The sequence below is a fragment of the Bufo bufo genome, chromosome 5, assembly GCF_905171765.1.
Source record: "Bufo bufo chromosome 5, aBufBuf1.1, whole genome shotgun sequence".
In the NCBI taxonomy this organism is placed as follows: Eukaryota; Metazoa; Chordata; class Amphibia; order Anura; family Bufonidae; genus Bufo; species Bufo bufo.
In genome coordinates, this window is record NC_053393.1 from 512507574 (window position 1) to 512751366 (window position 243793).

Genomic DNA, 243793 nt, shown 5'->3' on the forward strand with positions numbered 1-243793 from the left:
ATCGAACCTTAATCAGGTTCCACTGATTATCATGTGAAATCCAAATTAGTAGAAAGTTACTGAGCTCGGATCAGAGAATAATTTGAGACATAAACAGTATACACTGCGTGCAGAATTATTAGGCAAATGAGTATTTTGACCACATCATCCTCTTTATGCATGTTGTCTTACTCCAAGCTGTATAGGCTCGAAAGCCTATGTCACGGCCAGGCCCATGTCCGTGACTTCTTACCGCATGCAGTTGCCGGCGGTTTTGCATGGGTCTTCAACCACGGGTGAGGGCCGCGTGTCTGTGGCCTCACTTGTGGTTGCCGCGGGCAACCAGTGTTGGGGTTTAGCAGCAGAGCAGCCTGAGCGTTGCTAGGCAGCTTGCTGCCCTGGCATGCGGTCACACCTAGCAACCTTTTTGTTAGGTGTGTGTGCACTGTGTTGTATGTTATTGTGTGCACTTTCCCTTATGTATGTGTGTTTCCCTTCTGTGGCGTTGGAAGGGTTAACTTCCTTCCCAGGGTGGGTGTGATGTCACTGGGTGTGTCTTACCTTTGGGTGTGGCCACTTTGGCCTATATAAACCCTCTCTCTAGCAGGGCTCAGTAGGCTGCTTCAGTCTTGCTAGCTGAAGCAGTCTCCTGTGCTTTCCATTCCTCTGTGAGAGCCACCACTGTGGTCATAGGTTTAAGTTCAGGTTTTATGTCTTATTAAGTTTATGCTCACCTATTTGTGTGATGTCTGGGTGATGGTCTGTTGGGATTTTCCTATGTTGGTTTGTGCAGCTAATGGTTCTGGATTCTCTGTGTCAGGGATCCAGTCAGCAAGGCTGTGGCAGGTTGGTTGAGCTACTGAGTTCACCTGCCATTTCCGTTAGTCTGTTTATGTTTCCCCTTTTTCCCAACAGCTTGGCCGTTGAGACTCCTGCTCCTCCGTGACTAGGAGGAGTGGGTTGCCTTACTCAGCTCCTAGCTTAGGGCCATCTTGAGGGCTAGCAGGGACTTTTAGGTTCCAGAGCATGAGCCCTCCTACCATCAAGGTTGGCTCATGTAGCTAGGAGCCAGGGTCAGGTTAGGGATGCGTTTAGGAGGTGACCTGCTCCCTAATCCTGTCTTCTTGGTCAAGCAGCCATACCATCACCTGGCTACACACGGCTGAGGATTTCCCACATCCTCAGCCGTGACAGCCTACTACCAGTTAAGCATATTAGGTGATGTGCATCTCTGTAATGAGAAGGGGTGTGGTCTAATGACATCAACACCCTATATCAGGTGTGCATAATTATTAGGCAAAATGGGTCAAAAGAAGGACATGACAGGTTCAGAAAAGTCAAAAATAGTGAGATATCTTGCAGAGGGATGCAGCACTCTTAAAATTGCAAAGCTTCTGAAGCGTGATCATCGAACAATCAAGCATTTCATTCAAAATAGTCAACAGGGTCGCAAGAAGCGTGTGGAAAAACCAAGGCGCAAAATAACTGCCCATGAACTGAGAAAAGTCAAGCGTGCAGCTGCCAAGATGCCACTTGCCACCAGTTTGGCCATATTTCAGAGCTGCAACATCACTGGAGTGCCCAAAAGCACAAGGTGTGCAATACTCAGAGACATGGCCAAGGTAAGAAAGGCTGAAAGACGACCACCACTGAACAAGACACACAAGCTGAAACGTCAAGACTGATTTTTCTAAGGTTTTATGGACTGATGAAATGAGAGTGAGTCTTGATGGGCCAGATGGATGGGCCCGTGGCTGGATTGGTAAAGGGCAGAGAGCTCCAGTCCGACTCAGACGCCAGCAAGGTGGAGGTGGAGTACTGGTTTGGGCTGGTATCATCAAAGATGAGCTTGTGGGGCCTTTTCGGGTTGAGGATGGAGTCAAGCTCAACTCCCAGTCCTACTGCCAGTTTCTGGAAGACACCTTCTTCAAGCAGTGGTACAGGAAGAAGTCTGCATCCTTCAAGAAAAACATGATTTTCATGCAGGACAATGCTCCATCACACGCGTCCAAGTACTCCACCGCGTGGCTGGCAAGAAAGGGTATAAAAGAAGAAAATCTAATGACATGGCCTCCTTGTTCACCTGATCTGAACTCCATTGAGAACCTGTGGTCCATCATCAAATGTGAGATTTACAAGGAGGGAAAACAGTACACCTCTCTGAACAGTGTCTGGGAGGCTGTGGTTGCTGCTGCACGCAATGTTGATGGTGAACAGATCAAAACACTGACAGAATCCATGGATGGCAGGCTTTTGAGTGTCCTTGCAAAGAAAGGTGGCTATATTGGTCACTGATTTGTTTTTGTTTTGTTTTTGAATGTCAGAAATGTATATTTGTGAATGTTGAGATGTTATATTGGTTTCACTGGTAAAAATAAATAATTGAAATGGGTATATATTTGTTTTTTGTTAAGTTGCCTAATAATTATGCACAGTAATAGTCACCTGCACACACAGAAATCCCCCTAAAATAGCTAAAACTAAAAACAAACTAAAAACTACTTCCAAAAATATTCAGCTTTGATATGAATGAGTTTTTTGGGTTCATTGAGAACATGGTTGTTGTTCAATAATAAAATTAATCCTCAAAAATACAACTTGCCTAATAATTCTGCACTCCCTGTATGTCCAACAAGATCATTCCACTTTAATGAAACAATGTGTAAGATTATATAATACTTACAGTCAAAGGTAGCGGATACAAGCCAACCTTCATAAACCATAAACATAACATTTGACATTTACATTGATTGGTACAGAAGAGGGACGATCCCTTAAACTCCCCTTATTCTTATCTTTTTTGTCTTCTTGTTCACTCTTTGACTGCACGCCCAGAACTGGCGCGCTTCACAGAATCATGACTAGATAGTCTGCAGAGACCATCTGCAGACTATCTCAAGGCCAAAGAAGACAGATTCTAGAAGGAAGTTAATACTGATACATATAATATAATGCACTTTTAACATTGTTGCACTCACAAGCGGTAATAAACCACTCCTGTCTTCTCCTCAGGGTCCCCGCTGTGTCTGACAGCCAGGACCCGACCTGCTCCTGCTAGATTGCAGGAGCAGGGGCTTTAATCCCAGCGCTGTATAGAACTAGAATTAAAGAGCTGCTAGAACATTTATATACGTGCTATCTGTACGAGGTATGTCCAGATAAGACGTATATAGTCAGTGGCCAGTCGTGAAAAGGGTTAAACTAATTGTAGCCATGAGTTTTGAATTTGAAATAAACAAAACATACCACTATTTAGGGCCAATGTATGGAGCAGTCCCTTGTTCTTAGGTTACCCTAAAGGTAACACGTATTTTACTACTTTTCTTCTTTTTTTTTTTATTCTGTTCCTTTTCCTATACTGAATTGCATGGCATCATTATTGCTCCTTTGTGCTATAACGGTTAATAATTTATGGACTGGTTAATATCGTAGATTTCTACTCTGTAAGTCAATTTTGGAGTTCCTGTTCCAAAACAAAAAATAAGAAAACATAAATCTGACTTTGAAAGAATCTTGAGCATAATGTAAAACCTCCTCTGTGATCACCTCAGGTGTATTTCCTCTCAAGACTTGCTGAGCGCAGCCTGCTCTTTTGGTAAAATATTCATCCCCTGGCACATATTTAAGCACCGGTCTGCTTATAATTCAGCACTGACTGTTGGCAACTTCTACAGCTTCGCTGCCATCTGATACGAACCTGACAAACTGTAAATCATTGTGAATGTGAGAGTCTCTCAAACCTGCTCGAGTAATCTTGTCCTCCATTTACGACAAACACATTCGGCAAGGAAAATTCCATGTATCAATGTGTTCGCTGAAAAACTATGATTGGAAACGTGGAAAATCAAATCCAGTTTCTGCAGTTTTCTCTTTACGTTTCTTTTTTATGTATGCGTTAAAACTGCAATGTTACTCAGATGAACGCATTTAGGTGAATATTTACTAATATAAACATATTAGATATTCGATGCAATAGCATCAAAATAAATGGCAAGAGTACAAATAGGAGGACAAAATACTGTAGGTACAAATTCCGTTTTTAGGTTGCTAGATGTTAGCAGCCTAACTGCCTATGACGAGTAGGTACCGGTATGTTGTTGGCCAACACTTTACATCTAATAATGACCAGTATATGATTCCACGTGGCCCCTGATCAGTTTAAAGGCTGGGTCCTTAAAGGGGTTATGCAATCCATATAATGACCCCCCAGAATGCACAGGCCCCTTCTCTAGGGCATACTTACCTGCTCCTCAGAACCTGTGTCCCTCGGGATCCCTGACCAGCCTCACTAGCATTGCGGGTGATGGGCATTCTGGGGGTCATTATAGGGATTGGATAACCCCTTTAATTAAGAAATTAGCAAAAATCACATTTTACAAACATAGGTCATGTTTAAACATTTCCTTCCATCTCATCAGTCTATGTCTCTATATTAGAATCGATTTGTCTCGTCATCGAGTTCTTCACCTGTAAGGGACTGTCTCCGCAGGTAAAGTCGGTGCTCTGTCAGAAGAAGAATTTGGGGCACTAATTGGAGCAGCGGTGCAGGTGCTAGATTGTTAGGGCTGGATGCCTGGCCCTGTTGACCAAACGGCAGAGGTTAGCATCTTCTTCACCTGCGAGGACAGCCCCTCACAGGTGTAGAACCCTTGCTGTCAAGACGCATCGATTCTAATGAATCGATTCTCTCATCCCTTTTTGTATTTGGTATTTACATCTTTAACCAATTGTCAATCATTTTTCTCTTCTTTTTCCAATTTCTAGTGCCTCATGAAGCTGGATGCACATGGTCATATTATGGGATACACAACCAGCAGCAGAACCGTACGTTCCTCCGCTCCCCATCGCTGTGAACACGGGATGCTGCATATACGGTACATCTCACAAGATCACACAACGCTCCGTGTGCTGATTGGACCATGTCAAAGCTTTGAACATCATTTTCCCTTGGCCGCTGAGTGCCAGGGACCACCCTTTTGGCTATACACTGGTCATTTGAAAATTGGCTGCTGAAACTACTGGCCCCAATGATTCGGGAATGAGGGAGTGAGAGGGTAATCGACACCAAGTGAGGGAGCTAGACAGATTAAAGGGGTTTTCCAAAACTTCTCTATTGATGATCTATCCTCTTGATAGGTCATCAGTATCTAATCGGTGAGGGTCCGACACCTGGGACCCCCGCTGATCAGCTGTTTGAGAAGACACTGGCGCTCGGCCTTCTCTCTGCTCACCAAGCACAGCCCCGTACATTGTTAGAAGGCGCTACTGCGAACGCTAGTGCTTTCTCAAACAGCTAGTCATCAGGAGTCCCAGGTGTCGGACCCCCACCGATCAGATACCGATGACCTATCCAGAGGATAGGTTAGGCTACTTTTACACTATTGGTATCTGCACAGACGGATCCGCACCTATAATGCAAACGATGGTATCCGTTCAGAACGGATCCGTCTGCATTATATTTCAGAAAAAAATCTAAGTCTAATTGTTAGTCAGACGGATCCGTCCTGACTTTGCATTGACAGTCAATGGGGGACGGATCCGTTTGCAATTGCACCATATTGTGTCAACGTCAAACGGATCCGTCCCCATTGACTTGCATTGTAAGTCTGGACGGATCCGTTTGGCTCCGCACGGCCAGGCGGACACCTGAACGCTGCAAGCTGCGTTCGGGTGTCCGGCTCCTGAGCGGAACGGAGGCTGAACGGAGCCAAACTGATGCATTCTGAGCGGATCCTTATCCACTCAGAATGCATTGGGGCTGTACGGATCCGTTCGGGGCCGCTTGTGAGAACCTTCAAACGGAACTCACAAGCGGAACACCAAACGCAAGTGTGAAAGTAGCCTTATCAGTATAAAAGCCTTGGGAACCGCCTTTAAAGTAAGACCATAACTTCATGTCATCAATAATGTAATGTAATGTATCATTATTATTAATGTTGTTCTTTTTAAAGCAGATACAGTTTTCAGCTTCAATAGCTATAATTTGCAGAGGTCATTAAAAAATAGTAAGTTGATGAGCAAATGAATATAATAAATATAGCAGTATTTAGTAGACTGTACGGTCACCCAGGCAATGAAGTTCCCTCCTCTTTGACTTGTCTCTTTTCATCTTTTGTTCCATCGTTTCATTTGCAATCCCTGTTATGAAATGTAAAGTACAGTGTTATACATGGAGGAGTATAAATAAAATATACTAATAATATTCTATATAAGATCTGAAAATGCATCGTGTTGAATATTTACAGCCCCCTCCCCCTCAAAAAAAAGCACTCTTCCTTAACACTCCTGATTATTTGCCCTGTTTCCCTACTATAGCTGCTTCATTAAGTATACATTTTCTGGCATGCACAGGCGGAAATGTTAGTGCATATAATTATGCAATCAAAATGCATCTATATAATCTTAATTAGTCAATATTCAGCAATCAAAAAGTAAATGCATCATTAATGAGGAATTACTCAGGCACATTTATGTTTCGTTTTTTTCCCCTTTCGGATGCATTAGTGTAACTTATTTTAATATTATTGATGGTTGATTAATATGCAATATGGAGACAGCAAAAAGCAGTTGAGAAAAGCAGCAAAAAGCAGATAGTATTATAATTGACTGTAGCCATGACACAAGGCTGGGTTTCCACGTTCATGTTTTTTTATGCAGTTTTTGAAACCAAAAGCCATGAAAATATTATACATGGAATACAAGTATAAAAACGACTGAGACTTCTCCTCTTTTTTTCAATCCACTCCTGGCTTTGGCTTTGAAACTTGCATCAAAAACCTGAAGCCTAAAAGAAGCATTGAAGTGAATTTTTGAAGATGTATTGAGCAGAGCCACTGCCATGAAAGAACAAAACCAGCCTCAAAATGTCCTCTCTTCATAAGTCAATGCAAACACCAGCTCTTCTCTACATCATCCTCAGTACCTGAAACTAATTGTTGGGCAGTTGGACAACATTATCAGAGGTACGCTAGTGTTTCCACTCAACTTAATACTCCCTTCTTGGTAGAACATTCTCCAAAGAAGATAATCATTCGTTTTGAGCGAAGTTTTGAGCAATTCAATTCAGCTGCTTTGCCGAATTTCACAAAGAAATTTGCTTTGTGGTGCATGATGATGTCATCATGCTGGCCGGCGTGGTGACGTCATACTTCACTGCACCCAAGAGTTCGCGTGGGACCTTCAATGAATATGGCCACGGCAGCCTCTTCACTCTCAATAGATGAGATGAATATGTATTTTTTTTTAACGTCATTTCATGGAAAATAGTTTTGTTACCACGAAGCACGAGGAAATTCGGCTTCGCGGCAAATCAAATATTCCCTAAAATTCGGATCGAAGTCCACTTCGGATACTTCGATTTGCTCAACCCTAATAATCATGCTAAGGTCTCCTCAATAGTGTTATGGCAGTGGGTGAGGAACCACTCTGTCAACCAACAGGTTTGATTTTGGGCTATACCTAAGGCCTCTTGCACACAAAGTTTTTTTTTGCATTCCGTTTTTTTTTTGTCCCGTATACGGACCATTCATTTCAATGGATCCGCAAAAAAAAACAGAAGGTACTCCATATGCCTTCCGTTTTTGTATTTTCATTTTTCCGTTCCGTTCAAAGATAGAACATGTCCTATTATTATCCGCATAACAGACAAGGATAGTACTGTTCTATCAGGGGCCAGCTGTTCTGTTCCGCAAAAAAACGGAATGCACGCGGACGTCATCTGTATTCTTTGCGGAACCATTTTTTGCTAATCACAAAATACTGAAAAAGCCATACGGTCGTGTGCAAGAGGCCTAACACCGTTATCCTGGTAGTCCCCTGGGATCTGGACTTTGCTGCAGGGGAAGCACCACAATGCTACCTCCTGAAGTAGTCCTGGTGTGGTTGACAGCTGACCCAAACAGTGCAGAGCATGAAGGGGTCAGACAGAATCGTAGTCAGGGAAAGGCTGAGGTCAGGGCAGGTGGAGTATATGCAATACAGTAACAGGCCTGAGGTCAGAGAAGGCAGCGTAGGATCAATACGGTTAAACAGGCACAGGTTCGGACAGGCAGAGGAGGGCCAATAAGAGTAAACAGGCACAGTTCGGTAAATGGGTAGATAATAAAACAGCACATCTTCACAGGTAACATAGCAAGAAGCTTTTGTAAAACGGCATTGGGACTGAGGATCTCCTGTGTATGGTCAGTATTACATCATTTTGATATGCCATTATTATCTCTTTGGTATATTATTATAACACTTACTACCGAATAATACTGTAATATATGTAATATATATACTCTCCTCAACATTGAAATTGCAAGACCAAGAAGGACAAGCCATAAGGTTATGCAAACTGAGGAAGTAGCAGGTGTCACTAAGATCTGCAGATCACATTTTCAAGCACCTAGCTCCAATCTGTTGGATGTGGAAGGGTCATAAAAGCCAGACTGAAAGCAAAGTTTTTTAGCTACATGAAACTTTAAAAATAGGATCAGGTCATGTTTGTGATGTTCTCTTATGAAGAGTGCCTGCGATAGACCGTGACCTAGCGCACATTTTTGTGTGGTCCACTGCACGATTTTTTTTTGCACGGGTGTAGAAAGCACATACCTCGGGTGTTCATAAAAAAACTAAATAAGAACATCAGGCTGTTTGGAGATGGTCTTATGGCCTTTACCTTTAACATGTTTGTCTATCGTTTTCTTTCTAATCTTCTGAGACAACTCTCTCCTTAGCTTTCTTTGGGTCATGTGCAGTGTTGTACACACCATGATACCAAACATCACAGTGACTACTTTTCACCCTTTAAATAGGCAGACTGACTGATTACGAGTTTGAAGACACCCGTGATGCTAATTACAGGACACACACAAATGATGTTATCCTCACCTGCTGTCATTTGCAGCACTGGTTTGGTCCTCCTGCTGTTTAGTTACAATCTACAGCGGGGGGCACACGATCGCTGAGGCCAGTGATTGACTGCAGTGGTCACATGCCATATACTATCAAATTACTGATGCACTTTGTAAACAAGCAGGAGGACCGATAAGCTTGTTGGAAACGGCCCTGGAGAAAGGGGTGAGAATAACATAATTTGTTATTTTAGGCTGTTAGAGGATTTATCCAAGATTTTTAATTGTCCAAGATTTTTCAGGCCTTGTCATTAAGAGGTTAATAAAATATGGTGATTATTTATAATGGTCCATGTCATTACCTATATGAAAAGAAACTGAAATATTCCAGTTATCACATTAACCACTGATCTTCACAATAGATTAACACGTCCTGAATTATATAGATCCACGGAAGCATAGTTAGACATATTATCATCTACAGTTGGTGGAGACAGCTCAGCTCCTCCTTCCTCCTCCCCTCCCTTCCTAGTATGTTTTTGGGATACAATAACCTTTAAATTGTTACTAGTTAACTAAATCCCATCATGGATTGCTAAAATGAGGAGTCTTGGCCAGGGGTGCACCACCAATGAGGCCAGATGAGGCAATCGCCTCAGGAAGCACTAGTTGGGGCCAAAAGGGGGCAGCAGAAGGACCATGGGCAATGAGCACTGTCATTGTGGCAACGGGGTTAGGTTAATAAATTGGCATGGGGGGGCACCGTTTCAGTTTTCACCTCAGGCAGCAGAAAGGCTAGGTGCACCCCTGGTCTTGGCACTTGCATGCAACCTAGCTCCATCAGTTGCTTTCGGCTTTTTGAAATCTCCATCTTAAAAGGGTTGTGCCATGAAACATATTCTACATTTTTCAAACCAGCACCTGGATGTGAGTACTTTTGCAATCGTATTGTATTGTATGTAATAGAAAATTTAGAATAGCCAGATAAAACGTATCTCTATGGTGCCACCTGCTGTTTGTTCTTTTTCTTATTTCTTGTCCACCTAATTTAGGTGGTCGCACATGCTCTGTTCAAATCTTCAGCTGTCCCCAGCCATATCTTGTTAGAAGCTGCTACAGTTACAGTTAAAGAGTTACAACAGAAAGGACATGCCAATTGAGCTGCCAGCTGAAGATAATTGCTCCAGCAGACCAATTGGAGCAATGAATGGTGAAATCTCTGGATCCATATGAGGTACAGGGCTGGTTCTAGCTTTGTAAGAAAAAGTGTGACAGTGGGCTGCAAATGGTTTACAAAATAGGAAAATAGCTCATACTAACTGATCCCCTGCCCCGGACAATCAGTGATGACCCACCTCATCCATTTCCTGCTGTGTCTGGATGGGAGCAGGAAGTGGAGTGCAGCAGGGACCCAGGCACCTATGGCATGGCAGGGGATAGGTGAGGTCAGTATAAGATCTTTTGTTTTTTTAAAACATTTGCTGCCCATTTCCATACTTTGTTATATGGCTGGAAAACCCCTTTAAACCATGGACAAACTTATGGATCGTAAAGAGCCATGGTGCCTACTATATAGAGGGGGCTCCATAATTATAGCAATTAGTGGGAGCCTTAGTTAGCAAACTGCCTCATGTAACGTTTTCTGACATTTCTCAATATCATGAAGGGAAATACTGTGCTGGTTTCTTTTAAAGAGGACCTACCACATTCTCCAACCATGGCGGCCACCATTATCTGGCCGAAGCAGCCACTCCGCACATTCTGGTGCTGTTTTCCTAGGCTCCTGTTCCTGAGCAATCTGTGCTGGTAGTTTCTTCTCCTGATTTGTTAAATCAAGGAGGTGTGATTCTTATCAAGGGGTGAACCAGAGCTTTGACACTGGCCCTACTAGTTTCTACTAGTTGAAGGGCTCAAAAGCTCAGTCTCTCTACCCATTGTCAATAAGCCCCTTTGACAGTGCATGGCTTCAACAGCATATCGGGAGCCAAAGCTACTGGCACCAATTGTTTGGGAATGGGGAGGCTGGAATATGTGAAGTGGAAACTGCAGCTAGACAATGGAAGCCGTTAGTGGAGGATGCGACAGGTCTTCTTCAAAAGGGTTGTCCAATCTGGACATTAATGGCATATCCACAGCCCTTTTAAAGGAATCAATCTACACATCTCTTCGGGTCAGATTTAAAGAAACACTGCACACAAAACTGAAGCACTGTGTTGTGTTTAGTGCGGGGCAGTACATGATTTGGTGTTCTTCGAATTCCCTCTAGGATATTTTTGGCAAGAAAAACACAATAATATGCAAAAAAAAAGTGCCAAATGCAGGTGTATCCCTTGTACAGTAAATCCTTCACACATGGCATGAGTTTGGGAGTCAATAAAAAAATGAAGGAAGTTGAATTTTGGATAAATATGACTGCTGAAAATGTTTGGAAGTCAAATGAATCCGTTTAGTTCAACACAGAAGAAAAAAAATACTATATATATATATATAGAGAGAGAGAGAAAGAGTATATAAACTATGATGGCAAAATAAAGTCTCCACTAAACATTCAGTGCAGGTAACGTGAGGGGGATTTAGTGCTGAAGACCAAATCCTGATGAAGCGTGAGGCTAGTTTTACAAGTAGAGGCTGCAGCCAGTAAAAAGGCTTCATTCACACATGCTGCAATATGAGATATGTTCCTGGGAGACTCAAGTTCTGAACAAACAGCTGTGCTATTTTAATTGCCGACTTGTGCTAGAATTTCAGAAACACACACGTCTATGCTTCGGGAAGGGAGTGAAGTAATGTCTCCTTTCTGATGCTCTTATACCCTTACAGTTGCATCTAGTTAAAACCCTGATTGGTAAGGAAACGTGTAACGTGCAAAAAAATTGTTGATTCACTTTGACGCAATTTTTTTTTATACAATATATATATATATATATATATATATACAGTGGCTATAAAAAGTCTACTCACCCTTGTTAAAGGTCAGGTTTCTGTGATGTAAAAAAAAATGAGACAAAGATTATTCATTTCAGAACTTTTTCCACCTTTAATGTGACCTATAAACTGTACCACTCAATTGAAAAACAAACTGAAATCTTTTAGGTGGAGGGAAGAAAACAAAAAAAAATAAAATAATGTGGTTGCATAAGTGTGCACACCCTCTTATAACTGGGGATGTAGCTGTGTTCAGAATTAAGCAATCACATTCAAAATCATGTTAAATAGGAGTCAGCATACACCTGCCATCATTTAAACACCAGAATTATCACCATTAAACTAAAACTATTGACTTGCAGCACTTACTACCTCCTTTCCAGATGTGCTTTTCTTTCCTTGCTGCTTGGTTTCTATCTTGAAAAAATCCACTTTATTCCTTATGTAAATGAGCCAGTAAGGTGCCCAGAGGGGCGTTATTTTTGTTCAAAGGTGCCCAGGAACACCCCCATCGAGTGCCCAGGCCCGCCCTTCAGCAGAGCCCAAGCTTCTACTCGGCTCATACTCTACGCCCCCAGCAGCGCCGTTTCCCCCCCCCCCCACTATATTACTAACAGCAGAGAACCCCGCCCACCCTTGCCTTCAGTGTCACTGACAAATCTCCCCGCGCTCTTCCAGCAGAGGATGAAACCGTCACTGAGCTCGGCGCATGCCCAGTAAAACATTGGAGGCTGATTTTCTCAGTTGAACTGGAAGAGTGGAGGAGCAGGCAGTGTTTGGAACTGAGGGCATCAGCCTCAAATGTTTCACTGGGCATGCGCCGAGCCCAGTGACGATTTCATCCTCTGCTGGAAGAGAAGAAGCGCGGCGAGATTTGTCAGTGACACTGAAGGCAAGGGTGGGCGGGGTTCTCTGCTGTTAGTGATATAGTGGGGGGGGGGGGAAACGGAGCTGCTGGGGGCGTAGAGTATGAGCCGAGTAGAAGCTTGGGCTCTGCTGGAGGGCGGGCCTGGGTACTCAATGGGAGTGTTCCTGGGCACCTTTGAACAAAAATAACAACCCTCTGGGCACCTTACTGGCTCATTTACATAAGGAATAAAGTTGATTTTTTCAAGATAGAAACCAAGCAGCAAGGAAAGAAAAGCACATCTGGAAAGCAGGTAGTAAGTGCTGGAAGTCAATAGTTTTAGTTTAAGGGTCCATTCACACGTCCGTTGTTTCTTTCCTGATCTGTTCCGTTTTTTGCTGAACAGATCTGGACCAGATCTGGACCCATTCATTTTCAATGGGTCCTGAAAAAAATCAGACATTGAGCTGTCCGTTTTTAAGGTACCACTTGGAACCAAACCCGAGTTTGGGAAATGTTTTTTTACAGTACAAATTAATTTCTGAAGTTATTACCCGAAGTCTTGCGAGACTTCACGAAGCAATAACTTCGGCTCATCTGAGCCAATACATTCTAATACGTATTGGAACGAAGTTTTATGCAAATCGACTTCGGATGTTTCATCCTAAGTCGATTTTCTCATCCCTAGTCGTGACCACATGGGTGAACAATATTTTGGAGAGTGCTGCTTTTTACACCTAATAATTATTGGTCCTAGTGCCATTTTTTGTATTATTGGATGGATAGATAGATAGATAGATAGATATGAGATAGATAGATAATAACTAGATAGATTGCACATTCTGTAAAATGCTATATAGGGCTTAGGATATCCTGAATTTGCCGTTTCAGGTTTGCTTGTGATTTTTCTATAGAATGATTTTTGCCGCGAAACTCAACCAGTAACCATATGAAGCATTCTCTATTTCTAAATAATCATTCTCACTGTAAGATAATGGACATCAAATGGGTTGGAAATGGTTTTATAACCTTTTACAGAGTGATGAGCAGAAAAATTGCCTCTGAGTTCACTGAAGATGTTGTTTCTGCTCATGATGTTAACACCTGAATGCTTCAAGTCGAGCTGCTGTAAGCACGATGATCCAATATCTGAGAACCTGATCAGCAATTGTTATTTATACTTCATATAAGACTGTAGCACTGTACAGAAAATGTATCTATTTATACTACCTTTATGGTGAATTTTACATTCAAATCTTATATTCTTAAGACGTAGATCAGCTCGAATACACTTTCAGTTTTTCTGCAAAAAATAGAAAAAAATGCTTTGCTTTAGCCGATTTGCCTCCATTGTTTAGAGTCACCACCTGGGAACGGCTGATCACAATAGCTAACCTGATATGACTTTGTTAGTTGACCCTGGAAAAAAATCAATTTATATCAACCAACCCAGTATATCCGCTGTATCTCCATGGAACTGTGGTGTTTACATAGGATGGACTTTGTCTTCTAATGCTTAGAAGTCTGTTCCTACATGGTCCTCAGCTAATGGGAGGGGGTTACTGCCACAGCATACTGCAAAAACAGTATTAGTGTTTTCTGTGGAAAAGCTGGAAAAGTAAAGTATAAGCATAAATAATATAATATGGATATAAAAATGCAATTACTAGTAGGAGTATGTTTAGTACACTCCCTAACATTAAAATTGTGACGCCATGAAGGAAAAGTTGTAGAATAATGAAAATCACAGGATCGATAGTCATGTTGATGATATTCAAATGATAAAAAAGGAAACAAAATATTTGAGATATTTATTCAGTATCAAGTATGAGCACCATATGCAGAAATACATGCACTTACACGCCTTGGCATGCTATCAATAAGGTTATTAATCGTTGTCTGAGAAATGTTCTGCCACGTTGAATGCACTTGGGCACACAAATCGTCAAGATCTGCTGCCGGCAGCTCCCTTTGCATTTGCCGACCAATGACGTCCCAGATGTTCTCCATGGGAGACAAGTCTGGAGATGCTGCAGGCCATGGTAGCAAGTTTAGGCAACACAGGTGTCACGGTACCTTATATGACAGAGTTTAGAAGATCAGAGAGTGACTGCACGTGAGGTTAACTGATAGTCTCTTGATTATCAGTGTTGTGGTTTGGTAATGACCACACCTCTTGTCAGGTGCAGCCCGTGGTCATTACTGCATTCCCTACTTAGTTTGGTTTGATATTCTCTGCTTGGATTTAGAAGAGTTGGTGTGTGCACCGTACCTGTGTTCCTGCTCATCCATTTTCTATAAGATAAGTTGTACTGCTTGTGGCGAAACCAACCTCGCCACTGGGTTTTGGAGAGGCCTGTTTACCAGCCTCTTGCCTCAGGATTATGGCCCATACTAACTTTAAAGGAGAAGACAGACCGGCCTCACAGCTTAAATCTGTCTTTGGAATTGTATTTGGTTATGTGAGGGTACCCAGATAGCTAATTTTATTGTATTCGTGTATTCTGAGTGCCATTCACCTAATGATATGCACTCAGACTTGAGCTATCTGGGAATATGTTAAATGTCTGTGTGTGCTGTGGCGGTGTGACATTGTGTGTTTGGGTGGTGATTTCTGTCCTGTTGTCCCCACATGTGTATTGGCGATTTCCCTTTGTCCTGAGAGATAATTGAATTGCTCCTCGGGTGTCTCCAGGGCAGAGAGGAGGAAACCATGATGCATTGTGGGGATGTGTTGTGTCTGTGTATCCTGAGTTGCTACATATCTGTCCTGTGTCACAGTCTTCCTTATGGTCCCCTAGGGGCGTGTCCACCAGATGGGGACCTGCATAAATACGGGCGGGTAGCCCTCAATAAAGTGTGCCTGTTTTATCCTTCATCATGTTGAGGCTGGTGTTTGGGTAACTGATCAACACTGGGGGATTGCTATACGCTGAAGATTTGCTATACTCCCCTGGCTTTACTACTAGCTCTTGTAAGAGCTGTTCCTGCTCTCTGGTTTTAGGAGAGGTTCACCCACTGGAGCCTGGAGCCTTGTCGTAGGTCCAGGGTGGGTAGGAGACAGTGAGACCTCAACGAAGCTTCAGCGGTTCGTGGGGTCTGCAGTGCGTACGGTGTCAAGTGGAGTGCTTGGAGTCCTCGGAAAGCACTAGGAGCATCTATCAACGGAGGTACCGGGTCGGGGTGCTAGGAGATCCGTTACACTGCTCTTTGTATTTGGTTGTTCCCCTGTTCTTGTTGTTACTAGGCCTCAGGGAGACACTGGTTCGTTCACCTGGGAAGGAACCAGTAGTCTCATTCCCTGCCACTACCTAGGGAATTTCAGGGCTCCTAGGGTTTAGGTTCCGGCGTATGTATTTTACGACCTTCAGGGTCTATACATACTGACAGGAGTCAGTGCCAGGTTTAGGAGCTTCCTAGGAGGTGACCTTTTCCCTCTCCCTAGCCTTGAGGCCTAGTTCTGTGTCCCTCCCCTCCCCTGTATTCGTGACAACAGGCTTCCCAGGGTAGCCCAAGTAACATGTGGCCTGGCGTTCTCCTGTTGAAAAAAGGCTTCTCTGACACTTTGGAGAAATGGCCATACCACTGGTTCCACAACCAAATCAATGTTACGCCGAGCTTTTAGTGTAGCTGAAATAAAGACTAGAAGGGTACAGCTACCGTACCTAGGGTGGCCACTGGCTTCACTCTAGAAAGCCGGACCTCACCGTCCACGCCCCAAACCATGCCCACAAACCAACAAACCATGCCCACAACCCAACAAACCACGCCTCCAAACCACGTGAAGCCCCACCCCCACCGTCGGCCGGAAAAAACACGGGGGAGGAGAGGGTAGAACTTTCAGACCGGAAGGTGAGCTGGGGGCAGCCCGGGGGCTTCTCTCCCCCTCAGTCAGCCACAAGGAGCCATGTCTGCAGCTCTAGTGACTGACTGGGGGTGAGAGAAGCCTCAGTCAGTTGCTGCAGCTCACGCTCAGACAGTGCAGTGCTGCTGTCTGAGCGTGAGCTACTGAAAGGGTGGACATCCCTGTGTCTGTCCAGGCACTGCACCAACAGAGGACAGGGAGCCAGAAAACCAGACTGTCTGGCCTAAAACCGTATGTCTGGCCACCCTAACTGTACTTGATGCCAAACCACAGCACATAGGACCGATGTGACATTCCCTTGTGAAAGTCTCTTCAAGTCATTGCACATGTGGTCTCCAGATCAATTTTCAACTATCATTACATCCAAGACAAAAGTGGGACTCAAAAAGAGCATAGACCTCCATTTCTGCCTCGATTGTCGTCTTACTGTGCACCATGAAAGCGGTTGAGAGCAGCGGCGTGAGGTCAATGTAGCTGGATGTGTGGCTTGTGGTCAAGAAAACGCCCACTGATGGTTTGTATACACATTGTGTCAGGATCCTGTTGTATTTTTCTAATTAACCAGTAGTGGCTGCTGTTTCACTCTGAACTATTGTGTTGCACTTCTACTCTTCACCACTGGAGGCTACTGTGTTTGCTTTCCGATTTTCCCTTAACAAAAATGGCCGATGTGTGCTGAAACTATCTTGTTTCCTGTTTGGTCCTACTTTTACACGTGTGGCAATTCAATCATTGCTCGAGTATTGTGACTTGTTCCAGTCTCCTGCTCCTCAGGACCGTCTTATTATGACAGTTTCTACCCCTTGCTGTATAACCACCTCTTGATCTACACTTCAAGCTGCACTACGGACAACATCTCTACAGTTCATAACTGTGCCTGGCTTATTCCATCTGGCTACTGGATTCCAGACGTGTTTACCAATATCGCAACACATTGTTTGCTGCCCTGGGATTGGGATGAGACGTCCAATGTCACTTGCAGTACAGAATGGATCGCTATGTGCCATTTCCACCTATGGTGTTGTGTGAGGGCTTGTTATTAGTGGGACGAACTGTAATCGACACCATTTTGTAAGGGGGGTCTATGACTTTTTTTTCTTCTCCAAAACAAATATTTTAATTCAACTCGTGTTGCACTAAGTGCTCTATGTTTGCAAGGTGGTGAGATTTTTGTAAAACCCAAAATATACCTACAGCATATACAGCAAGACATACCTATAGAGCCAAAAGCATGTATTGAGAAGCACTTTCATCCTAGCTTGCTGGAGCAGTAAATCTAAGGGTACTTTCACACTAACGTTTTTTTTTTCCGGTATTGAGTTCCGTCACAGGAGCTCAATAATGGAAAAAAACTGATCAGTTTTATCCTAATGCATTCTGAATGGAGAACATTCCGTTCAGGATGCATCAGTTCAGTCCCTCTTACATTTTTTGGCCGGAGAAAATACAGCAGCATGCTGCAGTTTTCTCTCCGGCCAAAAATACTGAACATGGGCCGGAATGCCGGATCCGGCATTTATTTACATTGAAGTGTATCAGTGCTGGATCCGGCATTATGTGTTCCGGCAATACGGATCCGGCTTTCCAGTCTGCGCATGCGCAGACCTTTAAAAATGCCAAATAAAAATAATACCGGATCAGTTTTTCCGGATGACACTGGAGAGACGGATCTGGTATTTCAATGCATTTGTCAGACGGATCCGCATCCGTCTGACAAATGCCATCAGTTTGCGTCCGGATTGCTGGAATTCCGGATTGACGGAACTGCCTGCCGGAATCCTCTGCTGCAAGTGTGAAAGTACCCTAACTCACTTAACAGGTAAAACAAGGCAGTAACCGGTAATAACCAAACTACAGTGACCTACAATGGAAGCCTTGACGAGAGCCACAGATAAAAAACAGACATCGCCCTGTCTTGCATATCTTGCCGGCATCCTCCAGTAAAGTCCCTTCAGAAGTAGCACCATGGTCAATAGGCTTTGCAGTTAACCCATCAAGTTCATAGAGATGCCCATTTACTGTTGTGAACACTATGAAGTGGACATGGACTCCATCGTCATTAGGCCTGTAGTGTCCTTCAGCTGCAATGGGGTTATGTGCTGACCGCCAGGGCCGGTTTTAGACAAAATGTGGCCCTGGGCAAAATCAAAAGTGAGGCCCCAAATCTTGTAATAATGTGATAAAAACACAGTCCGACATCCGACACCTGACACCTCCGCCGGTCAGCTGTTTGAGCAGACGGCGCGTTCTGTTCACTGCTGCTGTCCCACAGACATAAAGCGGTGAGCATGAAGAGAGAAGGGAGACGACACGTGTGCGCAGCGCATGCGGCCTCCTCAAACAGCTGATCGACTGATGGATGCAGTCCCAATGACATCATCACTCCTGCTCCGGGTCTTACGTGATGATGTCATCATGTGAGACCCAGAGCAGGAGGTTGTGTTGATGTCATTGCGGCTTCTTGCGCTGTTCTAATGCCTTACAGGCTTGAAGTTTAGCGGCCTGAGGCTTGTGAAGTTGGACGGCCATGAGTGTGCCCCCCCTTTATGGGTAGCGAAGTGGTGCCCTAGGCGGATGTCTAGCCTCGCCTACCCATTGTCCCGGATCTAATGCAGAGCACATTATTGCAGGAGGTATAACAGGAGAGGACTATAACTCCCAGCATGTCTAAGGGCCTCATTTTCCTCCAGGGGTTTGGCCCGGTCTTCAGGAGAGGCATCTGCTGATTTGTCTTGGAAATCCTTCAAAGCAGAATCTGCATCAAAACTCAGTTTGCCTTTATTACTGGCTGTAGCATGGATGAGCCCAACTATTCCACAAGAGTTTTCAAGGTTCTGTTTCATTAAGTATAGTTTGGCATCAGGATCCTTGTCCTTCTGTTCATCATCTTGCTTCTTCTTGAATTCTGCATGCTGTGGAGTGAGGGGGAAGAGCAGCAGCACCATGCAGACCTCATGGGAACATGACTTCAGGTAATCATGCTCAAACTCTAGAACATCCACAAACTTTTTCATTAAGCATCAGGGTTAATTTCCATAGGTGATAACTCCATGATGAAGACTACTCCTCATGTTCTCTACCTGCTCCTCGCGATGCTCCAGGGCTGACTGACTTTTTGGTCACTTTTTTTTCAAATATTATCATGAAATGACATCTATTTGGCCATTTAGGTTTTTTTTCTGACTGGAGCGGTGGTCACACAACGGCCCCGAGGTTCCAATCTAAGTCTTTGGGACTGATGGAGATAGATGTGTACAGGTTTTTTATGTTTTACTGCTTCTGTACAAAAAAAAACACCTTGTAAAAAATGTATAACAACAGGGTTGTGTGCAAGTTTATATTTTGTGGGATGGGATGATGTTTTAATTGGGTCAATTTTTAGGTACACTGAAGAGCAAAAAAGTAACAATGTTTAGAACTTTTGACTTTCAGGCTCCATATCTCACCATCCACTACAGCTTCGAACATGAGACTACCATGAAGACTACCAGGGTGGTCGTAACCATGGAAACAAGCACTGTATAAATGAATCCAGCCAGCAAAGGAGGCAACATGGACAATCACAATACATTAGTAAGTTGCTTGTATTAACACGATAAATGTCTGTTTCTGAAGTGAAACAACCCCTTTAAGCAGCATAGTTTTATCACCGACCCCAGTCATTGCAGCCTTGCTCCTGCGATGATCTCATGGGCACAGTTGCTGTGGCTGTGTGATCATAATGAGGTACATGTAAGGCTACTTTCACACTTGCGTTAGGAGCGGATCCGTCTGGTGTCTGTACAGACGGATCTGCTCCTATAATGCAAACGCTTGCATCCGTTCAGAACGGATCCGTCTGCATAACTGTTTTTTTCAAATCTGATTTTTCACTTCGTGAAAACTCAGATCCGACAGTATCTTCTAACACAGAGGCGTTCCCATGGTGATGGGGACGCTTCAAGTTAGAATATACTAAAAGAACTGTGTACATGACTGCCCCCCCTCCCTCCCCTGTATTTAACTCATTGGTGGCCAGTGCGGCCCCCCCTCCCTCCCCTGTATTTAACTCATTGGTGGCCAGTGCGGCCGCCCCCCCCCTCCCTCCCTCCCCTATATTTAACTCATTGGTGGCCAGTGCAGCCGAGCACCCCTCCCCCCCTGTTTTTAACTCATTGGTGGCCAGTGCTGCTGGCCCCCCTCCCTCCCCCCCTGTTTTTAACTCATTGGTGGCCAGTGCGGCCGGCCCCCACTCCCACCCCCTAATTAAAATGACCGACCCCCCATCATTGGTGGCAGCGGAGAGTTCCGCAATTTTAGAAGCATTATACTTACCTGCGATGTCTGTGACCGGCCCGACGCTCCTCCTACTGGTAAGTGAAAGGTCTGTGCGACGCATTGCTTATAGCACAGACCTTTCACTTACCAGTAGGAGGAGCGCCCGGCCGGTCACAGACATCGCAGGTAAGTATAATGCTTCTAAAATTGCGGAACTCTCCGCTGCCACCAATGATGGGGGGTCGGTCATTTTAATTAGGGGGGAAGGGAGGGGGGGCCGGCCGCACTGGCCACCAATGAGTTAAAAACAGGGGGGGGGGGCGGCCGCACTGGCCACCAATGAGTTAAAAACAGGGGGGGAGGGAGGGGGGCCGCACTGGCCACCAATGAGTTAAATACAGGGGAGGGAGGGGGGGGGGTCTGCCCGCTGCTGCCTGGCAGCACCTGCCAGGCAGCAGGGGGCAGTCATGTACACAGTTCTTTTAGTATATTCTAACTTGAAGCGTCCCCATCACCATGGGAACGCCTCTGTGTTAGAATATACTGTCGGATCTGAGTTTCACGATCTAACTCAAATCCGATGGTATATTCTAACATAGAGGCGTTCCCATGGTGATGGGGACCCTTCAAGTTAAAATATACCTATTAATAGGGACTCCTGACTTTACATTGAAAGTCAATGGGGGACGGATCCGTTTGCAATTGCACCATATTGTGTCAACGTCAAACGGATCCGTCCCCATTGACTTGCATTGTAAGTCTGGACGGATCCGTTTGGCTCCGCACGGCCAGGCGGACACGAAAACGCTGCAAGCTGCGTTCGGGTGTCTGCCTGCTGAGCGGAATGGAGGCGGAACGGAGCCATATTGATGCATTCGGAGCGGATCCGCATCCACTCAGAATGCATTGGGGCCGTACGGATCCGTTCGGGGCCGCTTGTGAGAGCCTTCAAACGGAACTCACAAGCGGAACCCCGAACGCAATTGTGAAAGTAGCCTAAGTAATTCTGCAGAAAGTACACCCACATGTACTACAGTATATGTATGTAAGGCTAGATTCACATGACCAGATTTGTTTTGCGATCCGCAAATTGCCGATCCGCAAAAAAAAAAAATGGATGACGTCCGTATGGATTGTAACAATGCCTATCTTTGTCCACAAAAAGGACAAGAATGGGACATGTTCTATTTTTTTTGCGGGGTTACGGAACGGACATACGGATAGCACATGGTGTGCTTTCCGCATTTTTTGTGGACCCATTGAAATGAGTCTGCATCCTATCCGCCAAAAAAATGGACACGTAAACAAATTATGTTCGTGTGAATTTAGCCTAATTTTGAGATAATGCCGGGGAGATAAGCAACATCAATAAAATCACAATTTTTTTCCGTCAAACCATTGGCAAAAATTCCCATTCAGTCAGTGAAGATTTACTGACCCCTTAGAAGAAGGGCAACGATCACAGTAAAAACATTCAGGGGTGAAGAATTCTGTAGACCAATTTCCCCGCACATTTCTTCATACTTGGCTTATCTTGACATGCTCAATGCTGATATAATGTGTGTCAGGATATTTTTCAGCTTGACGTCTATCATATTTGCATAATATGTTTTTTCAATGTGTATGGTCTACAAGCCCGTTTTCCATACATACAGTGGGGGAAATAATTATTTGACCCCTCACTGATTTTGTAAGTTTGTCCAATGACAAAGAAATGAAAAGTCTCAGAACAGTATCATTTCAATTGTAGGTTTATTGTAACAGTGGCAGATAGCACATCAAAAGGAAAATCGAAAAAATAACTTTAAATAAAAGATAGCAACTGATTTGCATTTCATTGAGTGAAATAAGTATTTGAACCCCTACCAACCATTAAGAGTTCTGGCTCCCACAGAGTGGTTAGACACTTCTACTCAATTAGTCACCCTCATTAAGGACACCTGTCTTAACTAGTCACCTGTATAAAAGACACCTGTCCACAGAATCAATCAATCAAGCAGACTCCAAACTCTCCAACATGGGAAAGACCAAAGAGCTGTCCAAGGATGTCAGAGACAAAATTGTAGACCTGCACAAGGCTGGAATGGGCTACAAAACCATTAGCAAGAAGCTGGGAGAGAAGGTGACAACTGTTGGTGCGATTGTTCGAAAATGGAAGGAGCACAAAATGACCATCAATCGACCTCGCTCTGGGGCTCCACGCAAGATCTCACCTCGTGGGGTGTCAATGGTTCTGAGAAAGGTGAAAAAGCATCCTAGAACTACACGGGAGGAGTTAGTTAATGACCTCAAATTAGCAGGGACCACAGTCACCAAGAAAACCATTGGAAACACATTACACCGCAATGGATTAAAATCCTGCAGGGCTCGCAAGGTCCCCCTGCTCAGGAAGGCACATGTGCAGGCCCGTCTGAAGTTTGCCAATGAACACCTGAATGATTCAGAGAGTGACTGGGAGAAGGTGCTGTGGTCTGATGAGACCAAAATAGAGCTCTTTGGCATTAACTCAACTCGCTGTGTTTGGAGGAAGAAAAATGCTGCCTATGACCCCCAAAACACCGTCCCCACCGTCAATCATGGGGGTGGAAACATTTTGCTTTGGGGGTGTTTTTCTGCTAAGGGCACAGGACAACTTATTCGCATAAACGGGAAAATGGACGGAGCCATGTATCGTGAAATCCTGAGCGACAACCTCCTTCCCTCTGCCAGGAAACTGAAAATGGGTCGTGGATGGGTGTTCCAGCACGACAATGACCCAAAACATACAGCAAAGGCAACAAAGGAGTGGCTCAAGAAGAAGCACATTAAGGTCATGGAGTGGCCTAGTCAGTCTCCGGACCTTAATCCAATCGAAAACCTATGGAGGGAGCTCAAGCTCAGAGTTGCACAGAGACAGCCTCGAAACCTTAGGGATTTAGAGATGATCTGCAAAGAGGAGTGGACCAACATTCCTCCTAAAATGTGCGCAAACTTGGTCATCAATTACAAGAAACGTTTGACCTCTGTGCTTGCAAACAAGGGTTTTTCCACCAAGTATTAAGTCTTTTTTTGTTAGAGGGTTCAAATACTTATTTCACTCAATGAAATGCAAATCAGTTGCTATCTTTTATTTAAAGTTATTTTTTCGATTTTCCTTTTGATGTGCTATCTGCCACTGTTACAATAAACCTACCATTGAAATGATACTGTTCTGAGACTTTTCATTTCTTTGTCATTGGACAAACTTACAAAATCAGTGAGGGGTCAAATAATTATTTCCCCCACTGTATCTGCAGAATATATGTCTATGTTGGGCTATTTGACTAATTGGGGTAGGTGCATCTTTTTTAAAGGTAAGGTGTCATCAGAAATCAACTATTGTTTAAGTCACGTTTTTATGTTAAGCATATTTATAAAGAATATTTTTGTTGCGATTATATTTTTAAATTTCCATGTAAAATCTTATATGACTGATCAAGATCATTTCTTTTACAAAATAACAAATCACTGATCGCAAAAGGGAGTAGTTCTTGATGTAATGATGGCAAGCTCAACAAAATGAGAGAAGGGCGTTGGGACTTTGGAGTAGGGTACTCAAAAATTCTGCTGATTTACTGTAAATCACTATATTACTGATACTAATTGTGGTTTATACAGTAAATTAAATGTATACTAAATGTGTTTGGTTTGATGACTAGTGGTGCCTCCGTATGTTTATCCACAAGCCGGGGCCATCTACTTTAAGGACCCCTATTCCTCATAAAAATTTTGGGGGTGAAATTGTCATCATTACACCAAGAATTATATACTGTTTATTCCCTTTGGTGATCTGTTATCATGTCAAAAACTTGCAGTTTTCACACTGGCCACTAAGCCTATTAATAGACACCACTTTCTGTTGTTTACAGATCACTTTTTCAGCAGTCATCTCATCATCATCACAGGCAGGATTACAATGGCAGATGTCACCTATATATAGATTACACAGTATTCATCATTCACCATAGGTGATGTCCACAGCTTATATACTCCCCCTCCCTGTACAGTGAGCTCTGCACAGGTCACAGAACATGCCTTAAAAACTCACCCTTAGGGCCCTTTCACACGGGCGAGATTTCCGCGCGGGTGCAATGCGTGAGATGAACGCATTGCACCCGCACTGAATCCGGACCCATTCATTTCTATGGGGCTGTGCACATGAGCGGTGATTTTCACGCATCACTTGTGCGTTGCGTGAAAATCTCAGCATGCTCCTCTTTGTGCGTTTTTCACGTAACGCAGGCCCCATAGAAATGAATGGGGGTGCCAGATGCGGTGCGATTTTCACGTACGGTTGCTAGGTGACGATCGGGATGGGGACCCGATCATTATTATTTTCCCTTATAACATGGTTATAAGGGAAAATAATAGCATTCTGAATACAGAATGCATAGTACAATAGCGCTGGAGGGGTTAAAAAAAATATAATAATAATTTAACTTACCTTAATCCACCTGTTCGTGCAGCCGGCATCTCTTCTGTCTTCTTTTGTGAGGAATAGGACCTTTGATGACGTCACTACGTTCATCACATGGTCCGTCACATGATCCATCACCATGGTAAAAGATCATGTGATGGACCATGTGATGAGCGTAGTGACGTCATCAAAGGTATTATTCCTCACAAAAGAAGACAGAAGAGATGCCGGTTGCGCGAACAAGTGGATTAAGGTAAGTAAAAAAATTATTATTTTTTTTTTAACCCCTCCAGCCCTATTGTACTATGCATTCTGTATTCAGAATGCTACTATTTTCCCTTATAACCATGTTATAAGGGAAAATAATACAATCTACACAACCTTGAACCCAAATCTGAACTTCTGTGAAGAAGTTCGGGTCTGGGTACCACATTCAGTTTTTTAGCACGCGCGTGCAAAACGCATTGCACCCACGTGATAAAAACTGAACAACGGAACGCAATCACAGTCAAAACTGACTGCAATTGCGTACCTACTCGCGCGGGTTTTCCGCAATACACCGGGACGCATCCGGACGCGCTCGTCTGCAAGGGGCCTTAGAAGTCAATAAACTGTCCTAATGTCTGATCCCACACATTTAACCCCTCAGATGTTGTAGTCAAAAGTGACCACATCATCTGAGCGGTGAAAAAGCAGGAGCCCCATTCCTGTAACAGCTTCCCCCAGCTGAGATTGGGGAAGCTATTACATTGCAGTGATAGGCCGAAGCCTACTTGAAGCTCTAATGCTTATCACTGGTATATTCCAATACAGGCCTGCAGGTGGCAGCACTGCATTGGAATATACTCAATAATGTATTCTATAAAGGATAAAAATTCATTACAGAATACAAATACCAATTTAATGATTGCTTATTATAGTCACCTAAAAATAAATAGACAATTAAAAAAAAGGCATCAATGTGTCAGAAAACACCCGTACTATTAAAATGTAAACATATGTATCCCATAAGGAAAAAAAATCAACATGGCCAATTTGTCATTTTTTTCATCACTTTACCCTTCTAAAAAAAAAATTTTATAAAAATTTACCAAAATATACAGTACAGACCAAAAGTTTGGACACACCTTCTCATTCAAAGAGTTTTCTTTATTTTCATGACTATGAAAATTGTAGATTCACACGGAAGGCATCAAAACTATTAATTAACACATGTGGAATTATATACATAATAAACAAGTGTGAAACAACTGAAAATATGTCATATTCTAGGTTCTTCAAAGTAGCCACCTTTTGCTTTGATTACTGCTTTGCACACTCTTGGCATTTTCTTGATGAGCTTCAAGAGGTAGTCACCTGAAATGGTTTTCACTTCACAGGTGTGCCCTGTCAGGTTTAATAAGTGGGATTTCTTGCCTTATAAATGGGGTTGGGACCATCAGTTGCGTTGAGGAGAAGTCAGGTGGATACACAGCTGATAGTCCTACTGAATAGACTGTTAGAATTTGTATTATGGCAAAAAAAAAGCAGCTAAGTAAAGAAAAACGAGTGGCCATCATTACTTTAAGAAATGAAGGTCAGTCAGTCAGCCGAAAATTGGGAAAACTTTGAAAGTAAGGGCTATTTGACCATGAAGGAGAGTGATGGGGTGCTGCGCCAGATGACCTGGCCTCCACAGTCACTGGACCTGAACCCAATCGAGATGGTTTGGGGTGAGCTGGACTGCAGAGTGAAGGCAAAAGGGCCAACAAGTGCTAAGCATCTCTGGGAACTCCTTCAAGACTGTTGGAAGACCATTTCAGGGGACTACCTCTTAAAGCTCATCAAGAGAATGCCAAGAGTGTGCAAAGCAGTAATCAAAGCAAAAGGTGGCTACTTTGAAGAACCTAGAATATTACATATTTTCAGTTGTTTCACACTTGTTTGTTATGTATATAATTCCACATGTGTTAATTCATAGTTTTGATGCCTTCAAAGTCATGAAAATAAAGAAAACTCTTTGAATGAGAAGGTGTGTCCAAACATTTGGTCTGTACTGTACATACACACTTAAAAATGGTATAATTGAAAAGTACAGATCGACCCGCAAAAAAAAAGAAGCCCCGAATAGGTCCGTAGACCTAAAAAAATGTTAAAAAAGTGTTTTTTCCAGTATTAAAACGCAAGAAAAAATATATATATATGTAATCACACTTATCACATAGGAAACACCGTAAAAATAAAACTGGTAAAATGGCAAAATTGCATCTTCTCCAATTCTATCCCATTTAATATTTCTTTCCAGCTTTCCACTAATTCATATGCAATATTAAATGGCGACATTAGAAAGTACAATTTGTCACGCAAAAAACAAGCCCTCATACGGCTATGTGAACAGAAAAGTAAAAAAGTTATGGCTCTGGGAAGGCAGGGAGTAAAAAACAAAAACTGTAAAAACAGAAAATTGCCCCATTCTGAAGGAGTTTATGTCATTAATGGGTTTGTGCGGATCACTTTCAAGCCAGCTCACAATGTGGTACAAAACTAAAATCACACCGATCCCCTTGTAGTGGAGAGAGCTGGTTACTATAGGGGAGATATTACTGAAGTCAAAGGGAGCAGAGCTGCAGTAACCAGCTCTGTCCACTACACAGTGGATGGAGCTGTATAATTACACCGGACTAGCTGATTAGATAGTGATGGTCTTTCCCGACGATAGGCCATCACTTAGGCTGCATTTGTATCTGAGGCAAGCTGATCCGGCTGCCCAATCTGGCACAAATGCCAGCTGACGGCCAAACCAAAAAACATTGCATGCAGCAGTTTTTGGTCGAAACCCGGCATTTATCCCAGAAAACGGACGGATCACCACTGGACCTCTTTACAGTCAATGAGGATCCGGCTGCAAGCTTTAGAATCTGACAACACCGGATTCACCAAAATGCGTCAGGTTGCTCTCTGCCGAAACAGCCTGCCGCAGATGTGAACACAGCCTAAGGCCTCATGCACACAATCGTAGTTTTGGTCCGCATCCGTTCCGGAATTTTTGCGGATTTTATGCGGACCGATTCATTTCAAAGGGGCCGCAAAAGATGTGGACACCAGTCCACATGCTGTCTGGATCTGTATGTCCGTTCCACAGCCTCGCAAAAAAATAGAACATGTCCTATTCTTGTCCGTTTTGCAGACAAGAATAGACATTTGAAATACAGTGTGGGACCTGCGCAAGGGAAAATGTGGGATGTACACAGCCGGTATCTGTGTTTTGCAGATCCACGATTAGTGGACCGCAAAAATGGCTACAGCCGTGTGCATGAGACCTAGACAATTATATATCAGTAGACAAAACAAAAAATACTGCAATAAAAAATAAAAATACATTTTCCCCCTCAACGAAAAAAATACTAATAGATCCGTGACTTTCGGAGGGCATGTCGCTAGAATACCAGCATCTCATTTTCCTGTAGGAGATTCCTGTGATCACACAATTATACATTCATGGAGATGTGCAAGAGCAAATTTACGAAGATTGACTGAATGTCTAATAATAAACCAAACATACAGAAAAGTGCAGCCGCTCCTCCACCTGAACTGGCTGATAACAGGGAATATTATACAACAGTACTACTAGCTGCATGGTGTGACAGCCACTATATTCAATCCTGACCCTCTTCTAACCCTCTGACAGCACAACCCTGGTGGTATGTCACTGTGACTGTCACGCTTCAGTTATTTGGTCAGTTATTTTAATCAGTGATTGTGAGTATAGATAAGCGAAGTTTTGAAAAATTCAATTTGGACGATTTGCCGAAGTTCATCAAGAATCTAGATTTGTTCCGAATGAATTTTGTCACAAATCACGATAAATCAGGTATACCAAGGCCACTCTACCTAACCATATGCATCCCACTTGGTGGCCCAATCTCAGTGTGAAGGCTTGGAACTTAAACCACAGGAACAGTGCAGGGAGAGTGTAAGGAGAGGGTATCGCCGTGCATTACGTTCTAGTGCACCCACATTCATAATTAATCCGTTCTGTAGGTACTGTGCCATCAGCATTACAGACAGTTGTAATTTTTTCACCGGCTACATAACTGTGCAGGACACCAAGATTTGTAAATAATCCCTTCTGTTTGCTGTAGAATTACTGTGCGCCAGTATTACAGGTTAATAAAAGCATCAGGTCTAATTTATAGCCTTGGACTTAACCGTGCAGTGCCCAAAGATTCAAGTAGTGGCTCCATGATAGAGAGGGGACGGTGGAAACAGCAGCAGTGGCAGTAGTGGCCCCATGACAGAGCGTGGACGGTGGCGGCAGCAGCAGCAGTAACCGTGACAATAGTGACCCATGAAAGAGTGGGGAGGGGGCAGGAGCAGTGGCAGTGAGGCCTTGCTAACATCACTCTTTATGTTTACGTTCTTTTGATCCTTCAGAAGAACATTAAACAAAAAAAAACAATCCTGTATTTTGAGCATACATAAAGCCTCTTTCAGACAGTCTGTGTTTTGCATCTGTATTTGATCAGAATTTGTAAGCCAAAGCCAGAAGTGGGTCCAAAACAGAGATAAAATGTAATGGAATTATTTGCATCTCATCTATGTTTTCGACCCACTCCTGCTTTTGGCTTACAAATTCTGATCAAACTCTGATGCAAAACACTGACCAAACACTGACTAAAAGAACGTATTTGCTACGATAAATTTGGGTCGAGTTGGTGGAGCGATTTGTGTGGTTCATTCCAATAACCTACAAGACTCCTTTATTATGGCAATAATCCAGTGGCCATGTTTGATCCATCCAGCAAGTTCTGCCCAACTGGTTTTACCCCAAATAAATGTCGAAAGCAAAATACCATAAAGTTCATAGTATGGAAGGTTCCCGGACCTCATGGAGGGATCCACATGGGCTAAAATACTGTCATAGTTCTGAACATAAACAATTGCAGTAACAACGCAAACAAATCGTATTAACCCCTTCCCGACATATTACGTAATAGTACGTCATGGCGGCAGGTGCGTTCCCGCATTTTGAAGTACTATTACGTCATGGTGATCGGGCAGGGACCGGAGCAGTGCGCGCCCCTATCACTGCAGGGGCCCGGCAGTCCCTGATAGCCACGCCCCTGCTGTATACGCCGGCATCGCTGTACAAGCCGATGCCGGCGGATTAACCCCTTCTATGCCGCGATCAGTGCTGATCGCGGCATAGAAGGGATTCGCGGCGGGTGAGGGAGACCATCGGGTCCTCGCGCTACTGTGGCGGGGACCGGATGGGTGAGAAGGCAGCCCGATGCCATGCAGAGGCTGCCCAATGCCTTGCCAAGCATCGGGACCTGCCTTCTACGGGTGCCCAGGAGATCCAGCCTCAGGCTGGGTCTCCTAGGCAACCTGTTTGTGTATTACTCAGTGTCATACACTAACAGGCAATTCATTACAATACAGATGTATTGTAATACATTGCAGAGGGGATCAGATCCCCAAAAGTAAAGTCCCAGAGTGGGACAGTAATAAAGTTTAAAAAAATAAATAAAAAAAAGGGTAATTAAAAAAAATAACCTTTCAAGTAAAAAAAAAAAAAAAACGCCGCTTTCCCCTGATTTTATATTAAAAAAAAGAAAAAAAAAGAAAACACACACATATTAGGTATTGCCGCATCCGTAACAACCGGTTCTATAAATATATCACATGATCCACCCTGCCCGATAAACACTGTATAAAAATAAATAAAAACAGTTTAAAAAAAAGCCGTTTGTCACCTTACATCACAAAAAGTGCAACACCAAGTGATCAAAAAGGCATATGCCCCCCAAAATGGTACCAATAAAACCGTCACCTCATCCCGCAAAAAAAGAGCCCCTACATAAGACAATCGCCAAAAAAATAAAAAATAAATATAGCTCTCAGAACATGGAGACACTTAAACAATAAAAGTACACATATTAGGTATCGCCGCGTCCATAACATCCAGTTCTATAAAAATATCACACGACTTAACCCCTCAGGTCAACACAGTAAAAAATAAAAATAAAAACAGTGCCAAAAAAAAGATATTTTTTGTTACCTTACATCACAAAAATTGCAACACCAAGCGATCAAATAGGCGTATGCCCCCCAAAATAGTACCAATCAAACCGTCACCTCATCCTGCAAAAAATAAGATCCTACCTAAGACAATTGCCCAAAAAATAAAAAAACTATCACTCTCAGACAATGAAGACAATGAAGACACTAAAATATGATTATTTTTTTTTGCTTCACAAATGCTATTATTGTGTTAAAGTGAAATAAATTTAAATAAGTAGATATGTTAGATATCGCCATGTCCGTAACAACCTTCTCTATAAAAATATCACATGACCTAACTCCTCAGGTGAACACCGGAAAAAAAAGGCGTATACCCCCCCCCCAAATAAAACCAATCAAATCTCATCCCGCAAACAATGAGCTCCTACCTAAGACAAAAAATAAAAAAGCTATGGCTCTCAGACTATGGAGACACAAAAACATCATCCGATGCTCAAGTCAGGGGGGCTGCCTGGGTGAAAATGAAGGTATGTCCGGGCTCAGCTCTGAACCCGGACAACCCCTTTAAATGGTGGCGTTGGAAAGTACAACTTGTCCTGCAAAAAATAAGTCGCCATACGACTCAACACATATGTCTTGGCAACAAATCTCTTGTTGTAATCTCAGCTGGATAGCACCTCACCTTTAATAAGGTTGGTAAAAAAATACACTCATAGATCATATATGAAGAACAGAGCCTGTAGAAATACGTCTGGACACTGCGCACATATAACTACAAGCTCCATAAATCTATGACGACTTCATCTGTGACATAGACTCAAGATACAAAGTCACCAGAGTGAGATGTCTTCTCCTTCTATATCATGAGACTAAAATTCATGGTCTAGTAAGAGTCTTCCCATGTGTCATTGTTTTCAAGATTCTTCTGAGAGGTTCAAAATGGATCTTAAACGAGTTGTTCAGGATTAGAAAAAACATGTCTTCTTCCTTCCACAAACAGCGCCACACCTGTCCATGGGTTGTGTCTGGCATTGTGGCTCACCTCCATTCAAGTGAATAGTGCAGAACTGCACTACCACTCACAACCAGTGGACAGATGTGGCACTTTATATTTGTCAGAAAGCAGACATGTTTTTTTTATCCTGAACCACCCTTTTAACCCCTTAAAGGGGATGTCCAGGCTGCAGATATTGGGGTTCAGAGCTGAGCCCGGACATACCATAATTTCACCCAGGCAGCCCCCCCTGATGTTAGCATCCGAGCATCTTATGCTCCGATGCTCTCCGTTGAGCTGCGGTGGCGGGCGCCATCTGAGCGGGCGCCATCCATCTTTAAAGACCAGACAGGTGACGTAATAGTACGTCACATATCGGGAAAGGGTTAAAGCCTATGGACACTTTTAGGGGCAATTTTAGTTTTATGATTGCATTTTACTCATTTTGGGCTTAAAATCATTTTTTCAATTGGTCTTTATTAAAAATACTCAGCAGCTTTGTCATAAAGGGTTAACCTCCATCTAGCTGTGAGAATCCTACTTTCATTTTGTGTTGGTCATCTAATAACCCTTGTCTCTAAATTACTAATAGCTGAAAAACACTTATTTAAGCCACAGTCTTATCAGTAGTATAAGAATTGAGCTCCACTTGGCTTCCTCTCCTTGCTGTTAGGCCTGCAGAGACTCCTGCTCTTCCGTGTCTTGGAAGAACAGGTCGTCTATCCCCTGCTCCTATGTGAGGGATTATCAGGGCGACTCAGAGTCCTAGGTATCCAGGGTATGAGCCGTCCTACCATCCAGGTCCGCTCATACGGTGAGGAGTTAGGGGCGAGGATTAGGGACGCTTTTATAGGTGACCTGCTCCCTGATTCCGGCATCATGGCCTAGCTGTATCCCCGCTTACCTAATATCGTACAGTGGGGGGTTTCCCCCACCCCCCACCGTGACAGTATGTCCCACTAAGTGGCCCTCATACTGGAAGATGGAACATCCAGACAAGGAGCATAACTCCAGCACACACCAAGGCTGGAGTACAACTGACTCCTGGCATTTAGCCACAGCTATAAGAAGCACCTAGTGACCACACCCAACAAGGTAGTTAACCACTCCAGCACCAGACAGAGGAGGAACCAGGAGAAGGGGAGAAAAGCACATACAAGCCGACATCAACGCGTTGCCCCTGGCAACCGGCGTGCACGGCAACGTGTCACGACACACAACACCAAGGCCGTGACAACTATGCAGCAGCCTCCTGTCATTCATAAAGACAGGGGCTGCTCGGATGACGTGGTCACCATTGACCACGGCATTTGAGGGGTTAAATGTCCGCGATCGGCATTACTGCCGGTTGCAGACATGAGCCGCGGGTGTCTGCTAAAAGAAGCAGGCGGGCACACCCGCGGCTATGGCGCCCACTGCGGGTAGGAGCAGACGCCATCTTTAAATACCCGCCCGTGCCACATTTTGTCGCACCAATGTCGCGCAACAATTTTTTATAATGATAGTCTATGGTGTCGCACTGCGACATGCTGCGACGGCGAAATAGATTTTTCTGCAACTGTGGCTTCACAGTCGCAGCATGTCGCATGTCACAGTGCAACTCCATAGACTATCATTATAAAAATTGTCGGACGACATTGGTGCGACATTAATGTCGCGCGACACATGTTGCAGTGTAGTTGTGCCCTATGTGTCGTTGTGTAGCCCTAGCCTAAATGGAAAAAAATAAAACGTCTACTGGAGAGTAAGGTTACATACACACGAGACAGACAACAGGAAACGGACAATGGTAGTCTATGGGGTGCTTCTCATACTTGTTTTTTGACGGCCAGTGATTAATGGACATCAAAAAAATAGGACTGAAAGCCCCAATACAATTGAAGGAGGCCATTTTTAACGGCCATTTATCAGAAAGGCATCAGTGCAAAAGAAAAAGTCCATAAAAAATTTACAGTTTCTCGTTTTTAACAGACAGACAGTAAAAAGAATGTGTGCATCCATTTTTTGGCCCTCTGTCCGTTTTTAGCAGCCATTTTAAAAACAAATGAATTTCCATGGTCTGATCGTGTGCTCCCTCAGGGCCATGTAAAGGGGTTTTTAGGTTTTCTATACAGCTCCTTTGATACTACCTGCTCTCTGATGGAGGAGGTTGTGCTCCATAGCTTCCTGTATTTTGTAATCTATGGCATTTCTGTAAAATTTAAGGGGTTTTACAGGACTTTAATTCGTACCCTTAGGAGAGGTCATCAATATCGGATCAGTGAGGGTCCGACTTCCGTCACCTGTGCCGATCAGCTGTTTGAATTGCTTGCCACACTCCACTGAGCACTGCGATAGTGGCTCTGCTTGGAATTACAGCCTTCGCCCATTCACTTGAATGGGTCATAGCTGCACATAGGCAACATGACCAATAAAAGTGAGATCACTGGTGTCACGGATGGTGTACAGGAAACAAGACAATACCATACAAACAATGTCTCTCTGGATCCACAACTAAGGAACAAAGGGAGACCCCTGCAATAGACCTGCCGCTCTCCCTCACTGCTCAGCCTATGCGAACACCCCAAAGGTGGATGGCCACATATCCACGTTCCTCGGCTATCTATTACCTGAAGACCCTACAATAGTGAAGGGACACGACCACCGGCTCCCTACACTGACACGGAGGGAGTCAGGGTCACCTGGATCCAGAAAAGACAAAATCATAAATACATAAACAGCACTTATCTTGCAAACGAATGACGACTGACGACTGGGAACAGGGAACTGGGAACTGGGAACAGCATGCACACACACTCCAGGAGGTTGTATCAGCCGCACACTACTGCATTATGGGGAGGAACTTAAAGGGTAGCGATCAGTCTAACTGCATGACAGCTGAGATAGACTAACGAGATGAGAAACTAAACCAAAACAAAGAAATTCAAGGAGGAGGATCTGAGAAGCTCCTGTGAGCGCTTCTCAGCTGTCTGGCTGTGACAGTACCCCTCCCTCTAGGAGTGGACTCCGGACACTCAGGGCCCACCTTCTCAGGATGGGACCTATGGAAAGCCCTGATGAGACGAGAGGCCTTAATGTCCGTCACTGGGACCCACATCCTCTCCTCAGGACCATAACCCTCCCAATGAACGAGGTACTAGAGGGAACCGCGGACAAGACGAGAATCCACAATCCTAGAGACCTGAAATTCAAGATTTCCATCAACCATAATCGGAGGAGGAGGCAAAGGCGATGGTACAATAGGTTGAACATAAGGTTTCAATAAGGACTTATGAAAAACATTATGGATCTTCCAAGTCTGAGGAAGATCAAGACGGTAGGCAACAGGATTGACGACAGACAGGATCTTGTAAGGCCCAATAAACCTAGGACCCAACTTCCAGGAGGGAACCTTCAATTTGATATTCTTGGTAGACAACCACACCAGATCACCAACATTCAGGTCCGGACCAGGCACACGTCTCTTATCCGCCACACGCTTATATCTCTCACTCATGCTCTTTAGATTATCCTGAATCTTTTGCCAAATAGATGACAAAGACGAGGAGAATCTGTCCTCATCAGGCAAACCAGAAGAGCCCTCTCCCGAGAAAGTCCCAAACTGCGGATGGAACCCATATGCACCAAAAAATGGTGACTTATCAGAGGACTCCTGACGACGGTTATTTAAAGCAAACTCAGCAAGGGACAAAAAAGAACACCAATCCTCCTGATTCTCCGCCACAAAACAGCGCAGATATGTCTCCAGATTCTGATTGACGCGCTCTGTCTGGCCATTCGACTGCAGATGGAAAGCAGAAGAGAATGACAACCGAACCCCCAAGCGAGAACAGAAGGCCTTCCAGAATCTGGAAACAAACTGCGTGCCCCTATCAGAGACTATGTCGGAAGGAATCCCATGCAATTTGACAATGTGGTCAATAAATGCCTGCGCCAGCGTCTTAGCATTGGGCAAACCAGGAAAAGGGATAAAATGCACCATTTTGCTAAAACGGTCCACCACCACCAGAATCACAGACTTCCCCGAGGAACGAGGCAAGTCCGTTATGAAGTCCATGGACAGATGTGTCCAAGGACGGGAAGGAATGGGCAAAGGAAGGAGAGGACCTGATGGCCGTGAATGAGGGACCTTGGCACGAGCGCAAGTCTCGCAAGCTGCCACAAAACCCTCAACCGACTTACGAAGCGCAGGCCACCAGAATCTCTGAGCGATGAGATCCAGTGTGGCTCTTGCCCCCGGGTGCCCAGCAAGGACCGTGTCGTGGTGTTCTTTAAAAATCTTGTGTCTCAAAGCGAGAGGCACAAACAACCTCCCAGGAGGACAAAGATCAGGAGCTTCTGACTGGGCTGCCTGCACCTCTGCCTCCAATTCAGGAAAAAGAGCAGAGACCACCACACCTTCAGCCAAAATGGGACCCGGGTCTTCAAAATTCCCACCTCCTGGAAAACAACGTGAGAGGGCATCTGCCTTCACATTCTTAACCCCAGGGCGGAACGTAACAACAAAATTAAACCTTGAAAAGAACAAAGACCATCTGGCCTGTCTCGGGTTCAGACGCTTGGCTGACTCCAAGTAGGCCAGATTTTTATGGTCAGTAAACACGGTAATAGGGTGTCTGGCTCCCTCTAGCCAATGGCGCCATTCCTCAAAAGCCAACTTGATGGCCAACAATTCCCTATCTCCCACATCATAATTTCTCTCTGCGGAGGAGAGTTTCTTTGAGAAAAAGGCACACAGTTGCCATTTGGCAGGAGAGGAACCCTGAGACAAGACCGCACCCACCCCTACCTCAGAAGCATCAACCTCAACTATGAAGGGTAACGAAATATCAGGTTGTACCAGGATGGGAGCGGAAGCAAAACTCTCCTTGATATTAGAAAAGGCCTTACGCGCCTCTACCGACCAGGAAGAAAAATCTACCCCCTTTCTGGTCATATCAGTGAGTGGTTTAACAACAGAGGAATAATTCAAAATAAATTTCCTGTAATAATTGGCAAAGCCCAAAAAACGCATCAGCGCCTTTTGATTCTCAGGAAGCTCCCACTCAAGCACAGCGCGGACCTTCTCGGGGTCCATGCGAAAACCAGAAGCGGAGACAAGAAACCCCAGAAATTGTATTTCTGGAACCGCAAACACACATTTTTCCAGTTTCGCGTATAATTTATTCTCCCGCAGGATGAGCAAGACCTGACGTAAGTGTTCCTTATGAGTCTTGAAATCAGGAGAAAAAATCAAAATGTCATCCAAATACACTAATACAAATTTTCCCATTAAATGATAAAAAATGCTGTTGACGAAATGCTGAAAAACGGCTGGGGCATTCATCAAACCAAAAGGCATAACCAAATTCTCAAAATGGCCCTCAGGGGTATTGAAAGCCGTCTTCCATTCGTCTCCTTCTCTGACCCTAACCAGGTTGTATGTCCCTCTTAGGTCTAATTTGGAAAAGACTTTAGCCCCAACAACCTGGTTAAACAGGTCCGGGATCAGAGGAAGCGGATAAGGATCACGAATAGTGATACTGTTCAGCTCCCTGAAATCCAGACAAGGTCTTAAAGAACCATCTTTTTTCTTAACAAAGAAAAAACCAGCGGCAACAGGTGACTTCGAGGGTCGTATGTGTCTTTTTCTCAGACTCTCAGAGATATAAGCCCGCATAGCGACCCTCTCAGGTTGGGAGAGATTGTATAAACGAGATTTAGGCAGCTTGGCGCCTGGGATGAGATTAATAGGGCAATCATACTCCCTGTGCGGAGGCAAACCCTGAACTCCACTCTCAGAGAAGACATCCAAAAATTCAGAGAGGAAAGGTGGTACAGTCTTAGTAGAAACCTCAGAAACAGATGTTATGAGGCAATTCTCTCTGCAAAAGTTACTCCAACCATTTATTTGCCTCGCTTGCCAATCAATGGTGGGGTTATGTTTAGTGAGCCAGGGTAGCCCCAACACTAGAGGAGTAGGCAAACCGCTAAGGACGAAACATGACACATCCTCAACATGAGCATCACTCACAATTAAACGGATATTGTGAACTATGCCCTTTAATGATTTCTGAGAAAGTGGAGTTGAATCAATAGCAAAAACAGGAATATCCTTTCCCAAAGTGCATACCTGGAAACCATGAGTTATTGCAAATTGATTATCAATGAGGTTGACAGCTGCTCCACTATCCACAAAAATCTCACAAAAAATGCTCTTGCTCTCTAGCGCCACCCTAGCAGGCAGGACAAAACGGGAACTACAAGCAAACGGAAAACCTTCAATTTCCGCCTCAACCCTGCCAATAGTAACAGACGGAACATTTTTAAAAGATTTTTTCCTTTTTGTCTCTTTATTACTCCCAGAAAACTGCCTGAATCTCCTAGAGGGACAAACATTTGCCAGATGATTTATACCTCCACAACAAAAACAAACCCTCCCCTGCGGGCTGAATCTTCTATTGTCAGAGGCAATCAACCCCAGCTGCATGGACTCCTGCTCAGAAGGGGCTGACAGCGACTGAGACCCCTGTGCACAGAATGAGACCGCTGCACTGTCCCGGGACTGAGTATGACAGGAAGGAGAGATCTCTCCTCTCTCTCTAAGACGCCTGTCAATACGAACAGCCTGAGACATAGCAGAATCCAAGGAGGTAGGTCTTTCATGAAAGGCAAATGCATCTTTCAATCCCTCTGAAAGACCATAGCAAAATTGACTTCGGAGTGCAGCATCATTCCAACCCGTATTTGCTGCCCATCTCCGAAATTCTGAACAGTATATCTCTGCGGATTGTTTACCCTGGCATAACAGACGTAGTCTAGACTCAGCCAGAGCAATACGATCCGGATCATCATATATCTGACCCAGGGCTAAAAAGAATTCATCCACTGAACGAAGGGGCCGTGCCCCCTCCGGCAGCGAAAAGGCCCAGGACTGAGCGTTACCCCTGAGCAGCGATATAATGATCCCCACCCTCCGTTCTTCATCACCAGAAGAATGGGGAAGAAGGCGAAAATGGAGTTTGCAAGCCTCTCTAAAACGCACAAAATTCTCACTACCCCCGGAGAACGTATCCGGGAGCGAGATCTTAGGCTCAGCACAAACTCCATGAACGCAAGCTGAACCGGTCACTTGAAACTGAGAAAAAGTCTTACGGAGATCAGCTACCTCCAAAGAAAGACCCTGAAAGCGTTCAGCCAAAAGTGAAACCGGATCCATGCTTGAGACGGTTTTGGCGGCTGATAATGTCACGGATGGTGTACAGGAAACAAGACAATACCATACAAACAATGTCTCTCTGTATCCACAACTAAGGAACAAAGGGAGACCCCTGCAATAGACCTGCCGCTCTCCCTCACTGCTCAGCCTATGCGAACACCCCAAAGGTGGATGGCCGCATATCCACGTTCCTCGGCTATCTATTACCTGAAGACCCTACAATAGTGAAGGGACACGACCACCGGCTCCCTACACTGACACGGAGGGAGTCAGGGTCACCTGGATCCAGAAAAGACAAAATCATAAATACATAAACAGCACTTATCTTGCAAACGAATGACGACTGATGACTGGGAACAGGGAACTGGGAACAGCATGCACACACACTCCAGGAAGTTGTATCAGCCGCACACTACTGCATTATGGGGAGGAACTTAAAGGGTAGCGATCAGTCTAACTGCATGACAGCTGAGATAGACTAACGAGATGAGAAACTAAACCAAAACAAAGAAATTCAAGGAGGAGGATCTGAGAAGCTCCTGTGAGCGCTTCTCAGCTGTCTGGCTGTGACAACTGGAGAACCTTAGCCTCTTCAAAGAGCTGCTTGGTGGGGGGGGGGGCAGGGGTTGGTCTGATTTGATATTGATGACCTATCCTGAGTATAGGCCATCAACATTAAACTCCTGGACAACCCCTTTATGTCCTATTTATTAGAGCTTTGAAAACTGGCTGACCTGTTACATGTGCACTTGGCAGGTGGAGGCATCCGTGTTGGTCCCATGTTCATATGTGCCCGCATTGCTGAGAAAAATGATGTTTTGATATATGCAAATGAGCCTCTAGGAGCAACGGGGGCGTTGTCATTACACCTAGAGGCTCTGCTCTCTCTGCAACTGCCGCGCCCTCTCCACTTTGATTGACAGGACCAGGTATGATCATGTTTATGCTGCCTGGCCCTGTCAATAAAAGTTGAAACGGCACGGCAGTTGCAGAGAGTGAAGAGCCTCTATGTGTAATGGCAACACCCCTGTTGCTCCTAAAGCCTCATTTGCAAATAATAAAATATAATTTTTCTCAGCAATGTGGGCACATATGAACATGGGACCAACACAGATGCCTTCAGCTGCCAAGTGCACATGCAATAGGTCAGCCAGTGTCATAGGTACAAATCTGCTGACAGATGTCCTTTAAATATAGATAGTGAAATGGAAAATTAAAACAAAAATCACCAAAAACATGTTTAGCATAAAAACGTAATTCAAATAGGTAGTTTTCTGATGACACATTCCCTTTAAGATGAAAAGTTCCTAAAGACTAGAAAATAATGGAAATTGGACTTGACCATCAGACATTTGATAGATTCTATTCACATTCACAAACTACTAGATAGAGTTAATTATTTTTGGGGTGCTGTCAACCTTTTGACATTTACGATGAAGCCAAGGCAGGAAGTGTGACTGAAAGGTTGTCACTATAATATTTTATTGTACCTTATCAAGTCATTTTATAAATGAGGTTCAGCTGGAAGCTATGGTCAGCTCACACCAGAGATAAATGTTTATAGGGGCTGCTTGATTGTCCTATTAGTGGAAACACTGGTCGTCCATTCTGGATTTCAACATATCCAATACTGTGTGCTCCTCAACGATGTCAGAGATGTCTTATCCCCCTTTCCCTATTAAAGTATGCGACTGCGATGAGTTGTCCCAGCTTTATTCAATGAATGTCACGGAAGGTGTACAGCAAACTAGAAGACACAAAAGGAAGATCCGACTGACTGGATCCAAAACTAAGGAACAAAAGGGGAAGCCCTGCAACAGACCTGGCTCTCTCCCTGACTGCTCAGCCTATGCAAAATTCTCAATGGTAGAAGATTGCATATCCTCGTACCTCGACTGTATAACACCTGAACACCCTATAACAGTGAGGGGACACGACCACCGGCTCCCTACACTTGATACGGAGGGAGTCAGGGTCACCTGAGATCCAGCAAACAGGAAAATACAAATGAATGAACAAACTTATCTGTAGAAGAGTCAGTAGAAGCATCCAGCATGCATACACTCCAGGAAGTTGTATAAACCGCAAAGTGATGCAGTATGGGAAGGGATTTAAAGGGATGCAATCAGTGCAACTACATGACAGCTGAGAAAGGCTAACGAGATGAGAAAATGAAAGCAAAACAAAAGGAACCTCAAGGAGGAGGTTCTGAAGGACGTCTGTCAGAGCTTCTCAGATGTCTGGTGGTGACAATGAAGCTGCAGGTGACAAACAATATTAAAGGGTTTATCCCATGAATAATGTAAAAAATAAAATTAGACATCATATAGAACATGACAACCTATTTCTAACAAAGCTAGAACCAGCCCTGTACCTCACATGGATCCAGAGATCTCCCCATTCATTACTCTGCTAGATTTATACCAAGCTGACAGCTCAAGGGGAGTGTCTTTTCTGCTGCAGCAGCTCAAGGGGTGTGTCCATGCTCTCCCTATCACAGCTCAGGAGGCAGTTGAAGGGTGAAACAGAGCATGTGCGGCCATCTCAGTGAGCAGGACAAAGAAGTAAGTGAAAAACAAACAGCAGGCGGCACTATACAGATACATTTTATTGAAAAATGTTTAATTATATGCAATTACAAAAGTATTCAGATCCAGGTGCTGGTTTGAAAACTGTAGAATATTTTTCGTGGGACAACCCCTTTAAATGGGTTAGAAAAAACATGGCTGCTTTCTTCTGCAAAACTGTACAGTTACTGGACCAAGGAAGTTCAATCGGATGAGCGGACAAAATGAAGGGCGCAAAACCACAACCAATGGTCAAAGATACTTCAGTTTATTCCGAGACCGGTCTCGGATTAAACTGAAGTATCTTTGACCATTGGTTGTGGTTTTGCGCCCTTCATTTTGTCCGCTCATCTATTGGACTTTCTTGGTCCAGTAACTCTACAGTACGCACACTCACCCGATTGGCGGTTTTGGCCCCGACCTAAGGGTGATTGGACAAGACCGGCTGCACCAAACAATCCCCACTATTTCTCATCCTTCATTGTAGTTGCACCCAATTAGGTGCAACCCCAACAGGTGAGTATATTACCTCCCCTGGGTTGAGGGAAAATAGTACTTTACTTATTCACCCTATGAGCGCCTTTTTCTCTTTGTGGCCTACAAACGCTTCTTCTGCAAAAAGCACCCCGGTTGTCCATGGGTTGTATCTGGCTTTGCAGCTCAGCTCCATTAAAGTGAATAGGGATGAACGGCAAGCTGTAAACACATCTTTTTATGACAGAAAGTGTAGCATGGAGGTAACACACTGTGATTATTTTAATGTTTTTTTTGCCATTCAGGATGTTTTAGATCAAAGTATATATGGAAATCAGCTGAATGTGTGAAGAAATCTAGGCGACTGGAAATGTGTGCTGCGGAGGTCCAATAATAAGAAATCCTCCGGGTCTAGTGGTGGTGATGTACATGAAGCCATTTTATTTCAGAGTTGATAATTAATTGGGGATTTAAGTGTCATAATTAATTGGATGTGCTACATTTTTTTTTTGCTTTTAATGAATTAGGGAAGAATTGTATATGCTTATTTAATTGGCTTGGGTGTAATGACATCGGTCCTAACATATGAGGTTCTGTAGTATGACAGTGTTGACACGTTTCTTTTCTACTGACCTCCCTTCTGTTAAAGGGGTTTTCTGAGATGAGTTAAATACTGATGCCCTCAGGACAGGACATCAATATTAGATCAGTGGGGGCCCGACTCCTGACACCCACACCGATTTGCTGTAGGATCCTCGGTACACAAGAACTAGCACAGATTTATACACTGCATAGTGGCTGGGAATGTACTGTAAGCTCAGTCCCCCGAGCCAAGCTAGCTCCAGCACTTGGTGGGGGTGCCAGAAGTTAGCCCCCCATCGATCCGATACTGATGACCAATCCTAAGGACTTAAATTTGATATAGGCCTTAGAATATTATGTTTTCTTTGCTTTTAGACACTCCACCTATACCGTGTCAGACTGAAGTCCCTTGCGCCCACCAGAAGAAATGATTCTGACGCTGGGTTCACACCTGAGCATACTCTGTTGCGCTCTGTATGCGCAATTTTATGGGGTGTTTACATACGCGGCTCCGGAAACAAGCAAATGCCCATTGTCGCGCGTTCCCAGAAGTCTATGTACGGGAACGCGCGACATTACGCCCCAAAGAAGCTCCTGTACTTCTTGGGGCGTAGGGCGTTTTACAGCGCGTTCGTACGCGCTGTAAAACGCTCAGGTGAGAACCATGCCCATAGGGAATCATTGGTTCTTGCCTGTTGAGCGTTTTACAGCGCGTAGGAACACGCTGTAAAACGCTCAGGTGTGAACCCAGCCTGAGGGCCCACCTTCTGTTCATATAGGACCTTAAGGGTCCTGATTTACTAGGGGTCCAATATTATCAGAGCTTGGGCCCACCAGAGGATCCTCTAGTACTCTAGACGGCCAGTCCGGCCCTGCACATACACAACCACTTTTTTGGTGTTTCAACCCACCTAAATTAAAAAATAAAGCAACTTGCAAATAGCCCTGATTAAAAAATATCCTAGTGTTTTGTGTATACAGCTCCTATGCAGAACTATATGTCTCCATGGATACAGACAACAAACCCTGTGTAGTCTGATTTTGCAGTCATACACACTTCCAGCTGTTCCTTATTTTTATCTAACCTTCCATAAGGATGTTCACATCAGTAGCACTTTTGTATTTTTTATTCCAGTATACAGAAAAAAAACATTATAAAAATGGAAGAGCCAGATCTGGCATGTGCAGGACACTAACAGGTACAACTTATCCCCTTGATTATAATGGGGTACATTGGGCTTCTGTTAGGGGGCCTTCACATGCTGCAGATTTTGTGGCAGAAAATTCAGTGACTGAAAATCAATATCATTCCTCTGAATGAGGCTTGCAGAAATGTGCTGGCTGCCTCATTCAAATGAATGGAACAGATTTTCAGTTGCGGAATTTTCTGCCACGTGTGAAGGCACCCTTATGGTTTCAACAAATTAGCTAGACAAAATGCTGGCACATATCGCAGAATCTTGTCCAGCTTTTTGCCAGAATCTGCAATGGGTCTACTGTCTGAACTTCTGCCAAAGATGTGAACCTAGCAGTAAGAAATAGGGGACAAGTGGAAGGAAGTACGGATGCAGAATCAGACTGCACTGTTTGTTTGTAGTCTGTTACTATGGGAACACATCTGCCATAAGAGCTGTAGATACCAAATTAGAAGATTTTTTAATGAATGCTATTTGCAAAATCGCTTCATTTTTTTAAAATCATAGTTGGATTTGGGCAATAAAAGTAGTTGTTACAAAGGTGCATATATCATTTAGGTACTTGACATCTTGAAACATCTTATCTGCCACCTACGTTAAAAAGGATCTGTCACCTCTCCTGACATGTCTCTTTTAGTAGCTACTTGCATTCTCCATGTAATAAAAATTCTGGGGCATCTATTCTTATGACTCTGTTTTGTGCCATTCTTCTCTTATTCCTGCTAGCAGTTTATGGATAAAGGTACAGATGGGAGTTACCAACTGGGGGTGTGTCTCTGCACAGTCTTCATCCAAGGAATAGCCGGCACCTGGACCAAAGGCGCACCCGCAGGTGCGCCTTTGGTCCAGGTGCCAGCTATTCCTTGGATTGCAGCTCTGCTTTGGTACGTGCACGGACCTTTCTATGTCTACTACGGTATCGACTTTAAGTTTCAATGAACAGGATGCATCGAGGATACTATCGCAGGTGACTCAAACGAGTGATTTCCTTACGATACCCACCAGTGAGTATAAAAAGAGACACTGGGAACGGGAGCTACGGAGGTTAACCTCATATGAATTGCACACTACTACATTAGCGGAATATCACAAGCTAAATAGGATCCCGAGGGGTCTACGGGTTCATCTGCGCCCGCCTTTCTTTTCAGATGATGTGACATATTGCAGCGATTTTGAAAAGATAATCAATAAATGTTCGCTGGACTTAATATTGCTGACGGTGGATTGCTTGCAGAAAGCTATCTCAGAAATCACTGAACAAGTGGAGGCCACGACTCGACAGTTACAAGATTCTTTGAGTCCTGATAATTTTACAAAACTAAAAGGACACAGTGGATACGTATATTTCCAACTATAAAAAAAGATGTGGAGGAAAAGAAAAGGTCAAAATTCCTTCGTGATAACGAGGATTACCTGCTAAATAAAGTGTATAAGTGGCATAAGTGACTTTGTCCAAAGTCCTTCAGAAGATCTTCACGCAGGGGCTACTAATCCACAAGCTCTGGCAGTGAATCCATGGGATCGCAGGAGGTCCGTTCATCTTCTTTTTTTCACAGGGGCAGCGGCCGGCGACCGCCAAGAAGAAACGCAGGGCGGGACGCAAACATCGGCGGCACTACAGGAGGGGGATCAGCGCAGAGTATTCAGACGCACTCACAGGTACGGCTCCCTCATTGATAATAAATCTGTCATCTAAAATTATTAATCCTACTCAGTTGAGGGCATTGGAGCGGGGTTTATCCTTTAGTCCCAGTAGTCATTTTGATAGTTTCCAGATGGACATTGACCTTCAGCAGTTCTACAGGAAGCTGAGACTTAGGCCTCATGCACACGACCGTTGTTGTGTTCCGTTCCGCAAAATGGGGTTCCGTTGTTCCGTGATCCGTTTTTGTTTCCGATGTGTCTTCCGCTTTTTTTCGCGGACCGCTAACAGCGATCCGCATTTTTTAAAGGAAGGAAAAAAAATTGCATTTTCATATCCCCACCCAGGATACAGGTATATAATGCTATTCACCTGAGTGCTTTGCTGCTATTTTCTGTAGTCTTCACAGGGTACAGAGTGTTGTTGGCTTTGCTGATCTTTGCTTCTCAGTTTGCGTCTTGGTTTCACCATGGCGGATGACTCTGAGGAAGAGGTCGTACTGCACTGGCTTATTTCTCGTCGATGGGGACAGCGCTCCCTTTTGTTGGACGAGGAACCGATTAGAAGGCGGTGATTTTGGGTGCATTGTTTCCCAACGCTACCGGAAAGGACACTTTCATACCCTCTACCAAGATCTTGGCCAGCATCCAGAGAAGTTCTTTGCGTTCTGTCGGATGTCAGTGTCTACATTTAATAGCTTGCTGTCGTCTCTACGTACTGTCCTTACCTTTATGGACACCAATATGAGGCGCAGCATTTCTCCGGAGGAAAGGCTCAACGTCACGTTGAGGTAAGCAGTATAGTACTTTTATACTTCAAATAGTAATGTGCACTGCTTCGGGCAGCAAATTAGCCTGGTCTTACACATGTGCTAATGTTTTTTGGCGTTACCTTTCTTAGTCCATAATATGTATGTATCAGTGATGTTTTAATTTTTAATGCAATAAATCCCAGATACCTAAGATGCCAAGTGCAAAGGTAGTCGTGTATTTTTTACCGGATTTCCTTTTGGATTTGCTTAACTTTATCATCCTGCAGACTGTTAAATTCTTCCTTCATTTGGCCATACATTCTGCTTGTGAATGGAGTTATCACAGTTGGGGTAACATATCTTGTGGAAGTAGTGCCCACACCCCAATTGCTACTAGTGTTTTTTTGCGAACCCAAAAAATGCTATTGTGAAGGTTGTTATTTATGAATGGACATTTTTCAAACACGTGTCTTTAAAAGCATTGGATGAAACATGTACTGTATGTTCCCTTTTTGAAGCTGTTTACTGTATTTTTTTTTATTTCTTCTACAGATTCCTTGCAACTGGGAACTCTTTTGCATCCCTGCATTTTGAGTTTCTTTTGGGAACCTCAACAATTTCTCGGATTGTAAGTCACACTTGCCATGTCATCTGGCAGCAACTCCGAGAGACGGTGATGCCACAGCCGAAGGTGGATAATTGGGTTCGGATTGCTGAGGGGTTCAAGATTTCGGCCCAGTTTCCAAACTGCATTGGGGCAATGGATGGCAAGCACATCCGTGTGAAGAAGCCGCCACACTCAGGGACCCGTTTCTTCAATTATAAACAATATTTTTCGATAGTGCTTATGGCTGTTGCTGACAGTAACTACCGGTTTATAATGGTTGATATCGGGTCCTATGGAAGCACTGCTGATGCTCTCATCTTTAGTGCTTCTAGAATGGGTGAGCGGCTTCGTGCCAACCAGCTTGCCCTGCCCGAGTCCAGAAGACTGCCCGGATATGCAGGTCCGCCGGCTCCATTTGTCATCGTGGCGGATGAAGGGTTTGCATTGACTAACCATGTTATGCGGCCCTTCCCAAAGCGTGGTTTGGATGTCAGGAGGCGTATTTTCAACTACCGCTTGACTCGTGCCCGTCGGTATGTTGAGTGCGCTTTTGGAATACTAGCAAATGGAGGGTGTTTTTGTCATCCATACAGATGGATCCAGAGAATGCTACCCTGGTGATTCAGGCTTGTGTTGTTCTACACTTCACCTGGATTCACGAGGCTTCCTCTTCTGTTGACATGGATGAATTTCTGTCGTCAACAGTTTTGGGATTGGATAGAACCCTGCATAGACGACCAGGGACTGCAGGCATTGCAGTTCGTGAACTCTATGCAGACTACTTTTCCAGCCCAGAGGGGTCCTTGCCATGGCAGATGGACGCTATTCGTGGCAGTGTTTAATTTCTTCTGTGCTCGCTAGTTGTTTTTTATTTTGTCAGATAGCTAATTGAATTTATGTTGTAGTTGAGTGTAGGGACTCGCAAGAGAATGAGGACCCTTGACGTGGGCTTGCGGGCTGAGGATTTTGGGACCAAAATTTTTTTCTAGCCAAATATAATGAATAAATATGTTTAAGGAAGTACACTTTGATAAACATATTTTTAATTTTTGGTATATGGTTCCAAAATTCTTCTAATACCTCAAGTACAGAATATTTTTGCGATGATGATATGTTTATAAATAAAATGTTAATACTTTTATTATGGTGTGTGTGTCTTTATGACGTCAAACTAATTTTAAAATTTATAATGTGTCTCCGAAGCCAGAACATCCCAAATTGAAAATGTTGGCTTTCACACGGATCCTTACAACATCATATTGTTTGTTTCAAACATAATATTCCAAAGTTGAAGGTGGATAATGTAAAGACCAGTCTGTTATTTATAGAATAGATTTTTTTGTTTTGTTTTTATTATATTTTTTTTGAAAAATCAAATAAAATGATGTTATATTGATCCAGGTCCAAACATATCTTTGTATTGGCCCCCATTAGTGTTTACTTTATAACCTTTATTTATTCTTCTCAACCAAAAAGGTTGATTGGTGTGTCGAGGGCTGTTTATTGTTATGCATTTTTTGGTTGACCTAATATACATTTAGTTGACAAATAAACTCAATTTTAGTGCAAACAAAGCCCACCCCAAAAAGAAACACAATATAATCTTGAATTACACAATTGCACATAAAAAAGAACATCATTTGTTATTACTGATCACTACACTTATTTATAAATCAAACAAATCCCGACTGAACTGGCCGGGGTTTGTAAAGGACACGGCCTGTTGTGCCTGAGGTCGTTGGGCCTCTGATGGCAAAGGGCCAACAGAAGATGGATGGCCTCCTGGTGGATTTGAAACTGTGGGCCAGCGGAAAGGATTCGGACCATAAGTAGGTTGGGCATGGGGTGGTTGTGGGTGGAAGCTGGTGACATGGTGTGATTGTTGGGGCATGATTTGCACCCTTAGATTATTCAATTGCGATAGAACATCGCCTGGATTTTCCTGAGAGAAAATTTCAAAAACTATAGCCACCCCGGCTACACATAAATTGTGTCTTGCTCTGGGGACACCACGCAATAAGTGGGCGAGACCCCCTTAGCAAGGCTTCCTCCTGGCCCTCACTCCTCCTCTGGGCTAGGAACTCAATAACCCGGGCATCAATCATTTCCCGAGTTACTAGCCCAGAGATTGACTGCCGGCCATCCTCCTTGTCCTGGGCCGACGCTGTGGAGATGTCTGAGGACTCCCTTCTGTCACGACTGTTGTTGACATGGCCGGTTGAGTGGACTCTTCAGCTGGTGTGGGTGTGGGACTTGGCTCTGGCGAAAAAACAAGTGGAGTTTCCTCTCCGCCAACATCCGAGTCCTCGGGTTCTTCCAGGCTGTCCACAGTACTGTATATAGATAAAATAAAATGAATAAAAAATTAATGTATTGGTCAAATTTACTAAACAAACACACAAAATCCTTTCGTCAAACATAGTGCTGTAGGTCTATTATATAAGGTGAGGTAGCAATAATATCGAAGGGGAGCCTAATGGTAAAGTTACACCTTCATTAAACAGTAAGTACACCAAGCATCAACCAACCATTTTAGGACTGTTGTTTCGGACACTGTGCAAATATCCAATTGAAAAAAACCAAGCCTGCTGGCCCTTGACACATTGTGGAGCTAACCAAATGCTGATTTCAAGTCCAATGTAGATCTAGCCAGCTCAACCTGCGCCCATCAAGCTGTTGCTAAAGTCCTACTCACATCATTCCCAGACAAGCTACATCTATCAGCCTACACAAGTGCATGTTTGGAGCTGCATGTTTGCAACAGCAGAAAGGACGCACGTTGAGCACCCCTGTGGTATCTCACAAAAGGCAAAAGTGAATTTTCATTTTTTGCTTTTCTTTAGCAATCTGTGATTTAAAGATTGCTACGATTCACACTGGTTGGGTGGATTGGGGCCAGAAGATTGCCGGGTGCAGTGGTGGTAAGTCGTGTGAGTGGCCACGCAATTTAGGTTATTTTGGACTGTGATTGTGTTGCATTTTTAAGAAACTGTAGGTTTGCACCAGACACAAAAATAACGACTTCTTCACTGCTGGAGTTGGTGTTTGGTTTCTATCTTCGTTTAAGTTCTTTTTTAAACCATTTTAACATGACTATAGGGTTCAATAATTGCATTATTTCTAAAGACTGCAAACAACAATGTGAATTGAGGGAATACTTTTAAAAAAAAAACCACTTGATGAGCCAGACAACATCGTCATCTTACTTTTTTAAATGAAAAAGATGACTAAAATCCTTTGTTGACATAGTTCCACTCACCAGGTGGAGAACACAATTATGTCTATTGCAAAATTCGACAAGAAAAAGCAAGAAGAATATGCCGCCTACGCAATCAACTGAAACTGTTGGTTTTTAAACATATAGTTACATAAAACTGAAATACTCATTCAATTTAAAAAGTTAAACATTTCTACAACTCAGTGTTTCTACGCTAACCATTTTAAGAGGGATATTTTTTTCAAAAATTGATTAGCTCCCTTGCAAAGGAGCGTTCCTGATGCAGCAAATCCCCAACTCTACTTCCGCCATGACCTACCAGCACTGCCGTGGTGACATATCATTCTATAGATTTATGATGGTAGGTACCCCTTAACAGTTCATGAATGTATGGGATTAGACTGGCATTATTATTATGCCAGGGTTCTACTAGAAATTTCAAATGTGTAAAGAGTTAACAGAGCATCCTAAATGTTTAAAAATGAATGTGACCCCGGCAGTGCTGGAAGGCCCGCGCAGAAGCTCAATAGTAGACTTGCAGCGGGATAAACACTCATCTGCAACGGGACGTTGCCTATTTTAATGAGGTCCAAAGTTGCTCATCACTATCATCTCCTAGCAAACATGCAGGACATTTACACCAAATGTATATGCACTTTCCTGGCTATGCGTTTTGATTTTACACAGAAGCTATCATTTCTATTGGGCATGTGTAGCAGCAAAATGGCATAATCTTACAGCAGGCTGGCATTTTCACACACCACAGGCTGGCATTTTCAAAATCTCGCCATAGCTGCACAGCACCTTTTTTTGTAAGGGTACATTAACAATGCGGGTGCAATGCTTTCCCTGCACGCATTGTACCCAAATAGAATTTCAACCCCTGTGAAAAGGTACAATAATTGTTTTTAAAGTGAAATTAGTGTGAGGCAAACATTTATCAAAGCTAACCTATATTCAAAATGTTAATAAAAAATTTCACCTAAAAAAATTTCAAAGGAAAAAATTATATATTCTGACAGTGGGCAATCATATATCTAACAGTTTAAATTAACTTTAAATTTTTAGTCAAAAAACTTACGGCCTCAAGTCCATCACCGGCCTCAGAAATTGAAGCTGTGAGGAATAGATGTATGCCCTTTTTCTGGATGAGCCCTCACCACTCCGGCCCCTTTCGTTGCACTCACGCCGGAATTGGTCGTGGCAACTATTCCAGCGGGTCTTAGTTTTTTTAACTGTGAAAGCAGCAAACAAGAAACAGTCATTGCACACAATAACATAAAACATGTTTTAAATTACGGTTAAAAAGAAAAAAGAAAAAGGTCAAATAAACAGCAAAACAAGGGCCAAATACACAGCACATGGTACACTAGGGCAGCTGTGGCTATCCTATGTTTCTATCTATCTAGTAAGGACAAGATAATTTATGCTAGGCCTTTGTTTTCAAAAAACTTTAGTATATGTGAAGTATACACATATCTTTGGCCATTATTTTAAACAGGGTCACGTGCGTCACCAAAATACTGCACAAACATGCTGGGTATACAGTACTACTGTGGGCATGAGGTAAGGTTGGGACAGCCATTAAAACATGAGTTTGTGAGGTAAAAAGTGCCTTAACAAAACATAAAACATGTCCATACCACATCAGAATTAAGCCTGCCCACAAAAGGGACATGAATTTGTAGAGATGTAAGTACTAGCAACATCATAAAGAACAACACAGGGCCAAGACACTTACCTAATTCCGCACGACCCCTGGCATCGGCTTTTTCCCATTCTGCATACGCCGTGCCACTTTCTCCCAGGCAACCTCCTTCTTCACCCGATCTAGGTACACATTTGTGCGTGTGTCCCACAGCTCGGGCCTTTCCTGCACCAAGGTTATCAGCCTTTCAACATCCCACTTTGGCATTTTGAATGTCAAAATCAATCTTTCTCAGGCAAAATGCACCAACTCTCTCTGGCATATGTCCAGAAATCACCACAGTTTGAAATCTGTCAGGTGGAACTTCCTGTACAATTTTTTTTTTCTATTGCCAAAAGTTCTGAGCCACAGGTTGCCAGGCAACTGATCCGCGAAAAACGCGGATGCTGATGACAGACGGATGGCTTCTGTTGTGCTTCCGCACTTTTTCGCGGTCCCATTGACTTGAATGGCTCCGCGAACCGTTTTCCGCTGAAAAAATAGGACAGGTTATATTTTTTTGACGGACTGTAACCAAGGATCACGGACGCGGATGGCAAACGGTGCATTAGCCGAGTTTTCAACGGACCCATTGAAAATCAATGGGTCCGCTGAAAATCACGAAAAAAGGCGCAACAGACACGGAATAAAACTACGGTCGTGTGCATGAGGCCTTAAAGTTTAATTTTCTGATATGGAGCGATTTCCGGCTCAAAACGATACTGGAAACACTGATTTAATAAATGGATCGGGTGAACTCTCTCTGAAATCGTTGGGACTGAAGGTTAAAAGTAAATATATCCCTACCAAAAATTTGCATCCAGTAGAGGCATATATACACTTGGTGAACAAGGATATACAAACCCTGATGGACTCAATTGGGAAAAGGGAATTACACATGACACACAATGTGACATCACAAGATAGAGAAGCAATACGGTCCCTCACGGAAGACAAAAGTTTGATTGTAAAGCCAGCCGATAAGGGTGGATCGATTGTTATTATGGACAAGAGCAAGTATGTTGCGGAGGTATTGCGCTAACTATCTGATTCAGAAACTTATGTTATGTTGACTGGGGATCCGGTATTTAAAATCAGGGAGAAGATACGTTCTGTTGTTCAACAATATGTGGCTTTGACTGTAATAGATAAAAAAAATGGGTGAGTTTATGATCAATCAATCACCGGTGACACCTGTAGTCTATGTACTGCCAAAGGTACATAAAACATTAATCGATCCACCGGGTCGCCATATTGTGGCGTCGGTGGATTCGATTTTATCCCCTCTTGTGATTCTTCTAGAAAAAATACCAACACCGTTGGTTATAAATACGAGATCTTTCTTGTTGGATACCTCGCAATTTTTAAAGGCTATCAGAGAGATAGGAAATGTCCCGGGAGATAGCTGGCCTGTCACGATGGATGTGGTCAGCCTTTACACTTCCATCGATCATGGTGGGGGTGTGGAGGCTGTATCACAATTGTTGCAAACTGATATGTATACTGACACACAGAGAAGCTTTTTTCTGGAATTACTAAGGCTTGGTTCTGTTTGAGAACTATTTTATGTTTGGGGATATTTTTTATCTCCAGCGATGCGGGACCGCGATGGGCTCGAATGTGGCCCCGCCCTATGCAAATGCATTTATGGCATCCTTTGAGGAGAAACACGTGTATACAGATTTAGATTTTCAACAGAATGCTTTGATTTGGAAGAGATTTATTGATGACGTGTTTTGCATATGGACGGGGCCACTCGAGTCACTCATGGCCTTTCTTGATCGCCTAAATGGTAAGAGGAGTGGATTAAAATGTACAATGACTTGTGATCAAATACAGGTGAGCTTCCTGGACACTACAGTGATCAAAGATTTGGAAGGTAATTTGTCAACTGATATATATAGAAAAGATACGGACAGAAACAGTGTGTTACACTTCTCTAGCACACATCCTCCGTCTTTAAAAAAAGCAATTCCAAAATCACAAATACAAAGAGTAAGAAGGATTGTGTCTGATCCTGTGATGCAAGAACAAAGTGTACAGGAGATGATACAGAGATGTGAACAGAGGGGTTATCCACCCAAGACATTGATTCTGTCTTGATATCTAGAAAAACAGAAAAAATTGAAACTAAAGAAATTTTAAGAGATAAGAAAACCGATACTTCCCGTATCGCATTTGTACATAAGTTTTACCCGTTTAGTGCTAGATTTGATCATATGTCCTCTTTTGGGGAGGGCATATCCCCAGGTTGTTGAGTTTAGGAATATACCTTTGATTTGTAATAAACGTGGTTCAACTTATCGCGACAGGCTAGTTCATGCGGACATTGGCACTATGAGGGCCTGTTTGACACAAAAAACTATTGGTAACCCAAAAAATGGTACTTATCCGTGCTTGCATTGTGTGCAATGTTCCCATGTGATTAAAGGTGAGTCTTTTTACCATCCGCATACTGGGAAAGCCTTTAAGATTAAGGGTTTTTTCACTTGCGATTCATCAAACGTAGTCTATTTAATTAAATGTCCCTGTGGATTATTATACATTGGAGAAACTATGCAATCTGTAAAAGGCAAGTAAAATCGCATAGGCAAGCACAAGTCCGACATTCGTACTGGCAATTTATTACTACCACTACCCTCACACCTCAGTAAATTCCATCATTCAATTTCCCAATTAAGATTTCAGGTATTGGAGCAAGTCAAACGACACAGGAGAGGTGGAGATATTAAATCCCATTTATTGCGGAGAGAGGCTTACTGGATCCATACCCTAAGTACGCTACACCCAAAGGGGGTCAACAAGGAATATGAGGTGATGAGGTTGTAGGCTGCAATATGGACTGATTTTATGATTTTTTTTCTTATGGAATAATTTGTCTTATGGAAAAAAACAATTTTTCTTATGTGTATTTTTTTCTTACAGATAGCGAATCAAAGATGAAATTTGAGCTGCATCAAGTTAAGCTCCTATTTATTTATGTGTCTATTCATTGATTTGTCTATTCTATTTATGGATTTATACATTGAGTATTGCTTAGGGGTAACATGGTGATTTGTTACTTAGTAACTAGGAAATGCTGTTTGGTTGCTATGGAATCATGTGATCTACCGCCCGCAGATGGGCGTCTGATGTCATTGATTATGTAAATTGTATTGCTATTTAAAGATGGAGATTTACTTTTAATTTCATGCTGTTGAAAGCTGGATGTGCTGAAACGCGTCCATGTACTAATTGGATATAATATGAAATAATAAAACCTTGAAGTTCGCTTACAAGCACCCACTGGGATTTATTTCACTTCTCTGCACAGTCTGACACTGGCTGATACCTGATAACACCCATATGTACCTATAGCCATAAACTTCTAGCAAGAACAGTAGAAGAATGGCGCAACATAGAGTCATAAGAATAGACGTTCCAGCATTGTTATTACATGGGGAATGCAAGTAATTACTAAATCAGACATGTCAGGGGCGGTAGAAATACTATTGGTCTGGCAATTCTACGTCTACTATTTCCTTTTCAACAATATCCTGGTTAATTCATTGTTGAACTGTAGGTCCCTTGGGCCAAACGCATTTCAATCTAATTTCTCACAATTTACAGCCGTTGATATAGAGGTCTCTACTTCATGTAGGAATTACACTTCATCTTTACCGCCTTTCTGCAGCTGTCCTTCTCTTTCATAGTTTTTATTCTTGAACAGCTTTTGTTGTTTCCAAGTTAGACCTTCGAGCATTGTACCGAAACCTCTCACCTTATTTCTGCATACTCTGATTTTCGGTGGTGCTGGCGGCCATTTACAAGTGCTCTTAAGTGAAGGGCCAGTTGACTTCACAGTTCTGAAAACAATGGTTCCAAAAGAGGGGAAATTCTGCATTTCTACTTCCCTCATTAATTAAAAGGCTTCTCCGTGAACAGTTATTTCTCAGAGAACAGCTCATTCACTTGCTTCTATTTAATATAGAGAGTGTGGAGGCATTGGAACTTTCTTGTAGGTGAAAATTTTTGTTTTTAAGTTAACCTGTCATTACAAAACTTTTCTGGAAAAAATTAGCATTTTTCATTTTCACAGCCAAGCATTTCCTAATTCTGTGAAACACCTGATGGGTCAAAGTGCTCACTACACACCTTAAAATGTTCCTTGAGGGGTGTAGTTTCCGTAATATGATCACTTTTTGGGGGTTTGCACTCTAGGGGTACCTCAGGGTGTGTTCAATTACAAGATGGCGCCTATCAATTATTCCGGTGAAATCTGCCTGTGGTACGCCCATATAACAGTATACAAGCACATATGGGGTATTGCTGTAATCAGGTGCAAATGGGAAATAAATTAGGGGGTATATTTTCTCCAGTTCCCCCTTGTGAAAGTGAAAAATTTGGGCTTTAAAGTCAATTTTTCTGAAAATGTTTTAAATTTTTCTTTTTCACAGCCAATTCCATGATTCCCCTTTGGTGACAAAGTTCTCACTACACATCTTGAAATATTCCTTGAGGGGTGTAGTTTCCAGAATGGGGTAATTTTGGGGGGATTTCCATTTTAGGGGTACCTCAGGGTGTTTTCATATGCAACATAGCTCCCAAAAGCCAATCCTGCAAAATCTATCCTCCAAAAGCCTGCCATGCATCTATACATCATTTTTTAAGCACATATGGGGTGTTGGCGTATTCGGGGGGAAATGGGGAACAAAATGTGGGGTGCATTTTGTCCAGTTTCCCGTTGTGAATGTGAAAAATGTGGGCGTAAAGCAACTTTTTCTGGAAAAAAATTTAATTTTTCATTTACACAACCAAGAATTTCCTAATTCTGTGAAACGCCTGATGGGTCAAAGTGCTCACTACAAACCTTGAAATATTCCTTGAGGGGTCTAGTTTCCGGAATGGGGTCACTTTTTTGGGGTTTCCACTCTAGGGGTATCTCAGGGTGTCTTCATATCCGACATAGCTACCAAAAGCCACTCCTGCAAAATCTGTCCTCCAAAAGCCCTATGGCACTACTTCTCTTTTGAACCCTGCCATGCATCCATACATTTTTCTATTTTTTATGTTTATTAGAGATTATCCAATTCAGCTATAAACAATGGGGGAGATTTATTATTGATAAATATAAAAGACGCCGCATACGATCCGTACCCTACCACACTGGTTCCCCTGCTAAAGATCACCACAGATATGCAGACACTTTTATCCAAGATTACCTTGCTACTGGTTCTGCCTTCACGGGGCATACTCTTTTCTTTTATGCAATGATGAATTCAGAGTATATTGTGTCGGAATCTATACTTAGGAGCGTGCCTCGGCTGGTAGCACAGCGCTGTTCCTGTATATCAAAAGCTAGCGCTCCCACGGAGCAACAAGTGACGTCACTGTTTCAATTATGGATGGCTGTGTGTGAAAACTGCCAAAGTGTTTCGGATAGATTGCTATCCTTCGTTAGGGGCTCAGATTGGCACTACTGTATACCTTTTATATATACTCTCTTCCCCCTGCTTTAACTCTTTTCACGCTGATTTACTAAACCATTGTCACGGTAGGTGAGGGAAGGGAAGCAAACCAAATACAACAAAAGCAACAACACACCAGGCTAGGCCCCAAAGCTAGGGAACAGGGAAAGGTCACCACCTGACAATCCCTGAGTCTTTCCCTGACTGCTGACAACATGAGAAAATCCTAAAGGTGGAAGTGTTCATGCTCTGGAACCTAAGCCTAGCTGAAACTGTAACAAACCCTGAGATAGGGAGCTGGGGATAAGACAACCGGTTCCTAGCACTTGGTGCAGGAACCAGCGTCTTCCTGAGGCCTAGCCAGAACAAACAACAAAAGGGAAGGAATAGGACTTAGCTTAAGATGGACAGGGAGCAGGAGATCCATCAAACACCAGCTGAGAACTCCAGAAGCAAATATGAACCGCAAGGGCTATAGTGAGAGGAGGGTATAAATAGCACCACTAAACAGCTAATGAGCAGAACCTGTGGGGAGGTGGGATCCTGCCCAAAACTACAACAAAGAGAAACAGAACAATCTGTCAGATAGACTCACGGGTAGAAAGTCTGTCAGATCTTCTCAGGCCTCTCACAGGGCAACCATATTCTACTTATAGCAACGCCATCCTCTACTATCAAAACTGCTAAAATCACTATTCAAAAGCGAACAGTTCAATCTTGGCATTTAAGCCCACTGGTGCTAAAGTATTCATATTAAAAATCCATCTAGTTTCGGTTCTTGACATGGTTTTTATATAATCACCTCCCCTTTTATCTATTTTCACTATTTCTAGTCCACAAAAGGATGAACCTGCAAAGTTTCCTTCATGTCTCTCTTTGTATTGTCGTTATAATGGGTGTCCCTCGAACTCTCTTTGGATGTTGTATACTCCTATTCTTTTTTTCAATTGTATTTTTGGACGGCCAATATAAATTTTCTTTACAGGGGCATGTTATTGCCTAGACTACCCCCCAACAATTACATGTGATGTATTCCCTAATATTTTGCCCATATGACCCATCTATGTTTTCTATTTGGGCACATGCTTTAATAATTTGTGATTTTTTTTTACAACCTACACATTTTTTACAGGGAAAGAAGCCTTTTGAGTAGTTTTTTCTATATATTGTCTCATTATTTTTGGCTACACATTTACTTGTTGATGCAACCATATTTCCTATATTTTTTGCTTTTCTATAAACAAACCTAGGTAAATTTGGGATATAAAAATAAATGGGTGGTTGGCTCTCACCTGGTGGCTATGACGGGTGCTACTAGCTCACAAATCGGGTGCCCGACCCCAAAGTGATATAAATAATGGAAAAAGAAGGGAGTGAGCACTCACAACACTTGGACCATAGGATATAAGGATATATTTATTATAATAGGACCTGCTGCGTCCAATAAATGAATAACAATCACATATAACATGTACTAAAATGCAATAAAAAATAATTGGTACCAATACAAAAAAGTATACTGATAATGGGGTGGAAACCCTATTGCCACAATCCTTAGGCAATTTGTGTACAAGAATGTCTCTTTAACCACCTCAGCTCCCCTAGCTTAAACACCCTTAATGACCAGGCCACTTTTTACACTTCTGCACTACACTACTTTCACGGTTTATTGCTCGGTCATGCAACTTACCACCCAAATGAATTTTACCTCCTTTTCTTCTCACTAATAGAGCTTTCATTTGGTGGTATTTCATTGCTGCTTACATTTTTACTTTTTTTGTTATTAATCGAAATTTAACAAAATTTTTGCAAAAAAATGACATTTTTCACTTCCAGTTGTAAATTTTAAAAAAAAAAAACGACATCCATATATAAATTTTTCTCTAAATTTATTGTTCTACATGCCTTTGATAAAAAAAAATGTTTGGGTAAAAAAAAAAATGGTTTGGGTAAAAGTTATAGCGTTTACAAACTATGGTACAAAAATGTGAATTTCCGCTTTTTGAAGCAGCTCTGACTTTCTGAGCACCTGTCATGTTTCCTGAGGTTCTACAATGCCCAGACAGTAGAAAAACCCCACAAATAACCCCATTTCGGTAAGTAGACACCCTAAGGTATTCGCTGATGGGCATAGTGAGTTCATAGAACTTTTTATTTTTTCTATTCCACTAACTTGTGACAAAAAATAAAAACTTCCATGAACTCACTATGCCCATCACAAAATACCTTGGGGTGTCTTCTTTCCAAAATGGGGTCACTTGTGAGGTAGTTATACTGCCCTGGCATTTTAGGGGCCCTAATGTGTGGGAAGTAGTTTGAAATCAAAATGTGTAAAAAATGCCCTGTGAAATCCTAAAGGTGCTCTTTGGAATTTGGGCCCCTTTGCCTACCTAGGCTGCAAAAAATTGTCACACATGTGGTATCGCCGTACTCAGGAGAAGTTGGGCAATGTGTTTTGGGGTGTCATTTTACATATACACATGCTGGGTGAGATAAATATCTCGGTCAAATGGCAACTTTGTATAAAAAAATGGGAAAAGTTGTCTTTTGCCGAGATATTTCTCTCACCCAGCACCGGTATATGTAAAAAGACACCCGAAAACACATTGCCCTACTTCTTCTGAGTACGGCAAAACCAGATGTGTGACACTTTTTTGCAGCCTAGGTGGGCAAATGGGCCCATATTCCAAAGAGCACCTTTCGGATTTCACAGGGCATTTTTTACACATTTTGATTTCAAACTACTTCTCACACATTAGGGCCCCTAAAATGCCAGGGCAGTATAACTACCCCACAAGTGACCCCATTTTGGAAAGAAGACACCCCAAGGTATTTCGTGATGGGCATAGTGAGTTCCTAGAAGTTTTTATTTTTGTCACAAGTTAGCGGAATATGAGACTTTGTAAGAAAAAAAAATAATAAATCATCATTTTCCGCTAACTTGTGAGAAAAAATAAAAAATTCTAGGAACTCGCCATGCCCCTCACGGAATACCTTGGGGTGTCTTCTTTCCAAAATGGGGGCACTTGTGGGGTAGTTATACTGCCCTGGCATTTTAGGGGCCCTAATGTGTGAGAAGTAGTTTGAAATCAAAATGTGTAAAAAATGCCCTGTGAAATCTGAAAGGTGCTCTTTGGAATGTGGGCCCATTTGCCCACCTAGGCTGCAAAAAAATGTCACACATCTGGTGTCGCTGTACTCAGGAGAAGTAGGGCAATGTGTTTTGGGGTGTCTTTTTACATATACCCATGCTGGGTGAGAGAAATATCTCGGCAAAAGACAACTTTTCCCATTTTTTTATACAAAGTTGGCATTTGACCAAGATATTTATCTCACCCAGCATGGGTATATGTAAAATGACACCCCAAAACACATTCCCCAACTTCTCCTGAGTACGGAGATACCACATGTGTGACAATTTTTTGCAGCCTAGGTGGGCAAAGGGGCCCAAATTCCTTTTAGGAGGGCATTTTTAGACATTTGGATTCCAGACTTCTTCTCACGCTTTAGGGCCCCTAAAATACCAGGGCAGTATAAATACCCCACATGTGACCCCATTTTGGAAAGAAGACACCCCAAGGTATTCAATGAGGGGCATGGCGAGTTCATAGAAATTTTTTTTTTTTTGGCACAAGTTAGCGGAAATTGATTTTTTGTTTGTTTTTTCTCACAAAGTCTCCCTTTCCGCTAACTTGGGACAAAAATTTCTATTTTTATGGACTCAATATGCCCCTCAGCGAATACCTTGGGGTGTCTTCTTTCCAAAATGGGGTCATTTGTGGGGTGTTTGTACTGCCCTGGCATTTGAGGGTCTCCGCAATCATTACATGTATGGCCAGCATTAGGAGTTTCTGCTATTCTCCTTATATTGAGCATACGGGTAATGAGATTTTTTTTTTTCGTTCAGCCTCTGGGCTGAAAGAAAAAATGAACGGCACAGATTTCTTCATTCGCATCGATCAATGTGGATGAAAAAATCTCTGCCAAAAAAAGGCGTCTGCCAGGACATAGGAGCTCCGCCCAACATCCAAACCCACTTAGCCCGTATGCCCTGGCAAACTAGATTTCTCCATTCACATCAATCGATGTGAATGAATAAATCATTGCCGGGATTATTTTTTTTTTATATATATACAAAGTGTTTGCCAAAGTATATGAACACCGCCTCCCCCTCAGCTCATAAGCCTCGGCAAACGTATCTTTTACTGCAGAGGAGAAATCTCGTCGCATACACCGACTTTTGCGTAATCTGACAGCAGCGCAATGCTTCTGTCAGAATGCACATCAGTTCTGCAGCTAGTCGATCGATTGGTCCACCTGGAAGGTAAAAAAACAAAAGAAAAAACCAGGCCGCAACGCAATAAATTTATTAACTTTATAATAACATTTGAACGGAACATATAAACTTTATTAAACTTTTTGAACAGAACGTTAACTTTTTTGCTTACCGGTGATTTTTTTTTTTTTTTTACCTTTATAGGACAAACCTCTCCTTCCCCATGGGACAATGTGCAAAGCGCAAATTGCCCAAAGATGTGGCGAAGTACATTATGCACTTTGTCCCAGGTGAAAGGAGAGGTTTGCAGCAGCTGTGAGTGAAAGGGCCCTAATAGCCCTGTGTGCCTGTCCTGTGAGATGCAATCCCCATGCTAAGTGTACCTGTGTGTGGTACTTTCGGAAACACTCCCCTAAGCATAGGGCAGGGTGGTCAGGGCAGTCAGGACAGAAATAGCAGGTGTCACGCCTTATTCCACTCCTGCTACAGACACGAAATCTTTTTTGGGGTGACGGTTGGGTTGAGGGAAATGTCGCTCGTGTAGATGGCTCACTACACTGGTGGATGGGGCCACGGAACCTCCTGGATACAGGAGGTTCTCGATTATCTCTTCCTGAAATTTGAGGAAGGATCCTGTTCTCCCAGCCTTACTGTAGAGAATAAAACTATTATATGCAGCCAATTGAATCAAATATACAGACACCTTCTTATACCAGTGTCTGGTGCGTCGGGAAACTAAATAAGGAGCCAACATCTGGTCATTGAAGTCCACCCCTCCCATGAGCAAATTATAGTCGTGGACTGAGAGGGGCTTTTCAATGACACTGGTAGCCCGTTCTATTTGTATTGTCGTGTCTGTGTGAATGTAGGAGAGCATGTAAACGTCACGCTTGTCTCTCCATTTCACCGCAAGCAGTTCTTCGTTACACAAGGCAGCTCTCTCCCCCCTTCCAAGATGGGTGGTAACGAGCCGTTGTGGGAAGCACCGGCGACTAGGTCGCGCGGTGCCACAGCAGCCAATCTGTTCTAGGAACAAATGCCTGAAGAGGGGCACACTTGTGTAAAAATTGTCCACATAAAGATGGTACCCCTTGCCAAATAAGGGTGACACCAAGTCCCAGACTGTCTTCCCACTGCTCCCCAGGTAGTCAGGGCAACCGACCGGCTCCAGGGTCTGATCTTTACCCTCATAGATCCGAAATTTGTGGGTATAGCCTGTGGCCCTTTCACAGAGATTATACAATTTGACCCCATACCGGGCGCGCTTGCTTGGGATGTATCGTTTGAAGCCAAGGCACCCGGTAAAATGTATAAGGGACTCGTCTACGCAGATGTTTTGCTCAGGGGTATACAAATCTGCAAATTTGTTGCTGAAGTGGTCTATGAGGGGCCGAATTTTGTGGAGCCGGTCAAAAGCTGGGTGGCCTCTGGGACGAGAGGTGCTGTTGTCGCTAAAGTGCAGGAAACGCAGGATGGTCTCAAATCGTGTCCTGGACATAGCAGCAGAGAACATGGGCATGTGATGAATTGGGTTCGTGGACCAATATGACCGCAATTCATGCTTTTTGGTTAGACCCATGTTGAGGAGAAGGCCCAGAAAAATTATAATTTTGGAAACTTGGACTGGTTTCCACCGGAAAGACTGGGCATAAAAGCTTCCCGGGTTGGCGGCTATAAATTGAGTGGCAACTAAGTCCAAGAGCTCCGCAGTCAAGAACAGCTCAAAAAATCCCTGTGCCGAACCGATCTGAGCTGTCTCAACCCGAACTCCAGACTGGGCGGTGAAAGGGGGAACTACAGGTGCGGCTGAAGTTGGGGACTGCCAATCAGGGTTTGCCAGCACCTCAGGGACTCTAGGGGCTCTACGGGCCTGTCTGTGCGGTGGCTGCGACGGGGTAACTATTGCACGTGCCACCGTACCAGCTTCAACTGCCCTTCTGGTGCTCGCCACTTCACCATGTTGTACGGCAGTGCTGGTACTAGGTCCAGGATGGGCTGCGCTGTTGGTGTATGCCTCACCACGTAATCCGACAGCGCCAGCCCCACTCTGCTGCCCTTGAAGCGGATCCTGCGCAACCTGTGGTCTAGCAACACGGGGCTGGGTACGCCTGGTGCTATCAGGGACCTCAACCTCCTCGTCCGAACTTTGGGTCAGACTGCCACTGCTTTCTACAGGTTCATATTCTGACCCGCTGGATTCGTCAGATGAGGGTTCCCATTCCTCATCCGACTGGGTCAGAAGCCTGTAGGCCTCTTCAGAAGAATACCCCCTGTTTGACATTTGGACTACTAAATTTAGGGGGTATTTCCTGAGACTACCCAAAAAAAAAAAGCAAGCCTGTCTTACAAATGGGAGGCTAGCGAAGTACCGGAGGCCGCTGCGATTGATAAAAAATATCAAAACTGATTTTTTTTTTATCGCCGCAGCGCTTGTAAAGTGATTGTGCAGTGATCAAAAAATAAATGATTTTTTGTCACTGCAGCGGGGCGGGCGTGGGTGAACGCACGTGTGGGCGACCGATCAGGCCTGATCGGGCAAACACTGCGTTTTGGGTGGAGGGCGAACTAAGGTGACACTAATACTATTATAGATCTGACTGTGATCAGTTTTGATCACTTACAGATACTATAAAAGTACAAATGCTGATTAGCGATACGCTAATCAGCGAATCAGTGACTGCGGTGCGGTGGGCTGGGCGCTAAACGATCGCTAACTACCTAACCAAGGGGCCCAAAACTATCCTAAAACTATCAGTCAATACCAGTGGGAAAAAAAAGTGACAGTTTACACTGATCACTTTTTTCCCTTTCACTAGGTGATTGACAGGGGCGATCAAGGGGTTAATTGGGGTGATGGGGGGTGATCTGGTGCTAAGTGTAGTGTTTGGTGGCTACTCACTGTGATGTGTGCTTCTCTGCTGGGACCAACCGACGAAAGGGACCAGCAGAGGAGCACAGAAGCCATTTAACACCTTATATTTATAAATATAAGGTGTTATATGGCTTCTGATTCGGTTTTTTGAAAATCGCCAGCCTGCCAGCAACGATCATTGGCTGGCAGGCTGGTGACGAAATTGTTCTTTACTTTTGCCGGCCCGCAATGCGCATGCGCGGGCCGGCTCAGACCGAAATCTCGCGTCTTGCGAGATGACGCACAGATGCGTCCAGGAGGAATGAATCGACCGCCGCCAGGACGCATCCGTGCGTTAGGCGGTCGGGAAGCGGTTAAAGCACCTAATTCCTAACAGTAAAAATCACTTGCAGTGAAATCACTATTGACGTGTGTGGTGCCGCAAACCGCAAGTTAAATAGAAGTGTCCCAGAAATGCCTGTGACAGGTCACTCCAAGTGATGGTTAATTTCCTAGTGCATACAGATAATAAATAGTTCCAGCGCTGTAGCACAATGAGTCCCTCCAAAAATTGTCCTCTTCCAGCTATTAGTATAACCGCCCAGGACGGTAAATTTTGAGCCACTCCTGCTAAGATTAGCAATTCAGGTTCTTACCTGGTTCCTGGTACTGCATCCCGCTATCGTGTCTCACAGTCCTTCCACGAGGGGCGAGCAATGCCGGCCGCTTCGACGTCTCGCGTCGCACGTCTCAGACCGATGACGTCACACTATCGCGGGACTAGGCAGGCAGGATTAGTACCTTAACAGTGGCATCCGTTGCTGTATGCTGGAACGGTGATTGTAGCTGGGAATTTTTCTATCGCATGGCCATGCAACACTTTAGTAGAGGTCCAGTAGATTAGGTGGGCGCTTTTCCTTCCTGTCACCAGACGCGTTCCGGGGTGTCTGCACCCCTTCCTCAGTGGTTAAAGCGCCAATCATCCCTCTCTACCTTTTATAGTTCATTCAGTAATCCGGAAATCCTGGATTCTGGATCGTTTGGATATAATTCCTCCAGTGCGGTTTTGATGCGGTATAGTTGCGGTTTCTTCGACTTAGTTGCGTTTTTTCTAAAAATGAAACTAGCACATTGCAGGATTGTGCCATACTGGATGTTTGGGTTAAAAATAGCACTTTAATAGATATAAACAATGTAAAAATCACAGTATACACATATTAAGAATATAAATAAATAAATAAACATACATACAAATCGATTTAAAAAATCCCTTGTAATCCATAGGCTGAAAGACCTTTATCTTCGTTGGGGGGCATTATTCACATAATTATAGACCATATAGAGAGGGTCGAGTTTCTGCCAATAGTAAATGGTGGGGTTCAGAGATTAGAGGTGGTGGTCCCCGCTCCGAGAGGGGGTCCCAGGGCCGATAGACGGCCAACTCTGGGACCCTCCATCAGGGGCGGGGCCACCACCCTACAAAAAAACCGAAGATCTCCAGATCCGAATTTAGGCCTGCTGGTAATAGACAGCCAAATTCGTAAATGTGTTTGGATTCAGCTCTGGACATCCTCTTGATAAAATCACCCCCTCTCCAATGTTTATTGATTTTTTCCAACGCCACAAAAAATAATTTGGACAGATCCCTATTATGCACCTCATCATAATGTTTGGAGAGTGAATGTTTTGCGTATCCTTTTTTAATATTTGAAACATGTTCACTGATTCTAGTTTTTAATAGCCTTTTCGTCCTGCCGATATACTGGCGTTTACATGGACACTGTATCAAATAAATGACTCCGGATGAATTACATGTAAGGCAATCATTAATCTCCCAGGTAAAGGAGTTATGTGCTGAGTGTATTGTAGTTATTTTCCTTTCTTGTAGGCTCACTCTACACCCCATACATCTCCCACACTTAAAAAACCCTTTTAGATTCATAAAAGAACCTAAATGTATTGGTGTGGGTCTTTTCTCTCTTATTGACGGAGCTACTTTAAGTTTCAGGCTTGGGGCCTTTGTATATACTATCTTGGGTGTGTTAGGCAATTGTGAGCCAATTGCCTTATCACTCAGTATATGATACCAATGTTTGGTTATGATATTCTTAATCTTTTTATAATTACTATTAAAAGGCAAAATCATCTTAATATCCATCTTAGGATCTTCAGATGTCTCAGTTATCCTTTTGTCTTCAAAAAAGGACTTTCTTTCAAGTTCTCTCACCTTATTTAGGGATTCATCCAAAATATTAACTGGATACTTCTTATCTAAAAAATGGAGTTTCATTCTGGCTGCCTCTTCTTCAAACTTATCTGATTCCGTACAATTTCTTTTAATCCTCCGGAATTTTCCTAAAGGGACATTTAATAGCCACCTGGGTAGGTGGCAACTGTTGAAGAGGATAAAGCCATTCTTAGCAGTCGGTTTCTGATATGTACTGCAAGAATAGCGGTTATCCTCTCTTTTCATTAATAAATCTAAAAATTAGGTTTCTTCCTTAATATTGGATGTAAAGACTAGATTTAAATCATTATTGTTAATCTCTTCCAGGAATCCCAACAATTCTATCTCTCCCTTCCTCCAAATAAATATTACATCGTCAATGTAGCGCCGCCATAGGACCAGATCGGCCCCAAGTCTGGGCTCGATGATAGTTGATTCCCATTCCGCCAAAAACAAATTAGCGTAACTTGGGGCAAATCTGGTTCCCATGGCGGTGCCACATTTCTGCAAGAAGTACTCCCCTTCAAAATAAAAATAATTATGTTGTAAAATATACTGGATCCCTTCCAGTATTAGTTGAATTTGGGGGTCTTCAAATGTGTCACTTTTTGTTAGTTGTTGTTTGACCGCCTCCAATCCCTGTTGGTGGTCTATAACTGTATATAGGGATTGGATGTCTGGAGTCCCTATAATCCAACCTGGTTCAATCACCAATCCTTCCAAAATCTGGATAATCTGTGTGGTATCCCTCAGGTAAGACTTAGTATTCTTCACCAAAGGTTGGAGCTGAGTATCTATATATCTTGATAGATTGGAGGTGATAGATCCTATCCCGGACACTATAGGGCGTCCCGGAGGATCTATCAGGCTTTTGTGCACCTTGGGCAAACAGTAGAAGGTAGGTAACCTTCCTTCTGTACCCAAGATGAATTCCGATTCTTGTTTCAAGAGAATTCCCTGTTCCAACCCTTTCCTACAAAGGTCCTCCAAACCTTGGCTGAACCTCTGTATTGGGTCACCCTTAAGTTTTATGTATGAATAGGAACGAGCCGTCCTACTGAAATGAATGGGGCTGCTTGTAGTTACACCTGCTCACCGTTGTGCTGTTGACGGCGAGCAGGTAAACAAGGGAAGTCCGCGGTCTCATGGAGCCTTCTCTTCAACCAGCTGATCGGCGGGGGTGCCGGGGGAGAGAAGGAGGGTCAGTGGGGGCCCTTGGAGAAGGAGCTAGCAGAGGGGGCAGTGAGGCACTTGGGGCAGGGGGGAGCAGAAGGGGCAGTGAAGCAACTAAGGCAAGGGGAGGGGGCGAAGAACCACTAACCAGAGGAGGAGGAGGAGCAGGAGGAGGAGGTTAGAACCACTAACCTGAGGAGGAGGAGGTTAGAACCACTAACCTGAGAAGGAGAAGGAAGGACTGGTGATGGGAACAGGGTTGTACTAGTAGGATTGGTAACTCCAAACAAGGTGTAGAAACATCTCAGAGATGATCAAGAGAAAAGGTGTCGTCCAGAGCTAAATTTTAAATGACAAGTTAAAGGGTCTGACTCTGAATATTTATTTCCATGTAATTTTTCCCCTATTTAATAAAATTGCAAACATTTCTAAAATTCTGTTTTCACTTTGTCATTATAGGGTATTGAGTGCAGAATGATAGGAAATTTTAATTTAAGTAAAAGGTTGCAACACATCAAATTATGAAAAAAGTGTGTGTGTGTGTATATATATATATATATATATATATACTGTGGTGATGTGTACGGTATGAGTGCTGGAAGGTGTGTATATCCCACCCAGATACCTCAGCTGGGTGAGATAAATAAAACCTAGAAAGCTGCAGGGGTTTCAGCAAAGCGTAGTTTGCTGAGTCAGTTTTGTTTACATTTTGTTCTGGGCTGGATTTCATTTGGACTCGTGGATAGGTTTGGTAGTGGGATCTGCTAGTTCACACCCTTCCAGTTCAGGTATTGTCTTGTACCTGAGGTCATCGCAGGTGAGGCCTGCTGTAATCAAGGAGGGATAAAACCAACCCTCTGTGTGTCAGTCTGAGAAGAGAGGACTAGTGAGGCTCTGGGTGGTCTCAGCCAGGAGGCCTGAGGGGCCACGAGGCTACTTGTAGCCGAACCTCTTCCCCGTATGGACTTGTGTTTGATGTCTGGATCTGCTATGGCTTGGAGCCTGTGACCTTGTGTGTAAAACCTGTGCTTAGAGGTGAGTCAGGGAAAACTACTGTGTTAGTTAGAGCCCAGATGGGCAGGTGTTTATATTGATCTTTATGTTTGTGTGGGTGCTGAAATGCCAAAATAAAGCACCAGTTTGGACATTAAAACCTGTTGTCTGCAAAAAAGTCTGTGATTGCGACCCCCTGAGAGAGAGCGATCCCTTACAATTGGTGGAAGATGCGAGCAGCCAACAAGTGTCCATGCTAAAAGGGCACAAAGTGTTGCTAGGGGCTATGGAAAGTGAAAAGGCAAAGTGTTGCCAGGTGCAACGACCTGACCGAAAGAGCCGGTGCTGCTGAATGCTGCTGTGTTAGAGTTAAACGGCTGGTAGCCTGTTTGTCCGGTGAAGCTGTTGCGGTTGCAAATCTGGACACTGTTTGCTCTGGTGATTTAAAGGGCCAGAAGCCCCAGTGAAAGAGACTGACCTGTGGAGAATTTTTATTTTTTTTGCTGTGTTGCAAGAAAAACTTGCTGAAATTTAAAGGGCCACTGCAATGGAGGAAATCCTAAAGCATCTGGTGAAGGCCAATGTGCAGCAACAACAGGCCATGACACAGCAACAGTAGAGGCATGAAGAGGCCTTATATGAACAACAGCAAACCATCCTGCATCAACAGCAGGCTAGGGTGGAGGCCCAGGCCCGGCAGCAGGAAACAAATTGTTTGCTGATGGAGCATATTGCCGCACTAAGAGAGACTGCTGTAACTCCAGCCCAACAAGAGGAGGTAAGCCCTCCAGAGACTTTTAATGTGAGGAGGGCTGTGCAGCGGGCCTTGCAAAAGCTGACGCCCGATGACTACCTCACCATGTTTGAGAGAGTGGTGGAGAGAAAGAGAGACTGCCAGTCGCAGAGTGGGCAGAGGTCCTTGCGCCCTTTCTGTCTGGTGAACCACAAAAGGCCTACTATGACCTCAGGGAGCAGGATGTCCGGGACTATACCAAGTTAAAAATGGAGGTCCTGGCTCGCTTGGGCGTTACGACGGCTGTTTGTGCCTGGAGGGTCCACACATGAAGCTACACCATGGACCAGCCTGCCCGATCTCAGATGTATGACCTCATCCATCTCGAACGGAAGTGTCTGGAACCCGAGTCTTCTACACCGGCCCAGATCGAGGAGAAAGTACTGGTGGATTACTACTTCAGAGCCCTCCCTGCAGAGCTACAGCGGTGGGACGGACATGGAGACCCCAAAACTGCTGACCAGCTCGTTAACCTGGTGGAAAGATTCCTGGCAACTGAGGACTACCTCCGTGATGTCCCTGCCGCACCAACACCTCACCGGAGTGTCAGACCCGTGTCATCTGTGGGTAAGAGAGTTCCGGCTGTTGGGGGTGTATGGAAGGGTGCAAGAGGGAGCAAGGCTCTAGAGGTTGGGCGTGGGCATAAAATTGACTACCACGGGCAGTCTGGTCCTGAAGAGGTCTTCCCACCGAGGAGACCTGGGATGCTCCAGTGCTGGAGGTGCCATGAGTGGGGACACATTGCTGCCCATTGCCCTCTTACCTCAAAGCCCATGGAGTGTGGAGCTGGCTGGAGACAGTCGCTGTATGCGGTGCCAGTTTGTGCGGCCTCACCAGCACTAGAGACTGTGCCGCAGATGTGTACTCTGGTGGTAAACGACTGCTCCGTTTGGACTCCGGTAGTCTGGCAACCTTGGTGCGTGCCAGCTTCGTGGCTGGGAATTATGTACAAAAGCATAAAGGTGCTGGGCATCCATGTGGATGCCAAGTCTTACCCAGTGGCTCGGGTTAAGCTGGTGACTCTGGCTGGGACTGTAACCTATGATGTCGGGGAAATCAAAAGACTTATGCATGATGTGATATTGGGCCGGGACTTCCCATTGTTTTGGAAATTGTGGAATAAGGGAGACACTTCTGCAGCAAGTGACGAAACTTCTGCAGAACTACCTATCCCTTTAAATGAAGGTGTGAGGGAGATGCACATTGAACACAATGGTTTAAGTGAAATGGAAAACAATGGTGCAGATGAGATGCAAATTGAACATGGCAAGTTAACTGAAAGGCCTAATGAAAGTGTGAAGTTATGTGAAATATGTAATTGTGATGATGATGATGATGACACCCCTTTTTTCAGGCTGTGGTAAAAATGTAGCTTACAGCTACTGTAAAAAGGGAAATAAAAGACAAAAAGAGGGCATTTAAAAAATACAAATCTGAGAGGTCAGCTGTAGCATTTGAAGATTACAAAGGGCTTAATAAAATCTGCAAAAAGGAGATAAAATTAGCAAAGATACAAAACAAAGGTAGCAAAAGAAAGCAAAACAAATCCCAAAACATTTTTTTAAATATATAAATGCTACAAAAACCTAGGTCTGAGCAGGTAGGTCCCCTAAATAATGGTAAAAGGGGGGGTAGTCATTGAAGATAAGGAAAAGGCAGAGTTCCTAAATAGATTTTTTAGCTCTGTATATACAAAAGAAGAGAAAGGAGCTGATATCTGTGGTGCCGGGGCTGTTAGTACATACAGTGATATACTCAATTGGCTAACTGTAGATATGGTCCAAGAGAAGTTAAATAGGGTAAATGTGAACAAGGCTCCGGGTCCAGATGGATTACACCCAAGAGTGCTTAAAGAGCTCAGTTTAGTCATTGCTGTGCCCCTGTTTATATTTTTTAAAGATTCTCTAGGTACTGGTACAGTACCAAGTGATTGGCGCAAGGCAAACGAGGTGCCCATATTCAAAAAAGGATCAAGGTCCTCCACAGGTAATTCTATTTTTTCAGATGACACTAAGCTGTGTAGAACTGTACAGTCTATGGAAGATGTCCATAAACTACAAGCTGACTTGAACACTCTGAGTGATTGGGCATCAACTTGGCAAATGAGGTTCAATGTGGACATATGTAAAGTTATGCATCTTGGTAGTAATTATCTCTGTGCTTCATATGTCCTAGGTGATGTAGCACTGGGAGAGTCACTTATAGAGAAGTATTTGGGTGTCCTTGTGGGTGGTAGATTAAATTACAGCATACAATGTCAATCAGCTGCTTCTAAGGCCACTAGGATATTGTCATGCATTAAACGAGGCATGGACTCGCGGGGCAGGGATGTAATATTACCACTTTCCAAAGCGTTGGTGCGGCCTCATCTGGAATATGCAGTTCAGTTCTGGGAACCAGTACATAGAAAGGATGCACTGCAGCTGTAAAAAGTACAGAGGAGAGTGACTAAACTGATAAGGGGCATGGAGGGTCTTAGTTATGAAGAAAGATTAAAAGAATTGAATTTATTTAGTCTTGAGAAGAGACGGATTAACCTATACAAATATATAAATGGGCCATACAAAAAATACGGTGAAAAGCTGTTCCATGTAAAATGCGCTAAAAAGACAAGGGGTCACTGCCTCCGATTAGAGAGGAAAAAGTTCAGTCTCTCGAAGCGTCAAAGCTTCTTTACTGTAAGAAATGTAAAGCTGTGGAATTGACTTCCTCGAGACGTGGTCACATCAGGAACAGTATTACAGTTTCAAAAAGGGTTTAGACGAATTCTTAAAAGTAAAAAACATTAAAGGGGTTGTCCGAGTTATTTTTTTATTCTTTCTATGTTTCTAACTAGGCAAATGTAACAGCTTTTCAATTTAGGGTACTTTCACACTTGCGTTTTTCTTTTCCGGCATTGAGTTCCGTCATATGGGCTCTATACTGGAAAAGAACTGATCAGTTTCATCCCCGTGCATTCTGAATGGAGAGCAATCTGTTCAGGATGCATCAGGATGTCTTCAGTTCAGTCACTTTGACTGATCAGGCAAAAGAGAAAACCGCAGCATTCTACGGTTTTATCTCCGGCGAAAAAAAACTGAAGACTTGCCTGAACTGAAGACATCCCATAGGAATGTATTAGTGCCGGATCCGGCATTCAAAATATCGGAATGCCGGACCCGTCCTTCCGGTCTGCACATGCGCAGACCGAAAAAAATGTGAAAAAAGTAAATACCGGATCCGTTTTGCCGGATGACACGAAAAGACGGATCCGGCATTTCAATGCATTTTTTTTTTACTGATCAGGCATTTTTAAGACTGATCATGATCCTGATCAGTCTTACAAATGCCATCAGTTGGCATACGTTTTGCCGGATCCGGCAGGCAGTTCCAGCGACGGAACTGTTTGCCGGATCTCTCTGCCGCAAGTGTGAAAGTAGCCTAACTCACTTTATCTCCAGTGGCTGGTTTCTCAGATTTCACTTAGTGTCACATGACCTGTGATGTCAGCTTCTCTCCCTGCTCTGATAATGTTCCTGCACAACCCTGAGAGATCTGTACACTAGAGGTCACTGTGCTGGCCACGCCCCCCTGCACTGCGGCTGCTGCTTATTGCTCTCTCCCAGGATTCTTAACCCCTTCAGCTGCACAGACTAAGCGCTGAAGTGTTTACTGTGTAGCAGCAGGCAGTGAGGAGACAAATGCTGGGCACAGGAGCTGAAAGAGAAGTTTTGCAGAGCATTGCAGGTAGGGGGAAGATCCTGTGTGTATTAGCAGTGTAATTGTACAGCTAGAACTTGTAGTTCTATACATACAACATGCTGCAGAGTCTCCCAGCAGGCAGACATGTCACTCAGGGCAGCACTTGTATTTACTCCCTTAGCAGTGCAGGGGGAGGGGCAGAGATTGTTTTTATTGCAAGTAAACAAAGGGCCAGAAGAGAAGCAGGGAAATTAGGAAATATATATTTTTTTGCCTAAAACTTGCTTAGCTTAGTTATATATCGCTGACCATCAGATTTACAGTGCTATATCTTTTTTTTTCCATAACTCGGACAACCCCTTTAATGCTTATGAAAACGTGTAGAAATCTGAGTCTCAGTTCCTTTTGGGATTCGCGTCCCCCCTATCCCTTGGTTGAACTTGATGGACGTTTGTCTTTTTTCAAGCGTAATTACTATGTAACTATGTAAAAGCTGATTGATAATGTTGGTAGCACAGAGCTGAGGGAACCCACTGTGGTAAATGTGCAGGAAAGTGTGGCAGTGTTAGAGGGTGTACCACATGTACCAGGTGCTGATAATCAGTCTCCACAGTGTTCTATGGTTAGTGAGCTCGGGGGCAGGGTTGATGAGAATGAATTACAAGCCCAGGGCTGGATTAAGAGCATCATGGGCCTGGTGCTGAAGATTTTAATGGGCCTTTTTATAGAAAATGAAAACGCAACGCAGAGCAATTTTTTATAACACAAATAAAGTGCATCTGTCATATGTTTTATGCATATGAAATCACCAGCATAGCTTAATAGATGTTGATGTATCGATACCTTGCATACCTTTATATAATCTGTTCTTTAGTCTTTACTTAGCTTAAAAAAATAAGATATTTTTTAAAGTAAAACACTTATGAGGGCCCAGAGTGTCAAGAGGTGTGGAAGGGGGTCCTCTGTGCCTTCCAGACCGTAACTCCTCTCCCATGTGAAGTCACGCCCGCTCCTTTGGTTGCCACCAATGGCTCACTTGACAGCGACGTGTTGAGATCCTGCGCATGTGCCATGAATGGGAATTGCGGTACACAAATGTGGAGTCTGTAGGAACCTGAGACTGTGCATGCACCGCAATCACCATTCACAGCGCATACGGGATGTGTGTGTGTCAAAGAAGGTGCAGGCATGAACTCACAGGGCAAAAACAATGGTGCTTATAGAACAGATTACACAGTGTAGAGGTATACTGTATATTGTGTGGCACAGTGTAGAGGTATACTGTATATTGTGTGGCACGGTGTATGCTATATGTGTATAACATAAACATATTTCACATGAAAACTTACAATTACTTGGCTTGGCCCTTGGGCATCTCGGACACCACTTCAACACTTTGGCCGGGGGCTCGGCGGAGCTGATGTTGTGTTTTATCCTAATGAGAAAGATTTCATAATAAGGATTTGGAGAAGGGGCAGAGGGATAGCAGAGCAGGGAGAGGCTGGTGCTGCTACTAGGGGGTCATACCATGGGGGAGTAATAAAGCCCATCACAATGCCCCCCCAATATAAATAATTCTCCTTATAATGTGACAGTGCAAAAAATACCCCCTTGTAATGCCCCCAGTTGAGCTAATGTCCCCATAGTGCCCTCATAATGTGCCAGTATAAAATACCCCTATATAGTGCCCCCAGTAAATGCCACCATAGTGCTCCTCTCCCCCCTTCCTCCTAGTGCCCTCCATAATGTACCAGTATAAAATGCCCCATATATAGTGCCCCAGTAGATGCCCTAAATGTCCCCCATAATTTGCAAGTATAAAATACCCCTTCTTAGTGCTCCCCGTAGATAACCCCATAGTACTCCTCTCCCCCCTTCTCCATAGTACCCACCATAATGTGTCCCAGTATAAAATGCTACTGTACAGAGCCCCCCATATAAAATACCCCTTCTTTGTGGGCTCAGTAGATGCCCCTATAGTGCCCACCAATAATGTGCCAGTAAAAAGTGCCCCCAATAATGTGCCAGTAAAAAGTGCTCACGATAATGTGCCAGTAAAATGTGCCCCCATAGATGCCCCCCAATCATGTGCCAGTAACAAGAGCCCCCCCAATCATGTGCCAGTAACAAGAGCACCCCCCCAATCATGTGCCAGTAACAAGAGCACCCCCCTCCAATTATGTGCCAGTAACAAGAGTTAAATATTCAAAGCTGACCCATCAATACGTGTTGAGACACAGTACTTTACAAATTTACAAATGGTCACATGGACCAATAGTTGTCTCTTGGTTTACACGTGTTGATATTGACCTATATAAAATATAACGTTTATTTCCTTTAATAAAATGTTTCTACTCGTGACTAACATTTAAAATCCTCAGCTGTGTCTGTGAACTTGATACTTCAGTGGTGATCACTGGTAATTGCACTGTACTTGTCACTGTGCAAGGCTAGCTAAGAGGCTCTCATATGTTTCCTGCCTAGCTGGCTCCCCTACGCCGTATGGTTATTGCCGTTTTTAGTACGCTAACACTGTCTTCTCACAGTGTACTTGAACTAGGAGTTTATGGAGCGTGCACTCTTAGCGGGCCTCCCTATCCTAGGTAATCTGCGTGATGGTCACTAGTCACTAATCGCAGGCACATGCTGTCTAAAAAACACACGCTAACACACTCTGCCCCCCGACATGTTTCGCCAAACACTTGGCGTCCTCAGGGGTTCGGGCAGTCTGCTAGTGAAAGGGGCGGGACCTAAGCTTTTAAAGCCTCCCTCTCGTGGCGTCATCATCTAATTAGCTACTATGTATTTGTCTGGTAACTACGTTCACTGTTCTAGCCTATCAGAGGGGGGCTTCTAAGAATGTTATACCTACTAGTCAATCCCACTTGGGCGCTTGTCCAATCGATGCTCGCGTTCTTTTTGCGCAGGCGCTGTGACTTAGACATAATATTCTCTGTTCGTCCTCCATTGCGCATGTCAACATTTAACGGGCCTTAGGTCTCCATTGCGCATGCGTTCGGTCTTAGTTTATTTTCTTAGCAGAAGCTAGCAAGGTGTTCTCTACAGAAAATCTCCCTGTAAATGTCCTAGACATAAATCTACCCTTTAAAGGACTAAATAAGACATACAAACAGTACATTAGATCGATATGGGAAGTGACAAGTCTAGAGACGTACCTGCAACAGAGTATTGTCTATAGAGGCGTGAGGATACATAGCACGCCGAACTCTCACCAGGATGACCCTAAATTTTTGAAGGGTTGGGAGGCATTATTGACAGAGAGCTCTCTCCGTATGCAGGCATACCTATTAGAATATGAAAAAAGAGTATTAAACAAAGTAGCAATACAATTGGAAAGAGAGATCAATGACATACAGACATTTCGCTCCCATACAGAATTTACAAACCAGGAAGCCAAACTTCAGAAAAACATAGAACTTCTTCAAAGTGAAGTCAAAGAAAGGAAACATCGCAAATACAACAGGGTCAAAAGAGATTTGGAAACAGGGAAGATCTATGTGAAAAACATCTTTACAAACTATAGAAATAATTACACGAGAAATCGTGCTGAATATACTGATATCTCGGAGTCAGAAGTGTCAGAGTCAGAAGGTAGTAACTCTAATTACAAACCAGGGAACAAACGTAGGGAAGAGAACAGATATAATCCCACACAGAGGAAAAATAGGTATAATCTGAACGAGAATTCAAAATGTTCAAAACACTACATCTACAAATCAAGGGGGAATGCAGTGTGGAGGGGATGGGCAGCTATCATCACAATTGCTGCCCTCCTGTCCACAGCCACCCCAGACCCACAGTGGGGGACATGTTGGTACTACAACTCAAACAATCATGCCACATTTTTTAGTGCTTGGGATACAGCTGAGGGACAGGGACAAATGGGGATACCGACAGGGAACGTAGCCGCTGACCAATTACAAAACTAGGAAACGCAGATCATTAAGCTAACCAGTTTAACTCTAACACCAGAACATGAAACTTTACTGTATAAGGGTTTATCCTTTACACCAGCACCATACCATGACTGTTTCAGCTGGGTTAAAGATATCAATCTATTCGCTAGGAAACTGTCCCTTCATAAAGAGCATTTGAATATAGAAAGAGATCCACATAAACAGACTGCAAGAGAAGTCACAGCAATACAGATTCTGGAAGAATTGCAGAGAGAACACAGGGGTGAATCTATTTCACCAAGTGCACTACATAGTACATTGAACCCCCAATCAAAATTCACCCCACCATTTACAAAATATGCGAACATACAGTCATTTGTGGATTTAGTTACTAGGGACCTCCAAAAAAAATCAAAACTAGTAAAGCGCCTTTGGGAGCGAACCTAACAAAACAGGAGAAAGTAGCCTTGGATCATCTTATGAAAGACAAAAACTTAGAAATAAAACCTTCAGACAAGGGCGGAAATATTGTTCTCCTTGACAAAGACTATTATCTAAAAATGGCAATGACATTACTGAGTGATATCAAAACGTACCAACCACTAAAGGAAAATCCAACAGAATGATTTAAAAATGAACTGAAAAACATTTTCGAAATAGCAAAAGGGAAAAATGTAATCACCAAAGATGAATTTAAGGTCCTATATAATCCTAAACCTACTATAGCAACATTTTGCACCATTCCCAAAGTGCACAAAAAACGCGATCCTATACCGGGAAGGCCTATAGTATCAGGCAATCAGAGCCTATGTGAAGGGATTAGCGGCTATGTTGACCAAATGATTTCCCCCTTTGTCCCCAGTCTCTCGTCCTATCTGAAAGATACAAAAGACACACTGACTAAACTCCAGGAAATTCAGGTCAGTGGGACCACCATGATTGCCAGCCTTGATGTAGAGGCTCTCTACACTAGTATCAGGCATGATCTAGGCCTAGAAGCAATAAAATATTATTTAAACACCTAAGGGCTCTTTCACACCTGCGTTGTTCTGTTCCGGCATAGAGTTCCGTCGTCGGGGCTCTATCCCGGAAGAATCCTGATCAGGATTATCCTAATGCATTCTGAATGAAGAGAAATCCGTTCAGGATGCATCAGGATGTCTTCAGTTCCGGAACGGAATGTTTTTTGGCCGGAGAAAATACCGCAGCATGCTGCGCTTTTTGCTCCGGCCAAAAATCCGGAACACTTGCCGCAAGGCCGGATCCGGAATTAATGCCCATTGAAAGGCATTGATCCGGATCCGGCCTTAAGCTAAACGTCGTTTCGGCGCATTGCCGCATCCGACATTTAGCTTTTTCAGAGTGGTTACCATGGCTGCCGGGACGCTAAAGTCCTGGCAGCCATGGTAAAGTGTAGTGGGGAGCGGGGGAGCAGCATACTTACCGTCCGTGCGGCTCCCCGGGCGCTCCAGAGTGACGTCAGGGCGCCCCAAGCTCATGGATCATGTGATCACATGGATCACGTCATCCATGCGCATGGGGCGCTCTGACGTCATTCTGGAGCGCCCCGGGAGCCGCACGGACTGTAAGTATACCGCTCCCCCGCTCCCCACTACTACTATGGCAACCAGGACTTTAATAGCGTCCTGGGTGCCATAGTAACACTGAACGCATTTGGAAGACGGTTCCGTCTTCAAATGCTTTCAGTACACTTGCGTTTTTCCGGATCCGGAGTGTAATTCCGGCAAGTGGAGTACACGCCGGATCCGGACAACGCAAGTGTGAAAGAGGCCTAAGGCTACTTTCACACTAGCGTTCGGAGCGGATCCGTCTGATGTTTCATCAGACGGATCCGCTCCTTTAATGCAGACGTTCGCATCCGTTCAGAACGGATCCGTCTGCATTAAAACTTAGAAAATTTTCTAAGTATGAAAGTAGCCTGAGCGGATCCGTTCAGACTTTACATTGTAAGTCAATGGGGAACGGATCCGCTTGAAGATTGAGCCATATGGTGTCATCTTCAAGCGGATCCGTCCCCATTGACTTACATTGTAAGTCTGAACGGATCCGCTCGCCTCCGCACGGCCAGGCAGACACCCGAACGCTGCAAGCAGCGTTCGGGTGTCCGCTCACTGAGCGGAGCGGAGGCTGAGCGCTGGCAGGCGGATGCATTCTCAGTGGATCCGCCTCCATTGAGAATGCATTGCGGCCAGACGGCTGCGTTCAGGACCGCTCGTGAGCGCCTTCAAACGGAGCTCACGAGCGGACACCTGAACGCAGGTGTGAAAGTAGCCTAAGGGAACACAATATTATGAGCACAATAATTTTGTTTTGTCTATTCTTCAATTTTTGTTAACACATAATTATTTTATTTTTGATGGTAAGTATTATTTAGAGACCACTGGGACTGCAATGGGGACGATTTGTGCACCAAGTTTTGTCAATTTATTTTTGGGATGGTGGGAAGAAAGGACAGTATTCACAGAAGAGCGCCATGATTTTACTAAACACATACTTTATTGGGGTCGATTTATCGACGATATTTTGATACTATGGGAGGGCACTAAAACACGCTTTTTTTTATTTAGTTGAGAAACTGAACAATAATGCACTAGGCCTCAAATTTACAGCAGAGATAGATAAGAATAGACTTAATTTTCTGGACCTGACAATTGTCCTGGACATTGATGGCAGTGTAAAAATAACAATATACAGGAAGCCTACATCAACGAATAGTTTACTCCATTAGGAGAGCCACCATCCAACTACATTGAAAAAAGGCATCCCAGTAGGGCAATATCTTCGAGCAAGGTGTAATTGCTCCACAAATGAAGGTTTCGAGGACGAATGTAAACTTGTCATGCCCTGCTCAGGCTATGTGCGGAGGTCTGCCAGATTAGCAGCACGTGTGTAGCCTTTTGTTTTTGTTTGGAGTTGAGCTATTTCTGTCTCTTTCAGGTGCACTGCGTGGGGTCGTTGGTTTGAGTTTAAATTACTCCCACTCCCAGTGTCCTGTGCGGGTTATAGCTTTTGTCTGGCTCAGAGGAAGGAAGGAGGGAAGGATTTGTTGTTCCTGCTCAGTAAAAGATAAGTTGGTGTTGCTTTCTTGTGGTTGTCTGTCTAGGCTGTTAGAGAGACGCCTGCCCCCTCCAGGTCCTGAGGGAGTAGGCTGCCTATTTCCCCCTTTCACCATCTTAGGGATTTTAGGGTATCTTCAGCCTAGGCATGGGGACACGGTTATTCCCACCATCAGGGTCTGAACGTGGGCATAGAAGTCTAGGGAGAGCTGGTAGGGATTTGTCAGGAGGTGACCTTCATCCCCAGCTTCTTGCCTAGACACTTTGTTTATATTATGTGCTTCTTGTATCCTGTCCGCTGTGACAAAAATATTGTATGGTAGGTTTCTAGCAAGAGGTTATCCCAAAAAAGTACTACATAAAGCTTATAATAGAGCCAAAAATAGTAACAGGACCATCCTACTGTCAAACACTAAACAACAACAAAGAAATAAGAAGGACAACAAAGTAGTACGATGCATAGGGAATTTTGATGGTCAGCATGAGAAGGTTCGTAACATACTCAGACGACACTGGCATATATTACTTGCAGATGAAGAATTAAAAGAAATCATTTCCCCAAACCCTGCTATCACCTACAGAAGGGGTCAGAATATAAAATAAAAATTGGTACACAGTCACTTCACACGTGATGTAAAACAAGATACACACACATGGTTAAGCACAAAGGGATCATATCCCTGTGGTGATCGTATCTTCTGTGAAAAAATGACACCAAAGAAGGAGTTTGCTAACCCAGTGGATAATAAAAAATACCTAATAAAAGAATATAGCAACTGTAAATCCACAGGAGTCATTTATGCTATTCAGTGTGAGTGTCCTAAGTTGTACATAGGAAAAACGACACAAGAACTTAGGAGACGCATATCAAAACACCTTAGTACCATAAATACCAACTCTGATACTCCCCTCTCCAGACACGTACAAACAAAACACAATGGTAATGTTCAGACCCTAAAAGTGTGGGGTATTCAGAAAATAAAGTTGGGCCCAAGAATGGGCAATTTGGATAGAAAATTACAACAGGAAGAAACGAGATGGATTTACCGTCTCAGAAGCTTGGCCCCACATGGACTGAATGAGGGGTTCACGTATGCATCATTCCTCTAAGATTCCTAAAAAGAGACAATATCAATAAATTAATACATATACACAACAATAAAAGTACTGTATCTAAGGCGGGACACCGGCATAAAAGACAGAAAAAAAGGAAAAAGTACCAATAACTCCTATAGGATTAAGTTACAATAAGGGAACACAATATACTTGCATTAAGGTGCACATGCGTAATGATAACTTACCTGAAAATTCCATTTTAGGTTAAACTTAACGTAGGCGCAAATTATAATTAGAACTGGCGGAACACAAAAGTCCAATGACATGAGCAGCAGAAGCGACTAGGTAAAATTCCATCTAAGTTATAGCGCATGCGCAATAGTGACCAACTTGGGAATCCATTAAGATTAGGCGCAGTATGGAGGTTGAATAATAAGTATAAACAAAGAAAGTATAAACATACCAGTCCGATGACATGCACGGTACGAATGGATAATGAAATTTAGTCAAAGCTGTAACGTACGCATAAAAGAAATTCATTCCCTAACTTACTAAAATCGAACGCATGCGCAAAAGATGGACCGAGCGAGTCAATATTTAAGTGTATTTACATGCACAGTAAAGAACTGGTAAACAAAATATGTTGAAGCCCCAGCGCATGAGCAATGGCAAGTTACTAGAATAATATTTTCTAAGACCGAACGCATGCACAAGGGAGAATCAGGGCCCTAGTAATGTCATCAGAAAATAATAATCCTTCAATGGAGGACAGATTCTATTGTGCCAGATTGTGTCAGTGAAAACGGATCCGTCCCAATTGACTTACATTGTGTGCCAGGACGGATCCGTTTTAACTGACACAATCTGGCACAATAGAAAATGGATCCATCCTCCATTGACTTTCAATGGTGTTCAAGACGGATCCGTCTTGGCTATGTTAAAGATAATACAAACGGATCCGTTCTGAACGGATGCAGACGGTTGTATTATCTGAACGGATCCGTCCATGACAGATCCGCACAAAACACGAGTTTGAAAGTAGCCTAAATTGCAGGCGCAAATGAAGGGTTACCAGAGAGAGTTGGAAGTCACTAGAGCATCCAGGGATGATATTTTAAGTCAGTATAAAGAAAATGAAAAGAAAATAAAAAATCTGGAGGCAGAGAGCATCCATATGCAGGAGGAGCTTTCTGCGGCAGAGCGTGCCAAAAGGCAAGCCCTACAGGAAAAAGATGAATTGGTCAACGACAGACTGAGAAAGGCTACTCTCCAGATTGACCAGATGAGTGCTGATCTGAATGCAGTATGTAGTAAGGTTCAGAAGAGTGAGAATGCCCGTCAGCAATTGGATCGACAAAAAAAGGAGTTAAAAACAAAGTTGCAAGAATTGGAAGGCTCTATTAACTTCAAATTCAAGGCATCCATCACAGCCTTGGAAGCAAAGATCGCACAACTGGAGAAAAATAAGGGGCAAATGAAACAGTTGAAGCGCCAGGTAGAAGAAGCCAAGAGACTCATGTCAGTGAATATCAAGGACCTGGTCATGAAAGACATCTGCTCCGTCGCCGACGCTTTCCAGGAAGTCCATAGCCTTCTGGGGATGAAATACAGTGAGAGGGACGACCAATATCCAGATGCTGTCTACTTCTCTGGGATGGCTCTCCTGAAGATTGCACGAATAGAGAACAATACCCTAGGTGACCCTCTGGAGGGAATGCCAGATGAGGAAGATGAAGAGTCTAATAAGGACCCCAATATTCCCCGTACCTCCAACTTCGATGGGAAAGAAAAGGAGGAATTAAGAGTGCAGGTATATGATGCCCTTGTCAAGAAAGAAGTGAACCAGATGCATTTAAAAGAAGCGAGCGGGGGCAAGCATGCTCTGATGAAGGAGCTCCACAAAGAAAAAGAGAAAGTGTATGGACACGACCATAGCCGGGAGCAACTGTACGAACAGTTCAGTCAAGACCTGCAGTAGTCTAAAAAAAGGGTGTGAGAATGGTCGGGAGCCAAAGAATTCAAAAGTAGAGCCTGTATTGGAAGTATAAAAGTAGATCGTATAAAAACATATTATGAAAAGAGTTTCAGAAGCCAAAATCAAAACTCTGAGAGTAAGAAAAAAAGAGAGATGCTATCAGTTGACCAAAGAGTGCAAGAGTGCATCATTGTCACTCATGAAAGAGTAGAAAGAGAGTATCTGGCCATTAGATGGGCACCGGAGTCCCTTAGGCATTATCTACTGGGTAGAAAACCAGTGTTTGTGAGAAACCGAGCTGGCCGGGGTGTGGCAGAATAAAGGAAAAAGTGTGACACCGGCCACAACGTCCGGAGTACTCGGTGCAATGTTGGAAAATTCTCAGACCTCCGGTCTGAAGAAGAGGTGGTGGGGGGGGGGGGGGGGGGGGATGTGTGGTGATGTGTATGGTGTGAGTGCTAGAAAGTGTGTATATCCCACCCATATACCTCAGCTGGGTGAGATAAATAAAATCCAGAAATCTGCAGTGGTTTCAGCAAAGCGCAGTGGGTGCTGGAATGCCAAAATAAAGCACCAGTTTGGACATTAAAACTTGTTGTTTGTAAAGAAATCTGTGATTGCGACCCCCTGAGAAAGAGCAATCCCTTACAATACACACAGTATCTCACAAAAGTGAGTACACCCCTCACATTTTTGTAACTATTTTATTGTATCTTTTCATAGGATAACACTGAAGATCTGACATGTAAATTAGTCAGTGTACAGCTTGTATAACAGTGTACATTTGGTGCCCTCAAAATAACTCAGCACACAGCCATTAATGTATAAACCACTGGCAACAAAAGTGAGTACACCCCTTAGTGAAAATGGACAAATTGTGCCCAATTAGCCATTCCCCCCCCCCAGGTGTCATGTGCCTTATTAGTGTTACAAGGTCTCGGGTGTGAATGGGGAGAAGGTGTGTTAAATTTGGTGTTATCGCTCTCATACTCTCGGATGGTTATTTGAAGTTCAACATGGCACCTCATGGCAAAGAACTCTCTGAGGATCTGAAAAATAGAATTGTTTCTCTACATAACCTAGACTATAAGAAGATTGCCAAGACCCTGGAACTGAGCTGCAGCATGGTGGCCAAGACCATACAGCGGTTTAGCAAGACAGCTTCCACTAAGAACAGGCCTCGGCATGGTCGACCAAACAAGTTGAGTGCACATGCTCAGCGTCATATCCAGAGGTTGTATGAGTGCTGCCAGCATTGCTGCAGAGGTTATAGGGGTGGGGGGTGCGCCTGTCACTGCTCAGACCATACGCCGCACACTGCATCAAATTGGTCTGCATGGCTGTATTCCCAGAAGGAAGCCTCTTCTAAAGATGATGCACAAGAAAGCCCACAAACAGTTTGCTGAAGACAAGCAGACTAAGGCCATGGATTACTGGAACCATGTCCTGTGGTCTGATGAGACCAAGAGAAACTTATTTGGTTCGGATGGTGTCAGGCGTTTGTGGAGGCAACCAGATTAGGAGTACAAAGACAAGTGTGTTTTGCCTACAGCCAAGCATGGGGGTGGAGAGTCATGGTTTGGGGCTGCATGAGTGCTGCCGGCTGTGGGGAGCTACAGTTCATTGAGGGAACCATAAATGCCAACATGTACTGTGACATACTGAGCATGATCCCCTCTCTTCGGAAACGGTGCTGCAGGGCAGTTTTCCAACATAATAATGACCCAAAACACATCTCCAAGATGACCACTTCCTTGCTAAAGAAATTGAGGGTAAAGGTACTGGACTAGCCAAGCATGTCTCCAGACCTAAACCCTATTGAGCATCTGTGGGGCATCTTCAAATCCACCAGCTCTGTGATGTCGTCATGGAGGAGTGGAAGATTCCAGTGGCAACCTGTGAAGCTCTAGTGAACTCCATGCCCAAGAGAGTTAAGGCAGTGCTGGAAAATAATGATGGCCACAAAAAATATTAACACTTTGGGCACAATAACTCTACACACAGCCATTAATGTCTAAACTGCTGGCAACAAAAGTGAGTACACCCCTAAGTGAAAATGGCTAAATTGTCCCCAATTAGCCATTTTCCCTCCTCGGTGTTATGTGACTCGTTAGTGTTACTAGGTCTCAGGTGTGAATGGAGAGCAGGTGTGTTACATTTGCTGTTATCACTCTCACACTCTCTTATACTGGTCAATAGAAGTTCAATATGGCACCTCATGGCAAAGTCCCTATGCATAACTGATGCAACAGGATCCGTTTTTTTTTTACAGGATCCAGAAAGAAGAACGGAAAGCTAAATGGTTATGTGAACTCAGCCTTATCTGGAAATTACTAAAATGTCATAAACACTTCTTTAAGGGCACTTTCACACTTGCGGCAGAGGATTCCGGCAATACGAGCGCAAACGGATGGCATTTGTCAGACGGATCCGGGTGCGGATCTGTCTGACAAATGCATTGAAATACCGGATCCATTTCTCCGGTGTCATCCGGAAAAACGGATCCGGTATTAATATATATATATTTTTTTTGCATTTTTAAAGGTCTGCGCATGCGCAGACCGGAAAGCCGGATCCGTTTTGCCGGAACACTAAATGCTGTATCCGGCACTAATACACTTCAATGTAAATTAATGCTGGATCCGGCATTCCAGCAAGTGTTCAGTATTTTTGACCAGAGAGAAAACTGCAGCATGCTGCAATATTTTCTCTTTCCAAAAAACGTAAGAGGGACTGAACTGATGCATCCTGAACGGAATGCTCTCCATTCAGAATGCATTAGGATAAAACTGATCAGTTTTTTTCTGGTATTGAGCTCCTAGGACGGAACTCAATACCAGAAAAGAAAAACTCTAGTGTGAAAGTACCCTAAGCTACATTCTTATCAGTAAGATAAGAATTGAGCTATAATGAGTTTTATAAGGTCACAGATTAGAGATAAGGGGCCTGTCAGCTCCCTGCCTGACAGAGCAGAGAGAAAATTCAGAACCAGCTACTAGAGAAACTCAAAGCTGTGCAGGGAAAAACGGCTCAATATTTTTAACCCCTTCACAATTGAGCCACTTTTCACCTTAAATCCCAGGCCGTTTTCTGCAAATCTGACATGTGTCACTTTATGTGGTGATAACTTCAAAACGCTTTTACTTATCCAGGCCATTCTGAGATTGTTTTCTTGTCCCATATTTTACTTCATGACAGTGATAAAATTGAGTCAAAAAATTTCATTTTTGTTTATAAAAAAATACCAAATTTTGAAAAATTTTGAAAAATGTGTAATTTTCAATTTATCTACTTTTTTTTTTTAAACTCGTTTTATTAAAAGAGAATGACACAAGTAAGGCATACATAAGACAACATGACAACCCACGCAGGGGCTATTTAGAAATGCAAGGACATCAGTGATACACAAGGACATTGATATCTATCGGGAGTCCCATGTGAGGGGTTACATGATATTGACTTGGATGATAGACATTATACATGAGGCAAACATAGCGCATACATAAAAGCCTTAACGTCAGTAGCAGCAACAACAACACTGCAAAGTTCCTGCATATAAGGTAGGAGATCAGTGGGGACCGTCAGCTGTCGAGTGCAGATGCGAAGTATGCAAGGTGAGTGAAGATGCACACCAGTCTCCCCAGACCTTATAAAATTTTTGTGGACATCCCCTGTGTTTATAGACAATATTCTATGGAAACTGCATGATTTACAAGAGTGAGCCATTGTCCCTTTGATGGGGGGGGGGAATCTCCCATCCATCTTATGGCTATTGCCTTTCTGGCGAGAAATAGTGTTTCCGCTAAGAAGACTCTGTGGTAGTGTGACCACGACTCCTCATCAATGACTCCCAAGATACACATCTTGGGACATAACGGCAGTGTCACAGGAACCATAGTTGCGAGGACTTCCAGCACTGAAACCCAGTACTGACGAATGATCTCACAGTCCCATATCATATGCCAAAAATTAGCTCCCTCCGCATCACATCTATGGCATCTGGAGTGGTTAATCCTACCCATCTTTTGAAGTCTAGTGGGAGTGAGGTAACTGCAATGAAGGATAAAAAGCTGAATCATCTTGTTGTTTATAGAGGGTGATACCTTGGTCGGGGCAATCAATGCCTCCTCCCATTCCTCAGAAGATAAAGAGGGTATTAGCAACTTCCACCTGTCCTCGACAGCCAACGGGGTCACCAGCATGCGGTAGTTTAGCAAGTTTGTATACAGAGCAGAGACTATGCCTCTAGGGCAGTGAAGGCGAACCTTTTACAGACCGAGTGCCCAAACTGCAACCAAAAACCCACTTATTTATCGCAAAGTGCCAACACGGCAATTTACCCTGAATACCACAGTCCAATATAATATATATTTTATGTACTTTATCATTTATCTATGATAGCCTGCCTACATTCTGTGTGCTGCCTGTGCTGTTCATAGCGCGCCTGCGCTGATGAATGGCAGAAAAAGTGTTAGGCATACTGGCATGCCTCAGACTTTTTTCAGGGTGTGGGTGCCCACAGGGAGGGCTCTGAGTGCCGCCTCTGGCACCTGTGCCATAGGTTCACCACCACTGCTCTAGGGCCTTGCGACTTCAAAACCCCAATAATAGGGCCTGCAATGCGTGTCTCAATTGAAGGTATCTGAAGAAAAGAGTGCGTGGCACCTGGAACTTATCCTGGATCTGAGAAAATGAACTTAGCTGGCCACTCTCATATAAGTCTCCCATCGTCAATATCCCATACCTTTTCCACTCAGACACCCCCTCTAACCGTATCGAGTGAGGGAACATACAGTTATCCCATATGGGGACTTCATTGGGCAAATCCTTGTAGGAGTTTAATTTAGATGCCTGCCATATCTGATGGGCTAGTTTGTGGATTGGAAGAAGGCCCTTCAATTTCTCTACTTTTATAATAGACAGTAATAACTCCAAATATAGTTATTACTTTACATTCCCCATATGTCTACTTCTTGTTTGGATCATTTTAAAAATTACATAAACATTTTTTGGGACTTTAGAAGGCTTAGAATTTTTAGGAACATTTCCAAACCCAGATTTTTTCAGGACCAGTTCAGTTATGAAGTCACTTTCTAGGGTTTACATATTAGAAACCACCCATAAATCACCCCATTTTAGAAACTACACCCCTCAAGCTTTTCAAAACGAATTTTACAAACTTTGTTAACCCTTTAGGTGCCCCACGAGAATTAAATGAAAATGGGAATTAAATTAGAGAATTTCACTTTTTTAAAGCAGATTTAAAATTTTAATAAATTTTTTATGCAACACATCAAGAGTTAACAGCCAAACAAAACTCAAAATCTATTACCCTGAATCTGGAGTTTACAGAAACATCCCATGTGTGCTCAAAAACTGATGTATGGGCGCACAGAATTCTTCAGAGTAGAAGGAGCACCATATGGCTTTTGGAGAGCGGATTTAGCTGGAATGGTAATTGGGAGCTATGTCGCATATGAAGACACCCTGAGGTGGCCCTACAGTGGAAAACCCCAAAAAGTTACCCCATTCTGGAAACTACACCCCTCAAGGAATATTTCAAGGTGTGTAGTGAGCACTTTTACCCATCAGGCGTTTCACAGAATTAGGAAACACTTGGCTGTAAAAATGAAAAATTAAATTTTTTTCCAGAAAAAGTTGCTTTACACCCACATTTTTCACTTTCAAAAGGGGAAACAGGAGAAAATGCACCCCACATTTTGTTCCCCATTTCCCCCCAAATATGCCAACACTCCATATTTGCTCAAAAAATGTTGTATGGATGCATGGCAGGGTTCAAAAGGGAAGTAGTGCCATAGGGCTTTTGAAGGACAGATTTTGAAGGATTGGCTTTTGAGAGCTATGTCGCATATGAACACACCCTGAGGTACCCCTATAGTGGAAACCCCCAAAAAGTGACCCCATTCTGGAAACTACACCTCTAAAGGAATATTCCAAGATGTGTAATGAGAACTTTGTCCTCAAAGAAGATTCATGGAATTGGCTGTGAAAATAAAAAATGTAATAATTTTCCAGAAAAATTTACTTTAGGACCAAATTTTTCACTTTCACAAGAGAGAACTGGAGAAAATTCACCCCATAATTTATTGCCCATTTTCTCCTGATTATAGCAATACCCCATATGTGATTGTATACTGCTATATGGGCGTACCACAGGGGTCAGAAGGAAAGGAGCACCAAATGGCTTCTGAAAGGCAGATTTCACCGGAATAATTGACAGGCGCCATCTTGCAACTGAACACACCCTGAGGTACCCCTAGAGTGGAAACCCCCAAAAAGTTACCCCATTCCGGAAACTACACCCCTCAAGGAATATTTCAAGGTGTGTGCAACCCACATTTTGTTCCCCATTTCCCCCCCGAATACACCAACACCCCATATGTGCTAAAAAAATTATGTATGGATGGTGGCGGAGCTTGGCAGCAGAGAGAGACGCACATGGCGCAGTGAACTCTGCTCTTGGTTAAATGGATTCGAGCTAATAAAGCTATCCAAACCAGCCAAAGATAGGCAAGACTACAAGAGACAGGTCTAGAGACACCCCCGGTCCATTAAAAACTGGACCTAGCCACGGCGAGATGGATAAATTCGTCAGAAAAAGCAGCGGCCCTGCGGGGAGCCAAGAGCGGATATACTCGCGGCCTCAGAAATGTCCGTGGACTCGGACAGAGAAAGTGAACAGGAGGCAGATCAAGAAAGAGAAGACTTACCAGTCTCCAGACAATTTATGAAAGATCTCCTTTCAGACGCTATAGCTCCTCTGCGTAAAGATCTGCTGGACATCAAGCGTGACCTCAGGCAAGTCAAAGAAAGGGTGGATGTTATAGAGGGTCACCAGGACACAATTATAAACTACAATACAGCAGTGGCCCACAGCTTAGATAGAACCCAGGCTCACATCAACCAACTGTATAACCTGGTAGAAAACCAGGATAATCGCGGGCTCTGTAACAACTTACGGCTAAAAGGCCTGCCGGAATCTGTCGGGCTAGATGCATTGAGGGGATCAGTCGAAGAGATCTTCGCTACGCTCCTTGGCTCTGATTTCAGGGGAGACCTCACCATGGACAGGGTGCATAGAGTTTTGTGACCACCTCCAAAACAAGGGGACCCCCCCAAGAGATGTGGTTTGCCGTTTAACCAGCTTTCTGACCAAAAATCTGATACTGAGAGCTTCTAGGGCCAAAAAATCCATTCCGTTTGTGGATTCAGATGTACTAATATTTCAGGATCTCTCACCAATTACCCTTCAAAAACCCCTACTAGAAATCTTGAGAGGTAAAAACATTAATTACCGTTGGCTCCATCCCTTTGGCTTATTGATTAATGCCCCAGGCCGCAAACTGGTAGTGCGATCACCAGCAGAATTGACAACAGTATTTGATGTACTGGAGATAGCTTCCCTAGATATTCCTGACTGGAACTCAGCAAAAGACGTAACTGATCTTCCCGTACTGCCAGGAGTGGCTCAGTGGTTACCTGTTGGTCGCTCGTGTGATCAACGGGGAAAGAAGAAGGCAGGAGGTACGGTACCTAAAGGATTGGCTATGGACACAGAGTGACTCGGTCCACATCCAGTGCTCAAGTACCCAAGTCATATCCCTGGAAATTCTGCCCAGGACTTATGGTCTCACTTTGGATGGGCCTAGAGAAATTGGAGCTACACAGTCATATGGACAGTCAAGAGATAAGTTACTTGCACTTACCATTTTGACAGCATCGCCTTCTCCCCTATGCTTCTTTAAACCTCTTTCCTCGCGCTATGTTATGGTATGACCTCATAAGTAGTGAGGTGAATTTATAGTTACGTGTGGTGTTATGATTCTGTATATAAGAAAGGGAACCCGTACACACATTCCCATCTCTATTCGCCTGCTCGATATCCATGTTGAGGACCCTGGACTTGGTCCTCTTCCCTAGATGTTCAAGGTAGTTAAACTACCCCTGAGAAGAACTCTATGCTTTATCTTAGCAGTTATCAAAGGTTTAATAAGAACCTGCTTAAAGCAGTTAAAGGTTATCGCCTGTTTTTCACTGACCTTCCCCTCCTTACCACTTATCATACCCTTTTCCTAATGGAGGTTATAGAAATAGAGGATTCTAAATGTAGAATGAAGGTATCTTTTATATACATGTTACTATGCCTGACATAAAAATATGCACTTATAATGTTCGGGGGTTGAATGCGCCACCTAAGCGTACCCAGATATGTCAATTTCTGAAAAAACAGAAAGTAAACATTGCTTTCCTGCAGGAAACTCATTTCAGAAAGGGACATGTCCCACGTCTGTCTCATATGGTATATAACCAATGGATACATAGTACTTCACCATCAGGAGCTTCCAAAGGTGGTTCAATAGCGATCCATAAAATTACTCTGCTAGTGGTGCATTCAACACTTAATGATGATGAGGGACGTTACCTGTTCCTCAAAGGGACATTGGGCACACAAAGAATAACATTGGGCAACATGTACACTCCAAACACATCACAAGCTAATTGGTTAGATAGAACATTGCTACTTTTTCAAGCATTTGCAGAGGGAATTGTAATACTGGGAGGGGACTTGAACGTTGCTTTGCTTTAAATCCTTCAATAGATATGTCAACAGTGTCCTCCTCGCTATCCCAGACGGCACTTAGGAAGATTAAGCTAAAACTAGCTAGCACAGGCCTGGTTGATGCCTGGAGAGCAGTAAACCCAACGAAAAGGGATTATACATTTTATTCTGTGGCACGTATTTCTTACCAGAGGTTGGACTACCTGTTCGTCCCCCCACAGTTGTTGGGTGAGTGCTCTCAGACCTCAATAGGTAACATACTGTTATCAGACCATGCCCCAGTGTTCATGACGATAAAAGTAAAATCTCTCCCCAGAACTCATTTCACATGGAGGCTAGATGGGACTCTGCTAAGCAACCCAGAACATGTAAACACTATACAAAACCATTTAGAGTAATACTTTCAACTTAATGAGAATGCTGAACTGACCCCGGGTCTGGTCTGGGAGGCACACAAAGCCGTGATTCGTGGCCATTTCATATCATTAAGTTCTCACCTTAAAAAGTGCACAGAAACCTCAATTTTAACTTTGCAGAGACAGATAGAGTTGGAAACACTCAACAAAAAATATATTTCCCATGAAGTTTTAGAACGCCTCAATAAGCTGAGATCAGAATTGAAAAACATTTTAAACTCCCGAGTAGCCAAACTCTATCTGTCAGCTAGATACAGATATTATGCCCATGGGGATAAAGCCTCAAAATTCATGATGGCCAGTCTGAAAAAAACGTAAAAGTAGGTGATATATACACTCCATAAAAGGCACATCCTCCCAGACGTTAATGTCCACTGAACAAATAGCCAAACGATTCAGTGAATATTACCACTCACTATATAATCTCAGGGAACAGGGAAGCCCACAAGAAAATGAATAGAGGGTGGAAAAGATGGAGCAATGGCTCTCCCAGATACAGCTTCCATCCCTCACTCGTGATCAGGCTGCAGCTCTTATTAAACCTTTTTCACTGTAAGAATTGGGTAAAGCTCTTAAAACATCCCCCAGGCATAAATGTCCCGGACCAGACGGTCTACCCTCTAGTTATTATAACACTTTTTCCTCAGTACTACTGCCAAAACTGTTAGTAGTTTATAATGGAGTGCTAAACAATAACCCATTACCATCACAAATGCTATCGTCTCTAATTACCATACTGCCGAAAGAGGGTAAAGACCCGACCTCCTGTGCCAGTTACAGACCATCTCCTTATTAAATGCTGATCTGAAACTTTATGCTAAAATGCTGGCACTAAGACTACAGCCATTCCTTCCACAGCTTATCTATGCAGAACAGGTGGGATTTGTGGCTGGCAGGGAGGGAAGGATGAATACGACCAGACTGGTGAGTCTCATACATCATGCTAGGAAAAATGCAATTCCCCTGGTTCTTTTAGGAACTAATGCTGGGAAGGCATTTTGCTTTTTATGCAGCAAGCCCTGCTAAAATTTGGAGTTCCTTCCCAGTTTGTAAGAGCTATCATGGCTATGTATGAGTCACCCACAGCCCAAGTGATGGTAAATGGTACTTTATCCACTACATTCGCAGTAAGAAACGGCACACGTCAAGGTTGCCCCTTGTCACCCCTGTTATTTATCATGACAGTGGAATGCCTTTTCCATGCAATACGTCAGGATGAGAAAATCCAGGGTCTACATGTGAGAGGTATACATCACCATTTAGCAGCATTCGCTGATGACCTTCTAGTTATCATTACTAATCCTGAAGAGGCATTTCCGTCGATTCATACACTATTCCAAAGGTTTGGAGATCTGTCAAACTTTTTAATCAATCCTACCAAGTCACAGGTACTAAATGTTACCCTAAACCACCAAGCACAGACACTTCTAGAACTACATTTCCCGTATCAATGGTCATCAAGATCAATAAAATTCTTGGGAGTACACATAACATCAAACCCTATAGATTTGTAAAAGGAAAACTTTCAAAATCTTCTAAAGATCATTCAAAACACTATAGGAGCATGGGAGATCCCTTTTACATCTTGGTTCAGAAGGCGTACACTAATCAAATCCATCTTGGTACCTAAAATACTATATCATATGCAAACACTGCCTATCCCCTTACCAAGCACTTTGTTTGCACAATTGAAACAATGCTTCTCCAAATTTCTTTGGAAAAAATCACATCCTCGTCCTCCTCACTCTACACTCCTCACTCTACTCAATCAAACAGATTAGAGGGAATGGGCCTGCTGGATATGACACTTTACTATAGGGCAGTACATGGGATGAGATGTCTGGAATGGCTCAGACACACGGAAAACAGATTAGACATCCAGGCAGAAGCAGGAGAAATGAGACCACCCCTGAGAACGTATCTATTTTTTCTACCAAGGGATATGACCCACAATACCAATTCGCTAAATAGTATGTCAAGAACAACCATTAAAATATGGCATACTAACCTGTTTAAAACACTACTCTCTCCGACAGCAATTTCTCCAGTACTTCAAGTGGGAGATATCTTGTGGAATTCTAAATCAGCTTTCAACTAAACATTATCTGAAGAAAGCCTAAAGATATCATTACCATTGGTAGATTTATTGGATACAAACGGGTTCTCTTAAGGAAAATTGGGAATCACATCCTAAATTACAAACACTTACCTTTCTACATAAAATGCATATTAAACAATGTATGGGAAAGGGGAAGCTCTTGCCCTATACCTTCAAAACGCAATTTGAAAAAATGGTCCTAACTAATACATTGCTGAAAAAGAAAATTGCCATGATATACTCTGACTCAGTTACTCAGACCAGGCCCGAGACCTACAACTTAATTCAACAATGGGAAAGGGACATAGGCAAACAATTCTCCACCAAAGATATTTCACATCTTAGTTCTACCACCCCAAGAATATCTAGTTGTGTAAACCTCCAGGAAAACTCCTATAAAATAATCACAAGATGGTACTGTACACCACAAAAACTACACAACCTTTACCCAGAGTGTGACCCCATGTGCTGGAGATGTCACAGTGCTACAGGTTCCTTCCTACATATCTGGTGGCAATGCCCTAGTATCACCTCTTTTTGGCAACAAATATGTTCAACACTATCAAACATATGCAAAATGCGAATTTCGCCCTATGAGAGAAGATGTCTGCTAGGTTTACTAGGGGATATCAAGTGCAATAGACAAATGATGTCATCGCCCTCTCTTCTTTTAGCCGCCGCCAGAGTCTTGATAGCTTATCAATGGAAATCTACAGAGGCTCCAACTCACTCACAATGGCTGACAAAATGTGATGATATATATAGGATGGAACAAATAACGGGATGGGAATAGAAAAGGACACATTGGTTTGAAGCAGTCTGGTCACCCTGGAAAAGATTCAGAAACTTCTCCAAACGACTCTTCTTACACTCAAAGAACATGTCAGAATACAGTAAGGAAGAACCTTATACCCCTCCCGCTCCTTTCCTCTCCCGGTCCACATCACTAGAATTCTTATTTTAAAATACTGTATGTACATCATTCTCATAACGACTGCCTAAGATGTCAATTGTACTGTACTGTATTTGATAATCTCTAATAAACATAAAAAATATATAATTATGGATGCATGGCAGGGTTCAAAAGAGAAGTAGTGCCATAGGGCTTTTGGAGGACATATTTTGCAGGAGTGTCTTTTAGGAGCTATGTCGGATATGAAGACACCCTGAGGTACCCCTAGAGTGGAAACCCCCAAAAAGTGACCCCATTCCGGAAACTAGAGCACTTTGACCCATCAGGCGTTTCACAGAATTAGGAAATGCTTGGCTGTATAAATTAAAAATTACAATTTTTTCCAGAAAAAGTTGCTTTATGCCCACATTTTTCACTTTCAAAAGGGGAAACTGGACAAAATGCACCCCACAATTTGTTACCCATTTCCCCCCGAATATGCCAACACCCCATATGTGCTTAAAAAATGATGTATAGATGCATGGCAGGCTTTTGGAGGACAGATTTTGCAGGATTGGCTTTTGGGAGCTATGTTGCATATGAAAACACCCTGAGGTACCCCTAAAATGGAAGCCCCCCAAAAATGACCCCATTCTGGAAACTACACCCCTCAAGGAATATTTCAAGATGTGTAGTGAGAACATTGTCACCAAAGGGGAATCATGGAATTGGCTGTGAAAATGAAAAATTTAAAAGAAATTCAGAAAAATTTACTTTAGGCCCAGATTTTTCACTTTCACAAGGGGGGAACTAGAGAAAATACACCACCTAATTTATTGCCCATTTTCACCTGATTACAGCAATACCCCATATGTTCTTGTATACTGCTATATGGGCGTACCACAGGGCGTACCACAGACAGATTTCACCGGAATAATTGATAGGCGCCATCTTGTAATTGAACACACCCTGAGGTACCCCTAGAGTGCAAACCCCCAAAAAGTGACTGTGACAAACTCCCCTCTTGAGTTTGCCACGAGTACTTGGAGAGGACTACTTGCCAGCCTCTTACCATGTGATTACGGTCCCATGTTGAATGCACCGGTTTTATGCAATAGCTGCATAGTTATATAAATTCATGTATTTTGCTGTCTTTTGCTACCATGTGGCTAATGGAGTCTTGCCTCTGTCCTTGGGAGATAAGTGGATCACTTCTCAATTGTCTCCAGGACAAAAGACTGTGTAGAACCGGTTTTGGACAGAAAAGCCATGAGTACAGCCAGACTTTTACTAACTTTTGAACTCCTGGTCTAATTCGTGCCATTTTGGGATGTGTTAAATGTCTATGTGTACTGTAAAGGGTGGGACATTGTATATTTGAGTAAGTGATGTCTGTCCTATTGTCTCCCCGTGTGTATTGGCGATTTCCCTTTGTCCTGAGAGATAATTGAATTACTCCTCGGTTGTCTCCAGGACAGAAGACATTGTGTATTGTCCTGCCTGGTATAATTATGTTAACCATTGTGTACCATAATTATATCACAGGCAGAGGGGAGGATGTTATGTGGGTTGTAACCTTTGTGTTATGGGTTAATGTATGTTTATTGTGGGTGTCTCCCTTGCATGGGAGCAGGGTATAAAATAAATTGTATGTTTGAATGCCTGTGTTGCTTCCAGTAAAGTCTTGTTCCAGCATTCAGCTTTGGCTCATGTATGGACTTATTTGGCGATACCAGCGATACTGGCGATACCAGCGATACCGGCGATTTATTGCTCTGTGGATTATTTGGCTGTGCTATTACATGGGAAGAAGGGAATACTAGACGGTGACACAGATGATACCATCACAACTGGTGGCAAGCAGCGGGATTTTCCCTTCTTTTTCCCTGCACAGAGGATTCAAGGAAGGCACTAGTGTATGGTGCATGGAGGGCAACGCTGGCACTCGTGCAGCGACCCTGGCTTTGAAGGAGCTCAAGGGACAGAGCTAGCTACCTGGCAGCGTTCCTATCCACAGCAACATGGAAGAGGAGTTTCGCTGGAGGTTGCAGCAGCACTTGGCCCAACAGGATGGGCCTGTATCAGAGGAGGGCATACTGGACTTGAGAGATGCCACTCAAAAGGGGCTGTGGTATGACGCCTTAGAGGAGGTACAGCGGCGGCGGAGAGAGAGCCTTCCCGGTGAGGAACAGAGGTTCCAGGTACTCGTGGCCCTGCGTTCACCCTTCCTAGGAAAGCAACCCTTGGCTGAGTGGGTGATGGAACTGTGGAACCTGATTTGGAAGGAGTTGTGGCTGGACAAAGCGTACCGGGCACTAAAGTGGTATGCCACCCAGCGCAACCCATGGATGACTAACCACTATCTGCCGGAGGGAGAGGATTATGATGGTCCGGGCTTACTGTGGGAAGCCTTTGAGGAGGGCGATGACTTTGGATGCCCCAAAGAATGTCGGTTCTGGGACATCCACGACATCAGGGAAACCATGCTGGACCTTCCCCGAGCGGACGACCTTGGACCACACCTGATTCATCTAGTCACCATGGAGTGGGAGCTGGAGCAGAGCTACCATCAACTGTTCAACCTAGCTCAACCATTATCCCTCAGCCCAGAGGATTGCCTGGAAATTATACCCTCTTTTGCCCAACCAACCTCAGAGGTGAGCAACCTCATAGACTTGTCATGGGAGGACCCACAGATGGCAGGTGGAGATGGGACCGAGGTCTCTCTACCGCCCCTACAGAGATGCTGGGCCACCGGCCCAGATCTCCAGCGGCAGTGCATATCACAGGAAGAGGAGACAACCGGTCTCTCTCCCCAGCGGCAACCTGAGTTCCAGGGGGAGGAGATGCTGGGTCCCTCTGCCGTACAGCAACCAGAGTCCTAGGGAGGAGAGGCAACCGGCCTCACCTTCCAACAGCACCCGGAGATACCGGGAAAAGGGGAACACAAACCCCACTACACGGGCGCAGATGAGACCGCGGGCTCTGTGCCAGTCCTACAGGGATGCTGGACGGTCGGTCCAGATCCCCAGCCATCTCCGCAGGGATACCAGGAGGAGGTAAGCGAGCCCTCCCCTTCCCAACCGAGTTCTGGGGGCAGGGGATGAGCCTGCGATACCCACTGATCCCTCCAACTGAGTTCTGGGGGCAGGGGATGAGCCTGCAATACCCACTGATCCCTTCCCAGCGGAAGAGCTGGCATCCGGGCAGAGCACCGCTAGCCTCTGCTCCACCGACCCCCTTGTTACAGGGCTGGCTTGCACCCCCCTCACCCCAGCAGAAGTGCTGGCATCAGTGCAGAACGCCGCTGGCCGCTGTCCCCCAAGTAGCCCCAGCGGTTTGCCTAGCTGCACCAGGGAGACTGAGGATGCTGAACTGTTTCACCACAACCTGGGACCTACAGACCAGTACTGTCCCTTGTGGGTGAGCTACCCTGTTAACTATTTACCGTGGGTGGGCAACTCTGCTAATGTTTCTTTGTGGGTGGGCTTCCCGACTAATCTAGGTACTGACCGACAGGAGGTCAGATACCTGTTTAGTCTTAACCCCAAAGGGAAGATATGTGACAAACTCCCCTCTTTTGAGTTTGCCACGAGTACTTGGAGAGGACTACTTGCCAGCCTCTTGCCCCATGTGATTATGGTCCCATGTTGAATGCACCGGTTTTATGCAATAGCTGCATAGTTATATAAGTTCATGTATTTTGCTGTCTTTTGCTACCATGTGGCTAATGGAGTATTGCCTCTGTCCTTGGGAGATAAGTGGATCACTTCTCAATTGTCTCTAGGACAAAAGACTGTGTAGAACCGGTTTTGGACAGAAAAGCCATGAGTACAGCCAGGCCAAAGAGACTTTTACTAACTTTTGAACTCCTGGTCTAATTCGTGCCATTTTGGGATGTGTTAAATGTCTATGTGTACTGTAAAGGGTGGGACATTGTATATTTGAGTAAGTGATGTCTGTCCTATTGTCTCCCCGTGTGTATTGGCGATTTCCCTTTGTCCTGAGAGATAATTGAATTACTCCTCGGTTGTCTCCAGGACAGAAGACATTGTGTATTGTCCTGCCTGGGATAATTATGTTAACCATTGTGTACCATAATTATATCACAGGGAGAGGGGAGGATGTTATGTGGGTTGTAACCTTTGTGTTATGGGTTAATGCATGTTTATTGTGGGTGTCTCCCTTGCATGGGAGCAGGGCATAAAATAAATTGTATGTTTGAATGCCTGTGTTGCTTCCAGTAAAGTCTTGTTCCAGCATTCAGCTTTGGCTCATGTATGGACTTATTTGGTGATACCAGCGATACTGGCGATACCAGAGATACCAGCAATACTAGCGATAATAGCGATTTATTGCTCTGTGGATTATTTGGCTGTGCTATTACATGGGAAGAAGGGAATACTAGACGGTGACACAGATGATACCGTCACAGTGACCATATTATGGAAACTACACCCCTCAAGGAACATTTTAAGGTGTGTAGTGAGCACTTTGACCCATCAGGTGTTTCACAGAATTAGGAAATGCTTGGCTGTGAAAATACAAAATTCTATTTTTTTCCAGAAAAAGATGCTTTACACCCACATTTTTCACTTTCACAAGGGGTAACAGGACAAAATGCACACCACATTTTGTTTTCCATTTCCCCCCGAATACGCCAACACCCCATATGTGCTCAAAAATAATGTATGGGTGCACAGCAGGGCTCTAGAGTCAAACAACTAAATATGTATTTTGCTGATCTGAATTGACAGACATTTATTTTAGAAACCATGTCGCATTCAATAAATTCCTGAGGTCCCCAAAATTGAAAAAGAAGTGACCCAATTTCAGAAAGAGCACCCCCGTACGGACATTGTGGTGGAAAGGGTACTTTTCAGCAAACAGGTGACTCACAGAAGGCAGAAATACTAGAGAAAGCATTTCAAAGCACACATTTGTAAAAATGAAAAATCACTAGCAGACCCCAATTTTTCACTTTCACAAGGGATTAAAGGAGAAAATGCACCCCAGCATATGTTCCCCATTCTCTCCCTATTTAGGAAGCACCCTATATGTGCTTGTAACCTGCTGTATGGGTGCACAGGAGGGTCCTAGAGGCAAACTGCAAAATATGAATTTTGCAGGCCTGAATAAACATGGAATTTAGGTGCCCAGAAATTAAAAACCCCAAGAACTGACCCCATTTTTTTTATAAGACTTTAATATCTGAGAGCGACGGGGTCACTCCTGCCTATATTAAAAATTGGGAAAAAGATTTTGGGAAGTCCTTTTTTATAGCGGAGATTGACCAGATTCATCTGAGGTCTCATGGTTTTTCAAGGTGCATTAAAATTCAGCAACAATCCTACAAGACCCTGACCAGATGGTATAATGACCCCAGTAAGCTTTTTAAAATCAGACTTCGGGAGACGGGTTCTTGCTGGTGATGCCTGGATGGGGAGGGTTCATTGTTTCATATTTTCTGGTCCTGTCCTCTCATTAAGGGCTTCTGGGATCAGATAGAGCCCACAATAAATACTATATGAAACACCGATATCCATTTGTCATCTTCTTCAGTTCTGTTGTGGCTTCCCTAAGAGAGCTGGACCCCTAAGGCTAATGACCTGCCAACATGGTTAGTTCAGACAGCTAGATTGCTGATACCTATCCACTGGCTCAGTACAGCACCTCCTTCTCTTAACCAGTGGCGAGAGAAGGTAGATCAGCTTTACCTCACGGAGGAATTAGCCAGTTGGGCGAACAGATCTCACTCCAAATTACAACGTGTCTGGGCCCCTTGGAAGGTTTTTAGAAATACTGTTTTGAACACCTGATCCGGTTATCCGCATTGCTACTCCAACTGTTCAACTAATCATCATTTGCTTATTATAATCCTCTATCACTTACTCATATTTAAGAGGATTAACATAACAAGATTCAACAATACTTCCTACTATAAGAGAGATACCAGGGACGTTCTACTGATGCAGGGCTGTATGCGACCCATCTGAGCACTTTGAATTTATTTTTCATTTCTGTAATAGACTGTGTGTTCTTGTTTCTTGTTTTTATTTCATTTCCTTACCCTAAAGGAGTCAAATAACTGCAGTATATACTTACCCAAGCATGTGAGATATGTAAATGGTTAACTACGGTTATTCAAGAGGGTACATTTTTCCTCTTTTTACAGAAGGACTTCATAATGAACATATGCATTTTGTTTTTCGTTGTATTTTCTTTTGAGTCTGTAATTTGCCTACAAGTTTTTCAATAAAATTGTTAAAAAAAAAGAAGTGACCCCATTTTGGAAAGAGCACCCCTGTACGAACATTTTAAGTGGTGGAAAGGGTACATTTCAGCAAACAGGTGACTCACAGAAGGCAGAAACACTTGTTAAAGGGTTTCAAAGCACATATTTGTCAAAATGAAAAATTACTAGCAGACCCCAAATTTTCACTTTCACAAGGGGTTAAAGGAGAAAATGCACCCCATTATGTGTTCCCCATTTTCTCCCCATTCAGGAAACACCCCATATGTGCTTGTAACCTGCTGTATGGGCGCACAGCAGGGCTCTAGAGGCAAACTGCAAAATATGGATTATGGATGTTACAGACATGGATGTTAGGTGCCATGTCGCATGTTAAAAAATTCCTGAGGTCCCTAGAAATTAAAAACCCCAAGAAGTGACCCCATTTTGGAAAGAGCACCCCCTTACGAACATTTTAAGGGGTTAAAAGGGCACTTTTGACCAAACAGGTGTATTACAGAAATTAATATGTAGTGGTTGGTGAAAAGTGGATATGTAAGCTCTGTGGACAAAATCAGTTATAAGGTGGTAAAACTACAGGGTACATCAAGGATGAAATTAATCCATGGATATCTATTTTCTTAATCCTCTCACTTTACCATGTATTTTTTCATTCATGTACTTGTCACCCACTCACCACGTTTTTCCTATGTCCACTACTTTTCGGACATCTATACACAAGTCTCATATTTGGTTAGCATGTTACATATATTTTCATATTAATTTGTCACATATATAAAACATATATGTGGGCTCACTTTTTCTCCCCTTTTCCCTTCCTTCCTCCCCTCCTCTCCCCCCCTTCCCCCTTTTTCCCTTCTTCTCCCTCTTCCTTCCTTCTTTCTCCTCTCTTCTTTTCATCATGTTATACATAATTATAATCATGTCATCATTAATACTTTCATAATTATGTATTGTCACTTATTTCTCACTTTTTCATATTTTTTGTTCCTCACTTTATACATTTATTTTTTTATTTTTTTCCTGTCACACGCTCTTACACACACTATTCTTTATCAATTATTGGATCATCACTACCATCAAATATGATTGTTTTGTCTACAATCATGTATTATCACTATATGTATCATTATTCATGTATTGTTCACTCATGCATTCAATTTGTATTTCATATACTTTTGTTTGTGCCTATATATATTTATTCATTTCATTGTATGCACTAGCAACATATGTTCATCTATCTTCATTATTCATGTTATGTATATCGCGATTGTTATTTACAGTCATGTATTATCACAATAATATGTATTATGCATTATTTATTATTTTGCTTTATCACAATCATGTTTTTCCATGTGCAATGAATATTTGTATTTATATACAGTCTTGAAGGGGATCAGATATTTCATGTTATCATTATTCTTTTTCCATTATTATAGTTATTCCTTATATTATGCGCAGAAACGAACAGCCACTCTATGTGATTTTTCACTAACTGGCGAATGTTATTCTTCTCCTCTGCTGTGATGTGAGCGCGCGGTGCACAGGGCCGCAACCGGCACCTCTCGCCTGTGCGTCCTCACGCCTGGGACCGTCCGATCATATGACTTTGTCATGTGATGTGGGCGTGTCGGCAGGACGCCGGCCGGGTGGCGAGCTGGGCGCGGTTTGACTAGAGCCTCGCGTGCCAATATACAGTACAGACCAAAAGTTTGGACACACCTTCTCATTCAAAGAGTTTTCTTTATTTTCATGACTATGAAGGCATCAAAACTATGAATTAACACATGTGAAATTATATACATAACAAACAAGTGTGAAACAACTGAAAATATGTCATATTCTAGGTTCTTCAAAGTAGCCACCTTTTGCTTTGATTACTGCTTTGCACACTCTTGGCATTCTCTTGATGAGCTTCAAGAGGTAGTCCCCTGAAATGGTCTTCCAACAGTCTTGAAGGAGTTCCCAGAGATGCTTAGCACTTGTTGGCCCTTTTGCCTTCACTCTGCGGTCCAGCTCACCCCAAACCATCTCGATTGGGTTCAGGGGAGGTGACTGTGGAGGCCAGGTCATCTGGCGCAGCACCCCATCACTCTCCTTCATGGTCAAATAGCCCTTACTTTCAAAGTTTTCCCAATTTTTTCGGCTGACTGACTGACCTTCATTTCTTAAAGTAATCATGGCCACTCGTTTTTCTTTACTTAGCTGCTTTTTTCTTGCCATAATACAAATTCTAACAGTCTATTCAGTAGGACTATCGGCTGTGTATCCACCTGACTTCTCCTCAATGCCACTGATGGTCCCAACCCCATTTATAAGGCAAGAAATCCCACTTATTAAACCTGACAGGGCACACCTGTGAAGTGAAAACCATTTCAGGGGACTATGTATATAATTCCACATGTGTTAATTCATAGTTTTGATGCCTTCAGTGTGAATCTACAATTTTCACAGTCATGAAAATAAAGAAAACTCTTTGAATGAGAAGGTGTGTCCAAACTTTTGGTCTGTACTGTACATACACAGGTGGGGACAAGTATGAGTAACTACTGCTCAACATCCGATTGGTGGAGAGGATTTATAAATATGTGATTCACAGTGATGGTGTTACCCCCGGACGAAGGCACGCCGAAACGCGCGTCGGGGTAGCGCCATCCTGCTCGGTATAGCACACCTCTTTCTTAGGTGAGTCTTTGTTTTCTTTGGCTCCATACGGCATTGGATGTAGGTGTTTTTTGATACCTCATTATTATTGCGGATTGCCTCCATTTGGTCATCTCAGCACTTGCATGCAATCCCTTTTCCCTTTAGCCGTGCAGCCATTTTTTGATCTTAGACTTACCCAATACTTGCTATATATTTTCTCTATATACACTATTCTCTAACAGTTGCTTACTATACAATATTTGGATGGTAACCCTTATCCAGCAGTGGGTGCAGTAAGTCCCACACTATCTTCCCACTAACTCCTAGGACGGGGGAAAGTGGGGGCATTCTGGGAGTTCAATCCGGGTGTCCCTCCCTTCGTAAACGCTGAACTTTTGAGTGTACCCAGAGCTACTCTCACAGATTTTATAAATTTTTATGCCATACCTTGCCCACTTGCTGGGCAGGTACTGGCGGAATTTTATCCTCCCTTTGAAAAGTAATAGGGATTCGTATACACAGACATTTTGTTCTGGGGTGTACACTTCTGAAAACTTTGCGTTGAAGTGGTCAAGGATGGGCCTAATTTTGTACAGACGGTCAAATGCGGGGTCATTCTGGGGTGGGCACTGTGCATTATCGTTGTGATGCAAAATTTTCAGGATTGCATGGAATCGGTTACGGGCCATGGCACTACTGTAAATTGGAGTGTGGTACAAGACATCAACACTCCAATACTGAGCTATCTTTGGTTTTTTAAGAGCGCCCATATGCAGCAAGAGCCCCCAAAAGGTCATCATCTCTGCTGCATTTACTGGGGTCCAACCTAGGGGTCTAGCATAGGGCGATGTGGGGTTCTGGGGAATAAATTGCTTTCACACATAAAGGAGGCTTGTAATAAATTGGAAAATAAATTTAGCAGAAAAAAAAGAGAACAAAAATTAGCAAAAATAAATAAATTTTCTGCACACAAAAAAAGTCTCTTCTGGACAAAAAAAAAAAACGTGAAAACTGAGCAAACGCGATCAGTAATGGACACTAATTATCGGTGCTCAGTGGTTGCAAAATGCACGCACGCAGATGGTGCGTTCGTGCAAAATCCTAAACTGACATTAACTTAAATTGATGTATATACACTGCGTGCAGAATTATTAGGCAAATGAGTATTTTGACCACATCATCCTCTTTATGCATGTTGTCTTACTCCAAGCTGTATAGGCCTGAAAGCCTACTACCAATTAAGCATATTAGGTGATGTGCATCTCTGTAATGAGAAGGGGTGTGGTCTAATGACATCAACACCCTATATTAGGTGTGCATAATTATTAGGCAACTTCCTTTCCTTTGGCAAAATGGGTCAAAAGAAGGACTTGACAGGCTCAGAAAAGTCAAAAATAGTGAGATATCTTGCAGAGGGATGCAGCACTCTTAAAATTGCAAAGCTTCTGAAGCGTGATCATCGAACAATCAAGCGTTTCATTCAAAATAGTCAACAGGGTCGCAAGAAGCTTGTGGAAAAACCAAGGCGCAAAATAACTGCCCATGAACTGAGAAAAGTCAAGCGTGCAGCTGCCAAGATGCCACTTGCCACCAGTTTGGCCATATTTCAGAGCTGCAACATCACTGGAGTGCCCAAAAGCACAAGGTGTGCAATACTCAGAGACATGGCCAAGGTAAGAAAGGCTGAAAGACGACCACCACTGAACAAGACACACAAGCTGAAACGTCAAGACTGGGCCAAGAAATATCTCAAGACTGATTTTTCTAAGGTTTTATGGACTGATGAAATGAGAGTGAGTCTTGATGGGCCAGATGGATGGGCCCGTGGCTGGATTGGTAAAGGGCAGAGAGCTCCAGTCCGACTCAGACGCCAGCAAGGTGGAGGTGGAGTACTGATTTGGGCTGGTATCATCAAAGATGAGCTTGTGGGGCCTTTTCGGGTTGAGGATGGAGTCAAGCTCAACTCCCAGTCCTACTGCCAGTTTCTGGAAGACACCTTCTTCAAGCAGTGGTACAGGAAGAAGTCTGCATCCTTCAAGAAAAACATGATTTTCATGCAGGACAATGCTCCATCACACGCGTCCAAGTACTCCACCGCGTGGCTGGCAAGAAAGGGTATAAAAGAAGAAAATCTAATGACATGGCCTCCTTGTTCACCTGATCTGAACCCCATTGAGAACCTGTGGTCCATCATCAAATGTGAGATTTACAAGGAGGGAAAACAGTACACCTCTCTGAACAGTGTCTGGGAGGCTGTGGTTGCTGCTGCACGCAATGTTGATGGTGAACAGATCAAAACACTGACAGAATCCATGGATGGCAGGCTTTTGAGTGTCCTTGCAAAGAAAGGTGGCTATATTGGTCACTGATTTGTTTTTGTTTTGTTTTTGAATGTCAGAAATGTATATTTGTGAATGTTGAGATGTTATATTGGTTTCACTGGTAAAAATAAATAATTGAAATGGGTATATATTAGTTTTTTGTTAAGTTGCCTAATAATTATGCACAGTAATAGTCACCTGCACACACAGATATCCCCCTAAAATAGCTAAAACTAAAAACAAACTAAAAACTACTTCCAAAAATATTCAGCTTTGATATTAATGAGTTTTTTGGGTTCATTGAGAACATGGTTGTTGTTCAATAATAAAATTAATCCTCAAAAATACAACTTGCCTAATAATTCTGCACTCCCTGTATATACACAGTATATAAAACTAACTACCTATCACTAACTGCAACTCTTTTTTTCCCAACTGTGATGAATACCACCCCTCGTGCCCGCTTGACGTCAACTACGTCGAGCTCACGAGATACGGTATGGTCACTGGTTACCAAGGCGTGACGTTAGGCCCTCTTGGAGGAGTGGGTAAGGTCAGTCTTGGTACAGTTTTCACAGATTCCTCCTGTCCACATGGGCATAGAGAGGCAACAAGCTGAGAGAGCCTTTTCACTGCTCCAGTAAAAGAGCGTGTTCTCAGCCCGGGAAGACTGCCACCAGTTTCTTGTTTGATATAAGCCCTGTCCATTGACGGGATTATATAGGGTAAGAAACCAACCCGCGGTAGCATATAACTAGGCTGAAACACGGACGTGGGGATTCGTTATCGAGATACAAGACAGCACAAGATTAAATTATATATTTAATCCCCTTAAGGGCTCACTAGAATTAACACTATACACACAAAGAATATATACAGATGGCGTGGTACAAACAGGGTTAAGCAGAACAAAAGTCAGTTTACCAGATATATGAGTCCTTTGGTTGGTGATGGATTCTTAGCTGTGGTCACATGGGAAGCAGTGATGCCAGATGGTTGCAGGTCCCTCTAAACACATGGCATGATGTGACCTCCCTTCAGAGAAAGACACGCCCGCTTGCTGACACAAGCCTTTTAAACTGTAGCCGGCCCCTCCTCTTCCCACCTCTATGAAGGGTCCCCCCCCTCCCTGCTGATCCTGGCTGTTCAACGACCCACAAAACCCTTTAGGGTTCATAGCTCCGGACCAGAAGGTCACAGGAAGATGGTTCTGGGACCAACAGACCCGCCTGGGTTCCGGCTACAAGTAGAGTCGAAGCATGGTACCGTTATTTAGTTTCTGTGGGGAGATATGTATATCTCCCTTACCTGGCATCCCACCGCCAGACTATGACCATGGGCCTGTTCATCTTGGCCACAGGGACACAAATGTGTATCTGGTTTATGTATATGATGCACGGGCAATTCCTAATTCCTTATGAACCGCCGGTTCGAACCTGTCTGATCATCTGATTGAAGTGGTGAATGACTTAGACCCCCTGCAGGGAAGATTTTTCTTTTTCATTAGCTGGGTTCCTGGCTGGCAGAATGGAAGTAAAGTGAAAAGTTGTAAACACTGGTGGACTGCTAGAGGTCCTCTGCCATCTGCTGGTTTTGAAGCAGGGCCCTCCTGTGGAGTTCACTACTACTGCTATCTGACAGCTGATGGCTGGTGTGGGAACATGGCTGACATGGAATATTAATCCAAATTCCTCACACCACCAAAAAATGTAAAAACAAAAATTTAAAAAATGAGCACACTACACATCGGTGCTCTGCAGCACGCACACAGATGGCGCGTGTGTGCAAAAACTGTAGTATAAAAATTCACTACAGTGGTTGCTGGTTTTAAAAGGCACGCACACAGAGAGTGCGATAGTGCAAAATCCTAAACTAACACTAACTGAAATTGATATATATACAGTCAGGTCCATAAATATTTGGACATCGACACAATTCTAACATTTTTGGCTCTATACACCACCACAATGGATTTGAAATAAAACGAACAAGCTGAGCTTTAACTGCAGACTGTCAGCTTTAATTTGAGGGTATTTACATCCAAATCAGGTGATCGGTGTAGGAATTACAACACTTTGCATATGTGCCTCCCACTTGTTAAGGGACCAAAAGTAATGGGACAATTGGCTTCTCAGCTGTTCCATGGCCAGGTGTGTGTTATTCCCTCATTATCCCAATTACAATGAGCAGATAAAAGGTCCCGAGTTCATTTCAAGTGTGTTATTTGCATTTGGAATCTGTTGCTGTCAACTCTCAAGATGAGATCCAAAGAGCTGTCACTATCAGTGAAGCAAGCCATCATTAGGCTGAAAAAACAAAACAAACCCATCAGAGAGATAGCAAAAACATTAGGTGTGACCAAAACAACAGTTTGGAACATTCTTAAAAAGAAGGAACGCACCGGTGAGCTCATCAACACCAAAAGACCCAGAAGACCACGGAAAACAACTGAGGTGGATGACCGAAGAATTCTTTCCCTGGTGAAGAAAACACCCTTCACAACAGTTGGCCAGATCAAGAACACTCTCCAGGAGGTAGGTGTATGTGTGTCATAGTCAACAATCAAGAGAAGACTTCACCAGAGTGAATACAGAGGGTTCACCACAAGATGTAAACCATTGGTGAGCCTCAAAAACAGGAAGGCCAGATTAGAGTTTGTCAAACGACATCTAAAAAACCTTCACAGTTCTGGTACTATATCATATGGACAAATGAGACCAAGATTAACTTGTACCAGAGTGATGGGAAGAGAAGAGCATGGAAAGGGAAAGGAACTGCTCATGATCCTAAGCATACCACCTCATCAGTGAAGCATGGTCGTGGTAGTGTCATGGTGTGGGCATGTATGGCTGCCAATGGAACTGGTTCTCTTGTATTTATTGATGATGTGAATGCTGACAAAAGCAGCAGGATGAGTTCAGAAGTGTTTCGGGCAATATAATCTGCTCATATTCAGCCAAATGCTTCAGAACTCATTGGAAGGCACTTCACAGTGCAGATGGACAATGACCCAAAGCATACTGCAAAAGCAACCAAAGAGTTTTTTAAGGGAAAGAAGTGAAATGTTTATGCAATGGCCAAGTCAATCACCGGACCTGAATCTGATTGAACATGCATTTCACTTGCTGAAGACAAAACTGAAGGGAAAATGTCCCAAGAACAAGCAGGAACTGAAGACAGTTGCAGTAGAGGCCTGGCAGAGCATCACCAGGGATGAAACCCAGCGTCTGGTGATGTCTATGCGTTCCAGACTTCAGGCGGTAATTGACTGCAAAGGATTTCCAACCAAGTATTAGAAAGTGAAAGTTTGATTTAGGATTATTATTCAGTCCCATTACTTTTGGTCCCTTAACAAGTGGGAGGCACAGATGCAAACTGTTGTAATTCCTACACCGTTCACCTGATTTGGATGTAAATACCCTCAAATTAAAGCTGACAGTCTGCAGTTAAAGTACATCTTGTTTGTTTCATTTCAAATCCATTGTGGATTAAAGTGCGCCTCTGTTTATTAGATGTGCTGCTATGAGCGCCACTGTGTATGTAAAAGCGTGTTACTGTGTGCGTGTAAGTGAACACGTGTGTAAAATCGTATGCAGATCTTTTGTATTTTTTTTGTTTTTTTACAGTGACGGAGGAGAAATTTTTCTTCTGACACAGGCAAATGTAGGCCTGGTGCATTTACTGCATTAATATAGTACACGGATCAACAACCTCTGGGACTCCATGTGTTCTGAAACTACAACGCCCAGAATCCTCCTTTCATTTCTATGGGAGTTACAAGAACAGCCAAGAAAGTATCCATGCTGGGATTTGTAGTTTCACAGCAGCTGGAGCGCTGAAGGTTGCTGATCCCTGATGTCGGAGGTATCACATCATTATAACACTTTGACTGGTCTCAATGGTGACATGTCCCTGATCGCCATGTCACTGCTGGGTCATGTGTCACTTGGGGACATGTCACCGCTGAGGCTAGTGATTGGCTGCAACATTGCATGTAGCCCCATTGGTGCAGGGACCGGAGTACAGTGGTGGCGACATTAAAAAAAAGTCCTGGACGACCCCTTTTATGGTTTTGTCTGAGAGTTTCGAAAACTTTCAGGAGAGCAGACGGCTTATAAACGAAGAAAAAAAGATCCCTCCATTCCAGCGTTGTGAATCCGGTCCCCATTGATGACGAGATGTCTGTCATTATTATTTTTTTTAATTGACAATTTTTTTATTGAGTCTTTGCAAAAAAAAACATTAATAGTTACAAGCCTGTGCATCATGGTGTGACAATCTAACGCAATACAGACACGATAAGATGCACAACAGAAAGGTAATAGAGTAAGTGGGTAGCAACCCACAGAATAGTATGTAACAAGACAGTAAGTCTAACCAGGTACAATAAATTAACCAAAGTATGGATGTAGCATAGGATAATGTAACTGGCATAATATTCAAACTAGAGTGAAGGCAGAAAAGTATATGACACGGGACGCACAATTAAGACGGGGGGTATAGACAAAAGACACGGAACATAAGGAGGAGGGGATGGGGGTAGGTTACATAAATCAGCGTAGTCATGGGCCCAAGTAATCGTCCCATGATTGCCAGATCTTGTTGAACCGTTCAATCTGGTTAGATAAGCTAACGGACAGGTATCCATCTTCCTGACCTCCAGAACATTCGCAATAAGGTCAGTTTGGTTGGGTGAAGTAGTTATTTTCCAAAATCTGGCAATAAGGCGTCTGGCTGCGGTCAGAATATGCAGGGATAAAAGCAAAAAGTGCAGTTTCAGCGGCATAGGCGGCACATTTAATAAGTAGAAAAAGGGGTTTAAAGGGAACCTAATATGGAGGACCTGGAATAGAACCTCGTGTACCATTTCCCAGAAGGGCTTGATTAAAGGGGAGCTTCAAAATATATGGATATGAGACCCCTCTCCTGTGGTACACCTCCAACATCTATCAGAGAGTGAAGGGCATAGATGTTTCAGTAACTGTGGGGTATGGTACCAAAACATCAGTACTTTATAAGAGTTTTCTCTATGAGAGATGCAAGAAGAGGACTTCGCAGTCCTGTCCCATACTAGTTTCCATTCTGCATTCGAAATGGGTCGGTTAAGAACCGCTTCCCATTTAGACATGTAGGAATGTTTAATGGGCGAAGATGATAGGAGAAGGTATATTTCTGATATAAGGCCCTTAGTTGAGGTAGACAGCTTACACAGTTTTTCGAAGGAAGTGGGAGTAGAAACAGTCGTATATTTAAATATGGAGGTAAACAAGTGCCGCAATTGCATATATTGGTACCTGGCAGAGTCAGGAAGTTGGCGGGATGATTGTAATTTCTCAAACGGCACTATTTGGAGACTGTTATAATCTATAATATCCGCAAAATGAAACAATTTGTTGGGAAACCAGTACCTAAGGAAGGAGGACTGCATTCCTGCCGGAAATACAGGGTTGAATAGGAAGGAGGTTATGGAGGACCTGTCAGAGGCTAAGGAAAATTGTCGGTTGCATTTCTGCCATATGTGACGAGTCAGAGATATGGGCCTTAGCAAATCCGGCAGCAAAACTGTCGACAAAGGGGACCATATGAGGGAATTAGGGTGTACAAGAGCTATCCACAGTTTCTCCACTTCTGACCATCTAGAGCAGGTGTATAGACTAGACCACGCTGGTATTCTCCGCAGATGGGTCGCCCAATAATATTTAGTGACATCAGGGGCTGCCAGACCCCCCAGTATCGGGACCGGTAGGGTCTCAAACAGGTAGAGTAGTTTTGGCAATATAGTCATCTTGACTGTAGCTATACGACCCAGCAAGGAAATGGGGAAAGGCATCCATTTGTTCATAAGGGCCTTTAAGTTCCGGAACGTGTCCGGGAAGTTGAGCGTGTACAAGGAGGAGTAGGTCGGAGTAAGGTTTATCCCCAGGTATCGCAATGTATTGTTTTTCCAGCTAAAGTGGAAATTAGTTTTCATGGCAGCTACCCTCTCAGGGCTGCAGTGGAGAGGGAGAGCCTCCGTTTTCGTAGTGTTCACTTTGTAACCTGACAACCTCCCGTACACACTCAACAATTGGAAAAGGTAAGTCCGTCAATGTGAGCAGGATATCGTCTGCAAACAAAGATAACTTGAATTCAACCTTATTAACCACGACCCCATGTATATCCGGATGTGCTTGAATGGCCGCCGCAAGGGGTTCAATGCAGAGGACAAAAATTAAAGGGGATAGCGGACACCCCTGTCGTGTGCCATTACGTATAGGAAAGGTCGAGGAGAGAGCATGGGGCATTTTTACCGCCGCTGTTGGCTGGGAATAAAGAGTCCGTAAAGCTGTTTAAGGGGTATTATCAACACGCCGTTTCATACTTACCTGCTCCCGGCCCGCTGTCCACTTCCTGGTTTCGGCACTCTCCCGACCAGGCCGCGCGCTGGACTGAACGCGCACGCCGAGGCCGCGCATGTGCCCGGGCAATTATACTATACTGGCCAGGAAGAAATTACCATAGCGCATGCGAGGCCTCGGCGTGCGCTTTTGGGACTGCGCGCGGCCGTCCGGGAGAAAAGAAGTAGTCTGCGCAAGCGTGGCCACCGTGATTCCTGAGAAGAGCGGTGGCCGTAACCAGGGGAGACGGAAGACAACAGTCAGGTAAGTATATGTTTATTTTCTTCTAAGGGGTGGGAATTAGTTAATTAAATATATTTAGAAAAATGATCACTGTTATATCATTAACAAATTTAACAGTGATCATTAAGATGAGAATACCCCTTTAAGAAGGGGCCCGTAATACCAAAGGTCTGCAAGGCGGAGAACATAAACGACCAGTTCAAGCGATCAAACGCTTTTTCAGCGTCGAGACTAAGCAATAGAGTTTCCTCGTTGCGTCTATTAACAATCTCTCTGAGATCAATAGTTTGTCTAGTGTTGTCTCCGCCCTGCCGATCCCTGACAAACCCTACCTGATCCTTATGAATCAACTGGGGAAGCCATATCGATAGACGATCAGCCAAAGTTTTCGTAAAAAATTTTAGGTCCGAATTTAGGAGGGCAATGGGTCTATAATCGGCACAGTCTAGGGGGTCCTTTCCCGGTTTAGGGATCAATGTGATGTAGGAATGCGATAGCGAGGTGGGTATCAGGGAACCCTGCAAAAAGGAGTTATATAGCGACACCATGTGGGGTATCAAGATGTCCGAGAAAGTTTTATAATATATGTATAGAAGGTAACCCGTCTGGGCCAGGCGATTTCTTGTTGGGGAGCTGCTTGCGCACCTCCTGTAATTCCTCCCCTGTAATGGGAGCATTCAAGGACAACAAAGCCTCCTTCGGTAGTTTAGGAAGACTACAATTAGATAAAAAGGTTTCAAAGAGATGTGCACGATCTAACTGGTCGGGAGGTAGCTGCTCGGGAATAGAATAAAGATGTGCATAGAATTCTGGAAAAAGTTTTGAGATCACCTCAGGCCTGTACAGTAGTGTGCCATCAACACGTCTCATAATGGTGGGGCTACCCGTCAGGTTAGCGCCGCGCAACTGATTAGCTAGGAGAGTATGGGGTTTATTACCCTATGCATAAAATCTTTGCCTAGAGTACAACAATAGTTTCTAAACTTTTTGGCATTGTAGATCTCTTAATCTAGCCCTTAATACTACAATACGGCGTAGCAAATGACGGGAGCGCCGGGAGCCCAGCTGCTCTTCCAAACCTCTGAGTTGAGCAGTAATGGATGTTTGTTGCGCCATACGGTCCTTTTTCAATTGAGACCCCATCGCTATACAATGGCCCCTAAAAACCGCCTTATGGGCCTCCCACAGTGTGGCGGCAGAGGAGACGGAAGCTTGGTTAAGCGTAAAATATTTTGTGACAATATCCCTGAGCTCCTGACGAAGAGGCAAACTATTTAAGAAAGACTCATTAAAGCGCCAATGACATACTTTGGTATAAGAGCCTGTACTTCTGAGGCTAACGGATATTGGGGCATGGTCAGACCAGGTAATGTGGCCCATGTCCGCATCCTCCAACATTCGCAAGACAGGAATGTTTCCAAAAAAATAGTCAATGTGGGTGTGAGTACTGTGGGGGTGGTAGAAAAAGGTGTAGGATTTAGCATTGGGGTAGTTCACCCTCCAGAGATCATACAGAGCGTGGCGCCGGATAGTGCGTCTAAATAGACGCGACAGACGACACTGTGCTCGCGTGGGTGTATTTTTCATAGATAACCTATCCATCTGTTCTGAGAAAGAAGCAGTGCAGAAGGGAGAAACTGGGACAGTTTGGAGAGGACCCCATCCAGGAAAGAGATTTGAGCCGAGTTTGGGGCATAGAGGTTACACATAATGAGTGGGTTACCATGTAATGTAGTTTTAAGTATAAGAAACCTGCCCTCCTTATCAGCAATGTAGGATTCAACCTGTATCGGACAATGGGCAGAAAGGAGAATGACCACCCCAGCTGTCTTTTTCCCCGAAGTAGCAGAGTATGCTCGGGGAAAAATCTCTGCGCAAACTTAAAGGCCTCTTTCACACGGGCGTGTCCGGATAAGGTCCGGATGCGTTGCGGCAAACCCGCGCGAGTAGGTACCCAATTGCAGTCAGTTTTGACTGCAATTGCGTTCAGTTGTTCAGTTTTTATCGCGCGGGTGCAATGCGTTTTGCACGCGTGTGATAAAAAACTGAATGTGGTACCCAGACCCGAACTTCTTCACAGAAGTTCAGGTTTGGGTTCAAGGTTGTGTAGATTGTATTATTTTTCCTTATAACATGGTTATAAGGGAAAATAATAGCATTCTGAATACATAATGCATAGTACAATAGGGCTGGATGGGTTAAAAAATTTAACTCACCTTAATCCACTTGTTCGCGCAGCCGGCATCTCTTCTGTCTTGTTCTGTGAGGAATAGGACCTTTGATGACGTCACTACGCTCATCACATGGTCCGTCACATGATCCATCACCATGGTGATGGATCATGTGACGGACCATGTGATGAACGTAGTGAGGTGGAACTCTATGTTCATGGGGGAGCAACAGCAGGTTCCAAGTTGCGTGGATCATCTTGGAGAGGAGGGTGCCGTCTCTTCTGTCTAGGTGTCCGCCAGACCGGATCCGGCACAGGTTTTGGGTCCAGGAGCTCCCAGTCCACTATGGAAGGTGGATCCACATTTAAGGCAGAACAAAAAGGCAGGAGGTCTGCATGTTGGCGAAGGGTGAAAGTTCTGCCATCTTTCGTGACTACAAGGGCAAACGGGAAGCCCCATCTATACAGGATTCTTCGCTCCCGCAGGAGGGTCAGCAATGGTTGTAACGCCCTTCTTTTCTGTAGTGTCCACCAGGAGAGATCTTGATATAATTGGACAGATGCATCATGAAACTCAATGGACCGGCGTGTCCGAGCTTTAGTCATTATGTGCTCTTTCATTTCAAAATCGTGCATGCAACAAATCACATCGTGTGGTTGAGCAGTAGAGGATTTAGGACGCAGTGCTCTGTGTGCTCGGTCCAGTTTAATAGGTTGCGTTAAAGAGGTCCCCAAGATTGAGTTGAAGGGTTCCGTCAGGGTTTCCCTCAGATCTTCCTCCTTGTCGGGTTCAGGGAGTCCGCGAATACGGATATTGTTTCTGCGGCATCGGTTATCCAGGTCTTCCAAATGACGGGCATAAATTGTGCCTGGGAGGCTATAATAGATTGGAGGTGAGAGACACTTCTGCGCGTATCATCATGTTCAGTCTCTATGGAATCCACACGGCCCGCTAGCTGCTGGATATCCCTCCTAAGGGAGGAAATTTCAGACTTGCAAGCATTCCGGACTTCAGTGATCAGTAGTTGGAAGTCTTCTTTAGTAGGCAAATGTTGCAGGGTTTGCTGAAGCAGTGTGGAAGATTGTGTGGAGTGGAGGGAACCATCCTCACCCTCATCCATAGAATCCGACAAGTGATCCCATGAGGCGATATTGGGCCGGGTCAGCACTTTCTGAAGGGGGCTCAGCCCAGTCTTTGCGCTTGTGTAGCCGTTTGTCTGGCCGACTTGGGTGCCATTTTGGGCGGCATGTTTAGGCCTCGGGTCTTTGAAGGCGGCGATCCCGCCTCTGATATAATATCTCGGCCCCCTGATGGTTCCCCTGGGTTGTGGGGGACAAATACTTTGGCTGTGGGCGACAGGGGCGTGAAGGCTGGTCCCAGGTGGAGCGGAGTTGTGGCGTCCACAGGAGGGAAGAGGGTGCGGGAGTCCGGCAGGGAACACTCACCGGAGACTGCAGGCAGAAGCAGGCCGCTGGTGCCGCGCGGCGATGTCTGGCGCCTGCGGAGGTAAGTGTCCAGCGTGTTGTGGGCCCTGGCAGGAGTCTGGCTGGCTGGCAGCAGTGGGTTTGGGTGGTGCTTTATTCCCCATGAGCGGGGTTCCGATGGCTAAAGGGTCTCCTTATGCAGGCTTAGGCGGCGGAGCTCAGCTTTCACGCCGCCATTCTCTCAGACGGCCAGGCCCCGAGATGTCTGTCATTTATGTGACAGCTCAGCCAATAACTGGCCTCTATGGTAACATGTGACTGGCGCCTGACCAGTGATTGGCCTCACTTCATCTTCGCTTCTGGACCTATCGGGATCAGACCCACAGCACCGTTCTTTCCTTGTTTTATAAGCCGTCTGCTCCCCTGAAGGTTTTCAAAACTCCCCGTTGTTTTAGGCGAGGTCCACATGTGACTAAGCCCCCTCCATGTCCCCTGTCTGTAGACTTGGCGAAGGTGGCGAAAAATGAACAATGCAACTTGATAAGTCACCAATGCGTTGGTAAATTAACAAATCCAGTGGATTTGTGACTTTTCTACTTCAAAGACAGGTGTCAGGGCAATAATAAATCAGGGCCTATGTGTGTATGGGGGGGGGGGGGGGGGTAGGGGGGCTGCAATTTGCTTTAAAGGGTTATCCAAACCCTGTAATGCCTTGCTCCCCGGCACCCATGTCTTTTCTCTTGCCCGCACCGCCGCTGCTGCATCTCCCCGTCGCGCAGATAAAAACATCCGGCCACTGAGGGGGTGACAGCCGGGGACGAGCCTTCTTAGCATCGCTGGCACCAAGCTCCCATCCCCTCGATGTTTTGATCCGCGTGACGTGGAGATGCAGCGGCGGCCGTGCAGGTATCAGAAGCGACGAGGGCAAGTACAATATGTGAGTGGCCCGGGCATTAGAGGGGTTGGATAACACCTTTAAGCTGCCTAGGGCAAAAAAAAAACCTGTCCATTACACTCCTCTCTCCAGCACCAGTCTTCCCAGTACACCCATCTCTCCAGCACCAGTCTTCCCAGTACACTCCGCTTCCTCAGCACCAGTCCACCCCTCTCCCCAGCAGTGGTCCTCCCAGTACGCACCTCTTCCCAGTACACCCCTCTTCCTCAGAACCAATCCTCCCAGTACATACCTCTTCCCAGTACACCCCCCTTCCTCAGCACCAATCCTCCCAGTGCACACCTCTTCCCAGCACCAATCCTCCCAGTACACACCTCTTCCCAGCACACTGCCTCCCCTTCTCCAGCACCAATCATCCCAGTACACACCTCTTCCCAGTACACCCCCCTTCCTCAGCACCAATCCTCCCAGTACACACCTCTTCCCAGTACACCCCCCTTCCTCAGCACCAATCCTCCCAGTACACACCTCTTCCCAGTACACCCCCCTTCCTCAGCACCAATCCTCCCAGTACACACCTCTTCCCAGTACACCCCCTTCTCCAGCACCAATCATCCCAGTACACTCCCTCCCCTTCTCCAGCACACGGTCCTCCGGCAGGCCGCACAAAAAAGAAAAAGAAAAAAGGAACTGGAGTCACGTGACCACCAGTACCACCACTCGGAGCGCGCGTCATCGCAGCTCAGTTGCAGACGCGTCGTGCGGCTGTCCGGCACTCCGGTGACGTAGTCAGCCCCGCCCCCCATGCCGATCTCCTGCAGCTGAACTTGTAGACTGCGGTGTAGCCGGGCCTGGCGGCCACGTCTCCTGCGAGGAAGGGGGAGGACATAGCGGCCTGTGTGTGCTGTGCTCCAGGATGTGGGCTCCCGGGTCCTGCTGCTGCTGGCCGCTGCTCCTGCTCCTGTGCTGCTGGCCGCTCCTCCCCGCCTCAGCCTGGGACCACGGGGATTTGGAGCTGTTTGACTTGGTGGAGGAGATTCAGCAGAACTTCTACCAGTTCCTGGGGGTGGAGCAGGTAAGGGGGGCGATGATGGGAGTGATGGCTGACTGCTGCTTGCAATGTGGCAGCATGGAGGTGACGTCTGATACATGACCTATAAGTAACCGCTGCGTCTGACCTGACCGGCAGTCCCACCAAAACCGCATGTTAGTAAAGCAGAGGCCAGGGCTTTATCTATTCCTGTCAGGTGCCACCATATTGTCACTTATGAATGAGCTTCTCCACTCCTGGTGACAACCTGTCACTGTCCCATCTGTACTGATGCCCCAGCTGTTGCATAGCAACCATCCTGCATGCACTGGGTCAGTGATAGGCAAACTGTGGCTCTCCAGCTGTTGCAAAACTACAACTCCCACCATGCCCTGCTGTAGGCAGTCTTTGCATGCTGGGAGTTGTAGTTCTGCAACAGCTGGAGAGCTGCAGTTTGCCTATCACTGCACTAGGTGACAACTTGAGGCCTCCATCATTATGTGCGAGCTCTAGTTGTCACTGAAAGATGTAAGTTATACCAAAGACTTAAAGGGGTTGTTCAGCTTTTTAGACTTTTTATAACTGCCAACCCCCCACTTGCTCTACCAGTTGAAACCCCCTAACCCCCCCTCTTCCTGCCGCGTTCCTGCTAACTTCCGTTGCTGTGTCCCAGGTCATAGGACCCTCTGCAGCCAATGACTGGCCTCAACGGTGACCCATTGGCCTGAGGATAGGTCATCAATATAGAAAAACTGGAAAACTCCTTTAAAGGGGTATTCAAACCACCATTAGACATCTACAGCACAAAATTTATGTCCTGCGGATTTAAAGGGGTTCTCTACTCCCACCGGCGCTCCAGTTCCAGTGTCGGGCTCGCTTCTCCTCCACTTCTGGTCCCCGTTACATAGTAACTACAGCTATGCTACAGCTGGCAGCCAATCAGTGATGTCAGTAGTGACGTGTGCAGGCACGAAACGTGACCGCTGCCACCTCTGAGGCCACTGATTGCCCAGCAGCGGTGGATGTAGGAGCATTTACTACGGCATGGCTGCGCCGCTCTGTAATCTTTCAGCAGGATAGAAGCAGATGGGACTGTTGGTGGGGAAGCAACATGGACGGCATTGCTCTGCCTTCATGAAATATTCCTTCCGGGGAGTTTCCAGTTTTCTGCCACTAAGGCCTCATGTACACGACCATATGTATTTTGCGGTCCACAAAAAACGGATCCGCAAAAAATACAGATGACGTCCGTGTGCATTCCGTATTTTGTGGAACGGATCAGCTGGCCCCTAATAGAACAGTCCTGTCCTTGTCTGTAATGCGGACAATAATAGGACATGTTCTATTTTTTTGCGGAATGGAAATACGGACACGGAATGCACACAGTAACTTCTGTTTTTTTTTGCGGACCCATTTAAGTGAATGGTTGCAGAAAGAAAATACGTTAGTGTGCAGCTTTCATTTTCAATGTATTGATGTGGTACATGGAATTATTGTAGTTTATCCCTGTAGAGTGTGAACCTGTCTGGACCTGGTCCTGCTCACTGTGTAGATAAGAGTTGCTGGCCTGGCTATACTGATGTGCCGTCAGGTGTTCATCCTCTTAAAGGGGTTGTTCGCCCTCCAGGGCCTTTCTACCAGCATCCCCTTCCCCCAGAGTAGCTGGACCTGTGTAGGGACTCCTACTTACTGATCCTCGCTGTTGGGTTCCAGATCCTTTGCTCCCCAGCGCCGCTGCAGCTGTCAGGTCTCCCTACGTTAGCATTTGGTTTGACGCGAGTCACGTGGCTGCTGCAGCCAATGGCTGGCTGCTGTGGTGCATGTCCTCATGCGTCATGTCACTGGATCACATGATGCATGGTGGACACATCGCCGCCGCGGGCCAGTCATGCGCTGCAGTGGCCACATGACCAGCGTCCAACCAGATGTTCACACAGGGAGGCCAAAGATCTGCGGGGGAGTGAAGGAGCCAGAATACAGCGTTGGGGATCAGATAAGTATGATTCCTGTAGGTCTGCAAGAAAGGCACCCCCGGGTGTAAGCAACCCAGAACGGCTTTCTCTGCAGCTGCTGTGCCCTCTTCACTTTGATAGGACCAGGTGTGATGACATTTTACACTGCCTGATCCTGTCAGTGTGCAGAGGGCGCAGCAGTTGCAGAGAGAGCAGAGCCTCTAGGTGTAATGGTAACGCCCTTGTTGCTCCTAGAGGCTCATTTGCATATAATAAAACATCGCTTTTCTTAGTAATGCGGACACATATGAACATGGGACCAACACGGATGCCTTCAGCTGCCAAGCGCACATGCAACAGGTCAGACAGTGTCATAGGTACAAATCTGCTGACAGATGCCCTTTAAAGTGGTTTTCTGGGACTTTTGTATTGATGACCTTGATGTCTTCAGGCTATCTGTATCAGATCGGAGGGACACTCCACACCCTCGCTGTTCAGCTGTTTGAGAGTCGCTCCAGCCCCAGAACTACACAGCTTCGTCCGTTGTATAGTGTCTGGGGCTGGATACATTAAAGTGAATGGGAGCATTCACTTTAAGGCCCCTTTTAAACGGGCGAGAATTCGGCGCGGGTGCAATGCGTGAGGTGAACGCATTGCACCCGCACTGAATACGGACCCATTCACTTCAATGGGGCTGTGCAGATGAGCAGTGATTTTCCACGCATCACTTGTGCGTTGCGTGAAAATCGCAGCATGTTCTATATTCTGTGTTTTTCATGCAACGCAGGCCCCATAGAAATAAATGGGGAATGCGTGAAAATCGCAAGCAAGTGCGGATGCAATGCAATTTTCACGCATGGTTGCTAGGAGATGATGTTAGTAAATTGATAAAAGTCCATTTACTGTATTATTTCCCCTTATAACATGGTTATAAAGGAAAATAATAGCATTCCTAATACAGATATATTTTTTTTAAACTCATCTCATCCACTTGATTGCGCAGCCGGCATCGTCTTCTTTCTTCATCCTTCAGGACCTGCAAAAGGACCTTTGATGACGTAATCGCGCTCACCACGTGATGAGCGCGGTGACGTCAGCGCAGGTCCTGCTAAATGAAGATAGATCTCCCAGGTCCTGAAAGATGAAGAAAGAAGACGATGCCGGCTGCATAATCAAGTGGATGAAGTGAGTTAATTTTTAATTTTTTTTTTAACCCCTCAAGCCGCATTTTAGTTCTGTATTAGGAATGCTATTATTTTCCTTTTATAACCATGTTATAAGGGAAAATAATAACATGAATAGAAAACCGATCCCAAACCCGAACTTCAGTGAAGAAGTCCGGGTTCGGGTCTGGGTACCACATTCAGTTTTTTCTCATGCGCGTGCGAAACGCATTGCACTTGCACGGAAAAAACTGAACATCAGAACGCAATCGCAGTCAAAACTGACTGCAATTGCGTGCCTACTCGCGTGGTTTTCCCGCAATGCACACGCGACGAATCCGGAGCAAATCCGGAACGCTTGTGTGAAAGAGGCTTAAGGGTGCTGCCACGCTACGTCTCTTTTTTGGCCTTTTGTTTTGGCTGAAAAAAACCACTATGAAATTCATGTGTTTTTTACAATCTTTTAGCGTGTTATCGTTTTTTCCAGCCTTTTTCTTTAGAGATGTCTATGGTAAAACCCCGCAAAACCTCTACACCCAGAACATGCTATTTGAAAAAATTGCCAAAAATGCTAGGAAACCATTATATAATGCCACACATTACGTTGCATTTTTCACTAAAATAAACGCACAGAAAAAGGCATGAAAACACAATTAAACAAGTTTTTTCAAAAATAATGTACCGTAAAACCAGAAAAAACAATGTCCTGACCACGGTGACAATACAGAATAAATAGCTCCTGGCAGTTTAGTGAAACAATGTAAAAAAAAAAAAAAAGCGGTGGTAATTTACAAAAGTGACCACTGCCCACACAAATGTGGATGTATCTTGAGTTTTAGGCAAAGGGCACAATAAGTCCACAGGGGTAACATAATAAACATACATAAACAGTCTCGCCAAATACTCCGAATACAGAGTCATCGTCCTGACAAGGCCGGATTTGCCTGGGACCTGTCCGTGGAATCCAGGCCCTAGACGTCTACTCGGGGGAATGGTGATGACTCCGTATAAGGAGGAAAGGTGCATTAGGGTGAATGGATCATGGCCGGGTCCTATTAGTCTACAGGGAGTAGGAGTTTTGGACAACAGGGATACTGTCTGTTCACCATCAAACAAGTTACAGGCAATGGTCCATGCAAGTAGTGAGAAAAGGGACACTTTTGAAATGTACCCTTACTTACATTGATTGGGGGAATCCAATACTTGGCAGATTGCTCCATTTGTTATTTGGTAAGTAGGACCATGTACTAATGCACTTTCATGGTGTGCACCTTTCATGTATGTGTTAGGAAGTACTAGAGTCACCATCCAGACCACAGCCAGCGAACCCCGAAACTGCCACCAGCCTTCCAAAACCCCTCTGGGTAGTATAAAACGAAGGCCCCTTTCACACGGGCGAGTATTCCGCGCGGATGCGATGCGTGAGTTGAACGCATTGCACCCGCACTGAATCCCGACCCATTCCTTTCTATGGGGCTGTGCACATGAGCGGTGATTTTCACACATCACTTGTGCGTTGCGTGAAAATCGCAGCATGCTCTATGTTCTGCGTTTTTCACGCAACGCAGGCCCCATAGAAGTGAATGGGGTTGCGTGAAAATCGCAAGCATCCGCAAGCAAGTGCGGATGCGGTGCGATTTTCACGCACGGTTGCTAGGAGACTATCGGGATGGAGACCCGATCATTATTATTTTCCCTTATAACATGGTTATAAGGGAAAATAATAGCATTCTGAATACAGAATGCATAGTACAATAGCGCTGGAGGGGTTAATTTTTTTTTTTTTAACTCTCCTTAATCCACTTGCTCGCGCAGCCGGCATCTTAGCTGTGTGGATGAACAGGGCCTGTGGTGACGTCACTCCGGTCATCACATGATCAATCACCATGGTAAAAGATCATGTGATGACCGGAGTGACGTCACCACATGTCCTGTTGCTCCACACAGCTAAGATGCCGGCTGCGCGAGCAAGTGGATTAAGGTGAGTTAAATTTTTTTTAAATTTTATTTTATTTTTTTAATTTTTTAACCCCTCCAGCGCTATTGTACTATGCATTCTGTATTCAGAATGCTATTATTTTCCCTTTATAACCATGTTTTAAGGGGAAATAATACAATCTACAGAACACCGATCCCAAGCCCGAACTTCTGTGAAGAAGTTCGGGTACCAAACATGCGTGATTTTTCTCACGTGAGTGCAAAACGCTATACAATGTTTTGCGATCGCGCGGAAAAATCACGCATGTTCCCGCAACGCACCCGCACATTTTCCCACAACGCCCGTGTGAAAGGGGACTAAGGCTACTTTCACACTTGCAGTAGCCTTTTCCGGCAGGCTGTTCCAACTTTTTTTTTTACTTTATTTTTTGTCCCACTTTGAGACTTCAACTTTTGGGGGTCTAATCCCTTTTACAATGCATTCCAATACTTCTGTATTGGAATGCATTGGCTGTATGAGTAATACTGTGAGCATTACTCATACAGCTTCCGGCCTGTTAGATCCAGGGGGCTGGATCTCACAGGCCCGTCACTGGAAGGCAGCGCGATGTCTCAGGAAGGCATTGTGCTGCCTTCCATGCCATCGGGACCCCCCTACAGCCGCATGGGGAACCGATGGCACCGCCGCCCAAGTTAAAACCGCAGGTCTGAATTGACCTGCGGTTTGCGGCGATCACCGACACGGGGGGTCACGGAACCCCCCCCCTCGCATTTAGCCAAGGTGCCTGCTCAATGATTTGAGCAGGCACCTTGTTCCGATCACAGGTCGTACCCATACGCCCTGTGTCCTTAAGGACCGGGAAATCGGGGCGTACCGGTACGCCCAGCCTCGGACTGGCCCACAGGGGTACAGGGGAATCCCCTGGTGGGCCCTTGAGTAAGGTGGGCCCCTAGTCTCCCACCCCCTGCACAAGTGGCAATTAACACAGTAGATTTACTGCACTACATACATATATTAAATGTACAGTGCCTCAACCAGCCTATGTTCATATAAAAGATTATTTATTATATTTGAATGTATCTGTACGGTGGGCCCCCAAAATAAATTTTACTGGTGGGCCCTAGGTATTCCAGTCCGACACTGGGTACGCCCTATGTCCTAAACAGGTTAAAAAGTGGGTTTTGGAAATTTTCCGAAAAATTTAAAGATTTGCTTCCAAACTTCTAAGCCTTCTAACGTCCCCAAAAAATAAAATGTCATTTTCAAAATGATCCAAACATGAAGTAGACATATGGGGAATGTAAAGTAATTTCTATTTTTTAAGGTATTACTATCTATTATAAAAGTAGAGAAATTGAAATTTGCTAATTTATCTAACTTTTTGGTACATTTTGGTGGTTTTTTTTGAATAAAAAAATGTTTGTTTGTTTTTTTTTTTACTTATTTTTACCACTGTCATGAAGTACAATATGTGACGAGAAAACAATCTCAGAATGGCCTGGATAAGTAAAAGCGTTTTAAAGTTATTACCACATAACGTGACACATGTCAGATTTGCCTGGGCAGGAAGGTGAAAACAGGCCCAGGGTATGACCAATTTGTGCAGAAATCCATATCATTCCAAAGGGTTCACATACTTTTTCTTGCAACTGTAGGTGCAGGTCCCAGAGGTGGGACCCGCACCTATCAGACAATGGGAGCATATCCTAGAGATATGCCCCCATTGTCTGAGATGGAAAATAAACCTTTAACCACTTAAGGACCACAGGTTTATACCCCCCAAGTGACCAGGCCCTTTTTTACAAATCGGCACTTCACAACTTTAACGGTTTATTGCTCGGTCATGCAACTTGGCACCCAAATGAGTTTTACCTCCTTTTCTTCTCACAAATACAGCTTTCTTTTGGTGGTATTTGATTGCTGCTGACATTTTTCGTTTTTCTGATATTAATCAAAAAGGACCGCAATTTTCTCAAAGTATTTTAAACTTTTTCTGGTAAAATTGTTCAAATATAATGACATTTCTATACAAGTTTGTGTCAGAATTTATTGTGCTACATGTCTTTGATTAAAATAAAATCCAATAAGTGGATAATTATTGGTTTGCGCAAAAGTTATAGCGTTTACAAACTATGGTACAAAAATGTGAATTTCCGCATTTTGAAGCAGCTCTGACTTTCTGAGCACCTGTCATGTTTCTTGAGGTGCTAGAATGCCAGGATAGTATAAATACCCCCCAAATAACCCCCTTTTTAGAAAGAAGACACCCCAAAGTATTCGCGGAGGGGATGGTGAGTTCATGTATGATTTCATTTTTTTTCACAAGTTAGCGGAAAATGACACTTTCTGAGAAAAAAAAATAAAAAAAATAAAGTTTCCATTTCTGCTATCTTCTGGCGAAAAAAAAAAAAAAATCTCCCACGGACTCACTATGCCCCTCAGTGAATACCTTGGGGTGTCTACTTTCCGAAATGGGGTCATTTGTGGGGTGTGTTTACTGTTCTGGCATTTTGGGGGGAAGCTAAATTGTGAGCAACCCTGTAAAGCCTAAAGGTACTCGTTGGACTTTCGGCCCTTTTACGCACCTAGGCTGCAAAAAAGTGTCACACGTGGTATCGCCGTACTCAGAAGAAGTAGGGCAATGTGTTTTGGGATGTATTTCTACATATACCCATGCTGGGTGAGAGAAATATCTCTGTAAATTGGCAACTTTGTATAAAAATTTTTTAAAGGTTGTCATTTACAGAGATATTTCTCACGCACAGTATGGGTATATGTAAAAATACACCCCAAAACACATTGCCCTACTTCTCCTGAATACGGCGATACCACATGTGTGACACTTTTTTGCAGCCAAGATGCGCAAAGGGGCCAAAAGTCCAACGAGTACCTTTTAGGAGGGCATTTTTACGCATTTGGATTCCAAACTACTTCTCACGCTTTAGGGCCCGTAAAATGCCAGGGCAGTATAAATACCCCACAAGTGACCCCATTTTGGAAAGAAGACACCCCAAGGTATTCCGTGAGGAGCATGGCGAGTTCATAGAAGATTTTTTTTTTTTTTGGCACAAGTTAGCGGAAATTGATTTTTTCTTCTTTTTTTTTTTCTCACAAAGTCTCCCTTTCCGCTAACTTGTGACAAAAAGTTCAATCTTTCATGGACTCAATATGGCCCTCAGCGAATACCTTGGGGTGTCTTCTTTCCAAAATGGGGTCATTTGTGGGGTGTTTGTACTGCCCTGGCATTTGAGAGTCTCCGCAATCATTACATGTATGGCCAGTATTAGGAGTTTCTGCTATTCTCCTTAGGCCTCATGCACACGACCGTTGTTTGGGTCCGCATCCGAGCCGCTGTTTTGGCGGCTCGGATGCGGACCCATTCATTTCAATGGGGCCGCAAAAGATGCGGACAGCACTCCGTTTGCTGTCCGCATCCGTGGCTCCGTTCCGCTGCTCCGCTAAAAAAATATAACATGTCCTATTCTTGTCCGCGCTTTGCGGACAAAAATAGGCATTTATATTGCTGGCGCCCGTTCCGTTCCGCAAATTGCGGAAGTCAACACGGGCGTCTTCCGTTTTTTGCGGATCCGCGGTTTGCGGACCGCAAAAAATGGCACGGTCGTGTCCATGAGGCCTTATATTGAGCATACGGGTAATGAGATTTTTTTTTTTTCGTTCAGCCTCTGGGCTGAAAGAAAAAATGAACGGCACAGATTTATTCATTCTCATCGATCAATGTGGATGAAAAAATCTCTGCCAAAAAATGTGCGAAAAAAAAAAAGCTGCGATCACTAATAAAGATCCAAAAAGCTCAAAAGTGATCTTTATAGCGCCGCAGCGATTTTACGGTGTTTTTGCAGTGATCAGAAAAAAAATAATTCTGTCATTGCGGTGGGGCGGACTGAACGCAAGTGTGCGCACAAGATCAGGCCTGATCGGGCGAACACTGCGTTTTTTTTGTAGATCCTAAGGTGACCCTAATGTACTGATCTAGATCTGATTGCGATCAGTCTTGATCACTTACAGATACTATATAGTACTAGTGCTGATTAGCGACAGCGATGACGCTAATCAGCGACTAATCAGTGACTGCGGTGCGGTGGGCGCTAACTACCTAACAAGTAGCTAACTAACTGGCGGTGATAAGGGACCCTTAGGCCCCATTCACACGTCCGCAATTCTGTTCCGCATTTTGCGGAATGGAATTGCGGACCCATTCATTTCTATAGGGACAGACTGTCCCACTTGGATCCGGAATTGCGGATCTGCACTTCCGGGTCCGCACTTCCGTTCCGCAAAAATATAGAACATGTCCTATTCTTGTCCGCAATTGCGGACAAGAAAAGGCATTTTCTATATAGTTCTGGCAATGTGCGGATCCGCAAAATGCGGAAAGCACATTGCCGGTGTCCGTGTTTTGCGGATCCGTAAAACACATACGGACGTCTGAATGGAGCCTTACAGGGGGTGATCAATGACAGGGGGGGGTGATCAGGGAGTCTATATGGGGTGATCAGGGGTTAATAAGTGACAGGGGGGGGGTGTAGTGTAGTGTGGTGTGGTGCTTGGTGCTACTTACAGAGCTGCCTGTGTCCTCTGGTGGTCGATCCAAGCAAAAGGGACCACCAGAGGACCTGGTAGCAGGTATATCAGGCGCTGTTGACAAAACAGCGTCTAATATACCTTTCTGGGGTTAAAAAAAATCGCATCTACAGCCTGCCAGCGAATGATCGCCGCTGGCAGGCTGTAGATCAACTTGTTTACCTCGCGATCCTGTGAACGCGCGTTCACAGGAAATCTCGGGTCTCACGAGATGACGCCTATTGGCGTCATCGAGACCTGAGAGCTGACGCCTATCGGCGTTAGTGTGACGGCAAGCGGTTAAGGGGTTAAAGGCTATGTTTTATAATACATACTTCTCCACCATATTTTCTTCTGTGTCACCCCATATAAGTGGAGCAGTGCGTGTGCTGCCGCTTTATGGGATGCAGAAGAGAACCTGAGTACAGTGCTTGGCTTACTCCAGCAGTCCCATGGAGATGAAGGGATGCTCAACTTGTGTTCCATTCATCCCGGGAGGTACATGAGCCGTGCTCTTGTGATAGGTGGGGAACAAGGTGTTGGATCACCCTCACCGATCTGACTCTGCAAGGTTGGTAGAGACCACTGGTGATTTATAATAATGTTTAACCAGTTCTCTTGCATTAAAAAGTCGCAAACACTGTTTGTGGCTTTTTGAAAGACCGGTAGCGCAAAACTTTTTGCGCAAGTGGTGTTTCCCTGCTGTCTTTGCCACGGTTTTAAAAAGGGGGCGTGGGGTGGGCAGTGCCAAAAAACTGGTGTAAAACAAGAATGAAACCTATGACAGCCAGGGGACAGCTTATTTAGGTGCACAAAAGGCATACACTTCCTCAGAAATTAGGCGCAACATCTGGGTTAAAATAGACCGGCATACACCGCCGGTCTATGATCAATCTGGCCCATAGTCTTTTGCCCATGTACAAAAATCTTGAAATATTTAAAGTTTTCACACTGGTCACTAGAGCAATCATAATATGACACTTGTTGGCTTTGCCGTATAGACTGAGACAGAATACGTTTACATCTTGTTATCCTGTAGAGGGAAGGCGTTTGGTCTCTGGGGGAGGGCCTGTAATAATCTGACATTTCTCTCTGAACTGAAGGGTTGTCCCAAGATTTAAATTTAGACCCTACTCTCAAAATAGGGTATAAGTGTCTGATCAGTAATGGTCCAACTGCTGGGGCTCCCCACCCCATATTGATGGAATAGTGGTGAAGCATTCACGCTCTATTCATCTCTCTGAGACTGCCAGAGATAGCTGCGTTCTGTACTCTCAAGGAATCCCATAGAGAATTAAATAGAGCGCAGGTCCGCATGCTGGACTGTCGCTCCATTTATACTGGGAGACACTGGGCCCTGTTCTCTTGATCAGTGGGTATCCATCAGTGGCCCTAGGACAACCCCTTTAAATCCTATCCATTGTGGCAGCCATAAAGCGCACAATCCATGCTGTACTGTCTATACAGACAATACTTGAAGGATGTGTGACGTTCCAACATAACCGCCATGGGAAAAGGTTGTAAAATAAAATTTCTGCAACATAAAAAAAAAAACATCTAATCAATGACACATTAAATACATGAGATAGTCCCTTTAACTGCTTCCCGACCGCCTAATGCAGGGATGCGTCCTGGCGGCGGTCGATTCATTCCTCCTGGACGCATATACGCGTCATCTCGCGAGATTTCCTGTGAACGCGCGCACACAGGCGCGCGTGTTCACAGGAAATGCAGGTAAGCGAGTGGATCTACAGCCTGCCAGCGGCGATCGTTTGCTGGCAGGCTGTAGATGCGATTTTTTTTTTTTTTTATTTTTTTTTTTTTAACCCCTAACAAGTATATTAGACGCTGTTTTGATAACAGCGTCTAATATACCTGCTACCTGGTCCTCTGGTGGTCCCTTTTGCTTGGATCGACCACCAGAGGACACAGGCAGCTCTGTAATAAGTAGCACCAAGCACCACTACACTACACCCCCCCCCCCCCCTGTCACTTATTAACCCCTGATCACCCCATATAGACTCCCTGATCACCCACCTGTCACTGATCACCCCCCTGTAAGGCTCCATTCAGAGGTCCGTATGTGTTTTACGGATCCATGGATCGGATCCGCAAAACACATACGGACGTCTGAATGGAGCCTTACCCATTGATCACCCCCCTGTCATTGATCACCCCCCTGTAAGGCTCCATTCAGACTTCCGTATGTGTTTTGCGGATCCGATCCGTGGATCCGCAAAACACATACGGACCTCTGAATGGAGCCTTACAGGGGGGTGATCAATGACGGGGGGGTGATCAGGGAGTCTATATGGGGTGATCACCCCCCTGTCATTGATCATCCCCCTGTAAGGCTCCATTCAGACGTCCGTATGTGTTTTGCGGATCTGCGGATCCGCAAAACACTGACACCGCGGATCCGCAAAACACATACGGACGTCTGAATGGAGCCTGAGAGGGGGGTGATCACCCCATATAGACTCCCTGATCACCCCTCTGTCATTGATCACCCTCCATTCAGGCTCCATTCAGACATTTTTTTTGCACAAGTTAGCGGAAATTGATTTTTTATATTTTTTTGTTTTTTCTTACAAAGTCTCATATTCCACTAACTTGTGACAAAAAATAAAATCTCACATGAACTCACCATACCCCTCACGGAATCCAAATGCGTAAATTTTTTCAGACATTTATATTCCAGACTTCTTCTCACGCTTTAGGGCCCCTAAAATGCCAGGGCAGTATAAATACCCCACATGTGACCCCATTTCGGAAAGAAGACACCCCAAGGTATTCGCTGAGGGGCATATTGAGTCCATGAAAGATTGAACTTTTTTTCCAAGTTAGCGGAAAGTGAGACTTTGTGAGAAAAAACAAAAAAATATCTATTTCCGCTAACTTGTGCCAAAAAAAAAGAATCTTCTATGAACTCGCCATGCCCCTCATTGAATACCTTGGGGTGCGTTCTTTCCAAAATGGGGTCACATGTGGGGTGTTTATACTGCCCTGGCATTTTAGGGGCCCTAAAGCGTGAGAAGAAGTCTGGGATCCAAATGTCTAACAATGCCCTCCTAAAAGGAATTTGGGCCCCTTTGCGCATCTAGGCTGCAAAAAAGTGTCACATGTGGTATCGCCGTACTCAGGAGAAGTCCACACAGTCAGACACTATCCAATCAGTGCTGCCAGTGTCAGACTGAGCTGGGACGCCCCCAAATGATAACACCCAGATGGACCTTTACTGCTAACAATTCATTCATGGCTTCTAGCAGGAATAATAAAGGAATGGCACAACATAGTCATAAGAATGGATGCTCCACAATTATCACATGGGGAATGCAAGAAATAACTAAAGCAGACACGTTGGGAGAGGAGACAGCTCCTCTTTCATATTAAAGTGCACTTGTATAAAAGGCGAAGCTGCACCTTTTGTCTATTCTTTTGCTTTTGGAGTTGTGACTTCCTAAATGTCTTTCTAATTTATAGAGCAAAGCTGAGTCATTTTTTTCCCTCCCTTCTGCTTCCTTTATTTATTGCCAGTCGTCTTGTCCATTCTCGGCTGTTCCCCATTGAATACATTGAGAAAAGTTCTTAATTCATGTCTCCATCGGAGTAGTGATGCTTAGTGCGGTAACTCGCATAACAAATGGGAAATCAATGCTACGTAATGAAAAGATTTGATGTCTTTACTGGCCGCTCGATGGACCTTACTTAGCTTAAAGGGGTCCTGTATGTTCATAAATTAGGACCTTGCCTCATAATCTGCACCATTGTGCCCATCTTTTTTGGATGCAGACATGTCAGTGACAAACATTTTGTAATGCGCTTTTCTCATATAGAGGAGTCAGCGGCTGCCATATAGGCGCTCGTCCCCAATATGCAACATTCATATTTACCTATTGGTATAATTTTGGGTTGTGGGAGGAAACTGGCGTATCTGGAGGAAATACACGCAAACGTGGGGAGAATATACAAACTCCATGCAGATGTTGTCCTTGGTAAGGTTTGAACCTGGAGCCCCAGAAATTGCAGCCTGTTCTACAGCTCCTATACGCTTTAGGGTCCATTCACACGTCCGCAAATTGGGTCCGCATCCGTTCTGTAATTTTGCGGAACGGGATCATACCAATTCATTTTCATTGGGGCTGGAATGTGCTATCCGCATTTGCGGATCCGCTCTTCCGCAAAAATATAGAACATGTCCTATTCTTGTCCGCAATTGTGGACAAGATTAGGCATTTTCTATTATAGTGCCGGCGATGTGCGGTCCGCAAATTTGCGGAATGCACATTGCCAGTGTCCGTGTTTTGTGGATCCGCAATTTGCGGATCCGCAGAACACTTAAGGACGTGTAAATGGACCCTTAATGGAGACAGCAGAGATACATTACTCACAAAAAGTTAGGGATATTTGGCTTGTGGGTAAAATTTCAGGATGAACCTAACATGCACTCTAACCTTTACAGCTGAACTTAATGTGACCTCTAAACTTTTGAATGCACATGTCCAACTGTTCAGTGTTTCAGTACTTTTAACACAACTCTCTGTTCTCTAACAAGGAGCTTAACGGCAAAATTCACAACAGGTGTTTGATCCATATATCGCCTAATAAATTTACTGGTTCAATTAGAATTGGTATTTTAAACAGTCCTCCTCATCATGCTGTTCACATTTTGACATCATGAGACCAAGACGACGCCTAACAATTGATCAGCAGTACCCTGCCATTGCGCGGCTTCAAGCAGGATGTTCTCAGACGGAAGTGGCCACTGAGCTTAAAGTGTCAGCAGGTTGCAACAGAGATAGAGAGAGACTGGAAGAGTCACACAAAGGCATAGAAGTGGACGTCCTTTAGCCACATCCCAGACTTATGATTGGTTTATTTTGAACAATGCCCTGCGGAATTGGATGATGAATGCTGCACAACTCCAGGCACATTTAAGGGAGGTGAGAGGCACCCAAGTGTCACGTCAGACCATTCACATCACATCAGTGTAGTCTGTGTGCTAGACGACCTGCAATAGTACCTGACCACACCACCAGGCACAGGCGTCATGGTCTTGCATGGGCCAGGGAGCATCTACTCTGGACGAGGGACCAGTGGGCCTCCGTTCTGTTCACTGATGAAAGCCGATTCACGCTGAGCAGAAATGATGGCCGCCAATGATGTTGGAGACATCAAGGAGAGTGCTATGTATCAGCCACCGTTGTCACCAGACGAGCTTTGGTGGTTTTAGTGTGGGCAGGTGTGTCTAGTCAATACAGAACAGCCCTACACTTTGGATTAATGATGTATTTCAAGTATTATGGGCTTGTCACTGTACCATTCACAGTCATTGTGCCTCTGCATGAACAACACAGGCCTAATTTCATCTTTATGGACGACAATGCGCCAGCTCATGGAGGTCACATCATTAGGGAACAGCTGCTGGAGTCTGGGGGACCTCAAATGAAGTGGCCTGCACTTTCTCCAGACCTGAATCCCATTGAAAACCTATAGGATCAGCTGAGTTGCCGTGTAGAGGCTTGTAACTCTGTAACTCTGTACCCCAGAACCTCAATGACCTGAGGGCCCCCTGTCAAGAATAGTTTGATGCCCTGCCTCAGCAGACAATAAGTCGACTTGTGAACAGCATGAGACGTGGTTATCAAGCTGGAATTGATGCTCAAGGTCACATGACAAGGTTTGGAGACATTGACGTTTTTTGTGGGGGTATACCCACCACTGGTGTTGGCTTTTGTTTCAAGAAATTGTTTGATATGAGGAAATCACCATTGCTGCTTCTACTTAAATGCCTGACTTTCATGCTATAATATCACTGTAGCGTGAACTTTTTAAATTTTCCATAAATTTCAACTGAAAGACTAATATCCCTAACTTCTTTTGAGTAGTGTAGGTGGTCAGACGGGGAGGATGAGGCCTTCATACAACCCTGTGTAAAATTAATAAGTAAAATGTGGATGCAGCTCAGGTTGAGCACCGGTTCTGAGACCAGCCTTTTATTAAAAAGTCAGATTATGGGTATATTTCCGAGCTTGCGCTTGATCAATCACTTAGAGTGGCTGTGGGCCGCTTGCTTTATGTTGCCCGGAAACCGATTGCTCAGCATTGGATACAGGCCAGCCCTCCTACGTATGGTGAATTTCGACGTAAAGTAAACATCATGATTGGTTATGAAAAGGCTGTTTTTCAGAAAAGCGGGTGTCCTCTTAAATATCAAAAGCTGTGGGAACCGTGGCTGGCGTAGGAGTATAGTTTTAGACAGTCGGAGTAGATGTAAACAACACCGGAAGGTGGGGGGGGGGGGGATTGGAATTTTGCCGATTGGTAGATGGGACGGTTTCAGATCATTGTTTTTATTTATGTATGGTTGCACATATACTCTGTACCTCCGTTTACCCCAGTATGTTATTTCAATTGTAACACTGTATATTGCATTTTCGCTTGTTATATGGTGTAATTGCACTGATATATAATATTCATAAAAAAAGATCTGATAAAAAAAAAGTCAGATTATGACTCACTTCCACATGGTGGCGCTAGCAAGATGGTTTCCTTTCCTTGGGAGATACTTCTTTGCATAACATAAACTTCCCTAACAAATGGTTTTAGATGGGATGTAGAACAGAGATGGTGCCTTTTTTAGTTTACTTAAGTGATGTTAACAAATGGCATAACCGGGTTACATGGAAAGATGAATGTTGGTGAACTGACGCATTTCACGTGCTTTTAGAATGGAAGCGTTTACGTTTATCTTGCACAGTTCATTAACTGATGCTTGGTACAAGCTGATAATGAGGGCAGTTTTGGCCTGAACTCTTTGACGCTGTTTTTTCAGTGAAGGCACATTCCAGTGTTAATATCTATTGAGATTTAGTGGTAGTGTTTCAGAACCAATGACAGTCAACCGTAATGTCACCTGGTAATCAAAAAATCCACTTAAATGGTTTGTATTTTGGTCTTTCAGGGCTTAGTCCCTTCATCTCCTTCTTTCCTATTTTGTCTCCTAAGACAATGAGAATCTTATCTCTGTGTCCTGGCAGATCAGAAATGTTCTGTCATGGTCCCTCAGGTGACTGATGTCAGGAAATCAAGGAGACTGGCGGAGCTTGGAGGAATCTAACAGCCTCCTTGATTTCTCTTGATTTAGTGTTGATAGGGTTAATGACCCCTTCCCTTGTCTCAGCTGTTGCTCAGTGGTCATCACTTCTACTCTTTATAGTCTGACCCCACCCTTCTGACTATGCGGTAGATTGCTTCATTTGGTTTTGGAAAGAGCTAGAGTGTGGTTCTCCCTGAGTTTCTCCTCACCCTTCTACAACAGAAGCTAAGTGTCTCGCTTGTTTGTATTTTGTCTTTTCCCCTTGGTTGTTGTTACTAGGCCTCAGGGAGACGCATGTTCCTACATCCGGGAATGAACGGGTTGTCTTAGCCCTGCCAATATCTTTAGGGCTCCTCAGGGTCTCCAGGGCTTCCAGGTTGCGGTTAGGAGTCAGGGCCAAGAGTAGGGTTCTTTAGGTGGTGACCCTTTCCCTTCCCTAGCGTTGACCCTTTCCCTTCCCTAGCGTTGAGGCCTAGTGGCTTTTCCCTCCCCCAGTTGTCGGTGTGGTGTTTACTCCTTTACCTCATCCATGACATGCTCCTCCTCCTCACAGTCACTCTTTGTTGTGTCCTGTCTGTACTAATAATAATAATTATTTAAGCTCCTCTAATTGGCTAAGCACCATCCCTTCAATTTGTATCAAGATGAAGATTGAGCAGATTAACAGGAGATTAAAGGGGTATTCTGGTTATGTGAAGTTATATCCTAACCACAGGATAGGGGATGACTATTAGACTGGTGGAGGTCCTATTGCTGGGACCCCACTGATCACGAGAATGGGCTGTTGTGCGGTGTATGGTGCTGTTTTAATTTTTAATTTTTTTTGTTTTACACTATGTACATAAACTTTGGGAGACATTTAACTTTACTTTTTTTAATTTTTTTTTTTATTGCTTCTATTCCCCATCAATCTGCACTCAATATTAATTTATTAAAAAGGTAAAAACTAAACTTTCGCATGAACATAAGTAGTTAAACCTTTTTCTGTGACACTTGACATCTAGCTTTAGGGGCCTCCTAGTTCTCTTGATCTTTTTTTTTTTTTTTTTAAAGATGTTTCTATACCTTGATTGGAGTCTTTTGTGGTAAATTCAGTTCATTGGACATGATTTGGAAGACAAACCTGCCTATATAAGATCTCACAGCTGACAATGCGTATCAGAGCATAAACCAAGCCATGAGGAGGAAGGAACTGCCTGTAGAGTTCGGAGACAGGGTTGTGTGGAGCACAGATCTGGAGAAAGGTACAAAAACACTTCTGCTGCACTGAACATTCCTAAGAGCACAGTGGCCTCCATAATTCTTAAATGGAAGAATTTGGGAACAACCAGGACTCCTCCTAGAGCTGGCCCCCCCATGAAACTCTGTAATCAGGAGGGGGGGTCCTGATAAGAGAGGTGATGAATTCCAAAGATTCTGTGTGTAGATGGGAGAAACTTCCAGAAAGTCAACTATCACTGAAGCACACCACCAATCTGTGCTTTATGGCACAGTGGCCGAAAAAAAGCCTCTCCTTAGTAAAAGACACATGAAAGTTTGCAAAAAAGCACCAAAAGGAGTCTGACTGTAGTCAGATGAAACCAAGATTGAAGTTTTTGACCTCGGAGACTGGTCAGGGTTGAGGGAAAGCTGAATGGAGCGAAGTACAGAAATATTCTTATGAAAACTTCATCTAGTATGTCTCTTAATAAGTCAGGCACATCTCTTGCACTCCATTCGCCAGAAACTTAAATCTGCTTGAGGTTATATAGGTGGGTGTGAGGTCCTGCCCCCTCCAGCTAAGCCCACCACTTTTCTGCCCACTTTAGGCACACAGCCAAGACAACACAGTAGTGGCTTAGGGACAACTCTGTGAAACTCCTTGCGTGGCACAGCCATCTATGAAGAGACTTGAAAATGGTTGTCCACCGACAGTCTCCATCCAGCCTGATGGAGCTTGAGAGGATCTGCAGAGAAGAATGGTAGAAAATCCCCAAATCCAGATGCATGCCGTTGTTAGGCTGGGCCCATATTGCGGCCCACAAACAGCGGGTCTGAAACATGTGGGGACCGGCCGTGTCCACCCTGCTTCATTGATGCAGACCTATTCACTTGAATAGGTCCGCAGTGCAGAAGGTCAGTGCGGAATGGAGGCACGAATCCCTACGGAAGCGGTTTCTGCCCGTGCCTCCGCACCGCAGAAAAATAGAACATGTTAAAAATATAACATTAAAGTTGGATGGGTCTGGATCCGTCACAGCAGCCGCACGGATGGTGCCTTTGCATTCGGGACCGCAAATTGCGGCCCCCAATGCACGGAACGGCCGAACATAGGTCATGTGAATGAGCCCTAACCTTGTATCCATACAAGGATGGAGGCTGTAATCGCTGCGAAAAAGTGCTTCAAGTAAGTCCTGAGTAAAGGGTCTGAATACTTGTGTCAATGCAAGATTTTCATTTTCAGTAAATTAGCTATGGTTTCAAACATTCTGTTTTCATGCTCTCATTATAGGGATTGAGTGCAGAATGATGGTGAATAAGTGGATTTAAAAAAAAAAAATTGCGTAAGGCTGCAACATGACAAAATGAGAAAAAGTGAAAGGGTCTGAAGACTTTCCGAATGCCCTGTACATATTTCCAGAGAGGTTTTTACATCGCTGTATAGCCACAGTGCAGAGCTGATCTGGGTCTGCCAAGACCTAGCAGCTCATCACAGGCTCCCAGTCCCTGGTGATCACATGACCACTGAGACCAGAGCAGGAAGTGGTATTGCCAGTTTCTGATCTCTATATACAGCATTCGTCCAGCGCTGTGTGTAGAGCAGTGGGGAAGGAAAGGATGGTAAAAAAAAAAGTCAGTGCCTTCTCTGTGGAGCAGCGAATTTCCCGCGTTGGCAGCTGCATGACTAGCGTGCAAAGAGATTCCGAATGCCTGGACGTATATGGCATTGGCTCTAAACCTTTTCACACCAAGTACCCCCTAGGGACAAGAAGATCACGTGCAGTATCCCAAGGAAGTGACAGTAATAAATGTTCACACAATAAGGCTTTTCTCATGCCGCTCTGTTTTAGGCTCTGTTGTAAGCCTCTGACAGCAGTGTCTTCGGATTTGACATAAAGAATAGCACAACATGCAGTGCTCATCTTCCTGTCAAAATGACAGATGCCACATCAGGACCCATGATGCATGACTATTACTTTTTTAATTGGTTTCTGCCCTACCAAACATACAGGAGAATGCAGCACCACATACCTCTTACATCCAATGATGTCTCCTCTTATATACAGGGAGTGCAGAATTATTAGGCAAGTTGTATTTTTGAGGATTCATTTTATTATTGAACAACAACCATGTTCTCAATGAACCCAAAAAACTCATTAATATCAAAGCTGAATATTTTTGGAAGTAGTTTTTAGTTTGTTTTTAGTTTTAGCTATTTTAGGGGGATATCTGTGTGTGCAGGTGACTATTACTGTGCATAATTATTAGGCAACTTAACAAAAAACAAATATATACCCATTTCAATTATTTATTTTTACCAGTGAAACCAATATAACATCTCAACATTCACAAATATACATTTCTGACATTCAAAAACAAAGCAAAAACAAATCAGTGACCAATATAGCCACCTTTCTTTGAAAGGACACTCAAAAGCCTGCCATCCATGGATTCTGTCAGTGTTTTGATCTGTTCACCATCAACATTGCGTGCAGCAGCAACCACAGCCTCCCAGACACTGTTCAGAGAGGTGTACTGTTTTCCCTCCTTGTAAATCTCACATTTGATGATGGACCACAGGTTCTCAATGGGGTTCAGATCAGGTGAACAAGGAGGCCATGTCATTAGATTTTCTTCTTTTATACCCTTTCTTGCCAGCCACGCTGTGGAGTACTTGGACGCGTGTGATGGAGCATTGTCCTGCATGAAAATCATGTTTTTCTTGAAGGATGCAGACTTCTTCCTGTACCACTGCTTGAAGAAGGTGTCTTCCAGAAACTGGCAGTAGGACTGGGAGTTGAGCTTGACTCCATCCTCAACCCGAAAAGGCCCCACAAGCTCATCTTTGATGATACCAGCCCAAACCAGTACTCCACCTCCACCTTGCTGGCGTCTGAGTCGGACTGGAGCTCTCTGCCCTTTACCAATCCAGCCACGGGCCCATCCATCTGGCCCATCAAGACTCACTCTCATTTCATCAGTCCATAAAACCTTAGAAAAATCAGTCTTGACGTTTCAGCTTGTGTGTCTTGTTCAGTGGTGGTCATCTTTCAGCCTTTCTTACCTTGGCCATGTCTCTGAGTATTGCATACCTTGTGCTTTTGGGCACTCCAGAGATGTTGCAGCTCTGAAATATGGCCAAACTGGTGGCAAGTGGCATCTTGGCAGCTGCACGCTTGACTTTTCTCAGTTCATGGGCAGTTATTTTGCGCCTTGGTTTTTCCACACGCTTCTTGCGACCCTGTTGACTATTTTGAATGAAACGCTTGATTGTTCGATGATCACGCTTCAGAAGCTTTGCAATTTTAAGAGTGCTGCATCCCTCTGCAAGATATCTCACTATTTTTGACTTTTCTGAGCCTGTCAAGTCCTTCTTTTGACCCATTTTGCCAAAGGAAAGGTAGTTGCCTAATAATTATGCACACCTAATATAGGGTGTTGATGTCATTAGACCACACCCCTTCTCATTACAGAGATGCACATCACCTAATATGCTTAATTGGTAGTAGGCTTTCGAGCCTATACAGCTTGGAGTAAGACAACATGCATAAAGAGGATGATGTGGTCAAAATACTCATTTGCCTAATAATTCTGCACGCAGTGTACGTGTTCTCTTTCCTCATCTTCTCCATTCAGACCAGACCGCCATGATGGTTTCCTTCAGCCATGTCTCATCTCTGCAGAGTTTGACACACAGACCTCTTGGGTTCCTACTTTTCTATATCTCCCTACCTCCTCAACACCCCATCCTGCCAATACTATATTGCAGAAACAATAGTCCCCAATGAAAATACTAGTACCACACAGTGCCTCAAAAATTAATTGCACACAGCAAAAGATGCCCCTAACAGCCATAGTGTCATTAACCCCAAAAATAATTGTGCTAAGATGATACTGTGCTAGGGTTTCCCCCCACAGTAATAGTGCTCCCAAAAGTCCCACCAATAGAAATAATTCTCTACCAGGATACCCTTTGTAGTAATAGTGCTCCCAATAGTAAATGCACCCCAGAAGTAATAATGCCCCCATAATGCTCATACTAGTAATCATGTTCCCTATAATGCCCCAGTAGTAATAATGCCCCAAGTACTAATAATGTCTCCTATAGTGCCCTAGTAGTAGTAAAGCCCACCAAATTCCCCCTAGTATTATTAAAGCCCTTCACTAGTTATAAAATCTGCCATAATTTCCACGTTAGCTGAATATCAAGAGGTACTAGCTATCAGTATTGAAACATCGCTGGCTGCTATGGCAGTTTCGCATACCCCCTGTCCCTGCAGCGCTAACTCATTAGGGTACATGTACCTCAGGTTGAGTAACACTGGTATATAGTCATCGAATGGTTGGCAAGGGGTTAAAAAAAAAAAAGTAGGTAGTAAAACAAAACAAAAAAACACACTATATGTATTTGGCATCGCTGTAATCGTACCGACCCAGGGAGTAAAGTTATCTTATTTGTAGCAAAGTAAATGTTACAAATTTAATGCGGATTGCAGACCCATTACTGCATGCACTACTTTTTTGCTGTGCGGAGGCACGGACGGAAGACCCACGGAAGCCCTTTGTTCCGCACCCCATCTCCCGGATTGCGGACCCATTCAAGTGAAAGGGTCCGCATCCATGATGCTGGGTGCACACGGCCGGTGTACGCGGGCTACAATATGGCCACGTCTGGGAAACAGCCATGTGCATGAGCCCTTACAATGTAAAAACTCAGTGGTGGTATTGTGTTTTTTTTTTAACTTATTAAAAGTTAATCAATGAGTTACGTGTACTCCAAAATGGTATTATTAAAAACTACAACTTGTCCCACAAAAAACAAAACCCTCATACGGCGACATCAACTGAAAAATAACAAAGTTATAGCTCTTGAAACATGATGATAAAAAAATCATAAAAATCGATTGGTCACTAAGGTGCAAAGCAAGGCTGGCCAGTAAGAGGTTAGGGTCTATTCACACGTCCGTAGTGTATTGCGGATCCGCAATACACCCAGCCGGCACCCCCATAGAACTGCCTATTCTTGTCCGCTATTGCGGACAAGAATAGGACATGTTCTATTATTTTCCGGAGCAGAGGACCGGAAGGTCGGGGGCGCGCTCAGGAAATGTGGACAGCACACTGTGTGCTGTCCGCATCCATTCCTGCCCCATAGAGAATGAATACAGAAAAGAACAAACAGGTGGCGCTATACAGATACATTTTTTTGAATAACTCACTGGCTATACTAAATTTTTTATTACCTTATTTTTCTCCCTATAAGAGCCACTGGCCCATAAGACGCACCTAGGAGGACAATAAGAAAAAAATATTTTTCATTAGACATCAGATCAGCAATCAGACCCCCAATGTTAATCAGACCTCAGCTCACAGCCCCAATCAGATCCCCAATGTTAATAAGATCTCAGCTCAGACCCTAATGTGAATGACCCCCAATCAGACCTCAGATCAAAGCCCAATATAAAGAAGACCCCAATCAGACCTCAGATGAGACACCATGCCTCATATCAGCCCCCGGCCATATGTAATCAGCCCCCAGCCTCAGATCACAAAATAAAAAAAACACTTAGCTCTTGCGCTCCAGATGCCGCGGCTCCTCACCTCTTCATCCTGCCGTCGGCTGTGCTGTGAACCGGCGCACACAGTGTGAGGTCACAGAGCGCACTCGCACTGTGCGCAGCCACTGCACAGCTGACAGCCGAGGACCAGGAAGCGGCGAGTACAGAGCCTTCACCGCTTCCCGGTCCTCCGGTACTAATAGGCGTTTCCATAATGGCAGCGCTCATTAGTATTCCCTCCATAAGACGCAGGGGCATTTTCCCCCACTTTGTGGGGGGGGGGGGGGGGGGGGAGTGCGTATTGGGTGAAAAATTCGGTACCTGCAATTACAAAAGTATTCCGATTCAAATGGTTTGTAATATGTAGAATGTTTTGTGACGCAACCCCTTTAAATATATTTATAATTTTTTTGTACATTTTACTGCTAGAAATATTAGCCTTGACTTCTATATTTTTTGTGGCATTCTTTGTGAGGGTTAAATAAGGAGATAATTTGATAGTTGACGCCATTATAGTCATAGTGATGCCCATGATATGTACTTTTTAATTTTTTACATAATGCATTTTTAACATGTTTTATTAAAGTAAAAAAAATAAATAAAATGCTACAAAATAAATAGGGGTATTGAACCACAGCCATGCACCCACACTGTCCGCATCTATCTCCAGAACGGGGCCCCAGAAGTGAAGGAGAGCACACAGCGCATGCACAGCCACCCCTCCATTCACCACCATGGACTGCCAAAAGTAGCTGGGCCAGTGCACATCAGGTATACAAAAATTAGGTTTTGGTAGCACTACTGATCCCAGTTTTGGGGAAGACATTAGAAGTACTTTTTATAGGTGGTGGTGCACACAGGTAGGGATCCTGGCCAAAGGTCCCAGCGTCTCAATATAATATAATGATCCGCAGCACTTGCCAGTCCGCAAAAATGACAGGTTAAATTTTTTTTTTTTCTTTTTGCGGGGCTACGGAACGGAGCAACGGATGCGGACAGCACACGGAGTGCTGTCCGCATCTTTTGCGGCCCCATTGAAGTGAATGGGTCCGCATCCAAGCCGCAAAAACTGCGCCTCGGATGCGGACCAAAACAATGGTCGTGTGTGTGAGGCCTAAGACAGCAGCTATGTGGGGCTTCATTAGGCCCCCCCAGCTGCCAAAGCAACCGTTGATTTGTTGCAACGGCCAATGGGGTGGTTTGTTACCCTCTCAAACCCTGTAGGCCTCTTTCACGTCAGTGACTTGCAGAAGTGTGCTGCTTGTGGTCACCACCGACCTCTCGCCCCTTCAGTGGTTTTCCATGGTCTGCAAGTGTGTGGTGACACCACGGAAGCCTGCCCTATTCTAGTCTGTGATTACGGATCCCCCACTCGCATTATAGTCTGAGCCTGTGAAAACTACGGGCACAGCATGGATGGAAGTGGAACAAGTCTTTGGTCCATGGTTTTTGTGCTCCATTGGTAGGAGATGCTCTGGAAACGAATGTTTAGCCGTAGTGTCCATGGAATATGGAGGACACACCGAGGGCAAAAGACGGACACATGGACCAAACTCGGATCCTTCATGGACATCTTCACTGATGAACCACTGACCACCTTGTCATGGATGTCATCATGGACTCTGACATGTGAAAGAGGCCTTAGATGTTGTGGTTGCTGTTGAGGGGTTAAAGGGGTTGTCCCATGAAAAATATTCTACATTTTTCAAACCAGCACCTGGATCTGAATACTTTTGTAATTGCATGAAATAAAAAATTTAGGGGGAGACTTGGCGTAAATTAGAACTGGCTTAATTGCCCATAGAAACCAATCAGATTCCACTTTTCATTTTCACGTGTCGTCTTCTTCGCCGTGTCTCCGTTAAACGTAAACAATGGCTTCCTTTGGGGTCTGCACAGTTTAGGTAGCTGTATAATTTATGGACTCCTTTTTACAGACTGATACATTGTAACAGGGAGCAAGCTCCACGGATTCCTTTTAATTCTGCAGGTTTTTCTTCCCCTTTTGAATTGGTAAAAGGGCGTTCTTTGTGGTGTCCGCTATCGCGGGCATCCTTGGGAACACTTAAGAACCATTTGTGATAAATGACTGCAGGCAGCATTCATCAAAGCTAATGCACCTCGTATCTGCAATGCTTTGGCTGGATTGGCTCCTGTAATTACTATTTGGACCCGTCCTGGTCTTTCCTTACTTCCGTACCATCTGTATTATTTCCCGTCCTCCCTGCTGAATTCACCAGTTTGTGGATAATTCTTGAAAATCCTGACAGGTCTGTTTTAAACACATGGAGTCTTTCTGGTACGCGGTAGAATTATATATCCATGGGCTGTCAATCAAAGGGTCGCTTTCTTTGCTATGGTTTTACAATTTTTCTATTATACTATATTATTAATTTTTCAAATGTCCTGCAGCTATGATTTTCGGTTGGCTGTAATTTGCACAGTTGTAATCCAAATTTAATTTAATTTCTGTCGTCAGACACCCAAGTCAAGGTTTATGCACGTGACAAAGCCGAGTGCTGGTCCCATATGGCGCAGCACAGAGCCCTCATATGGGGACCCCATATTCTACTTTAGACACAGCATTTGATGGATAATGCACTTTTTAAAAAAATCTCTCTGCCTTTTATAAGAATATGGAGGCACCCAGAAGTACGGTATGAGTAAAATACGGATCTCTGTCCATTAGGTGTTAATTGTGGTGATGGAGTTTAAATATCATAGCAATGACTGAACCATGTGCTAAGGAGCCATCACTACTCTGTATACCGCCACATGGTGCTCTGTGCGGCACTGTATGTTGGAGAGATTTTCCCCAAAATGTGACAGAAATGGAGGTCCTTTTAAATGGGTTGTGTCATTACGACAACGTATCCGCTACCCATGGAACAGTGGATAACTGTCTGATTGGATGGAGGCCCTGTTTGCATGCAGGTCTGCTGCTCCGTTCAGCTCCATGGGACTGCCGGAGATAAGAGTACAAGCGCACTGGCAGTCCCATAGACTTGAATTGGACAGCAGCACATCAGAGTGACCGTCGAACGGGGGAGTGCCAGCCCCATGCTTGTAATCAGCTTGGGCCCCAACAGTTGGACCCCACTGATCAGAAACCTGTGGATGTAAACATGACTTTAGATCCCTTGCTCTGTTCTAGGAGACCTTATGCACTAAAGGGTTGTTGTCCGGCCTCCAAAAAACATTAGTGTACACCAGGAAACGGCTTAAAAAAACAAAACAAAAGAAAACACATTGCACCTTGTCACGACTGAAACCAGTGATTGGCTGCAGCGGTCACTTGACCTCATATTTTCCCATCTGGCTGACAAAGACAGGAGCTGTGCCGCTGAAACCAATGGCCCCTTTAAAGAGTTAGTTCACAGAGTTTTTTTGGCGAGTTTCTGCCTCAAAATCGGCTCAAAAAATTGCTAAAAACAATTCATTTCAATGGTAAGCACCTTTTTCGTGTTTTTTTTCTTCTTTTTACCACATGGAGAAAAAGGAGCTGCATGCCCTATATTGGGGCGGAATCTGCGCTGAAATTAGAGAGGACAAAACGATTCTGTAGAATCATTTCATTCAGCAGGGATCTTTAATTTACAATTTTTATTTTTATTTTTTTTTACACTGATCCGCATCAAATCACAAGCTGAAAATGCATTTTTTTTTTTTTCTGTTGGTGGACACAGTTAACTACTAAGGTTTAATGTTGAACAGGAAATGGTGTGTGTGTATATATATATATATATATATATATATATATATATATATTCCAGCTCTCATTCAGTTCCTTTATCTAATAAAATATTTAGAGCGAAAAAGACGTGTCCAAAATTGAAAAATAAATATTATTATTATTATTATTATTATTATTATTATTTGCTCCTTTTTCCCCCAGTTTAAACTGTAATTCTTGCTGGATTTTTCAGTTTTTATATTTTACTATTTTTAAATAATTCTGTAAAGTTTAACTTTTTCTAATGTCTGCAATTAATTGTGAACCCGCTTAATTAACAAATGATCAGAATTCAGAGATGTTCTGGGGGATGCAGCATGGTCTTAGATTTTTTTTTTTTTGTATCTATTCTGAAAAATAAATGATTCAAATTGGTGAAATGTCCAAAGTTTCCAAGCGATCTCTTTAATATTTGAGCTGGATGATTTATATTAAAATAAGGGCCTCTAGATGGAGCTTCAGCACTTCCAAACATTGCTCGCCACCTCATGTCTCCATCAGGAGGAGGACTGCTGCTGCTTCACACAACCTTTACATGTTGGAGGGGTTTGAAGAGTTTGTTTTGTTGCTTTTTCTTATCTTTTGTTTTTTAAAGCACATATTCATGTGACTGTCAAATGTTAGATATTCGTATACATAATTTTTATGTTTTTGTTACCTCTTAATTTCACCTAGAATTTAAATTCCTTATTGGGGGGGAAAAGCAGAAATTCCAAATGATTCTTATTAATTTTGTGCCTTTTTTTATTCTTAAAATTTTAAGCTATTTGTCTGAATCCTAAAAATACCTTTTAATGTTGTTATTATTGGAAGATGTCCTAAAATGTACATTTATGTCCATGCAGTTTGGTCACTATTACTAGTATTGGCTGCGATATTTGTGCTGCACATTGTTGTTTTACGATATACTGTACATTTTATAGATATTACACGGTATTTGATTTAGCTGTCAGTTATAAAATTAATGTGTTTCCTAAGCATTTAATTGTATTTTATCTCCAAATTAAATAACGTTTCATTTTAAGAAAGTGTTACGCAAAAGCTTATATTGCTGCATTTTTTTTTTTGTTTTGTTTTGTTTTTTAGCTTTTGTAACCAGACCTGATTTAATTAATTCCATGTTCTTGTGCTTAAATTTTCCCCACTTATTGTTAGTAGGAAAATGATCAATAAATGATTATCGATAAATCAAGAGCTGTTACACACACCACTCCTGATCTGTCCCTAGAGTTTTTGTTATTATTGCCAAAGGTACCCATAGATGTAGAGGTTTCCCTCCTACTATATTCCCTGCAGTATTTATTCAATTATGTATTTATTTATTTTTGGGAGGGTGGGGGTGCATGTGTCTTTGCGAAACAGGTTGTTGAGATACTGAAGAGGCATTTATATTTTTTATGGTTATGGCATGGTTTTTATTTTTAGTAAAAATGCTTACTTGTAGCATGCAAAGAATTCAAATGCCAGAGAGGTTAAAAAAATGTAAAATTTCTAGAGCATCACAAATTGAATTACAATTAAAAAGGAAAGTGAACAGGCATGCAAATTACAATGTATAAAATTAGATTTATCATGTTTTATTATTTACCTTTATTATCTCGTTTTAGGGCAAAATTTGAAATATTTTTATTTGGTAAAAAAAAAATTAAAAAAAATTATTTATATATATATATATATATATATATATATATATACACACACACTCATACTTAGCAGCAAAATAGGTTAAACAAGAGCTGGGCAAGCTGCTAAAATGAATCATTCAGTGCACAGGCATTTGCCAGTAGATACACAGTGAAGAGACTGGGAAAATAAAATCTTAAATTCAGGAGACTGGAAAACCACGCTGTAAGGTTGAGTTTATACATTAAGATTTTGGCAGCAGACAGATGAGATCCTGATACATGTACTTTATTATCAGGAGGGTCATTGTGAGGCGCCCATTTACACACAGATTTTTTTTTTTTTCTCAGGATAGAAACTGGTTTAAACGAGAAAATGTATTGATGGTATCGTAATATAGCTCTGCTGTTTCCCATTGCAGTTATTTTTCTGATCGGATTACATCTTTTGTAATAGTAGTGGCCACTGGTCAGAGCATTTCTTGGTAAGCCAGGACACTTTTTACAGCTCAATGTGATTCAGTTTTTATATTTTTTATATTTATATTATTTTATATATTGTACATTTTTTTGTGTGCACTTTTTAATAGAATTGTTTTCCCAAGTTAATTTATTATACTGGAATATTTGTCTGTGAATTATGATTTAAACAGATCTGTGTGTGTGTATAATATATATATATATATATATATATATATATATATATATATATATATATATAAAATTTATTTTATGCACTTATATAGTGCTATATTCCGCAGTGCTTTACAGAGAGTGGGAGAAAACCAGAGAACCTGGGGGATATAGATAGAGAGATAGATATAGATATATATAATATATATATCTATCTCTATGTCAAAATATTTACAAGTGTCGGAGGTCAGTGCCAGTGAAAGGAGAAAGGAGATCTTATTTTTTATTTTTTTGGCAATATAGTGACTCCTTTTTGGAACTGTTTCATAAAATAATTTTCATTTTTTTATTTTGAATCACAAAACAATGCTGTATGTTGATGTTCTGTACTTTCTTAGCAATAATTTCTATAGCCTATTAAAAGCAGTCTAATTTTTGAATGCCAGCCTGTGTGGTCCCAATATCCAGACCCAATAGCAATCCACCGCATAAAAAGTTAGGAATCGTGCACTTAAAATAGTGTAGAGCACTTTATTGAAGCTCCAAACATGGACATGTGGCATTGCTTTGGGCACACACCATACAGGTCAGTATGAAAATATATGTCTCAAAAGGATCTTGTCGTCAAATATACCCACAATGATCTGCATGGCTTGATTAAGGGTCTGTGCCCGAAACATTCCCATATGTCTGTTGTGAGTGCTTCAGTAGAGTTTTTCACCCGCCATTAAAAATAGTACTCATTGGATGTGCATTGAGAGGTTTACGTCATGGACAAATACAGTCAGATGGGATCTTGCCACAGTGCTAGTATCCACAAGCAACGGGCAGCGGTGCTCCGTTAATTTCTATAGCCCCTCCTTGGAAGTCTAAGCTTACAGATCCCTTTTGACTCTGTCTCCTTTCAGGAATCCACTTGGAATAAAATGTTTACATTTTGATATCAACATTTAATCCTTAATATTTTGAAATCATTTTTGTACTAAATTTTGTGTTAAAAAAAAAAAATTGCAAGAAAAAACCAGCTCAGTGGTCAGCACTGGTGCCTTGCAGAGCTGGGGTCCTGGGTTCGAATCCGACCAAGGACAACATCTGCATGGAGTCTGTATGTTCTCCCTGTGTTTCCGTGGGTTTCCTCCCACACTCCAAAGACCTAATAAGTAACTTAGATTGTGAGCCCCACAGAATGATGCTAATGTCTGTAAAGCGCTGCGGAATATGTTGGCGCTGTATAAAATAAATGGTGCTTAGTTTTGTGGGGGGGTTTTCAAACTTTTTTTTGAGCTAGATTCTTGTTGCTTTTACTATTGATACCCCCAAACAATCATCCAGCATTTTTTATTTATTTTTTTATGTTCCTGATGAAGGTTGTTTGCAGGGTGCTTACAAGAATTTCATATCTGATATTTATGTAGTGGACAGCAGGGCTGCCAACCAGAATTTTCTTTTTTTCTGGACAACTTATCCCAAAATCACAGACCGCCAACATTCAATAATAATCCATGTCTATAACTCAATATACTCATAAGAACTTATTACCAGCATTTACTATGAGCTGCGAAATGATGAAAATTACCACCTAAATAATCTAGTCAAGTACCACCAGCCAAAAAAAATAAAAAATCACGAACACATGTTTTTTTTTCACAGGGACAGGAAAAATGTTGCCTATTTTTACGGACTGTCCAGAAATTTCTGGACAGTTGGCAACCCTGGTGGGCAGATTAAGGCTAGGTCTACACGACAATGTTGCGCGACAAATGAGAATTTTTGTAATGATAGTCTATAGTGTCGCACTGCGACATGCTGCGACGCGACAGTCACAAAAAATCTATTTGAGATCGATTTTTCTGCGACTGTCGCGTCACAGTCGCAACATGTCGCATTGCGACACCATAGACTATCATAAGAATTGTCTCATGACATTGGTGTGGCAAATGTTGCAGTGTAGTTGTGCCCTATATGTCGCCTAAGGCTAGGTCTACACGACGACCTTTCGCGCGACAATTTTTATAATGATTGTCTATGGTGTCGCACTGTGACGTGCGACATGCTGCAACGCGACAGTCGCAAAAAATCCATTCGAGATGGATTTTTCTGTGACTTTCGCAGTCGCAGCATGTTGCATTGCGACACCATAGAGTAGACTACCATTATAAAAATTGTCTCGCGACATTGGTGCGACATAATGTCGTGCAACAAATTTTGCAGTGCAGTTGTGCGCTATCTGTCGCGCGACTTATTGTCGTCGTGTGGCCCTAGCCTAAAAGCAAAGTACTCCACGGTCTGATCAGATCTGAATTCAGGGTTTGGGTGTTACATATGGACCCTAAGCTGGTGCTTTATTGTAGGCCATGCCAGCATTTACTATTATTCAGTATCTATAACCAGTGCATTAAAGGACAGCGAACCCATTAATATGTAATGAGGAAAATATTGTAGTAATGTAATTTTGGTTTCTGAAATGTTTAGGGAAATTTGTAGACACAAAGAACCAATAATTGGGATAAGGTTTTGACGATGCAGGGGGTTTATATATCTTGTAGTGAATCCATTTATTTATTTATTTTATTTATTTTATTTTATTTATTTATTTATTTGGAAGCCATCCATTAAACATCTATAACTGTAATACTATTTAACATTCTGAAAGGGACAGTTCCTCAATAAATAGATGCATTTTAATTTAAAACATGCAAAATATTTCCTTTTTTTTTTTTTTTTTTTTTTTTTTTTAAGATATCCATACAGAATATAATTTACAAGATATATATATACAGTTTTGAATTGTTTTTGTTTTGAATAAATAGATTTTTTGTGGAATTTCAGTGCCGTCCATCCTGACTCGTGTACACGCACCCCACTCGTATGGAGCCCTCTTTGCTTTTGTCTTCTGGGAATGAAAGCCATGCATTCCTAAGTCGTCTCTCTGTCTTGTAAAGATTTGCAGGTTGCTAAGTCTTTGGGTGTAAAGAAAATAATATCTACTTTACAATGGGTGAAGATATGATATTCAAGGAGAAGTTTGGAAGAAAGTGAAATTAGGCTGAATGATTGTTCATTCATGTGGGTCTCTCTGGCTTGTTCCCTGATCTCTCGAATTACATTGCCTTAGGTCCTGAGCTTGGTTGGCTATCTCTACATCTTAACGAGGCTCTGGGAATTTCAGCTTCTTTACAAAAGTTTGCTTTGTGTTCCCTCATCTCCCTCCCACCTCTTCTTGTTTGCAGGATGCTACAGCTGCTGACATCAGAAAAGCCTATCGCAAGCTCTCCTTAACGCTGCACCCGGACAAGAATAAAGAAGAAAATGCAGAGACTCAGTTCAGACAAGTAAGTCCATAATGTATCTTGGGGGCATTTATCAACTTTTTTTATTTTATTTATTTTGTTGGTTTTGTTTTTTTATTTTAAATATATATATATTTTTTAATACAATTGCGATGTCACAAATCTAGATAATTTTAAAATAATTTTTCTGTGGCAAGGAAACGGTACGATTTGTGATCCTTCACTCTTTTGGTCACCACAAGTAACTGTTGTAAAACCTTTATTTTTAAGCAATTCTTTTTGAATTCTATTCTAGTTGGTGACAATCTATGAAGTATTAAAAGATGAAGAACGACGAGCAAGGTAAGGAACTTCTTAATGTATATAATGTGATTTGTTCGTATCGATCACTACACGTTTGGCCTAAAATAGTTGCAACAGAGGCGGCTTACTGCAGTTGATGATGATTATTTTTGTATCTAATAATCTGTTTACTGGGCATTTTCGGGTATTTTATTGCCCGATTTATATGAATTTTGTTTTAACCTGCAAATGCTGTAAATTGGTTCATCACAGTGGATGTATATCAGTAGGTGTGAGGTGATAAGGGAGCTGCCACACGTTCAGGTTTTTAGAAACCAAAATCGGGAATAGATCATAAGAGGAGAAAGGGTATTAGGGATTGATACTACATTATTTTAAAAAAAAATTATTCCGTTCCTGGTTTTGACTGCATCACAAAACTTGACCTTGTGGCAGCACCCTTAGGTTGGCATTTATTTTTAAGGGCTCATGCACACGAACGTATTTTCCTTCCCTGTCCGTTACAGGTTTTTTTGCACACTGTATGCGGAACCATTCATTTCAATGGGTCCACACACAAAAAAAAGGAAGTTACTCTGTGTGCATTCCGTTTCCATATGTCTGTTCCGCAAAAAAATACGGACAAGGATAGGACTGTTCTATTAGGGGCCAGCTGTTCCGTTCCACAAAATACGGAATGCACACTGACGTCATCTGTATTTTTTGCGGACCGCATAATACATACAGCCGTGTGCATGAGCCCTAAGGCTTGGTATATTTTAGTTGTGTTATATTTACTTTTTTCATTTTAGATCACTGCCAAACTTTATTGTGTGATCATGGACTACCAGATTTTTTTCACTCTGTGCCCCAGTCCTGTTACTAAGAAATGAAGTATCTATGGATACCTGTGTTTTTTTGTTTTTTTGTTTGTTTTTTATATACAAGAAGCCAGTGTTTGCACTTGCCATAGGCATGAGATTCAGGCTTGGTACATTGCTGCAGGCACACATGCACGGGCAACAAACCAGATCCTTCATAGACTCTCAGCACTGCCTTAATATCAGCTGTTTGCTAACATTAATTTTCTTATTTACTCATCTCCGACACTTCATTAGACACACTTTTTGGCCATGATGCCTGGCACCAAACCACCGTACAGCCTGAAGTGTGGGCTCTAAACCCTGCCAAGCCTGAGGATCTTTATCTCCACGCTGGTCCAGTCAGTATTACAGCGCTCCTTCTAGACCGAGCGCGTTGACATTTCTCAACCCGATAAAGTGCAATCCATCATTCTGTGCAGAGTATAAAAGGCCTGATGTCATTTAATGGTATCCAAAGTATTTGTCGTAGATCCCATTGTAATTGTAAGAAAAATCCTTCCCCTCTCGGAGTGCTTAGAGTTCCTCTTCACTTAAAGCATTCTATAAGCTCCCCCATTCATCACTTGGCTGTTAGAGACTAGCTTGCGTCACTTGGTAAGTGGCATAGTTTGAGCCTTCTAGATACAAATTATCATCTATAGTACATGTGGAGGCTGCGTAGAAATTTTCTGTATTGCGAAAAAGTTTTTCTTATGTGTTTTTTACCTTCCAGTCTGAGCGATAAAAACACATGGGTTATGCAATTCTCCAAACTAGCGTCCTGGGAAGAATGTGTCTTAGAAGGTATCTGCTTATCTTCACTCCGTCTTTGGCGACCGCCCAGTTTATTTTCGCACACAACTTCAGCCGACCTTTATTGGTTTATTATACAGCACCTTCTCTTTTTTGGCCCGGTGCCTCGATTTTGCTGGAGGCAAGCAGTAATCCCCCATAAACACTTAATCTTTTGGGCCGTTTTAGTAATCGAGATAAAATAAATAAATATATAAATAACTGAGCTATTTCTTCTTAACCTTATTGCATAGGGAATAGGCTTTTTGTTGGGGGGGGGGGGGGAATTGGGGGTGAACAGGAGAAACAAGGTATCTAGAGAAGGGGAACGATGAACTATGTCATTGTTAAGACTGTGGAGATAAAGGCTTATACATTTCTGCATATGTTTTTTCCTTTTTTTTTTTTTTTTTGTAAACTTAAGTTTATTTTTGATGCCTGATTAATTTACGACTGCAGGGCAGAGACCTATCTTGCGTGTCACGAATATGGTAATTCATTTGCAGGAATTTCCAGTCCTCGTTATTACTACGTTGGCTGAGTCATCATGCCGCTGAACATGGTTATTTTTTTTTTTACGTCATTTTAGGTTTGATTGGGCAATCTAACAAGTACCACCGTACGAGTGATGTGCCGGCCGTGCGTTTTTAGGCTCTTTCCATTATAACATTGGTATTTGTAGTTTATTAGCCAGCAGTTGGCATTGAGACAAGGTACAATGCCCCAACAGAGAGCGCGAGATTCCGAATGCAAAAAAGCAGATTTCTTTTTAGCACAGCTAATGAAACCTGTCAGGAATAATAGAAAAGGCAATTGAGCGTGCATTTTATTGGTACAGCTCATAGGACCTAGGTATACACTGTGTTTCCGGTCCATTTGGCACAGAGAGTGTTAACATTGTCTTTGCGGTTTCTGATATCACCACCTTACTGTACCTTTAAGCACAAATTATAATTTTTTTTTTTTCTTGATTTGAAAAGTTTTTACAAGATAAGGGGGCGTTGTGTACTTTGGTAAACCCTAGTGCACTGATCAATGCGTAAGTGCGGTCACATGTAATGCGTTTTTGTAATAGTCTCCACCACGTGAAATTTGCATAGAAATAGGGAGTAACTCGATGACGACAGCTACCTCCTATCCACAGAATACACTCGGGACCCCAGTAGAGCAAGAGGTGTGACTGTGTCTGATGCTGCAGCTCCGTCCATTCTAGTAGATTTCTACAGATCGTACGTTAATGACCTATCAATATGGGCCACCAACATAAAACCTCCTTTAAAGGAAATTTGTCACCAAAATTTTTATCTGCCAGTTAAAACCTGATATTAACACATCTCCTTTTTTCTAATCAGTTTTTTTTTTTACTGATTGCAGATTTTTTTTTAATTCAATTTCCTGAACATGATTATGGGGGCGGCCATCTTGCCTAGAAAGCATTAAGAAAATGTCTTTATGGCAGCCCAGTGGTCAGGAGGGGACCTCAGTGACTTCTATGGGAGAGGTTTCTAGGCCGCTCTGTGACCTGTGCAGAGGCCATTGTACAAGGGAAGAATAGAGAAGCTCTGACAATCCCCTATTGTGAATGGTGGATCCTGTCTTATCTATACACAGAGGTGATATCATTATAGGCAGAATTAGAATGACAGATAAGCAGATAACTGCAGGAAAGTGATCTGTACAGACCAAGAAGTGGTGTCAATTATTATTCTTAGTGGCCAGTGCGAAAACTGCAGGAACTTATGTTTTTGTTTAAGTATAGATATTGAAAATTAAAAAATAACATGATCAAAAATTCTTTAAAAATATGTGAAACATAAGAACGAGATTTAAACAATAGGTCAATCTCTGATGACACATTCCCTTTAGGGTAACTGCACACGATGCAGATTATGTACAGGTTTTCTGCACAGATTTTCGTACCATCAAAGCGAATGAGATTTGACAAATCTCATGTAGACTTTGCTTTATTCTTCCGTGCGGAAATTGACCTGCTGTGTGGATTTTAAAATCCACAGCTTATCAATTGTTTGTGCGATTCCGCACCCTCTTTAGAGCTGTTTTCTTCTTAGACTTTAAAGGGTTTGTCATAAGCAAAGTCCATAACCAAAAACCGCACAAAATTACGGTTTTAGTACACCTCTTTTGTGCGGTTTTTGGTGCAGATTTTCTTGTGGATTTTCTGCATACAAAGCAAATGCTAATAGTACATAGAGGAAGAGACAATTGTGCAATTGGTTGCAAGCGTGAAATAACAAACTTCCTATTTCATAGTTAACTATTTCCGGTTATGTGTTTCAGGCTCTGAGCGTTATTCACATTTTATGTCTCTGATTAAACCCCGGCCACAGTAAACTGTATGTAAGCAATGTGCTCATCCCCGTATCAGATGTGCAGCTGCAGTGTCACTCATTGTCATTCCTCCACCTATCGTAATATCCGCCTCGTGTTATTAAGGCTACTGATGGCAGCTGGTGGCTCAGATGTAATAAGATATAAGTGGGGGGGGAGGCAGATCTGGAAAATACGAAAAGATCTTCTGATAATAAAGTGAGTTAGCATGCCGTTTTATTGAATAAGTGGTACAGATGTAGCAGAGCTGAGTTTATTTGGTTTTGTGAGCTGTGTTGTTGCTTTGCGTCATCTGTGACTACAAAGAAGTGATACAAGTATCTGCTAGGACAGCGCACAACAGAATTGGCTCTGCTACGTCTGTCTTATAATGGTCATGTCATGATGGCAGGTTATTTATTGCACAGAGGGGCAGATTCGCCAATTCTGTAGGTGGCCTAACCTTAGACCAGCACATATGGCTCAGGCTGGATGATAAATCAGGGGCAGGACAGACACCTTTTGTCTAACTTTGTACCAACCGGAGGTTTTCTTACTTTCAGACAGAATTTTACACCGTATTTTAGCCCAAAAGACGCATCTCGGACCACGGCCTTTTTACCACAAAGGTGAATAGGGCAGTTTTCTGAACACTTTCTTAAAAGAAAAGCTGTTTCCCAATAGCAACCAGTCCCAAGACAGCATAAAAATGAAAGCTGTGCTATGATTGGTTGAGACGGACAGTCAATCACAGTTTTTTATTCTTTTAGATACTTAAAAGGGTTATCCTGGAAAAGATGATGATGATGATGACTTATCATCCTCAGGACAGGTCATTATCACATCAGCGTGTATCCGAGTCCCGGCATTCCCTCTGATCAGCTCTTTCAGGGAGCCGCTGCCGAAACCGGAGCTCTGTTGATTGCTGCGGGCTCCCAGCAGATTTCCAAGCATAGCGCCGTACATTGTATAGTGGCTGTGCTTGGAATTGCAGCTCAGCCCCATTGATATGAATGTTTGATGTAAGGTGACATCACTGGCCTACAAAGAAGCTGCGGCGGTCACGGAGTCCTCCCAGACTCTTGTAATAGCTAATTGGGGGTTGGATAGCTCATCAATATTTTTTCCCGGAAAACCCTTTTAATAAACTTCCCCCTGTGTTTTCGGACAGAATTGATAGATAAAAGCAGCGCGGTGGCTCAGTGGTTAGCACTGGTGCCTTGCAGCGCTGGGGTCCTGGGTTCGTATACGACCAAGAACAACATCTGCATGGAGTCTGTATGTTCTCCCCGTGTTTGTGTGGGTTTCCTCCAGGTTCTCCGGTTTCCTCCCACACTCCAAAGACATACTGATAGGGAACTTAGATTGTGAGCCCCATTGGGGACAGTCCAAAGCTAATGTCTGTAAAGCGCTGCAGAATATAGTAGTGCTATATAAATAAGGGTACAGGGGTATGTGCAAGTTCCCTCTGCAAATTCACTGCAGAATAATCGGTAGAAATCCAAGAATTCGGGTTCAGATCTGCATGTTTCCACTGCCAAAGGTCCGCATGGGGAGCAGCCCTGTGCATTGGGGATAACTGGTATCAGGTTTTCCAAGTGGAATGTGGGTCAAAAAGGGTCGCTGCTTGCAGATATTGACGCCAAATACAATCTTCATGGAAAATCCACTGGGTGCTCAAACCCTGAATATCATCTTAAAGTGTCCTAACTGCCCCTGTTGTCCATTGCAGCCAATCACAATGCATCAATACATTTTTTCAGAACAGTGCAAGAAATGAAGCCGAGCTCCGATTGGTTATGGCGAACAAGGCCAAGTGTATAGTCAGAGTTCAAGCCCTTTGGGTGTCAGAAAATTTGCAGTGGGCACCTATGGAATTTCCGATTACCACCACCCTATGCTCACATTTGGACTACATTGCACTGAAAGGGGTTACCCCATGATTAATGTAAAAAATAAATTAATATTGGATATAATATGGTACATGACGATCTCTTTTTAACAAACTTAGGACCAGCCCAGTACTCGCATGGATCCAGAGACCCCCCCCCCCCCCCCCCATCCCCATCAATTGCTCAGCTGGCAACTTAGAGGGTGTGTCCTGTCTGCTGCAGCTGGTTGCAGTTGAAGGATGGAACTGAGCGTGTGCGTCCATCTCACTGAGCTGGACAGAGAAATTAGAAAGATTACAAATAGCAGGTGCTATACAGATACCTTTTTATTAAATAGCTCACTGTCTGTGCTAAGTTTTTAATTACATGCAATTGCAAAAGAAAAATGTAGGAAATTTTTCACTGGGCAAGGTGTGTGTTCCTGGACATGGTCACTGCAACCAGCACGAAACTCTCCATTGTTGACATTGGTGGATAAGAAACAATGTTACTATTACAAAGTCCATTTTCATATTGTATTATTATTTTATTTTTTTGCAGCACTATTTTTAAAGCTGGGTTGAGCATGCCATGCCAGAGTTTCTGACCACCCCTGTTGGCTGGGATCTAGCGGCAGCGTCCTTTTACATTCTTGTGTAGTGAAAGGCTTCTGTATAGCGGTGCAGTGTATTCCAGCTCTGTGCAGAGGGCTCATTAGACTTGCTTTACACTGAATGCGCACACTGGCTGCTGCTCCCCCCCCCCCACTCCACTCCACATGTTCGTTAACAATGCAAAGAATCCTGCCTTGCTTCTCTTCTGGGTATGAGAGTCACATTGTTGATCCCTGTGTAAAAGGGTGGTGGGGGGGGGGGAATAACGCTGTTCACCCCAGCATCAATGTGCGCGCCATATACTTAACATACAAACAGCTTTAACGCTCTATGTAGGAGCAAAATAAACTCCTTAAGACCTTCCTGATAATGCTTTACTTATTTTCTCTACCTTCTACTGGACAGATTCTTCCCCCGATCCTGCAAAGGGCCTTTTACATGGGACATTCGTTCAGCTGATCATGTAAACACTTGACCCATCAGCCGACAAACAAGCAAATGCTGGTCTGACAGCCGGTGGGATCTTTCATGCAAGCATCCAAATGCTTTCCAGTCTGCAGCACATCTGCCAATGTAAAAGGGCAATGTGCTGTAAGATTGTGCGGCCATTGGCTTCCATGGGCGGGTAGGGTCGTGACCATGTTCCACAGCTGGACTGCATGCTCTTGACCTAATGAGCATTCACTATAATAATGATATTGATAATATGCGGTAATTTATCCTTATATGTAAAATAAAATGTAACACATAAACTACCCGAAAATTATGCTGATCAGGCTATTAGATTTTCAGATTAGCCATAAGAATCAGGCTGATGCCACTACACATCTCCCACAAGCTTGGTGAATTATTATTCTTCACAATCCAATGAAAACTCTGATATGTCCAATAAAACAAAAATCCTTTGAAAACATTTCAGAAGGTTTTAGTTTAAAGGGATTTTCCCATAAAAAATATTCTCCTGTTTAAAAAACCAACACCCGGATCTGAATACTTTTGTAATTGCATGTAATTCAAAATTTAGTTTAGCTACTGAGTTATTCCATAAAAACTATCTGTATAGCGCCACCTGCTGTTTGGTTTTCCTTATTTCTTTGACCTGCTCACTGAGATGGCCGCACATGCTCAGTTTCATACTTCAACTGCCTCCTGAGCTGTGATGGGGAGAGCATGGGCACGCCCCCTGAGCTGTGATAGGGAGAGCATGGGCACGCCCCCTGAGCTGTGAAAGGGAGAACATGGACACGCCCCCTTAGCTGCTGCAGAAAAGACACTCCCCTTGAGCTGCCAGTTTGATATAAATCTAGCAGAGCAATGAATGGGGAGATCTCTGGATCCATGTGAGGTACAGGGCTGGTTCTGCCATTGTTAGAAAGAGGTTGTCATGTTCTGTATGATGTCTGATAACCCCTTTAAATATCTGATATTTTAGGCATCAAAATCCTTGCGCCAGGCATTAACTAAAAACGTTGTGAACTATTTTATGAAGATTTATTGCTGTGGTGTCACTTTTATTGATCATTTGTCATATTACTTGCTTTTTATACTTGTCCGCTTTAGAATCTGAATATATAGATCACACCATTTTTATTTTTTTTATTTTTTATGTTTTGCTACAAAATAGGGAATTTTGTGCTCCATTTTGCTTGTGATGTGAAAGTGATTGCACAAATGGCGGAATGCGTTTTGTGGAAAAATCCAAAATGGTTCCCTTGTGTATACCTATGGAGTTTGAATTTGTCTAAAAAGCTATGCATCTGTGTTCCTCTTCGGAAAAAGGTAACGTGTTCCGGATTTTGTGCAGCTCAATTTCTCCAAAGATTTTGATGGGAAATCGTAATTCGCAATGAAATCTGCATCGAAATGTGCAATAAAATCCTCGTGAACTTCAAGATACGCGTATGTGAATTTGGGTGTGTATTTTTTACGTAGCGTGTGAGGTATATGCACACTAGATCTGCCGACACATTCTATGTTTCTATGTAGTGGCAAATCCGGAATAAAACTGCGTAAAAAAAATAAAAAAAAGGCACATAAATTGGCACTGTTTGTGGTTTTTTTTATTTTATTTTTTCACTTTGTTGCACTGTACCGTGCTGTATGCGTATATACCCCTAGGCTAAATACAAATGATCAGGATTGCGTGCGGAAAATCCGCACCGTAGGTCATGTATATTATATTCATTGAAAATGTTGAAATTCTCATGCACACGATTTCAACCTACGGGGTGGATATTTAAAATCTGCAGCATATCAATTTATTTTATTTTTCCTAACCAGATTTTCTCCATTCACTTCAATGGAGAGTGGAAAATCCGCACCAATTGATGCAGATTGACCGCACAGATTTCCCTGTGAACACCTGCGGATTTCAGTGCGAATTCGCACATAAATCCTGATCGTCTGCATTTACCCTTAGGCTAAATGCACATGATCAGGATTGCATGCGGATTTGCGTGCGGAATATAGAACATGGTGCGTTTTTCACGCAACGCAGAACTGGTGCATGAAAACAAAAACGCTTATGTACACAGATCCATTGACATGAATGGGGTCAGGATTCAGTGCGGTTGCTATGCGTTCATGTCACGCATTGCACCCGCACGGAAAACTCGCTCATGTGAAAGGGGCCTTAGTGTTCTGGTCCTCTGGGGACAAGCTGCTTGAAACCCCGCTGTGCCCCATCTATCACTTCAAAATACTCCGACAACCCCCTGTAATATTTCATACCGTTACTGCGTTCCTCATACACACGTACATTTATATCATCCTTTGCATGTTTTACCTATACTGCATTTTGTACATTACTTAGCTATTTTTGTATTTTTATTTTTTATTTTTTCAGCCTCTATTCCAAAAGTGGGTTTTAATGGAAGCTATCTTCTTTTAAAATGGACAGTTGTGCGAAGCCATGATGTTCATTGATAGTAAAATCAATGGGGAATTGATTGTTCGGATTAATCCTCAGAGATGTTTGCTCCGAGCATCAGACATCTTTGAGCAAAGTGCTCTTTTAAGCATCTAATGCATTAAATGTATGCCACGTTAACCCCCGCGTGGCCAAAAACCAGATAAAAGCGGCCGACCCCCTAAACTTCCTTTTTTTTTTTCTTCCTGTTTATCTACCCACCAGCAATTAATTTTCTTCGTCGGCTGTTAAAACGTGTAGAATTGAAATCCATAAACCTCAGACTTTCCCCTCCTCTCGCCTCCCTCTCTGGCTCTCTCCAAATAACACTAGGTATCAATTTAATAATAAGTATGGAAGTAGCAACTGCATTTGTTGGTTTTAAATTGATTTACATGTCAAGACTGGCAGTTTAGCAGCTGCGCTATTATTCCTGGATTGGTCAATTTACTTGAGAAAAACCTACTACGGAGTCCTAGCGACCTGCATGACAATATAGGCCCTATTTCTATTCCTGTAATTAGGCTTGCCACTAATTCGGAATATTTTTAATTAAAATATTTTGGTCAATGTGTTGCTCCAAATTAGGCCTTTCAAAGCTGATTTTAATTCTTGGCAGAGTGTGATCGGAATCCTCAATGACTGCTGCCGAATTTAAGGTTAACAGGTTGTATGTCTTTAAATTAAAAAGAAAAAAAAATGTCGCCCAGAGTCGTCGTCCCCCCTTCCTCTTCATTCATTAAACCTGGGATTTGGGCTCAGCTGAATGTGCTATGTTTGAACTATTTCAGCAAATCCAGTAAAACACGGGAGTTGTTTATTATTTATTATTATTATTATTTCAATTCATGGTGTTTTGTTTTACTAAGCCAACCATAGACATAACACAGACTGGACACCCCCCAGTAAGGCCTCATGCACACGAACGTATTTTATTTCCGTGTCCGTTTCCATTTTTTTTGCGGAAAGGATGCAGACCTATTCATTTCAATGGGTCCGCAAAAAAAATTTCTGTTTTAGGCATTGTAACAATAAATCCACCCAAAAAACAGATGGCATCCGTTTTAATTTTTTTTGCAGACCGCAAAACACATACGGTCATGTGCATGTAGCCTTCAGTAATTCAGTAGCAAGTGCACCCAGGAAATTTCTCAATTTTGAGTTACTTTCTATTGATGTCTATGAATCTCTTTATCTTTAATTCTATCAGTCTTTTTTTTTATTTTTATTTATTTTTATTTTTTCTTCTTAAGGCCTCATGCACACGACCATGTGCTGGCCGTTCCGTGCATTGGGTACCGCAATTTGCGGTCCCCAATGCACGGCTACATCCGTGCGGCGGCCGCAGACAGATCCAGACCTATTCAACTTGAATGGGTCCGTGATCTGTCCGCACCACAAATAAGTATTGCATGCACTACTTTAGTGCGGACGCACGGACAGAAAAGCCACGGAATCACTCCGTAGTGCTTCCGTTCCGTGCATCCGTTCCGCATCTCCCGGATTGCGGACCCATTGAAGTGAATGGGTCCGTGATGCACACGGCCGGTGCCCTTGTATTGCAGGGCCCGCCGTATGCGGGCCGCAATACCGCCACGGGCAGCACGCAGTTGTGTGCATGAGCCCTGAAGGGAATCCATACCCGCCGTTTGCCTGCTGTTTTAAACGGCAGCGACCCGAGACCAATGTATGTGTTCGACAATGTCAATCGCATACATTTAACCCCTCAGATGCTATGGTCAAATGTGACCATGGCATCTGGGACATCAAAAGTCAGGAGCGCATGCTCCCTGCCGCCCACTGGCTCCCCCTAGTGAGGATCGGGGAGACGGATGTAGTGTGCAGCAGCTTCTGTACTCCTCAGTAATCTAAGTCTGCCGCACACTAGCTCCTATGGAGAGCCTGCCTGTGGCAGAGCTCCATAGGAACATAGGGAGTCTTTTACTAACCAGGCGTATTTATGGCGCAGATTGCGGCGCAAAGGTCCTTTTGTGCCACAATCTGCTCACTCCAGATCTAAAAAAGTGGAAGGGGACAGGCTGACAAGCCCATCTTATTTATCATTTTTCTACGCCTGGTTTAGACGTAGAAAATGGTCTAAATGTAAGACCGCACGGAAGCTGTCTTACATTTAGAAGCAGCGGTGGATCCGTCGAACTTATGTAGTTGTTCTTCATAACTCCAGCGGATCCACCGCCAGGAAAGGGGATATTAAGACCGGAGTCTGGGAGAGAAGCAATCTAAAGATTGCTTGTTATAGTTCCCTGTGAAACTATTAAAACGTGTAAAAACAGAAAAGAAATGTTTTTGAAAATATAAAAATTCTAATCACCCCCTTTCCTAAAAATAAATGAACAATTAAAAAAAATAAACACCAAGAGCATTGCTTCCTGTGAAAACGGCCTTTAACATTTAACCCATACAGCAAACGGCAAAACAGAAAATAAGTAAAAATTGCAGATTCGCCCCTTTTTGGTTGTTTTACCTCCCACAAAAAATTTAATAAAATGATAGAAAAGTCATTCACACCCTAAAATGGTATTAATGAAAAGTACAGATCGCCTCACAAAAAAATGAGCCCTCACACAGTTCCGTATATGTAAAAAAGTTCTGAGGGTCAGAATATAGTGATGCAAAGAAAAACTTTAGTTTTTTCAAAAGTTATTATTTTTTTCCAGTATTAAAATACAATAAAAACTAGAGGTGGGACGAATCCAATTTTTTTTCAAATCCGAAAAGGTTCTCGAATATATCGAATCTCTCGAATCCTACGAATCCTGTACATAATTGTGTGAACGGTGTAAGAAACAAAGTCAGACCTCGTCAGTTTGTCTGAACCTCCACCTCCCAGTCACGGTCGCACCCTATATGACTGCGATGACCCCTGCTATGACCCCTGCTCCTATCACTACAGAACATACAGGGTAATACAGCCCCATACCTCTTACATCCAGTGACGTCTCCTTTGATGTAGGTGTTCTCTTTCCTCATCTTCTCCTTTCAGACCTTCAGACCAGACCACCATTTTTCAGCCATTTTTCGTCTCTGCAGTTTGACAAAAAAAAAATCTTAGTTTACTACTTTTCCATCATCCTCCCATCTTCTGGACAAATCATCCTAACACCCCCAATACTGTTCCGCTGTGCTCCCCAATACTATACTGCAGAAACAGATAATACCCCTGATAATACTAGTACCACACAGAGCCCCCCATATAAAATACCCCTTCTTTGTGGCCTCAGTAGATGCCCCCCTAGTGCCCCCCAATAATGTGCCAATAAGAAGTGGCCCCACAGTGCCACCCAATAATGTGCCAGTAAGTGTCCCCATAGATGCCCCCCTAATCATGTGCCAGTATCAAATGCCTCTTTACTCCCCCCATGTGCCAGTATCAAGTGCGGAGTGCCTCTCTCCTCCCCCCCATGTGCCGGTATCATAGTGCCATCTCCCCCCCCAATGTGCCAGTATCATAGTGCATTCTCCCCACCAATGTGCCAGTATCATAGTGCCATCTCCCCCCAATGTGCCAGTATCATAGTGCTATCTCCCCACCAATGTGCCAGTATCATAGTCCCATCTCCCCACCAATGTGCCAGTATCATAGTGCCATCTCCCCACCAATGTGCCACTATCGTAGTGCCATCTCCCCCATAATGTGCCACTATCATAGTGCCGTCTCCCCCCATAATGTGCCAGTATCATAGTGCCGTCTCCCCCCATAATGTGCCAGTGTCATAGTGCCGTCTCCCCCCATAATGTGCCAGTGTCATAGTGCCGTCTCCCCCCATAATGTGCCAGTGTCATAGTGCCATCTCCCCCCATAATGTGCCAGTGTCATAGTGCCATCTCCCCCCATAATGTGCCAGTGTCATAGTGCCATCTCCCCCCATAATGTGCCAGTGTCATAGTGCCGTCTCCCCCCATAATGTGCCAGTGTCATAGTGCCATCTCCCCCCATAATGTGCCAGTGTCATAGTGCCATCTCCCCCCATAATGTGCCAGTGTCATAGTGCCATCTCCCCCCATAATGTGCCAGTGTCATAGTGCCATCTCCCCCCATAATGTGCCAGTGTCATAGTGCCATCTCCCCCCATAATGTGCCAGTGTCATAGTGCCATCTCCCCCCATAATGTGCCAGTGTCATAGTGCCATCTCCCCCCATAATGTGCCAGTAGTATCATAGTGCCATCTCCCCCCATAATGTGCCAGTGTCATAGTGCCATCTCCCCCCATAATGTGCCAGTGTCATAGTGCCATCTCCCCCCATAATGTGCCAGTAGTATCATAGTGCCATCTCCCCCCATAATGTGCCAGTGTCATAGTGCCATCTCCCCCCATAATGTGCCAGTAGTATCATAGTGCCTCTCACCTCATAATGTGCCAGTAGTATCATAGTGCCTCTCACCTCATAATGTGCCAGTAGTATCATAGTGCCTCTCACCTCTCCCCCTAATGTGCCAGTAGTATCATAGTGCCTCTCACCTCTCCCCCTAATGTGCCAGTAGTATCATAGTGCCTCTCACCTCTCCCCCTAATGTGCCAGTAGTATCATAGTGCCTCTCACCTCTCCCCCTAATGTGCCAGTAGTATCATAGTGCCTCTCACCTCTCCCCCTAATGTGCCAGTAGTATCATAGTGCCTCTCACCTCTCCCCCTAATGTGCCAGTAGTATCATAGTGCCTCTCACCTCTCCCCCTAATGTGCCAGTAGTATCATAGTGCCTCTCACCTCCCCCCCTAATGTGCCAGTAGTATCATAGTGCCTCTCACCTCTCCCCCTAATGTGCCAGTAGTATCATAGTGCCTCTCACCTCTCCCCCTAATGTGCCAGTAGTATCATAGTGCCTCTCACCTCTCCCCCTAATGTGCCAGTAGTATCATAGTGCCTCTCACCTCTCCCCCTAATGTGCCAGTAGTATCATGGTGCCTCTCACCTCTCCCCCTAATGTGCCAGTAGTATCATGGTGCCTCTCACCTCTCCCCCTAATGTGCCAGTAGTATCATGGTGCCTCTCACCTCTCCCCCTAATGTGCCAGTAGTATCATAGTGCCTCTCACCTCTCCCCGTCGCCAATGTGCCAGTAACAGATAAAAAAAAACAAAAAAACTTTTACTTACCTCCGCATGGTGCTGGCCTCTTCTGGCCTGTGTCCCGCGCTGTACGGCTCAGGATGCGCGATGATGTCATCGCGCCGCCTGCACTGGCCTCTGATAGGCTGCGGGCCTTGTGCCGGCAGCCTATCAGAGGATCAGGGAAAGGAAACGCCTCTCCCTCCCCCGTCGCAGCAGCGAAGCGCTCATCTTCTAGAGTGCCCTGCCTCCACCACCACCAGTCTGGGCACCACAGGGATTCGTCGGATTCGTATCCGGTAAATTACATCGGGATTCGAGTCCACGAATCCAGCAAGATTCGAGGGATTAGTGGATTCGACGAATCCCCCGTCCCATCTCTAATAAAAACTATACATATGTGGTATCGTTGTAATTGTACTGATCTGCAGAATGAAAGTAATGGGTCATATTTACCGCATAGGAAACACCGTAAAAACAAAACCCATCAAACTGTGAAGGAATTGTTTGTTTTTTTTAAAAAAATTTTTTTATAATTCTACCCCATTTGGAATTTCCCCCCCGCTTCCCACTACACTGTATTCAACTGTAAATGGTGCTATTAGAAAGTACAACTAGTCCCACAAAAATAAAACCCTCATACGACTATGTGAATTGAAAAATAAAAAAGTTTTGGCTTTTGAGAAGGCTGGGAGTAAAAAAACGGAAGCCAAAAAAACTGAAAATCGCCGTCTTGAAGGGGTTAAGAGGACCCGTTGCCCCTCCTGACATTTTCTGGTAGATATTTTTATTCTCCGTGCCATAATAATTTAAAAATATCTTTCCGTATAACTCTGTTGTTCCGCTCCCCATTTACCGCTGCTAGAGGTTTACTGATGAAATACCTGCTGGGTGTTACCAGTTGGGGGGGTGTCACAGTCTAGTGCTATCCAACATAAAGTGATCTGAAAAAATTCTCTAGAATTATTATTGCTTGAGGAATGCAAGTCATATAAGGAAAGGTAACAGGTCCTATTTAAATGGCTTGTCATCCTCAGGATAGGCCATCAATATCAGATTGGTGCACCGCTGCCGAACAGCCAGAACTACACAGCTTTGTCCATTTTGTAGTGGATGGAGCTGGAACTGCAGTAATTCACTTCAATGTAACCGGTTCCAGAGCGGTGTAGTTCTTGTACTTGTGCTGCAACCAAACAGCTGATCAGACTCCCGACAATCTGAGGGGGTAGTCCAGCAGTTTCAAAATCCTAGACAACCCCTTTAAAGTTGTTGTCCCATCTGGGTAAAGTCTTAAGATATGTGAATGTAGCAGAGGAGGTCCTCCACCTGGGAGCCCCTTATTATATTCAGAGGGGGTGAGCCTTAGACATTGCAGTGTGAGGAGGCTCCTTCTGCAGCCAGGTGGCTTACAGCCAGAGACAGGCTTCTGAGAAGACAAATAGCCATTCTCCTGGGACACACACAGAATGTTTTTTGCAGTTTTAGCTGCAGAGTTGGGCTGGAATCACAGGCCTGTGGTCTGAATGTATTCTACTCTTTTCTACTATGTCTCATTGCCTGGTCACTGGATTAACTAGGATGAACTCCAAGAATCATAGATCCCAGAGATCAGACACCTATTTCCTTAGGGCCTCATGCACACAAATCCAATCAGCTTTTTTTGGGGATCGGATGCGGACAGCACACCAGTGTACAGTCGTGGCCAAAAGTTTTGAGAGTGACACAAATATTAGTTTTCACAAAGTTTGCTGCTAAACTGCTTTTAGATCTTTGTTTCAGTTGTTTCTGTGATGTAGTGAAATATAATTACCCGCACTTTATGTTTCAAAGGCTTTTATCGACAATTACATGACATTTATGCAAAGAGTCAGTATTTGCAGTGTTGGCCCTTCTTTTTCAGGACCTCTGCAATTCTACTGGTCATGCTCTCAATCAACTTCTGGGCCAATTCCTGACTGATAACAACCTATTCTTTCATAATCACTTCTTGGAGTTTGTCAGAATTAGTGGGTTTTTGTTTGTCCACCCGCCTCTTGAGGATTGACCACAAGTTCTCAATGGGATTAAGATCTGGGGAGTTTCCAGGCCATGGACCCAAAATGTCAACGTTTTGGTCCCCGAGCCACTTAGTTATCACTTTTGCCTTATGGCACGGTGCTCCATCGTGCTGGAAAATGCATTGTTCTTCACCAAACTGTTGTTGGATTGTTGGAAGAAGTTGCTGTTGGAGGGTGTTTTGGTACCATTCTTTATTCATGGCTGTGTTTTTGGGCAAAATTGTGAGTGAGCCCACTCCCTTGGATGAGAAGCAACCCCACACATGAATGGTCTCAGGATGCTTTACTGTTGGCATGACACAGGACTGATGGTAGCGCTCACCTTTTCTTCTCCGGACAAGCTTTTTTCCAGATGCCCCAAACAATCGGAAAGAGGCTTCATCGGAGAATATGACTTTGCCCCAGTCCTCAGCAGTCCATTCACCATACTTTCTGCAGAAGATCAATCTGTCCCTGATGTTTTTTTTGGAGAGAAGTGGCTTCCTTGCTGCCCTTCCTAACACCAGGCCATCTTCCAAAAGTCTTCGCCTCACTGTGCGTGCAGATGTGCTCACACCTGCCTGCTGCCATTTCTGAGCAAGCTCTGCACTGGTGGCACTCCGATCCCGCAGCTGAATCCTCTTTAGGAGACGATCCTGGCGCTTGCTGGACTTTCTTGGACGCCCCCTGAAGCCTTCTTAACAAGAATTGAACCTCTTTCCTTGAAGTTCTTGATGATCCTATAAATTGTTGATTGAGGTGCAATCTTAGTAGCCACAATATCCTTGCCTGCGTTTCTTTGCAGGTCACCATGGTTAACAATGGAAGAACAATGATTTCAAGCATCACCCTCCTTTTAACATGTCAAGTCTTCCATTTTAACCCAATCAGCCTGACATAATGATCTCCAGCCTTGTGCTCGTCAACATTCTCACCTGAGTTAACAAGACGATTACTGAAATGATCTCAGCAGGTCCTTTAATGACAGCAATGAAATGCAGTGGAAAGTTTTTTTTGGGATTAAGTTAATTTTCATGGCAAAGAAGGACTATGCAATTCATCTGATCACTCTTCATAACATTCTGGAGTATATGCAAATTGCTATTATAAAAACTTAAGCAGCAACTTTTCCAATTTCCAATATTTTATGTAATTCTCAAAACTTTTGGCCACGACTGTACTCTCTGTATCCGCAAGTCCATAGCTCGGCCTTGCAAAAAAATTGAACATCTTATTCTTGTCCACTTTGCTGACAAGCATAGGACGTTTTTACAGAAAAAAAATATAATGGTGGATTGCGCTTGAGATGAATGGGTCCATGTCCGATCCACAAAAAATGTGGATCGGGTGCGGACTGAAACTACGGCCGTGTGCATGAAGCCTTGGTATTAGTGAGAAACCCCTTAAAAAAAGGAACGGATACAGACCTGAAGACGGGTAAGGGTCCATTCACACGTCCGCATCTGTTCCGCAATATCAGGAACGGGTGCGGACCCATTCATTCTCTATGGGGCCGGAAGAGATGCGGAGAGCACACTATGTGCTCTCTGCATCCGCATTTGCGGTGCTCAGCCCCAATCTTCCGGTCCGCAGCTCCGCCAAAAAAAATAGAACATGTCCTATTCTTGTCCGCAATTGTGAACAAGAATAGGCAGTTCTATGGGGGTGCCGGCCCGGTGTATTGCGGATCCGCAATACACTACGGACGTGTGAATGGACCCTAAATCTATGAATCCCTATCTCATTGTATATCTGCTCGGAATGGAGATGTCTTACACTTGTGCTCAGCTCTATTCCAGGTTTGGTGGTGATTGGAGGAGTTCGGAGAAGCTTGGCATTTTCTTTCCATGACACAGCAGCATTTTATTCACCTTGTAGATGATAATGATTATAATAACCGTTGACAATCGTGACCCTCCCCCCCTCCCCCTTGCAATTACAGCGCCTGCGCTTTTAACCAGGTTCTTAAGGTCTAAAAGCAATTTGAAGGTGAAATTTTCGCATTTTAAAAGGGGGTTATCCAGCTTTGTAAAATTGATGGCCTATCTTTAGGAAATGCCATCAATATCAGATTGGTGGGGGTCTGGCTTTCTGCACTCCCACCGATCAGCTGCTTAAAGGGGCCGCTTAGCATGTGAGAGTACTGCAGCCCCTTCTATATGCAGGCTGGCTGTTCTGAGTATTGCAGCCTTATCCCATTCAAGGACCGGGGTGAATAAAAATAAAAAAGTAGTAGGCATTTGCAATTTGGCACTGGGTTCTTTCTACGGAGGATTTTTCTTGTAAGGCTCCGTGCGAGTTGCTTTGCTGTGTATGTGAATTCTGTAAATGAGCAAATTCGATTTCGCTGTAACCTTCTGCGAGTTTTTTCAACATTAGATGTGATTAACACTCCCTCCTTTCCTGTCATTATGGATGTTTATCTCCCGGCTCTACACTGAAAGCTGCCAATGGTTTTGTCGTCGCAGGTACGATGATATCCTCGTTAATGGCCTCCCGGATTGGCGACAGCCTGTGTTCTATTACAGGCGGGTGAGGAAGATGAGCAATGCCGAGCTAGCATTGCTCCTGTTCATTATTTTCACAGTGGGCCATTATGCAGTGGTTTGGTCCATCTACCTGGAGAAGCAGCTGGTGAGTATTCATCAGAAATGGGAATTAAAAAGAAATCATTATTTCTCGCTGTCGCTCCATTTTATTTCATTAAGGGGGCTCTAGCCTTGAAAAATGTTTTGTCGTGTGCCTTCTGTACCAGGGTTTCTTGGCACTCAGATTTGGATATTTCTGTTCCTTTGTTCCTGGAGTTAATCAACTTTTATTTTTTATTTTTTATTTTTTTTTTAATAGTTTTTATCCAGAAAAATATATTTATGACTTATCCTCAGGATAGGTAATCTGTATCAGATCTGCCTGGTGCAACACCCGGGACCCCTGACGATCAACTGTAAGAAGAGGGTTTTAGCACTGCAGCCTCTTCCTAGGCCAGTGACATCACTGTACATCGGTCACATGGCCTAGTTGCAGCTCAGCCCCATTCAAATCAATGGGGCTGAGCTGCAATACCAAGCACTGCCACTATACGATGCACAGCGCTGTCGTTCCAAAGCTTCCAGGAGCCTGCAGAGATCCGGTAAGCACAGAGACTCCCTGAAACAGCCGATCGGCAGGGGTGCCGGGACTTGGACCTCCTCTCATGTGATACAGATGACATATCCTGAGGATAACCCTTTTAACTAAAAAGCAGCCAAGTAGCAAGCACAAAAGATAATAGATAGTGGGCAGTCTTCTGTAGGCACAGACTTGCATATAGTTTTCAGTTCATGACTGAACAATTTTTTAAGTGGCCGCTGTTTGAGAAATGTATGTATTCCAAGAGCCGGATCCATGGGTATTGGTGGTCTTGTGTAATGGCTAATTTACTCTGCTCGACTGACCAGGCAGTTATCGGGAAGGGACCTTTCCTTCCCGATAATTGCCTGCCCACTGTATGGGGACGAGTGATGACTGCTGCTCACACAGATTCATTGTTTCTGGGTAGCAGATCCCTGTTTAAACACCACGATCTCCCGCCCAGAAAACCAATGATTTTAATGTGCTGCATGAAGGATCATTTCACCCGAAGAACAAGCGTTTTGCAGGTTTATCGGGTGGTCGGCAGCACTTTTACATGGGCCTGTTATCGGCAACGAGCATTCCTTGTAACGCTTGCTCCCGATAATCAACCTGACAATTCTGCAGTGTAAATCCGTATTAACCCATAACCCAGTGTATCGTTAGTCAATACGAAATCCTCCAAACGTCAGCCTAGATCTTTGCTTTCGGGACATTTTGTGGGTAGACTTGAATTTTCAGCTTGAGAGTTAAAGGCATATTGCGGTGCAGTCATTTTAAATAGCAGTGAGATCAGCGAGCAAAAATCCCAGCCGCTGCGTCTATCTCTGCTCCTCTCCACTTCCTGTCCTTGGTTGGCTACACACCATAAATAGAGATGAGCGAATTTCCGCTTGTTGGTAAAAGGTGAATTGGGTTATGGATTCTGTTACCACGGACCATAACGCAATTCTATGACGGAATACATAATGGAATGCCTTTAGAGGCGTTCCGTTATTCATGCCATTATAATAGAAGTCTATGGGCTGCATAACGGATCCGTCCTGTTTCCATTATGCAGGGGAGGACTTGCATTTTGCATTGTTTTTATTTTAAACATATTTCACCGTTTTCCAAACCTTTTTAAAATTCTTTATTCACCCAATTTGTAACTGTTTTAGTACTGCCGCTTTTGAAATGGGGAAAGTACAGTTTACATTGCAGTCCTTGTCCGACAACCCTTTTAACCTTGGAGCTGACGACCCCTTCGGTCCTAACGTGCCACTTAACTCTGTTTGCAGCCACTTCCAGACTTGGCATCTGTAGGAAATGGCTTGGTCCGGTGACCACAGTGGTCCGTCACGGGCTTCGGTGGTCATATCTGTAAGAAAATGTTGTTACGTATGGTTCAAGCTGATGTGGACACCGTGATCACAAGGACCAAGCTACGTCCTGGCCCTGTGGGACCAGAATTGGCCAGGAACAGAGCAGCGATGGGACGGCAAACAGTTTTTTTTGTTACAGAGCACAGATTAGTACCATGCATGTTGTCTTCTCCAAAGCTGGACAATGCCTTTAATGTAATATCCATATGTAAAAGAGGTTATCCCATGATTATTGTAAGAAATGAAAATCGGACATAATATAGTACATGACGATCTGTCAAACAAAGCTAGTACCAGCCCTGTACCTCACATGGAACCAGAGATCTCACCATTCATTTCTCTAATTGTTGTGCTAGATTTGTTTCCCACTGGCAGCTCCGTGGGCGTGTCCTTTGTCATTCCGCTGCTGCTCTCTCCATGTAACAACAGTAGTTACCACTGGTGGAACTGAGCATGTGTGTCCACTTCAACAATGTTACCGAGTTGGACAGATAAATAAGGAAAGGAAGAAACAGCAGGTGGCGCTATACAGATACATTGTATGGAATTACTCAGTGGCTATACTAAATTTTTATCACGTCCTGTTACAAATGTATTCAGATCCAGCTACTTTAAAAAATCAAGATTATTGTTTATGGGACAACCCCTTTAAGACATGTTTTCCATTTTGTTGAAGCATCATTCTGAATCGGTAGCCACGTCTGCGATTCTTGGAGGTGTCTTCCTAGACTATCCTAGCCTAAATGAAGGCACTTCTGTACAGAATGGTTAACCTGTGTTGGGTACATGGATGGTCACTACGCGTGAAGAGCCGCTAATGTCTAATGTTCTATGTTTAGGATGAGCTTCTCAGCAAAAAGAAAAAGGAAAAGAAGAAGAAAGCTGGAGGAAAATCTGTGGAAGAAGTGAAATCTAATCTCCTTGAAAAAAATGAGCGGTAAGATTGTGGATTCTGTCTCCCGGGGGTTACCATCCTCTCCTTGTGTGGGTCGCCTGTACGGTGTCTACCTTCCAACTGGTGGCACCAGAGGCACAGCCTTCTTCTCTGGAAAGAGAGCTAATGCGCAGAAACCTTTCATGCTGTCAATATGGCGGCTCTTCTGCCGAGTCTTGTGTATGGAATTTCTTTCTCTGCTTTCAATTAAGGGCAAAGATACGATTTTGTTTTTTAATTTTCATGGCCGAGGCTGTCAGGAGGCTTCTGCTTGTACTATGGCTTACACCATATATGTCTGTCATCTGAATACCCCTTTAAAGTGGTTATCGAGTCTAGTTGCCCCCGCCGATCATTTTTTTTTTTTTCTTTAGGGAGCCCCCACACTGACCGGAGCTCTGGGGAGTGCGGTGGCTCCCAGCAGCTCGCCAAGCACAGCGCCGTACATAGTATAGTGGCAGTGCTTTGTATTGCAGCTCGGTCCCATTCACTTTTATAGGGCTGAGCCACAACTTGGCCATTGGGCCGATGTACGGTGACGTCACATGGTCTAGTAAGAGGCCGCAGTGGTCACGGAGGATAGGTCATCAATATAAATTCTCTGAAAGCAGAGTTAGGCCCCTTTCACACGAGCATGACTGATTAGGTCCGGATGCGTTCAGTGAAACTCGCACTATTTTGCAAGCAAGTTTAGTCCGTTTTGTCTGCGACTGCGTTCAGTTGTTCAGTTTTTTCCGCGCGGGTGCAATGTGTTTTGATGCGTTTTTCACGCGCGAGACAAAAAAACTGAAGGTTTACAAACAACATCTCTTAGCAACCATCAGTGAAAAACACATCGCATCCGCACTTGCTTCCGGATGCAATGCATTTTTCACGCTGCCCCATTCACTTCTATGGGGCCAGGGCTGCGTGAAAAACGCAGACTATAGAACAACATGCTGCGATTTTCACGCAACGCAGAACTGATGCGTGAAAAACAACGCTCATGTACACAGGCCCATTGAAATGAATGGGGCAGGATTCAGTGCGGGTGCAATACGTTCACGTCACGCATTGCACCCGCGGGGGAAAACTCGCTCGTGTGAAAGGGGCCTTAGAGTTTCATCTCGGCATGTTCACAGCACTGTTCATTTATGGAAAGGATTGCAGCCGTGAAAAATCATGGCTTTTATATGGAACCTTCATTGTGGAGGCAATGTTCCTATTGGATATGGATGATGTGACAGTCACAGGCTGGCCTCAGGTGATGGCTCCTGAAGTAGACTGCTTGCTTTCTTACAAGCCAGATGTTTTACTTGTAGCCGGAAGTTATTGTATTGTGCGTGCATAGTTTGTATTATTTTTGGTTCTATTTTCGCCCAGGATACCTAGTGTGGTTTGTGAATTAGAGTTGTGTATTCTGTCTCCTCTGCTCCTTTGTAGAACACCCTGCTTTGGATTATATGGAAAAACTGCTGCCCTAGGTGACCTAATCTGTGCTCTGTCCACTTCAGCTCATGAATTGAACCCTCTAAATTAAAGGTGGTTTCCCGCTTAAAGGCAATGTACAGGGGTATTTTTAATGACTGCATTTTACTCATTTTGGGCAAAAACATAATTTTTTTCAATTGGACTTTATTAAAAATGTTCAGCCGTTTCTGTGATACAAGGGTTAAAGAATCGGTCTGTTGGCAAGCTCTGACTTTGTTTTCTTTGATTCCTGTCAGCTGATGGCTCATGTAGAACTCTAATCTCCTGGCCTCATAAACACTTTATTTAAGCCATATGCTTTTCAACTTCAGTGTTTGATGTCTGGAGATCAGAGGTAGAAGCTGTACATGAGCCTTCAGCTGATGGGATTGGAATAAAACAAGTTTGCAAACAGGCAAATTTTTCAACCCTTATATCTTAGAAACGACTGAACACTTTTTTTTAATAAAGACCAATTGAAAAAATGATTCTTGGCCTCCTCCCTCAGCCCCACTGGAGTGACTTTGACATTTTAGCTTTATTAGTGATCTACTCTGAAATCACACTCACTCTTGTACTCCAAAACAGAGAGAGCCACAAAAGGACGCAAAATTTTGTTCAAGGTGCTGTGTGCGACATTTTGATGCCAAAATACTGGCACACCAGGTTTCATAAATGTTTACTCCCCTCCCCCCATTGCCCTTTATTATGGTTAACACATAGGTTTGTATAGGAGCTGTGTACACTAAGTGGTTGGATATTTTTTACTAAGACTATTTCAAGACTTGCTGCATTTTTTTTTTTCTTAATCATCAGAGGAGACCCCGTTTAGTCTGCACACACCTACTCCATGGAACGCTACCAATTTTATTAGATGATTGGTTCAATCTGTACAAATTTTGCAATTAAAAAGTATATGGGAGATACACAGGCCATCGGTTTGAAATGTTGGAATTATAGTCTGATAAATCGGAGGCCTTTCATTGACTACATGAATCAGACAAAGTAGCAACAGATATATCAAATGACAATTAGCACGACATACTAGCAAAAATGTCTTCTCCTTTTAGGCCTCACTTACACGTCTTTGTCCGTGATGACATCAGTGACAAGCGTGTAGTGGTTCATCTGTTAAAATGTCCATGATGGATCCCTATTTGGTCCTTGTGTCAGTTTGTTTTGCATTTCAAGTGTCATCCATATACCACGGACACTGCTAGGCTGATAATTGGTTTCCAGAGCACCTTCCGCCAATGGTCCGTGAGAGTGCTGTCGATTCAGATTCGTCTTTTTTTGGATGAATGCAGATCTTTGTGCCATATAGTTTGAGTTCCCGATAGCCGTACCTGTAATAAATGTATGGTCTCCGCCGAGGCCGCATGAGGACGGCCGCCATTAATGTGAGACTATGGGAGTCTCATGCATGCGCCGTTACTGTATGTAGAGGCACATGCAGAACTGTTTTACACAACGCATCCGAACCCGTGCAAGAGCAAGTGAAAAATAAAGTGTTAATATATGCAAATAAGCCTCTAGGAGCAACAGGGGCGTTGCCGTTACACCTAGAGGCTCTGCTCTCTCTGCAACTGTCTCTCCCTCAGCACTTTCTGACAGGGCCAGGCAGCGAATACACAATCACACCTGGCCCTGACAATCAAAGTGCAGAGGGCGCGGCAGTTGCAGAGAGAGCAGAGCCTCTAGGTGTAACGGCAACGCCCCTGTTGCTCCTAGAGGCTTATTTGCATATATTAACACTTTATTTTGCACTTGCTCTTGCACGGGTTCGGATTCGTTGTGTAACACAGTTCTGCTCAGAGGCTCATTTGCATATATTAAAACACAATTATTCTCAGCAATGCGGATACATATGAACATGGGACCAACACGGATGCCTTCAGCTGCCAAGCGCACATGGAACAGGTCAGCCAGTGTCATAGGGACAAATCTGCTGACAGATGCCCTTTAAGGCTAGGGCTACACTGCAACACTGGTCGCGGCCAGGATCACTGAGTAGCGGTGATCCCATAGAAATCAATGGGATCGTCTCGACAGCCGTGTTGGATTTCTTATGACTGCCACGGCGATCCCATGCATTTCTATAGGATCACCGCTACTTTGCGATCCTGTCCGCCACCAGTGTTGCCGTGTAACCCCCTAGCCTAAGGCTACAAAACCTTAATGTCAGTATGTACACCCTTATAGGTGACTGCAGCAGATGAGTGAAACTGGTTGGCCCCTGGGGCAGCTCTGCGTGGATTTCAGGGTACTTTGCAGTGGATTCTAATCAGCGGCTTCGTCTGGATAAATTTCTACTTGGACCTCAGCCCAACCCGATAAAGTTGGTGACGTAGAAGCCGCTTTTCAGAGCTTGGATGGGTAATGGCATTCGGTGTCCTGAAAGATAAAAAAAAAAAAAAAAAACATTTTTTCCTATTGACTTTTAGAGAGAATTAAAGCATTTTGGAATAGTTCACCCAGCAGGGGCTTGAGCCGGATCAATGGAAAGAGGAGATCAGAGGCCGTCCTGCCTGCTTTCTATTCTGGTGACATCAGCCTGTCATGCTTCGCTGAGCGGCTGATGACATTAATGTTGTTTTAAGACGTTGGCTTGTTTGTACAGCTTTCCAAACTAGTTATTTCAGTATTGATTTTAAGGCCTTCCCATAATGACTTGTTGAGACTTTTGGTTAGAACGTCCTACTTATAAATCTGTGCTGGATGGTCCTCACCATGTCCGTGAATGGAGGGTCATGGTTAGCACTCGGGTAATGAGTGTGTTCTGTTTTTTTTTTTGCATATTTGGTTGGTTATTCAAAGGGAAATGACGGAAGTCTACATGATAAGGATGCCAGACGGGAATGACGGAAGCCGTAAAACTTAATATGAATAATACAGTTATAACTAGATAGTCACGGCTGTAATGACGACAATCACATTTCCTGTAAAGATCGGAGGGTCACTAAATGTGTATACATAGTGCATCTACAATAGTACGCTTCGACATATCTGGAGATGGCCAGCTTTGGGAAAAAAAGGAAAAACTTTTTTGTTACTCTCAATGCCCGACAGAGTAACTCAAAATAATTTTTTTTTATGGCTGTCCATCTCCAGCCTCTGATTTATGGATGTCTTGGATCAAGAGAAAAGGTAAGGAAGGACATAGCTGTATGTATACATTTGTAGCCGTTTTATTGCTTCAGTACATCTAAAATAAAGGAGCTCTGCGGATTAATGCTATCCAACCTACCATGTCTACAGCCCCTGTGTAGACGTATGTGTGCAGTACCCCACATTTTGAGGGTATCTACAAATGTTTTGGGATTGTCCCTATTGTTTTGTCATGTATATACATCCAGCATGACAGGGTATGGTTGGCGAGAGGAAGCATGTCCAGTTGCTCCTGCTCAAAGGGTCTTTGGGACCATCTCTTCTGTGAGATCACCACTCCAGAGAGAGTGTGAAAGAAAATCCAAGATACAGCTTTCCTGAAAAGCTTCAGTGTTTACAGTCAGCAGAGTGACCAGCACCCCACAGCTTTGCAGACCTTGCTGCAGGTGAGGGACTACAGCTCAGACACCTAGATAACATCCAGGCCAACTCAAAGCCTGCATTACACAGTGGACACCTATATCCACAAGTACCAACACACAGCTGTTAGCCAGAAGTACAGGAGATAGCACATCAGAGGGACCATTATCTGCCACTTCGCCAACCACCATACCTCATCATCCGGTGATAAAAATTGCACAAAGAAATAGTACAGAGATAGTAAGTCCACACGGAGAAACTTAGCAGGGCAGATCAGACAAGAGCTGGAACTTGGAAAACATTGACAAACAGAACTAGGACAGTATTCAGACCATGTACGGAACAGACTCAAGAACATGGAACAGACCTCACAGAATCCACACACAGACAGAACGTGCAAAGAGATTGCACAACCAGGGACAACCAGAGAAATAGGTGCATTCAGAGACAGGGATATTAACCAAAACTGAGACGAGATACAAAGTACAGTGGCCTAATTCACAGCCACAAGTAGCCGTGGCCAGGGCGCATGGGGCAGTGCAACATGAACCGGCCCTGAACACAATGGAACAATGGCGACAAGAACTGCCATTCTAAAAATGTCCTTAGCTGCCCCATTCACCTCTATAAAGTAATCAGCGCTCAGTGCAGTTAAAAGGGTTTTCTAAGATTTTAATACTGATGACCTATTGTCTGGCTAGGTCATCAGTATCTGATCAGTGGGGGGTCCGACACCTGGGACCCCCACCGATTTTAGCGGTTTCAGAAGGCACCGGTGTTCCTGTGTGCACCACCGTCTTCTCCGTGCTCACCAAGCACAGCGCCCTACATTGTTGCTGTCCAATGAATAAACATTAATTCACTCTTAGATCTTGCAGAACAGAAATAATAATTGTTTAAATGTTCCTGTGTCTAAATATTGCTGTTATGTGCTTGTTGTGGCGTTCTTGTCATTCCCTTTTTAGGACGTCCACCTAATGTGTTACTGGTGGTGGTCACAAATGCTAGCGAGCTTATTTCTGCATCCTCTTTTGAATGGTCGCAAAGTGGCTCCTGCTATGACTAGACAGTAAGGATCAGCGCACTAAAAGTGATTTTTATTTTTTTCATAGCACTTGGACATGGAGTTTTGAGAGAGAATGAAAAGAACAGCAGGGGGCGCCATAGAGATTCTGTGCAGCTGGATTAACATGGGGCAATTGTCTGGAACAAGCTTCAGTACAGATGCTCGTTCCCGATAATCAGCCAGTGTAAAGGTGCCACAGATCACCCAATGAATGCGCAAGATGCTTGTTCATTGGGTGAAATCATAATTTATGCAGCACAATAAATCAACAATCTGCTGCCCAGAATGATTGAATCCGTATTGAAGTAGCCATCCCTCGTCTCCATACAGTGAAGGTAATTGCTGCCTGTACATGCAGCTCTTTACCTCCACTGATGAGTAGGCAGTTATTGGGAAGGAACCGTCTCTTCCAGATAACTTCCTGCGCAGTTGGCGCTTGCAAATGCGCCTTAACAGCAATATCGAGACACAAGTGTATTAAAAAAAATTGGGGGATAATTGACTGTTCCCTGCCAGTCTACATTATGGTCCTTCTGGACATGGAACGTGATTGCCTGAGGCCGTGCACTCAGGCACTGAATGATTGGCCGGTCACATTTCCTGTTGGGAGGGGCCAGAAAGTATACATCGGTAGGAGAACCAGGAAGTATCAGATCGGGAGCAGTAAAGGATCGGTATGAGTGTGACTTTTTTATTTTTATTTTTTTTTTTAAGCCATTAATTATTACAAAAAAATTAACCTGATGACCCTTTTTAATTTTTTTTTTTTTTTTTCTTTTGTGTCATTTTTTGCCCACTTATTTTGTCACCTCTTTTATCTTTTTAAAGGGTCCTTGAAAAACCGCAGTGGCGGGATTTGCTTCCATTCAAGTTGGGACTCTGGTTTTATCTCACGGTCAGGTCCCTGCCTCAGCTATTCCAGGTAAGCGCGCACGTCATAATCGGACATGGAGCTTGCTCACTAATGCCTACTTCTTCCACCCTCTGTAATGTGAAGATTAAACAAGCGCTTTCTGCTCTAGGTGTTCCTCCACGTTACCACGTATTTTGAAGTATGAGATTTCTTATCTTAGCTCTATTTTTCCATCTTAAAAAAGCATCGGTTCTGTTGTGAATTATATGCATTACGCTCGATCCACGTGGCAGCTGTCATTCTCCTAGTTATATCCTTCATATGAAAATACTGATGATATGATGCTGGAGTAATTCTCACAACAGGTAATAACAGGCTGTCCGGATGTAGACAACAGCAGTCGTATCCTTGAGAGAATCTGTCAGGCGAGGCTGACGCCCGCGACGCTGATACGTCTGTACAAATGTAATCTGCTCCTGCTATAGATCTGATAGACAAGGCCCGTGGCGTCCCTCCACATGCAAGGCTGGGATTTTTCTCACAGTATCCGATTATTTAGTAAGCCTTGTAAGATTTCCACTCCTAAAAGTTGTGGTAGACGCCAAAGGTGTTATTCGTTAAAATTCTAGTCGTTTAAAACTTTTTGTCCCCACGGGGATCCATGTCCTTCAAGGCGGTGTTGGTGGGCTGTGCATTGTGCTGCTATAATGCTGCTCCTGTGACGACCTGACAGCGCAACCTCCTCACCCCTGTACTTTCTCCACACAGTGCATGCGCATGGAGTCTGCCTAGTATCGCTTCTCTGCTTGCGCCCTGGGCTATGTAGGGATGAGAAGGAGCTGTAAATGCACGACCACCTGCCAGTCGACTTGACCACCGGCATTGGATAAAATAAGCATAATAGCCACACGGGGCAGCGGTGAGCCAATAATTTCTAAAAATGCTCACAAAATGAAAACTGCACAACCTAAAGGATGAAATTGTCATCGAACAGAAGGCCAGCATTAAAATAGTTATGACTGTAGGGATATGGAGGGGCAAAAATTACTGTACCCTATGTAGCATGCATGCTGTAGCATTATTTTTCATTCCTCACATTTTTTAAATTTTATTTTATGTTTTTAAATTGTAAGAGCTTGTAAAAGTTTACTTGAGCTTACAGTACGTGTAGTTATTGGTTAAAAGTAACAGCATTTTACTATACGTGTAGGACCCAGCTTAGTGCGTTCACCTCTTGTCCTTGTGACCCTTCCTTTTATTGGTATACATACCACGCATGCTGAGCCTATATCTCTGGGCTATAATACATGCTGTAACTCAGGATCAGCGCATGCTGAGCCCCTGGATCCTGGGAAACCTCGGAGACGCCAGCTGTTCTCCCAGTTGTACACTTCAGCCCCTACTGTTGGAGATACGCAGGTTGTGCCAGTGATATACAGCCGCTGGGAAAGAGCGCTGTTTTATGATGTTGGCACCGCAAAACGAATTAAGTAACATGGTCCCTGAATGGGACTGAAGTTATGTATAAACTGGGGCACAATGTACCATGGAGTTGTCAGCAGCAGCCATTAAAATGCTGATCTGCTTATAGGTGATGAAATTGGGGAGCTATGTATTTAGTTAGATTTTATTTTATTTTTTCACCGTGTGGTGTCTCCATGGGCTTATTTTCTTTTAGGTGAATGAGCTCTATTACTAGGCTCGGCCCATGCACCAGACATGCACTGGAATGGTGCTATTTCTAGAAGAAAAAAAAAAATCTATTTTTTTTTTCTTTTACTGAAAAAAATACTTTGCGTTCAAGGCAAACTTTGGCAATCCCTGTAAATGTGCTATAATAGTTTACCCATATCTTAGCCTGTGAATGAGCTTCATAGGGTGATCTCTATGTCGGCTCCTTGTACATACATGAAGAACAGTCCACACTGCTGTCCATATAGGCTGACTGCATCTATGGCTAACCATGTTACATGAACTACTTCAGTCCATTAGGTCTCTATGGGGTTGAAAAATGTAAAGATTCTCTAATATTTCTTATTCACTGTAGTGTTTTTTTTTTACTTGCTGGTATAAGTGGAGTAGATGTGAATGTCTGTCTCACTTCCAGGATTTTGGAAAAGGTGCATTATGTGAGAAATCTTCATCAGAAAAGCAGTCGACTCTTTTTGGGGTGTTAATGGAGGAATGTGAGACTTTTTAACCAGTGTTTTAAATGTGTCTGATATTCATTTACTTTCGTTGACATGAACAGGAGGCGAAGCAGTTTTATGTGGAATACAATGAGAAGAAGATAAAAGAAAAAGAGGAAGCTGAAGCCCAAGCAGAGCTGGAGTCATTGCTAAGTATGTTGGTTGTCTATATTTATCATGCAAGCCTCCTCAGATAAACTGCCCGTAATGAGCTCCGATTGCTGATATACACAGTACCGCGCAATTGTTGTAGGCAGGTGTGGAAAAATGCTTGAAAGTAATGTAATGCTTCCAAACATAGAAGTGTTACTAGTCTATTTATATCAACTAACAAAATGATTGAACAAAAGATAAATGAAAAAAATCCAATCAATATCTACTGTGAGCAGCCTTTTGCCTTCTGCATCAGTTCTTCTAGGTAGACTTGTACACAGTTTTTGAAGGAACTCAGCGGGAAGGTTGTTCCAAACATCTTGGAGAACTAACCACAGATCTTCTGTGAATGTAGGCTTGCTCAGATCCCTCTGTCTCTCCATGTAATCTCCAGTAGACTGGATAATGTTGAGATCAGGACTCTGTGGAGGTCGTATCATCACTTCCAGGACCCTGAAGATAGTCCTTAATGGCATTGACTGTATGTTCGCAGTCGTTGTTCTTACGCAGAATAAATTCAGATGCTTCCCTGATGTTATTGCATGATGGATAAGTACCTGCCTGTATTTCTAAAACTGCCTAAAACATTTGCACAGTATTGTATGTATTTTTTTTACACATGGAATTGATTGTTCATTTTATCATCTCTCATGTGTCCATTACAAGTGACAGGCAGTTGCCTCTTTACATTAGTGGCTGTGCTGCCAACCAACAATGATTTTAAGGTCAGCACAAAAGATGTCATCAGCAACTAATGAGCAAATTTACTTTCGTGGACATGTTTGCACTGGGCAATAACTGTATCCGATCATTCAGGTTGTTATCACCCCGTGTAAATAGGCCTTTTCACAATGTCACCCCAGGGTTATGAAAAGTTAATGTCACGCTCGTGTGTGGGAGAAAAACACCACATCGAGCATAGGAGGGAAAGGGGATACTAGAATAAGGCCTGGAAACTAGGGAAGGAAGATGGACTCCTCCCAGAGAAAACCCTAACTCCAGTTCTGACAGACTACTAGTATGAACAGGCCCCAAAGGTAGGCAAGTTCATACACCGGATACCTAGAATCCTATCTCACCCTATAGGACCCTGGAACTAATGTCAGGACTGAGTCTAACTGTTCCTCCAAAGGGAAGGACAAACAGGAGTCTACTTGAGGCCTAATGGCAAACGGGTAAAGGCAGCACACATGTAAACACTTATCTTTGGTAACACCAGGAACTCAGCCGAGAACCAAACACAAGCTAACCACAAGTCTAACAGAAGCTATAAACCGCATAGCATAGTGGGAAAAACAACAATAAATAGAGAAGTTTAAATTACCCTAATAGCCACACCTGGGGAAAGAAGGTGTGGCAAGCACCAGAAACAACACAGACGTCATTTGATCCAAATGGAAAACATGTCAGATCAAAACCACGTGTTGCCAGACTCACCGATCTGCCACCTGTCGCGGGAACGTCCGTATGTCTCGGTACACCCCCCCCCCCCCCCACCTTCTATGGGTGACCTCCCGACACCCAGGACCAACCTTATCTGGATGAGACCTGTGAAAGACTTTCACCAAACGACTAGCATTCAAGTCAGATGCTGGTACCCACATCCTCTCCTTTGTTCTATAATCCTTCCAGTGAACAAGGTACTGAAGAGATCTATGGAGAACTCTAGAGTCAATTATCTTGGCGATCTGGAATTCCAAACTGCCATCCACCATGACAGGAGCGGATGGCAAGGGGGACGACTCCAAAGGTTCAACATATATCTTCAACAAAGATTTGTGAAACACATTATGAATTTTCAGAGCCTGAGGAAGTTCAATATGAAAATCTACAGGATTAATAATGGTAGTGATCTTATATGGACCAATAAACCTTGGACCCAACTTCCAAGAAGGAACCTTCAACTTAATATTTCTTGTAAACAGCCACACAATCACCAAACTTAGGTCCTAACCATTCATACTTTTTTTTTTTTTTTTTTGTCAGCCACACGTTTATACTTGTTGCCCATATTCATCAAGTTATTTAGAATTTTCCGCCATATAGAAACTAATGATGACAAAAAACGTTCCTCCTCAGGGATACCAGAAGTATCTGAATCAGAGAATGTGCCAAATTGCGGGTAAAACCCATATGCCCCAAAAAACGGCGACTTACCAGTGGACTCCTGTATACGATTGTTTATGGCAAACTCTGCCAAAAACAAAAACGAGGACCATTCCTCCTGTTTTTCAGAGACAAAACATCTTAAGACTCTGATTAGTGCGCTCCGTCTGTCCATTCGTCTGAGGATGAAAAGCAGAAGAAAAAGACAGTTGTACCCCCAGCCGAGTACAGAACGCCTTCCAGAATCTGGACACAACGATCCGAGACCACATCAGAGGGAATGCCATGAAGTTTCACAATGTTGTCAACAAACACTTGCGCAAGTGTTTTAGCATTAGGTAGGCCAGGCAATGCTATAAAGTGCACCATTTTACTAAAATGATCAACTACCACCAGAATAACTATCTTTCTAGACGAATTAGGCAGATCAGTAATAAAATCCATAGACAAGTGAGTCCATGGTCTGGACGGCATGGGCAACGGAAGCAGAGATCCAGAAGGTCGAGTATGTGTCACCTTAGCGCGTGCACAGATACTACAGGCCGACACATAGTCCTCAACACACTTACGCAACCCCGGCCACCAGAATCTACGAAAGATGAGGTCCGCAGTGGATCTACTCCCAGGGTGTCCCGTAAGAACCGTAGAGTGATGTTCCTCAAACACCTTATGACGCAATTCTGACGGAAGAAACAATTTCCCAGAGGGGCAAGACTCCGGTGCGTCCCCCTGAGCCTCTAACACCTTCACCTCTAGGTCAGGGTATAGAGCAGATATCACCACCCCTTCCGACAGTATCGGACTCAGATTTTTTCAAAATCACCACCTCCAGGAAAACTATGTGACAAGGCATCTGCCTTGACGTTCTTAACCCCATGACGATAAGTGACAATGAAATTGAATCTGGTGAAAAACAAAGACCATCTGGCTTGTCTCGGGTTCAGTTGTTTAGCCGACTCAAGGTAAGCCAGGTTTTTGAACACTGTGATCGGATAAATCACCCCTTCCAACCAATGACTCCACTCCTCAAAAGCCAACTTAATGGCCAGCAACTTTGTTACCCACATCGTAATTTCTCTTTGCGGCAGAGAGTTTTTAGAAAAAAATGCACATGGGCGCCATTTTCTACGTGACAGGACCTGCGATAAAACTGCTCCTAACCCCCACCTCGGATGCGTCAACTTCCACAATGAAAGGTTGTGATACATCCGGCTGCACCAATATAGGGGCAGAAACGAGGCACTCCTTAACCCCAGAAAAGGCTCGCAATGCCGAATCAGACCACACCGAGACATCCGTCCCTTTCTTAGTCATGTCAGTTAAGGGTTTCACCACTGTCGAATAGTTCTGAATACATTTTCGGTAATAGTTGGTGAACCCCAAAAACCGCATAAAAGCCTTCAGATTTTTTTAGGTCGATCCCAGTCCAATACAACATGGACTTTCTCTGGATCCATTCGAAAACCTGAAGATGACAGCAGGTAGCCCAAGAATTGCACCTCATGTACAGCAAAAATAGCAATTTTTATCTCTTAGGATCTGTAACAACTGTCTAGCGTGATTTTTGATGAGTCTCCATGTCTGGAGAATAAATTAGAATGTCATCCAAATACACGACTACAAACCTCCCCACAAGGTGATGTAAAATGTAATTTGCAAAATGCTGGAAAACCGCGGAAGCATTGGTCAACCCAAAAGGCATGACCAGGTTCTCAAAGTGCCCCTCAGGAGTATTAAAAGCCGTCTTCCATTCATTCCCTTCGTTGATCCTGACCAGATTATATGCCCCCTTGTCCAACTTGGAGAATACCTTGGCATCAACAATCTGGTTAAACAAATCAGGAATCAAAGAAAGAGGGTAAGAATCATGGACATCCCATTGAGCTCACGGAAATCCAGACATGTCCGAAGACTTTCGTCCTTTTTTTTTAACAAAGAAAAACCCTGCTGCCACTGGATATTTGGAAGGTCTTGTGTCCTTTAGCCAAACTCTTTGTAATATACTCTCTCATGGCCCTTCTTTCCAGTCCAGAAAGAAAGGTTGTTATACAACCTAGATTTGGCCAGCTTGGCCCCGGGAATAAGGTTGATAGGACAATCATATTACCGATGCGGAGGTAAATCCTGACATCCACTTTCAGAAAATACATTGTCAAAATCCGATATAAAAGAGGGTAATGTCTTAATAGTTAAAACAGAAAAAGATGTATTCAGACAATTGTCGACGCAATAATCACCCCAATCTAGAATCTGTCTAGCTTGCCAATCGATGGTTGGATTGTGCCTGCTTAACCACGGTAAACCCAGAACCAACGGAGCATGGAGACCCTCCAACACAAAACACGAGATGAATTCCTGATGAAAGTCAACAACTCTTAATCGGATGTCATGCACCATCTGGGATAAATATATTAGAGGTGCAGAACCAATAGCAAAAATGGAAATGTTTTTCTCTAAAGCACTTGGAGACAACCCATGCATACGGACAAACTGAGCATCAAACAGGTTGACCCCTGCCCCACTCTCGATAAACACCTTAATCCCCACAGTCTTGAACTGTAGCGCTACCTCAGCAGTCAGGAGAAATCTGGTACTACCAGGCAAAGACAAATAAGATTTGTCAGATGGGAATTAAACTTCCCCCTTTTTATTTTATTTTTGAAGCTGAATGCATGGACATAGATCAATTAAATGTCCTTTCTGTCCGCAGAAAAAGCACACTCTCTTCCTACGACCAGAATGCTTAAAAGTGGATCCGGGAGTAGCTCCCCCTAACTGCATGGGTTTGTCCCCAGACCTAAACCCAGTAGTATCTTCACCCAAAGTGTCAGAGGAAGACAATACGTTATGTGATAGTACGTCCTGAGAGTGGGGCCCCCTAGATCTCTCTCTCTCTCTCTCAGGCGTCTATTAATGCGTACTGCAAGAGACATAGCGGCTTCCAGAGACTCAGGTTCTCATGAAAGGCCAAAGCGTCCTTCAGCCACTCTGATATCCCTGACAAAACTGACTACGGAGAGCCGGATCGTTCCACTCAGTATCCGTAGCCCACCTCCTAAACACAGAGCAATGAATCTCGGCAGAACTCTTTCCCTGACGAAGGCCGCGTACCTTGGTCTCGGGCCAGGGAGGTCCGATCTGGGTCATCATAGATTAGACCCAGAGCTTTGAAAAATTCAACCACAGACCGGAGAGACTGTGATCCAGTCAGCAGACAAAAAGTCAATGACTGAGCGTCCCCCTTAAAAGGGGTCATCCCATGACTAGTGTTAAAAATGAAAATCTGATATCATATAGGATGTGACATCTCTTTCTACCAAAGCTTAGAACCAGCCCTGTACCACACATGATCTACTGCAATCATAGTAGCAATTGTTCATCCCACAGAGGGGGGTGATTGCTGCATATTAATGCAGATTAATGAGGGGGCAATGATCGGGAACGAACAGCTTCTTCCTGATCATTGCCCAGAGTATTGGCCCATGTGAAAAGTCTGCAGTGTTTCTTCTCTTCTCTTTAAAGAGAACCTGTCACTAGTATCACAGATTATAATTTTTTTTAGGGATTGTAAATTAGGACCCTTTACATGGGCTACTGAGCATGAACAATCATACAAACACTAGTTCCCATAATTGCCCTGTGCAAAGGTGCCGCTGATCACCTGATAAATGAGCAAATGGTTGTTTATTGGGTGAAAGCATCGAGGGGGATCTGTTACCCAGTAACACTAATTCTCTTTGGATGGAATGGGTGGAGGCGAGCAATAACTATTTCTTCTTCCCAGTGCAGCTCTCACCTCCTCTGTTGAGCAGTTAGTTTATTGGGAACAAATTGTTCACTCAAGATAATTGCCTGCTCAGTCGACCTGTGTGAAAGGCCCTTTAGGATATTTTAACATTAAAAGGGGTTGTCTCGCTTCACCAAGTGGCATTTTTAATGTAGAGAAAGTTACTACAAGGCACTTACTAATGTATTGTGATTGTCCATATTGCCTTCTCTGCTGGCTTGATTAATTTTTCCATCACTCTATACACAGCTCGTTTCCAGGGGTTATATGACCACCTAGCAATCCAGCAGTGGTGGTTGTGCTTGAGGTGGCAAGGACTGTGGCAGCGCACATAGGCACATGTGCAGCAGCTCTCGTCCCGGCCACCTCATCCCCCTGGATACGAGCAGTATATAATGTGATGGAAAAATTAATCAAGCCAGCAAAGGAAGCAATATGGACAATCACAATACATTAGTAAGTGCCTTGTATTAACTTTCTCTACATGATAAATGCCACTTGCTCCAAGGAATTCTTAAAGGAGTTTTCCAAAATGAGGAAAAGCTTTTTTAGAAACTGCGCCACTCATGTCCATATCGAGTGTTGCAGCTCAGTCCTATTCTTTTGAATGAGGAGGGCTGTAATGCAAAACTCATGGGAGGAAGATTTACAAATATTATCCCCTACGTTTCACACATGAATCATAATGTGATGGGAACTGCACAAAATATTGTCAAAAGTCACTTGTAGTTTGCATTGGTCCTGAGATACAGCATATGTTATAATCCAGATGCATGATTTTTAAACTTGTGAAGCTGCTCCTAAATATAAAATAGTTTCTAATACTGACATTTATCAAAACTGGTGCTGGGGAAAATTGGACAGATACCCATAGCGTCTAATCAGATTCCTCCTCCCTGCTCAGAAATTTTTGGGAAACTTAAAGGCTTTGTCCAGGATATATTTTTTAAAAATATCCCCCCACCCAGCAGGACTTGTGAAGAGTCCTACCTGTTGCTGTTTTTGGGCTTCGTGGCTTCGGATTTGTCTTTAGCGGTTGAAGTGGTAAACTTCCTCGCAATGTGCACCTCTACAGCCAGTGACTAACCTCAGCAGTCATATGTCCATTCAAAATAGAAACCATAAGGCAGATTTGTCCTGAGCCTAAAACTGTACAATGTGAACGCATGCTTTAAATAGAAGTGGTGTGAAGGATTTCTTTCCTTTTGCTTTGTTTGCAGGAGAGAAGAAGCCAAAAGTGAAAAAGCCAAAATCTGAATTTCCTGTCTATTCAGCTACTGATTCTAATTTTGGTGCTTTCATCCCATCGTATGATCAAGGCGTCAGCATCGAAGACATTGAGGAGCAAGTGGATGACTGGTTAGAAAATCGGAATAAAACGCAGAAAAAGAAGGTACGAGTAACTTCTGAAAGTTAGATGTCACATAAGTAGGACTGTGGATAATACACATGTGCAGAGGTCGCACTACATTTTTTCCAGAAGAGTAAAAATACTCCTCTTAACAATTTTGAGGAGTATTTTTAGCCGAGGAGGAGTACAAAATTTGCGCTAATTCACATATATAATGCATAGGCCCACATAACGTTATGAGGCTGATATTTCTGCAGGGAACCATTGCTAGTCTCCCATGCAGAAATAAATGTAGACAATTTTACATTTATCCAACATCATACACTAAACATAAGACCACTGCTGCCATGCATGGGGGCCCGCCTGGCGCTGCCAAGCATGGGGGCCCGTCTGGCGCTGCCATGCACATATTACATACACAGATCTACCACATACCCATTACACACAGAAAACTGTACAATGCACTAGTTACACTGACATAGTGCTACTTTATTCACACCTTCCATACATAAAGTAACTATGCATTCTCCACCAGCACAGTCCTACATGGAGCCTGTCTTTCCCTAACTCCTCCCACATACATGGCTGATCACATGACTGTGACGTCAGCACAGGTCCTGTAACCACAATGTAGTGTTTAATCCAGAATCTGGAGCTGCTCCTGGTGAGAGAGATGCCAGTGAGGGGCAGGGCTTCTCTGGAGAGGGGCGGGGCTTCATGTGTGTCGGACCTGGCAGCTTCTGATACAGCTCTCCTGACTAGAAAAAGACCATGCGTAAAAATACCCATGAGTCTTTTTCCAGGGAGTAAAATGGCCTGAACAGGCATCTATGACACTTGTAAGGGCGTTATTGCGACCTCTGCACATGTGCAGTGTGTCATTTGATGGTGTGTATGTGCAGAGTGTTATATGATGGTGTATATGTGCAGTGTTATATGATGGTGTATATGTGCAGAGTGTTATATGATGGTGTATATGTGCAGAGTGTTATATGATGGTGTATATGTGCAGAGTGTTATATGATGGTGTATATGTGCAGAGTGTTATATGATGGTGTATATGTGCAGAGTGTTATATGATGCTGTGTATGTGCAGAGTGTTATATGATGGTGTATATGTGCAGAGTGTTATATGATGGTGTGTATGTGCAGAGTGTTATATGATGGTGTATATGTGCAGAGTGTTATATGATGGTGTATATGTGCAGAGTGTTATATGATGGTGTATATGTGCAGAGTGTTATATGATGGTGTATATGTGCAGAGTGTTATATGATGGTGTATATGTGCAGAGTGTTATATGATGGTGTATATGTGCAGAGTGTTATATGATGGTGTATATGTGCAGAGTGTTATATGATGGTGTATATGTGCAGAGTGTTATATGATGGTGTGTATGTGCAGAGTGTTATATGATGGTGTGTATGTGCAGAGTGTTATATGATGGTGTGTATGTGCAGAGTGTTATATGATGGTGTATATGTGCAGAGTGTTATATGATGGTGTATATGTGCAGAGTGTTATATGATGGTGTATATGTGCAGAGTGTTATATGATGGTGTATATGTGCAGAGTGTTATATGATGGTGTGTATGTGCAGAGTGTTATATGATGGTGTATATGTGCAGAGTGTTATATGATGGTGTATATGTGCAGAGTGTTATATGATGGTGTGTATGTGCAGAGTGTTATATGATGGTGTATATGTGCAGAGTGTTATATGATGGTGTATATGTGCAGAGTGTTATATGATGGTGTATATGTGCAGAGTGTTATATGATGGTGTATATGTGCAGAGTGTTATATGATGGTGTATGTGTGCAGAGTGTTATATGATGGTGTATATGTGCAGAGTGTTATATGATGGTGTATATGTGCAGAGTGTTATATGATGGTGTATATGTGCAGAGTGTTATATGATGGTGTATGTGTGCAGAGTGTTGTGTGATGGTGTAGTACACTGATATGTATAGAATATTATGCGGCGGTGGATACATGTGTGGCGTGTCATGTGGGTTTGTGTCTGTGTAGGAGTTACATGATGAATATATATATATATATGCAGTGTTGTATGATCATGTATATGTGCATACCTACCAATGTTTGAAAAGGCCAAGGAATTATGGTATTAGTGGCATATAGCACCGCAGCAATTATTTTTTACAGTAAACCACGCCTCTAACTGTGCTTAATGGTAATCTGTACCACCCAATCCTGCCCAGTCCCTTTTGTGACCCCACACAGTAGTTGTGCCCAGTTACAAAAGTAATTCAATAAAATAAAGTAATACTCACCTAGCCCCATTTTCCTGGAGCACATCATCCTGTGCCTTGTGCTCTCTCCAGCTCATGATGATGATGATGATGTCACCGCATTGTGCCTGCCTTTCAGGGAGGGCACAACACAGGGAATAGTGGGGCAGGGAGCTCCCTGCTACACCAGTGTATTTAACTGTATCTGTGTCCTCAGTGCGCAGATAAGGTTGTAATCGGGACTTGCCACAGCCATCCCGGGACTGTGGGCCATCTGCTACAACCTGTGACTGTCCCGCGGTATGCATGTGTGCAGTGTTATATGGTACATGTGTGCAGTGTTATATGGTACATGTGTGCAGTGTTAGGCTACTTTCACACTAGCGTTCGGAGCGGATCCGTCTGATGTTTCATCAGACGGATCCGCTCCGATAATGCAGACGTTCGCATCCGTTCAGAACGGATGCGTCTGCATTAAAACTTAGAAAATTTTCTAAGTGTGAAAGTTGTCTGAGCGGATCCGTTCAGACTTTACATTGAAAGTCAATGGGGAACGGATCCGCTTGAAGATTGAGCCATATTGTGTCATCTTCAAGCGGATCCGTCCCCATTGACTTACATTGTAAGTCTGGACGGATCCGCTCGCCTCCGCACGGCCAGGCGGACACCCGAACGCTGCAAGCAGCGTTCAGGTGTCCGCTCACTGAGCGGAGCGGAGGCTGAACGCTGGCAGGCGGATGCATTCTCAGTGGATCCGCTTCCACTGAGATTGCATTAGGGCCAGACGGATGCGTTCGGGGCCGCTCGTGAGCCCCTTCAAACGGTGCGCACGAGCGGACACCCGAACGCTAGTGTGAAAGTAGCCTTATATGGTACATGTGTGCAGTGTTCTATGGTACATGTGTGCAGTGTTCTATGGTACATGTGTGCAGTGTTCTATGGTACATGTGTGCAGTGTTCTATGGTACATGTGTGCAGTGTTCTATGGTACATGTGTGCAGTGTTCTATGGTACATGTGTGCAGTGTTATATGGTACATGTGTGCAGTGTTATATGGTACATGTGTGCAGCGTGTGGGGATAAAAGTACATGGTGCATATAACTCTCTGATTTTCTGCATGGAAAACCTGCAGCTTAATACAGTTTCAGCTAATTAGATAAGATTTACATGGTGCAGAAATTTTCCATGTGGAAATTGACCTGCGGTGCAGATTTTGACTGGCTACATGTCAGTTGTGCAGATTTCACCCTTTACAATGATAGTTTGAAGGATGTCAAATGACATGAGCATGCAGGATATGACACACGCGTGTGCAGGGCGTTAGATGGAACATAACCTGTTAACCTCATCCTCGGTATAGCTCATATACACCCACATGTTTGTACAGTTTAAAGAAGACGTGTCTGCTCTCCTGAATTAATCATTATATAACCCATAAGGCCTCGCCTCTCCTGACATGTCCGTTTTAGCAAGTACTTGTAATCCCCATGAAATAATTTCTGGAGCATCTTTTCTCAGAACTCTGTGTTGTACTGTTCCTCTCTTAGTCCTCCTGGAAATGTGAGTAAATTTAAAGCTGGGTGTTACCTCTCGCCTTGTCATTTGGGTGTGCTCCAGCACAGTCTGGCACCGTCACCACTAATACAACCATGTCAGACTGCCTGGGGACCACTATCTTATCTAATTTATAGGCTTCAAGAAGGAGTAACAGAGGAGCGGTGCGATGCAGAATTCTAAGAAAAGGTTCTCCAGACATATTTCATGGTTGATAAATGTATTTACTAACAGAAGGGGCCGACACCTTGTATTTGTTTTATGTGTTGTGCGTTGTCATATAGTCCTGTACGTATGTAACTGTTCATATGTACTGTTTCTGACCCGCATGCATAGCGATGTATTTGGCTCTGTCTAAAAGCTCAGGCACACAAACTTTTTTTTAAAAAATTTATTTTTGCGGTCCGTATGCGGAACCATTTACTGCAATGGGGCCGCAAAAAACGTAAATGACTTGGTGTGAATTCCGTGGGGTGAGACAGGTGGGCATTGGGATGAGCCTCCCTAGCATTACCCGCGATGCTAGGGAGGCTCGTCCCTGTTCCCGCCGGCCATTGGCTGCTCCCCCCGACATTGGATGTTTTCATTGGCGCAGGGGTAGAATCGGCAGTGCAAGGACCAGGAGCGGGGTAAGTATATTCCATGTGAGGAGCCCGGCATATGGGGGGCAGTTTATAGTTTCGGATAACCCTTTTAAGGATTCGTTCACATTGTGTTTCATATACCAGGAAAATCTCCAGATGTCAAATAAAACATTTTAGCAAGGTTGTAGATTTGGATGCATGTAGGTGTAGGTTCACCTGCAGTAAGTAATGTCACGTGCAGCAATTCTATGAATCACTGCCAATCGGGTCTAAGGTGGGAAACCATTAAAAATGGATTATGTTCTTCCAGAAGATTGTTTTTTAAAGGGGATGCCCCATTAAGACAACTTATCCCCTATGTTGTCCTAGGGGATATGTGCCTGATCAGCAGGGGCCCCAACAGTTGAAACCCCTGCCCGTGCTCCCTAGTATGAAAAGAGCAGGCGCTGCCGTTTTATTTAGCTCTATGGGGCTGCCAGAGGTAGGCAAGCACTGGGTTATCTCCAGCAGTAACATAGGATTAAAAGGAGTAGTGGACACATGCATTTCTGCTGATCCACTCAAATGGGGAGCACAGGCCCCAGTTCTCACGATCAGCAGGGGCCCTAGCCCATCAGACACTTATCCCCTACCCTGTGGACAGCGGATACATTGTGGGACATCCCCTTTTTAATAAATTAAAACAACCCTCCAACCAAGCTGATATACCGTACCAACTTTTTGAGTGCGGTGGCTGCTGCTTGACGCTTGTATTCTTTTTTTATCTTTGCATTTGCAGCCCCTCAGGACCCCCTGTATACTAAAGGCTCCCATACACTTTAGACTTTTGTTGGCTAAACCTGCCGAGGACCTCCAGAGTTTCTCCCGACAGATGATGTCAGGAGAGAAGGGTCAGACCCTTGACACTTGAATTTCAACATACAGTCCAAGACATTGTACCCTGCCAGAATCCTAGACGAGGGGCAAGCACCCCGAAACAGCTATCGCCAGATAGATACTTGGCTTGTCCGTATTCCCTTGTCTAATCCCAGGGTTTGTTGGAAAGTCGGATCTTGACTCACAGGGAGCCATTTCCAAGAGGTGGCGCTGGCGAGATGGTTCCCTTCCTTGGGAGATATCTCTTTGCATGTTCTCCTGGTTGATAAGCCACCATCAGAAGTGTCTGGCAGCAGCTTCCCCTCTCCCCATTAAAAAAGATTAATTTATTTTGTTCAAATGGTCCTTTGTTTTTGTTTTTTTGATTTTTTTTTTTTACATTTATACTGTAAGTTCTTGATGAACTTGTTCAAATTCTGAGCTTCAGAAATGGGTGAACCTTTCATAAATCAGCAGCGAAACTGAGCACGTGGATCCTCTTGTAGGTGCCGTGTATGGTTGCAGAAGGTGACACTGGAGATTCTGTTTAGAGTTTTTCTCAATTATCAGGATTCGCTGTAGACTAATGCGGCAGCTTCACGGAATGGAAATTCTGCAGTCTGTTATCTGCCTCACATCCATGTGCGGTGTCTGTCTGCTCACATTAACGTGCCAGACTGTAATCTTTTATCTGGTGTGTTCTCCTGTTACAAAACAACCGTTCTTTTAATCACTTGAAAAACTAAGTGATCATCAGGTGTGGAAAAGAGCAAAATGCACGTGTCTGCACCTCGCTACCGCATTCTCGTAACCTTTTTTTGCCCCTTACTCATTTTGTTTTTTTCCTTTTTGACACCCCACTTTCTCTCTCTACACTGCGCTTCTCGCTGGCGCCCGTCTCTCTCTCTCTCTCTCTCTCTCTCTCTCTCTCTCTCTCTCTCTCTCTCTCTCTCTCTCTCTCTCTCTCTCTCTCTCTCTCTCACACACACACACACACACACACACACACACACACACACACACACACACACACACACACACACACACACACACACACACACACACACTCACACACACACACACACTCTCTCTCTCTCTCTCTCTCTCTCTCTCTCTCTCTCTCTCTCTCTCTCTCTCTCTCTCTCTCTCTCTCTCTCTCTCTCTCTCTCTCTCTCTCTCTCTCTCTCTCTCTCTCTCTCTCTCTCTCTCTCTCTCTTGCTTGCTCTGGCCCCCTTGCTCTTTCTTTCTCTCTCTTGCTTGCTCTGGCCCCCTTGCTCTTTCTTTCTCTCTCTCGCTCGCTCTCTCGCTCGCTCTGGCCCCCTTGCTCTTTCTTGTTCTGTTTTTTTTTTTCAGTTTGCTCCTTTAGTGCACTATGCTGAAGAAATAAAATAGTTTTTCAGTGTATTTTACAGTCTTGGAGAAAGTCTTCAAGGTCTTCCATGAATTTGATTGGTCGAACTAATTGGGTAGAGGGGACCCTGATTTATTCAGATACCCCAAATTTCCTCATTTTTAATAACCTGCTGCTTTTAATCTGAAATATTGGCTTCTCTGTAATCAAGGGGAGTTGAGGGACACTTCTGCACTGATAGCCGTATTAAGGCTTATGCTAAGACATTTCTATTATTCCCATAGGAAGGAGCTTGGTTCCTTAATTGCATGGATCACTTTAACAATGAGCTCATCTCATTTTGTGGCAGCACAGGTTACCATGCCAATTGTATTTTTTTCTGCTGTGTTTTTCATGACTTGTGCTACTTAGTCTTTGCTTCCACACTGAAATCTGAGACTTGGTACATTTGTAGCTATCATGAAATTGACCGTAAAGTGAATCATTATCTCATTATTAGATGCAACATTCTGCACTGATCAATTTTTTTTATAAATTGTAAAATGGTTGGAACTGTGGCTGTCTGATACAGCTCCTCAAGTCACCTCTATATACCTAGATTTTAAAAATAACATGCTGTCTACCTGCAGCTGCCACTAGAGGGAGCTTTCTAGCTTCATTCATAACGTGAATGGTTTGGTTTGTTCACACGTTGCAGATTTGATGCAAAAAAGCAATTCTGTAACTGAAAATCACTTCCATTCATTTGAATGTGGTGGTTTTTGCCAGCAACACTCGGATTTCTCCCATCCTCATTCAGATAAATAGGGGAGTTGCAGACCTTTTGGCAGCGATATATGGTATTTCTGAAAACCTTTTCATGAAACAATATTAACAAGCAAACATCAGAAACCTTGTAATGCCTCTTTCTCCACTTATTGGACTCTTTTCCTCAGCCCCCCACCCACCCACCGTCTACGGAACTGTTCATTCATTCTGTACTCGCTGATCAAATCTTAGATGAGACTGCTTTTAAGCTTCACTGAGAGATCAGGTTACAGCTGTCCATAGAAGTATATGGAGAGGGAAGGAGGAGGAGTGAGCTGCTGGAGTAAGACAGAAGCAGAGATCTACAGAGATTCTGCTGCAGCATCTACTCTCTGGCAGGGTGGATCATACTCATTAAAACAATATCTTTCTTTTGTTTTTAGCTTGTACCTGTGGATTGCAGACCTTTTCAAGTGAATGGGTCCGCATTCGCAAACTGCGTGCACTCAGCTGGTACATTACGGACTGCTATTTGCTTTCCGCAGCACGGGTCACACACACTTCTGTCTTACAGGGGCATTACAGCCCCAGAGAGGTAGTACAAACTCACTACAGAGCTGATCTGGGTCTGCTGAGACCCAGCAGCTTGCGCAGACTCCCAGCCCCCGGCGATCACATGACCACTGAGACCAGATCAGGAAGTGGATCTGTATATACAGTGCTTGTTGAGCACTGTGTATAAAGCAATGGGAAGGCAGGGATGCTGAAAAAACTGTCCCTGCCTTCTCTATGGAGAGCACTGGTCCCCTCTCCCGCAGCTGCACTATTAGCATGCAGGGTCTGCAAAGACTTTTTTTTAAAATGTCAGTGCAGAGATGAAAAACAACCTTCCAGATGTATATAGTCTAGAAAGGGTTAAAGATGCACCATATTTATCAAACCTGATGTGACATTTGGTAAATTTGGCACAAATTATGATGATACACTTTGTAAAATTCCCCCAGAGTCTTTCATGATTATCTCCTATCCACACAATAGTGGATAACGAACTGATCACTGGGAGTCTGACTCCTGGGACACCCACTGAACACGAGAACGATGGTCCTGTTCCCCCCATCTGATGGAGCGGCAGGTTCTGCTTGTGCCCTGCTGCTCCTTTCATTCTCTATGGGAGCGCATGCTCCATCAGAACATGGATACGGGACCCCTGTTCGCCGGTTCGGTGGGTGCCCAGCGATCAGTTAGTTGTCCCCTATTCTCTGCATAGGGGAAAACTTGTACACTTGACACAACCCCTTTAACCACCCCAACAGTCACATCAAAATTGGAAAAACGTTCCTGAAAATGTCCCTTTTTTTAAATTGTAGCTTTCAATTGGTGGATTGATAAAATGCACAAAAGTCCATGGTAAAAAGCCCCGAAAAGGTGGCTAGCCCCTTTTAATTATTATTTTTTTCTTAATTGATTATCCCAGCTCAAGTTTTGAGAAAGCTTAGCTGTACCTGTGGAAAAAAATCACATTCTTTTCTGGATGATCAGATGCCAGATTAAAGGGATTGGGGTTTTCCTGGTCTGTGCCATATTAAGATTTTTTTATATTTTTTTTCTCGCTTTAAAAAACGACACAGTTTATGGTAACATTTCATATGTTTGGTGCCTTGCGGTGCTTTCCAATGTCTAATTTCACTGTTTCCTTCCTATAAGAACTAAGGGGGCCTTTTGCATATCACTCATCTTCCTTTAATTTCGGCTTTGTAGTGACCCCCTAACCTGCTCTTCTTTTTCCCCATTTTCAGAAGATTAGCTCTTTTGTCAAGCTCATATTACCAATTGTTCCCTTGATCTTCCAGCCTCTTCTTTACCGTATACAAGCGATCTTCTGTCTTCCATCAATCACTATCTGATTATGCCGAATTCCTGCATGTCCTCTGTCCAGGGTTCACTTTTTATTTTTATTTTTTACATTACGTAATTGAGTTTTATTTTCTGTATTGCTGTTTATAGAACAGTCGCACTTGTAATCCACATGTGCCGTTCAAAGGATGGAGATTTCCGTAGAGGACATGCTGGCTCATGTTCAGGCACGCTGACGTGGAGGAGATCAGTCTGCAGGTCTCGTGATGAAACTGAACGCATTGAAAATATCTAGTTCTAGCTTTACAGATGCTTTAAAGCATGTACGGTATTTTTTCAGGAATAAGGTGCACTTGTCTGTGGTCCACATTCTTGATGTTGATAGTAACGTGGCGTTTTCTACTTTTTGAAATGTCCAATGTATTGAAAATGAAATGGCTTTACTCAAAAATCATTTTATACCTACAGCCCATGAGCATTAGGTCTCATTCACACTACCATCTGCAAAACACGGATACCGGCCCGTTTTGCAGACCGGCAATATGATGGAAAATGCCTATTCTTTTCTGCAATTGCGGACAATAATAGGACACGCTCTAACTTATTTTTAAATGAATGGGTCCCCACCCTTTCTGCAAAATTGCGGCACTGACGCAGACCCATTCCTATGGTCGTGTGAATGAGCCCTAACTGTGTCTCCATGATGAGACTACCCCTGTGATCTTGCAGTCTTACTACTTTCCATCTGTCCTAATGTACTGTACATATAAAAGCTTATGAAGTCGTGGTCAATAGAAGTGAGAAGGACTGTTTGTTTTTAGTTTTTTATCATGGCGTCGTAAACCCCCCCTGAGGGGAGATATTGGGGTCACAGGAAGTAAATCCCTTTCCTGCCGCTATTATAATGCTGCCCATAGACAGCTACCTGAATGTCATCGGCTGTCTACGAGACAGCAGCCTGATTTTAGAGACCACGGTGCCATGTAGACGCGTGTCATTAGAGAAGCAGGAAATGTTCCTTGTGACTTTTGATGTCAGAAATGTTTATTAGTAGCCCCCCAAGTGTTTGTTTCAGAGATTCATGGGAGCCTCAGCACCAGGACCCCCACTGTTCAAAACTTTTCACATGTCAAAGCATAGGTAAACTCTAATGGCTCCAGCGTTCTGGACTGGTTCCTATTTTTTTAATACTGTACATCTTTATGGGCATATTTCTGGAGTGTTAATAATGAGTTAAATAAGAAAACGCTGGCTACCTGCAGCCACCACTAGGGGGGACTAATGAGCTTACTACATGCTTTATATAGATAAATCGGTAAGCTCGCTCTACTGGTGGCTGCAGAAAACTACAGAATCCCATCATTTACAGGGCAACTGTCAGCAGATTTGTACCGATCCGTGTTGGTCCCATATTCATATGTGCCCGCATTGCTGAGAAAAAGTATGTTTGCATTTATGCAGATGAGCCTCTAGGAGCAACGTGGGCATTGCCATTACACCTAGAGGCTCAGCTCTCTCTGCAACTGCTGCATCCTCTGCACTTTGATTGACTTTAGCAGAAGTCAGGGCCAGGCGTGATTAAGTTTTCACTGCCTGGTCCTGTCAAAGTGCAGAGGGTGCGGCAGTTGCAGAGAGAGCAGAGCCTCTAGGTGTAACGGCAACGCCCCAGTTGCTCCTAGAGGATCATTTGCGTATATTAAAGCATCACTTTTCTCAGCAATGCGGACACATATGAACATGGGACCAACACAGATGCCTTCAGCTGCCAAGCGGACATGTAACAGGTCAGCCAGTGTCATAGGTACAGATCTACTGACAGATGGCTTTTAACTCTGGCTATACAGAGGATTTGGAGCTGTGTATTAGAAAGACGGATCTCAGACTGCTATAGAAGTATATTCTGAAATTACTCAGCACAGAACGGGGGAGATGGGTGGTGGCCGTCATTAAATATCCACTTTGATTCAGTTATTAAAGCCATATGTGAAACGTGCATTAGAGAGTCTATGTACCGCTCAGAGCACACACCATAGTGGAGATGCCTGGGGTGGCGTGCAGGGTCTTCACGTACGTTATGTTCTCTGGGTCTGATTATTACAGCTTCATTCTTAACAGATTGATGGAGAGCCCTGGATTTCCTATCTTCACAACTTGTGAATGTCTCTTTGGATCTCGGCAGTAGCACCCGACGTGTAACTTCTCCGGTAGAGGTGAATGCTGCTTTTTGGACTCCCTGTGAAGTTTTTTGCTTCTGTTCGTGTGAGAATCAGGATTATCTTTACTCACTTCTCCGCCATATAAAATATGCTGGCGCCTCATCATCCGGCGTCCCATTTGACGACCACATGAAGAAAACTTCATTTATTAGGTCTTTTTACGTTATCAGGGCAAATTTGTAGATTTGGATTTTGGAGAAGTGCTTTCATCGCCTTAGGCTACTTTCACACGGGCGTTTTAGTTTTCCGGTATTGAGATCCGTCAAAGTTTTGTGCCTGTTCATTGTCAATGGGGACAAAACTGAACAGAACGGAATGCTCCAAAATGCGTTCTGTTCCGTTTAGTTGCATTCCCATACCGGAGAGCAAACCGCAACATGTTGTATTTTGCTTTCCATCCTGGGATGCGGAGCAAGACGGATCCGGCATGACCCCCAATGCAAGTCAATCGGGACAGATCCTTTTTCTCTGACACAATAGAAAACGGATCCGTCCCCCATTGACTTTAAACGTCTTGGCAATGTTAAAGATAATACAACCGGATCCGTTCATAACAGATGCAGATGGTTGTATTATCAGTAACGGAAGTGTTTTTGCTGAACCCTGCCGGAGCCAGTATAAACGCTACTGTGAAAGTAGCCTTAGGGCTCATGCACACGGCCTTTGTTTGGGTCCACATCCGATCCGCATGTTTTGCGGCTCGGACGCTGACCCATTCACTTCAATGCTCCGTTCCTTGGTCCTTCAAAAAAAATAGAACATGTCCTATTCTTGTCCGTTTTTTGCAGACAAGAAAAGGCATTTCTATCATTGGCCGCAAATTGCGGAACGCACACGGGTGGCATCCGTGTTTTGCGCGGTCGTGCGCATGAGCCTTTGTCCAGATTATATCTGCTGACAGACTTCAATTAAAGGGATTGTCTAGGATCAAGGTGCTCCCCTCCGATCATTTGCCACACACAACTGCTGCAGCCAGTCAGTTTCCTTCCCTTCGCCCGTTTTTTCTTCATCTTTGGCTGGTTGCCCGTTCATTTTAAGGGGTTTTCGGGATGTAGAATATTTGTGACCGATCTTCAGAATAGGTCATCGGTATCTGATCGGTGAGGTCCAACAGCCAGCACCCCTACCAATCAGCTGTTTGAAGATGTCACTGCCCTCCAGTGAGCACTGCTGTCTACTTGCATCTTGCCAAGCAACGTTCAGTATGTCGTATAGTGGCCGCGCTTGGTACGTCACTTGAATGGCACTGAGCTGTGCATAGGCCACGTCGGTGACCTAGGAAGAGGCTGCAACGCTCGCCGGAGTGCTGCAGCCTCTTCAAACGGCTGATCGGCAGGGGTGCTTGAAGTCGGACCACCGCCGATGTGATATTGATGATCTATCCTGAAGGTGGGCCATCAATACAGAACTAATTAATGATAAAGTATTTCATTTTGAAGTCGGAGTTGGTATATTTCTACTGCCTCTACCCAAAACGGGCTCCAACGTCAGAAGTTGACTCCGACTCCTCAGCCCTGCTCTGCAAAGTAACTCTAAATCGTGCAACTGTTTTTTTTACAGTGACATGAAAAAGAGGCCTAGTTTTCATATCCTAACAAAGCCTCTGTCATGAAATAGAAGAAGTCCTCTGTTACTGCTCCTGGCAGTGAACGGACTACCCATTCTTCATTGTAATAATCGCAGTCTAATCAGTTAAAGCTTCTCCTGCTGACTGATGAGTAAATGGTTAATGATTGTGTGCTGTGAGACAGTCCAGATCAAATGCTCTTTGAACAAAACCTTCAAAGTGTGTCACAGGAATTAGATGTTGAAATCTGAAGGATTTAGTGGCCTTGGAACTCCTTTAAGAGAACTTCCTGATAAAGCACCGAGGCTCCTTGTACACAGATGTCTACATCCTACATGTCCTGTCGGGGCCGGTGGCCTCCAAGGTTACAGCTCGTGGATTGTACGATGTTTGCACACGCCAAACAATATGGAGTTTTTGACCTTCCTGATCCACCTGCTGCAGGTCTTTGCTTGTTCTTGTAGACAGTAGACATACCAGCAAGGACTGATGTCTATTACACTACGGCACTTTTTTTTTCTTTATTAACTTCACTTGCTGTGGACAAAGTCTGCAGGGAACTCTGTGAACATGCACGGTAAAATCCAAAGTGAATCCACATATATATTACCATGCAGATCCTACCACAAGAGTAGCTAACATCCTTTCCCAAATCCAGGAGCAAATCTGTGAAGCGTTCTGCAATCCTCAACCCCGAGGAGTTCAGTCACTTACATTGTGCTGGTAGGATTTTTTACAACAGTCCCCCATTCTTCAGGCTCGTCTTGTGAGCTGAACCATAAAAATTAGCACGTTTCTTGATATTTTTGGGGTGCTCAAGCCTGGATAGAGGACAGGGTGTAATATGTCAAATGATTTGTTTGGGTGAAGCATCTAGTAGCGGTTCTCCAGATGTATAGTATTTGGGTATTATAAGGGTTGGCTCTGGCAGCTTCCTGTGTTTTTTAACAAACTGCAAAGCCTCTGATCTTGGAAAATTTTATAATTTACAGTATTTAGAAACCAGGATTAAACCTTCATATTTTTCTGACCAGAAGACTAGATCTCTGACTTAGGCCTCATGCACACAACCGTTGTTGTGGTCCGCATCCGAGCCGCATTTTTTGCGGCTCAGGTGCTGACCTATTGACTTCAATGGGGCCGCAAAAGATGCGGACAGCACTCCGTGTGCTGTCCGCGTCCGTTGCTCCGTAAAAAAAAAATATAACAGGTCCTATTCTTGTCCGTTTTGCGGACAAGAATAGGCATTTCTACAATGGGCCGCCTGTTCCATTCAGCAAATTGCGGAAGGCACACGTGCGGCTTCCGTTTTTTGCGGACCACAAAGAAAGGCATGATCGTGTGCATGAGGCCTTAAGTTGATCTTCCTCCCTAAGCATTTCAGTAAAAAATGAGATTTCTTATAGCGTGTTATTTGCTTATATGTACTGACCATGAGGGCACTAGAGAAGAAGCCCGATGAGTTGAGTACTGCTTCTTCAGAGCCCACTCATCACATTTGTATAGAACAGGGATGCTCAACCTGTGTGGCCCCCCAGCTGTTGCAAAACTACAACTCCCAGCATGCCCTAATAGCTGTAGACAGTCCAGGCATGCTGGGAATTGTAGTTTTGCAGCAGCTGGAGGGCTGCAGGTTGGGCATCCCTGGTATAGAAGATGATGTGTAGTCATTATTTAAAGAAATATTAAATTGTTACATTACCCTACTTTTATTGATGGCATTCATTTTTTTTCCGACAGTACGTCTCATAAAGATGGCATATGGTATTACAGATCCGTCCTTATAAGACTGAAATCACACATGCAGTTTTTGGTGCAGTTTTCAATGCAGTTTTTTTCCCCATCAAAGTCTGGAGTGAATTCAAAGGGAATGCAAAATATAAAGGAAGGACTTCCACTTCTTGCTGTGTGATTTGGCACCTGGCAATTAAGGCCTCTATCATAGTTTTTTTGAAATTGCAGAAAAAAACAAAACATTGGAGATCTATGAGAGAAAACCACCAGGTAATGAGGGAGAAAAGGCAGAGACTGCTGCGATCAGAAAAAAAAAAACGCCATTGACCCCAAAACAAATCTCGTGGGTTAAAAAATGACTTCCATGCAAAATCTGGATCAGTTTTTTTTTTTGACAAAAAAACGCCAGACAAAAAAAAAAAGCTGTGTGATACCAGCCTAAGGGATCATGCACGCGACAATATGTATTTTGTGGTCCGCAAAACATGGATCTGCAAAAAAACTTAAAATAAACGGGTGACATCAATATTGCATCCTTTTTTTTTTTTTTTTTTTTTGGGCGGATCCATTATAACCATGCCTGTCCTTGTCCTCAAAACGGACAAGATTAGGAGATGTTCTATTTTTTTTTTGTGGAATGGACAAGCGGACATACGGAAACGAATGCACAGAGTCATTTTGTTTTTTTTCTTACGGACCCATTAAAGTGAATGGTAAAAAAAACGGACCTGTAGAAAAAACGGAATGGAAACGGAAAGAATATATGGTCGTGTGTATGTTATAACTATATACACATATACTATATCAATATATATATTATATATTATATATGTGTGTGTGTGTATATATGTGAAACTCAAAAAATTTGAATATCGTGCAAAAGTCCATTTATTTCAGTAATGCAAATTAAAAGGAATTGCATTAATGCAGCTTAAAATTAGAATTTTGTGAAAAGGTTCAATATTCTAGGCTCAAAGTGTCACTCCTGTCAACTAATTAATCCATACCCCCTCAGCAAAGGGCACCTCAAAATTGTGACTTTGGGGGTTCATAAGCTATAAGCCATAATCATCCAAATTATAACAAATAAAGGCTTGAAATATCTCGCTTTGCATGTAATGAGCCTATCTCATATGTTAGTTTCACCTTTTAAGTTGCATTACTGAAATAAATTAACTTTGCACAATATTAAAATTTTTCAAGTTTCACCTGTGTATGTATGTATGTGTATATGTGTATATATATATATATATATATGTGTGTGTGTGTGTGTATAGTAATGTACTTATAATGCCGTTCGTCTTCCCTCTGATTGCCCCCATTAGGTTTTATTTGACAGCAGTATATTTAACATGACACACTTCAATCAGAATGGGATTGGAGGGGGCAATTCTTGTAAAGCAAAAATTGAGGAATAAAATCTTTCTAAAGTGGAGTTTTTTGTGGCGATCCCATCATTTATACATTGTATCCACCCGCACATGGAGAGACAAAGGCGAGCACAGGTAACAGCGAGGCCTGAACAGATGGCAATTAAACGTTGCTGATTTTGAAATTGCTCGTCCAGCCATGTTCCTGTGTCCGTTCTGTGTTTTATTTTCTTATAATTGTAGCAGGGACATGATATGAATTTTTATTCTTCGGGCAGCCTGGGCCGCGCTGAACTTCCATTTAGTATTCAGTATGGAGATTCATTCTGAGCGCTGGACCCCCTTTTTTTTTTTCTGATGCAGAATCTGAATGCTGGTGAAGCTGCGACAGCTGTCCACTCCCCATGTGGTGTCCTCCATTGCACCGCCGTACTGATGAATTATTTTCCTAGTGTTTCAGAAATATTGGCCGCACATGTTTCCCGGTGACACCGCGGTATGCTTGTGCATTCATTACAATTACAGCTACAGTTGGCTCCATATTAAAACATTCGCACCCGGGCTACCCTCCTGGTGACATCGCAGTAGGCTCTGTCCTGTCTGAAGATACAGTTAACTACTGCGGAGGTAGAGCGTGTCCTCCTGCGCTTTGTGTGCTTGTCTTTTGTGTATTCACACGTGGCAGGTTTTTTTTTATTTTTATTTTTTTATAATTTTCTGCAACAAAAAATAAATAATGTGAATACTGTGGTACGCAACCATAGGCACATACATATTGCGTTCCTGCACCATATTACACTGCTATAATATCTCCAATTCTACTGTAGTGAAGGATTTTCATGTCAGATTCTATATCGCTAGTAGAAAAAACAATACAGATGTACGGTGTGTGCCCATACACTGCTATGGGTGGTGTATTATTACGGCAGCGATCACTCACGTCACTTCCAATTATCTTCCCCAAATGGGGAGATAAGCGGCTGCCAAAGGCTGCTCGTGCAGCATGTCTCCGGGATGGGGTATGCGTGGACAGGTCGGTCCCTGGTTGATCTGAGATCTTCTACAACAGACTCTTCGTTGTACGAATATTAGTCGGACGTTATTTCTCCTTGTACCTGGCCATTGGTGTGATGAGGGTCGTCCTGCAAATCCAAAAATTCTTCACAATGCTGTAATGATAAAATGAAAACTCTATTCATAGTCTATCACCTGTACGTCAATGTGACTCTCAACAAGTAGATTTGACCCAGACTGCAAAGGGGGTACGTTTTGAATACAGTTTTAGAGTATAGAAGCGGCCTTTTAAATGATCAATAGAACAATTTTTGACAGTTCTAATAATTTCCATTAGATCACGGTAAAGGACTTAGAATAATAATAATAATTTTTTTTTTCTAAATGATATCTCGCCCACAGTGTAAAACAAGGGTTCCCAACCTGCAGCCCTCCAGCTGTTGCAAAACTACAATTCCCAGCATGCCTGGGCAGCCTACAGCTATTAGGGCATGCTGGGAGTTGTAGTTTTGCAACACCTGGAGGGCCGCAGGTTGAGCATCCCTGGTGTAAAGTCTTACAAAAATTGCATTATAATTTTTTTTTTAATTTTTTTTTACCTTACTGGCTGAACGCTTTGCTCCCCTGTCCATACTTCTGGGTTCACTTGCCATATATTGGGCACGTTATCCTAGCCCGGTTTAAAACCCACATTGTAGGGGGTTGCGCATGCGCAGTCAGGCATCCTCAGGCGCTGTGAGCTGTCTGCACCTGAGGCTGCCTGACTGCGTCGGAGTAGCCCGCAAATATTGTGAGTTAAATCCTGGGCAAAAACTGCGTGCCCAATATACTGTTCGTGAACCCGCCTGTGCCCGCAACACAGAGTTGGGCTGGCCATAGACTGTAGTGGCGGTGTTTTGTGCTGCACTACAGTATTGTAGGCCCGACTACTTCTCTTGTCTCTGCCTACTTGTGTTATCCCGCCTTCTGTCAAGTAGGGCCCGCCTACAACATGGGGACACTTTTTTTTTTTTTTTTTTTCCAGGGCCAGCTTAGGCTCCCGGTCCGCCCATGCCGCAACATCATTAGACCAGGAAGTGCAACGCTCACCCGGTAAGGTAAAAAAAAAAATGCAATGTAATGCAATTCTTGTAAGACTCCCTACTGTGGTCGAGATAACACCTCTTTACGGCCTCATTCACCTGCCGGTATTTTTCACAGCACACTGACCCATTATTTTCTAGGGGGCCACGCCCCGTCAGTGTTCTTTTTTTTTTTTTTTTTTTTTTTACAGATCCATTTCACAAAAAGAACATGTCCTATTCTGGTCTGTTGTGCGGATGGGAATAGACTTTTGTATGGGTGGCCCGAAGGTGTGAGGACACTGTCGTGTGCACGAGGCCTTGCGCTTAGCGTGGAAAAGCGCACAGCTGACGCTAAATGTACCCCCATAGGGCTCCATTGTCCCTTTAGCCTCTGCTTGGCCAGTATATGTTGGTATACTACGCTACTCCATAGAACTGTATATACACCCCATGTTTTTTGTTGTTTTTTTTTTTACATTGTGACCCTACGGGCAGGGTATCCCTCTGTGTACCAATACAATGGGATATGTTGCAGCTCTCCATTAAAGGTATATGCTGTAAGCTTTTCAAGGCATGTAAATCAAAGGGCATTGCCACGATATGAACAGAGCCCTATATATTTATTTATATATATTTATATATTATATCCTCAAAGCACATGGTAATTTGCTCTGGGGTGGGGATGCATTTTTTTGTGGTCATTGTAATCATGGTGGAAATTAAATTGGATATATATATATATAGGAGGCCTTTTAAACTTTGTGCGGATGTGATATGTGGGTGGATTATAATGCAGGCAGCCCAATAACTGCAAATATATTTGAGGTTTTTTCAAATTGAAAGAACAAAGGGTGACGTAGGCCCGAAACAGAATGATTGATACGATCCTGCCTGCGATTGGCCATTATTTCCGGACTCTTAAGCGGCAGGTTGTATTTATGCTAATTTCCTCGGCTTCGGGGAGCATTGCTGATAGCAGAACAAAGTGAATAAAAGTAGTTTGCTTTGCAAATGAATGCAAATGGCGGAACCTTTCGGGAAGCCCTTTAACAGGGGCAGTGCTCTTTGATTATGAGTGAAGCTGCCATTTGGACATGGTGAAAAGAGCACGCTTGAACCATTGATTAGGGGAGACAGTGAAAGAAGTCAGGGAAGGGCCCCGTTAAGCTGGCAGTGCGGCAGGCGGATGTCAGCGTAGTTACAGCACAGTGGGAGAATGACAGGGAGGATTAGTGTCAGGGAGAAGCTTTGCTGTAGCTTGGGAGATAGTCCCTGGGGTCACTCACCTCTGACTGTTGTTCTGTGCTGATGGCTAGGTAATGAAAGTGCTTGATGCATGGCCGTTCATTATCAGAGAGGGTGATTAGACGAGGTACTTATCTGAAAAGGTTATGCTTTTCAATAACTCTGCCTTTATTGTCCTTTTCAGACACATATGGGTTCACGTCATGTTGCAGCTGCAAGAACGAAAAAAAAAAAAGTGGAATAAAAATGCAGATGTAGCAGAGTTGGGCGGGTGCAGCGGAGCCTCGTTTGCCGTTTAGTTCAAGAAATAATGTAATGGGTTAAGACAGAAATGCTGCACTTATTACTGCATGGACAAGCGCCCCCTAAAGGGCAGATCATTGGACAAAAACCATAAAGGATTGTCTGTGTGAACAGGGAATGTGCTGCCAACAGGGATGTAGATGAAAAGCTGCAAAAATCCTGCTTCCGCAGTGTATCTGTCAGATTTCAGTGCGGAAATGCTCTTTGCAAAAGGTGAAATCCAAGCCGGAGATCTGCTGCCTAAAGTGATATGCTGTGGATTTAAAATCTGTACATCTCGGATTATGGGTGGACTTCAGAGCAGAAATGTTCTGCAGCGTGAGGATGAGACTTGCCAGTTCTGGTAGTTAGCTCCTATCCGGGGGATAACTTCTAACGATTAGATCGCAGCATGGGGTGGCGGGTTGGGCATGTGCACTGCTGTTCCGTTTATCATGGGAGTTCCGGAGACAACCCCGTACAGCGCTCAGCTATTGCAGGGCCTCTGTAGGGTGTGGGGGTCCCCTTTTGTCATGATCTGTGGGGGTCCTAGCAATTCAACCCTCACTGATCTTAGTTATTTCCTATCCTGCGGATAGGGGATAACTTGTAACATCTGGAATACCCCTTTAAAATCTCATCCATCTGTAAACAGTTTTGGATTTTCCACAGTTTGGAAAAACCACAGGATCTGTGCCACGTGTGGCCGTACCCTAGGAATTGACTGGCATTCCAGCTCTGCTGCATCGGAACTTGCACAAAATGACTGAAACTGTGCAGGGCCGGCTTTGTGTGTATGTGGGTCACAGTTGGCCCTCTGTCTGTCCTGACTTCAGCGTGAGAAGCATAGACCATCAGGAGCCCACCTCTGATCCCAGGGTGATGAGCCCTCGGTGCAGACACCGGCCCTGATGATGTCAGAGGTGGTATATGTTGGGTGTATCAGGTGCACGTTTGTATCTTGCGCTGTTATACATTTAGTATTGATCTCCCCCTCTGTTCTCCTCCAGCGAGTCTTCTTCCATAGCTGAACTGTCACGTCTTTCTCACACAGGCCCCTGAATGGTCAGAAGAAGACCTGAGCCAGCTGACGAGGAGCATGGTCAAGTTCCCCGGGGGGACCCCTGGCCGATGGGATAAGATTGCACAGGAATTGGGTCGATCGGTGGCAGACGTGAGTTGATTTCGGTTTGCAATGTACAGTAAGTGATAAACCAAACAAGACAGGAAGGAGAAGGGGCGGCCGAGAATGAAGGCTGACACGGTCTTTTCAAAGTGACCGCAATCCTTTTAGGTCCTGGAAGTGAAGCATTAACTGCAGCAAGAAGCAGATGTGTGCACGTCCCCGCTCTACAATTAACAGATGTAACTGATCAGCTGTACAGGGATTTCACTACTACTGTAACCTGATCGCAGAAAAACAACGCCGATTAGACGGCTGAAGTAACCCTTCCAGGTCCGGAGCAGAAAGGACCTGTTTTTCTCAATAATATCTTTCCAACAAAACCTTCATTTACCATATGTTCTTAAGATTGACATAGACCAGAGTGAGCGGTTATTGCTGTGTCTGTTACTAGAACACATGGACCCAACAGATTGATCCAATCATAACATTTATTCAGTCATCACAGAAGAAAATGCGTTAGCGGCAATGACCAGGAGTGATATCTGCAAAGAGTGGGAACCAGATCCGTCCCAGCATCCTGGTCTGTATCAGCCGGTGTCTTTAGTGATCTCCCACCACACCAGATTGATAGGATGTGCCCTTAAAGTGGTTTTCCAGGACTCCTTAGGATAGGTCACCAATATCGAATCTTTGGGGGTCCGACACAATGCACCCTCACCGATCAGCTGTTACTACCAGTCACCGAAAACCATACAGTAGATGGAAGCACAAGGTTCTGTCCACTGTGTCGTGGTCATGCCGGGGTAATGCAGCTGAGCTCCTGTCCTGCAGTGCTCGGGAAGCACACGGTGGATGGAGCCTTCCACCCTCTGCATAGTCTGTAGCGTCAGCAGCTGTCGGGGGCGGATTAGGAAATCCAGTGGCCCTGGAAAAAATCCTAGAAGTGGCCATATGTTGTAGGTGGAGCCAAACTTTCTGAAGGTGTGGCCAAACCAAGTAGGCGGGGTTTTATGCGGGGCAATCTGTAGATTTTATTGATGCTATCTTGGAATATCCTTTTTAAATTTTTTTTGTTCAGTTTTTTTGGGGAGATAAAGCAACAAAAGAATGGTGAATCCGCAGTTAAGATTTTTGATTATTTTTTTCATTATGGAGTTCACAGTACGGAATAGATACGATTATTTTTTAATAGTGCAGGCATTTTATGTGCGCAACAATGACAATAATTTTTATTATTTTATTAATATGGGGAAAGGGCCTGATTAGAATTTTTATAATTTTTTTTTATTGTTTTATAGTTTTAAAAACTTTTTCACCCTAGGGGACTCTAACATGCGACCTTTTGATCGCTGCTCCCATAGACTGTACATGTATAGTGGAGGCCGGGAAGGGGTTGAAATAAATAATTCCCCCATATAACTAGGCCATTGAGAATTATAATAGTGATTGAGAACACACCTGTGTATTTAAAAACTTTTATTCGCCTTTTATCCAAATTGTCACTGGCAGGTCGCACCAGGGACCCTCTGTATGAGAGACAAAAGACTTACTGGCTGAGCCACAGGCTGGACCGCTTAGAAAGAGTGGAATTTCTCTACCTCAAAACCGTTACAGTATTCCTGTACAATGCATCTCTGTATTCAGGGATAACAGCAAAAGTCCAATTTATTTAGTAATCACAAAAATGTAATGGAGCAAAATAATTATATATATATATATATATATATATATATACATACATATACATATATACACATATACACCCCCGGTTTTAAAGGGATTCTGTCGCCTCTTTTTACCCTATAGAGCTCCGGACATGCACGGCTAGATCGCCGCTAGCATGTCCGCAATATACCTGTCCTATGTCTCTGACTGGTTTTAATAAGTGTAAAAAATTATTTTATATAAATGTAAATCAGCCTGGTAAGGAGCCCAAGGGGCTGCACTAACCGTTCTGGTGCCCAGCCACGCGCCCCTGTGAAGGAGCCCAGCACCGTCTGTATCCAGGAATCTCCTCCTTGCTCACAGTCAGATCGCCATAATCTCGCGGTGCGCGAGCTCGCGCATGCGCAGTTACTTCCCTGAGGCTGATGCCAGCACAGGGAAGGAACACTATGCTGGCACTGCTCATGCGCATCACGAGATTACGACGATCTGACTTCATATCATTTTTTACACTCAATAAAACCACTCAGAGGTTATAGGACAGGTACACTGCGTGCAGAATTATTAGGCAAATGAGTATTTTGGCCACATCATCCTCTTTATGCATGTTGTCTTACTCCAAGCTGTATAGGCTCGAAAGCCTACTACCAATTAAGCATATTAGGTGATGTGCATCTCTGTAATGAGAAGGGGTGTGGTCTAATGACATCAACACCCTATATTAGGTGTGCATAATTATTAGGCAACTTCCTTTCCTTTGGCAAAATGGGTCAAAAGAAGGACTTGACAGGCTCAGAAAAGTCAAAAATAGTGAGATATCTTGCAGAGGGATGCAGCACTCTTAAAATTGCAAAGCTTCTGAAGCGTGATCATCGAACAATCAAGCGTTTCATTCAAAATAGTCAACAGGGTCGCAAGAAGCGTGTGGAAAAACCAAGGCGCAAAATAACTGCCCATGAACTGAGAAAAGTCAAGCGTGCAGCTGCCAAGATGCCACTTGCCACTAGTTTGGCCATATTTCAGAGCTGCAACATCACTGGAGTGCCCAAAAGCACAAGGTGTGCAATACTCAGAGACATGGCCAAGGTAAGAAAGGCTGAAAGACGACCACCACTGAACAAGACACACAAGCTGAAACGTCAAGACTGGGCCAAGAAATATCTCAAGACTGATTTTTCTAAGGTTTTATGGACTGATGAAATGAGAGTGAGTCTTGATGGGCCAGATGGATGGGCCCGTGGCTGGATTGGTAAAGGGCAGAGAGCTCCAGTCCGACTCAGACGCCAGCAAGGTGGAGGTGGAGTACTGGTTTGGGCTGGTATCATGAAAGATGAGCTTGTGGGGCCTTTTCGGGTTGAGGATGGAGTCAAGCTCAACTCCCAGTCCTACTGCCAGTTTCTGGAAGACACCTTCTTCAAGCAGTGGTACAGTAAGAAGTCTGCATCCTTCAAGAAAAACATGATTTTCATGCAGGACAATGCTCCATCACACGCGTCCAAGTACTCCACAGCGTGGCTGGCAAGAAAGGGTATAAAAGAAGAAAATCTAATGATATAGCCTACTTGTTCACCTGATCTGAACCCCATTGAGAACCTGTGGTCCATCATCAAATGTGAGATTTACAAGGAGGGAAAACAGTACACCTCTCTGAACAGTGTCTGGGAGGCTGTGGTTGCTGCTGCACGCAATGTTGATGGTGAACAGATCAAAACACTGACAGAATCCATGGATGGCAGGCTTTTGAGTGTCCTTGCAAAGAAAGGTGGCTATATTGGTCACTGATTTGTTTTTGTTTTGTTTTTGAATGTCAGAAATGTATATTTGTGAATGTTGAGATGTTATATTGGTTTCACTGGTAAAAATAAATGATTGAAATGGGTATATATTTGTTTTTTGTTAAGTTGCCTAATAATTATGCACAGTAATAGTCACCTGCACACACAGATATCCCCCTAAAATAGCTAAAACTAAAAACAAACTAAAAACTACTTCCAAAAATATTCAGCTTTGATATTAATGAGTTTTTTGGGTTCATTGAGAACATGGTTGTTGTTCAATAATAAAATTAATCCTCAAAAATACAACTTGCCTAATAATTCTGCACTCCCTGTATATTGCGGACATGCTAGCGGCGATCTAGCCGTGCAGGTCCGCATCTCTATAGGGTAAAAAGAGGTGACAGGGAGTTAAATATTACAGGCTATAGCTACTAGAGAGGGGTCGTTGATCCAGGGAGTTATTCTGATTGCCTGATTGGAGTCGGGAAGGAATTTTTTATTTCCCTAAAGTGGGGAAAATTGGCTTCTACCTCAGTTTTTTTTTTTTTGCCTTCCTCTGGATCAACTTGCAGGATAACAGGCCGAACTGGATGGACAAATGTCTTTTTTTTGGCCTTATACACTATGTTACTAATCCTTTTAAACTCATGGGTTTTGTGTGGAAGATAGCTGCCTTACCAGGTGTGCTACAGAGCTCACTGTGACGAGCTGATGGAATTTTTCTGACTAAAATGTCCTGGTATATAGAGCATTGTACAGGTTTTTAGTTAGAGAAATTCTTGTCTATACTAGCGGTGTGCCCTGTAGTACATTGATAAGGTGCTGGTTTTCCATATGTATGATTTATGGGTTTGAATCTTGGGATAACCACAGAAGTCTACTTTTTTTTATAGTATTCACCGAAATATATTACAATATATGGTAGATACTTTTGTGTATGTGTGTATATGTATATATGTATATGTGTATGTTGAAAGGCTCTACTGTTGAGCCGAAACGTTGTTTTTCCATATTGGTGACTAAATGTTTTTTTCATTTATTTTTTTTGGAGTGCTGCCCATTTTTCTGGATTGTCTATATTGGGGTTTGCTTATCCCCTTTAGGGCTGTTGCACCCAATTGCTTTTTTTTTTTCTAGATGGTGCTGCCATTTTTCTTTTTTTCTTCATTTATTATATATATATATATATATATATATATATATATATTATATATATATATATATATATATATATATATATATATATTATTAAAACTTTTTTCAGTTTGTTTTTTTTTTTTTAAAGAGAGCTAAAATATGTTTATTGTAATTTCTTTTGCTCCATGACATTTTTCTGATTATTAAATAAATTAGGCTTTGTTATCCCAATTCCCTGGTATACAGAGATGTGTCTGTAGATACCAGTGCATTGTACGTTCATACTAATGAAGGTTTTTAGTTAGAGAAATCCTCCTCCTAGACAGCGGTGTGCTCTGTAGCACAACTGCTAAAGCTTCTGTCTCTGAAGTAGAACATTGTGAGTTGGAATCTCTCTCGTAACCGTTTAAAAGTAGAGACAGAAAACCTTTTAAATATACGGGAGTACAGAATGTGCACAGGGCTGCAACATAACAAAATGTGAATGCGTTGTATGTATCTATCCGTCTAGCTTGCATCTATCTTATATCTAGTTGGGACTCGGCCAAATCTGGTGCTCAGTAGGAATAGTACTGTGTGACAAGTATGGGAAGAGGCTGTTGGTTTACGCGAAGATATCAGGATTATAATTTTTTTACACTTGACCCCTCGGAGGCTAGAAGAGACTCAAAGACCTGTAATACAGATGTTGCACACGCTTTCATCTCGGCACCTGTTATGTGATAAATCTGCCAACTGTGTGTTTTTGTATTTCTGTCGTAATTGGACAGTACCGTAATGAAGTGCCATCGTTTGCCCTGTCTAGATCACGAACCCTTAGGAACAGATGTTCCCTCCTACAAGTAATTGCTTCTCCACTTTGCATAGAATCTGCTTGCACCTTATTAACTTAAGATATTGGTCACTTCGCACAGATGCATAACGATTTCCATTCCAGAAGGGGTTAATTGGGTTTGTGTCTCTAAATTATGAAGAGAAGGCAGATTGTGATTGCTGTAATCGTAGTTCCTGCCTGTTGACCTGGTTACCTGTAGCCCGGTCTCCCCAATCAGCTAATTCACATCTGTTCCTTGACCCATTTTCCGCGCTCAGCGTGTAGCCCCGGGCTTACTAGCCATCGCCGCTCCTCGAGAACAATCCACCCAGTTTATTTCCCCCCCGTCCAGTGTCTCCTTACACAAATAACTAGGAGCTCGCTGCCTTCAAAACTCTGCTGCATGAACGCACGATGTGGGCTTTAATAAGTTTGTCTTATAATTTACACATTTCCTACGGATGGTGGTGTCTTTATGATTACATTCCTTTAGGAAGACGGTAAGATCTGGTCTGGGCTCTTAAAAAGGTTCTAGTGTGGCCGTTTTATCCTACTTACAAATATGTAAAATAATCTTATTAAGTAATAGGTATGTAGAAAAGGTGTTCTATACTGGTAATAGCGGACGTGTCGGGTCTCTCCCTGTATACAAATGCACTCAGGAAAATCTGTCAATTACTGTGTATGAGCGAGATAACTGGGAATTACAGGCTTTCTCTCGGTGTTTGGGGAAGCAGGACTCTGTGTGAATGGGGGTAGCAGGACTCACAGGCTTTCTCTATGCGTAGGCGGCAGGTAGCAGGACTCACAGGCTTTTCTCTGTGGAGAGAGGGTAGCAGGACTCGCAGGCTTTTCTCTATGCGTAGGCGGCAGGTAGCAGGACTCGTAAGGCTTTTCTCTGTGTAGAGAGGGGGTAGCAGGAGTCGCAGGCTTTCGGGTGGTAGAAGATGCAGGAAGCAATGACTTGCTCTATGAGGTGGGCGGATAAGCAGCAGGACTCACAGGCTATTGCTATGAATGGGTAGGGAAAGTAGGACTTGCAAGCTTTCATTGTGTGTTGCGGGATAAGCAGGACTCGCAGGCTTTCTCAGTGGCTCCTGGCAGCAATTAACCATCTATTAAAATTAAAATACTGAAGTTACAGAAAAAGATATGCCCCCTTCCCCCATGCTTGTAAGGGGCTAGACAGACACTTATGCAGATGAGCCACCATGTAAGCAATGAAAGGGACAGAGCGATTGCTGGAGCGCCATGTCCCCTTAACTGTTCTAATTGATAAGTGTCCAGAGCATTGAAACCCCCAAATAAATACTGACGTCTATGTCACAGAAAGCCTTCCTATGATTGGGAACTACTTTTTGACACCTAATCTATTATACAGCTAGACCAGAGTACAGTGGTCCCTCAAGTTACAATATTGGTTCCAGGACAACCATTGTATGATGAAACCATTGTAAACTGAGTAATGGGTTCCAAAGCCCCAAAATGTCATCCAAAATAAGAGAAAATGAAGATTTAAGGTTCGGAGCTCCGCTTGTGAGCTCCGTTTGAAGGGTCTCACAAGCGGCCCCGAACGGATCCGTACTGCCCTAATGCATTCTGACTGGATGCGGATCCGCTCAGAATGCATCCGCCTGCCAGCGCTCAGCCTCCGCTCCGCTCAGCAAGCGGACACCTGAACGCTGCTTGCAGCGTTCGGGTGTCCGCCTGGCCGTGCGGAGGCAAGCGGATCCGTCCAGACTTACAATGTAAGTCAATGGGGACGGATCCGTTTGAAGTTGACACCATATGGCTCAATTTTCAAACGGATCCGTCCCCCGTTGACTTTCAATGTAAAGTCTGGACGGATCCGTCTGAAGCTACTTTCACACTTAGAAATTTTTCTACAATATAATGCAGACGGATCCGTTCTGAACGGATCCCATCGTTTGCATTATAGGAGCGGATCCGTCTGTGCAGACATCAGACGGACCCGCTCTGAACGGTAGTGTGAAAGTAGCCTAGGAAAATTAAGCAGATAACGAAGACCGATAAAACAAGTGCTTGCATATAACAGTCAGGAATAGCTTCTAACTACAGTAGCAACTAATCCAGCTAGTTTACCATAGAAGTGGCCTTGATTGGTTGGATCCGAGTCTGAGACATTGTATGTAGAGTCTAGTTTCAACTTACGGTGCGGGTCAGAAAAGACCATTGTATGTTGAAATATTGTATCCTGAGGCCGTTGTATCTTGAGGGATCTCTGTATCACTTTGTATAGATGTATACAACATGGTGGGGCAGTGGACAGCACTGTTTCGTTGCAGACATGGGGGTCTGAGTTTTAGTCTAGCTGGGCAACTTGTGAATGTAGTTTGCATTTCTCCTTTGTAAATGGAAGTTTTCTGTGGGGACCTCAGTAGGAGGTAAAGGGCCCCATTTTCTTTTTCATTCACATAGTCATATGAGGGTTTCTATTTTTGCCGGGCAATTATTATAATTTGTTTTTTAATGACACCATTTAATTTACCACATCTTGTAATGGAAAATGCGGAACAATTGTTGTTTTTTGTGGGGTTTTCTTTTTACTGTGTTCACTGTGTGTCAAAAAGTGACATGACAGGATTATTCTCTGGGTCAGTACTATTACAGAAATACCGTTTTTATATAGTTTTTATTTTGTTTTACTGCTCAAAAAAAAGAACTTTGAAAAAAAAAAAAAATTTCTTAGCATCGGCATATTTTGACAGCCATCTTTTCATCTAGGTAGCGTGAGTGAGGGCTTGTTTTTTTAGAGGGGTGAGCTGTAGTTTTTATTGGTACTGTTGAGGTGCGTACAAGTTTTTGATCACATTTTGTTCAGATTTTTTTGTGGGGCAAAGTAACCAAAAAATAGCAGTTGCACTTTTTTTTGTGTTACGGCAATCACTGGAAAAATATTATTATTCAGGCATTTTCGGACATAGTAATACCAATTGTTTTATTTTTATATGTAAAAGTAGAATTTTTCATATTTTTAGTAAAAAAAAAAAAACAAAAAAAAAAATTTAAAATTTTGTTTACTGTCATTTTCTTCTTCGCTTGTACTATAGACTGCAACAGAATACTATTGCATTCTATGCTGTGTTCACTGGCTGCCTGTAAAGCTGTGCCTCTGGCATGGCTTTTCAGGCAGCCTACTATGACAGACCTGGGAGCCTTCACAAGGCTGCAGGCTGTCATAGAAAACGATCAGAGCTCCACAATATCACCATGAGGGCTCCAACATAGAAAGCCCCCTCCCTTTGTCTGACCCCTGATATGTCGCTGTCTGATCCCATTCATTCTACAGCCAGCACTCACTTAGTATGGAGCGGAACCCTGTGAGCCCGCTCCATACATGCCCTGCCCACTAATATATCTTTCATGGGTTCTTGAAGGTTCTGCGGACGAGGAGAACATAGATCTCCACCTTGGGCTTCATGGACATTGCTGTGTCCATATTTTTATGTGCAAAATACAGGTACCTGCTGTGTGCATTCTGCATTTTTCTTACTGCCATCAGTAGAATTAGCTATCCTCCTCAATATGGACCATGTGACATGTTCTCTAAAGGGGTTGTCATCAGGATAGGTCCAAAACCTGGCACCCCTGCCTATCAGCTGTTTGAAGACGAGGAGGCGCTCCATGCGAGCCCTGTTTCTTATTCATTACACTACACGTTGTCTCCCCTTTTAGCGGCGGCGTAGGGTAATGTAGCAAGTACTTGTCATTGCACTGAACTTCCGAGACGACGGGCAGTGTAATGAGCAGAAAGTAGCTCTCACTTAGAGTGCCGTCTCCTCTTCAAACAGCTGATTGGCAGATGTCGTTCCCCCGCCAATCAGATATTGATAAGTCATCAATATAAATGGCAGGACACCCCTATTAATTTGCAGAACGGCCACACAGACCTGCAAAAAATACAGGGGTGCATGCCCCCATAGAAATAAATGGGTCAGCGTGCTAAATGCAGATAGCTTACGGATGAAGAATACAGTCATGTGCGTGAGGCCTTATGGATGAACATACTTGAACGCCGCGATCTGAAGGATTGCAGCTTGATTCTATATTGGGAGGTTAGGACTCCAAACATGTGTTTATTTCGTACATACAATAGCACCCCCCCATTATTCTCCCAGTTGTAGGGGGTCTCTTATGTTGTGAGTGCAGCTGATGGAAGAAGGAACAATATGTGAATCATTACGTGTTCGTACAGTGGCCACACGCACTCATGGCACGGGTAAAATGTTTACAATGTTAATTTATAGCTTTCACCATATGATTTTTGTAACCACAAAGGCCACTTAAATAGTAAAAAATAACAGGAAACACAAACTGTCTGGCATGCAAAACAGGCCGTAATGTGATTATTAGCTGCAGGTTTTTTAAATTAAAGGCCACATATTCTCGGGTTTCCTACTTGTGAAGTAGTACGCCTCCCGGGCCCGAGAGGATGTAAACCGATTCTGCCTCTCTGTGGTTACTAATCTCCTGCATTCAGGTTGCGATAGCAGACTGATAGGGGATTTGCCTGCTGCCTGGAAAAGGGCTCAGGTAGGCAGGAAAACAACAGACAGGTGGATAGATTTAAGACGACTTTCTTAATTACCGGCCAGCCTTGCCATGTGAGCAGAAGTGCTCGGCTAGATAAATTGTCCCTCTTGTCTCCAAAGAGAAATCGTAGAAGTTAATTTAAGAAACACCAAACCGTTCGCATTATACAGAAATGTGACATTTGCATTATGTTTCCCCTCCGAGCCGCCTTTCTGCGGCAGTTGTAAAGTTGTTTTCCCCCCTTTCTTTATAGCTGTTGTAGACAATGGCTACATCTTGTATTACAGGAAGGTATAAGGAGGTTTTACAGCTCAGGGGCAGTGTTTCTGGGAGATGCACATGAAAATCCCGTGGTCCTGACCTTGTTGGGGCTCAGAATTAATTGACTAGACTGTGCTCAGGTTGTCTCCTGGAACCCCATTATTATAATCAAGCTCTAGATTAAATGTGGCTGTATAGGGTCCGCAGTGCTGGAGGTGGCCTTAAAGGGGTTGTCAAAGTTATGGAAAAAAAATATATATCACTGAAAATCTGATGTATAACTGAGCTAAGCAAGTTTAATGCAAAAAAATATATATATTTCCTCATTTCCCTGGTTCTTTTCTGGCCCTTTGTTTACATGCAATAAAAAACAATCTCTGCCCCTCCCCCTGCTCTGCTAAGGGAGTGAATACAAGTGCTGCCCTGAGTGACATGTCTGCCTGCTGGGAGACTCTGCAGCATGTTGTAAGTGTAGAACTACAAGTCGCAGCTGTATAATGACACTGCTAATACACACAGGATCTTCCCCCTACCTTCTTGTGCAATGCTCTCTCTAGTATGTCAGCTCCAGTGCCCAGCATTGTCTCCTCACTGCCTGCAGAGCTACCCAGTCTGTGGAGCTGAAGGGGTTAAGAATCCTAGCAGAGAGCAGACGGCAGTGATGGGGGGGGGGGGGGGGGGCGTGGCCAGCACAGTGACGTCTCATTTAAACGACCTTTATCAGAGCAGGGAGAGAAGCTGACATCACAGGTCATGTGACCCTCAGTGAAATCTGAGAAACCAGCCACTGGAGATAAAGTGAGTTAATTGGAAAGCTGTTACATTTGCTTAGTTAGGAACATAGAACAAAAAAATAACTCTGATAACGCCTTTAAAGGTCGTCTTATCACACAAGAAGACACTGGTATCATAAATAGGTGGGGGCCTAAGATTTTTGCATCAGAGCCCAAATTTTTTAAATTACGGCTCTGCTCTAGAAATGTTCCGGATGGTTTATGCAGCTCCCTTTTTATTGAGCGAAGGTTTTGGCCAGGATTTAGTGTGAGTGGATTTATGTGGAATAGTGGGATTTAATATGTAGAAGTAAGATGTATGCTCAAAAAAAAGGAAAAATTCATTTGATTGCTGTGGATCATAAATATTTGAGCATTTAACGCCTTTCTGAGAGGTTTAATGTCTGCCCATGACTCTAGGTAACTCCTACCATTACCATCATGGCTATACTATAGGACAATGATGGAGAACCTTTTACAGACAGAGTGCCCAAACTGTAACACAAAACCCACTTATTTATCTCAAAGTGCTAACACAGCAATTTAACCTGAATACTACAGTCCAATATAGTGTATCTTCCATGTACTTTATCATTTAGCTATAATAACCTGCCTGCATTCAGTGCTCTGCCTGCGCAGTTCATAGTGCGCCCTGCACTGATGAATGGCAGGAAAAGTCTAAGGCCTCTTTCACACGGGCGTTGCGGGCAAATGTGCGGGTGCGTTGCGGGAACACTCGCGATTTTTCTGCGCGAGTGCAAAACATTGTAATGCGTTTTACACTCGCGTGAGAAAAATCGCACATGTTTGGTACCCGAACTTCTTCACAGAAGTTCGGGCTTGGGATCGGTGTTCTGTAGATATTATTTTCCCTTATAACATGGTTATAAGGGAAAATAATAGCATCCTGAATACAGAATGCATAGTAAAACAGCGCTGGTAAAAGATCATGTGATGACCGGAGTGACGTCATCACAGGTCCTTGAACTATAATTAATGCTCACCACAGGTCCTATTCAGTAAAGGGAACAGAAGGAGATGCCGGGCTACGCGATCAAGTGGATTAAGGTGAGTTAAATGATTTTTTTATTTTTTTTTAACCCCTCCAGCGCTATTGTACTATGCTTTTTGTCTTCAGAATGCTATTATTTTCCCTTATAATCATGTTATAAGGGAAAATAATAATGATCGGGTCTCCATCCCGATCGTCTCCTAGCAACCGTGCGTGAAAATCGCACCGCATCCGCACTTGCTTGCGGACGCTTGCGATTTTCACGCAACCCCATTAATTTCTATGGGGCCTGCGTTACGTGAAAAACGCACAAAGAGGAGCATGCTGTGATTTTCACGCAACGCAAAAGTGATGCGTCAAAATCACCGCTCGTGTGCACAGCCCCATAGAAATGAATGGGTCGGTATTCAGTGCGGGTGCAATGCGTTCACCTCCCGCATCGCATCCGCGCGGAATACTCGCTCGTGTGAAAGGGGCCTAAGGCATATCGGTACACCAAAGACTTTTTCTAAAGTGCGGGTGCCACAGAAAGGGCTCTGAGTGCCGCCTCTGGCACCCATGCCATAGGATCACCACCACTGCTATCGGGGGTAATCTAGAAGTTTAACCCCATAAGGACCCGCGCCGTACATGTACGGCGCTGGTGGACGTGACTTAAAGGGAACCTGTTACCAGGATTTTGTGTATAGAGCTGAGGACATGGGTTGCTAGATGGCCGCTAGCACATCCGCAATATCCAGTCCCCATAGCTCTGTGGGCTTTTATTGTGTAAAAAAACTAAACGATTTGATACATATGCAAATTCACCTGAGATGAGTCCTGTACGTGAGAGGAGTCAGGGACAGGACTCATCTCAGGTGAATTTGCATATGTATCAAATCGTTTAGTTTTTTTACACAATAAAAGCACACAGAGCTATGGGGACTGGGTATTGCGGATGTGCTAGCGGCCATCTAGCAACCCATGTCCCCAGCTCTATACACAAAATCCCGGTGACCGGTTCCCTTTAAGGACCAGCGTCGTACATGTACGGCGGTCTGATCGGGCGGGTGCAGGAGCTGCGCCCGGCCCGATCAGCAGCAGGGGTCCGGCAGTCACGGATAGCTGGACCCCTGCTGTATGCGGTGGCCAGGTGCCGGGTGGCCATTGGGTCCTTGCGCTGCTGTGACGGAGACCCGATGGCAGGGAAGGCAGCCCGATGCCTTCCTTAGGCATCGAGGCTGCCTTCCGTGACAGCCTGTGAGATCCAGACCCCTGGATCTCACAGGAAGCATGCTGTCACCTTACATCACTAAAAGTGCAACACTAAGCAATCAAAAAGGTGTATGCCCCCCAAAATAGTACCAATCTAACCGTCACCACATCCCGCAAAAACTGAGCCCCTACCTAAGACAATTACCCAAAAAATGATATTGTGTAAAACTTAAATAAATAAAGAAAAAATGTATACATATTGGGTATTGCCACGTCCGTAATGACCTGCTCTATAAAAATATCACATGGCCTAACCCTCAGGTGAACACCGTAAAAAAAAAAATCATAAACTGTCAAAAAAAACATTTTTTTTGGTCACCTTAAATCACAAAAAGTGTAATACCAAGCGATCAAAAAGTCATACGCACCCCAAAGTCATACCAATCAAACCGTCATCTCATACCGCAAAAAATTAGATCCCTACCTAAGATAGTCGCCCAAAAAATAAAAAACACTATGGCTCTCAGAATATGGAGACACTAAAACATGATTTTTTTTTTAAATGCTTTATTATGTAAAACTAAAACAACCCAAAAAAGTTGTCATATTTGGTATTGTCACGTCCGTAACATGCTCTATAAAAAATACCACATGATCTAACCTGTCAGATAAACATTGTAAATACCAAAAAAAAAAAGTGCCTAAACAGCTATTTTTTGTTGCCTTGCCTCACAAAAAGTGTAATATAGAGCAACCAAAAATCATATGTACCCTAAAATAGTACCAACATAACTGCCACCTTAGGCCTCATGCACACGACCGTGCCGTTTTTTTGCGGTCTGCAAACCGCGGATCCGCAAAAAAACGGAAGCCGCCTGTGTGCCTTCCGCAATTTGCGGAACAGTACGGGCGGCCCATTGTAGACATGCCTATTCTTGTCCGCAAAACGGACAAGAATAGGACATGCTATATTTTTTTTTGCGGGGCCTCGGAACGGAGCAACGGATGCGAACAGCACACAGAGTACTGTCCACATATTTTGCGGCCCCGTTGAAGTGAATGGGTCCGCACCCGAGCCACAAAAATGGCGGCTCGGATGCGGACCCAAACAACGCTCGGCCTTATCCCGTAGTTTCCAAAATGGTCATTTTTTGGGAGTTTCTACTCTAGGGGTGCATCAGGGGGTCTTCAAATGTGACATGGCAACTTAAAATTATCCCAATGAAATCTGCCCTCCAAAAACCATATGCCTTTCCTTCTGCACCCTGCCGTGTGCCCGTACAGCAGTTTACGACCACATATGGGGTGTTTTTGTAAACTACAAAATCAGGGCAATAAATATTGTGTTTTGTTTGGCTGTTAACCCTTGCTTTGTTACTGGAAAAAAACTATTAAAATGGAAAATCTGCCAAAAAGTGAAATTCTGAAATTTTATCTACATTTTCCTTTAAAACCTAAAGGGTTAGGAAAGTTTGTAAAATCCGTTTTGAATACCTTGAGGGGTGTAGTTTCTAAATTGGGGCCATTTTATGGGTGGTTTCTATTATGTAAGCCTCACAAAGTGACTTCAGACCTGAACTGGTCCTTAAAAGTGGCTTTCGGAAATTTTCTGTAAAATTTCAAGATTTGCTTCTAAACTTCTAAGCCTTCTAACGTCCCAAAAAAAGAAAATTTAATTTACAAAATGATCCAAACATGAAGTAGACATATGGGGAATGTAAAGCAATAACTACACTGAACAAAAATATAAACGCAATACTTTCGGTTTTGCTCCCATTTTGCATGAGCTGAACTCAAAGATCTGAAACATTTTCTACGTACACAAAAGACCCATTACGCTTCATGCAGGCGATCGTTCCATTTTTTACGGTCCGCAAATTGCTGATCCGCAAAACGCGGAAGCTGCCCGTGTGCCTTCCGCAATTTGCAGAACGGAACAGGCGGCCCATTGTAGAAATGCCTATTCTTGTCCGCAAAACGGACAAGAATAGGACATGTTATATTTTTGCATCTTTTGCGGCCCTGTTGAAGTGAATGGGTCCGCACCCAAGCCGCAAAAACTGCGGCTCGGATGCAGACCAGAACAACTGTTGTGTGCATGAGGCCTTACTCTCAAATATTGTTCACAAATCTGTCTTAGGCTACATTCACACGTCAGTATTTTTCTATAATCCGATTTTCTGTCCGTTTTTTGCGGATCCGTTGTTCCTGAAAATGTTTCCGTATGTCATCCGTTTTTTGCGGATCCGCAAAAAACGGAAGCATGTATAAATTTCAATAAGCAAATAAAGTTGTTTGGATTTCTTGAAAAAAAAAAAATAATAATAAATTTAAATGTAATTTCCAGGAACGGATTCGGTATAAAACGGATGACATACGGAATGACATCCGTATGTCTTCCTTTTTTTGCGGATCCATTGATTTTGTATTGTACCAGGATCCGATTTTTCAGGAAAAGAATAGGACATGTTTTATATTTAAACGGACATGCGGAACGGAACAACGGAAACGGACAGCACACATTGTGCTGTCCGTTTTTTTCCAGGACCCATTCAAAATGAATGGGTCCAGATCTGTTCCAGAAAAAACGGAACAGATCAGGAAAGAAAAAACGGACGTGTGAATGGACCCTAAATCTGTGTTAGTGTGCACTTCTCCTTTGCCGAGATAATCCATCCCACCTCACAGGTGTGGAATATCAAGGTGCTGATTAGACAGCATGAATATTGCACAGGTGTGCCTTAGACTGCCCACAATAAAAGTCCACTCTCAAATGTGCACAGTTTTGCCTTACTGGGGAAGGGGTCAGAAAACCAGTCAGTATCTGGTCATGCAGTCCAACACATCTCCGTCGCATAGAGTTGATCAGGTTGTTGATTGTGGCCTGTGATATGTTGGTCCGCTCCTCTTCAATATCTGTGCGAAGTTGCAGAATATTGTCAGGAACTGGAACACGCTGTCAAATACGCCGATCCAGAGCATCCCAAACATGCTCAATGGGTGACATGTCCGGTGAGTATGCCGGCCATGCAAGAACTGGGATGTTTTCAGCTTCCAGGAATTGTGTACAGATCCTTGCAATACGGGGCCGTGCATTATCATGCTGCAACATGAGGGGATGGTCGTGGATGAATGGCACAACAATGGGCCTCAGGATCTCATCACGGTATCTCTGTGCATTCAAAATGCCATCACTAAAATGCACCTGTGTTCGTTGTCCATAACATACTCCTGCCCATACCATAACCCCACCACCATCATGGGCCACTCGATCCACAACGTTGATGTCAGCAAACCGCTCACCCACACGATGCCACACACAATGTCTGCCATCTGCCCTGAACAGTGAAAATCGGGACTCATCCATGAACAAAACGCCTCTCCAACATGCCAGACGCCATTTGCCCACTCAAGTCTGTTAAGACGACGAACTGCAGTCAGATCCAGACCCCGATGAGGACGACGAGCATGCAGATGAGCTTCCCAGAAATTCTTTGGTTATGCAAACCGATTGTTGCTGCAGCTGTCCGGGTGGCTGGTCTCAGACGATAATGGAGGTGAACATGCTGGATGTGAAGGTCCTGGGTTACACGTGGTCTGCGGTTGTGAGGCCGGTTGGATGTACTGCCAAATTCTCTGAAAAGCCTTTGGAGACGGCTTATGGTAGAGAAATGAACATTCATTGCACAGGCAACAGTTCTGCTAGACATTCCTGCAGTCAGCATGCCAATTGCACGCTCCCTCAAACGTTACGACATCTGTGGCATTGTGCTGTGTGATCAAACTGCACATTTCAGAGTGGTCTTTTATTGTGGGCAGTCTAAAGCACACCTGTGCAATATTCATGCAGTCTAATCAGCACCTTGATATGCCACACCTGTGAGGTGGGATGGTTTATCTCGGCAAAGGAGAAGTGCACACTAACACAGATTTAGGCCTCATGCAATTTGGTGAACGGCGCGGACAGCCATTAATATAACTGCCTATTCTTGTCCGCAAAACGGACAAGAATAGAACAGGTTATTTATATATTTTTTTTCATTGAAGTGAATGGGTCTGCATCCAAGCCACAAATACTGCGGCTCAGATGCGGACCAAAACAACGGTCGTGTGCATGAGGCCTTAGACAGATTTGTGAACAATATTTGAGAGTAATGGGTCTTTTGTGTATGTAGAAAATGTTCAGCTCATGCAAAATGGGAGCAAAACCGAAAGTGTTGCGTTTTATATTTTTGTTCAGTGTATTTTAGGAGGTATCACTATCTGTTTTAAAAGTGGAGAAATTGAAAGTTTGAAAATTGTGAATTTTTCCAAGTTTTTAGTAAATTTGGTATTTGTTTTATAAATAAACATGAAATATTTTGACTCAAATTTACTACTGTCATGAAGTACAATATGTGACGACAAAACAATCTCAGAATAGCTTGGATAAGTAAAAGCCTTTGAAAAGTTATTACCACATAAAGTGACACATGTCAGATTTGAAAAAAAAATGGCCTGGTCCTTGAGGTGAAAAATGGCAGGGTCCTGAAGGGGTTAAACTCCTGCCCTAAACAATAATTGGATGCATCCACACCTGTGAGTGTTGTCATGAGGCATGTCCAAGGCGGACAGCCTTACGCCTCTGGATGATCGGAGGAAGAGGGCAGCTGTCGGCTATGGCCGAACTATGTGCTGCAGAAGATGATTGAGCGTGCGTGTCAGTCCTTTACTGGTAAAGGTGTTTGGCAGACTCTCATAATTACCTGTGGGGACTCGCTCTGGTAGACAGGATTAGCGGACGCAGTATAGAGGCAACAACAAGTTCTTTGGATCAAACAGTTCAGTGTTTTATTCACACTTTAGGCAAGTGACAAAGCAAGCAGTCATATTCAAACAAAAAGTCACCTTGCGGTGTTGGTGGTAATTCGCACCATGCAGCAATTCTGCCTCAGAGTCCTTGCTGATAGCAGCACCAACCTGTTTTCATGCAAAACAGGTAGCAAGCCTTCATCCAGACACAAGGCTCCCAGATCCCAACAAAGAGACCTGGCTTCTGAGCCCAGCTGCCTATTGAAGGACAACCAGGTGCTGCCAAAACCCAGACCGGGATTTAAAATCCGGTCTGGTATTTTACCTCACCTGGCTGTAAATCAGCCCAGCAGCACATGCTGGGAGGAAAATACCAGTTTTCCCAGACCAAACCTCATACTGTCACATACCCCACTTAAAATATCCTTTTAAGTGTCAAATAAGAAAATGTAGGGTCATTGTATATGAACAGGATGTAAATGCTACTGCAATAGCACATAATTAAAAAAAATGTGGCCACCCCTGTCTACAGGTTGAATATGGTATTGCAACTCAACCAGACAGTCCATGGACAGGCATTATGCTCTTTCTGGAAGAAAGCAGCCATGTTTTTTAGTGCCGTACAACACTTTAATACATGGGGGGTACGTTTCGGAAAGGTAACTTCACAGCCTCATGGCAGTAGTAAAATTGAACCATCTTTCCTGGTGCTAATCAATAACACCCAACCGACTCCACCCCAATCACTTTCTCTTACTTATTTGGTCCCTGACATTGTTGGTAGTCCAACACAAGCCATGTGGACGGAGCCTGTACTTGCCCCTATATAAATATATTTTTGGGGTCCATTCTCCTTTCAGTCCTGATCAAATTCAAGTGAACTGAATGAGAAAAGCAAAGCGGCAGCGAGAGCCATTTGTTCTCTCGAGGGGCCTCGCAGCAGATGTAGGTAAACTCTTGTTTTAGGTTTGACCGCCAGGCGCTTAATATTGTGAGGTTATCCGTCAAGAGGGAGGATTTCTCTCTTATCCCCCAATTAATATTATGATTTGCCGTTGACACGCGTTATTATTTTTTCCTGCCGGCTGGTGGAAACAAGGCATGAGCTGCTTTAACACAGTTATTTGTCTTCACAAGAATCCGCTGACCCTTGGGTTTTCACATCTGCCCGCCCTTCTTCACTACAATGGGCCTGGCAGGCAGCCAGCACTAATGTGACTAATGAAACAGAGTTAACCCCCAACACTGCCCAATTCTAGCTTCTACCAGGGAATCAAAGTCTTAAGAAACTCTGATGTTACCCTATAAAGTCATCCTGCACGTTCAGATATGAACCTGACTGCCAGGGAGGTGAAGATGGTGGCAGCGATCTGTGGATTTCTGGGTATTCATTTCTAGGTTTTTATTCTTCCTGAAGCCCTGCCCTCTCCCAACCATAATAATAATCCAGCAATGAGTCCCTGTCGCCATCTTCATCTCCTTGGTACAAAAGTGCTTCCTGCACCACTTCTCATCCTCTCATGATGGTTGTGGAGATCCGGCTTTACAATCCTTGAGCTGCGCCCCTTGTTTTAATAGTATCCCTAACAAATATAGGTACTAGCTGATTTACAACATGGCTGAAAAAAATAGTTTAAAGGGAATTTTGCCACTGATATAAATGTATCCCGCCAAACAGATATAGCTGTTATATCACTTTTCCCAAATACCACCATTTATCAAAACTGTCTTATTCTAAAGACCTTAGTCTACCATTGCACCCTGTGGCAAATCCGTTTCGGTTTCCAGTTACTTCCAGCATTGGAGCCTTGTAATGTAGGATGTACGAGCGTCATTGGTAAGAACAGGGGGCATGGTTTGTGTCACATGTCCTGCTGATGTCACATGTCGCTGCTCTAAGGCATGATGGGACAGGAAGTAGGAGTCAAGCATGGGGGATAAGAGAAAACTGCAAATGAGGTAAATTTAAAAAAAAAAAATTTAAAGGAAAGGAAGCTAGAGTAATCGAAGAAAATAAACTTTAGTGTGAAAAGTAGTTTATTGCACATAGCATCCCCTTGAATGTTCCTCACACATTGATGAAGATATTGTTTCGGAGTGAATTCATAAAAACCTGCATGGGAACGTTTTTTTGTATACTGTCGACCTTCACAGAATATGTTATCTATAGATAATCAATATAATAATCGCTTATGTTTTGTAGGTAACAACAAAGGCAAAGCTGGCGAAGGATTGTGTTTCCCATGCTCCAGGTGCGTATGAGTTGTAGACAGTCGTTTACTGAGAAAATATCTGGGGCTGTATGGAAAATATAGGAAGACATTAAAATTCTTTCCAGCTTATCCAGAGTCTGGGGCGTTAAATGCTGCTCATTCTCTACGTGGTGAATTTGGGATTTTACGTACATCGCAAAATGAATGCGCAAGCGAGCCATTCTCTGAATCTCCATCGCCATCTCTACATGTCATTCATGTCGTTTTCTCCTTGCAGTTTTCCTGAATTTGCTGCACACACTGCAGGTGGACAAGATAAGAGCAAGATGTTAAAGTTGCAGTATGGTTCATTTTAGTGAGAAAATAGCCTAAACGGTTTCATCTTGGGAGGAAAGCGTCATCGTTTTCCATTGTCCAAATGGTTTATTATATTAAGCCTTTAATTTGACGTATTCTAGATTATCAAGATGGCAAACCTTGAAAACGGCCGACCAAATAAAAATACCAACTTAACACGTGCTCCAATGCCTCGTGTGTCGTAGCGGTTTATTTCTGCACAGTCATCTGCTTCTGATTATTTTGTAGTTCTGCCCTAGAAACAAGAACGGGATAATTAGAATTTTGCTCTTTTTGTAGGCACCATCAGATTATCTGATTTAAAATGCACAGCAAAGGCGAATGTGACTTTACCTGACAGCCTAATCACTCAGCGGGAGGAAGATGATCCTGATTGTCAGGGTGAGGCCCCAGTGACAGCAGCACGAGCCCGCAAAAGGAAGGGTATGAAAACAATCGACCCTGCCTTGGCAGCCAAAGAAGAGGCTGAGGAAAGGATGAGAAGCAGGCGCCAAAGAGACTTTGATACAGAGCAGGAGGCCGAAATGGTGGGAGACAGTGATGATGAGGGCAGAAAGAAGGAGCAAAGCCGAGTATTAGAAGACATATGGACTCAGAACCAACAGAAGCTCCTGGAGCTGGCTCTGCAGCAGTATACAAAGGGGACAGCGGAACGATGGGATAAAATAGCCAAGTGTGTCCCGGGGAAATCTAAGGTAACAATGACATATGTTTTACAAAGCCGCTGCTGGGCCATCTCTGGGGAGGGAAATGTTTTTTGTGAAGGTTCCAATAATAGATTTCATCAAATGTGCCAGAAAGTATAGCGCAGCATGCAACAAGATAAATTACCGTGAAATGACAGACACATGTCGGAATTTCAGCTGAAGTCATTATAGTCATTGGAATCCATTGCCATCCATCATGCTTTCCTATAATTTTTGTTCTTCTGTTCCTGTGATGTAAATCCAGCCTGAAGTAGGGCTGCAGCAATTGATTATTTTAGTAATCAAGTATTTTACTGAATTATCCAACGATCAATCAAGTACTCTAATAAGAAGAGTGCCATCAGCTCCCACATGCCATCAGTTGTTCCCTTCCAGTGCCATCAAACCCCCTCCAATGCCATCAGTTCCTCCAGCAGTGCCATCAGCTCCCCCCCCCCCCCCCTCAATGCCATCAGTTCCCCCTTTAATGCCACCAGCTACACCTAGTCCAGTGAAATAGTCGTTATGTCACTGGCCTGTGGGAAGTAGCAAGAAGGCCGTGGCGCTACTGCGAGCACCACGACCATCTCAAACAGCTGATTGGCTGATCGTCAGTAAGAAAAAGGTGTAAAACCCTCTTTGTTATGAAGTCTAGATTTAGTAAGTTATATGCCAGCTCCTAGCTTTCAGTTTCTGTTGCATGGAGGACCAGAGATGTGCCTATTTTACTGCATCTGCCTCTCAATAAATTATTTGCATCTCACTCTGGCACACAGGGGATGAAGACTGGCATAGGGATGCCAATCCTGATAAATCTTCCCCTTTCCACCTGAAGAACATAGTACGTTATTGAATTATGTAAATTTTAAGAAATTTGCTTAAAAGGAGAATGTAAAGAGGTATATTAATTTCCCGTGGAGCATTGCCATTAAGTATCCACACAGGACTGGTCTCTTTAAGGAGCACCCTGCCTAGGTCGCATTCAAGGCATTGCACTCAGCCAGCCAGAATCCTACTCTGTACTGACGAGTGGCAAGAACCCAAAACAGCTGTCTATGGATGGATATTTGGCTTGGAATTTTCCCTTGTCATATTACAAGTCTTGTTAAAAAGTCAGATTTTGACTCATAGGGACCCACTACCACAAGGTGGCGCTAGTGAGATTTATTTCTTGGGCAATACCTCTTTGCATTTTCCTTTTTCATGGAGCATTGCCAATAAGTCTTCATACAAGACTGGTATCTTTAAAAAGATCTAGCGCCCTACCTAGGCCTAAAAGGAGGAAGTTGCATGAAAAAAGAATATCCATTACTTACCTGTTAAATATCCCAATGCACTGGTGCTCACTGACTTCATATAGATCATTCACATAACAGATGCAGCCATCACTGGTCTCAGGATGCCGTACAATCACTGAGGGGCTGGGTCAAGTCCTTGGAGCACCAGTTTATCAATACCCCTCTGCTTGAGACTCTTCCTCCCCTAAATTGGCAGGGCCAGACAACTTGCCTTGGCCAGCCAGTCTTACAACTGTACCATTGGTCAAGCAGAGTCTTCGTCCTAAGCCCCTGCCTCCACTGCCTGGTCACATATGCAGTAGGTATCTGCACTGCCTAGGAAGTATCATAAGACCCTCTGTGCATGTGTCGATATGCGGACCAGTGGCACAAGTGCAGGAACACAGGGCTAGATGAGACGTCTGGCCCTGTCAGTGGGGAGGCAGAAGTGTCTTCAGCAGTGGAAGTGTTGAGCCAGCCCCGATGTGCTCCAGAGGCCTAATTTGCCTTTTACAAGAAACTGATTTGTCTCCTGAATGGCGATATAAGGTATCGTTGGAATCGCAGTCAACCCCACCAGGCAGTATGCCTGTTTTAATGGGACGTCTTTATCTGGTGATAACATTTTTCACCTATTTTTACTGTAAGTCTCGGTTGTTCCAGCAGAGGTGGTATCATAGATGTTTTATGAAGCCCTGGGGATGCTGACACCCGACCAGCACCGGCGTGAGCAGATGACATGTAGTTCATCAGATGTGATGGACACATGTGCCAGATTATTACCTAACAATGTCCCATTCTTCCTGAAGGAGCGGCCCCAGGCTGATATTACTCATTGGCTTCATCCAATATTAAAAAAACACAAAGGTTTCGGTGACCAACAAGAGGCCACCATGAAAGCCATTAGAGCCCACGGCAGAGCCTTTGATCTCAAGTAGAGTCAAGTGTGTTTTCTTTCTTTTCCTTTGATTTCGGCTTATAGACTACACTCCAAGAGTGGTGGGTCTTATTTGACAGACGTCCATATTTGCTCCTTGTAAGCAGTTTTCAGAATTTCTCATTTCTCTTCCTGCGCTCTCTGTTCCTTATAATGACTGTGGCCATGGTTACCAACACGCACGCCCCACCACAATGGAAGGCGCTCCAGCACCTGCCCTATTAAGGAGGACACAAGTATTCAAATTACAAACCCCTTTCATGGTTGTGATGAACTGGATAGAATTCCCTCTATCGTATTAAAGGGGAATCTGTCTAATCTAAAATACACAGTGACGTGGTCCAAAGCAGGACCCTGATAGTTATAGTACAAACCGCTGTCAAGTATAGTAAACAGTTAATGGGACAGGAGGGTAAAGGGGTAGTATAGTGCAAATACAGGGCAGTTTCTAGGGAAATTTACCAACAGGGCGAACATCAAAAAAGCCCTCCCCAATATTGTGGCTGGATCTCTGCCGTTACCCCATTGTAGTTGATGGGGGCGGCGGGCATTCAGTCTGCATCCAGCAGTGCCGCATCCAGTGAATTCCGGCAGGCTGTTCTCTGCTGGAACAGCCTGCCAGAATCACTAACGCAGTTGTGAAAGTAGCCTAATACAGCCCCACATACCTCTTACATCCAGTGACGCCTCCTTTTGATGTAGATGTTCTTTTTTTATCTTCTCCATTCAGACCAGACCGCCATGATGATTTCTTTCAGCCATCTCTTCTCTCTGCAGAGTTTGACAGGCATCTTAGTTTCCTACCTTTCCATCATCCTCCCACCTTCTCAACATTCCATCATGCACCACCAAAACTATACTGCATAAACTGATAAACCCCCGGAAAATACTAGTTACACACAGATAGCGCCCCTTCAATAATTATTGGAAGACGATGCTCTAAAAAATAACTGCGCCCAGCAAATAGTGTCCCTGACACTAATAGTGTAACCATAATGTCCCCAAAAAATAACTGTGCTAAACTGATACGGGGCCTGGGCACCCCCACAGTAATAGTGCTCCCCAAAATCCCAACAATAGTAATAATTCTGTGCCAGAGTGTACTTGGTAGTAATAGTGCTCCTACAGTGCACCCAACAGTAATTGTGTCCCAGAAGTGATAATGCTCCCATAGTCCCCCAGTTGTAATAAAGCCCACCATAATGCCCCTGGTAGTAATAATTCTCTTTATAATGTATGACAGTATAAAAATGCCCCCTTATAATGTGCGCCAGTAAAAAAAAAAATTAAAAAAAAATCTTAGTACCCCTAGTAGAGCCAATGTCCCCAGAGTGCCCTCATGTGTTCCAATGACCCGTACTGTGTGCCACTAGAAAAAACACTTAGTGCCCCCAGTTGAGCTTAGGTGCCCATAGTGCCCCTATAACTTGTGCCAGTATAAAATACTTCTATATAGTGCCCCAGAAGATGCCCCATAGTGCTCCTCCCCCATCCCCATAGTGTCCTCCATAATGTGCCAGCATAAAATGCCCCTATAGCCTACCCCACATAGATGCCCCCATAATGCTCCTCTCCCCCCTTCCCCATAGTAGCACCAAAATGGGTGCCAGTATTAAATGCCCCTATATAATGCCTCCATAGTGCTCTTCTCTCCCACTTCTCCATAGTGCCCCCCCATAATGCGTGCCCGTAAATAGGGCCCCCAGTAAATGCCCACATAGTGCTCCTTTACCCCCTTCTCCATAGAACCCCCCCATAATGTGCCAGTATATAGGGTCCCCCTAGTGCTCCTCCCACCCCCACTTCATAGAGCCCCCCAATAATGCGTGGCAGTACATAGGTCCCCCAGTAGATGCCCTCATAGTGTTCCTTCCCCTCTTCTCCATAGTGCCCCCCATAATGTGCCAGTATAGTATAGCGTCCCCTCTTCTCCATCATGCCCCCTCATATTGTGCTAGCATATAGGGCCCCCATAGTGCGTCACCTCTTCTCCATAGAGGCCCCCATAGTGCCCCCCTATATTTTTGTAGTATATAGGGCCCCCATAGTGCTTCCCCTCTTCTCCATAGTGGCCCCCATAGTGCTTCCCCTCTTCTCCATAATGCCGTGCCCCCCCATATTGTGGCAGTATATAGTGCCCCCATAGTGCTTCCCCTCTTCTCCATAGTACCCCTCCATATTGTGCCAGTATATAGGGCCCCCACCCCCCTTCTTGCCACAGTATCCTATAAATAATAAAAACAATAAACACATATACTTATCTTATGCTGCTGTCAGTGATGCGATGCAGGCCTCTTCCGGCCTGTGTCCCGCACTGTATGGCTCAGGCGGCGCAATGACGTCATTGCGCCTCCTGCACCAGCCTCTGATAGGCTACAGGCCTAGTGCCTGTAGCCTATCAGAGGAACGGGCAAGGGAGACGCCTCTCCCCTGCTCCTCCGCACCATTCATCTGTATATGTCCTGAGGACGGCGATACAGATGAATATGGAGATGAGCGCTTCCACAATGGAAATGCTCCTCTCCACTCCTGCTGCCTCCAAAAAAAAGGGCCCCCCTCTTCTGTCCTGAGTGATGCGCCACGTGCGGTCGCACCCCTCACCCGGCTGTAGAAACGGCCCTGTGCAAATGGGACAATGAATAAAGATGTAAACTGTCTGTCCCTATTCTTGCCCTAATACAAGCTGCTCTGCCCAGAGATGCACCTTGATGGTAGGTACACTCTGTCCACGTGCCTGGGCTAACCTGTCCTTGAACAACCCTATCACTTCCTGACGTACAGTACAAAGTCCCAACGCGTTTCCCCTTAAGGATAACCTAAAGGTTCATCAGGGGACAAACAATATCAGTCATAATGGTAGGATATACAATAGGGTAACATAGATCAAAAAATCTGGAGCGCCCCAGACCAGCGCGCATCTGTAGGAGGGTAAATAAAGAAAGGCACTTGTAAGGAATATAGACAGACAAGTGCACACTATACCAACAGTCAAACTCACAACTTAATATAGCCAGGATAACAACTTAGCTGATGGAAATGGATGCGGAGATGAATCAAATCCTCACAGATGACTAGCACATGGCTGGGGGGCTCCAGGGGGCCAAAAATGACAGCTCCCTTCCCATCAGCTAAGTTGTTATCCTGACTATATTAAGTTGTGAGTTTGACTGTTGGTATAGTGTGCACTTGTCTGTCTGTCTATATTTACCCTCCTACAGATGCGCGCTGGTCTGGGGACCTCCAGATTTTTTTATTTGTTACCCTATTGTATATCCTACCAATATAACTGATATGGTTTGTCCCCTGATGAACCTTTAGTTATCCGGAAGGGGAAACGCGTTGGAACTTTGTACTGTATGTCAGGAAGTGATAGGGTTGTTCCAGGACAGGTTAGCCCAGGCACGTGGACAGAGTGTACCTACCATCAAGGTGCATCTCTGGGCTGAGCAGCTTGTATTAGGGCAAGAATAGGGACAGACAGTTTACATCCTTATTCATTGTCCCATTTGCACTGTACTACCCCTCCGCTAACCGTCCTCTATTCTCCACAGCCCGCAACATTTTATGCTGTATCAGAATTTGATAGGGCGAGTCAAGGACAGGTGAGCTCAGGTACGTGGACAGAGTACACCTACCATCGAGGTGCATCTCTGGGCTGAGCAGCCTTTACTAGGGTAATAAGAGGGACAGACTGTGTATACCTTGAGGTCTTGTCTTGTCCCTATGTTTTTGTCCTCCTGTCACATTAACGGTTTACTACCCTTGACAGCTGTTTGTACTATAACTATCAGGGTGACCACGTCACTTTGTGTATTTTAATTGTATGTTGAATAAAGGTTACGTTTTAGGAAGTTGCCCTCAGTGACGTTAGTGTTGTAACTGCAACTGTCCTTTCTAATATCCTACAATTCAGTAATTTGGTCACTTGATTAACCCCTTCAGGACCCAGCATTTTTTTTTCACCTTAAGGAAACGCCCTCCTGGGACAACCCATGTCTGTATTCCAAATCAAGGTATAGAAGGGAAGACTATATATAAACTAAACAGACTCGCACTCTCTTTGGACCTATGCCTCCTAATAAATTTCCCAGGGTTTATTTTGGTACCTGTGATTTGAAGGGGCTGGGAGAGTGGGGGACATACATGGCAATGGAGGTGCTGATGGTGCTGGGGGAGTGGGGGGACATACATGGCAATGGTTGGCATGGAGGGGCTGATGGTACTGGGGGACATACATGGCAATGGTTGGCATGGAGGCACTGATGGCGCTGGGGGACTGGGGGGACATACATGGCAATGGTTGGCATGGAGGGGCTGATGGCGCTGGGGGAGTGGGGGGACATACATGGCAATGGTTGGCATGGAGGGGCTGATGGCACTGGGCGAGTGGGGGACATACATGGCAATGCAAGGCTGCACATCTTAAAACATTTTTTTTATTGAAGACACACAAAGTCCAAGACATTTTAAATCAATTGTATACAATTATGTATCCATCTGTGGACCCAAAAATAGGTCCAGCACACAAACCCACACAATTCATAAATAGAATATCCGCATCAAAGTGCCCTTTATATATGGTAAAAAGTATACATGATTATGGCATCAATAAACATATGTGCACCAGATACTTATCTTTTCCGATATTAAGCAGGCATGATTGTGCAGGTAAGAGAGTATCGCCAGACAATGGCTTCCTCAGGGGTTCAAATGTCAGGATGTTATGTCCAATATATATACATAATTATATTTTAATCACAATCAGCGGTGGTTAATTCATAAGTAGGGAATCGCAAATATGGGAGGGAAGCTAGGATGTAGTATTACCTTATACTCCATGGTGCTGGAACCACCGACAAAACAAGCGCAAAATGGAGCCAATCCAGAAGTGCGGCCAGCGTGCATTCCAAAGACCGGAACCAAACCGCCAAGCCAGAACTGCCGATGTGCGCCTGCGCTAGAGCCCCGGGAAATATGTGAAATATATAAAAAATATATATATAAAAAGTAGGAATCAAAATCATTGATCATTTTGCGTTACAAAGATAACAAATAATTTAAAATAAAAGTAGTGGTTTCATTTTAATTATTTGTTATCTTTGTAACGTGATATCTTTGGATTGATTTTGATTCCTACTTATTATTAATTTTTAATATATTTCACATATTTGCATGCATTACGGCATATTTCCCGGGGCTCTATTTTTTAAGATGTGCGGCCTTGGCTTGCGGTATTTCTCTTTTCTTTTTGGGCTATTTGGCTAATATTGATACCGTGGCATGCACTCTGAATTATATTTTAGGTGTGCCCCCGTTTCTTTGGTTTCGGACATAGATGGCAATGAAGGGCATGGAGGGACTGATGGCGCTGGGGGACATCACAATGGATGGCATGGAGAGGCTGATGGCACTGGGGGAGTGGGGGACATACATGGCAATGGAAGGGCTGATGGCACTAGGGAAGTGCGGGACAAGGCATGAAGTCAGTTACAGTCAATGGGCATCCAGCTATGACAGATGCAGCCAGTGAACTCCGGCAGTCTGTTCCCCCACAGACTGACAGAGTTCACAGCATAGCCTTCGATACACATTCTGGCAGAAGAACAACCTGCTGGAGTATACCGTATTGGGTATAGCCGGATACTACCAGCTACTTTATGCTCTCATTGACTATAATGTGGTCCAGGCCATCTGGCCATGTTTCAGCATACATTAATTATTTGCTATACCACTGTAAGAAATAAAAATATTGTTTTGTAAATCAATACGTTATTTTAAGAAGGTTTTTCTTATTAGAGTACTCTATTTAATCGTTGGAATAATCGATGGAATACTTGATTACTAAAATAATCGATAGCTGCCAGCCCTACCTCGGATGCATTACAGCCATTGGAAACCAGCATTAGGGAATTCGTGAAGGCTATCTTATGGAAAAACCTCTTTGTTGCTCTTAGCAACCAGTCACATTTTTTGAAGAGCTCTATAAGAAATAAAAGGTGTCTGTGATTGGTTGCAATGGTCAGACGGTTGTCATGAATCTCGCTCATAGTGTGTTGTTTAGTGCAGTAGAAATGGTTATGTTTTCTCCCCTTTGTGCACTTCGTCAGCGGTCAGGCCTTCTGATAGCGGGTAGATGCCCTCACTCTTCTGACCCTTTTAGTGCAGTCACATTTCTTGATAAGTCATATCATTTTTCTGCATCTTTTTCCCACAAATTGCCTTTGTTAGAACTGAAGACAGTCTGAGATACAGGGACTTCTCAAAACTCGCACTCATAGGAGGGTCAGCTCAATGTGCTGTACCCAGAGCTCAGTCACACAGTGGAGCCGGTGTCGGGGGTCTTCAGATACCACCTCGCCGTGCATGGTTCTTTAGCTTCTCATGTGTAGTTTGGAGCAGATTACTCTGCTGGTGGTTACGATAAGCTGTAATGGTTGTGTCTTCTTCCCCTGCAGGAGGACTGTATATGTAGGTATAAGATGCTGGTAGAACTGATACAGAAGAGGAAACAAGCAAAGAGCTAAGTCAGGACGATGGAGGTGGCATGGAGAAGATGGACGTTCAAGACCTCAGTATTCTCTTTGACTTTCTACGTGCCTTAGTATTAAATATATGAATTTTAAAGCCTCTTTATGTGCGTAATAATTAAAACATATTTTTTATATCATAAACTGTTTACTGTTTTGTTTTTTTCCCCCCTCCTTTTTAATATTTGTACAACATGGAAAAGAATAAAAGTGGCCGTCCCTTTTTGTTAGAAGAGTCCCCCGATGGTACTTTGGTCACATGAGTGTTCTGCAGCTGTGACCTCCAGCCATTGGCTGTGATCTAAGGAACCTGCCGATAAGTGTTGAATTCTCCTGCAGCGCCTCCACAGGAATAATGAAGCATTACACAATTTTTATTAAAACCAAGGGGCTTTCATAAGGGTACATTCACACGACCGTGTGTAACCCTTTACCGTTTTGCGGTCCGCAAATAACAGAACCGTGTATCCGTAATTTGTTTCCATTGTGTTTCCGCATCCGTTCTGTGTGTCCGCATTTTGCAATAGCAATAACAGAATATTTTGCACCAAGGTCAGGGAGCAGGGACTTCAAATATACGGAAACGGATCCGCAAAAAAACAGATGACAGATCCATTGACTTGAAAGGGGCTGCGGACCGATCTGTGCGGACAATAGTAGCACAAGCTTCATATTTTTACGGATGAGAAATGCAGAAACACGGATGCGAACAATAAACTGAATGTTTGCACATTTATTCACCCATCGGAATGAAAGGATCTGCATCTATTCCGCAAAATGCGGATCGGAAGCGGATAAAATTTATACGCTCGTGTGAATGTACCCTAATGGACATGTTGAGCCCTTCACAAATAAAGATACTTCTTGTAGCCACTCTCTGCTTTTGTTAATAGATCAGGATTCTGAATGTGTCGCCACTTGGATTTAACTAAGCAAATAGGTATGAGCCTCCTATTGGATAATTACTGAATGGGTGATTATCTTTCTGCTGGCAATAAGTTATTTAACCGCAACTGGTGCAATGAGTTGCTTCTCATTTCTTAAACAACCATGTCGAAAGACACATCTCGTGGTCGTCGAAAAGATGTTAGTCTGTTTGAGAAGGGTCAAATCATTGGCATGCATCAAGCAGAGAAAACATCTAAGGAGATTGCAGAAACTACTAAAATTGGGTTAAGAACTGTCCAACGCATTATTAAAACTGGAAGGATAGTGGGGACCCATCGTATTCGAGGAAGAAATGTGGTGGGAAAAAAATCCTGAATGATTGTGATCGGCGATCACTTAAACGTTTGGTGAAATCAAATCGAAGAAAAACAGTAGAACTCAGGGCTATGTTTAATAGTGAAAGTAAGAGCATTTCCACATGCACAATGCGAAGGGATCTCAAGGGATTGGGACTGAACAGCTGTGTAGCCGTAAGAAAACCACTAATCAGTGAGGAAAACCGGCTTCAATTTGCTAGGGAGCATAAAGATTGGACTCTGGAGCAATGGAAGAAGGTCATGTGGTCTGATGAGTCCAGATTTACCCTGTTCCAGAGTGATCGGTGCATCAGGGTAAGAAGAGAGGCAGATAAAGTAATGCACCCATCATGACTAGTGCCTACTATACAAGCCTGTGGGGGCAGTGCTATGATCTGGGGTTGCTGCAGTTGGTCAGGTCTAGGTGCAGCAACAGTATGTGCTCCAAGAATGAGGTCAGCTGACTACCTGAACATACTGAATGACCAGGTTATTCCAGCAATGGATGTTTTTCTTCCCTGATGGCACGGGCATATTCCAAGATGACAATGCCAGGATTCATCGGGCTCAAATTGTGAAAGAGTGGTTCAGGGAGCGTGAGACATCATTTTCCCACATGGATTGGTCACCACAGAGTCCAGACCTTAACCCCATTGAGAATCTTTCGGATGTGCTGGAGAAGGCTTTGCGCAGCGGTCAGACTCTACCATCATCAATGCAAGATCTTGGTGAAAAACGAATGCAACACTGGATGGAAATAAATCTTGGGACATTGCAGAAGCTTATCGAAACAATGCCATAGCGAATGCGTGCCGTAATCAAAGCTAAAGGCTTTTTTTTTTTGGACAGGCAGTGTATATGCCAGACTAACAATAGGACACTGTCTTGGTATCTACAGGACTTATATGGTCATGTTCGGTGGATACATAGCATATGAAGAGACTCTTACACATAACTCAGTCACTGGACAACTACAGGATTTCTACAGTAAGTTTATTGATGGCTTCTATTCCCCCTTATGCCATCACTGCTGTTCTGATGTGCTGGTTTGTTTCTGCATATGGCACATGTAACGTTATAGGAGGCAATGATATGTGCAGTTTAATTGAGGAGGATGCTAAAAAAGTTCCTCCACCTTCTTGTAGCAATGAGGATTTAGCTGACTGAATGTCATTCTGCTGGTGTCACAGTTGATGATCTTGTGCTGGAAAGATGGGGTTTATGCTCCAGCCATTTGTGTCTGTACATCTAATTTGCAGTTGGCTACATGTCCAAACCCAGCGAAAAAGCCTCATTTCTGCCTACATATGTAACCATTATAGCCAGTAGCTTCCAGGCAAACTGAGAAACCAGAGACGCTGCAGGCTACAAGTGCAGAGATGATGTCTCCAAGATGTAGTCAGGTGATGTCAGCCGTCAAAATGAATCGCACCCAGTCCATTTACAATGAATTAAGTAGTA

General features: G+C 43.6%; 1 protein-coding gene and 1 pseudogene across 1 annotated transcript; one reads left to right on the forward strand and one right to left on the reverse strand.

Moving 5' to 3' along the window:
* Positions 1 to 18258: 18258 nt before the first annotated feature.
* Positions 18259 to 19464, reverse strand: LOC121002607 (annotated as a pseudogene).
* A 99033-nt stretch (positions 19465 to 118497) lies between these two features.
* DNAJC1 (DnaJ heat shock protein family (Hsp40) member C1) lies at positions 118498 to 241232 on the forward strand. Its single transcript, XM_040434432.1, has 12 exons — positions 118498 to 118918; positions 151584 to 151685; positions 151939 to 151985; positions 170874 to 171039; positions 173720 to 173817; positions 180686 to 180779; positions 182962 to 183052; positions 190166 to 190338; positions 211041 to 211160; positions 231295 to 231343; positions 231941 to 232356; positions 241017 to 241232. The coding sequence occupies exons 1-12, from the start codon at positions 118760 to 118762 to the stop codon at positions 241083 to 241085; spliced, it is 1584 nt and encodes a 527-aa protein (XP_040290366.1). The 5' UTR covers positions 118498 to 118759; the 3' UTR covers positions 241086 to 241232.
* Positions 241233 to 243793: the final 2561 nt, after the last annotated feature.

Bases quoted from the DNA above. Each gene is read 5' to 3' on its own strand.
- DNAJC1 (XM_040434432.1), top strand. From the start codon at position 118,760: ATGTGGGCTCCCGGGTCCTGCTGCTGCTGGCCGCTGCTCCTGCTCCTG. The intron at 180,780-182,961 runs GTAAGCGCGCAC...TGACATGAACAG, and splicing joins CCCTGCCTCAGCTATTCCAG to GAGGCGAAGCAGTTTTATGT. The intron at 211,161-231,294 runs GTGAGTTGATTT...TATGTTTTGTAG, and splicing joins TGGGTCGATCGGTGGCAGAC to GTAACAACAAAGGCAAAGCT.